At 41.4% G+C, this 288,358-nt stretch overlaps 4 protein-coding genes and 1 long non-coding RNA gene across 12 annotated transcripts; 3 read left to right on the top strand and 2 right to left on the bottom strand.

The window, feature by feature from the left end:
• Positions 1-119,778: 119,778 nt before the first annotated feature.
• LOC134473549 (UPF0450 protein C17orf58-like) lies at positions 119,779-124,816 on the bottom strand. 2 transcript variants are annotated; one of them, XM_063238204.1, is made up of 2 exons: positions 124,429-124,816; positions 119,779-122,900 (listed from the first exon to the last, which is right to left on the bottom strand). In XM_063238204.1, exons 1-2 carry the CDS (start codon positions 124,814-124,816, stop codon positions 122,818-122,820), a joined length of 471 nt encoding a protein of 156 aa, XP_063094274.1. In that variant the 3' UTR covers positions 119,779-122,817. The 2 variants fall into 2 exon arrangements, with proteins under 2 accessions (XP_063094274.1, XP_063094280.1); XM_063238210.1 differs by lacking the exon at positions 119,779-122,900 and adding an exon at positions 123,055-123,365.
• A 32-nt stretch (positions 124,817-124,848) lies between these two features.
• Nampt (nicotinamide phosphoribosyltransferase) lies at positions 124,849-159,072 on the top strand. Its single transcript, XM_063238153.1, has 11 exons — positions 124,849-125,091; positions 134,471-134,627; positions 136,236-136,339; positions 137,896-138,024; positions 143,111-143,269; positions 143,653-143,789; positions 147,787-148,012; positions 149,705-149,824; positions 153,179-153,319; positions 154,537-154,671; positions 156,406-159,072. The coding sequence occupies exons 1-11, from the start codon at positions 125,035-125,037 to the stop codon at positions 156,514-156,516; spliced, it is 1,476 nt and encodes a 491-aa protein (XP_063094223.1). The 5' UTR covers positions 124,849-125,034; the 3' UTR covers positions 156,517-159,072.
• Positions 153,810-260,921, bottom strand: LOC101788322 (tigger transposable element-derived protein 1-like). Of its 6 annotated transcripts, XR_010043846.1 has the most exons (3): positions 259,850-260,921; positions 229,379-234,962; positions 210,631-223,740 (listed from the first exon to the last, which is right to left on the bottom strand). XR_010043846.1 is itself a non-coding variant. In XM_063238161.1 (2 exons), the coding sequence occupies exons 1-2, from the start codon at positions 260,919-260,921 to the stop codon at positions 154,094-154,096; spliced, it is 1,182 nt and encodes a 393-aa protein (XP_063094231.1). In that variant the 3' UTR covers positions 153,810-154,093. The 6 variants fall into 6 exon arrangements, 5 of the variants coding, with proteins under 5 accessions (XP_063094231.1, XP_005003688.1, XP_063094254.1 ...); XM_063238161.1 differs by lacking the exons at positions 210,631-223,740; positions 229,379-234,962 and adding an exon at positions 153,810-154,203; XM_005003631.4 differs by lacking the exons at positions 210,631-223,740; positions 229,379-234,962 and adding an exon at positions 209,124-210,610.
• On the top strand, positions 159,980-171,935 carry LOC134473553 (uncharacterized). Its single transcript, XR_010043861.1, has 2 exons — positions 159,980-166,572; positions 170,383-171,935. It is a non-coding gene; the product is annotated as an uncharacterized LOC134473553 (long non-coding RNA).
• A 901-nt stretch (positions 260,922-261,822) lies between the features above and the next one.
• On the top strand, positions 261,823-281,860 carry Sypl1 (synaptophysin like 1). Of its 2 annotated transcripts, XM_003469847.5 has the most exons (6): positions 261,823-261,996; positions 262,239-262,310; positions 272,340-272,461; positions 273,875-274,076; positions 278,793-278,981; positions 280,464-281,860. In XM_003469847.5, the coding sequence occupies exons 1-6, from the start codon at positions 261,823-261,825 to the stop codon at positions 280,596-280,598; spliced, it is 894 nt and encodes a 297-aa protein (XP_003469895.2). In that variant the 3' UTR covers positions 280,599-281,860. The 2 variants fall into 2 exon arrangements, with proteins under 2 accessions (XP_003469895.2, XP_063094263.1); XM_063238193.1 differs by lacking the exons at positions 261,823-261,996; positions 262,239-262,310 and adding an exon at positions 269,687-270,179.
• Positions 281,861-288,358: the final 6,498 nt, after the last annotated feature.

Below are 288,358 nucleotides of genomic sequence, written 5' to 3'. Positions count from 1 at the left end.
AGTGAGTCTGAGAGAACATCCCAGTTACTGACTAGAGCATGAGTTAAGACAGATGAGTTCTGAGTGGACCAAGAGAGGGAAGCAGTCCACAACGGAGTAACGGACTGGATTCCAAGGTGTGTAAAAGCCAGGGTCTGCCTGCATTTTAAAGGAGCTCTAGCAAATAAGTGTTTCTCCTTTTCTTTGAAATTTCTAGAGAAAGCACATCCTATAGAACACAGCCATGGCCAAGGAGGATGGCCCAAGTCCACACTGAACAAAAAAACAAACCTTACAGATCCTTGACAATCATCAGAAGAGGCTTGATACTTGTTTATAAACTTGTCAGGAATGCAGTCCAGATGGTGAGCAACGTAGGCTGCTTCACAGCTTGGAACCCTTGGGAGGGAATTGGACCAGAAGCTCTGAGAGACTCTGCAGCTTCCAGCTGTTTCCCCTGTCCAGCGTCCTGACATTGACCACAGCAGCCATAAATCTCACAAAGAACAATGCCAACTCCTCCTGGAAAAACTGTGCTTTTAATCTCTTGTGTTCCCAGTGTTTAACCTAATCTATGTCAAAGCAAACTGAACTGGCAGTAAAACAGATTTATGAGGAAAGAATAAGAAAGTTAAATGGAGAAATTGGCTGAGGGTCCAGCAAGTGGGCACCTGAAATTCAGCTGGTGCCAGCTGTTATGTGGGTACACAGAGCCCCACTGAAAGCAAGGAGAGAAGTGCGTGGTAACTGAGCCAAGTCAGTCATAGTTATGTGAAAGTTTCCTCTCTGGAAGAAATAGGTGAAGTTCTGGGCAGAGCACAGGCTATTTATGGCTGAAAGCTGGAAAGTTAGAAGGGAGTGATTCCTGTAAATTTCCAGAGTTAAGTCAGACTCAAAGGCACAGCCAGGGCCTCTTGGTTGAATGAATGAGTATATAGATGAGTGAATGAGGCCCCTTGATCTCAGTTAGAGTCCCCATTCAACCACATGCATCCTTACCTCAGGTATATTTTTCTCTCTATTCTCCCTCCTGGAATTCTGCTCCCACAGGTGTTCCTGTGGCTGAGTTCCTGAACTAGTCTGCCAGGCACTCTCACATCACCTGAGTTCATTTTCCCTAAAACATTAATCATCATTTGAAATAGGCCTTTTTAATGTACTTGTTTATTTACCTATGATTGGTCTCGTGTTCCTAAGAGCAGAGACTTGTGTGTGTGCAGGGTGTCCCAGACTCTGGCATAGTTCTGGCCCACCAGGCACTTTGCAGTGGAGTGAATGTCATACACTGGTAAACAGGAAACTGAGTATAATAAATATGGTACCAAAGTTACTGGCTGGAAGACAGGAAGTGCCAGGCAAACAATTCATGCAATATTTATGACATGAACCAACTAGCTCAGCTGATTTTTTGTCACTTAATTGTCTTAAAATTTCCCTGGGACTAAGGCAAGTCTCTATCTACAAAACAAATGTAAGAAGCAATGTAGTATGACATCAAGTCATCTGTGCACAGTATCAAGGCTGTGTTAGCTCGTAACCTGCGAGCTGACCAGTCTCCTCTGCAGGGTCACATCTGCCTGAGGAAGCTCCCTAACTCCCTCTCCACCGGGGAGCCCCCAGCCATGGCCCTCGTCCTCACCCCAGACATAGTGAGGGCCAACAAATCTGCAGCCCCATGACAGCGCTGCAGAGGGAGAAACGAAGAATGACATTGCTGCCACTGTCTGCTTTTTCATAAGTCACAAACATGCTAAGTTGAAAACAGAAGCCACTGGGAGATTTCCTGAGAAAATGACTCTAATGTTTCAAAAAAAAAAAAACCTTCAAAAGTCACTGGTGTCTAGAAAAACCATCAAAGAAATCGACCTACAAATGCATTCATGTGAGTAAACTTCAGCGTTGATCCTGACATCCCGCAAGCCTGTGAGAACGGCTGCGTCTTGGGTAGCAACTTTGCCAGAAGAGCCACACTGTCTGCTCGGAGCCTGGTGTGCACACTGTGTGCTGTCGGGATGAAGAAGAAAAGCAACGCAGTCGTGGTTGCCAGCTTGGAAAATGAGGGTGAGAACAAGGGTAAGAGCTCCAGTGAAGTACCAGAGCCCTTCATAAGGTTACTTCTGATTATCATCCCGGATCCTTTTCAAGTAAGGAAGTGCGAGTAAAACCCAATTCAGAGACTACAGCCTCAAGTTCTGCATACCAGGTTTCAGAACTAATGCTCCTACTTCTTCCAGTATGGCACCTTTTACCCAGGAAAAAGCCAACAGTATTCTGAGGGAATGGCCATTAGGGTAGCTAGTCTCTTCATGCTCCACCTGGTTTGTTTTCCCAACCAGAAAAGTAAGGGTAAACCATGCTGTTTAACTCAGTGACATGGGTCTCTCCTCCTCCTTCTCCTGGAGTGCACCATGACCCAAAACACTGAATTAATTCCCAGGTGTTCCCAGCTTACTTTCCTCTTCTGATTCTCTTGGAGTCGTGTCGAGAAAACATCTTACTACACATTAGAAGTTGAAAGTTCAGACTCATAGTAATGTCAGATGAACCAAACCATCAAACTTATTTTATAGAGACATCATTGAACATTAGCTTTCTTTAAAATATGTGTGCACTTTAGATGTTTTAGTGTAGTTTGAGAAACTTGCCTGAAGTTAGTCAGGTGCCTGAGTTTTTAATATTGGACTCGAGTCTTTATATAGTGCACATAACTCTGCTGGATGTGAAAACGTAGGAATGAATGACCCATTCTATCACCTTTGAGCATTTACTTTATTGAGAGGAGGTAAGTTGCTTACACACAAGGAAATCTCTTTTGCTGTTTAGGAGAATTGTATGAAACAATGCAATCACAAATAGAAAGTAGTTTGAGGCGTGAAAAAAAAACTATGTTAATGTCAATGAAGGAACGTGTACACCTAAGTTCACTGACAAAATAAACTGCGTTATGATCTCAGTAATAGCATTGCAAAAATGCTCTAATAATAATGCTCAGCCAAATATGAAATAAAGTAACTAATCATTGTTGCTTAATTATTAGAAATCTAGATTCCTGCTTCTCCCTTCTTTCACTGTTCTAAACAAGCTTGTAGCAACCCAAATAATGAAACTACAGCACTTTTTCATTGCATAAGCATTGTGAAATGTCAGAGTTATTGTTGGCATTCAGATCCAGTCTCTTAAGACAGAAAACCATGGAAGAAGAAGTGTGGCAATTACCAACCAAAGTCATGGAAAAGAGATTGGACTCCAGGCCATCTCAGGTCCTTCTCCCACTATGCTCTGGGCACTAGCAACCCAGAGATGAAGACCCTCTAGAGATTTCAAGCTCCAAGTTGTCAAAGCCAGCATGAACTTGACCTGTCTACACTGTCCTCCACAGAGGCTCAAGTATGTGTGTGATGCTTATTAAATTCTGTTTGAGTCAGATGCTGAGCGAACCGGCAGGTGATTTGTGTGGGTCAGGCTGTAATTCAACAAAGCATGAAGTGTGGGGAGAGGGCTGGCAAAGCTGATAGCTCAAAAGTCCCTCCCTACTCAACCCTTGTAACAGCATCAAGGTCTCTGCGCTATTTTGCATGAAGTACATCTTTGCATGAAATATGCTTAAGCGTGTAACTTTCTTATTAGGAATTTACTCTCATCTTGAGGCAAATCAGGATAAAATTGAAAATCAAAAGAGACTGGGGCTTGTGAGTATTTCAGTCTCTTATTGCTTGTCCCTCTTTCTGCCAGTCTTTGAAATAGAAGTGATAAGAGACCAAACGGGGAAGTGACTTTGTCTTGATGCCTATGCTAAGCAAGCAAAGAAGTTTCTTGAAAAATGGCCAGTGGTCTAGAAAATCCTGAGGTCTTTCATAAGAGTACCCTGCTAGGTCTTCATGCCATGTTGGAGCAGAAGTTAGCTGGAGAGATGGCCCGTCTTTGCGTGCCTATCCCAAGCTTTCATCCATATCTTTGCGTATGGCTCCAAGGTGGAACAGCAATAAATGATCACAGATGTCTGAATCCCCCAGCACTAGAGTCCTGGATTTCCTGTCTTCCTGTGGGATACCCTTTTGCCTTCTCCCTTCTCAGAGGTCCTGCTTCACAGATGAGTTTACATGGTACTAGGAACAATTCATCTTAATATACTTTAGTGTTAATTTATTCTGAAATTCAGATCTTTCAGAATATAATTTTACTCAAATTATAGACATATGAGCTTGGCAGATATATGAGGATGAACTTGTTCTATTCATCTGCATAAACATATAAACTAATAAAATTATTTTGCTGCTTTATTGTCTTCCCCAAAAGTAACAGCTCTAAGTATAGAGAGATAACCAACTGTCACAGATAGACAGAGTTAGCTAAATGTGGATTTCAGCTCACAGGACATCTTCCTATCACATTTTATGATATTGGCACTGATACTAGAATCAAAGACCATTAATTAGTGATTGTTAATATTTTATTCAGAGCAAACTGTGAAGATACAAAGTAGCAGAGGTAACTTGAAAGTAACTGGTAGGAATCTGGCTCGAGATAGTGGTGAATTGTATTTGTCCTTCAAATCTTCCTGTAGTTAACATAAATTCTGCACAAAGTACTAAAACTACTAAAACCTGTTTGAAGTCATTGGAAAGTGACCACAAGCATAAGAAAACCGGAGGTTTGTCCTTGAAAAATCATAAGTGCAATAGACAAAAATAGCTTATTTGTAGCTTTTTTTATCTGAAGGTAATACTCAATTCCCACAGTCCCAGTACAGAAAGCCACAGTCTTATTAGTGGTAATAAAATGCCAGAAATTTAGAGTGGAAGGGAGAAAAATGCTACAAGTGATGAATCACAGTAATGGTGAAACCCAAACTGAGTATAAACTCTGACTAAATCCCTACTGACCAATAAACTACTAACCTTCTGAGAAAATCTCAGGGACCTCAGTTTTGTTTTGTTTTGTTTTGTTTTGTTTTAGCAAGCATAACACTACAAGGAGTTACATTTGAAAGACAAAACTGCTTGGGGGTATATTTGTGAGCTTGCTGCTTTTTCAGTTAAGCACTTTGTCCAACACAGTTGTAGGATTAGAGGTAGAGAAGCCAAACGTGGTGGCATATGCCTGTGGTCCCAGCACTTGAGAAACTGAGGCAGGAGAATTATTGCAATTTCAAGACCAGTCTAGGCTGCAAAGTGTGCTCAAGGCCAGCCTGAACTGCACAGTGAGACCCTGTCTCAAAAGAAGAAGAAAAAGGAGGAGGAGGAGAGAAAGGAGGAGGAAGAGGAGGAGAGGAAGGAAGAGGAGAAGGAGAAGAAGAAGAGGATTTAAGGTAGACAGAATGATGTGGACATTGTAAAATATGAATATAAACCTTGCCTCAAGTCTTTGGCTAATCACCATGTTGACCAGTTTGAAAAGAGACTCCCAGGAATCAGGTTAAAAAAAATCAGTGTCTGAAAGAACTGAACAGATATATACGCTGCTCTATAGTATAGGATGACAGTTTGAATCCACACAAGTTAACTACCTGCTAAAATAGGTACAGTAACAATAAAACTTGTCTTCAGAAGAGCATAACTGATTACTAGCTCACCTAAAGGATAAAGATAATGTCTTGATTACTTATTTGGCTCACAGTATGTGGAAGTTTCAGTCCATAATCTGCTGGATCCAAGGCAGCCTCATGGCAGAGAGCAACAGCTCACGGCAGTGGAAGACAGCAAAATAACAAGAGCAAAAAGGGAGGCGCACAAGAGAAGACTCTTTCTGTCCCCTCTATTGTATGTAAGCTGCCCGCCCCAGAGTTGAGTGCAGCACTCACACCAGTAATATCAACATTAAATCATAAATCAATCATAAACTCTAGAAGCCTGCCTCTATGACCACATGAGGTTTTGCAGGGGCATCCAGACACAAATCGTAACAGGTAATAAATAGAAACTCTGAAGGAACTCAGATATTGGACTTAGTAGAAAATTTCAAATCAGTTATTTTAAATATATTCAAAGAGTTAAACAAAAGCCTGATTTCAATGAGTGAACAGATAGAGAATCCCAATGTAAATACAGAAAATATATAAAAATAAATAAAGCAGAAGTATATAGTTGAAAAAATACAACAGCTGAAGTGAAAAATTTACTAAATGAACTCAATAGCAGATTGTAATAGAAAAAAAGAATCAATGAACTTTAGAATAGATCACTGAAAATTATCCAATACAAAAGGCACAATAAAAAGAATGAAAAAAAGTAAAAAGAGCCTCAGAGGCTCACAGAACAGTATCACGTACCTCAACGTAAAGTGAAACTAGATCTTAGAAAAAGATGGAAAAAAGAATGAGAAAAAATTTTTAAAAATAATGAATAACCTCAAATTTGGTGAAAAATATTAACTTCCAGGTCCAATAATGTCAGTGAATTTCAACAAAAAACATTAAAAAATCATAGCTGCCTTTTTTAAAGCCAAGAATAAAAAGACAAACCTTGAAATTATAAAAAACAAAGAATATTATATATATATATATATATATATATATATATGAAAGAAGAATGATACCATTAACAGCTGAAATTTAATCAGAAATAGTGGAATCTAGACGTCACTGGAAAGCATATTTAAACTGCTGAAAGCAAAAAGTTACCAAATCAAGATTTTATATTCAAGCAGCTACACTTTGTAAATGAAGAAAAAATAAGACATTTTGAATTAAATTAAAAGAAAAATAAGGCATCAAAACTTGTAATATGAAATGAAAGAAATGCTTATAGGGAAACATATCATTAAAATACATGTATTATGAAAGAAAAATATCTAAAATCAGAAAGTCAAATCTAACAGAAGCATAAAATGTAAATAGTAAAACTTAGAGTAGAGCTGGGTTAGCTCAGCAACGTAAGTGCCGGCCTGGCAGGCATGAGGTTGTGAGTTCAATATTTGGTACAAAAAAGAAAGAAAAAGAAAAAAATTAGAGTAGATGCCAATAACTTGGAAAACAACAGAGAGAACCAGCAGAGAAAATTTGGTTCTCTGGAAAGATCAATACAGATGACAAATATCTAGGCAGGGTATTCCACAAAAAAGGAAAAGACACAAATTACCAATACCATTAAGGAAATACATCAAGATAAACTAGCAATATCAAAGAAAGAAATACATAACTCCATAACTTAGAGTTGACAATTTCTTTTAGCAGTAGATAGAAAAATTAAGCAAGAAAATAAAGGTATAGAGTAGCTGACTAACACTATTAATATTAACCTTACATCCACAAATACTACATTCATCAACTGCAGAATACACACTCTTTTTCAAGTGCACAATAAATGTACTACAAGATAGACCATACGATGGTCTATAGGAAGCTCTTGATAGATTTTAGCAGAGAGAATTAAACTACAAATCAATAAGGTCAACATATTTGGAAATTAAGCAACACTGTCATACATAATCCACAGATCATAAAAATATTACAAGAAAAATCAGAGAAATCTTTTAACCAAATGATATCAACAGAGTATACAAAAAGTCTGTGGTTGACAATTAAAGCAATGGTTTGAGGTAAATTTATGCCCCTAATTAGCTAAACTAGGAAGGAATAAAAAGCTTAGCGGATATAGTGTAATCTTCTACCTCAAGCTAATCAGAAGGTTAAAGATGGTGTTATACTCAGTAGGAGTAAGAAAGAAAAGAAGAGGGGAAGAAGGGAGAAGAGAGACAGGAAGAGAAAGCCGAGAGAGAGAGAGAGACAGAGACAGAGACAGAGAGACAGAAAGAGAGACAGACAGAGAATTAAACCCAAAGTTAATTAAATAAGAAAGAAAACCAATAAATATAAAACAGCCAAATTGGAGTAAAAACAATACAACTAAAACTGATTTTTTAAAAGATCAGTAAAATCAGTTCTTCCCATATTTAAAAAAATGAAAAATGTAAATTAACAATGTTAGATATCAAATATGTGCCATTCTAATAGTTCCCATAGACAGACATTCAAAGGACAGCAGGCAGACAGTATGAGAATTTTATGCCAATTCAATAACTAGTAAAATAAAACTCTTGAAGGAAACTTCTTAAAAGAGATTCAAGAAGTGTAAAACAATCTAAGAGGCTAAGGCAAGGGTGGCAAATGTTTTTGGTAAAAGGCCAAATAAGATCTTTTAAGTTTCATGAGTCCTATATTACTTATTAATACTGTTATTCCAACATGAAAGTACCCATAGATGATTTGTGAAGAAATTCACCTGATGGTGTTCCAATAGCACTTTATTTACAAAAACAAATATAGGTTTGCCCAAGAGCCTTAGTGTATGCTGACGTCTAGTTTGAAATAACTAAAAGTGGCTGCAGAAGTTGCAGAGTCGTTGAGTATTCGGTACTGATAGTACTCGTATGTTACTGCTATATGCAAGTGGGTTCTAGCTGCTTTCCACTAGACTCCTGCTCACCTCCAGATCAGTAAACCAGACAGTTCTTACTGATATCCATGAAAAGGCTTGGGCTTTCTCTTGATGCAATGGAAATCAGTAGACTCTGGAAATCATTTCACAGTATTTGTCAAGGAATTGTCTTAATAGCTCTTATAACCCAAAGCCTCAAATGGATAAAGACTCAAACAGTGGAATTTCATTTCTTGTACATGAAATATTATGCAATGGAACCTTTTCTGCCTACCATGTTTAATATATGGCTTCCAAGTTTGCCTGGGCACATTTCCACCATGACCCGCTAGAAATGACAAAAGCAGGAGGAGCCTTCTAGAGCCAGCCAGAAAGTGACACCCACTCCTTCTGTGCAAATTCCATCGGCCAAAATTTAATAATGACCACATCTGTTATCAGAGAGCTGAGAGGAAGAATGGTACCTGCAGAAAATGGCTAGCTATTTCATAAATTCCATCTTAAGCCATAATCTAGGGATCTGTTTTCAAGAAATATTCTGAAGTTTAGACGGTCAGATCTGCTCTCTGTCCCCCTAACTTCATTTTTCCTTAGTGACAAGAACTATACACTTTTGTCAGTGCATGGTCATTCGGGAAAAAAATACTTTCTCAGAACTTATTACAGTTAAGAATGGTGTATAGGTGAGTTCTCATACAATTCATATGACAGCTTCCAGGAATATTTCCTAAAAGATGGCCTGTTGTGCACACTTTACTTTTGGGTTCTTCCTCCAGCCTTCTGTCTGAAGTATGTGTATGAGACCTGGAGTCCAAGACACTGCTTCGGTCCATAAGTCACAGCCTAGAGGTGGCCACATGGTGAACTGCATGAAGTCACAGGTCTCTATAGAAATCAAAGAACAGAAGCTGCGTGCTAGGCCTGGAATGCCCACTTTCAAACTGAAGGTGTAAAGAAAAAAGCATACTTCATATTGAAGCCAGTTTTTTGGAGTCTTGTTATCTAAAAGACAAAACAACACAAACAATGACAGATCTAATCCTAACTTATACAGACCAGAAATTTTGCTTCCAAGACTTTCATCTTTTTCATTCTTCTTTTCTCTATACAATATGATGATAATTTGTTATAACTCATTGGGAAATATTTTTACACAATGAAATGAGAGATCATAAATGGAAACTGTCCTCTTGACATTACATGGAGGTCCTTCTTTGCCCCGCTTTAAGATGTGGGATTTCAGATCATTTTTGTGGATAATTATCACTTTGCTTTACAAAAAAAAAAAAAAGACCACCCAGTAAGTAAGTTCAATGTTCATAAAGGTTTTAAAAAAATAAAAACTCACTGTGTGGAAACTGAAATATGCTAGTTTGGGAGTGAAATTTGTTATATACATTTGAACCAATGGCTCCAGACTTGCTTTTGGGTTAGGGATGTTATTCATGTGGTTTTATGTGGATTGTTTCCTTAAACAGATTCCTGGATTATGGAGTTAAAATGGAGCTTATGGCTAAGGTGGTGGCCACTCACCACGTCACCATTCTCCCTCCTGGGTGCACGGATTGTATCTCCCTGACAAATAGGTGTGGTCAGTTACTAAATCTTGGCCAATGGAATAGACTTCAGAGATGAACATGAGCTATCACTGCTTCAGCAGTGTTGGAAAAGTGACAAATGGAATTGGATGCTGGAGCATAAAGTAGAGTAGAAGAACAGTTAGAGAAGATGGGACCTGATGGTGTGAATTTGGGAAAAGAGTTCAGACCTAAGGAATAAAATGTGCAAATTTCCATAGAAAGCAAGAAGATCTGGACCCTTGTGACATCTGCCTCCCGGCATGTCACTCAAATGCCCTGGTGTGGACCAACCATGCCGCTGCCCAGGCCACTTACAGTCCTGGGCCCCTTGTCTCTTTGCTCTCACTCAGGCAGCCACCGAGTCCTAAGATCCTGCTCCCCACGTATACTCAAGTCACCCACTCCCTTCTATCCTAGGACAGTTTCCAATATCTCCCCTTTACATCACCATAATCTCTTCTGGAAACGGAAACAACAAATTCCTATTTGATTCCCTCCATCTGCAGCTTTCTCTTACTCTGATGCATTCTTGCCTTTTATCCAGAATCATCACAGAACAAAGAAGGAGGAGGAGGAATAAGAGAAAGAGCAGGAAGAGGAGGAGAAGGGAAAAGAAGAGGAAGGGGAGGAGGAGGGAGAGAAAGAAATGGGAGAAAATTCTGGGGATAAGATGCATTCGATTTTCCAGAAAAGACTTTGTTTGTAAGAAAGTATTTATCAGAACTTGTTTAAATTCTTAAATTGATGGATATGCTATTATTCCTCATCAGCCTTGTACTGAGTTAACGCTGTACCCTTTGGTGCACCAAGTTCCTTGCATTTGACGCCAGCCCTTAAAGGTTGTGCCTTCTCTTCCACTTACTCTTTTTTTTTTTTTTTTTCTGTCTTTTTCCTTTTTATCGGTACTGGGGATCGAACTCACGACTGCCTGCTTGCAAGGCAGGTGCTTATGCCGCTGAGCTAAATCCCCAGCCCCTTTTCCACTTACTCTTTTCACTTACATTGAAATTCACTACTCAGATCAGCCCTCGTAGGTCTTTAAAATATATGGCATGTAACACGCATACTGTTCTAAATTCATTTCACAGAACCGACTGCAGTGCCCACTGGCCAGTCCTCAATGACACTGTCACCGTGGCTTCTGCTTATCACACCAGCCATCCAGAGAGTGTCTGTTTATCTGGAATTAAATACATTCTTCACCTTTCTGGAACTCACCGGGAGCATGAAGCCAGCTGGTCTATTTCTGTGCTACAAAATCTCATCTTATTCACTACCTGAGCTCTGGATTATGGTGTTTCTTTCAGTCCATTTCGCCCATGTCTTCTGATTTTCTGGACTACTTATTGCTTGCCTCATCCTCTGTTAATAACCTCTCAGAACTGATCATCAGGTCTTTATTGGCTTGATGTATAATTGTGCCTTCTGATCGCCCTCTTTGCATATGTCTGCTCCTGTCTACAGGTAAACTCGCTTCTTGTACCAGCCCAGTGGCTGTAATCAGACAGAGTCTATGAAACTTGTCCTCCTGCCATCTTCTCTGCCTCTCATATCCACGACCCAGGATTAATGTTGTAGGCAGGTGTTGTGAGGAGAACATTTATAATCAGGAAATAGAATTTAGAATATTATTTTATGATGCTCACCCAGATTTAAACAAAAGAAAATGCATGAAATCTATCCACAACACTAAAGCCCCAGAATATTCACACAAGGGCCTGGATCCCACAGCAATATCCTGCATGAGTCCAGATGAAGACCTAGAGCCCATGACAATACTTCCCACAAATCCAGTTGGAGGTCTAGAGCCCACAAGAAGGACTCACGCCAGTGTCTTTTACAGATCCGCACGGAGAAGGCCCAAACGTCAGTGGTGGAAGCTAGAAAGTCTATGCCAGCAGGGTGAAGGAGCTGTGCTGGTTGGTTGAGGGTTCTACACTGGAGCCAAGAAGTCATGCTTATACAGGCTGTCCTGAAAAGCAGCACAGCCATCATCAGTGACATGGAAGCCCCGAGCTCCTCTGACAATAAGAACAATCAAGTACATGCCAGGAAGCCAGCATGATGAGTTTGTCCTGGAGATTAAACAGCACACATCTTTTACTCTGGAGCCAGGAGGTGATGCTCAATGTAAGGACCAGAGCTCCCCCAAAGTGAACCCAGCCACTCTCACCAACAAGGTCCCGAGCTCCTCCAATGACAGTGGTCAAACTCCACACTGGGGAAGCTAGTCATGACGAGCTCCTCCAGGAGAACCAATGGCTCAAACAGCAACACTTAGAGAAACCCACAACACCTAGCTTCTCCTTCTCCACGTCTCTATTTATACTGGCAATTTTCCTCAGGTAGAACATCTACACTCAGCACCATGCTGATTTAATTCAGCTAGTGGTACCTTGACTACCAGTTTTTAATCCATAACAATTAATTTATACATAAAATATTTTTGCTCTAAAATTCTTTAGTGCCATTATTTATAAGAAGTACTAGGACTATAAGTCTATTATTTTAGCCACTAACCTCCAAGTTTTGGAAGAAACTCATAATTTAGTCAATAAATATTTATTGCAAGGTTGAGAATACAGTTCAATGGCACAGCACTTACCTAGCATGCATCAGGACTTAGGTTCAATCCCCGAGATGGAAAAAAGATTACTGAATACCTGTCAGCCTGTGTATTGGGGTCTGATGGTGACTCTACCACAATTTCCTTCTTTCCTTTCATGCAAGCAATTCCATTGATGGTTGTCTTAATAATACCTAGTCTCCCAACCCATGAATGTGGTATTTTTCGACATGTATTAAAACCTTCCTTGATTCCTCTTCACAACATTTTATATTTTCAGTGTTCATGTCATGTACATTTTTGATGTTTATTCTTAAATATATTATTTTTGATACTACTATAAATGTGATTTTCAAATTTTATTTTCTCATTGTTACTTGCTGGTATGCATAAGCACAACTGATTCCTATGTATTCTAAGACCTAGCTGAATTCACTTATTAGCTCTAGGAACTTGCTAGTAGATTCCATAGAATTATCAATATATATTATCACGCCATCTGCAAATACAGACTGTTTGCTTTTTTCTTTGTAGTCTTTATATCTCTTTTTCCTTTACTTCATTCACTGAAATCTTGAATAGAAGTGACAAGTGAAGTCATCTTCCTACAGATTTTAAGTAGAAGACAGTGAAAGAGTTAGTGGTCAGTATGAATTTAGCTGTATATTTAATGTTTTCATTTTTGCTTCTGGTTTTTTCAGACATCACTAATGTGGCTCAGGAGATTTCCTTTCATTACAAGAAAGATGAGAGATTTTTGTTTTTTAAGTAAATGAGTACATTAAGAAAGATTTCTTTTACCCGAATAGGGTCTGTTTGTGTAAATTTATCACATTAACTTAAAAAAAACTTGTGTGCTTTTCCATTGTCTTAGGTCCTTTTCAATAAACATTAATGAACAAAACAGCTATTTGTGCCCAGACCTTTCCTAATAGACAAGTACTAAAATTTTCAACCATGATGGTTAAATTTATCTATTTCTCTTTTTGATTTTGCCAAATTTTGTTTCATATATTTTGAGGCTCTTAACTTAGGTATATGCATTTTTTATCTTTCTTTACCTAATGCACCCTTCTAAAATAGCTTTTATACACAATTCTTTCAGCATAGAATTGTTGTCTGATGTCAGTATAAACACTCCAGCATTGTTACGCTGTCTGTTTGCAACATTTCTCTTTTTAAGTTTACTTATCTTTAGCCTGTCTGGGTCTTTATATTTGAAATGCAATTCCCACATACAGCATACAATTGGAACAAATATTTTTATTCATTCTAACAATTTTCACCTCATACTTGGACTGGTTAGTCTATTACCATTTAGTAGAATTATGGATTTGGTTAAGTTTAGGTTATTATCCCATATATTTGCTTTACTTTTGTATTCTGTTTTTCTCTTCTCAGTTTATTATCCTTATGATTATTAAAATGACTTTTTAGTTCATTTGAATTTTCCTAGTATGGGCCATAATTTTGTACTATTGGCACTACTAATTCCTAGGTCTTAGTAGTGGAAGTAGTGCTATTGGCACTAAATATGCATATGATTGCTCTAGAGAGTATGATATAGATCTTTAATTTTTCACTGTCCATACTGTAAGCATATTTTTGTAGTAGGAGAACCATCTAGCAGCAGCACTGAGCACGATGTGTATATACATAGGATGAGGGGAAGGAAGGCACAAGGACTTAGGGAAGACTTCCCGGGAGAAATACTCCCCTGCACTGAGACTTGAGAAGCAACCAAGAGTAAGGTAGAATGAAGGGAGAGAAATGGATATTTCTTTCCTTTTTTTTGTACCAGGATTTGAACTCAGGACCTTGTGCTTACCAGGCAGGTGCTTATGCTGCTGAGCTATATCCCTGGTTCCAAGAAATGAATATTGCAAATAAAGTCAGAGGTTTACCATATTTTACTAATACTAATTACTGTATCTGGTTTTGGTCATTATCCTAAAGTTATCTATGATAATAACCTTAGGGGAAATAGGTTGGGAGTTTACAATCCCCTGTATTATTTTTGCAACTTTCCAATAAACCTAAAATTGGTTCAAAATAAAAAATATTTTAAAAGAATACAATAACTGAAGTTTCAACCCAAAGGGCCAACAAGACAAGACAGGATGGACCACATGTGGACTATGCAGTTTATCTGGAGCCTTGGGAACCTGCAGAAGAAATGCTGAATAAAGCCAGAGTCAGGAACAGATGTCAGGTCCCACAGGACTGAATAGGGCCTGTTAAGCGTTCAAATGTTATCCCTGGGAAAATAAAGAGCTATAAAGAACTTTATACAGGGTCACATCGATAGTGAGAGAAATTTTGCAAATGGCCAGTCAAGAGCTGAGCCCGAAGTAGGGTGTAAAGAATACAGAGAAGTGAGCATGTGGACATCAGAAGGACGATTGGGTGAAAAAGAAAAGAGAGTAAGCATTAAACACTGATGGTCTATATAAACTCAAAAACGGACAAAATTAAACGATGGTATCAGATGTTGAGGCAGTGATTACCCTTGGAAAAGCATGAATCAGAAAAGAACAGAAAGGGGACTGGTAATGCTCTTCCTCTTGATCTGAGTGCTGTCTACATAGGTGTGTTCACCTTGTGAAAATGTGTCAAAGGTACAGTTGTGAGATGCACAACTTTCTATGTGTTAATTTGTCTTGCTTACTCTGCTGTGTAAACAAAGCACCCTAAACTCAGTCATAGACCAGTAAAACAATAACCTTTTTATTATGCTCACAGATTCTGAGGATTTTCAATAAGACATGTCAACATGTCTCTGGTCCATGATATCTGGAGTCTTACCAAGAAAACTCAAATGCTTGGGGGTCACTTGAGAATGGTGGCTTGACTTACTCGAGTCACAAGCATTGTGCTTGGCCAGGATGAGATAAAGACTAAACTCAGCGAGGACTGTCAACCACAGCTTCTCACAATGTGGTGGCTTCAAAACAGGATGTCCTGAGAGAGAGAAACCAGACAGTGAGTATTCAAGAAAACCAGAATGAAGTAGCACAGTTTTCATGATCTAACCTCAGAAATCACATACCACTCTCCCTATATTCTATTGGTTGAAATAGTCACAAGGGAGCAGCCTTAAAGAATCCATTTTAAATTTTGTATTAGTACTTGTTTGCAGCCGTAAGTGATTACATTCACCAGAGAGAGTTGGTACACGTCCAGGCGCACCTTAATTCTTTTGTCTGTTTCGTGGTCCCTTTCCCTTTTTGAAGAAGATCTTCACCCCTGTTTCTTGTCATCTGTCTTTTGTGCTGAGGCAGGAGAATTGGCACGGTAGACAGGCATGAGAAGTAGGCAGGACCTGTTCATTACAACATCCCAGGTCCCATACAGAGCGGTTCCCAAGGCCCGCACATGGACTTCTTGTGAGAACTCAAGCAGGTTTTCTACAGGTCAGCCTACACCTGATGGCAGCCTGAGGGCAAAACACGAAAGGGCAGTGCACACTGAGCTTTTGGCCGTTGTGTGGCCACTCTTGTCCTGTGCCCTTCTTTTCCTATTTCATGTGACCCAGACTCTCTCTCCTGTTTCTTATCTTTACAGAGTGTAAAACCTTGTTGCCATCTGCACTTATCTTGGCCAATTCTTTGTTCAGGACACAAAGAATCTAGAAACCACTCTGGAAGGAGACTGCAGGATGCCAGGACCTCATAACAATATTGTAATCCATGTATGGTATGTACAGAAGCCTGGAAGTCACGCAGGTCTGTCCAACGCCCACCCTCACCCAGTCTGTTCTGACATGGCTATCTTGAGTATGAGGTCTACATACTTTAAACTCCACAGTACGTCTTCTACTACAAACAGTTACAGCCATAATAAGGAGGTTAAGAGGAAGAAAGTAAAAACCAATGGTCTTTAGTATCCATCCAGATAGCTACTATTTCTGAAGCTCTTCATTCCTTCTTTGGGATCTAAGTTTTCATCTGCTGTCAGTTTCTTCCAGGCTAAAGTATTTCCTTTAGTATTTCATGGAATGCAGGTCGGCTTCCAACAAATTCTCCCATCGTTGTTCCTATTTGAAAATTTCCTTACTTAACTTGGATTATTAATGACTGTTTTTCACTAATTAATTCACATATTAATTTCTGGGTTGGTTGCAGGAGTGTGTTAAAATTTTGCTTTGTTTGGTTTTGTTTCCCTTTCAATCCTTTAAAGACATTTCGTATTCTTCTGGTTTCTATAATTTCTCATTACTCCAAGCATTGAAATGTCCTAAATTGCCCGGTTTCTTCTAAAAACCAGCCTTTATTACCATCTTCTCACAGAAAAACTAAGTGACTTCACTAACTTTCTTTTGCCAAAGGCTTGATAGGAATTAGAGGAGAATTTTTAGTTCTTTTCATTTTCCTCTGGTAAATACAGGGCAGTGTCAAAAAAAAAAAAAAAGAAACCCAGAAGTCTCTAGCTTGACCTTGAATTACTAATCAATGCCCCTTGAGGGAGAAATGAAAGCCAGCCCACTCTTTTCTGGCCTCAGGACGTGAGTTCTCTGAATGACTCTTTGGAACTGAGATGACAGGGAAGAGTTATCTTTGATGAAGAGCTTTTAATCCCAGGTATATGGGGAAGCTGGTCTTCTGGAAGGGTGACATGGGGCTGAATTAAGCCTTTAGTTATCAAGAATAAAACTTCAAGGGCTCTTCAGTCTTTCCGGAAGCTGCCCTCCATCTCAGCCCAGATGTAAAAAGAAGGTAGTAGCACAGCCGCGGGTCTAAGTGCTGTGTGTAAACAGGAGGAGACTGACTTGTGATAAAATAAAAAGAAACGAAACCCTAAGATGAAGGAAATGAAGCCAACTGCTCTTTTAAACTACACCCCCCACCCCCACCCCCGCCAGACACTCTATGTGTAGGGACCCAACTACATTTCCCTTTGGTCTTCTCAAATGGTCTTCTCAAGAGTGCATCCTGTCCAGCATGCAGATGTGCTTCAGGCTACTCAGTGTCCACAGAGGCCAGCTCCCAGCTCCTCCTGATGTGTGCAGTTTGCAGATGCCACAGGTGAATGATTTTCCATCCTTGCTCACACCATTTCCAGTTCGGTGGCCTTGGCCGTGTGTCTTACTCCTTTTTGATCTAAGAAATCAATAATCAATATTTAAGCTCTTTCTTGGCACTTTTTATGTCAGGGTCTTCTACTTATGAATATACAGTTTTCCTCTCCCTCTGGAGACACAGTCAATGTGCATTTCCGACTCACTCTTGAATCTGATGGCTACAGGGACTGAACTCTACCATAGTGCAGGAACAAATTACACACCCCCATTTACAAGCCTGGCTAGAATCGCGCCACATGATTCTCCTTGGTTCCTCTCCACCCCTACAAATGGTGCCAGGATAGCTACCTAACTGAAAACATCCAAAATGGATTTCTGCCTGGGTACAAAATAAACCCTTATTGTATTAAACCATTGTGATTTGGAAATTGCTTGGTATCGCCATTAGCCTTGCCAATTAATATGTGTAAGTATTAGATGGGAAATATAATACTACATGGTTGAATTATACTGCTAGAAAGGATTAAATGAAAGGAAGTAGATAAGGTACCTGAAATCTTGTTATACAACTGAAGGAAATTTGATAAATGAAACAAAAACTTTAGATTCAAGACCTTCAAACTCAATCCATACTCCTAAGCACACCTACCTCTGCAAACTAAAAGCTGGCCCAAAAAAGTCCCATCTTTAGGGTAGATGACACTTTCTTGGTGATATTTGCTGCATATGCCAGTATATTATTATATATACATATATGTGTACATACCCTGATTTTTACTTATATAAGCAATGCATTTCATTATTTCCTTATTCAAAACAAGGACAGTATAGGTACCTTTTGACCATCCCTCTAATTCCAATCTGCTTCCAAGTATAGCCAGTTGGCAATCTAGCACCAATTTAGAATGAATTCTTCCAAAATGTTTTTTGGATCTACTACAAATATATATATATATATATATATATATATATATATATATATACACAGAGACACACTTACAGAAAATATGTAGCAGTATTTTATTTTATTTTTACTAAGAGATGTACTACAGGAATCATTCTGCAGCTTGTTCTGGGTCCAATCCTGAAAGTATCCCCCAACTCTTTGGTAACAGCCCTTTCACCACCTTACCTGGTTGATCTAAAAGCAAAACGATGCCTTTATTTCCTTCTGATCCCAGGTTGCTGCTTCTCATTGTTCTATTCATGAATTTCCGTCTCTTTGCCCAGAGAGCCCTCAGGGCTGAAATGAGGAAGAGGGTCTGAGAGCACTGATTTCATCACAGGATCAAACTAGACACAGACACTGACCACACGCTTTTCCTCTCACCTGGTCATTAGCTGAAAATTCAAAAGGAGGAAAAGGTCCCATGCAGAGCTGCCTTTTACCAGGAGCCCAAAGCAGGGCACACTCCCCCACTGTCATAGGAGCCCTCGACACGCTGTCCAAAGAGCAAAGGCAAAATTGGACACATCTAAGTGACCAGACCCTGTGCAGCAGAGTGGGCTATTGAACTGTGATAGCCACGTCGCTTTGAAGCACCTCGCACCCATGATCACAAGGTCTTGGAAAGGCAAGATGCTGCTTCTGAGAAACAAAGCTTTGCCACAAACCTGTATGGTCACAAGACAACCCACACATCCCAGAGTCCCTAAAGAGACTGAGGAAAGGGGAGCTTGCTACCTTGAAAAGCCACCTCCTGCATTGTAAGGCAGCTTAACCAGCTCGGATTTAGTAAGTGAAACTTTAGATTCTATTCTTGTTACAAATCAGCCAAGAGTTCTTTTGCTTAATTTGAATGAAAGTATGAAATTGGAAGAGGAGATGGAAACCTGCCTTACCTTTCCTCTCCCACAGAATAGGTTTGTCAATTTCGTCACTTAGGAAAAAAAGAGATTTCAGGATGCATCACTGAGAGACATTGGTGGACAGATTTATTGAAGTTAAAAAGTAAGACAGGACAGGGAAGAGTGTTAGCATTAGCAAAGCCTTTTAGCATCCTAAAGTTAGCTAGATAAAAATTTTTAAAACACTATCCAAAGGAGGCTCTGATAAAAAAAGCTAGCCCCCAAACAAAAGAACAGGCCTAGCCTTTATGTCTTCAGTGGGATGGGATGAGAGCGGGTACCTTTGAACCTTGAGTGTGGCCTGGATTTAAGAGGATTTTCTCCAGGGTCAGATATGGATCAGCCATTTCCACCCCTGGAGACTCCCAGCTCCCCTCCAGTTACAGCACACCTGGTCCTTGCCTTGGGTAAGAGAAGGGGACGGGGGAGGGTACGACCCGTACATTGTTAGTAAGGGAGAAGAGAGAGAAAGAGACCCTGCAGTCTTTAATGGGTGAGAGGTCATCGGTTCAGGCCTGAGATTCCCTGTCTCTTGCTCTGTGAAGGGAGCTGTCCTATTTCATTCTGACTTCTGGAGCAGTGCTGAGTAGATTAAATCCCTCATGGATGTGATCAGAACCCATTTCTGTCTGTCTGTTTATCTGTCTCTCTCTCTCTTTCTCTCTCTCTCAAATCTGAAAAAATCCCACATCTACCTAAACATGATCACATCTCCAAAGCAGCTTAATTTCAACTAAGTACTTTCCCTCTGGTTTCAAATTTCTCTTCATCGTTTGCAAACGCTTTAATAATGCTATTGGTATTTTTTATTATAAAGTTGTCTGAATGCCATTTTTAGATTAACTCTCCTTTCTTTTTTTATAACTCCTCTGGAAATGAGGACCCAGGTCCTCTTGAGTCACAGGATATGTTTGCCAAAGCAGAGATCCAGGAGACCACCAGTCAGGACCTATCTCTTACTTCCCCAATGTATTTAGTGCTGTCTTTACTAATCCTCGTTGCAATGCCTGCGATCCCATCGGATTTCCTGTTGGAAATATTAATTCCTATCTTTCCATGGCAGAAGCATCAATAGTCAGAAAAGTTGCGGACTTCATGATTGTGCCTTGTACATAGAATATTTTTCATGCCTAAAATAGACTTTGCTTCCAATTGTACTTACCATAATAGCTGAAGAACACATTTTCCTGAACAAGCCAAAATACTAGCTTCTGTCCTTCTGATGAAATGCATATTTCCCTTTAAGACACAAAATCTTCAATCAAGAATTTGAACAGTATTTCACAAAAATGTCATCCAGTTAACTTTAGGATGCAAAAAACTCATTTAAGATTTTGCTTTGGCTTTTGTTCCAAGTCATTTTCACTCCATTGTGTGAACTGAGTGAATTTTCACTCCCATTGAGCTGATTTTGGCCTATTTTATTTCTCTCAGTTATGCAAACCATTCTGATAGCCTGCTTGGCCTCAGCTCGGCTCACTGGCCAACTTGAGGTTTGATTTCCGCCAGCTCCAGGGTGGTTCCGGGCTTGTCTAAAAGTTTCCAGGGGAGGGCTGGGCAAGCAATGCCTCCTCCACTCTTTCTTAGCATTAACTTAGCATTAACTCTGTCTTTTCCTTTCTACTTTGCAGTCTGTCCTTTTCATCTCCACATTTCATGTTATCATCAATTATTCCCATTTCAATCACTTTAGACCTGCACACTTTGATGAAATTGAGTTTTGAAGCATTAGTTCCCATTCTTTCTGAAGAAAAGATCCATAGAACTTCAAGGGAGGCAAAGAGGAACCCACAAGCTGATTTCATGTGTGTCTTTTCTTCAAAGCCATTGAAAGTCTGATCCTGGGCTTCTATTTCTTCCTCCCAGTGATTGGTTGAGATTTATAGGAAGCATCTATGATGGCGTTTTGCAAAAGATAGGACATGGAGAGAAGGCAGCTACTTCTGCTGACATGGCCTGAGCCACTCTTCTCAGTCGCCATGTGGACCTCGGCACTCACCTGACCGCAGCTCCTGGCTTAGGGCAAGTGCTCAGTAGCTGCGTGCTGAAGGCTACTCTAGCGCCCAAGTGCCTGCCACTACCCAGGCGGACCCTTCCTCAAGGATGGGAGGCAGTAACGCTGGGTTGGTTTACAAGGTACAGCAAAATCTAAATGTATGCATTACAGTTCAAACGTGAAAATCAAATGTCCTTCTCACTATATTCTTCATCCGGCATAGAACTCTGAAGAGTCCTAAAAGCCAATCAGTACATTTGAACTAAATGAATGAATTATCCCGTCTTGCTCTGGGAGACAGTGGTGGTGACATGACAAAATCTCAGCCACTCAAGGTAACCCAGCCTTGCCTAGCATCAGAGTCTATTTCAAGTCAATTTAATCCTATCTGCATATTGCTGTTTTTCAGGGTTTACCTGCCTTCTCCCCACTCTCCTTTACCCCAGGCTGCCTGTGGGTACAGAAGCAGCTTATGTGTTTCCAAAGTGACAGGGTGAGGGGCTTTTTCTCCCCTGTTGGTCCTTCTCTGGGGCTGCCGCTGACCTTGTTGGATGCAGTTCATCTCTCCTAGTGTTTGGACATCAATATCTGTACTCCCAGCTGAAATTTCAACAGCTGGTCCAATTTTCAGTTTACTACTTCAATGTGAGTTGTAAATAGTGATTGCTCTCCCCCCCCACCCCCCGCTATCTGGGCACCCCTCAGCAGTTGCTGTATCTAAATACCTCCTTAAAAATGAATTTCATGCGTACTCTATAGTACAGTACTATTAACTATGAGCACCACGTTGTGGATCTCTGGAACTTAATCCTCTTGCTTAACGGACACTTTATGCAGGCTGAATAGCAACAACTTATTTTCCCCGCTTGCGGCCCCTCCACCCCCATTCTACCCTCCGCTCCTCTATGTTTAACTATTTCATATGCTGCTTAGAGGTGGTGTCATGCAGTGTTTGTCCTTCTGCGGGTGGTCTGTTTTACCCAATTAGCACAGTGTCCTCAAGGTTCATCTGTGTTGTCACATACGGCAGGATTTCTGTCTTCCATCCCTGAGAACTAATATTCCACTGTATGAATATGCCACGTTCTCAATATGCATTTACTCACCAATGAGAATTCAGTTGGTTTTCACATCTTAGCTGTTGTGAATAATCCTGAAATGAACACAGGAGTACAGATAATACTTTGAGATCTTTATTTCAGTTCTTTTGGATGGCTAACCCAGAATTAATCGAGGAAAGCTAGGTAGCCACTTGAAAAAGAAGTAAATGGGACTCTTACTTTATCCTATATGCGAAATCAACCCAAAATAGATTAAAGATTAAATGTGAGATCTGAAACTGTGAAACTTGCAGAAGAAAACATAGAAGAAAAATCTATGATATTGGTTGTGGTGATTTTATGGATATGACACCAAACATAAAGGCAACAAAACAATAAATGAACAAGTAGGAATACACCACAAAGCTTCTTCATGGCAAGGGAAACAATCAACAGTAAGAATGGAGCCTATGAATAGGAGCAAATATGTGCAAATATACCAGTTCTCACAAACTCCCTGAACCTCTGCAGGGGTCTCCTCCATTCCTCTAGGGGACGCTGCTCCAGAGTGGGTGTGTCTCCCTATCCGTGGTCTTCTACCACATCCACCTGTGCTGCTTATAGTAGGAGGAAGTTAACTCCACAGGACATCCATAAAGATAGCCGTAAGTTATGCACCTTACAGCAATAGAAATGTGTTTCCCATCAGTTCTGGAAACTATCAGCCCAAAATGAAGGTGTCAGCAAGGCTGAGTCCCTCTAGAAGATCTGTGGGAAAATCTGTGCCGTGTCTCTCTCCCAGCTTCTAGTAGTTGCTGGCCATTCTTGTGTTTTTTGACTCACATCTGTACATAACGCTGATATGGTGTTCCCCTCTCTGGGTTCACATGTCTCTTTCTTTTAATGATTGTGCTCCACTCTAATCCCTGTGACTTCATTTTATCTTGATTACTTCTACAAATATCCTATTTCCAAGTAAGATCATATTTGTGGGTACCAAGCCTGTCAATCTGTCTTTTAGGGTGCCCAATTCCACCCACAACAAAGGGGAAGCATCTAAAACACAAACTTACATATTTTTGGACTCCCCCTCATCAGCCTTATATTTGTATTGGAGTTTTTACCATCTCACTCTACACACCTCCCCAGGAGATGAGGTGCAAAAGTCCATCTGTCTTAGTCTCATCTCCTAGAATGCCTTGATTTATTCTTTGGATTCTCTTGTCCTTGGTGAAGGCACTCTAGTCTCCTTTGTGCCTGGCAGAAACTGTTCCTGCTCCTCTTTTGTGTCTTTTTTACAAAGATACTCAGAACAAAGTTCAGTGCTCAAACCTCCCAGCTTTGCTCTTGGTTTGTTAGTGGTGAAGATGGTCAGAAAGATCTCCCGGGACACTCTGCTGGGAGCCGGGGTCTCCAACCCAGCTGGTGCCTCGGATCATGGTAATTCTCCAGATGCTTTGAGGAGTCACCACTCCTGCTTACTCCTAAATATTCTTGTAGCTCTCCTTAAAGATTAGGACCCCTGGATTTTCTCAGTGTAACTGTCAGTCCTTTGAATGGAGGACTTCAGAGTAAAGAATTTGTGGACTGCTTAGGAGAGAGCCTGGAGATGAGATTAGCAGATTCCACACACACAGGGTTCCCACCATGAAAGTGTTATGTGACGGGCTATCTGTGCGTATCTCCTTTGAGACAGCCACCTTGCTCTGCAACATCATTCCTCTGGGCGCTGGCCTTTCCAGAGTGGCTCAGAGTTAACTCGTATGAGGTCTGTGCACTTTGGAAACAATTCATAAACAGATTATATCAAAGCCTATTTCTTTATAAAGATGACTCTTCACTTACAATAGCTCAACTTCTTATCTTCTGATACAGTGATAATGGAAAATTGATGCACATTCAGTGGAAGGCTAGTTTGAACCTTGAAATTTGAGCTTTTCCTAGGCTAGCCATATATGGCTGAGAGATTACCATGCCTTAAACACTCAAAGAAAAACAAAAAAGAGAAAAATATTACTTCCTAACAAGAAGAAACTTCTCCTAAAATTCCAAATATCTCATGCAAAAACTGATTTGACAATTGCTCAGCCTAGCTGAATGCAATCCTAACCCCAGAAATGTATGACATATATGCCAGTCTACCATTCTGCACAGTAATTATTCATAGCACAAAATATGTCTGACTTGTCGGGGGAAGTGTCATTCGTTCATCACACCAGTCTCAGCCCACATGTGCTCACCCTTCATTTGTTGTTTGCAGTGTTTTGGATGAAAGGAAGCGCTAGACGGTCGGTCCCTGAGTAATCTGGGGAAAGGAAGAGGGATGGGTCCCGCAGCCCTGCTACACTGCTGCTCAGAGGAGCTTTCTCTTCACAAAGCCTGAGCAGGTCCACGCTGACCTCACTGGAGACAGGATAAAGGTTTGCATTTCACCTGGAAGAGGAGATGTGAGGATTGCCTGACAGAAAATTCAGCTGGAACAGCTTAAGAGCAGTATTTTGTTTTCTCTCTCTCATCCCAGATGAAGTGAATCCTCCAGGTGAATTAATGGTGGTCAGTCCCGTCTTGGGCATTTCACCCACCACTGAGGATCAGAACAAGTCTCGTATGACTTTCTTCTGTCCCTCATGTCCTGGGTCCAATTATCAGACCAAACTATCAGTTGTACCTTCATACAACATCCCAAGCCCAATTGTTTCTGCCACCCCACTGTCACTTCTTACCTAAGCCACAGCTTCCACCTGGCTTTCCAACCCCTGCTCTGTGGTCTCTACAGTCCGTGTTTCACCCAGGTTCCAGAGAAGACTTTAAAACATCTGTCATATAATTGTATTACTCTATTCAAAGTCTTCTAATTGTTTCTCATCAGGCTCATAACAATCAGTTTCTGGTGCCAGCCCATGAGAGCCTACCATGGTATCTCTGCTTCCTCCTCATCCTCTCTGGGCCTGCTGCTGGCCTTCTTGGAAACTCATCCACTTCCTGACTTGTCCCTGTCCCCTGAAAATGCCCTCTGCCTGAACTACTCTGACCTCCTGCCTATCACTCAGTGGCAACCACCCCAGGGAGGCCTTCCCAACACTTACCCCATCGTTTCCCTTCTGGGACGGTTGATTGCTTGTGTCAATGTGAGTGAGTAACACCCCACTAAACAGGCTCAGCATAGCCTGGGTGTGGAAGACCCACCGCAGGGAGGACTGTGGCCAGGATACTATCCAAGGGAAATGAAGGAGGAAAGCTCCATTCTGTTTTTCCAGGAGCTCCAGTCTTTGCTTTCACCTTGGACATCGTCTCCTGACCTCTGGCACAGACTCTTCAGCCTTCCATCACAGACCCTCTGACCTTCTGATGCAGAGTTGCATGGACAATACACAAAGCTCCAGGCCTTTCACCTGCATCCTTCAGATCTCCAGTGCACAGACAGCCCTTTTGCATTCTTCCACGCCCAACTCTGCGGTCAGCCATTGTAAGCCAACCTGTAAATTCTTATATATTTGTACATCTTGTATTAGATCTGTTTCTCTAGTAAGCCCTGACCCATACACCATTACCTTGTCTAATTTTTTTTTTTGCAGTTCTTACAACAGCCTGCAGTTTCCTGTGGAGTATACATCTTATTTCTGTACATGTTCATTTTCCATCTCCCCACCTAGAAGGTGAGTGCATGAAAGCAAACGATTTGTCTTGCTTGCTGCTGTGTCCTCAAGATTTTCAGCAATGCCTGATCAGAGTAAGTGCTCAAAAACAGTTGCCAGGTGAAGGGATGGACCCCTGATACTCCACAAGGTCTTCTTGTACTTCATCCTCCGCTCACCACCTCGCTGCTGAGCCTCCATTCCTTCATGATGTCAATGGAAGCTGGGGCTCAGGCTTCAGGAGTGTTAAAAACTCCCCAGGCAATTTCCAGTGAGCAATCAAGGTTGAGAACCATGGAAACAATCAGAGTTTTTTTAGTGTTTGTCTTGTTACTTTTTACTCATTGCTGAGACAAAATACCTGAAGCCCAAGTTGGGAAAGGAAAGGTTTATTTCTTACAGTTTTTGGAGGTTTCAGTCCACACTCAGTTGGCTCCAAGGCAGGCAGGCATGGCTAAGCCACATTTCATGGCAGCTGCAAACAGCAAGCAGGAACCAGCAAAGAGCAAGACACACCTTCTTCCTGCCATTACATCACATCCTGGCTCCACCCCATGTGGGTGTAGCACTGACACCATCAATCCAAACACTACACCTGAACCAATCACAAATACACAATGCAAACTCATGAAGTCTGGGGGCCACAGACATAAACCATGACAGTGTTCAGCGTACACAGAAGCCTCCTGAAGATCCTGTTAGGACGCAGATTCTGGGTCAGTAGTAGTAAGAGCTGCAGGTGTGAGCCCCAGAGTCCCCTTTCCAGTAAGTCCATGGTGACCCCTCTGCTGCTCGCCCCACGGCTGTGATTCCACACCATGGACTGGGCTGGGTGATTCCCGCGATCCCCACAGCTCTGCCTCCATGCAGGCAACACGGCGACCCCAGTTCCCGTCCCCGGAGCCCACCAGTTTCTCCCACCCCACAAAGGGCAGGATTCCTGTGGGGGGGCACTAGACGGGAAGAGATTCTCTAGAGGAAATGTCACTTACTTCAAAATTTTTTTAAAAATTTTTTGAGATAGTTTCAGCTTTATAAAAATGTACTCAATGATCAAAGGAATTCCTGTCTCTCACCGAGATTCCCCCAGTGTTAAATCCTACTCCTTTGCAGTAACCTCCATTAGAAGATGGATATTTATATGGTGCCATTCTCTGTTCCAGACTCTGCTGCTGCCCCGCTCATGTCCTTCTGACCCAAGCCAGCATCGCAGGCTGTGGATTAGTTCCCTTGTCTCTTCCACTGCTTTGCTCGAGAGCATTTCCTGTCTTTCTTCTTCCGTGACTTTGAAACATTTGAAGAATACTGACCAGTTCTACAAAAAGTCCCCTAATTCAGGTCCATCTAACATTTCCTCACAATTAAATTCAGATGGAGAATTTGGACCAAGAATATCACGGAAGTGACGCTGTGATCTTGTGACTGTCACAGCATTGCACTGAAAGGCACAAAGTTTGAACCACCATAGCTGATGAAGTCACCTGGGGCCTCTCGGACAAGGTGTAGTCTTCCCACACTGCTGGGGACAAGCTGAGCTGCGGACAGGCTGCATCTTACCACACTTCACACGCAATTTTAGCATCCACTGATGCTAAATAATTTTTTAAAAATTATTTTTGGAGTATTTGGTCAGCTGTGATTTTCAATTTCTGTCATTCTTTCAACATGTACCAGTTGGAATTCAGCAGGAAGGCAAAGCTTTCTCTCTCTTTCTCTTTCTCTTTCTCTTTCTCTTTCTTTGTTCCTTTCTCTTTACAATTATGTACCTAGCTATGGATTTGTGGATTCTTATTTTGTGGACTACAATCTGTTACTACCTTTTTCTATTTTCTTTTATTTCTTTGCCACAAATGTCTCCCATCCAGCCAACGGGAGCCCGCAAGCTGTTTTTTGTGTCCCCTGAGCTTTCTCCTCATTTTTAGAGCACTTTCTTATTGGAACCACAAGACATCCTGGGATAATTTTGCATTTTCCTTGCCCTGAGCCAAAACCAGTTCTTCTTCCAAACAGTTCTGGTCCTTTTGCTGGAAAATGGTATCTAAATGTCAAGATTTGTGAGCTGGCATGGAAGCGCATGCCCACTACTGTAGTGCTCAGGAGGCCGAGGCAAGAGAATGGCTACAAATTCAAGAGCTATGTAGAAAGTTCAAGGGCAGCCTGGACTACACAGCAAGACCCTGTCAAAACATAGAACGATGAGAAATAAGCACATCAAGATTTGGGTATGAATGTGCTTATCAGCAGTGGGGTATTGTTTCTAAATATATGTATTTATAAATTTATGTGTATTTCTTTTTTAGGAAATTAACACTAGTTAACGTATTTCATATTGTTATCTTGAAAATAGTTGAGATTACAAGATTTAGGCATGAAAAAATGATCAAACAATTAGATAATAAAAGCACAACTGTTGTTTTGTTTTGTTTGTTTGGGGGGGTGGTACTGGGGATCAAACTCATGACCTTATGCTTGCCAGGCAGGTGTTTGTGCCAATGAGCTACATCCCCAACACAATTGTTCTCTTCAATGAATAGAGTTTAGTAGTACAGTGAAAATATCTGTATTTCTATATCTTAAATGTGTACTAAAATGTCATACGTTCCTATTGGTAATTTGTTTCTGTTTGTATTGCCTCTTGAGATTTCTCCCCTTACACCCTTTCTTTTCCTTGTCTCCCCTTCCCTTCCATTTCTTTCCCTTCTTTTTCTTTCTCCTCCCTCCCTTCTTCTTTCCTTCTTTCCCTTTCCTCTCCCTCTTTCCATCCATCCCTCCCTGCCTCTTTTCCTCCTTCACTCCACCCTTCTTTCCTTCCTTCTATCTTCTCCACACCTTTCTCCTTGTCATAATGGAGTCCTGCTTTGTGAGAGGTCATAATTTACTGTGTAGCCATCTGGTACAAAGGAAGGCAATTCTGAGAATCATTTCCATTCCTGCCTATGGCTTTCCAGCCCTGTGACCACAGAGAAGCATTCTCTTACCATAAGAAGTCCTCATGGAAACAAAATCCTTCCCAGGCTCAATCTCCAGAGTCAGGAATTTATTTATGCACTAACTGCTTTCTTTTGAAATTCCCAGAGCCCCGCAGGCTGGCATTATGGTTTATATCTAGATGTCCCCCCGAGCCTCTTACACTTCCAGGCAGGACTTTGGGAGGTGACTGGATCCTGATACATGATCCTGGATCACAGATGTGTGATATTGGATTGGTCCATTGACTGGCTCATCATAATTCTGTGTGAGGATGATGATTTCATGAAGAGGAAAGACCCACCAGGTGGGTGGCAACAACCAACCATTCAGCCTGTAGCCTGAATGGGATACAGAGGTAAGGAAGGGAGGAAGGCGCTGCCTCTTGCCTGCCGTGCCATGAACTGTTTCTCCCCTGCTGTGCACCGCTGCGGTGCTGGCCTGTCTTGGAATCAGTCAATGATGGAGTACAAGCTCTACAAGCTGTCAGTTAAAATAAACCTTTCTTCCTTTAATTTGGTGTCAGGTATTTTGTCCCAGCAACAAGAAAACTAACTGAGACACCAGGCATATTTCTTTTTCCTAACTTCAAGTCAAGACTCCCAGATGTCCAGTTCAACCATTTTCCTCAGGTTCAACATTTCTAACTGAGCAGTGTAGCGCTTCTCTCTATAATGTTTTCCGCACTTTACCCATAATGCTTCTGAGTGGCATCACTTTCTGCTCCATTTTTTATATCCATCACCCCCACCTATCTATCCATTTGCTAAGGGGCAAAGGGGTTGTAGGTCAAAGCCACCTGTTCAGGAATGGAACTTCCCAAGAGAATCAATGCCTTTTTTCTCTTGGAAAAACTCTACTGGTAGCATCATGGAGCAAATCAAATTCCCTGAACATTCAGTTTTTTCTTTTTCCAAAAGTATCTATAACTTCCCAAAGGGCAGCTATGTTTAAAATTGTTTGAGAACAAAGACTTTGGCAAATCTGCAGTGGCCATTTGCATTTTAATAGCTCGAGAAGTAAATCGACATTTTAAAAGAACTACTTACCATCTGCAGTTCATGCATGTCTGAGGCAGGGAAAATCTGCTGTTCACACACATTTCTGATGAAGTTGGCAGGATCCATTGGAGAGTTTCACCAGCCATGAGGGAGACGCAAACGCCCTGCTTCTGAAAATGTGCTTGGTGCAATATGGTGAACTAGCTACTCAGCTGCTGCTTGCATCAAAAATTTAAGTATCTTAGGGTGGTATCTTCTTAGTTTTTCTTGTGGCAAAATTTGAGTATCTTTGATGGTGAAGTAGACATGATCTTAGAAAAAAGTAGTGAATAACAAATATATTCACCAGCTGTTCAAATACTGATAAAACAATCAGTTCAAAATGAGAACAGCACTCACTCCGCAAGGGGCCTAATGTGGTAGGAAGGGAGGGTTTCATGGTAAAGTGTATGGAGAGAGAGGGGACATGACAAGAATACCTCATAGAAGGCGAACTATGTGGGGACAGAAGCGAAAAAGAAATTATGCATTGCCTTGAGAAAAAAATTCTCACAGCAATGAGAATGAGATAAGGAAAAGATGCTACAAAGGATGCATCAAAAAGTTCAGGTAATTTGTTAAGCAAGTCTTCTGAGCTGCCTTTTCAAGGCCACCTGGCATGAATACTGACAATATTTTGGGGTTTTGTTTTCTGCTTTGTTGTGGCTTGGCTTGGCTTGGCTTGGTTTACACAGATGCTTCTTTTTTAAAAATGTGAGGAAGGAAGCTACACCCCTACCTGTGTGCCACCCTGAGCCCAGACCAGGGAAAACCAAGAAATCAGATAAACCCTTCCCTGTGAGCCAGCCAGAGCACATACGGGGAGAACCAGGAAGGAACCTAAATCCCCAGCTGTGAAACAGCCTGAAGCCCATAGTGTGAGCAATTACTTAGAGGACAGCAATATGCAATATAGTAACTACTGTAGATTTCCTACTGTCTTATCCCTGCTTTGTTTCATTTTATTATTGTTTTATTTATTTATTGTTTTAAAATAAAAATAAATGCATAAAAAAGAAAATCAAGGTAAGAAAAGTAAATATAAATAAAATGAATGTATACACACTCAGCACAGCAGGGTCTGGCGTGATTTCATATATTTGAGCTATAAGCAGAGTGATAGTCAAGTAAAAGGCAAGGCTCTGGCCCAGCAGGAAGGATACTCACAAGTCAGGTGGCTGTCAGCACTCAGTAGGAGATCCCACACTGATGTGTGATGTGTGAAGTGATGTGCATCACTTCCGGTATTAGTGCTTTTTAGTGTGATTTACAGGCACAGCGGAGCTGCATGGGCTCAAATGCTCCCCAGTATTTGTTCCACTGGAGAAATTGTCAGGGGCTGGAGAAGGTAAAAACCAAGGAAGAGTCTCTAGCAGTTTGACTCTTACCTGTGCATTGCTAGATGTTACTGCCTGAAACATACCTGCTGACTCTGGTTCAAAGATGCAAATAAGAAAAGAGGCAGAGCCGTGCTTCAAGTGAGCGGTGGGCAACCCAGGGAGAGAACCAGGCAGCCAGACTCTCCCAAGATCCACGCCATGTTGGAACTTAGGGCATGGGCAACAAAGCAACCCACTTGACTCCCTGGAAAGCAGCCATGGCTCCAATCGGGGGACCCAGGGAGAGAACCAGATGGCATCTCCTAAGATCCATGCCATGTTGGAACTTAGGGTGCTGGGCAACAAAGGAACCCACTCTCCTCCTTGAAAAGCAGCTGTGGCTCAAGCAGCAAGTGACCCAGAGAGAGAACCTGGCAGCCAGCGTCTCCTGAGATCTGTGCCATGTTGGAACTGAGGGCACTGGACAAAAAAGCAACCTGCTTGCTTCCCTGCTTGTCTGTAGGCAGCCTTGAGCCTACAGACATGCGGGTGGAGAATCAGACATCCCCCCTCTCCCGCCCTTAGCAAGTGGGAGCCAGATGTCTGAGCATCTCTTGGGAGGATGTCCATATGCAGTGTAGCAAATATGGAGATTTCCTTCTACCATCTCTCTGAAGGCAAATATTGTTACCACTGTTTTGTTTTGTTTTGTTTAATTGTATTGCTCTATTCAGTCTCTGTTTTGATAGGTTTTATGATATTCTGTATTTGTTTTGATTTTGCTATACTTGATTGAAAAGACAACTATTGTGAAGATAATAAAATATACTGTAGTACTTGTTACTGTTATCCCAGTAACCTGCTCTGAAGTCCTGTACCAATTTCACTGCATTGTCTCAATTGACTTTATTCTGTCTTGTTCTGTTGTATTTTACTACCTTCAAAATAAAAAATAAAATAAAAGAAGCAAACGTGTTCCTTTTTTGCTAGTGTAATAGAGTCTACAGGGTAACCTTTTCACACAGTGAAAGGACACTCACACAGTGTGCTTCTTCTTCTCTAAATTTCCCAGTATTCTTGCATTTAGGTGGGGCCCTGTGAGCAATCCTAGCCAGTGCGCTTTGAGCAAAAGTGATGTGGATCACATCTATACTGAGGAGATCAAGTTTATATCCTCCTGTCATGCTTCTTTTACTGTTTCATCTGAAATAACAATTTCTGAGGTCAGACACCCCAAATGTTGTGTCATAAAAAAACAAGAGGTACTCACCCTGCATGAAACTTTATATTAAAACCACAGGCGTCCACAGCATGGCATAACTTACCCTAACATAATGGGTCACTTGTGGAGCCTGCATAGCAAAATATGAGCATTGTCTTTGCTAGAAAACACTGAGGACACTGCTACTGGATAAAAATACTGAGGCTCCGTAGCATACAGTGACAAAACACTTTCCAGTGCTTCCACCTGGGGTAACTGGAGGAAGATACTAGAAGACAGAATAAACTCAGGTTTGGGCGACCCTAATCCCAAACCTAAAATGCCCCAAAATGGGAACTTTGTGAGCCCTGATAAGATGCTACAAATAGAAGATTTCAGACTTAAGCCTGTGTGACGGTGGAAGGAAAAAAGAAAGTGCAATAAAAGCTTTGTATAAAATTACTCTCAGGCCATATGTATAACGTTTATAGCAAACAAATGAATTTTATGCTTTTTTAAATGAAAAAAGAACACAAACAATGATACAGAATTTCAAAACATGATAGGAGGTTAACAATGGTGAATATATTGCATATTGTCATCTTCAAAGTAGCTGCTCAGATTACAAGATACAGGCATGAAAAAATGATCAATGAAAGCACAAATGGTTCTGAAGATCAGTGGGATAGATTAGAAGACACAATTACAACTACAAACACACTCAGCCACTTTTCCTTTGATAAAGGGGCCAAATACATCCACTGGAAAAAAGATAGTTTCTTCAATAAATGGTGCTGAAAAATTGGCTCTCCATATGCCAAAAACTAAAACTAGACTCATGCCTATCACCATGTACTAAACTAAAGCCTAAAGGGATCAAAGACCTAAACATTAAAACAGAAACACTAAATCTGTTAAAAGACAAAGTAGAAATTTTGAAAACATAAGGGTAGGTAGAGAATTCATGAACAAGAATCAAACCACACGTGAAATACTTCACAGAATCAATAACTGGGATAGTGTCCTATTAAAGAGCTTTTGCATGTTGAAAGAAATCCTCAGCATATGAAAAAAAAACCCCACAAATTGGGAAAAAATTTTAGTGGAAGGTCCCTCAAACAAAGGATTTCTGTCTAGAACATATAAAGAATTTTTAAAAATCAGATCCCCAAAATTCAAAGACCCATTCCAAAAATGGGCATCTGAGGTGAATGCACAGTTCTCCGATGAAGAAATTCAAATGGAAAATAAATACATGAAAAAATGTTCAGCATCATTACTCATTTGAGAAATGCAAATTGAAGCCACACTGAGGTTCCATCTTACTCCAGAAAAAATGGGCAGGATAAAGAAAACTACCAACAACAAATGCTGGAGAGGTTGTGGGGAAAAAGGAACTCTTCTGCACTATTGGTCAGTCTGGAGATTCCTCAAAAACTGGGATGGGAAGTCCCATTTGACCCAGCTATTCCACTTCTGGGCATATTCCCAGAAGAACTAAAATCATCATACCACAGTGATATATGTACACCCATGTTTACAGCAGCACAATTTGTAATAGCCAGATCTTGGAATCAACCTAAGTGGCCATCAACTAAGGAATGAATTAAAAAGGTGTGGTATTTTTATAGTATGGAGTACTACTCAGCTATAAAGAATGATCATATTGAGGTATTTATAAGTAAATGGATGCAATTCTAGACCATACTCATAAGTGAAATAAACTCACATGTGTAAATACCATATAGGCTCCCTAGTATAAGACATGTAGGAGTACATAAGAAACAAAAACTCAGTAAATACAGTGAAAGGATAAGAATATGCTTAAAGGGGAAAAATAATATCTCAAGGAAAAGGAGGAAAAAGAAAAAGGAAAGGAGAAGAAAAAATATCTAAAATTATATAAATGCTTAGGAAAGCCAAAGTGATTGTGCTACAAATTTTATAAGTTCATGGAACAAAATAGTTAACATTCAACGTATTGGAACAATTGTGCACATTATTGTATGGTGATTTGAAGAACTCTTGAAGATCATTGTGTAAAATAACAACCCTAGTTATGCTCATACCACCTTGTTTTGAAGGCCTATATTGTCAGTGTTCTGGGCTCTTTGCAAGTGTTGTTGTTTCATGTTTTTCTAATAATTTGTTTTGTTTTTCCATCTAATACAGAAAGGACAGGTATACATGTAGAGACTAATGCATGCATACAACTTCTAAACAGTTTATGAGAATTGATTATATAATGCACGATGAACTAAACAGCTACTTTGAAGGAAAGGAGATACTTTAGTACCTAGTGCTGATGCCATAGCATCATGAAATGAAATCCAGAAATACTATTATTCTTTGTTTGGCGTGATTTTAGTCTGTTTTGTTTTGTTTAATTTCAACATATATGAAGGTATGGACAGCTATTTTGAAGAGAACAAGAGACATTACGGCAGCTATTGTTGACTTCCCTATTGTCTGGTTTTGAAGACCTAAAATGCCTTACTCATCCTATTCTGATCATTTTAATACTGTTTTGTTTTGCCTGAATTCATTGTGTGTGAAGATAAGGACAACCATTTAGAAGAAAACAAAAGACAACATGATAGACAGTGAAGATCTCCTGTTGTCTTGCTTTGAAATCTGTGTCTCTTACATTGTTTTCTTCTGATCTGTTTTGTTCTGTTTTGATATGTTTAATTTTACCCTCTTTAAAATAAGATTTTAAAACATAAAAATAAATTTAAAAAAACAAGTTGATGTATATCCTTCTAGGCTTTTCTTTCCTATGCATTTATAGGAGTATATTTTCAAAACTAATTTTGTGTATTATGTACTTGGTTCTACTTTCTCAAATGTCTGATCATTTACACAAATCTGCATCCTAGCATCATTGTTAATAATATTTCAAGTTCATCATCTATGATTGGAATGCCTTAAACTTCAAATAGGACTCTGGTCCAATAGGCAACAAATCCTTCCAAACACAACCCAATTCAGTTAAAATATAGCTTTGTGTCAGAGTTTTATTTTGCCATCTTTAAACATTTAGTCATAGGCTAGGGATTATTGCTTCAAAATATAAACTATTTCAGAAAACATATGTTTAGAAATCTGTATATTTAGGACTGTTTAAAAATAGGTCAGTGCAAGTTATAGACTTTTCGGAGCCAAATAGTCTCAAGACCTCACTGTACAATATTTCAGAAAAGTAAAAACAACTCAATTGGCCAATGAATCTATGCTTAAAGACTTAGAAAATTAAATCAGCATCTTATTAAAGTTTTATGTTTTTCAAACCTAAGATTCCAAAGAAATCCAAATCACTGAGATAGAATTAGATACTCTCTGCATTTTTCCTGCAAATGGTAAACAATATCCTTTATATTTTTAGTTTCTTCAGCATAAATTAGTTAGTTTTACTTGCATTATAGTGACAGTATCCCTAGCACATACTCAGGGTTATGACAGTTAATGCCTTGGGAATGTTATTCGCCTGGTGCATTTTAATGTCCCTAGCAGCTGTCCACAGCCTAAAACCACAGGAGTAGTGACTAACCTTGACAATGAAGGGCACTTCTGCTTCACTTATTTATAGAAACACACAAAAAAACAGACTCGACATTTGCATCATAAGACAGAATATCCTTTTTCAAAAGGATACCACAGTGTTCTTAACAAGAGAGAAAGATAGTCCTCCAATAAATCATATATAATGAAAGCCCTTCACTTTGGTGTATAATGCATTTCTGGAAATGTAATGGAAAGTCAAATGACTGAAAGTCAAACAATAAGCATACAGGAGGGAACTCAAAATACTAGGGGGCTGGGGATTTAGCTCAGCAGCATAAGCACCTGCCTTGCAAGCAGGCAGTCATGAGTTCGATCCCTGGTACCAATAAAAAAGAAAAAGACAAAAAAAATTTTAAAAAATATTAGAGAATTCTTAAGATGAAAAACATAATATATGATGTGTGCATTCTTATTTAACTCATTAAAAATAATAAACATTAAAGACATATAATTAAAATAAATGTTTTAAAGTAATGTCTTACCTTGATTGCCACAAAGTGCAAAAGCAAGTTATATCATGTACAAGTACAATGATGAATGTCTATGATGAATGTGATCATTATGTGTATTTAAAATATACCAAAAAAATATGATTGAAAAGACTTCTGGGAGAACATGGCAGATAGATAGCAGCAGCTATGGAGGCTCTCTGATACCCCACTTAAAATCCAGGAATGGTGTGGTACGAGGAGTCCTAAGCAAGGGGAGATACACCCTGCTGACACAGGAATAAGCTAAGAGAAACCAACTGGAAATCCAGTCCTGGTACTATAACAGGAACAGATAAAATCTCAGTGTGGGAAGCTAGAACCCACACTACTGGAAGCCGCAATTTGAATTTCCTGCTGCCGCTGCTGCATCCAAATCTACAGGGCAGGTAGAGAGACGTGCAAAAGCTCTGAGAGCGGGAATCTGTGAACGGAGTTGAGAGCAGGACTAGCAGGAAGCCCTACATCAACTTGCAGTGAGTGAGCGGAACGGGGACCCTTTCATAGAGTAGGAGGCTCCAGCAAAGGACACACTGGGACCAGGCAGACTTGCCGGAACAGGTCACTGAAGTGACATTAGCCACATATTCCCCTCTCAAGTGGGATTGGTGGGGAGTGCCTGGCCTGTGTGACACCACTGACTTAGACCCAGTAGGCTAGCCCAAACCAGGTCCCAGCACCTGGAGATGCACCCTAATGGTGAAGCCTTCAGCAGGTTGACCTGGAAGGGCGGGCCCAGCAGAAGTTGCCCAGATATGTGTCTCCCTAGTACACTGCAGTGGGCAGGAATGCCTAGGCAGCGCAATTCAAGCAAACTGTAACTGAAAAAGAGAAAAAAAATGGGCCTCCTACATTCGCTTGTATGGAAGGAACAAAAAGTATGGGAAGAGGAAGCAACAACAAAGGCTCCTCAGTCCCCAACCCTGAGAACACAGATCCAAGAAAGGGAAATACAAAGGAAGAAAACATGCAATATCAGACGCGGCACCAATAGACATAAAGCGATACCTCCAGAGCCTCATTGATGAGTTTAAGAATGAAGTATTTAATGAAATAAAGCAAGATATAAGTAGAATAGTTAGAGAAATGCAAAGCACCACCCAAGAAAAAACAGATGGTGGAATGGAAGAACAGAAAAAAAGGGGAGAATTGTTTGATGGAGAAAATAGAGAAAACATAGAATACGTGAAGCAGGTTCAAAGAGATTACCAGGAAACTAAAAACTCTATCGAAAGCTGACATAACAGCATGAAAGAAACTAAGGATAGATTAGCTGAACTGGAGGGCAGATTTGTAATATGGGAGCATGAAATGAAAAACTTCTTAAAAATAACAAGAAAACAAACAGCAATAATACAAAGGCTAGAAGATGATAAGAGGATCTATAACTTAAAAATTAAGAACATAAAAGAAGAAGTAAGGACACAAACAAATGGGCTACAAAAGCTATTCACAGAAATAATCCAGGAGAATTTCCCTAATTTAGCAAAAGGTAAAGATACTCAGATGTATGAAGCACACAGGACCCCAGGCACCTACAACCCAAACAGAACTACACCCAGGCATAAATAATCAAAATTCCAGCAATCCAATATAAGAACAGAATATTAAAAACCATCAGAGACAAGAAACAGATCACTTACAAGGGAACACCAATCAGAATTACAGCAGACTTCTCGGCACAAACCATCAAATCATGAAGAGTGTGGGGGGAAATAATTCAAGCTTTGAAAGATAACAACCTCCAGCCAAGATTAACATATCTTGCACAACTGTCCCTAGAAATTGATGGAAAAACAAGGTGCTTCCAGGATAAAGAGGAACTAGGGGAATTTGCAACCACCAATTCAACTCTACAGAGAATACTGCAGGATATTCTAAAAAAGTAAAATACCAAGATTCCAGAAATAGTTGCAGAGAGGCCACAATGAATGGAGCAGAAAACAAAATGAAGAAGACAAACTGACAACTAATGACAGAAAAAGAGCTCAACAGAAATGAGGCAGAGAAGATCGGAAGGTAGGAACAGCTATTTTGGAAAAAACAAGACATCATAATAGCTAGTGCTGATTTTGAAGTCCCATCAAGCTTTTATTCTTCTGTCCCTATCAGTCTTAACAGGTTATATCTTATTGGATTTTATTATATGTGATAATATAAGCAAAAACTTTTATAGACAAGGAGATTATACAAAAACCATTGTTCATTTTCTGGTAGTTGGTTCTAAATACCCTGTAATACTGTCATTCTCTTGAATGGTTTTACATTGTCTTGATATGTTTGATGCTATAGTATATGAAGTTATACGCAAAGATTTCAAGGAAAGAGATACTATGGTAACTACTTTTATGTCAGGATATCTTGTGGTGAAACACTATTTTGCTTAAATGGTTATGCTTTGACCTGCGCTGTTCTGTTGTTATGCTCTCTTTTATCTCAATCTCCTTTTTTTAAATTACTTACTTTTTTATTTTTATCCTTTTAATTAAGGGAAAAATACAAAAAATAGCAGGATACATTATAGTAACCCACTTTGATTTCCTATTAACTTGATTTGAGATCCTGTATAGCCCTCACTATCTTGCTTTGACTGATTTTCCTCTATTCTGCTTTGCTTGATAGTACCAAGTTCAAAAGTATAGGCAAAACTGTGAAGACAATAACATTCATTATGATGCCCATTCCGGTTGACTATTGTCTTCTTGTAAAGTCCTGTAATGTCTCCAATGTTTTGGTTTTATTCTTTACTGTTTTGTTCAATTTTATTATAATTGATGATATAGGCAATTCTTTTTAAGATAGCAAGAGGCAGTATGGTAACCATTGTTGATCATCCAGTATTTTGTTTTTACATTATCTATTATGTCCATCCTTTTGATTTGACTGACTCTGTTCTGTTATGTCACATTTGGTTTTACTCTCTTCAAAAAAAAGTAATAAGAACTGTGGGAGTAATAAAACCCAAAATGTGTAATTGTCATTGTACAAAAGAAAGGAAAAGAAAGTGCTCTAAAGAATATAACTGCATATATATTTAAGTGTATAAGATAGATAACCATATTACTGAGTTTTGTTGGATCATTGAACAAAACTGTCTCCAGTCTCACTGTTGAAAGTCCACTTTATATGCTTTAATTTTGTAACTTGAACAACTATTTCTAAGATAACAATATGTAATCTATTAACTAGTGATTTCCTACTGTTTATGTTTTCTAAAATTCTGTATGACTTCTACCCTTTTTCTATTTTTTTCTTTTTCTCCTTAAATAAAAAATAAAATAAAATATGATTGAAAAAATTAGGGAAGGACTATTTGAAAGTGATTATACTTAATCATATCAGATCTGTTTTCTAAAATTCTTTTCAAGAGACAGTTGAACCCCAGTCTTTTTCTCCTTGAGAAGGGATTCTTACAGTTTCATGCACATCTCTGTGAATTTGGGAAGCTGCTGATTCTTGATGTATACTCATGGGAGTGTGTCTTTTCCTCCTTCTACACACTGTACCATCGATGATTTCAGAATGTCATCTCTAGTCTCTGGCTGGGTCTTCTCTGCAACTGAACTCACAGACAAGCATGTCCATGGAGTATCAGACTAAAGGTAAGATTACCTGCCTTCTGAGTACCTAACCAAATTATCACTGGTACTGGCACTTCTCTTTTGCCATCATCCATGTATTTTTTATAAGATGATAAATTCAAAGTGGCAAAGATATTCAGATAACTGGATAACAACACATGAATTATGACTGACAAAAATAGAAAGTTGGGAGCCAGACAGAATTGCCATAAAATCACTAACTACTTTTTTCTTAGCTATAGTACACCTGTCCTGATCAGCAGAGTTCAGGAGATTTGATACATGACAGTGGGGGGCCATGTGAGGGTTGTGTGAATGTCAAGGACACCAAAATGTCTTTGAGGAATATTTTGCTGAGATCAAGGTTAACCAAAAGCAAACAAACAGACAAAATGTATTACAGACACTGTAGCATTAACTCATGGGGAATATTTACAAGGTGCAATTAAGAAATATGGTAAATGATGGGGCTGGGGATTTAGCTCAGAGGCATAAGCGCCTGCCTTGAAAGCAGGCAGTCGTGAGTTCGATCCCTGGTACCAATAAAAATGAAAAAAGACAAAAAAAAAAAAAAGAAAGAAAGAAATATGGTAAATGATTAAACTTTCTTTTAAAACATTATTATTATAATAAAATATACATTGTCATTAATCCCCCTCAAAACATGTTCCCTTGCTTCACACATTGTGGTTCCATCATTCTTGCCACTTTCTGAAGTAGTTCTGCAAGTTCTCTTGCATGAGTATCCTTAGTGGTGCTGTCCATGGCTGCCTTGATGTCCTGAAACAATTCCAAACAATTACATTTTGTAGCTGTTTTGACTTTGGGGAAAATTCAGAAGCTTCTCAATGCCCAATCTCATGAATAAGGTGGCTGAGGACACACTGTGATGTTTTTATGAGCTTGTCTTTCTGCTGAACTACACTAAACAGCCATATTCATCATAATTTGACCTCATAAAGACTGTCATCATGTGTCCGGGTGGCCCATGGAGTCAGCGACACATCTACAGTCTAACTCATGGGAAAAAACAGTAAGTTAAGTCTTACTTTGAGGAAGAAAATCTATTATTGCAGAAACACAAATTTCTTTTTAAAAGGAGACTTGAAAAGAAACCAGAATCATATCACTTGGATTTTAAAGAACTTGATGTAGCTAGGTACTTGCTGTAATACTTTCTTTGTGATTAGACTGTGGGAAGAGACAGTCTATAACTCAGGAATGAACAAAGATCGGAGTTGATGACTAGTAAGTTTGATGTATAGGGCCAAAGTAAAATTAAATTTTATTTTGCTAGGGTCTGAATTGTAATGCCATGGAGTACCACCTGCAAAAGGACAAACTGGGGAAGGAAAAGGAGGGTACACTTTGGCTGTTATCCTGATAGAGTTCCTGAGCCCGAATTTTGAGAACAATGTCCCAATTTTGTTTCTCTTCATCAGTTGCTGACTAACCTTTAAAAATGCTCATTTCGGGTTGACCAGATGCTCTATGTTGCTCCAAACCTTGCTCCTGTGATATCCTGTTACAACTTCCTGGGCTATTCCAGAAAAGCACACCAGTAGGCTTGTCATTCAGTATCGGTCCTCCAGACTGATACTGACTCTCTGATTTGGGGGTATGTCAGTCAAGCTGGACAGAGGATAAGGTCAGGGCTCTGGAACAATGAGGGGCCAGTGCCGAAGCCATGGGCTCAAGCGGCCCATGTGACTCCATGGGTCAGATCTTGCCCCATTTATGTTCTGACTATAGTGCTGCTTCCTGTGTAAAACACCCAAGAACAAAGTACCAGGAGATACTCATCTCCCAGAGCCCTGCCTTTGGTAATGCCCACAGCCTCCAGAAGCTCCACCCCACCCTTCATACTACAAACACAGCTCTTGGTGTGGCCGCACCTATCTCCTCAAGGGTTTTTGAAATTTTTGCTCAGCCATCTCAACAGAAGGACTGTGGAGTCCTTCTCACCGAGGACCTCAAATGCATGCAGTGGATAACATGACCTCTGGATCTCCAGCTTTATCTGAAGCTGTGCAGGAGGGAAGAGATTCCCTGCCCACACACCCACATTACTGTGGTTCCTCCACCTATAGATCACTGATGTCCTCTCAGGATCCCTCAGTGGAGGCAGAGGACAGCCAACACAAAAGAGATCCCTTTCTAAGACAGCAGCAACTGTGGTTTAAAGAGTTCAAGACAAGACGTGCTTTTCTATATTTGCATTACAAAATCCGGAACAATAAATTCAACATTTCCAAAAAGCAAACCATCATTCCTTTTTCCATAGCTTCTGATGAAAGCCTGCTCCTTTGTTCACCATCAGTGGAGCACAGTGAAAGTCACCAGGAACCAGCATTCCTGGTTGCCATGCCATGAGCTGTGATGTAGCCAGCACTACTGGACCTCAGAGCCAAGAAGATCATATTGCTTTAACACAAACAGGTTCTTCACACACAGGTCATGACACTGTAATAACAGGATCACTACCTTGGTCTCATAGTAGAAGATATGCAATTAACCAGAAAGAGCACATTTGACAAGAAAGAAAAGCAACTTGTTTTCTGGAACTGAACCGGAAGAGGCAGCTCCTAAACACAATAAAGACTCATTCATGGTCTCATCGGAAAATCTTAACATTCGTAAGTAGCACTTCCCTGCTCATTATTTTATATCCTCATGAATAAATCACTCTGCCCACCACAGACTGGTGAACTTTGTGAGCATTTTAAAGTTAGCTGTATAAACAGGGGCCAGTGGAACATGTTTGCTTGCAGCTCTACACAAAGAAAGGGTGGCACTTGTGCCAGAATGTACTGTAGAACTTGGCTTGCTCCACATTTTGCTCTCATCCTTCACTGTCACGAGCAGTCTTCTGTGAAGACCACCAGGAGTAATAAATATCATGTCACATGCTACATTGCTAGTTACTTCCATCACCACAGGCAACCCGGGAATCCCAAGTCATCACCATCATTCCAACTCTCATGGTCATATTGTTCTCCAGTCTGATCCAGGGTCACATTCAACCCTGATCCCCACCCCATGTCAGCTATGGTTTAGACAAAAACCCATTTATTACAATCCCCAGGAAGGCGTTACTGGGAGACGGTAGAGTCTCGAAGCTATGAGGCTTAGTGGGGGTCTTTAAGTTATTAGGGACATGCTCCCTAAGGGGATTGTGGGTGCCAGTCTTTCCCCTTTTTCTTTGTCACTTCCTGGCCATGAGGTGAACAGTACTGCTCTGCCATGAACTCTCCACACCTGCCACCTGGCCCCTCATACTTTGAGGCCTGATCACAAACTGTACCCTCTGAAACTGTAAGCAACTTTTTCTCTTCATAGATTGCTTATCTCTGGGTTGTTTTGTTTTGTTTTGTGTAGTAACAGTCTGCTAAGACAAATTAGCCTCGCTTTCTTGTCCCAGTCCAGGAATCATCTCTCTATTTGGCCTCTAATCAGTCCTCCATAAATCTATTGGCTCTCCATTCAAAATACCCCAAGAATCCATCCATATGTCACCACAATTCTCTACCAAGCCATCATTCTCAGAGAGCTTCCTGGCCTTCCTACATAGAGAATCTCCATTTCTTCCTGTTCTCTTCCCTTGTCTTATTTTCCTTCCTAGCGATAACTCCACCTTAGGTATTATTTATATATTCATTACTTGGCTGGCATCTAATCTGCACCTCACCAACAACAGAAGCTCCATGACAGCAAATGCTGCCAGTGCTTTGGTCACTGCTGTATTCCAGTGCCTAGAATCTACACTAGAGGCTCAACAATGATTATTGAAAACTTACGTTTCCTGACATTCAGTATAAAAAAGAACACTTGTAAAATTTTATTGTAAAGTCTATCTTTATCTACAATGTAAAAATTGGGGGAAAGTATATCCTGGATAATTTTAGAAAATAAAAATAGTCTAGTGGAGACAGTGAAAACTCATTGAATGTACCTACTATTAATCACTGCAGAGATGAAGAACTTTCAATAAAATCAGAGAAATTTACCATTAACTTTAATTTTATTACATATTAAATATATCTGTAGTATCTATATCTGAGCTCTGTCCTGCCCAAAGCTCAGTTCCTTTATTGTAGACACTCTAATCATCTACTGCAGCTTCTGGGATGTAATACAGCTTTCCCAGATTACACGCTCCCTGTTCACACAAGCTAGAGTTAAATCAAATTGCTTTTCACAAGTTTCAGGTCCAAATGCAATCAAAACTTCCCTCCATGACAAAACTCACCTGGATTTTTATCCTCCAACTATGTGTCAGTCAAGGAGTCACCTGTCCCCAAAGGGCATTCTCTCTCATCCAACCTTTGCATTCTCTGCCTCATCCTTTCTCTTCTCATTATGATCACCCTGATTCCCTTACACCTTACCTCCATTCATCTTTGTGGGGTCGAAGAACCTGGGGGGTTCTCATCAGATCACCCAGCAAACTGCCTTCTTCTGCTTCTTTCCGCAACCCGAGGCTGGACAGTGGGACCTCACTCAGATCTGACTTACACAGTTGTGTGCTACAACTTTGCCCCATGCTAGCAGATAACAGATGAACAATGAAAATTTGTTAACCATGGGCGAAGGATGCTTTTCCTCATCATGAAGTCAGAGATTGGGTAAAATCAAATCTACATCAGTTCACTTTAAATAATGTGATCGCTCCATGGCATATAAGAATTAAATAGCTGAGAAGAGGATAGCATGCACTGAGAGGAGGACCAGATGATGTAATCTGTTTGTTTGTGTACATCTGCATGTTGTGAAAGCCAAAAGATTTGTGTATTATTTAATCTGAGGTGTGGGAAGTCTGAGGTTGTAGAATGAGCAGACTGAAGGCAAAATTTTTGCATTTTGTATTTCTTGGGTGTTCTTTGGGAAGAGGAGAACTTCTACATCAGTGCAAGCCTGCTGCTCCTCCTTGGCCAGGCCCTCTCGGGCCTGAGTATCCTCCTCTGGCTGGCTCTACGTGGCGGGGCTGTGTGGGCAAATGTGCATGCTCTGTGCAGCACAAAGGCCTGGCCCATGCTGCCTGCCTTCTCCAACGTTTATTTTCTCCTTTTGACGTGATCCAAGACACCCCTCGTAACTATTGACAATTCATTTGATAAGAGACTTTTACATTAGGAATGAGCCTGGGGTGAAAATGCACCTTTTGCTCCCAGTAATTCCGTTTGTTGCTTTTCTGCTTGCTGAGATAATAGAGTAAGGCTTCTACAGCAAGACACTGAAGGAGAACTGCTGAATAGATGATCTAATCATTCTTTCAAGGTAATTGCTTTTTAATCTCTATGTGAGACTACAGCGGATTTCAGCTCCAGTTTTGATGGCTTGTCTCTATCTGATGTACAACTTCCAAGGAAGGAGTTGTTTTCTCTCTGTGAACCTCAGAGGCTTTTGGAGAGCACGCAATCCTGAAACAACTGGGCGTTCTGAGAAACTGTGTACGACACAGCCTTCCTAAGTTAGGAATGCACAGAGGAAGTGTTTTGGACTCATTTATCTCTTTCTTTGTTATTTTTGGGGGGAGTAGGGCTGGTTGTTTAAGCTTTTTTCTGTTTCCCTTTCTTTTGCTTTCTGTTTTATTCCTTTTTTCATTTATCTACTTCTATAAATTTTCATTTACTCCTTAGTTGTATTCTTTTACAACACTTTTCTCTCCTCATTTTCCTCCTCTTTATTTTTCAATTTTATCTCTTTCATTTCACCTTTCCTCCCTCCATTTCTATTGGTACTACTATTAAGCTTGATTAATTTCTAGATATTTAGTTGATTCTATGCTATTATAGGTGAATTCTTTTCTATCATTAATGGTGGTATAATTGTTGCATTTTGCAGATATTTACTATATTCAATATTTGGTTTCTCTCTGTGACACTGACATTACTGTGGTTCATTTTTGGAGGAACAGGAGAAAGGCCGACTACATTACACCCTTCCCTCCTCAAATTAACAGAAGTGGTTGGGTTTGGGCCTGTAGTTAGGCATGTCCAGAGTGCCTCATTGAGAACTACACACTAACTAAAGAGATCTCCATACTAGCAACAGAAACTTTCTACTTTAATTGACACTCAACCTCCAGCACCAAAATACAGTAGACACATGAAAAAAGTGAAGCCATAATATGCCTCCAAAAACTCCCAACTCCCCCAAGGTTGAGGCACAGGACATTAATGGGGAAGAAATTGAAAGTCGAACAACTGAATTATAATGAAGTAATGAAGAAAAAATAAAATAAGCCAAAAAGGTGCTTGGCAAGTTTTAAGATGATAAAAATACAAGAATATAGACTTAATAAACAAAGTAATTAGCGATTTCAAAAGATATTAATAAAAAGCCAGGTGAGCTAACAAAGTGATACAAAACATAATGATCAATTTAGCAATCGAGTCTGAAAAGATACCAAAAAATTGAAGAGATAAAAAATTCTATTAAAAGTATGGCCAGCAATGTGAGGAGAGTGTAAGAACTGGAAATTTGGGCTGATACAAGTGACCATATAGTCAGAGACATCTTCAAAACCACAAAGCATCGTGGGAAATGGATCCAGCAGCTGCTAGATAACATAAAGCAGACTAAAACCCTAGGATTCATTGGAATTGGGGGAAAATCGGAAGACAGCACAAATGGCATAAAAACCTATCTGCAGAAATACTAGCAGAAAACTTACCAAGGATAGGGAAAGAATTTAAAATATAGGTAATTGATGTATAAAGAACCCCAAATAGCATGACCAGAACAGAACTTCTCCATAGTACATCATAATCAAAATCCCAGAAACCCACCATATGGACAAAATCTTAAAAGAAGTTAGATAAAAGCAACAAGTCACTTATAAAGATAAACCCACTCGATACCAGTAGATTTCTTAGCACAAACCATGAAGGATAGGAAATCTTAGAGTAAAATGCCTCAAGTCCAAAAAGAAAACAATTTCCAACTCAAACTAATATATCTGCAAAACTATTCTTCAAGATTAATGGAGAAATAGGGTGTTTTCATGGCAAAGAGGACTTTAAGAAATTCATGCCAGGAATGGTAACACACTAGGGAGGCTGAGGCAGGAGGATCACCATGAGTTCAAGAACAGCCAGTGCTTTTTAAGTGAGTTCAAGGTCAGTATGGACTACATAGTGAGACCCTGTCTCAAAAAAACAGAACAAAATAAGACAAACAACCAAAAAAGAAATTCATAGGGGCTGGGGATTTAGCTCAGCAGCATAAGTGCCTGCTTTGCAAGTAGGAAGTCGTGAGTTCGATCCCTGGTACCGATAAAAAAAAAAAAAGAAAAGAAATTCATGACCACCAAATCAGCACTCAAAAAATTCTCAGTGAAATCCTAGAAAAAACAATGAGATCTAATGAAATGGGTATACTAGGTAGAGTGAGCAGTCAAATTCAAGAGAACAAAAAATATTAGAAACAGGAAAATAATGCAATGATGGAAGTAAATCAATACTTTTCAGTAATAACTGTCGGTGTGAATGGCCTCTACTTCCCAGTCAAAACACAGACTTGAAAACTGGATCAAGGAATAAAACAGTATGCTGCATACAAGAAACACACCTAATCCAAAAAGAAATTCATAGACTAAAAATCAAAGGATGAAAACAAGTACAAGTAGCGATCCTATTTTCAGGTGATTGACTTAAACCAAAACTTATCAGAAGATACAAAGAAGGCTACTCCATATTGTTCAGGGGAACTATCCAACAGGAAGCATTAACAATTATAAATATATGTGCACACAATAGTGGCATAGCCAACTTCATAAAACAAAAACTATTGGACATCAAACATGAACACAATAATAGTGGGAGAGCTCAATACACCCATGATCACAAATAGATCATTCAAACCAAAAATATCAACAAGATATTGTCAGAGTTAACCATCCTTCAAACAAACGGACCTATCAGATAACTAGAGAACGTTCCACCTAACAACAGAATACGCATTCTTCTCAGCAGTGCACAGAACTTTCTCAAAAAGAGACCATAAACTATGCCATAAACCAGGCTTAAATAAATACAAAGAATGAAAATTATCCAATGAGTATCTTTGGATCATAATATAAAGGATCATACCATCTGTGAATAAGGATAGTTTGACTTCTTTTCCTAAACATATCCATTTCTTTCTTTCTTTCTTTCTTTCTTTCTTTCTTTCTTTCTTTACCTTTCCCTTCCCTTCCCTTTCCTTTCCTTCCCTTCCCTTCCCCAAAAGACTCCTAGAACTAATAAATCCCCCAAGGTAGCAGTATACAAAATCAACACACAAAAACAAATAGCACTCCTATACAGTAATGAACCACCTGGGAAAGAAATTAGGAAAACAATACCATCCATGATATCTTAAAGAGAAATTCAGTACAGTATTTAGGAATTAACCTAACAAAAGAAGAAAAAGATCTCTATAACAAAAATTACAGTGCTCTGAATAGGGAGGTCAAAGGCAAGTTGGAAAATGAGAAGATCTCACCAGCACCTGCATAACCAAAGCTAATAATGTCAAAATGGCTGTGCTGCCATGTCTGACACACATATGCAGTGCAATCCTCATCAAAATGCCAAAGGCATTCCTTACAGATCTGAAAAAAAGTTCTAAAATTATTATAGAACTAGAAGAGACTCAGAATCGCCAAAGCAACCTTGGGTAACAACAGCGTATCAGGAGACATCACAGTCTTGAATTTCGGGTTACATTACAAAGCTACAGCAGCACACCGACAGACACGTGCATCCATGGAACAGAGTCCAACAACCCCAGGCACATTTACCCATCTGGTCTGGGACAAAAGGGCCCCCAAGCACCCTGTGTAGGAAATGTAGCCTCTCTGACAAATGGTACTGGGAAAACAGGCTAAGGAGATGCAGAAGACTGAAGCCAGATGCATGTCTCTCGCCATGTACTAAACTAAAATCAAATGGAGGAAACACCTAAATATTTAAACAGAAGCAGTGAGTCTGCTGGAAGACACAATAGGAAAATTCTTGAACACACAGATATAGGCAAGACTTTCTCATCAGAACCTCAGTGGCACAAGAAATCATGCTAAGAATCAACAAATTTAAATAGCAAATTTAAAAGCTACTGCACAACAAAGAAAACAACCAACAGAGTAAAGAGACAGCCTACAGAATGGACCCCAAAAAATTTGCAAGCTGTTCCTTGGACAAAGGTTTAATATCTAGAATACACGAAGAACCCCAAAAACTGAGACACCTCCTTAAAGAAAAGACTCAATCAAAATTAGATGACTGAAACGAATAGACAATTCTCAAAAGTACAAATGGCCAATAAACACATGAAAAAATAATTCAGTGTCTCTGGCTATTAGGGAAACACAAATTAATACAATAGAGATTTGTCTCACCTTAGAAAGAATAAGTATCATCAAGAACTCAAAAAAATAATAAATTCTGGTGAGTTTCATCTATATATCAAGCAATATAATCTTTTGGAGAAAGATATTCAGTTTAAATAATAATAAGAATATATAGTGACATCTATCATTGTGAGTCTTGATTTTCTACTAATTCTTGATCTTTTCCTATAATACATTTTTAAATAGATCCATTTAAGACAACGTTTTAAAGTTAATATACTGCATTAACCCAATAAGTAAAATCCAAGATGGATTGTAATAGTGAATAGATCCTAATAGTGTTAACTCGAGACTATCTTAAACTTCTTTAATATCTTCAAGGTACCTAATAAATTTACAAGTTGAAGTATTTTACTGAAGATGCAATGATACTGGACTGAATTATTTAATTCATTTCTAAATGTTATTTTCTATTTTTAAAGGAACATTGTTTTATTGTAGAAAATTTAGAAAATAAAAGAATTAAAATGCTCATAATTCAACTACTCTGAAGTATGCACTTTTAAAATTGTGGCATTAGCCATGGTGATGCATGCCTTAATCCCAGCACTCAGGAGGCTGAGGCAGGAGGATCGTTGTGAGTTCAAGACCAACCTGGGTTACAAAGTGAGCTCAAGTTCAGCCTGAACTGCATAGTGAGACCCTGTCTCAAAGAGACAAAAACAAAATAAAGTAAAATTGTGGCATAATTATCTGGAAAGGAGAAAGGATGCATATAATATATATATGCATGCTTTTAAACAAAATTAGGTAAACAGGTTTAACTCTAGCTTTTTCCATTTAAAAATATTAATCACTTTCTTAAGTCATAAAAGGTATGAAATTCAAAAATAAGTATCTTTAATTCAATTTTGGATATCTAGTTATCTCCATTAAATACGAGGAAAGGATTGAACTTGTTTGGTGGAGAAGACAGGTTTAAAACTTAGGAAGAGCCATGCACTAAAATAAATGAAAGTGGATCAAAGATCTGGAAATTAAAACAGAAACACTCAGTATGCTGGAAGGTAAAATATGTAAAACTCTTGAAGATACAGACACAGGCAAAGTCTTTTTGAAAGAACCCCAACTGCTCAAGAAATAACATCAAGAATCAACAAATGGGACTATATCCAAATAAGTAGTTCTGCACAGCAAAGGAAACAACAAGTAGAGTGAAAAGACAACCTACAGAATGAGAAAAACTTGTCAGCTACTCCTCATACAGAGAACTAAAACCTAGAATATACTAGAAAAACTCAAAAAATTAGACCCCCTCAAAATAAAATGTTCAATCAAAAATTGAAATAGACAACTCACAACAGAAGAGGTACAGATGGCCAATAAGTACACAAAAAATATTCAGTATATTTGGCCATCAGAGAAATACAAATCAAAACAATACTAGGATTCCAGCTTACTCCACAAAGAAAGGCTATCATCAGGGATAAATGCTGGTGAAGATGTAGGCAAAAAGGAAGCCTTCGACCTTGTCAGTGGGAATGTCAACAGGTACAACCACTGGGGAGATCAGTACGAACGTCCCTCAAAAAGACTAAAAATAGATATTCCTTTTACCTCTTTTAAGCATCTTCCTTAAGAAGTGAAAGACCTCATAGTACAAAGATCCAGGGATAGCCATGCTGATAGCGTGCTTACAGCAGTGCCAGTTATAATAGTAAATATTGGAAATGGCCTTTATGTCCAGCAACAGCTAAATGGAAATAAAGAAAAATGTGGTATTTGTACACAACGGAGTGCTATTCTGCCATAAAAAGGATAAATCTGAATCATTTGTAGGGAATGGATGTACCTTGAGACCATAATGTTACATGGAATAAATAAAACACACAAGTTTAAATCTCACATGTTTGCTTTTATATGAGAAAGCTAAGCAAAAGAGCAAAATAAAAGATAAATAATGGGAAACAGGGAGATCTTTTGCAAATGGGAAGAAAACAAGAGATGAAGAGGGGGCAGGAGGGACAAGAAGAGGATGTAAAAAGAGCTACCATGAGTTCCGCACAGTACCAACTCCCCATGAGGAATATAAACATTATGTACTGCAAATGGGTACTAATAAAATTTAAAACTTGAAAAAGGAAGATGAGGGGACAAAGTGAGCTTGGACTCAACACTCTGGCAGAGCACAAGGTTAATCTGGTTGTGGCAAAACACTCAAAGGTCCCAAAGTCCCCAAAGGACAGGGGTAGGGCTCCACATCAGCCTGCCAGGGTGAGATGATGTCCCCTCTCCCCGCCCTTCTCCTTGTTCCAACAAGGACCACAGAGGCCTGAAGGGAAGGACAAGCAGATGCAGAAGAGAACAAATGCCTTTCAGAGCCACTGAAAGTGAAAAGGACCCAGTGAACCAGCACCAGGAAAGCAGAGTCCAGGTCAGCATGGGAAAGCCACAGTCAGTCGTGTGGGGAAGGAGAAGACAGGCTGGTCTTCACCTGCTGCGCCGGGGCCTGGCTTTGTGGGTGGTGGTAAGACAGTTATGGGAAGCAAGAGCTTTACAATATGTCAAGGTGATGACACATCATCTCCTTTTCTTTTGATTTATAAAAACAAACTTAGACTTTAGAAATCTCCAAAATGGCCTCCAAATTCCAACACTTCGGCATCTAAGTGAGATTTCCCAAACTGCTCGTCACTTTTAGAAACATCACAAAACCTTCTGTGGGCAACCTGACTTGGCAATTGGCTTTGAAAACATGATTCCTGCGATTCCTGATAGATGCCATCCACTTGTCACCCACCACATGCAGTCAGAGCCTACCGCCATGGTAACATCACCCCAGAAGTAGCCCCGGGCTTAGGGATCAGTAAGCTCACCTGTAGCTTCTAACTGAAGCCCCAGAGTGCAACTGGAAAAAGGTGTCTGCAGCTGTAAAGTCCCATCCCTGCGGCTCTGCCTGCTGAGATGTGTCATTCTTACGAAGCTCATGTGAAGCTCTTTGATTTAGGAAACCAGACCAAAGAGCACAGCTCCACAGAGATACTTGACATCAGTGCTGTGATCAAAGCTGCTCAGCGTAAAGATCTGAAGATATCTGAGAAGGAAGCAAAGGCTGGAGAGGAGGGATGTCAAACCGCTCCACGATGGTGGCAGATTTCCTCAGGGAGGGGACAGAGGGGGACACCAGAAGCATTGTAGGTGTTAGAGTGTGGATTTGGAGTGTCCTCCAGAAGCTCATATGTTGAAGACTTGGTCCTCAGCTCAACAATGTTTAGAGGTGGCACTTTGGGGAGATGGTGGAATCATGGCAGCTCTGTCTCATCAGTGGATGAACCCATTCATTGATGACTTATAACTTGATGCCATTATTGGGAGGTAATGGAACCTTAGGAGGTGGAACTGGGTGAAGAGAGTGAATCCTGAGCGCATGCCCGTAGGGTATCTCGTTGCTGGTCTCTCTCTCTCTCTCTCTCTCTCTCTCTGTCTCTCCTTCTCTTTCTCTCTCCTATCTGCCATGAGATGAGCCACTTTACTACTTGCTCCCCACTATAATGTCATGCCTCACCACTTGCCCAAAAGTAAGGAAACCAAGTAACTATGTACTGAAGCCTCAGAAACCATGAGGAAAATAAATCTTTCCTCATTCAAGTTGTTCTTCTCAGGCATTTTGTCACAGCAATGGAAAACTAATATACTAAGTCAACAAATCACTCACTATGGGGAAACTGAGGTCTAGCAGAACATAAGCAACTGCATGTCATTTGTGGCAGAGACAAAATGCTCATCTCTGGTGCTCTCCCGACCACACTTTGCTGCTCATACGGATAATAATCATGGCTTTTATCTCCTTTCCCCACCCACCGATTCTCACCATTCCCGCTGTTCCACCTTGACCTCTGAGTGACTGTCGCTTCTCTTAGAAACCCTTTCACCCCATCAAGGTCAGGTCCTATAAGCCTGATCCCTTTGTCTCTCTACACAAAGGAGAAATTTTAAGAATATAACCCACTTGTTTTCTGGCTTGATGCTCCCTGTTAAAATAGATGTAGTAGGTCCAGCTCCCTCTTTGGAGATCTCAAGTCCTGTAGTATATTTGGGCATGGAGCTGTTGCACAACAGCTACCTCAGTGATCTGTAGTCCCAGCTGTGTGTCCAATATTCACTCCATTCATATCATTACACTCTGTTATTAGTCAGATCCCAGTCACCTTGCTACCACGCCCTCCTGGAGTTGGCAATGCCAATTATGTTGTGATCACCTACCTAGGTCTTTAATTCCCCCGGTAGCACAGCTAAGCCCAAACTTTAATGAGTAGCAGGAACTTAATAAAGTTTTTAAAATAACAAACAACAAGTACAACTCTGAAACTCAAAGCTGGTACTAGAAACAAGAAATCGTGAACTTTGCACCCAAATCTCTTTGTGTACAACCTTAACTGCACACCAGCCAGCCCAGCTTGCAGTCCACTTCACAGGTCTTTGACTGCCCTCAAACTAAAGAAGAGAAAGAGGCCTCTGGTTCTCTTATTCTGCATGGAATCCTTAGCTGCAAGTCCTGTCTCCATGTTGCCAAGTCTTTCCTGGTCTTCTCCCCAGTGGGCGTGTCCCAGCATGATTGGCAGCTGAATGTCCTCACCAGGCAGAGACAGATGGTCATCCCTTAGACAGTGAACCAGAAGGAACAAAATCCACACCAGCCCACTTCCAAAGTCTGGCTCAGTAAGTCCAGCATGTTGCAAAGAGTAGGGCTCCAAACAAACCCACCCAGATGGGCCTTCAACTGCCCCATCTGTCTGTCCCACCTCTGTGATCCTTCCGCCAGCCCAAGTGAGGGCAAGTCTCTCATATCCCACCCCCAGAACTTCCAGACCGCTCTCCAATGTGAACCTCCATGAATTTTCTAAGAATAGAAAACAACTTTCAAATCTTGAAGACTAAACTTTCATTAAAAATAAACCATTTTCCCCTAAGAAACAATTTGCAGAGCTGTGAGACCAATCCTGATGAAAACAGCTTTTTGCATGCTTGTGCTTACCCTGGAACCCCTCCCCAAAGGCAGCGTCTGGATTTCTGCATGAAAGAATATTTACTTTTCCTTTAATAATCAAATATCTCTCATCGCATCTTCCTAGAACAAAAGAATGCATACCCCAGAGGAGAATATTTGTCCTCTTAGTGTATAATACATCAAGCAAGGAAAGCTTTTCAAAGGACAGGTGGTTTTTTTCTTCCCTAGATTTCAAAAATCCCAAGACAAATTCATTGTTCAAGATCAAGATCAAAGAGTCATGTCTTTCCCTTCACCCAGGAACCCCAGCAAGAAGGTTATTTTTCTGAGTATCTGGCCTGGAGCGGGCAGTGCCTATGATGTTTTGACAGCAGGATTGCAGTGATTAGTGGGGGCGGGGAGAGGCAAAGGAGGCCCTCCTGTGCCACCCTGCAGCAGCAGGGCCTTTGTACAAATGCATATGCCATGACTTAAGGCAGGGCCCTAATTCCAGGCTTAGCCCCCCAAGGACTCTGGTAAATAATCACACCCTCCAGTCTGCACTTCCTGGTCCGTCAGTTCCTGCAGTTGTTGATCCAGGACAGGTGAGACCCAGGTCAGTGAGACACCATCAGTGTTAGCCTCATAAATTCAGGTGATGCCAACGTCATATTCAGTTACCTCCTCTCTGCAGAACATCTGTCATGTGGAGCCCCCAGGAAATATCTAAATACCTGAAGAGAACTTAGAGTTTCTCTGATCCAACCTTATCATTTATTCATATGAATCAACAGAGATTCAGAAGTGAACTTGTGTCACCCAGGTTGTATAGCTGAGTTATCCCAGAGCTGGGGCATACTCTCAAGCTTCCTGGTTTCCTGTAAGGTGTTCTGCCCCTAAAGTGAGGCAACAGTGAAAGATCAAGAGGAAATCCTGTGGGCTTCATCATCCAGAAAGCAGTTCCTCGGTGATCCCTGAATTTCCGGCTCTGTACTAAAGACTGAGAACCATAAAACATGGCTCTTCCCTGAAAGAGTTCACAGGATATCCTTTCCAAAAAGAAGACAATGCCTCAAGAACAGGTGGGATGACAAGACATCTAGGCATTTTGGGGACACCAGAGAGACCTATCTTGCCATGCTGAAACCTCACTCCAATTCTGAGAGCCTTCTGGAAGTAACTTGACCTAGGGACATTTAAACAGTACTACGCTGTTAGGGGGAGGTGGAGTAAGGTGCTGGGAGCTGGGGAGTAGATGCTTGTTTTGATCCCTGGAGTCCTGAGTTAGTATAGATCCCAGCAGCTCCAGAGAGAGGACAAAATGTACCCAAACCTGGAGACCCACAGCAAGGCCCTGTGCCCAGCCTGAGGATGAGCCCACAGAGCTCCCCTTAGGCTTACACAAAGAACCTGTTTGTACAGCTCTGGTGAAGCAATGTCTTGTGTTAACAGCAGCCAGCTCACGCTTAGTAAGATGACATTGCAGTTTTAAAGTCCAGCCTTGGCACCAGGAGGTGAGGCAGGTGAGGACAGCTGGAACACCTCTGCAGAAGGAAGGCCCCAGGGACTCACCACATGTCTTCCAGAAGGTACGCCCTCCAGACAGGCATGCAGAGACTTGGGAGCCTGAGCAGGGGAAGCCAGAGAGCAGCACAGGCCAGGTCACTAGCCAGGCACACCCTGCAGAGGTGATTACACGCAAACACATATTCATTCATTCTCTCTCTCTCTCTCTCTCTCTCTCTCTCTCTCTCTCTCTCTCTCTCTCTCTCTCTCTCTCTCTCTTTCTCTCCTGCTCTCCCCCCACCCCCAGTTCAGTTTCTCTGAAGAACCTTGACAAAGACAGGTTAAACTAACTTATTTTTTCTTATGGTACTTGAGATTGAACTTTGTACTGAGCTATATCCCCAATTATTTAGATTTTGAGTCAGAGTCATGCTAAATTGTCCAAGCCAATCAAGTTTGCCAATACTCCTGTCTCAGCCTCCCAAGCTATTGCTAAGGTTATAGTCCTAAGCCTCTATTTTCTACTTTTTTTTTATTTAGAGAAGAAAAAAGCAAAACAGAAAAAAAGGTAGAAATAATACAGAATTTCAAGAAAACACTAAGAAATCACTAGTTGATAAATTACATAATGTCATCTTAGAAATAGTTGTTCGGGGCTGGGAATTTAGCTCAGCGGCATAAGCACCTGCCTGGCAAGTGTGAGGTTGTGAGTTCAATCCCTGGTACCAAAAAAAAAAAAAAAAGACAGAAATAGTTGTTCAAGTCACAAAATTAAAGCATAGAAAGTGGACAATCAAATAATGAGAGTGCAAACCGTTCTGTTCAATGATCCAACAAAACAGTAATGTGGTTATCTATAGTACACACTTAAACATATATGAAGTTATATCCTTTAGAGCACTTTCCTTCTCTTTCCTTTTTACAATAGCTATTTCACATTTTGGATCTTATTACTCCTACAGTTTTTACTACTTTTTACACCACAGAGACAATGTGATATTTATAAATATGATTCTTATTTATTTCACTTATGAGGATAGTCTCCAGTTGCCTCATTTACCTATAAAGGTCTCAAGATCATCCTTTCTTATAGCTGAGTAACATTCCATTATATAAAAATACCACATCTTTTTCATCGACTCTGTAGTTGATGGGTATTTTGGTTGTTTCCAACATTTAGCTATTACAAATTGTGCTGCTATGTACATGGGTGCACATGTATCACTGTGAGGTGACCTTTTCAATTTTTCTGGGAAAATATCCAAGAGGGGAATAGCTGGATTGAATGGAACTTCCAATCCTAGTCTTTTGAGCTATCTCCATACTGATTTCCATAGTGGCTGTACCAGTCTACACTCCCACCAATAGTGGAGCAGTGTTCCTTTTTCCCCAGAGCCTCAGCAATATTTGTTATCAGTTGATTTTTTGATGGCAGCTATTCTTTCTAGAGTAAGATGAAATCTCAGTGCTATTTTAATTCGCATTTCTCGAATTACCAGTGATGGTAAACATTTCTTCATGTATTTATTTGCCATTTGTATGTCTTCATCTGAGAACTGTGTGTTCATCTCAGATGCCCATCTTTGAAGAGGGTCTTTGAATTTGGGGGGCTTGATGTTTTTTAATTCTTTATATGTTCTGAATATAAGCCTTTTGTCTGAGGGATTGCTGGCTAAAATTCTTTCCCATTCTATAGGTTTTCTTTTCACTGTGTTGGTGATTTCTTTTGATGTGCAAAAATATGAGGTTCCAGTATTGATCTTTTGACGTGTTTCCCATGTGGTTTGTATTGTATTCATGAATTCTCTGCCTACCCCTAGGTCTCCAAGATTCCTACCTGCCTTGTCTTCTGGTAGATTTAATGTTTCTGTTTTAATATTTAGATCTTTGATCCATTTTGATTTTCATTTTGTGCATGGTGATAGGCATGGGTCTAGTTTCAGTTAGTGGGTTGAACTGTGACCTTCCAAATGATAGGTACAAGTTACCTGCAGTACCTGTGACTGTGACCTTATTTGGAGAATGTGTCTTTTTTAACTCTAAGAACATGAAGTATCTTGAAATGGGTTCATTCTGAGTTAAGAACCTTATAAGAGAAGTCAGAGACAAAAATAAGGCAATAGGACAGTGCGAGCAAAGATTGCAGCAGCATATCTGCAAGCCACAGAGACCAAGGATTGCCAGCAGCCCCCTCAAGCCAGGAGAGAGGCCTGGAGCAGATTTCCTTGGAGACTCCAGAGGGAGCCAACCCCACAGACACTTACTTTAGACTTCCAGGTGCCGGGTTGGTGAGAAAATAAATTACCTGTTGTTTTAAGCCTCCTGGTTTAGGAGCATTGTTTAAAGCAACCCAAGACACTAACAAAGCACCTACCTGACTCTTCTCTAGCAGGAGGGGACAGGTGCGGCAAGACTAATGCTGCAGTTGGTGAAGACCGTGGCCACCCCTGCTAGTTGGGAGAGGTTGTCACCTGGTATTTCATGATCTGGACAGTGTCCCTATTTTATCTGGGCTCCAATGTGATTAGGAAATTGTCTCGCTTCTTTCTTGATCATCGTGCTCACATGCTCACGGCCTTGTCTCCTGCTGATCTATGAAGTTGCTCAACAGAAACCTGCCACGGCCAGCTGGGAGTACGGGGCCAGCTCCCATGAAGCCAGGGCTGCCCCTTTCCTTGGAAGTTTCTATAAGAAGCCATCTAAAGGCCTCCCCACTACCCAGCTTGTCTTCTGCGGGCTGTGAGGAGTGGTCAGACTTCCACTTTACTCTTTCTTATTTTTCAGTTTATTAAGAAGTTGCTGTTGTCTATCATGTTTTTAAAAGGATGATTTTTCATCCCAAGAAGTACATCACGATTTGGTTCAGAGTACACAGGCAGCACATTTATCTTGTGACAAATAAATGAAAATGTGCCCTGTTCTAAGTGTTTTTCATCAGTCTGGGTTTTCATCACTCTGGGAGTTGTCAGCGGAGCTGGTGGCAGTGCGTGTCTGAGACACAAGCCAGGTTATTGGTGCATTTCCAAGAGGCTTACAGCATGTGACAAGTCTCCCGGGGCACCCAGCTGGAGCCGGACAGCTCTCTCTGCCATGCAGAGCTGTTCTGCTAGGATTTCCTTCTCTCTGTCCTTGATGAAGGATGGAACGACGTGGTCACATTGGGACTGTGTGACAAGGTGCTACCGTGCCTAACCCACGCTCTCCTATGCTTGCCGCATCCCTGCTGCGGCTCACACCTGTGTTTTTGTTGCAGGCTCTGTGGCAGTTTCACCTCAGTTCTCACATCTTCACGTGCTGCATTTGCCTTGTGGGCTAGGGAAGCCTTGCAAAAATGACACATCGCAATGGATTTTTGCTTTTGACTTCCCTAATTTGAATCTTTCAGAATTGAGACCAGTTAAGGTGATCCTGGGGAACTTTCTTTGCTGTTCTAACACATGTCAGCCTCCTTGCAGGTAATTTGCAGCCCAACATTTGTTCCTGTAGAGTTTCCTTACCCAAAAGCACACGGCCCCAGGACTCCCCTTTGCCAAAGGTGACCCCTTGTCCTCTAGTACACAAGTTACCATGGCTTCATTATTCTCCATTACTGTACCAGGGTGCTGTCAGTTCCAAGCAAAGCAAAACTTATTTAAACAGGAGAAAAATGTATTCTTTTACTAACAAGAAGTCCGAGTTAGAACAGTTCCAAACTAGATTAATTCTGCAGCTCAATAATACAGTGAAAGTCTCAGAGGTATTTTCTCTCTCCACACAGTTGACTTGTCTCCTTGGCTGGCTTCCCCCATAGTGACCGAGATGACGGCCCCAAGGCCTCACACTGGCCCATAGTAGCCAGAAGACAAAAGACAAGAATGGACAGTATCTTTTCCTTGGGCGCCTACTTAAAAGAACTTTCCCAAAATTCCTAAGCTAACTGGTCCTTGTGCCTCAGGGATCAGAATTGTGTTGCATGTCCATTCCTGAATCAAGATTGGAATTGGGATCATTGACTTAAAATTCATTTCCTTTGTTATGATCCATTTTGGTGCACTTTGAAATGCTAAATACTCTGAATGTCTTTAAAATACTTTCCTTGTTCCCCCCCCCCCCAACAGACCACCATGGTGTAATTTACTTACAGAACCAGCAAGTAACAGAACTCTTCCTGGACTAAGGAACAGCCTGCCCGTCCTCCCCCATAAAGGAGGTAGCCCCAGATACTTTGTAAAACTCTGGGTCTTTTAACCAGAAAGTCGGCTGGGATTGATTCCAGGGTAGACAACTGACTGAACCTGTACCTCCAAGACCTTTACAAACACATCCAGCAAGTAGTGACAGTACCTATGCCACAGAGCAGTGTGACACGTGGCCTGTTGGTGGTATTTATGCAATTCCAAGTTAGCTCAGAAACACTCAGCGATTTCACCAGGACATTGCTATCAAAGCCAACACAAAGGAGCCCACAGATAAGACAAAATAAAACAACAATTCTATGCTTTTAAATACAGGCAGTAGAACATGTTTCTGGGAGAAATATAAAGAACACACAATTATTTGAATCATGCTTCCTCGAAGATCTAACACAACATGCTGCAGCATTTTAGCTTTGTCCTGCAAATTCATCATCATGCGTATGTTTGTTATAAGTGATGCTTGTTGGTAGTTTGGTTTTCCCAAGCGTGGGGTAAATACAGTCTTGGAGGAGAATGAGAAAAAGCATAACATGATTTTTCCACAGCCAGGAAGTAGAAAGATCTGAGAACTGATGGCACTGGGTATAGGAAGTGGATGAATATTAGTGGGGCCTCTCCAGATGCTGCAAGGTTTTATTTGTTTTGATAATGATCTGCATCCTCTTCCTCTGTTCCGGACCTCTGCTGAAATTGCTAACACCTGACTGAGAGATGCTTTTCAGTCTCGATTGGGTGCATGTTTCCTCTTGTGTGAAGCCCGACTTTTTCAAAGAGTTCTGAGTATGCTCAAGAGACAGAAGTGTCCACTCTGGTGCTCTTCTCACTCAAAGCTCTTTAATACTTCCACAAAGTGCTTTGCACAGCTGCAGCCATGGAGCCTTGTCTTTTGTTCCAATAATCAGTGACTACTACATAACAAAACACCCCCAAAATTCAGTGACTTGAAATAACCACTTTATTTTGCTCAGCATCATGTGAGTCAAGAGCTCAGGAAGTGGTCAGATAGGTGATTCATCTTTGGTCCATATAGCATCTGCTAGTGGCTAGGGCAGGGGCTCTGCCTTCAAAGAGGCCCCTCGGCCTCTCTCTCCACAGTACCTGTTATGGCCTAGACATGGTGCATCCCCTGAAGGACCCACGGGTGGAAGCTCGGTCCCCAGCATGGAGATATTGGGAAGCAGCGAACCTTTAAGAGGTGAGGCTTAGGGTTGGGGCAGTAGATATTGGGCAGTGCCCTCAGAAGGGATTGATGCTGGTATTGTGGAAAGACTTAGTTATTCTTGAGTGAGTCATTGGTAAAAAGCAAGGCTAACCCTTGAATCCCTCTGGCCTCATGCCCCGGCATGTGAGCTCTTCCATATGCACTTTTTTCATGGTGATACCATCTGCCCAAGGCCCTCACCAGAGCTAAGCACTGTGCTCCTGGACCTCTAAAACTGTGGAGGGCTGGATAAACTTGTCTTCTTTATAAATTATTCAGCACAGGTAATGTTATTGTAATTTCAAATAAACTAATACAGTACCTAATTCTCTAGGACTTCTTGGGCTTCTCACAGCACAATTATTCTTTGTATATTCTCTTTGTTACATGGTGAACTGTAAAAGGAAGGAAGCAGAAGTTGTTTGGCCAATCAATGGCTGTTCTCTAAGCTGCTACACCACTTACACTGTATCCTATTGATCAAAGTAGCCATGAGACTTCCAAGGGATCATGGAGACTCTAAGAGTTGATGGGATTTTGCAAGAGCGTATGAAAGATACCTTTGTGGCCATCTTTGACAGCACAATCTGCCAGAGTGATCATGCACACTTGTAATGTCAGCACTTAGGAGGCCAACGCAGGAGAGTTACCACCTTGGCTACATAGTGAGTTTGAGGCCAGCCTCAACTACATAGTAGGATCCTATCTCCAAAAAAAAGACAGACTGTACACTCAGGTGTTTGTAAATGTGTGTATATGTGTGTGTCATATTTATCTTTATCTTTACATTATGGAGATGATTTAAAGGTAAATTATATATGTAATACCTAGGAGAGGCCCTAAATATACTGTTTGAGGTGTCACAGGTAGTGGTTCCTAAGTAAGTTCTGACCAAGTGCCTTAGTTACTTTTCCTTTTGTAGAAACAATATACCCAACAGGTACATGAGGAAAGGTTTAGCTCACAGATTCTGGAAGTTTCAGTCCATTATTAAATGTGGTTTAGCAGAGGGGCATTCAACAGGGGGAAACTGTTCATGAGAGCTAAAGAGAGTAAAGGCAAAGAGACAGAGAGAAAGAAAAGGAGAGACAAGCTTCTTTCTGCCCTTTTATTTTACCAAGACTACTGGGATTAGGGTGGTGCCAATCCAATCAGTGGACTGATCCAGCAGCCACTCACCCTTAATCCTAGCACCATGAATCCCAGCATTGCACTATGAATCAATCACACACTCGATTCAATCACTGTTGGGAGCCGCCGACACCGGTCGCCTTACTTGGCGGACGTAGGGCCTGTGGGTGGGAGCGGAGCCTGAGCTAGATTGCCCCTCCCATCGAGTGAGTCAAGTTGGCGCCTGCTTCCTGCCCCCTGATTGCGCTGGCGACTTAAACAACCCGCTCTGTAAGATAGTCTGCCTAGCAACAACTGATGTTAGCCAATCAGCCCGCATCGCGCGCTTTGAACTGATTGGCCACTGTTACCCTATAAAAGTAAATGCCTCTCCCGCCACAAGAAGGAAGCACAGAGGAAGCACAAAGAGGGATAGAGAAAGTCCACCGGCGAGAAAGGGCTGGTGGCAGAGTGGAGGCCTCGCGGGGCCCACGCGGAGATAAATAAAGGCAAGATTGCACACCGCCAGACTTTGTCGTGTGTCTTTCCTGCCGGCCGGGAGCGACCTCGACAAATCACCTCCAAAAATCTCTATGACTGCATGGGGCTTTGGGAAGACATCTAGACACAAACCATAACATCAACCCAGAGCCTTATAATTCTGTTCATTCACTGAAGATTCAAAAATTTCTGATCCACACAATTTTTTCAGCCCTTCCCTAAATAACTGCTAAAGAGAGCAAAACCTCACACAGTCACCTTAATTCTTGTTAGGCCATGGCTAACTGCCAAGATGTATGAGAGCCACTGATGAGGATAAAATGGTCAAAGAGAAAGACAAAAAGAACACTCAGAGTTCTGAGAAGATGGAAGGAATGATCAGACAATGCGGGGGAAAGAAAGAAGGGAAAAGCAGAGTATGTCAGAATCTGAACCTACTCTGCTGAGTCAAGCACATAGCATTTTATACAGAACTTATCCAGAAGCTCATAGAGCCACAAGGCTCATAGAGAAATGAACTGGGAAGATGGCGATAGTGTGGAATATTTCATTCAACAAGGGCAGAATCAGAACCATACCACCAAATCAGTCCAGAATAGGACTGTGTCACTGCCTCTGTTTCTGGGTGCTGTAGTCCACGGTTGTCACCAAAGTCACTGCTACAGCCATTTGCAGACTGCAGGGAGAGAAAACAAGGCCCTACCAAGAGTCAAACCCCACCTGCAAACCAACGCTATGCACGGGCCACCACTGCAGTGGAGACAGCCAGACCCCAGCCCCTCCCGGTGCACAGGCTGGCAAACAAGGATTATAAACCCCCTACACCCACCCCCGTAAGTGACCAGCTGATCCAGAAACACAGGCTGTGATGATAGTATATAGGTGAAATGCAATTGGATGCTTGTTGCATTTTGGTGTTTCACCGACCTTGCAAGTCTAGAACCAGCGGTTTGATCATTTGTTCAGAGGATAGTAGATAAAATGGCATCTAGAGGGGATGGCTTTCTGACAGTGGTAGCCATTGTTGACTCCCTATTGCCTTGTTTTGAAGTCCTGTATTATATTTTGAAGTCCTATATATTTTCATTGTTTTGTTGAGTTTTATTCTCTTTGTTTTGCTTGATTTTGTAACATCTGATGGCATGAGTAGCTATTTCAAAGATAGCAAGACCTATTATGATAGCCATTTTGGATTTGCTGATGACTTGTTTTCAAGCCCTTTATTGCATTCATTGTTTTGTTTCTATTGTTTCTATTCTGTTCTGTTCTTTTTGATTTTTACTATGTCCAAAGGTATCTTCAGCTATTTTGAAGACAACAAAAGGCATTATGGTAACTATTGTTGAATTTGTAATATTTTGGAGTCCTGTATCACTTACACTGGTTTGTTCTGATTGATTTTTTCTGTTTTGTTTTCCTGCACTTTATCCTCTATAAAAAAGAAAAACAAAAAACAAACTCACTGCCATTGCTACTCTGGATCCTTGAAGTGCCTGCTGCAGCCACCGCCATCTATCCTGTGTGTCATCTGCTGGGCCCACTTCCTACGCTGCTTCCAGAGAGAGTGTATATGACAGTCAGGTCACATGTTCATGCCTTCCTGCAAAGGGAGCTGAGATAGTGAGCACCAGTGGTCCAGTTCTTTCCACCACTACGACTGATAAAGTGCATGCTCTCTATAACACAAAGGGCATTCGTGTGATCAAATACTGTATCACAAACAAATGTCTACTGTGTTACTATTAATTCATTGCATAAAATTTATAGAGACCTCATCTGTGCTTTATGCTGGCACTACAATGATGAGCAGGAAGAGAGGGGAAAGAACCAAGAAGGAAGATGAGGGGAAGGGAAGGGAGAGAAAGAAGGAAGAAGGGGGAAGAAGAAAGGACCTCATAGTATGTTAAGTGCAATGGAGAAAATAAAATCATGCAATAATTTTCTCTCAGGAATGTGTGGGTACAGCTGGGACCTGTGGGCATGGCAGGCTAGTCTCCCCAGGAAGACAGGAGAGGACAGAGATCTGAAAGACAAGAAAGAATCAGCAATGCCAACATCTAGGGAGAAATCCAGCTAGAAGGAAAAGCAAACACAAGAGTCTCTAAGCAGCTGGAGGGAAGAAACAGAGCCAGGGTCCCTAAAGCCAGCAGCAGGACGGTCTGCAGCGACACTGGATGGGTGGCGTCGCTGGTAGAAGGACAAGAGCAGATACTGGGAAGGACACTGTCCTGCTTGGAAGCACAGTGCCCTGCACTGTCTTATAAAAAGGATTGAGAATGGTTTTGTGGATTTGCCAAAGGCTTCAACCTTCTTGCTCATAACCCACTACAACAAATGTGTTACCTCCTTATCCACAGTCAGCCTCAGTCTGAAGGGACGAACGCAAATGCCCATGGGAATTGCACACTTTCTGTAGCATGATGAAATCTGCTACTCCATCCCACCTGGAGTGCAAATAATCCCTTTCTCAACCTCTTCATCTAGTGTGTGCAACCTGCTCTGCAGCATTCACATAACCTTTATGATAGCACATTGTTATTAAATAATTGTTTTTGATCTCTTACTGTGCCTGATTTCTAAATTACATTTCATCATAGTTATATGTGTATAGGAAGAGACACTATATGTAAGGTTCACTCCTCTCTATGGACTCAGGTGTCCCCATAGCCTCTGTGGATAAGGAGGGTATGGTCCATATGCGATAATTAATTTTACATGTCAAGGAAAATAAAACAATAAAATCAATCAATATTTGGTCAGAAAGCAGTCTCAAAGTTGCTGTGAAAATGGCTTAGATGAGACTGACATTTAAATTAGTAGATTTTGAATAAAGCAAAGCAGATTATCCTCCATGTGAGGTGGGCCTTATCCAATCAGTGGGAGACTTTAGGAGAAAACAGTCAGAGGCCCACCGGGAAGACAGAGTTCGTCTGCTAACTGAGAATCAGCATCTGGGATGAATCCACTCAGTGCTTGTTTATTGTCTACAGATGCTGCCCTGAGGGACTCCTGGAACCACAGAGAGGTGTTGCAATGGGCATAGATCGGCAAGCAAGATGGCAGGTCACATGCAGTGCCATGTAGACAAACGCTCTGCCCGGAAACCTGATCCACAAGATTGTTTTGCTGTTGAAGCCAATTTGGCCCTCAGTGAAATGGGGGAAGTGAACAGCTCTCACAAAAAGCTGTCTTTAATTTTCACTTTCCAGATTTAATTCGACTTATGTTTTGTAAATAGCAAGCGTGCTGGGGGGAGACTTTCTTCAGGGTCTCTAGAGTTAGTTATTTCTGGACGTGTCTTGCTTACCTTCCAAATCAGACACTCAATTCTGAAAGGCACCATGTCCCAAGCACATTGTGCCCACCACCAAGGCTGTTCCCCTGCCCAAATAAGTATCTGTGGGTGCATGAGCATGAAAAGGACCAGGAAGGAAGGCCCACTATGTCCACAAAGATGGGACAGTCACAGGCAGGAGGTGGTGCCAGCACTGTACCAAACCTGCCTTGCTGCGGGTCAGTGTGGACAAGCACGAGAGACAAGAGCACCAGAGGAAGCCAGCCTCCCGGAGGTCACCCACACTTCTGTAAGTATTACTTCAAAAGACACTGCCAGGTTGTCAGGGTGAAGACAGGAACAAAACCCTCAAAGCATTCTGCTTTTCTTCACAAGGCCTGCTGTGTGCTAGATCCCAACCAAGCACCTTTTTGCAGCCTAACAGAGGGAAGGAAACTCTCCAGCTCCAGCCCAATGGGCCTTCTCATCTCACGGAGTGAGGGGGAAAAAACTGAGGAGCACTTGAGAAGGTCCAGTCATGACACCATGGAACACTTCCTCTCAGAGAAGTCCAACCAGAAAAGTTGTAAGTAGGAAGTTCAGGGAGGCAAAGGGAACCCTAAGGTCCAGGAGGTGGCCTGCTTTCCTCAGCCTGCCACTCCCCACCATTTCTGAGAACAAATCAGTGTGAGTTCTTTGATGCCCTCATGACCTCTGGCATGTGGCATCTTGCTTTGAATCCACTTTTTGGAGCAATATAGCCCCAGCTGCCAGCAGGGCTCAGGTGTTGCATGGGAATCCCAAAGATAAGCCAGGTATAGATTCTGCCCTCCAGGAGTTTACCCTGCTGGGGGTGAGGACTGATTCTTTTTGCACAATGTGAAGGAGTAAGACTTTACAGTCACAGGAAACACCCCTGGGGGAGAAGAGACTGTCCTTGGATCATCTTCCGAGATTAAACCTGACCAAGGCAAGAGCGCAGAGCAGCCTGGTACTGTTTTCAGCAGCATTTGCCTCGGACCTGCCCACAAATGGCAGATACCTCAGTGAGAGAGCAAAAACCAAAAACATTTTAAAACATGAAACTTTGACCCCTAGGAGAAGTGTGATTTTGCTTCAAAAATACCTAGCTTTTGGCAAAGGTTAGACTGAATTTTTTAAGAAAATCTGACTCTAACCCAGAGTACTTAAGCCAGGCGACATTCTTGCTTGCAGGAGACTATGGCACTGTGGTCAGTGAGAAAGAGGAAACTAGTTGGAGCTCAGAGGTGGCAGGGGGACCTCCATATCTGCCTTTTACCAAGTCATCTCTCAGATCCCAGATTTGCTCTTCTCTGCAATGCAGCAATAATGTCTAGCTTTGAAGATTATTATGGAAGTTACAGGAAACGTCTTCACAATGCAAGGACAGTGCCTGACATGAACAGCAATAATTCTCACTGTTAAGGTAGAAATTTATCTGTTCAACAAGGCTCCTTACAATCTTATAAATGGAGCTTTTATTGATAGTCTTGATATGTTTTAAATTCAGTCTTCCTTTTTCAAATAAGATATAGGAAATTGCATTGCCCTGATAATTCATTTCCTCAACAGAAAAACACCCGAAATTCTAGGTCATGCACTAGAAGTAAGGATCATCCCATCTCAAATTCAGGTTCATCTGCGTAAGAGGATTAGTAGAGATCCAAGATACCGTAGAACTGATTCCCCTTATATATCTTGACCCTGACTAATCTGAGGTTCCTGGGATCCTTCTAGTAGCATCAAATAGAAAATGAATGCAATGTTTGTGTCATAGGCTTCAGTCAGTATTTACTGTGTTTTTACATTAGTCTGACACAGAAGAATATTTCTTCTCCAGCTGTAAAACTGATCATTGTCTTGGTCCAGGATCTTTCTTTCCTTCAGGACATGCAGACCTGTTCTGTTCATGCAAACTCATTGTGGGTGAGAGTGCTACACACAGTTTCTGTTAGTGGTGGGCTTCAGAAAAGGCTCTGGGCAGGGGTAATAGGGGAGCTCCATCATTCATGTCCTGATTTAGAATTGAAGATCCTCCAGGAATCTCCAGCAATTTATGAGTTATGCAAGTTCCAAGTGGGTCTGGACTCAGCACCCCTCAAGCCATGTACTAATGGAATTAGAAAAACCAGGGTCTCCAAGTACCTGCATCCATTCCCACATCTGTCAGGTTCTCACCAAAATCAGAATTGAGTTGATCTCTAAACGCACTAGCCTGTGCATTGTCCCAAGACCTAAGCTGGGACTGCTTCTAACTGTTCTAATACACTAGTGCCTTTTCCTGTAGAGGGTGGAGGACTGGTCAGGAACCAGGCCCCGGGTCAGATACCAAAGTTCTCTCGTTATGTAAGAAATCTGCTTGACTCATTTACGCTACAGTGGAGTTTCATTATGTTGTGTCATTTTCCTGGTAAAAGGGATTTGCAATTTGGCTGGGTCTGAAACTCAAATCAGAAAATTCAGAGGGCACAGTCTCCGTCAGATCTGCAGAAATAAATTATTTTCCTGGTTACTATTCAACATGCCCGAACCCCTGTGATTATATAGTACTCTGTCTCTCCAATTATGGGAGGCTGTAAGGAACAAAGGGGGGTGTTTCATATTTTCTCATTTTGGAGAGCATGACCAGCAATCCCTACCTGCTAAAGATCCCTTTGTTTTCTTAGATCAGTCTTGCACGTGGGTGTGGAAGCCCTCAAACTCACTGGACTCAATAGCTAGAATAGTGGGGTCAGATATCCTTCCCAAACTTTATATATACACATTCATTCAACCTGACAACCCTTTGAGATAATATTATTACCACCCCCATTTAACAGATGAGGAACCTGAAATCTGGAGTGGGAAGGTTTCCCAGTCAAAAATCATACAGCTGGGAAGTAGCTAAGAGTTGAGTCTCAGAGGGCCATACCAGAGGTTCTCCTGCCATTTTGCCTGCCCTAGAGTTAGAAGATCTAGGAACCAGTCCTCCTCCCCTGACTAGAGGACGTGGCTAGGGATCATATCATCATTCCTTGTCAGAAACGTGACTATAGCCCGACCCTCCTCCTCTCCAATAAACCATCAAGCTCTACCTTTCTGGGTTAGGATTTTCAGTCAGTCCCCACCTCTCTCGTTTTCCTAGAATCCACCCTCCAAGCAGTTTCGTATAAATCACATTGTTTTCTGCTTTAACTAGAGAACAGTTGTCATTTGGGGCTTCTGTGCTGGGGAAACTCACTTCGTGTGAATCTCAGTGAGGGCCTATTCCTTGTCTCATGACTTCTCTGAAAGATGAAGCCTGGTTAGGTGCCAGGCCTGGATATGGCTGTAGTAGGCTACTTCTCCTGAGATTCTGAGCCTGCATATGAGGAAGCAGGGAAAGTTTAGGAGGTACACTTGTAGTGACAGTGGTACTCAGGATTCAAGAGGAACTTGCGTTAGCATCAGAAATGGATTCAGCTTCTCAAGGCTGCCCAGCCTCTGTTTGGTCTGTTTGCTAAACCTTGTTCTCAGTCTTCACATGAACTCCGGGGACTACTAAATACCTGGCACTGGTCATCTGCCTTAGTTGTTGAACATAGTTACAGATCCCATCACTAATATGATGGGTATATATATGGGTAGCTAGCAGCCTGTGGCGCTCAGGAAGGAAACTACCAGTGGACACCAAGTATAAAGTGTCCACTGAAGGCACAGCTTTGGGAAAACTGAACTGCTGCCACCATAAAATGACACAAACGACATGAGAAATTTGAGGATGTTGGAGTCCTTTTTTAAAAAACAGCTCATTTGGTAGCTACCCCCCTCTTAAAGGGAATGACAATCTTAAATGACTAAACTATGGGCTCATAACTTGAACTGAAACAAGGAACTTCCTATGGCTCTGTCAAAAATAAATTCTTCTCTCTTTCAATTACAGTTCACAAGAAACTAAAAGCTAAAAGCGTAGCTTGATCCTGACAGTCGCAAAATTACCTTGCAGTTGAATTCAAGCCTTTCTATGTCTTTTCTGTGATATTTAGGGCATTAAGGCTCATTTCTGTGTCTGCCACAGTTAGCAAAGAGTCTGGTCTTCACCCAATAAATCGAAGTGAAACGAATGAGTATATCATCAAATTAAAAGAACTTATGTTAGCATTTGCCTTTCTTCTAAATTACCAAAGCAGCAATTAAGCAACACCTGCTATTATCATATTGCATATATTTTGCCTTCAGGGACAGTAAAATCAGTGACTTTTCCAATCCTATCACAGGTATCTCAAAGCCGGAAGAAATTTGGAGGGTGTGGAAAGGGAAAATACAGCTTCTTTTGTGTCGTGAAAGCAGAGATCAGTTCTGTTGCAGAAGCACACATCAGTTCTGTCTTTAAGAATTGTCTCTTCTTTGGGAATTGTTTTAGCAAAATGTCTCGAAATGATTTGGCACAGCCATGACTATTAAGAAATTAACAATAGGAACTGAAACACATCAAAAGACAGGAGTCCTCCTATGGCCACACACAAAGGGATCGCCCAGCAATCCCAGAGGAAGCCGTGGTCTGGTGCTGAGCCCTGCTGAATGTGCCCTTAGTTAATGAGTAAGCAGGATAGCAGATTCAAGATCAGCTAAAGCGCAAACTTTCTTTTTAGTGATACAACAATGACTTTAATCTGTTTGTACACCTTTGGTCCCTGGCTCCTGCCTGGCAATGAAGACTTGAGGTGGTACCTCTTCAGACTCCAGTTATCTGTCCGGGTAAAACAAGGACACCTGTTCTTAACCTGTGACTTCCAGGGAATCTCTGGTTCCCTGTTCTCACCAGGTTACTGTAGTGTGCTCCAAACCCCTCACCCTGCCAAAATCTCTGCTCTAACCGGACCCCTGAATCTGAAAGTCTCATCATCTTTCTCAGGCCCAGCGGGAACTTCTGTGTGCCAGGTCTGAATTGGAGTCCTAGATTCCCCATTTCCTAGCTGTGTGAACACAAGTAAATTCCTTGACTTTTCTGCTTTTCCGATATCTTATCTCTAAGATGAGCTTCATGATACTTCCTGTGGGAGTTGTGAGAGTTAGACAATTGCACAGCACAATACCTGAACGTTGCCACATCTCTCTATTATTATTAAGGCTGGTTGATTTGGTAAACAGCTTTGAGTTGGTGACTTAGCTTTGTTCTCCAACCTCAATACTTCCCCGAACCTTCTTAAATGCAAAAAGACCTGTGTCATTCCACAGTCTTTCAACAATTATTGGGCTGGTGACAGCAGAAATCTCTGGCACTTCAGCATTTTAGCTCATGGCTTGGGCTCTTTCCAGTAAGCTGCTTCTGATGTTCCAGTAAGATAAGAAGGCAACCAGGCCTGCTCTTTCTAACAGGTCAGCTCTCACTCAAACTGACTGGGCTTTGCTTCTCTTTGGTGCATATTTCACTGGTTCCACACAAAGGTTCCCCCTCCAGGACACAGGGAATCATGTGAACTTCTTTGCTGCCATCACTAGAAAGAGCAGGGCCACCTCTGGAAAATAGAATTCGTGGACTACCTGTTTTTTGCGTTAAGAGCTTACCTTACCTCATTTCTAAATAAACCAACAATTCTACTTCTAAAATTTATTCTATGGCAATGTGTAAAAAACAAGAAAATACATACATAAAAAATTGTTTCATCTAAGCACAGTTACTAGTAGAGATAAGAAGCAACTATCTGAATGTCATCAACAGAGATAGTATAAATGAATTACAGATTATATAATAGATTAGTAAACAGGCATTAAAATAATTTATTCCACTGTACTGCCACAGAAAGCCAGTTACAGTGATTTCTCAAAGAAACAGGCTCAAAAAAGGGAGAAAGAAGCCTTTCACCTAATACTTAACATAATTCTGTAACATATGAATTCTTACAAAAGTATATTACTTTCACAATAATTTCAAAGGAGAATTTTAAGACACCAGAACCTTTCACCTGTTACTTAATGTAGTTACGTTATGTTTCACTTCTTACAATAAACATTTATTGCTTTTAGAAGAATTTTCAAGAATAATCTTAAGAGCTCCTCGTGATTCCAAAAAAAAAATTTCCTGTTCCCAATTCCCACCTGTACTACTTCCAGATCAGGATCAGCTTTGAAAATCCTCTAAGCAGCAAAAGGATTTATCTTGTGAGTGAGATATACATGCAGCAATGGGAAGACAAGGGTTAGATAAACAGACAAAGGCCAATGACTTCACCCTGGTAATCTAGAGGAAAGACATCATTCTTCACTCATTCATTCACAAAGGGAAAAGAAATCTGCATGCTGTTTTTAATACCAAAAATACAATACTGTAGCTCCCCATCCCCTTATCTTGCTGTGTTTTCCAAAACCTCCACTACCAACGGTCTGAAAATATTAAATGGAAAATTCCAGAAAAAGCAATTAATAAATTATAAAATGTACAGTCTACTGAGTAGTGTGATGCAAGCTCATGCCACCGTGTTCTGTCCTATCTGGACTGTGATTTATCCTGTCTACATATTCACACTGTAATGCTTCGATTGAAGTAGCCTCTGTGTTGTAACCTAGCACTAAGTCACAGTGCCTGTTTAATCCCATAGGCATTCGCATTTGTTCATCACATCTCATAGACACTATGTCACCCTACACCATCACAGGAAGGGAGAGAGAAGGGGAGAGAAACTATATTCACATAACTTTTATTATAGTATATTATTATGATTATACTGTTTTATTAGGTATCATTAATCTCTTATTGTGCCTAATTTATAAACTAAATTTTATAAAAGGTATGATGATGTATTAGTTAGTTTTCCATTACTATAAGCACCTGAGACAGTTAACTTATATGCAGAAAAGGTTTATTTTTGTCTCACAACTTTGGTGGCTCCAGTCTATGATCCATTGGCCCATTCTTTGGGCCTGTGGCAGGCAGCGCATCATGGTGAGAGCATACTGCAGAACAAAACTCTTATTTTATGGTCATAAAATGAAAGTAACAGAAGAAAGGGGCCAAGGTCCACAATCCTCTTGGAGGGTCTAGTTCCACTGACCCAAGACCTCTCCCTAGGCCATGTCTCTCAAACATTCTACCACCCTGGACATTAAAGTTTTAATGCATGGGGCTTTGGGGAATACTGAAAATCCAAACTAGAGTAATCTATATAGGAAAAAAGTACATGTAGAGTTCAGTCCTATCCATTATTTCAGGCTTCAACTAAGAATCTTGGAACTTCTGTTGATAAGAACAGAGGACTATATATGAAAACAACTGCAAGAGACTGGCTATGCCATGCCTTGGTGGAGCACTCCTGTAAATAAAAGTCTCCCTAATTTAAAAAAATTGTTTTTCTTGCTCTGCATTTCCTAATTAGTACTGTGGGCATGTGTAACCTCATCTTTTGAGATAAGCCTTCTAAAGGCAATCATGTATCAGAGATGTACCAGACCATAAATATTTTTTCAGTAACTTTCAGTTCCAGTGGTAAAGAAATACTGTATGGTATGTTCAATACAGGACCCCAAAATTCACCCCAACTGGGAAAAGAGAGAGAGGGGAAAGTGGGAGAGGGAGTAAAAATGATCAAGATGTACTATGTATATTTTCAAACCTCTAAGTTGAATGTAAACTCAATATATTGCAAACATATATTAATAAAAAATAACTCACTCTAACTACAAAATAAAGGCCACTGATCATTTAACAGAATTTTAGTAATAGAACTATCAAAGATACATGTTGTTATTTATACAGTATATTCCTTACTAGAACAAATACACAGGGAGCACTTGTTTTGTTCAAGGCTCTTTGTTCAGGGCGGTGGGGGAAATAAAATCAAAATCCATGGTCCTCTCCCATGTATGAAAGACCTCAGCAGTGATAGGATCATCAGCTGCCCTTCCTCATCACCCGAAAGACTTCAGCAGCCCACAGGATCTTTGAATGCTCTTCCTCTGGATCAAAAGACCTCAGGAGGCCACAGATCATCAGCAACCCCTTCCACCACCTACAGTACTTTGAGGGGCTGGGCAGAGCCTCAGGAAGTCCTCCTCTGAGACAGAGGACCTTACAGGCTAGCAACAGTATTTTGAGTTTCCCCTTCAAGTAGAGGACCTTAGTGGACCAACTGACATCTCAGCAAACCCTCCCTCCGGCTGGAAAACTTTTAGAGAGCCAGCAAGAGTGTGAGTGAGTCCTTCTTCCACACAAAAAACTCCAGGTGAGTTGGCAAAAGTGCCAACAAGGCCTCCCCCTACCCAAAGGAACCCAGAAGGGCCTATGAGAATCCCAGTGACACAGAAGGGCCCCAGCAACGGTACACACTATAGAGGGGAGGATCTGGCAGCCTGAAACAGCCTGAGGTAACAATAACAATAGGAGCTAAGGGTTGACTTACATCAATACTCCTAGTCAGTCACGCTAAGAAGAATATATATTCACCCAACAGACCCTACAGGATGAATTCAGGTGACTGGCCCCTCCCCTACATTGTAAGATCCAGCAACTGGGCAAACATCAGTCAAACAGTAGGACCCTGAGACACACATGACAGACAGTTGAGACTAGTGGGGTTGAAAAGACCAAAATATTAACCCAAGAGGTGAAAATGACAAAATGAAAAAGCAAAATGCAATCTCAAGCACCCAGTCCATAAGGAACAAGTACAGGGATAATGAAATAGTGGACACTGGAAGTCATACATCGGAAATTTCTGAAAAGAGAGCAAGTGAAATAAAGAGATGAATCCATGAGGCTACAGAGAAAATCAGATTAGAAAAAATCTCTCAGGTAAAGACAGAAATGACGGAGTTCTTCAGCATAGCTAGAGAAGACATAGATAAAAAATACAGGTGCATGAAAAATGATGTAAACCTTGAATGAACAATATAGGAAAGAAATAGAATGCATGAAACAAATTCAAAGAGATACTCAGGAAATTAAAAATTCCATTGAAAGCTGACAAAACTACTTGAATGAACCTTAAGACAGACTTTCAGACTTTGTACACAGGGTCACAGCTAGTGATTATGAAAGGCAAGAACTCTTAAAAATAACGAGGAATCATGAAATAACAATTCAACAGCTTCAAGATGCTACAAAGAAAACCAATATGATACTGATAGGTATCAAGGAAAATACAGAGGACAAAGCAAATAACGCTAAAAAGCTATTTGCAGAAGTAATAGAAAATTCCCCAAGCATGGGGAAAGAACCTGATATACAGATAAGTGAGGCAAATAGAACTCCAAACAGTCAAAACCAAAATAAATCTATACTCAGACATATAATAAGGAAGAGCCCAGAAATTCAGCATAAAAACAGAATCCTGAAAGCTATTAGAGAAAAGACACAACTCATCTATCAAGGAAAGTCCATTAGAACCATAGCTGACTTCTTAATGCAAACCCTTAAGTCAAGATGAGCTTGGAGTGAAGTATTTCAACCCTGAAAGAAAACAACTTTCAACAAATTGATGTACACTGCATAAGTTTCTTTGAAAATTAGTGGAGAAATAAGATACTTCCATGAACAAAAAAAAATTGAAGAAATTCATGTCCACCAAACCAACCCTAGAAAGAGTACAGAAAGACATATTAGATAGAGATAAAAATGACCACAATTCTCAGAACAACCGAAAGAAACCACCAGGAAGGGAAAGCAATTAAACAAGGAACATGAGCAGGGAAACAACAACAGGAAAATAACATGACAAAGTTAATATATATTATAATATGTATTATAAATATTATATATAATATATAATATATTATATATATTATTATATATATCAATTATAACCATCAATGTAAATGGCCTCAATTCACCAATTAAAAGAAACAGATTGGGAGAATGGATTAAGAAACAGGAGCAGAAACACATCTGACACAAAAGGAAACTCACAGACTGAAAGTCAAAGGATGGAAAACTATATTCCATGTGACAGGAACCCAGAAAGAAGCAAGGGTAGTTATTCTATTTGCAATGTGAACTTCAAACCACAAATGATCAAAAGAGATACAGTAGGTCACTACATACTTGTTAGGGGAAAAATTCAAGAGGAAGGGATAACATAGATATATATGTACCAAATACAGGAGCACACAACTGTATAAGACAAGTACTAATAAACAAGAAAAACCAAAATAGGCAATAACAATTGTAACAGGGGACCTTAATACTCCATTGTCGCAAAGATATAGATCAACTATACAAAAAGCCAGCAAAGAAATAACAGAACTGAATCAAATCTGTGAACAAATGGATTTACTAGATGTTTACAAAGTGTTCCACCCAATATCATCAGAATACACATTCTTCTCAGCCTCACATAGGACATTCTCTAAAACAGACAATATGTTAGCACATGGAGTGTGCTTAAGTAAACGCAAAGGGATTGAAATTATCCCATGTATATCATCTGACCACAGTGCATTAAAATTGGAAATCAATAGCAAAAGAAACTGCAAAACCTACATAAACACACGTAAATTAAATAACACCCTCCTGAACAACCAATGGGTCAGAGATAAAATTAAAGAAGAAATTAAACAAAATCTACAATTCAATGAAAATACAGATACAACATACCAGAATCTGTGGGAGGCAATGAAAGCAGTCCTAAAAGGGAAATATACAGCAATGAATTGCCACATCAGGAAAACAGAATGACCACAAATAAACAACCTAACGCTGCACCTCAAGTTTCTAGAAAAAGAAGAGCAAGTCAAGCCCAAAGTCAAGTAGAAGAAATTATAAAGATCAGAAGGTCGTGAATACCTACATGGAAAATCTTTACTCACATAGGCTGGAAAACACAGAGAAAAGGTACAGATTCCTAGAAATGTATGAATTACCAAAGCTGAATCAAGAAGATATAAAATTTTGAATAACCCAGTATCAATTACTAAAATCAAAAACAATTAAAAACTTACCAACAAAGAAAAGCCCAGGTCGTGGGAGGTTCATGGTTGAATTCTGCAAGAAATTTAGAGAAGATATAATGTCACTACCCCTCAAACTCTTTAATACAATTGAAAGGGAAGCAATTTTCCCTAACTCAGTCCTGGAGGCAAATGTTACTCTGATACCAAAGCCAGAGAAAGACTCAATCAAAAGGAAGAACTATACACCAGTCTCCCTAATGAACATCATTGAAAAAATTCTCGATAAAATGCCAGCAAACAGACTGCAGCAAATCATAAAGAAGATTATGTATTATGACCAAGTGAGATTCATCCCAGGAATGCAGGGATGCTCTAACATACACAAATGAATAAATATAATACCTCACATCAACAGGGCCAAAGACAAAAACCACATGATCATCTCAATAGATACAGAAAAAACTTTTTTATAAAGTCTAACACTTATTCATGTTAAAAACTCTAGAAAATATCAAATAGATGGTCTCTACCTCAATCTGATAAAAGTCATCTATGACAAAACTACAGCCAACACCATATCAAATAGGTGAAACCTGAAAGTTTTCACTCTAAAATCAGGAAGAATGCAAGGATGTCCAAATTCACCATTCTTATTCAATATAGTTCTGGAAACATTAGCCAGAACAATTAGGACAAGACAGAGAAATAAAAGAAATAAGGTTATGAAAGGAGGAAATTGAATTATCACTATATGACATGATACTTTACATAGAAAAAATCCACCAAAAGACTACTAGAATTAATAAACAAATTCAGCATTGTAGCTGGATACAAAGTCAACACTCAAAAATCAAGAGCATTCCTAAATAGATATAACAAAGTCACTGAGATAGAAATTCTGGAAATAACACCTTTCACAGTAACATCCAAAAAATGAAATACTTAGAAATCAGCATAGCAAAGGATATAAAAGACCTATGCATTGAAAACTATAGCATTCTTTTTGAAAAGGAGATTGAAGACAATATCAGAAAATGGAAAGATATCCCTTGCTCTTGGATAGGAAGAACCAACATAGTAAAAATGGTCATACTCCCAAAACTGTTACACAGATTTAATGCAATCCTGATCAAAATACCATTAACATGCCTCACATATCTAAAGAAAGCATTCCTAAAATTCATTTGGAAACAGAATAGACCTAGTATACCAAAGGCAATCCTGGGCAACTAAGGCAAGGCAGGAGGCACCACAATCCCTGACTTGATTATACTACAAAGCTACTGTGATAAAATCAGCATGGTACTGGCCAAAAGAAAAAGACCTAAAAAACAGTGGAACAGATTAGAAAATGCAGACTACAAGGACACTCAGTCACCTTATCTTTGACAAAGGGGCTCACGTGTTCACTGCAAGACACTCTTGTTAGTGATATAAGCCTGTAGTTTTCTTACTTTGTGTTGTCTTTATCTGACATCAGATCGAATGCTGATTTCATAGAATGAGTTGGGAATTATTTCCCACTCTTTACTTTTTTAAAGAAACTTTTATGAAGCAGATTCATTTCTTACTGAAACTGCTGGTTGACTTCACTAATGGATGACATATGGTCCTACAGTTTTCTTAGTGTTATATTTTAACTACAAATTCTCTCTAATAAATACAGGAGGGTTCAAGTTACCGAACCTTTCTTCTGTGACTTTGGTAGTTTGTTTCCATCAAGGAATTTCTCTATCTCATCTAAACTGTCAAATGCACTGACATATGGAGACAGGAGGATGAGTACTAGGGACTAACCCAGGGCCCTCAACTGAGCTACAGGGTCAACTCCTTTGTTTCTCTGTTATTTGTTTTCTTTGGTTTTTTTCCTTAAGTTTTTCTCAGTTGCATAGGCAGGACTCAAATTTGTAATTCTCCTCCCGCAGGTTCCCAAGTGCTGTAATATGAGCTTGTGTCACCTAACCTTACATTTAATACTAATCTGTGGCTAAATCAGCATTTTCATCCCCAATACTCGTAATCTGTGTGGTTTTTTTTTTTTTTTCCTGATTTGTCTGGCTAGAGATTTGTCAATTTTATTGATCTTCTCTAAGAACACACTTTTTAATTATCTCTATTGCTTTTATGCTTGATAAATAAATGACTTACACTTTGACCTTTGTTATTTCTTCTGCTTACTCACATTTAATTTGCTCCTCTTTTTTGAATTTCTTAAAGTGCAAGCTAGAGTTTTAATTCAATCCCTTTCTTAATATGTGTTTAGTCCCATAACTCTCCCTTTAAGTCCTACTTTAGATCCTAAAAGTTTTGGTCTGTTGTATTTTCATTTTTATTCAACTCAAAATGCTTTTTAGTTTCTCTTTTGATTTGACTTTTACTCCCTGAGTTATTTAGAAGAAAGTTTTTGTTTTCAAATATTTTGGGATTTTCCAGGGAGATTTCTGTCACATCCTACCCTATTTTCAGTATAGTCAGAATATATATGAGCAGGACTTTAATCATTTTTAATTTATGAGGATTTTGTAATAGACTAGAACAGTGATGGCAAACCTGTTAGGACCACGTACCCTAACTGCAGCCTAAAACCCGCTTATTCATCACAAAGTGCCAACACTGCAATTAAACCTGAATTTAGTTTAGAAAAAAAAAAAAAAACCTTATACATCTGCATCTTCTGTCTTAAAAGAAAACCAAATAACACATGTTATAGATTCATCTCCACTGGCCCAGAATGTTTGGTGAGTGCGTCTTTGTTGGTGGATGACACGATGTGTAACGGTCAGTGAGGTCAATAAATGTTAGTGTCCTGTCAGGTTTCTGATAGGAGTTTTGAAATATCTTGTTATGTTTTTAGGTTTATCTACAGTATCTGCTGTTCAATCACTTTTTACTCTGTGTATTTTGAAGCTCAGTGTGTGGGTACATGAACATTCACAATTGCTTGTCTTCTCAATTAATTGAAAAATGATCCTCTTTATCCCCAGTGCTGGTGCTCTTTATCCCCACCTTTGGAAATCTACTTTATCTGGTATGAATATAGCCACTGTGGCTTGCTTAACTTTAATTAACGTCAGCATCAGTAAGTGGCACATTTAACCCAATATTTGCCTTTTATCCTACGTTTACATACATTTATATTTAAAGATGGTTTCCTGTAAGCAGCATACAGATAGGTCTTGCTGTTTGTGTTTCTATTTTGGACATCTCAGCCTTTCACTTAGAATGTTTAGACCATTTACTTCTTTTGATTATTGATCTAACTGGTTTCAAACACATCATTATGCTGTTTATTTTCTAAATGAACTAACAGTTCCACATCTGAAATATAAAACACAAAATTATGAATTTTTGCCATCTTATTTTTTCTGGTTCTTTTGAGTTGAGAAACAAGTTCATTTGTCTTCTATAATTTCTACCCTAGTTACTTTTCTCAGTGTCGCCAGTGTGAGCAATACGTGCGTATGAAATGTACTGTTGTCATGTGCACAACCTGTCTTAGGTGTGATAATTGAAGTAAAGAATTCTTTTTGTAGAGTGCTCTTGGTATTCCCATTATAGAAATTTATTTCTGATTTTCATTTTTAGACTTTGTACACCAAATCAGTCAATGTTGAAAATGTTAATGCTTTTTACAATAATAAACAAATATTAAAAACTCAATACTATATTTTTGTAATATTTTTCTTGTTAGGTACTCATGATTTACCATAATAAAACGAATAAATGTGGATCTGGTGGGTCCATATTTATGTACCTTGATGACAAAATTAGTTTTATGCTCCAAGGGCTACATACAAATTTGGGGCTCCATATTTGATTTTAGACACTTCAGAGTTTCTCATTTCACTGTTTATCCCACTCTATTTTATTTTAGATAACTTACATAGTCCTTGCTTCGAATGTACTGCATTTTTCTTTTACAGTATCTACCCCACTCTTAATTCCATCCAGTGCACTTTTTATTACAGACATTGTGATTGCCATTCATAAAAGCTACATAGTGTCTTTTTATGTCTCCTAAGATCCTCTGTAACATGCCAAATCCTTCTTGTAGCTTCTTAAATTCAGGGAACATAGCTACAATAATAGTCTTCTGTCCCTGTTTACCAATTCTATCATCAGTGTCACTTCTATGTGATTTCAAGCCAATTATTTGTCCTATCATTTTCATCATGCCCCCTAATGGGCTCATATTTCTCTGCTTCTTTATAGTGTGTGCAGTGTGGTTGGAAAATCTAAGATGGTCCTGATGACCAATGTGCTTTTATAACCCCCTAACCTCGATGAGAGGCTACTGTTCTCATAAGTATATCACATTGTATATCGGAAGGGGAAATGGAAGTTTGCAGATGATATTGAAGTTCCAGAGCAACTGAACTGATTCAGAGAGAAACTGTCCTTGGTGAGCTGACATAATCAGGTGATTTCTCAACAAGCAGGCTACAGGGCAGATGCAGAGGGAGCCAGAGAACTGTGCTTGTGAAGGCAAGAAGGCAATCTCTGTGAGTTCTACAACTGTAAGGAAATGACTCCTATTACCAACCACACGACCTTCTAAAACGACCCTAAGCCTCAGACAAAAACACAGCCTCAAATGACACCTTGATTGTACCCCTGCAAGAGTCAGGGCTGATAAGCTAACTGAGCCTCAGCTGGACACACAGAACTGTGAGATGATAAACATCTGTTGTCTTAACCTTCTGCCTTAGTGTCTTTGGGCTGCTATTAAAAAGCACCAAAGGCTGGGTAGCTTAAAATCAACAGAAACTTTTCTAAGTTCTGGAGGCTAGAAGTCTGAGATCAGGTTGCCTGCACGGATGGGTTCGGTGAGTGTTCTTTCTGGTTGCCGACTACCAACTTCTCTTATCTTCACATGGCAGAATCAGAGCAAGAGATTTTTGATGTCTCTTGCATAAGGACATTAACCCTACTTATGATCTAATTACCTCCAAAAGGTTCTATTTCCTAACACTACTCCATTGGAATCAGAGTTTCAACATGAGATTCTAAAGAGACATAAATATTCATACTGGTGGTAATTAGTTAAGCAGCAGTAGAAAATCAGCACACTTGGTAATAGTTGATGGGTATGCCGGGTACTGTCAGTTTTAAGCTGTTGAATTTATAACTGAAAATACTCTTGAACTTTGGCCTTAGTACAGTGAGGTTGCTGGGCAACAGTTTAATCCTTCTGCACACTGATTTTAAGCTTTCTTAGGCAGACCCAGAGCAGTATTTAGGGTGAATTCCACCCAGTTTACTGAGGCAAACGTTTTCAGAATGTTACCTGATTCTCCATAAAACAATGAGGTTTTTCACTCAGGCTATTAAGAATAGGAATTTTCCCAGGCCCTGTGTGACCTTCAAGTATTCTGTCTTCTAACCCTCAGGTGGTTCTTCCCTAACCTTAGCTCATTTCATCAGAATATGCAGTGATTAGTGCTCAGCTGCAGGCTCAAGCGTACCCTCTGCTGACATTCAGAGCTCTGTATCTGTGCAGCTCTCTCCTCTCTGGTACCCTGCCCCAAAAGTCCTAGCTGCCCTGGCCTCTCCACTTCCTCAGCTCTGAGTCTTCATCCCGAAGAGGCAGCTGGGTTCCACCTAGCTCCCCTCTCTCTGCACAAGGCTAGGGCAATTATAAGACTTTTTTCCTTCGTTTCCCATTTTTAGAGATCATTGTCCTCTATAACTCATTCCTCAGTGTGAACTTGAAATTCATACATTTTTCCTTGTCTTCTTAGTATTTCAGACAAGAGGGTATGTCTAGTCCCTATGACACCATCTTGCCAGGAGTGACTGTTCTTCTTTGTTTTATTATTTTAGTAAATTGCTCTAGGAGTGTAATATACATTCTTTAATTTTTCATAGTCCACTTATATTTCAAGTAAAATATAGAAAACTTGAAGTCACTTTTTCCATATGTTGTGCTGTGATTCATGTTATAATTATACCTATTTCATTTACATTTGTTATGTCACACAAGGTACTGCTATAATTTTTAGAGAATTATGTGATTCATGTGGAAACTTAAGAGGAAAATAAAAAAGAAAAATATTATTTTGCATTGATGGGTTTTTATGTTACTTATTCTTCTATAGAGAAGCAGCTGTCATCTAGGGTCATTTAGAATACTTCTAACCCTCTGCTATCTGGAAACACCTTCGTCTTGTCTTCATCCTTAAGGGACATTTTCTTTGAGCGGTGAACCTGAGTTTCTGGTTTTCTTCCTTCAGCACTTTGAAGCTTTCTCTTCCCTGTCTTCCATCATTCCTCCACGATTTCAGTTTAGCATCATGTGTTCTTATTTTTCTGTTAGTTTTTCTATCATTTTTAATTTGTCAAGCTTGCATTTTGGATCCTATTTCATCAAAAATCACTTTAATAGCTGCTTTAAAATCCTTACCTGTGACATCAGCTCCTACCTCAAAGTCCCCCTCTTCCATCTTCAGGATACGTGCCACTCCCTCCGTTCTTTTTGGATTTACCCTGGAAATTATGAATGTCAAGCTTTGTAAATTCTCTGTTTTGTTATTTTATTCTGACAAGTGGCTTTCTTTTGTTCATGCAACTCTATTTCCCACATGACAACTCCAAACTCAGAGTTTGAGTTATTCGTCTTTAGCTGAGCTATCTCAAATCTGTTTCATGCATATGTGGTGGAGATGAGTCTGAAAGACAGAGACACAGTATTTGATGGTGCCCCGTGTGACTCTCTCTGAGGATTCTCTGACTCTCTCCATCAGCTATGGACACCCCTACCAGAGACATTGGATTTTCTACTGGACACTAGGTAATTTGCACTGAGACCCAAGCTAAAAGCCACAGACACAGAGAACTTTTATCATGCAGATGCTGTCTCCAAATATTTACTCCTCACCATTGCTTGACTCCCTCTGTTCTGTCTCTGGTACCTTCAGAGTTGCTTTTTGCTTATGTCCAAGTTCTACAGTTGAAAGTAAAGAGATTTTGGGGGAATATCTTATTTCACCATCACCTAAATCAGAAATCATGCTCAGCTGTCTTTTAAATTCAAAAATCTTATCACTTAGATTCAAAATTTTTTCTCTAGGACTTTGCAGAGACTTGTTCAGCTGGATATCACAAAGACATCTTGTAAGAAAGCTGCTTCCGGAAGTCCTTGCTCATTATCAAAGCATTTATCACTATCTGGTCACTATTTCCTTGAAAGTACTTCTGCATTTCACCATTTAACTCAAGCACTGTGTAGAAACTTCTTTCTCTGCTCAACTACAAACTTTTCATGGACAGCAGGGTACACAGTCTTTTTCTACATTTTCCCCCAGATTTAAAAATATTCAAATGGGTCTTAATAGATCAGAGTCATTTTACAGCATCATTCGAAGCTTTCTTTCATTTCATCTTCAAGAGTACTTGGCAGTAGCTCCTCACTGTGAAACAGCAGTGTGTTGTGACAGCATGAGCAACTTTTTCTTTTAACAAGCTGCAAAAATTCTCACAAAACTAGCCATCAACAAGAAACTCTGCAAGCCGGGCATGGTGGCTCACGCCTGTAATCCCAGGACTCGCGAGGCTAAGGCAGAAGGATTGTTGCAAATTCAAGACCAGCCTGGGCTACAAAGTGAGCTCAAGGCCAGCCTAAACTGCATAGCAAGACCCTGTCTCAAAAAGACAAAAAAAAAAAGAGGCACTCTGTTTTGTGTGGAAATCAGCACCGTCCTGCAAGACGCGCCCTTTGTGGACAGATATGAAAGTCCATTATGCCTTGGTCTCTCCTATTCTCTGTTCCCTTGAACTTCACAATCAGATGCAGCTATTACAAATGCTTGTGTGGTGTTTATAGCTGATATCTGCTGTCCCTGTGGTTTTTCAGTTTATTTCACAAAACCTCTTCCAGATCATGTGATGTGTCATCAATATTTGTCACCCTGTTTGAGCAAGCAGAAACTTTTCAATTTCCTGCATTGCATCTTTCCCAGCACCTTCCTCACAATAATTTTATATGATAACATTGTTAGAGTTTTATCAACTGTGTGATTTTTCTGATTTGGCAGTAAGTTCTTCCACAAGATGACTTATTCCCGGGACAGTACTATTTATTGAATGTGCCTGTTGTGCTTTGTTTTGTTTGTTTTGTTTTTAGCAAGAATTCTCCTGTTTGTTTTGCAAATCCAGGGACTGGCTAATCAGCACCTTTTCTTCTCAACTGATTATGACTCATATTTAAGCATATTTTTATGAGTTTATTTTATTAGAGCCATTGTCACATTAGTAAATTGTTTAACATAGCAAGAATTGACAAACTACAGCCAATGAGCCAAACCTTACCAGAGATAAGATTGGTGTTTTTACATTTTGGAGCTGTAGAGAAATAAGCAAAAACACAGACTTAATGTCAGATACCATGTGTGAGCTATAAATTCTAAAATATTTAGTATCTGTCTCTTTACAGAAGAGGTTTGCTGTCTGCCTCACATGATAAGTCTCAATGGAATAAGACAATTTGGATAACCAGTCGGTGTAAACCCATTAGTGTTTGCCATCATAAAAGATGGGCTTTTTTATGAGTTGTGTTCCAACAGTGCAAGAAAACAACTCACAAGATTATAATTCTCACTCACTGATCTTTATCCAGGACTACAATCTTTCTCCTTCATCTCTTATCTCATCTTTATTAGTTACCACATTGGATTGTCAGACATGTTTATAAAACACTAATTAAGCATAAAACATAAGGGCATAATAAAACAAAAAATTACCCAAAGCTCATTATTCATTATACAATTCACTATACGACTTTTTGCCTTTGCATTCTGTATCTTGCAGCATTCATTAACAAGAGCAAAACATAGAGGGAACAGTAGAAAGCAGCTCAGACTTTAGAATGAAAGTTAAATTTTCTTTCAATTTCTTACTACTCTAGTAGAGGTTTTTTAGTCCTGTAGGTCATTCCACAGTGCATAGGGGGAGCTTGGGGACCACATGTGGGAGGCAAACACTCATGTGACCAGCCTGACACCCCCCTCTCCCTGCAACATGCATTTACCACTACCAGTGACCTCACACTTCTCCCAGAGACTGAATTCCCTGCCCTCGCACATGGGGCCTGAAAATCCCCCACTAAAATTGCTAAGCAGGTTGTTCAGTAACTGTCTATTTTTATAATCTGTGAAGTTCAAAAATATTTTGAAGTTTCCAAATCACCTCTCATGCCTACTCATGCCATATTAAACCACAGGGTCTCATAAAACCCACATTAAGAAACCTTAAACCAGGATCTTCCTGACCCAAAATATCTTCTTTCATTTGCATAATCCAAAAGTCCATCAAGTCTTCCCATTGGCCCAACCAAAGAGCCACCTTCCTCCAAAGATTAGTAATTAAAGCAGAGCCTGTCCTCACTCTTCAGCCATCAGTGTTTTAGAAAGCAAACGGGGCAGACCCTGTATGGGGACTCTGTTACCTCAGCAGCTTTTTACCTAGAAGAATGACAAAACCATTGACACATTTCCACAGAAGTGCTCTCAGAACCCAAGGACAGTGAGTAAGCCTCTAGGTAGCAGCAATCAAGATAAGGATCAGGAATGAGACGCCATTAAGTTCAGATCTCAGGTAAAGGAAATACATCCACTGTCACATATACACAGTTCACCAGTATGTGGAGGTTGAAGGTCATGGAGTAGACTAGGATGATAGTAAGTGATCTGATTTAGCTGAACTGTAGGGTACATGTAAAGAGGAGGAGACGGGATACCCTTTTAATAAAGTGGTTTGAAGCCTGAATGGCAGGTAGAAAGTCCAAAATGCTGAAATGTGACATTCAGATTTCATTTGATTAGGTATAGGGAACCACAGAGGTTTCTGAGCAGTTAGATGACATAACCTCATGTGAAGTATAAAAGAGATTAATGAAAAGCCCTTCCTTTCATGGGCTCTTGTGTATGCCGCCATAAGGGAAGACTGAATTGTTCTGCACAGAATTTGTTTTGAACTACATACAGTAAGCCTTGAGTATCTGCAGACTCCTTGTCCATGGTTTCAAACAACTACAAATCACTAATATTTGAGGGAAAAGTTGTGTCTGTAACGAATGCATGCATACTTTTTTCCTTGTCATTATTTTCTAAACAATATGGAATGGCAATTTATATAATGCTTACATTTTATTTGACATTATAAGTAATCTAGAGATGAGTGAAGCTAAATGGGAGCATATGTATAAATTATATACAAACTATGCCACCTCAGAGAAGGGACTTGAGCATCCCTTTTTGATGTCCATAGGAGGGTCCTGGAATTAGTGCTCCATGGATACCAAAGGATGACTGTACACTCTTGTTTTTATTTCGTCTGATGACTGCCAATATACACTTCAAAAACAGCCAGTAGGATTGAGAGTATTCCCTATGCCAGTGGAAAGTTTTTCATCTGTCCCATGACAGATAAAAAGTCATCAAAATAAGGCAGAAATAAGAGCCACAGATGACAAAATGTTCAGGCTTAGCCAAATGCTCATTAATGTGTCAACATTCAAGCAGAGAGCTTTATATAACCTTTGTATAATATTTCCATATGAAAGTCAAAAGGGAGAAATTCTCTGAAATAAATCTAAGCACTGCGAGAGCAAAAACCATTCTCCCGTGACACTGCATAAGGTAACTTTTGGTCAAAGATTTTTTTCTTCAGAGGTTGGGCACCTCTGGTGTCTGATTCTACTTTTTTCCCTTACCAATCTGCCAAATTTTACAATTCCTTCTTGGGGTCAAATAAAATTATGCCTCAGGATTGAGTGGTATTTCATTTTACTATCTTGGCCACACTCCCGAGCAACTCCCAAGCACAAACCACTGCCTGCATTCAGTATCCTGCTTCAGGTAATTTCCAGCACATGGGGAAGCTTTGGGATGAGCTCTGAGCCGGAAAGACCCTGCCCAGCCTCCCAAATCATCGGAGGCCACACCTCAAATCACCAGAGGCCACACCAGAGGTCCCTGGGGGCCTAACTGGGCTACACCAAGTGACCCCTGGACTTTGGACAGCTGCCTGTATCCGCCACAGGAGCAGAAAGTGCATGAGGTTATTTCCAGTGCATGGGGAAGCCTTGGAACATCACTCAGGGCCTGGAAATAAAGGAAAATGACAAAGCAAAAGAGAAAAATGCCATCTCAAACCGCCAGCCCAACCCAAGAAAGCCTAGGAGACATGGACATAGAAAAAAATGTAATCCATACACCTGAAATATCTGAAATGATAGTAACTTAAGTAAAGAAACAACTCTGGGAAGCTATAAAAGAACTCAGATCAGAAATGACCTCAATTCACCAATTAAAAGAAGCAGATTGGCAGAATGGATCAAGAAACAACATCCAACCATATGCTGTATACAAGAAACCCATCTAACCCAAAAGGAAATTCATAGACTGAAAGTCAAAGGATAGAAAACAATACTTCATACAACAAGAACCCCAAAAAAGGAGGGGGAGCTATTCTGTTTGCAGACAATGTGGACTTCAAACCAAGAATGATCCAAAGAGATAAAGAAGATCACTACATACTGGTTAGGGGAAAACTCCAAGAGAAAAAAAAAACAGCAATCTTAAATATCTATGCACCAAATTCAGGAGCATCCAGCTATACAAAACAAATATTAACAAATGAAAAATCAAATAAGCAATAACACAATTATAAGAGGAGACCTTAACATGCCATTGACACAAAAGGACAGATCAATTAGACAGAAAATCAGCAAAGAAATACCAGAACTGAATCACACTTGTGAATAAATGGACTTGGTGGACATATACAAAGTGTTCCACCCAACAACATCAGATTATATTCTTCTCAGCAGCACATGGGACAGTCTCTAAAATAGACCATATTCTAGCCCATAGATCATTTTGCCATCTTTGTGGCTGCTTAGATAAGGTACTAGAGGGGATGAGAGATGACCAAGGGAGAGAATGGAAGGTAGCTATGAGGGAGCAGACATGTTTTATAAGGAGTGTCCAGGGAAAGGTGAAGGCTAGAACATTAAATAAACATGAAGATTAGCGATAAGAAGAGCATGGCTTGGCCTCCAGTTTCTGAAGTGTTAAAATAAAAGTGATGTCTCCATAGAAACTGCTAAAATTGTTTTTAAGAGAAAGAAACAAAGAAAAAGAAAGAAAGAAGAGAGAAAAAGAAAAAGAGAGAGAAAGGGAGAAAGAGAGAAAGAAGCAGCCTTTTGGTTTCACATCCTATACAACTCTACTTAAATCTTGAAAGTTATCAAGGACTCACAATGAAGAAGTCAAGACAAGTAAGTAGTCACCACAGTTTGCCAGATGTGCAGAAAGTAGGAAAACATGAAAGGAAGTACAGCAATGTCTGCGCTGCAGTAGCCAGCCTCTCGGGTGGCCCTTGATGATCCTCACTTCTGTTCTTCAGTCTCATGCAGTGTCCTTCTACCCTGAGTCACAGCTGATCCATGCAGCCAATCTATAAAGATGCCAGTGTTTAACTTCAAAGCATAAGTCATAAAAATCACTGTGGTTTTTACCTGTTTCTCTTGGCTCACTCTCTCTACAGAAGTCAGCTGCTACGCTAGGAGGGTGCTAAGGCAGGACTGCAGAGAGGACCAGGGTGACGAGAGATGGCATTTCATACCAGCAACCAGCACCAATTTGGCAGTTCTTCATACGACAAGGTCAGCAATACTCCATCTCAGTACAGCTTTCAAATGAATATAGCTCCAGCCAACATCTGAATAAAATGTATCAAAAGGGAGGGAAAAATATCAAAAACCCCAAAATAAAACAACCCAGCTAAGTCCATAGAAATTTAAAGAAATAAGCACTTATTGTTAAGACACTAAATTTTGAGATAATTTCCTCTTTAGCAATAGATAAAACACTGCTGGGCAGTGAATAAAAATGCTTGTCAATGGAGTAAAGCATCAGTAAGCTAGAAAAGATGAAGGGGATTGAAAGCTTGGGGATGTGAGGGTAAATTTTGGGGTTTAAAGGTGGGAACTTCAGTTGATGTTAGGGTTATATGAATCAGGATGTATGTGTAAAGTGAATGCCTAGAGCTGGCTCTTCCTTCTGAACTCAAGGAAGTACAATATATATTTATAGTTCTTTTTAGGAAGCTAAGCTAGCAGGATTCGAAGAATAAAGAAAAGAATCAGGGATTCAACATGACAAATCTCCCTAAGTATCTAAATGTTCTTGGTGACCTTCCAAGATCTCCTTTTTAGACCAAATCACCAATCCCCTCAACTGTTGCATCCTTCTCCGGAGAACCGCTGTAGTAGCTCCCTCATTCATAAGTGCCTGAGAGGTTACACTTTCCCTTAGCACAACAAACATCCATTAATTGCTTAATATAGGATACAAAAAACTCCCATAACCTCAACATTTCACAATTCTGTGGTATCATTCATACTCCAGAACTCCCCCTGGGATCACGGTGAGACTAATTTTCACTGAAACCACTGAAACCACATCTTGCTTAGCTTTTTTCTCTTTGTTACCCTATTTCCATCATTTCCTTACAGAATTTGCCCAAGATGTTTCCCACAGTAAATGACATGTGTAAGAACTCCTGCTACATGCTCTCTACTACTTGGAAACCCAGCAGGCTATTATATGTTATATTGGGCAACTTTCAGTCAGCTTTCCCATTGAAACAAAATGCTCGAGACCTGCAATTTAAAAGAAGAGAGGTTTTACTTCATTCATGATTTCAAGAGTTCAGTCCATGGTTGGTTGGCTCCAAGACAGGAGCATCATAGTAAAAGGGTATGAGGACCAAGGAAATAGCTCAGTGGGCACAGTGTCTGTGTGGCAAGCACAGGGCTTGAGTTTGGTTCCTGGTACCAAAAGAAAAATTTTAAAAAACACAACTGAAAAGTAAAAGGCTATGGTGCAGTAAACTGCTGGTTTCATGTCATCTGGGAAGCAGAACATAGAAAAAAAGCAACTGCTCATAGGGAGATAAGGGACTAGACATGGATCCCAAGGTCACATCCTATAACTCATCCAAACATGCTCCAAAGTGTGCTTTACTAATTATGTAGAGAGCCTCCAAACCGATCAAGTTGAATATTGAGTGTAATTATCACATCTACTACTTGTCAACTTGACATACAGATAACAAGTCTTTTTGACATAACTTCTTAAATCATATTTCATTTTCGAAGAAACATATAGTTCTACTTAACATGACACAAGATTATTGTTCCCCTAGAAAATAATCCCTTCTCCTAAAGTCTCAACAGGTCTAGCCCTGCTCAAAAGTCCAACTCCAAAGCATCCTCTGAGACTCATGGCAAACTGTTAACTATGAACGACTGTAAACATCAAAAACAAGTTACATAGGTCCAAGGTACAATGGCACAGGATAAGCATTCTCATTCCACAAGGGAAGAGTGGAAAACAGAGAAGGATAAAATCAAAGCAAGGTTGAAACCCAGGAAGGTAGCTCCATGTCTGGCATCCAAGGGACATAGTGAGATGTGAGTTCTAGAGGCCTTAGGCAATCCCACCTCTATGGCCTGGTGAATTGCAGCCCAGATAGACTTTTTGGATGGCTTTACTCACTGCTTGTGGCTTTCCATAGCAAATATTTTATTTTCCTTGTGTCTTTGACTTCCCACTGCAATTTTGGTTTCACTGTCACAGCCTCAGGCATCCACTGCTCAGCAGTATCACTCAGACCTTCCTTTCAAATCTGAATGGAACACTCCCTGACCCCAAAGTTCTTGCATTCTGCATGCCTGAGCAACTAGCATAATGTGCACAACACCAAGGTCTGCTACCAGTTCAAGCAGTAGGTTAACCCCCTGAAGACTCCGTGCCCTCCATTATGGTCTCTGAGTGCCTGAATGGCTACACATGGTGCAAATGAATCCCAGAGAACCAATTCCCTAGGTAACCCTTCTCCAGTAAGGGACCCAGAGGATTTCTCAAATGAAAGGTTTGTGTTTTGCCCTCTTGAGACTGGATGAACAGGATTTTGTTGGTTCCTGAAATGCCGTCACATCTTCATTCTTGTTGTAATTCAGAGTGCTTGTTTTCTTTTCAATGGTATTAGTTTCCTCAACAATCACACCCTATTTTGCCCCAACTTTGAATGTGTTTATTTTCTTGCCAAAATGAAAACTTTTCAAATCTTTTTGCTCTGCTTTTTGCTACTGATTCTCAGTATAAATTTCAGTAAATACATCCAGCAGTACTCATGCCACAGTCTGAATGTTGGGCTGCCTTGAAATTCCTTCTACTTGTTTAATTAGTCCACTACTTTTAAATCAGCCTCACACAAAGCCTCAGGACATGTACAAAATACAAGTTTTTTGCCAGAACAAAACATGTATGACCAATTCCTGATAGTTATAACTATCTGAAACATCATGAGCCTGGGCTGTACTATTTGCATCCTTGTGAGCATTGTGGCCTTGTAAGATCTTACTAGAATAGACTATCAATCTTTGCCCACAAAACTCCAGGGCTTCTCCGGCCCACATCTCCAAAACTTTCCAAACTTCTCCCACAAACCATTTCCAAAGGCTTCTAAATCACATGGTCAGATATAATTGCAGAAATTAACCCAATTCTCTGGTAGAAGTTTTCTGGATTAGTCAGCTTTCCTATTGATAGCACACAAGAGCTAATACCAATAATTTAAAGGGCCCTAGATTTGATTCAATCATGGTTTCAGAGACTCAGTCAGCTGACTCCGAGGCAGAAATGTGGCAGAAAGGCATGACAGAGTGAAGCTGTTCACTTCATGTCCACTGGGAAGAACACAGGAGAAGAGTACCAGAAAGAAAGGGGTCAAGGACCAGATTCAGATGTCAAGGTCACACTTCCAAGACTCACCCAGACATACCCAGTGTATGATTTACTAATCTTCTAGGCAGCTCAAGCCAATCAAATTGAAAAATAAGCTTAACCACCACCATTTCTCTTCTCAGAAAACATGATTACCTCAGATAGGATGCAGAAGTAAGAACCTCAACAAGAACTCATGGATTTAAATGTATAGATTTCCTTGATACCAAGAGGAAAAATTTAAGGAAAAGTAAGAGGATTTGGGGGCATGCCATGGGTCCACAACAATTATAAAGAGAAAAGTGAAATGTATAGGCAACCATCTCCTCATTTTCAAGGCTAGATTCTAAAGAGGTACAACATTCTATTTCTAAGTAAAATAGTCACCTGCTTGCATCACTACAATGACATAATTTTATGGTTTTAGTGTATGCCCCATGCTTATTCATAGCTGTTTGAAATCATTGGATTAAGTTGTTTAATAAATCAGACACTCGAATATATATCTGATACTTCTGTTATAGAAGAAAATGTGACCAAGACTATGTGGTGTCATATGACATAGAATCACCAAAGAATTCCCAGGAAGAATTACAATAATGATTAAAGCAGATCCAAGAAATTCACACATGAAGGATATCTATTCCTGGAAGGCAATATAGCAAACCCACAATTCGTAACTTTTGAATCCTCTGCCTGAACCAATAGCCAAGGAAAAAGTATCAATATAAGATGGCTTTTTTAGTCTTCTGGAAAGGAATTTTGGGGATATTCCTATATTCCTTTTAATGCTGATAACTTTCTCTTTGACAGACAGACTATCACTGATCCCTAACATTTCTGCTGCTGATCTTTTCAGCTGTATGTGAATTCCTACCTTCATCATGCTCAAGGGAGAGCAAATAGAGCTAATTCCTTCAAATTCCAAGATTGTTTGACTCACTCATTCCTCCCATCACCCCATGCTGGAAGTTGGGCTGTCATCCAGAGAAACTGGACATGGAAACAAAGGAGACATTTCCATCAGCAGGTTATCTACACAACCAACCGTCATCAAGACAAAGCCTGTAGACAGCTACCCCTACCATGCACCCATCTGCTATCTGCTCATAAATCAGGCCTAACTTCAACTATGTTAGAAGGCTGGCGGGGTTTAGAATAATCATAGCCATCTACCCAGGTCAACATCCCACTAGAAATAGCTCTAGTCCTCATTATTAGCTATCAGCACTTTATATTTTTCATCTAAAAAAAAACTACCCCTGGCTCAGTAACCTTGAGTTTGTACCTGCCTCCAGTCTCTGTGACCCAGGTTCTTCCTCAGCTGCAAAATAGATTTATTTTGAACAGTGTGTCTCCATCCAGAAATACTGGTTCTGAGAGCTGATTCATAAAGAAGTTTATTTGATTATATAGGCTCTGGATCACCGCAAGCTATCATCTTTGCTTGAAAGATACTCAGTATACTGGGCATAATGAGGGTGATTTTGTGGTAAATAAATGTGTTTAACAAAGATATTGGCATTGAGCCAGGTGTGGTGGCTCCTGCCTGTAATCCCAGCACTCAAAAGGCTGAGGCAGGAAGATCATCATGAGTTTAAGACCAGCCTGGGCTACAAAGAGAGCTTAACGCCAGCCTGAACTACATAGTGAGACCCTGTCTCAAAAAGACAGAAAAAAATCTATTGGCACCACAGCAGCTTTTGGAGTACGGTATTAACTAAAATAAAATTCTTTCCACTCTGTTTGGTAGTCCTCAAACTGAAGGAGCCTTTCCAACTTCATAAGTCAGTGATTGTAGTTGATCTGGTCAAACACCTGTCACTGTAAAGCTACTTTTAGATGAAAATAACATGTAAACCAGCTGGCTTTAAGTGAAGCAGAATTCCTTCCGTTATGTGGGTGGGCTCATATAATCAATTAGAAGTGTTAATCTGAGGTTTCCCAAAAGAGAAGGAACTCTACCTCAGGAATACAATGTGGATACTGGCCGGGAGGAGAATCAAGAAACCAAACCATTCTCGTGAGCCAGCCAGCTTGTGGGCTAGGTGACAAGAACAAACCCCCCAACCCCATAAGCTGAATCATAGGAAGTCAGGTTTAGATGACAGCAACTGAAGTAAAAATAATAATAATAATAATAATAACTTAATGCTTTTATTATTTGATTGACTTTTTCAGGCCTAAAGCTGGTAGTCGGAGCATCTATTTGGAAGATAACAATATGCTTTACAGCAACTGTGGGGGATCTCCTTCTGTCTTGATTCTGAAATCCAATGTTTGGTTCTGTTTTACTGTTTTGTTTTATTCCTGTATCTGATAACCTAAGCAACTATTTTGAAGACAACAATATGCAATATAGCAACCATTGTTAAATTTCTATTATCTTGTTTTGAAATCCTATATCACTATTATTGTTTTTTGTTGTTGTCATCATTTTGCTTTTGTTGCTGTTGCTGTTTGGTTTGGTTTGGTTTGGTTTGGTTACTTCCTGATTTTTCTGAGGATTTTTTTCCTCTTTAAAAAAAAAAAAGAATGTAACTTGAGATCATGCTCAGGAGTAAAAAGGTTTAGAATCACTTAGGTGAATGGAGGGCTGCCTCCCTAATCTAAAAACTAAAGAAGTTAGTGGGATGCAAAAGGTACAACGCACCCTGTGAAAGTGAAAGGGGAGGAACTGTCTAAATAGAAAAGGCAGAGGACATTGTTAATCTTTTATTATGATTTGAAACCTATATTGCTCTCACCATTCTGTTTACTTTGGTTTTATTTTGTTCCAGTTTGTCTTCTTGTATTAGATTTGATGGAATGGACAGCTATTCCAAAGATAGCAGGATATATTATGGTAATCATTTTTTATTTCCTATTAACCTGATTTGAAGCCCTGTATTGCTTTCACCATCTTGTTGTGACTGGTTTTACTCTTCTGTTCTGTTTGATAGTATCAAGTCTGAAGGTATAGGCAACTACTTTGAAGACAATAAGATTCACTATGACGCCCATTCTGGTTTGACTATTATCTTCTTTTGAAGTCCTGTAATGTCTCCAATGTTTCATTTTTATTGGTTTTGTTTTGTACTGTTTGTTTAATTTTATTATACCTGACAATATGGGCAATTCTTTTGAAGATAGCAAGAGGCATTATGGTAATCATTGTTGATCACCTTGTATTTTGTTTTTACGTCATGTACTATGTCCATCCTTTTGTTTTGATTGACTCAATTTTGTTTTGTCACATTTGGTTTTATTCTCTTCAAAAACAAGTAATAAGAACTGTAGGAGTAATAAAACTCAGAATGTATAATTGTTATTGTAAAAAAGAGAGGTAAAGAAAGTGTTCTAAAGGATGTAACTGCATGTATGTTTAAGTATATAGGATTAATAACCATATTACTAAGTTTTTGTTGGATCATTGAACAGAAGTGTTTGCAGTCTCACTGTTTGAATGTCCACTTTGTATGCTTTAATTTTGTAACTTGAATAACTATTTCCAAGATGATAATATGTAATCTATCAACTAATGATTTCTTACTGTTTATTTTTTTGAAATTCTGTATTACATCTACACTTTTTTCTGTTTTGCTTTTTTTTTCTTTAAATAAAACCTTTCTTAAATGTAAAAAAAAAAAAAAAAAAGAATGCAATGTGGTACTCTGACTGAGCCTCCAGCTTGTATGGTTGGCTGTGAGGACTTTGGATTCAAAATTGCAATACCAACTTTTAATCTGCATTACAGGCCCACAACCCTACCCTATGAATTTTGGACTTGCCACATACAAGTATGTATGTATCTGTATATGTTATTCTTCTTTAGAAACCAATATAGTGGTATTGTGTAGCCATGCAGAATAACATAATTCTGCATTCTCTGCTTTTTGTTATCTCATGAAATATGAACCCTTTTATGAGTTTTTCATAAAATAAATCTTTTCTGGAGGGAATCAGGGGCAGCATAGTACTTGAAAAGTGTATTAAAAAGCAAGACAGTTAGTCCCCATCCAACCCTTGATCATTCGGGTACTTAACTGTGCACCCAGGAGACATGTGATTACGGTACCTGCTCATCTGCATGGCTTGCTAGATGATATCTGATGGTCCTTGCAACTTCTGAAAACTCTGGTTTTCAGACTTAATGGCCAGTGGGTGGTGGTGTGTCAGAGTGAATCTAGATTGTCTCTTGACAACAAACATCTTAACCCTACCACAGTGAGTGTGTTTGAAGGAGAGTATGTCATTGTCAACTGAAGCTCTTTGCACAATGTCTTGCTCAAGTTGCCCATAGTGAATGCCTTTCCATGCTAATGACAAATTTATAAAAGCCCCTTCATGGTGATCTTGGTCTTGTTTACTGGTTACACTTTGGGATGGTTACTTTGCAAACCCGTGAGATTCTTATTCTTACTCAAGCATAGTCCATCTAAATAGTTATTCCAGAATGCCATCTAACTAGTCCTTTGAAAGATGCAGTCACCACAAACAGAAGGCAATGCTTTATAATGCCTGTTAGAGGAAAAATAATTACCTTCTCAAAGATTCACTTTTTTTCATCTATAAGTACTGATCCTAAGAGTCTCCACTCTTTTGGGTAGAAACACTGAAAAGAAAAATAAAGAAAGGTTCTGAGCACATGCTTGACATGATGGAAGTGCTCAGTAGTTACCAGAACAACCCAGACAATAGTTTCTTAGGTTATTGTTACTCTTGCCTCCAGTTGTTGTCCTCTGTGTGTGTCCACTAACACGTGTCCACCAACCAGTTACCTACTGTGAGCATGGCTCCCATAGGTACAAGCTGAGATTTCCTGTTCTCAGAGCCCCTTTGAATCCAGACTTCCTCCATCCTTCTTCCCTGACATAAACGGACACAGCCATGTTTTTTCAGCTTTTGGTCTCTCTGGAGCATGAAAATCTCCTCAGGACCATCTACAACATCTTGTCCATCCAGACATACTGATGCACAGTTTTTCCAGGGGAATTGCTGCTTCCCTGGGACCCTGATTATTAAAGAAAGTTTCTCCTGCCCCCGTGTCCAAAGAATAGAAGCACGTAGCTGGATCTTTTGTCTAAGTTTAGCTATTTGCAGCTTTTCTCTACTAATGAAGGTTTGCTTGAATAGGAAAAGGAGTCCTTAGAGAAAACAAATACAAGCTGAACATTTTCCCGACACAAGCAAAGTACTGTTGATAGTCTACTCTTAACTCAACATTTAAGAAGGAAAATTTTCAGATGAATGTTTTAGCTAGAAGCACGACCTGAGTTTTTAAGAATACAGACACCTGACTGGCAGAAGGGCTGCATCCTGCAGGGAACCATGCTCAGCCTCAAAGCCTCACCAGCTGTTGCCACCACACCACTCTGAATTGTTCAACTCTGGTTTGCTAGAAACAGAAAAGCAAGCTGAGGTTCCTGACACCAAACAAGAATTCAGGTGAGAATACAGCAATTAGAGTCAGGGGCTGAATGCTGTCTATAGCTCTCAGTCTCATCTCTACCTTCTCTTCTCTTCCTCCCTCAGACCATCTGCATCCATTTCTTCTGCTCCCCTTGTAACAGCAAGCATGGCTCAAATATCCTGAATTTTACATTACTGGCAGGGTCACTATCTGGAGACTGACTTGGGAGTCTTAGACCAAAGTCCAAGTTCTCTGAGAAGGAACTCCATGTACCTAGACTGAACCCTGGTGTCCACCCCTGTACTCCTAAATTGTGACCAAAGTCCAAACTACATTTGAACTAACATGGCAGCTCCCAAATCAACTGCACACATACAGAAAGCAAGGGTAGCTCCAGGAAGGAGAAGATCATACACAGATAAGGAAATGGGTGAATTCTGGACACACACTATGATGGATCCGGTCAGCAACCTGCTGTCAACCCCGCTCAAGAACTTTTCTCCAGCCCTGGTGAGGACAAGACATGGAGAGCAGTGTAAAATAGAAAGCTCCTTTCATCAAGAGCTACAGGAGCTTTGGAGACTGAGTCGGGAGGATCACATGCACACAAGTGTTCAGGGCCATCCTGGATAATATAGTGTGACCTCATCTCAAACAAAAACAAAAAAGATGGAGGACATCAAAGAGAAAAGGAAACCAGCAAGCACACAGATCCCACTAACTGGAATGAGGAGCAAACTTAGATCGTCATCAAGCCAGAAAAGCCTTTTGCCAAAGTGATTCTGGAGATTAATAATGCTAGAGAGGTGGATAGAAGATAATTCAAAGAGGTTCCCCCCAGCAGATTATTATTTTCTTTACTGTGGCTTCATGAAAGGACTTGGTCACACAGCTAACTGTGTTCTCTGGAGACAAAGGGAAAGATAACTTAGAGGAAATGACCACAGACTTGAGTCTCAAGTCCCACGAGGGAAAAGCAAACCAGAAAACCATGAAAGGAAAACAAGATTTATTCCCTACGCTTCTCCTACCCCATCCACAAAATGACCTTAGTAATAACACCCTCCTTAGTAAAGTGGAGATAAATTGATATTTAATTATTACTACCTACAAAAGGTTAGAAAGGGGTGGATTAGAAGCTAATAATACCAATTGCCTGTGGAGAAACTGGATTCCCCTGGTACAGCAGCAAACGAGAGACTGTTCACTCTATACCTTGGTAGAATTTTTACATTTTGACCTATATGGTATCTGGTTTTAAAAATATATGAACAATTAAAGCTGTAGAATAACAAAATCACTAATAAATGCTGGAAATAAGAATGAAGAGGAAACAAATGACTGACCAGATTTTATGCATATAAATTAGATAGTAAAAGAGAGGGCTAGTGGTAAAAATCCAGCATGCAGACCTGAGGATGGTACAAGGTTAGATCCCCCAAAACACTTACCTTGGGCACCAGCAGTACACTCTGCCTCTCTATCTGTAATGAGGACCAGGTGATAAAGAGAGAGAAGTCACCTGCACGCTGTCTCGTGATTTCCTCCCAGCTTCCTGGCCCGCACAGCCTCCCACATTGTCTGTAACAAGGCCAGTCTCTCACGCCAGACAGAAACCTGGTAAAAGCAAGCATTTGTTGACAACATTTTGTGTGATACACACTACTCTGCACCATCCTACAGGGGTGAGTGAAATCGAAGTCCTTCCCTAAGAAGGTCCCATTCTACCAGGATATTTAAAAAATACACCCATATTTTGGCATAGTTTTGCTAAAGCCTATTTACTGATCCTATTTGCTTGTTTCAGATACTCACTTAAAAGGCCTGGACAATAAGCAAACAGTCATTTCCCTATAAAAAAGAAATCTGTTTCTCAGCACTACTCACTTCAGCATGAAAGCAACTTTCATAAGCATGGTTCATCTTTGGGGACTTTTTATGGTGCAAAAATACTCTACGGTTTGTTTCCATTTCAGAAAGACAAAGCTTGCTGTTCCTCTTTAATTGTCCCCAACTTTTCATCTAGGGCATCAATACTAATTATTTTTTATTTGATTTTTGTGCTTGGCTTTTCAAATGATCTCTCCTCTCATCTGAGCTTACTACATCTTTTGCCTTTCTATGGAGCAAACAAGAGAATGCTCAACTCATTAATTTATTGAGTGTCTTGGTGGAAAGTAAGGGGTGGTGGCTGTCTTCAAATATGCAGAAAAGAAACCTCTCACAGAAGACAAGATGATTCCAATCAGTAGGTCTAGCTAGAAAGAGGCAGCATAAAGGCAAGTTTCATTCCCATTTTGTCTGTCTAGGATTGACATGGATTACCTTGAGAAATGAGACGTCCTCTCAGTTCTATAAGTGCACCCAGAGGGAGGACTGGATGAACATTTCTCAGGAACTTGGAAAAGGAAGGTCAAGATTCAGAGGGTGACCAGTGCAGGACAGCTATACCATTTGTGTATCCCAGCACAAAATAAAAATGTGGGACCCTTTTCCCAAAAACTACTGAGGATGTCAAAATGACAACACAAGAGCATTAAACCAGTAGGATGTGAGGGCACACACTTGTAATCCCAGCATTCAGGAGGTTGAAGTAGGAAGATCCCTATGAGTTCAAAGCCAGCCTGGACTACATAGCAAGAAAAGAAAAGAGAAGAAGAAAAAAGAAGAAGGAGAAAGAGAGAGAGGCGAGGAGGAGGAAAAGGAGGAAGAAGAGGTTTTAAGCCAAGTGTGAGCCCCCTCTGAACACTGGGCCAAATACATTTGCATAATTAAGAGGCTGTGAAGCCAGCTCTGAGTCAAAGCCCTGAGTGTAGACTCACAGAGGGCTTAGATCCTTTCCATAGCTGAAGAGATGTAAAACCTATGCCAAAATCAACTATCTTGGGTCACAGAATTCAGAATATATGATATAATTAAAATGTGTAATACATATTTAATTTATTACAGAAAAAGAAATATTGCCACTTGCACCCCTAAAACTCCTCCCCCTCACTTTGAACACACTTATCCTATCGTTTCGCCACTTTCTGAAGCAGCTCTGGAAGTCCCTTTTCGAGAGTATTTCTATCAGAACTATGGCGAGTGCTGTGCCGAGTTCCATGCCATGGAAAGGCAGGCTTGGAAAGACAGCCCAGCCCGTCCGCATCCACCTTGTTCACTGGACCTGGCACGGAGCGACTTCGTGCCCTTCCACCAACTCAACATGAACAAGGAAGAGGAACGTTTTCAAATCAATTCAGGACATCAAGTCAGCCGTGACAGCCCAAGACAGGAAAGGGGACCTCCAGAATGCCGCCCAAAGCACCAAGAATAATGGGTAAGCACGTTCAAAGTGAGTGTTTTGAGGGGAATTACTGACACCATGTCTTTTACTGCAAAAGATTTTTTCTCTAAATGCCTATCATGTAGTTTTACACACTTCATAAGATAATGTGACTGGTGAGAGCAAATCTGAACTCAGACCAGGGTTCCTGACCTCGAGCCCCTCGTATCTTACAGCTCTGCATTTTCTCAAGGAAGACCACCCAAAACTTTCATCTGAATAGGAATAATATTAACAACTTCCCTTGAAAAATCAAGAACCTCTGTTGTCTTTTTTTTTTCTTTTTGTCTTTTTGAGACAGGGTCTCTCTGTGCCATTCAGGCTGGCCTTGGGCTCACTTTGTAGTCTAAGCTGGTGTAGAACTTGCAATGATCTGTCCACCTCAGCCTCCCAAGTGCTGGGATTACAGAAGTGTGCCACCATACCTGGCCAACTCCCTTAGTTTACTTTTGAGGAAAATGAAGTTTTTAAAGGGGGTGAAATAATTTTGTGAATCTGGAGAGCTAGTTCTTTCTTATTATTTTAAACTTCAAATCCAATGGTTTTCTTAAATTACTATAATTTAGTTGATCAGTTCATAGGCTTTTGCCCCATCTAAAAATTTTATGTTAGCCTTGGACTCAGCCATTTTATCATTCCATTTTAATGTTCCTCCATGATTTGTATTTTATGAGTATATGACATTGGCTGTCACTTTGTCACTTTAATTTGATGGTATTAGCTTCCAAAATACTTATAATGACTTCTCAAAAAAATTGAAGATCTGTTTCAGGGACACTGGTGTCTTCAGGCTGCACTGATTGGGATTAATAGAATAAAACATGGGTCAGGAATTAAAATCAAGAGAAGAACCCAAGACCCCCTCTTCCTGAACAGGCTAGACTGCAAAGATTAGGAAATAACTGAAATCAGAAATACCAGCATATGCAGAAACAACAGGTTCATAAACAACAGACATAAATGTTAGTTTTATAGTTCTTCATCAAGCATCTATGTTTGTTTTGTTGGGGATTTTTTTTACCCCTTCAAGCTCAACTTGATAAAGTTGGGCTGATCATTTTCCCTGCTCAGCTTCCTCTTTGGTTCATCCTCACAGGCATTTTCTTGTCTTGGTCAGAGAATTATTTCTAGTTCACACTAGTCTCCTTAGCATTCTTCAGTCCATTCAGGTCTTCATTTCTATACTGTATTTTTGTAGAAGAGCCTTTTGACAAGTTTCTCATTTACTGTACTAGAAGCACCCTATAACACGTGGCCGGTGGTATTCTCAAAGACAGCCACGCCATGTGTTCTAACACATGAGCTCCTCTTACACTGAGCTGCTTTCACAAATTCTGATGTAAGTTCTGCCTGGCATTATGGCTGCCTCTTTGATCTCACCCACGTATCTAAATTGTACTCAAAATCCTCCCTAAATCCTGATTATCGGTGTCATGTTAATCATTTTCAAATCAATCCGCAAATGTTCTTCATAGCATCCACCTGTGTGTTGCATGGCTCCATCAAGTAAGAAATTAATTTCTTGTTCTTCAGAAGGATACAGTTGAGTCCAGGTTCAGTTTCACTGGAGATGAAAGATGCTTCCTTAACACTTTCATCCAAGGAAGCCAGAGTCAGGAGACAAACCGAGCCTAAAAGGCTGCTGACTGTCAGATGCAATTACAGATGGAAGATTAGGGGAGGACCCGCGAAGAATGACCCCAGTTTTATTTCAGGGGAAGTGAACAAAGCTTAGAGAAGAAGTGGAAAAAGAAGAACTAGTAACAAGTTTAAGGAACTGTATAAGAAAGAAACTTTGGAGAAAAAGATATCAAAAGAAAAGAACAGCTTAACCCAGCATGAAACAACACTGATTTGGACACTTGGGCTGTGGGGGCTGTGGAGAGTTCAATAGCATACTTCCTTGGCTTGCAAATCTCAAAATGGGACAGTTTCTCAGTAAATCCGACATAAGCAGCTTTTCCTCCAATCTGGTAAGAGGCAGGACCACTGCATGTGATGCCTGCACAAGGGCGCCAGGACAGGAGTGAGCAGGGACAGATTTAGCCTGCTGTTCCCCAAACCTGGAGAGAGTAGCTCCTCAGGAACATGAGCCATTCGAAATGCTTTGGTGGTAGCCATGAGAATGAATTTCTTTTTATTCACTTACACCTAAGGCAGTGTATTTGCCCTGAGGAAGCTTTGCCCTGGAATGACACTTGGCACAGTGAGACCAGCCCACCATGAGAAACAATGGGCTTGGGGACAGGACTGACCCAGGGAAGAGGAGATGCATGCCACTCAATTCATCACATGTTACTTTCTGAGCCTGCAATTAGCACTAAGTGGAATTGAAGGGTTAGCTGATTCTCTTTCTCTTCCTACCACGGAATGACAGATACTCTTGGAGGGTAACTGAGGAGAGAATAATGAGGGACTATTTGCAAAACCGTAAGCAAGATTAAGGGAAAACAGCAAGATGGCACCCTGTGGCCAGCGTCCTCTGGGCTGGAAATAACAGAAACAGTAACCAGAAATTCCAGGGAGAGTTGTGGATGAGGGCATGAACTCTCCCTTCAGGAGACAGAACCTTTTGTATAGAAGAAACAAAATCATGGCCAGTGTGTCTTTCTTCTCTGCAACACACAACACAATTCCCAAAAAAGAGTATTTTGGGGTCAGAGTTAAATGGATTCTTTTTTCTTCCTCTTTGCTAGTTATTGAAAATCATTACACATTTTAAATTGCATATTTGGATTCCAACTTCCTTGTACAGATTTTTGGTTTTCTAGTATTTCTGATTGCCCTATTTTTTAATGAAAAAATAGCTCCTTTCTTTTTTATTTTATGGATGGATTACAGCTTCTTACTCAAGCCGGCTCTTACATGGAATCCATTTCATTTTTCTTCATGAAGAACAATTGGTTTTTCCTTCCATTTGGATTTATTGTCTTCTAGGCCTGCTAAAAAATGTCATTCTAAAATGTCTTTCATAAAAATGACTATTAGAAATGTAAGTAAGTATGTCACTGAGTTAATCTTTTTTCTAATCGCATGTTGTATTTTTCTCCAATTTTTTCACCCTTGTTCAGCTGAATAAAATCAATAACATGCAAAAAGATACAGCAATGATATATTTTTAAGTGCTAAATTTCCTACTTACCTATAGAATACCTTGTCTGACTAATGTAGAATAGGCCCTATATTTCTCACTGGCTGATAAAAGGTAGGATACCAATTCTCAATTACTGATTAGCTCATCTTTCGATGTAATACATTCTGAGACTATGTCTTCAGTCACCTTGAAGTAAGATAAATTCTTGACTGTGTGGGTACGATTTCAACAACTGATAGGCTGTTGGTTTTTAGCATTTGGATCTATTCTTACAGGGTAGCAGAGAGGTACTGGTCGTGCTAGATGAGCCAATAGCCATGATGCATACTGAGAACTGCCTGTACCTCCTTTTCCCCACTTATCTACCATCTGACCCAGACCTCGGCCAAAACATCAAATCCCACAAAGAGCTAAGGGAGATATAAAACAGCATTGGCAAAGATCCTTGACTTGGAGGACTTCATTCCCTAAAAAGCACATGCCGCAAAAGTATTTTAAAAAGAAAAGGTCTGGGTGCATAATGCTAGTGATGTCAAGAGCAAATTACCTAAATGGTCTTGCTCCCTTTCATTCACTGGTCCAAAACCAATAAAAACAAAATAAAACAAACTAGTCATCAATATAAATCCACCTGATCTGCTGGGAGATAGAGTAGGTAAAGCTCTTGAAGACACTGATATAGGCAAAGACTTTATCAACAAAACCCTAATCGCACAAGAACTATCACAAAGAATCACCAACTGAGATCTCATCCTATTGAAAAGGATGGTTTCTTTTGCACAGCAAGAGAAACCAACAAGAGTCTGAAGAGACAACTTACCAAGAGGGAGAAAATGTTTGCCAGCTGTTCCTCAGATAAAGGATTACTATCAAGAACATATAAAGAACTCAAGAAATCAGTCCTCCCAGATTTAAAGACCCAATCCAAAAGGGGAATCCAAGATGAATACATACTTCTCAGATAAAGAAATATGATTAATAAATAAATATATGAAAAAAGTTCAACATCACTGATCATTTGAGAGATGCAAATTAAACCAGAACTGAGATTCCACTTCACCCCAGAAATAATGCCTAGTACCAAGAAATCAACTAACAACAAGTGCAGGAGGGGTGGTAGGGGAAAAAGGAATCCTTCTCCACTGTTGGTAGGAGTGTAGAATGGTGCAACCACTTTGGAAATCAGTGTGGAGATTCCTCAAAAAAGTAGGACTAGAGTTCCCATTTGACCCAGCTATTCCCCTTCTGGCTTTCTTCCCAAAAGAAGTAAAAACATCATACCACAGCAATATGTGTGCACCCATGTTTACAGCAGCACAATTTGTAATAGCAAGGTCTTGGAAACAACCTAAATACCCACTGACTGAGGAATAGATAAAAAAAAGATATGGTATTTTTATACAATGCAGTACTATTCAACCATAAAGAAGGATAAACTGGAGACTTTTATAGGTAAATGGATGTAACTTGAGACCATACTCTTAAGTGAAATATATTAGACACACATGTGTAAACATTGTGTTGTCTCACTTGTGCAAGAAGCTGAAACAATATACACGTATGTGTGAATATATGTATATAAGAAACATAGCTAAAATAGTAATACTACTGATTTCTCTAAGTTCACTGAAGAGAAAAATTTGTGCTGGTATTGTTCAGACAACTGAATGCAGATGTCTTGTGCTCTGAGTGAATGATTTGGACGACAATGTGCAATTTGTATGTATGTACCAAAATGTATGTACCATTGTTGCCACCTGATTGATGTGTTTTGAAATTTTATTTTTTTCACTTTAAAACAAGATGGGTTTGAAACAAGAAAAGAAAAAAGAAGGAAAAAATCCACCTGAACCAGGTTCAGAAGTAACTCCTGGGCAGAGAGAATGCGAGACAGTCAAGTGCCTTTCAAGAAGAAATAAAAAGTAGCAGGTAGAGTTGAGCAGGTCTTTGTCAAAAGCATTAAAAGAGCTAATTAGCAAATCCGTACTAGCTCCTACTGTAAACCTAGTGTCATACTAGGAGCCTTGAGTCGCATAATTAAAAGCAGCTCCCTGATCACTATTGGCCAATTTTCCCTTTTCAAAATGCTAGTACTCATCTAGCAGAGGGATGGTTAAGCAAGTGATTTTAAGGAAATTAATAACTAACTTTACCTAGGCCTTTGACACAGCCCTAGATTCATTACGTTCCTGGGGTCACCTTCCTACCCTACGTTCTACAACTGTTTCAGGTCTTCTCTTGTCTTTTGTCTTCTCCTCTCCCGGAGATGACCTTGGCTCACACGTTAACAAGTAGGTAAAAGTCTGGAACATTCTCACATCTTGAACCACAGCTCCAAAGGTGACTTCACCCACATCTACTTGCTGTTCCCCCTTGGTATTTAAAGACTTCCCTTCCCTCACCCAAGACCTATTGTGTCCTGTATCCCATGTTTTTATAATTTACTTTCTAGCCACATTCTACCTTCTGGTTTTTCTAAACAGTCAGTTTATTCTCATGAGAAACACAGAATAAAAGCAAAAAAAAAGGAAAGCATTTTCAGCTCACTTCCCTTTCTAGAGATTTCCCCTCCACCACCTAACCTCTGAAAAGGATTTGTTTTGTTTCCTGACAGGATTTTCTCACCAATTTCTCAACCTAGTCTCATCTGGATTCTTTTTTTTTTTTTTTTTTTTTTTTTTTTTGTCTTTTTCATTTTTATTGGTACCAGGGATCGAACTCACAACTGCCTGCTTGCAAGGCAGGCGCTTATGCCGCTGAGCTAAATCCCCAGCCCCTTCTCATCTGGATTCTGCTGCTGGCAAACTCTGAAACTATTTTCATAAAGATCACTAACAAGCTCAATAAACACCTTGGTGCCCATCCCAACTCACTGACGGCCAATCCCCTTCTGCATCTTTCCTTAGTTTCCATGACACTGTGCCCTTTGACTTTTCCTCCTGCCTCTGTAGCAGCTACTCCTAGTGCCCCTGGTTGGCTCACCCGCTGCTGTACAGCCTATACGTTCCTGGGGTTCCTTGCAGGTCATCTGGTCTACCAACCTTGGGCAACTGCAAACACACCCACAGCTTTCGTGTCACGTGTCTTACCTCCACATCTATCCTGCGACTTTTTGAGCTCTCTGGGTCATGATGTTGTAAGATCTTTGTGAGGACAACAGAGAGATCTCAAACTGAACACTGTCTCCCAATTTATTCATGTATGATGTTTTTTATTTCAGTAATGGCTCCAAATGACACTCAGCTTAGCAAGTTAGGAGCTTGGGAGTCACTGTTACCACCCACTGCTTCCTCAGCCCCTAAATTCAGACCATCACAGATGGTCACATTACCTTCCGAATACCTCTTAAGCAAATTGATTTCTTTTTCTCTCTTCTCTGACACTGTAGTGCAAATCTACCCCAACTTTCACCAGGACATGACATAATGGTCTCTTCACTGGTCACCACAGATCCTCCATCTAATCTTCTACTTAATTGACAAATTAATTTTTTTAATTTAACCTAAAGATGATCACAATATTTTTCATTTTAAATGTTTGGCAATGGATTCCATTTACCTTAAAAATTAGGATCAGAATTTACATCATATCTATAATATGGCCCCCTGTCCTTTTTGCCCAGCCTCTTGTCTCCATACCCTTCCCCGAAAGCAATGACCATTGGCCCTTCTTCTGGTTCCCAGAATGCTCTGTCGGGCTCTGTCCTGTTTCCAGTTATTTGCATAAATTATTCCTTTTCCTTCAAATGCCTTTTTTCTCTCTGGAAGTTTTAGCGCATAAATCCCTACTCTCCCTGTGTATTTCAGCTCAGACATCACATTCGTGGGGAGCATTTCTAGAGCCACCAGCCCAGATCCAGGTCACTTTTTCAGCCCCTTGAGCCTTCCTCTCACATCACTCGCTGTGGCTGCTTACTCAGTACCTGATCAGTCTTCTTTCCTCCCCCTGGAGTGTTTGCTCCACACAGCAGGGATGGAATCTTATTCCTGATCCCCACTGTAGCCCACCACCTAGTACAAAGACACAAAGAGCGTCTTGAATAACAGGTTTTACTACACAAGGCAGCCAGAAAAAAGTACAGAAAGATATATTCATTCCATGCCTCCCACAATAAATATAAAAGGACTTAAAGTAGAAAAAATCAATATGAATAAAACTTCTAGTGACATATTTATGAACCTTTTAGGAATTGGATCAAATGGTGGTTAGGAAGCTAACAGTAGTTATGTCATGTCCTCTGTATTTCTATCAGATTTACTCTGAAAAGGTAGAACTCCCAATAATAAATTTTATAAGAAAATGAGGGAGGGAGAATGATGGACCAGTGAGTAAAAATGGTTTTAAAAATGTATTTTAGACTAAATTGTCAGTAGATCACTTTGCAAAATACATCCACTTTCTCTCCTTCCCAAAATACTTAGAGGAAATGTATTTTAAAAAAGGAAACACAAAACAGAAAGTATGTCTGATCATACTGAAAGTAAAATGTGGAAAACTATAGTCTATATCATGTAAAAGAGAAACTATCCTAAAAATACAAAACAACTCCAAATGTACATCAAGCCAGGTTCTGGGAAAAGATTTCTATTAAGTAAGACATGGAAAATATTTAGATACAGTAGGGAACAGGGTGAGAATTGGCTGCTAAGTAAAATTTAAGGCTGTGCTCATCATGTTCAGGGTCATTTAAGAGCAAGGTCAGCTTTCCAATGTGGTGCCTCTTTCACATGGCACCCCAGGGGCCTGTCTGTCCTTCCCTTGTCCTACCCTTGATTTTAGGCTGTCTGAGCCACAATTCCTCACAAGCTTGCCTTTGAAGAGGAAAGCAGCCACAGATAAGTCAACAAATGAGCAGAGCTGTGTTCCCATCAACTTGATTTACAGAAAATCACCAGCACAGTAGATTTGGCCCAAAAGCCATAGTTTGCTGACCCATGCTCCAAACGCGGGACCCACAAATACAAAGGCGCACCACTGGACAAGAATAAGAAACACTGCGGTACAAAGCGCAGGACCATGTGAGATCTTTGCCCTCCCAGCATGGTTTCCGTCTCCAAAGCAGGGGACAGCCAAGTCCTGCGCAATCACGGCCTGTTCACAATGTCTCTTCCCCTGGGCAAGTTTGGCTGCTGAATTCAACATTGTAGAATTCTAGTTGTAAAAAATTTCCCACCTCAGTACTAGATATATGACTTCTTGTTTTCCAAGGTCCTGCATTGTCACATGCACAATCCATTGACATTCTGCTTAGGTAGCTCACCTTTTTGCTCTAGGAACTCTTAGAAGTTTTTCCTGATCTTTAGAAGAAAGGAAAAAATCAATAAGAAATAATAGTCAGCACTACAAAAGCAAATGTCAGAATGCGGCCTGATAACAAGTAGATTAAATAATATGAGTGCACAGGGAAAAAAATCTGCATTTTGTAAAAGTCTAGCTGTATGTTTTTATAACAGACGTATCTAAAACAAAATGATCCAGAACAACTGAAATAAAGTTTTGGGGGAAAAGATAGCCAAGATAAATCTTCATAAAAAGGAAGCACATGTGATGATATTAATCTCACATACAAAAGAATTCAAGATGAAAAAGTATTAAGAGGAAAAGGAGAATATTTTACATTGATGAAAGGAACAATCTATGAAAAAAATAGAACAGTCAAAAACTTTAACCAGCACAAATTGTAAACTATAAAACCGAAAATATTTTTAATGCAAAAAATTGCCAATTGCACAAAGATAAAAGGGAGACTGATATATACCTAACAGGAGCTTTTAGATCAAATAGAATTTAAGAATATAAAGAATTTGAATAATAAAATTAATCAACTTCATTTGATATTTATCTGCTTTTTTTAAAAAAAGAATACCCATATTGCTTTCTAATACCATTTGGAATAAAGATTGGAATAACCATAAAGATCATAATCATAAATCAAGTCAAAAATAAAGCAAATTCCAAGAAATTCTTGGACCAAAACTCATACAGGCTTGACTCTTCAATCTTGTTTAAGTAAAATTAGAAATTAACAAGAAAATAAAAAATTTTTCATGTTTCTAAAGAACCTCTAAAATATAGTGTGATACTTTGGTTCATGAACTTAATTTGTTCTACTATTTTGGAAAAGATGGCCGTATATGTATTTGTGTAAGAAAGAGGACTGTGGTCATGCTTGTCACCCAATGTACTGTTTACAAACAAGAACAAAATTTTGCCAAACCCTTCTGTTTGTGAACCAAATTGCAAACAAAAGCATTCATGAGCCAAGGAACCACTGTACCACTGTACTGAATTTGTTCCATAATTCAGGGAAGGTGGCATATTCATGCCCATGCCAGGAAGATGGCCACAGCTGTGCTCATCACCCAATATAGTTTGCTAACAGAAGCATACATGCATTGAGGTATTACCATATTCAGATATCAAAACTGAAATTATGAACTTTTTAAATAAAATGAGAAGTATTTTTTAAATGGGAAATAATTGTCTAAAATATAAGTAATATAGCCAAAGTAATATTTAGAGTATAGTGATCAGCTTAATATACTTAAAAACAAGAATGATTAAAAACAAATGAGCTCAAGAAACTAGAAAAACAAAATCACTCCAAAAAGTAAAAAATAGATAATAAGATATTAAAAGCAAAGTTTATCATATAGCGTGTGTTACTTGTTCAGCAGTATTGTAAGTTCTTTCCTTAAAAAGAACAACAAAATAAAGAGAACTCTGGCAAGTTTGATTATGATAAAGAGAAAAGGGAGCAGCTAGGATAGAAGCAATCTTCCTTTCCCTTCCTTGGCTGCTGGAACAGTAAACTATCATTACCTACTTTGCCATCAGTGCTGTGCTAAGTGCTAGGGCTACAATAATGAGCAGGCAGCTGACACTGTTCCTGCTCTCGTGGAGTGAGCCGTCAATAGGAGAGATGGAGAGCGATCAAATATTGAATTACAAGCCACAGTGAGCGGTGTGAAAGACATGCACAAAAGGCTGCTATGATGTCTAAAAATGGTCACTCTCAGGCTGGTGGTTCTGAGACTGCTTCCCTAGGAAAGTGATGCTGAAAGTCGAAATCTGAAGGAAGAGTAGGACTTGATTAGGTAAACCTAGGAAGAAGAAAGCATTTTCAAAAGAGGAATAATGTTTCCCAATAACCAGAGGCAGAAAAGAATACAGCACATTCCAGAAACCGAAGGGAAACCAAAGTGCCCTTGCATGATCAGCATTCTTCAGACTGAGTAGTATAGAAGCTTGCTTGCAAACAGTGAATGTGACAAAGATGGCAACATACATGGTTATGTTGCACAAGACAGCACCCTGCTTTGTTAGAAGATTCGCTTCCTCTTGCTGAAACAAGCAGCAGGTCAGCACAGTCCACGGGTCAGTGAATAGAGGTGGTGCTATGGTTTGGACCTGGTTTGTCTCCCAAAGGTTCATGCTTTGTGGTTTTGGTGTTCAGGGTAGCAATGTCAAGATGGTGAAGCTATGCAGATGCTGGGCCTAGAGAGAGCGAGGAGATACCCTCACTTTCCTGCTTAATCAGTTTGATTTATTCTATTATGATTTATTCTATACACTTATGAAGCTCAGTAAATGTAATGGCTTTGGCACACAATTTTCAAGTCATTCTTAAAATCTGAATATTGCTGGCACATGAAGGACTACACTAAAATATTTAGAATGTTGGGACAGAATAAGATCACCTTCCAAAAGTGAACACAGGAAGTAATATAATCATAACACAGAATACTGGAGAGATGACTTTACAAATTTGTTACCGAGCTTGGAAGATGACCAATGTTTGTATCTAAAAGCCATGGTTCAAGTGTCATGTAAAATGAAACTGTTCCCCCTCTCCAGTTGCATGGCACATTGAAATGGTACCTGTGAAACTTGTCTGTGCTCATCTGGAGGATGGTGCTTTGATTCTAGAAGACTAAGGGCACTGACCTTGACAGAACTTTCCCCGGAGTAAAGCAAGCTAATTCCCCAGACTTAGATGGCTTTTATCTTTTTAAAACATCTAAGACTCGATGTCAACCTCTGCCAAACAAATTAATAACATGCAAACTGGTTTTCAAAGGAATTCTGCTATACAGTCATAAGTATCTCATTAGGAAGTCTGGTTTATTTCGCAATGCAATTTATTAAATTTTTCCCTCAAAAAGACCAACTAGTTGATTGTCAATTTAGTTAATGTTTTTCAGTTCTCTATAGCTTGATTAGCTTTCAGCAACCTGCTGGAATTATTTCATGACCTGCCAAACTAAAGATTTGCACTAAGACCATGACAATACCCTTAAGGTAGTTTTTAATGAAGAATATAGCACCTTTTATTTTGCTTTTGTCTTCATTCACAATATTTAGCCTTAACAAGGAATCATGCCAGTAGTAAATAAAAACTCATTAATATTTACTTACTCTTTGATCTTCTTAGAATGTATTTTTTTCATACATCCGATAAATGGAGAGCACCAAAATAAAACATTTACATAAGACAAAAATTTGCAAGATCTTCACTTGAAAAAAAAACATTGGTCTATTTCTTATAGCATGATTTGCACAGATCTGGTCCCAAGACATCCAATGATCACAGAAACACAGGTTTGGCATGGGGGAGGGGAACAGGAAATCAGCCCAGGGCCAAATGGAGCTAGGAAAATTGAAAGTTACAAAGGCTGCTGAAAACAAATGGCCAGGAAATTTCAGAAAAACTGAAGAATGGATTAGTGCACTGATGTAGTCTTAATTAGGTAGCCACTTGTTGTGTATCCACTTAGACATCAGGTCAGAGAAAGGAGAAATTCAGATAGGTAATCTCATAATTATCTGATAGGCACCTCAGGCTTAAACTGTCTAAATTGAACTCTTAAATTAGCCTCAAAATCTCATCTTCCTCAAGTATCCACAGCTCTCACTTCATGGAACCACCTGGTGTTAAACCAGAGCCTGAAAATCATCAGTCCACTTTTCTGTTTATACAACCCCATGGATCCCCCTTCAATCCACCACATACATCTTATGTCTCAAAAAGTGCTGATTATTCTTCTTCCAAGTCGAAGTCGGTCAGATCCCCTTTTTCTTTTTTACTTCAACTATCATAGTGTAAGCCACCATCATCTCTCATGAAGATTTCAATGACTGAGTACTTTTGCTCTCTTACCCCATATTGTATTCTGTACATAGCCGTCATTTCAGTGCAATCTCAGGAGCAGATTTAGAGCAGGCGATTTAGGTCATAGCATTAAAGCTTCAAGTTGAAGATGGCAGATGAAAAAGACAAAGTGTGGATTTCTAATCTAGTATATCGACCCTGCACTGTTTATTCTCTGAGACAAAAAAACAAATTTAAATTTTACTTAAGCCACTGTTTGGAAGGGTTTTGAGGCTTCCAATAGGTATAACTGCATCCAAGACATAACTTATGCACTTGGTAATGTGCTCTACCAAAGAGTAAACCTTTCATGCCTTCCTCTGCCTTTCCTGGAAGCTTCGACAGACATGGAATTTCTCACCAAAGGGACGTATAAGTTCGAGGTAAGATTTCAGCAAAGCAAGCTTGAAATACACAACTTCTAAGGCACTATGAACTGTCCTTAAAATGAGGAAAACTGTTCTCAGGTAATATGTGTATGCTTTTCTCATAAGATTATTTGCTTCTAGAAGGCAGAGATTCTATCACATCAAATCCTTTGGGCCTAACAGGATCTTGAGAATGGTAGGTGTTAATCAGATTTCTATGATTATAATAAAATACCTGTGATAATCAGTTTAAAAAGAGTAATGTTTTATTTTGGCCCATAATTTTGGAGGTTTCTGTCCAGCATCCCTTATCCTGTGGCTTTTAGGACTGTGGAGAGGCAGTACACCATGGAAGGGTCACATAACTTCTGATCTCATAACCAGAAGTTAAAGAGAGAAAGAGACAAGGGTCCTAGTAGCCCTTCAGGGCATGCCCCTGGTGTTCCTCTCTCTCTAGGCCCCATTTCTTAAAGGTTCCACCAACCTCCCAGAGTTCCACCGCAGACTGGGTGAGGATCAGGCCTTTAACATGGAGACATTTGTCAGTAGCTTGTTCATGGAACTGAATAAAGACCCTTCTGAAATACAATCATCCCTCTGAGTACAACCTGAGCTTGGCCTCCCTTCTTATCAGTGATAATTATGAATATTTACCCAATCAACTACTACCCATACATTTAATATTTGATCTCTAAGCAAAATATATTGCATTGATTTTTTTCAATATACCAGCCAGAACAGTACCATTTGAAATTAAGTGCCTAATAAATGTTTTCAGAAGGTAGTGATAATGTATTCTACAGTAGTGCACATTAAATTTTTAAGGTCTAAACATAATGCATTAAAAAGTACCTAGATTGTATTTAAGAAGTGTTATTAACAACGTGAGAGCCAATACTATGTTAACATTTGGTGTGATGACATGATAGGCACAGGGAAATAAGGCTATAAAAAATGCATTCAAAAAGTGTGTATGGAAATAAGTCATTGTGATTACTCTTCAGGGATATTATCAATCATTCCAGGAAAAAAATACAAATGCTATTTCTGGTTCACTAGCATTTTTCTGAGCCTTCATTGAGTAAATACACCCTTCTGTTGCTTTAAAATAGCAAGCATTAAACGGGGAAAATGCAGTAGGAAGAAGGAAAGGCATGGGATATTTATTTACAGTTCCTCTAAAATACCAGGAAAGTCTTGAGTAGTTCTAATGCATTAAGACAGGCTGATATGTTAGAAGATATTACTAACAAGTCTTTGGAAATTATGCAGTTATCTGGAGTGGTAAGGTTATAATTCCCTAATTACAATTATGGGACATAGTAGGCCAAATGCAGGGGTAAGGTCCTTCACATAAACACAGAATTCTCTCTGAGGCATTTAGGCTTCTAGTTGGCAGTGATGTGCAGTCACTCCAAGCCCCCTCCCTCCTCATTGGAGGAGCTGTGCTCCCATTATAGATAGAATGTATCAGCATTTTCACTTTTTCAGCCTCCCTTGCAGCTAGGGCACAATCATGCATCTCACTCCGGAATGCTGGGCTCAAGGGTAGTCTGCTGGAGACTCTTGGAAAGGTGTCCACTGCTACTGAAAGGAAAATAATGTACACAAAACAAATTCCTTTTTGTTCTCTGCCTTTGTATGAGCTTTTTTCATGATGTATACAGGCCTGATCTTGTGGTCACACAAGGATGAGTCTTCACAGTACACTGAGGATAACCAAGGGGAAAAGGAAGTGGGGAGAAGACAAGCATCTTGATATTTTTGAATTATTGAGCACATCCTAGAAAAGGCTACCTTCAGACTTTCTGTTGTGGATGAAAATTTAAACCCCTATTCTTTAATTGGGCTATTGTGTTCCTCGCAAGCAGCAGTATCCTAAGAAAAGTGAGGAGAGAATTTTTATTCAAACAGAATGACTCTTGTATTGGTTAAGATTATTTAAAGGAATAGGAATAGAATAGGATGGATAGAGAGATAGATAGATAGATAGATAGATAGATAGATAGATAGATAGATAGAGATAGAGATAGAGATATATTCAAAAGCAGGAAAATCCACAATGACTGCTGGTGAGCTGAAGAGTTGGAAGGACCAGTAGCTTCTCAGTCGAAGAAGTAAAGGACACGAAACAAGAGAGATCAAAAACACAGCACCAGTCCAAGACTGAAGGCTGGAAGCTCCCTGGAGAATTACTAGTGTGACTCTGTACTGGAAAGCTGAAAGCACTGGTCTGATGTCCACAGGTGATAGATCCTCCTGCTCAAGCGGAATGAAGCTTTTCAAATACATGCTGACTTCCTTATTCTTTACATTTTATTCCAGCCTATTGGATAGTACCACCCACAATCAGGGTGGGTTTTCTCCCCTCAGTTTGCTACCCTGTATGTCAGTCACCTATAAACACATCCAAAAGTGTGCTTAACTAATCTGCACGGTATTTCTTGTTCCAGTCAAGCTGACATCTCATGATTACCAGTTACAATTCATTCCTTGTCAACTTGACAACCAGACACATCTCCTTAAACTATACTTAATCTCTGCATAAAGACAATAGCAAGTTTGTAACTCCATTTGACACAATAGAATTATACTAAATTTAACTGGAAAAGTTTTAATTGCTTCCCCAGAATAGGAAGCAAATTTTCTTCAGGTGATATTTACTCTTCTCTTGACATTACATAATTTATAATATACATTTAACAACACTTCATACTGAGATTATGTCCATCAATGTTATGTTACATGAGGTAGGAATACAAAGAAAGAAAACAAAGATACAACATAACACAAGTTTACTTTCCTCAGACAGAGATGGAGAGGACAACACCATAGATGTCTCCACCACTGAGAATGAAGAAATCTCTTCCCTCTGGCAAAAATAATCTCATCAGAATTTAGAAGTTCAATATCTCCAGTCTTTTCTGGTTCCTTCCAAACATCTCCATCCCAATTTACAAGATTTCATTCTTTTCAGATCAGTGCCTGCCTTAGTTACTTTTCTCATTTCTGAGACAAAATATCCAATGCACCAAATTAAGGGAAGAATTTAGCTCAGGGTTTGTGGAGGTTTCACACTGTTATCTGCTGGCTCCAAGACAGGGCAGCACATGGCAGAAGGGCAACCGTTCACGATGGCAGAAGTCAATAAAACCAGCAAGAACAAAACAGGACACAAGCCTCTTTTTCCTGCTTTTTATCTTATCGAGACTGTTGGGATTAGGGTGGTGCCAGTCCAAACAGTGTATTGATTCAGCAATCCTCAGCCTTAATCCCAGTACCTTTAACCCCAGCATTGTACTATGAATCAGTCACAAGCTCTAGATTTAGCTATATCCAAAAAAGCCATGATTGCATGAGGCTTTGGGGGGACGTCTACATATAAACCATGACATTGCTCTCACTTTAACAGCTGTAAGACATATGGCTACAGAGGATGCCAGCCAGGCTAGAAGAAACTACCACGTATCAGAACAAAGAGTCTATGGCAAAGAAATTGTGAAGTCTTCTTTGAAAAAAAAACCTCATCTTGATTTCAGAGAGAAAACAAGAGGGACAATGTCTAAAAGAAGCGAAGACTCTTTTTTTCTAGACTTGTGTTACTAGCCAACATCTGTGAAGTGTAACTGTTAAATCTGCTGCTTGTACGACCGACATGTCAGTACCATGCAGATAAGAGTAGGTAAGACGGGCAAAGGAAGCAGAGATGGCAGATACAAGCCCTTTTTTTCTAGAAAAGGAGAAGTTGTAGCAACTGGTCAAGGAAGTGGGGTCATTGAAGGTTAGTTTTGGTTTTATTTTCTAAGATGGGAGAAATTTAAATATATTTCTATGTTACAGAGAAGTCAACAGAAAAGAAGTATTTGAAAATGCATAGATGGGAAAGGGCCATGAGGGATGGAGGATACTGAAGAACCCAGGCATGGGAGGGAGATGAACCTGGGACACAGGGAAGGAATCTCTCTTGGAGCCTGGAGGAAGGAAGAAAATGTGCAGAGGCCTGTGTCCATCAGCACTGATAAGGGACAGTGTGGTAATAACCCTCATGACCTCTGGGGCTCACAAGAAAGACTTAGTCTCACTCACGCTGCGTGTATAAGGCTGATAGGTTCCAACTCAGTTCCATGATGGTCATCTGTCTGGGCTTAGGTATCTGGATCAGGGAAAAGAGGAAAAGAAAACCACACACCAGCTCTTAATGTTGCCCCAGGCAGTGAGGCTCATCACATCCTCTCAGTGCATGTTTCATGGCTAAGGCAACTCAGGGCTATCTGAATTCAATAAAACAGGGAAGTGGAACAGAGCTTGGCCTTGCATATGGGAGAACAACGCATACTTTTGGACGTGATAAAAGTGGCTCCTTCATTCATTCAATAAATGCTTAACAACAAAAAAACACTAAATACTTGCCAAGCCCCTACTATTTGCCTGGCACGACTTTCCTCAGAGAACAGACAGAATGCTGTTCTCATTAGGCACAACAGTGTCGGAGTTTACCTCGTGGCTTTGGTTTTTTACTGGCACTGGAAATTACATCATCTGCTGGGACAGAGGGACTCACGGAGGAAGGAGTTTTAGGACAGACATAAATATTTCAAATGACTACTGAGCAAAATGGGAAGGGAGGCTGAATCCAGGGAATAAAGGATTGTGGATGGCATGACATGTTTTGCTATGCCTAGGTGCTGCTCCACAGCAACAGCAAGAAAAAAAAAAGAATAGGACCTGGGCACTAGAGCACTAGAGGGCCGAGACAGGATGGAATGACGAAATGAAGGTGCAGGGTCCAGGTTAGGTGGTAAGGAAGAATCAAGTGATAGGACAAATGCTGCACCAGAGACAAAGGTTTTGAGAGCAAAGGTTACGTGTGGTGAGAAGGCAGTCAGTGGCTTTAAGAAGCAGGAGGTTTTGAACAAAGAACACAGTGTTGAGGTTAAGGTTTCACAAGTGCAGCAGGGCTTAGTCCAGAGGCACGGAGGGCCACAGACTGAGAGAGGACAGGCTGGTCTCCATCCAAGCCTCCAAATTTGTCTCCAGAGTCAAGAGTTACTACCACACTCAATTTTATTTTGATCTCACAATCGAATGCTGAGTTGATGAGGAATCATGAATCACCTCTGTCATTCTAGCTCCCCCTACTACAGATCCCCATCCTGTCTTAGCTGCCGTGAAAAGGAATGGAGAATAATAGAGTATTTCTTTTGAAGTCCTCGGTGCTTCTTTGTAGTGTTCATGTGCCAGAGGTTTCTACATTCATCTTGAATTGAATCATATTGGGATGATTCCTGCTCTCTCCTCAATAGCAGGGATTTTCAGGCTCTTTTTTTGCACTGAGGCATTGTAAACATTCAGCATATTCAAGGACAGCTTTTCTCTGATCAAGTTAAAATGCTGCTCATCACCAAAGCATGTGAAGTAAGAAGGTAACAATAAAACGTGCAAAAGGAAACCGAAGAAATCAAGCAGGGAGAAGCGGTGGAACTTTTAAAATCATTTCAAGAAGAAAGATCTTTTTAGTCCAGTTTTATTGAGATAGAACTCACATATAATTCAGCGACTTCATACAATTCAATGGATGTCAACGTATGTATACGATTATATGATTACATTTCCAACACCCCAAAAAGTCCCTGCATATCCACTTTCCAGTCAGTCTGCTTCCCCTAAACTCAGTCTCTGATGACTACTGACCTATTCTCTCACAGTAGTTCTGCTTTTCCTGGAATTTTACATAAAATTTTATAAATATGATACAGCACGTGGTGTTTCGCAGAGAGCTTCTTCAGGAAAGCCAGTCATACGTGAAGGATATGAACGTGACTTAGGCACTTGGGAAAGGCAAGGAAAACAGGGAGGTTTCCCAGGGTAAGTTTCTACTTCCTTTGGCTTATCCTAACTACAACTGCCTAGGAAAAATCAGGTTCTGTTACATTTTTCTAACACTCACTAATAATACACAAGCATTAAAATTAAAAACATGTATCTGGGTACTGCTAGTATTCATTTTATACAGAATTAGTGATTAATGTCTCTCATTTAGGAAAAACACTAAATTAAAAAGATCTTGACCTTTTTAACTCTTAAAGAGTTTATTCTCTTAGTTATTGATCTGATTCATTGGCAAAATTTACAATGACAACTAAATGCCCACACCTAATATCATAATGCAGTTACCTTACCTTGGGTTTTTTCTGCCTTTATTTTCCATTTTATTTGGTTGGCATTAAAATTTTTTTAGATACACTGGGGAAAAGAAACACAACTAATAGAAAATCAAGACTTTCCATCCATATACATTGAAGGATATGGGATTTGCAAAGAATTTAACGCCAGGTAGATGATCATGTAACCCAGTGTATCAAGAGAGTAAAGCCCAGAGAGACTTTGGAGATGCCACAGAAAGGGCATGTTATAGATTAAGAACTGGTGGTCAACTTAACACCAGCTGGATTACATCAGCATGGCACTTAGCAAAGATGCTCCACCTGAGGAAAGTTGCCAGCATAAATAGATGGAGAAGGAGAAGGAGGTTGTTGAGGCATTTAAGCGTTTGTGTTTGTTGCATGAAGGCATTGTGGGTTCTCCCACGAGTTGCTGTTTGAGCTGTTGGTTCTCCTGGAGAAGCTTTGGTCCCTCACATCAAGCATTGCTGTCTGGCTCTGGAGAGGAAGACGTGTGCCGCTTGGTCTCCAGGATGAACTCCTCATGCTGGCTTCCTGGCATGTACCCGACTGTACTTGTCGTTGGAGGAGCTCGGGCCTCCATGTCGCTGAGGACAACTGTGGTGCTTTTCAGGATAGCCCTGGTCTTTGCTGTGTGACTTCTCGGCTCCAGCATAGAACCCTCAACCTGCCAGCACAGCTCCTTCAACCTGCTGGCATGAACTTTCTGGCTTCCACCACTGACCTTTGGGCCTTCCCGGCACGGATCCGTAAGAGACTGTTATGAGTCCTTCTTGGAGGCTCTAGACCTCCAAGTTGGACTCGTGGGAGGCATTGTCTTGAGCTCTGGGTTTTTATCTGGACTCATGTAGGACATTGCTGTGGGATTTAGGCCCTTGACTAAATATTCTATGTCTTTGGTGTTGTGGATAGATTTCCTGCATTTTCTTGTGTTAACGCCCAGTGACCATTAAAAAATAGTATTAAAAAAATCCATGTCCTGATTCTACTTGTTCTCCACACAACCCCTAACTACAATAGGGCACAAGAACACCTTGCAGTCGAATGTCCATGGGCCACCTGCACTCATTCCTTCTGCACACCAGTTACTGTTATCCCAGACTGTCTGTAGTTTTAGACCAAGACCGGCAGCTGTGGTTGAAGAGGGCTACACGGACCCGATCATAGAGACTGCACTGAAAAACCACTGGAGTCATGAAGGCCTCCCTATTTCTATAGACCAGGCCTTTTCTCAGGAAATCACGACACTGGAAGGTCCCCCGAGGGCCTTGGAAATGCACATAAGAAAAAAATCTAAGTTTAATTTTTAAAAGCTTTTACATGTGACTTTTGACAGCTGTCGCTAGCTGGCAAATGCAGAGATCTGAAAGGGAGTTGGACAGGACCATTATTGGGGCAGGAGGTTGAGTTCTATGCCTGCTTTTCCAGTGTTTCTTTCTACCTAGGCAAGATCACAGCAGACAGGAGCAGGAGGCAACTGGGAAACAGCACAGTGCGGCAGAGGCTCCTCTGGCAGTGTGTGGCAGGCAGCAGCAGAGCCGTAAATCCACTTTTCTATCATTCAAGTTGCAGCTTTTTTCACACGACTGAGGCCCAGTTTGCTGCACTTGATTGGCCAGTGGCAGGAATGATAAAAAAAAAACTCCAGGGCTTTGAATGAAGTGAGCAGGTCCATTTGAATCCATGTATTAGCTATTTCCTATGATGTTGTGGTGATGTGTGAGGAACAGTCTCTCAGCTCTTTTACCTGCTACAAGATAAAAACACTAAATCTAGCTCTTACATTGTATCTCAGGAGAGGTCATTTCAAAGTGAAATCTTGGTATTGTATTTGGTGACAATTTCATAGTTCTAAATTCCAGTTAATTCAAAACTGGGGCCTGGCATAAGCATGTAGTTACTTTAAAATGTGCCTGGATTTAACTCAGCAGTGTGAGCACTGATCCCTGGTACCAAGAAAAGAAAAAGTGCCTAACTTTACCTTTGGCAAATGTGATTTTTCCATTGTAACACATTTTTCTGTTAATTAGCTTTTCATTGCTGTGATGAAATATCTGAGACAATCAACCCTGAAGGTTTATTTTGGCTGTTTCACAGGATTCAGTCCATGGTCACTTGGTCCTGTCACCTTAGATGTGTAGTTGCACAGGACATCATAACTGAAGCACGTGGCACATAAGGCCACTTACCTTAGGGTGGCCAGCAAGGGGGAAATGGAGAGAAAAAAGGGGCTGGGGTCCCAATATCCCACAGTGAACTAATTTCTTCCAGCTAGGCTCCACCTCTTAAAGGTTCCAGTATCTCCCAACATCACCTCAGGCTGGCATTCAAGTCTTTGGCACATAACAACTTTAAGGAGGACATTTAAGATCCAAACTCTAACAACTGCATGCCATCTTCTCCTCTGGAGATTGCTGTTGGGGACTGAAGTCGACAGGAATTTATTCCTGCATTTAAGAAGCAATGTTAGTACATGTGCAACGCTGACATTTTTTACTTGCACTGATAGTTAAGCTTTTTCATTTCAAAACCACAAATTCAACTCAAAGATTACAGGATTATAAACTGCCTTTTAAAAATGCTACCGCAAACAAAGCCCACTTTGTAATCAGAATCCCACTTTTATTTCTTTATGAAACATCATAGAACAATGGTCACTTGTAGATACATGGATTCCAGAAAATCAAACAAATAAGAATTTATCATGTAATTAAAGTAGGTTATGTAAAGTTTAAATGAAGAAAGAAAAAACCCCACCCAATTAAGAGAGGCAAAAAGGAACTTTTCTCCTTGGAATTGTGCTGCTTAAACTCATACAACAAAATCTTCCAAAATCGAATTTTTAAAAACATCCTAATGATTTAAATGTTTCCACTGGAACAATTTTCCCTATAAATCAGGATCAACCAAACCTACAAGAAAAACAAAACCTCTTGTTTCAAAGCTGGTTGCTGGAAACAATTCCAAATATATTAGTATGCACCACCTTGGTGAGTGCTGAGGGTCTCTACCAGTTACATATTTGTCCCGGAATAGATATTGTCAGAAAAAGGGGAGAATGTGTACCAACTTCAAGACATAGTCTAGAACTAAGTGAGCAGTTCTAATCGCAACACACAGGTCCCACCAACCCCGCCCACCAGAAAAAAAACGAGACTTCTCACTGAAGGACAGGCTATAAAGCTACAACCGTTTTCATTAAATAGCTTTTTCCCCGTTTCTTGCGTCTGGCAAGAACCTAAATCTCCTTTTTTTTTCTTACACTAATAAACATGCAATGGGAAACTGCACAAAAAGGCAACCTTGCCTGAGAACTGGGGCCAAGCCTGTTGGCGCATACCCATATTCCTGGCGCTCTAGGAGGCTGAGGCAGGATAACAAGTCCCAGCAAGTGGAAATAAGACCTTATCTGAAAACTGCGCAAGTCTATGGATGGTCTCACAGTACCCACATAAGGTCACCGGATGTCACCTTGAGAGCCGCCAAGTGTGTCCTAGGATTTAATGGCAGCTAGGATAGTCAGTTTCTCACCCTACCAGCCTTGGGCAGCGGTTGCCTTTTACTTCGCAGCACATTTGATTCGTTCTGGTCTTGTCCTCTCAGTGCCTATGAGCACCGAAATTAGCCTCAGCCTTTTGATGCAGACAGTTTTCTCCAAGAAAATCAAAACATCCTTCAAAGGATTAAAGGACTGAGCCTTGGATGGAGCTGGGGTCAGCGCAGTCCACGCGTCAGTTTAAGGATGGGCGGGATGTCTCAGCCTTGCGAGGCAGGCAGCACACGCCTGCAATCTTAACACTCTGGGAGGCTGAGGCGGGAGGATCAAAAACCCTAGCTCAGTGTGGGCCGTGGCGCCGAACCTGCCTGCCTCAAAATTTAAAATTCTTTAGCGGCTGGGGAGGTGGTGGCTCCGTACGAAGATCTGGGTTGGAACCTCAGGAGCACAAAACATAAAAAATAACGGGGCGCCCGCACCTCCGTACACTCCGCGGTTCCTCGGATGTTTAAGAGCGGTGAGAATGAGGAGCACCACCGGGACGGGGCCCGCAGACTCCATCCAGGATCCTGGAGGGAGACAAAAGCAACAGGACCGGGCGGGGGGGGGGGACGCGGAAGGCCCTGGGGCGGGGCAGCCACCTCTTGGGGCCCGGCGACCCGGGAACGCCCCTGGCCCCAGCCCCCGCGCAAGCCGAGCCGCCGAGCGGAGCGCGCGCCGGGTCACGCACAGCCCCCGGCTTCGGGCCGGGCGTCCCCGAGCCAGCGCGTGCCTCACGTCCTCCCGCCACCGCCCCGCCCCCTGGCGCTGCGCACGCGCGGCTTCGCCCCGCCCCCTGTGCCCCGGTGGGCGGGCGGGGAGCTCCATGACCACGAGCCGGAGCCGCCGCCGCCGCCGCCTCCGCCGCGTCACGGCCCGGGGCCCGCCCTCCTGGGCCCCTCCCCGCGCTCCGTTTTCCCCTCTCCCTCCGCCTCCTCCTCCTCACACCGAGCACTTAAGCAACGGAGCGCGGTGAAGCCCATTTTTCTCCTTCGCAGCCGCGCCGGGGAAGCTCGCTGCGCACGGCCCCTCCACTCTGGCCCGAGATGAACGCTGCGGCAGAAACCGAGTTCAACATCCTCCTGGCCACCGACTCCTACAAGGTAGACCTCGCGGCGGGGACGGGCGCGGGGCGCAGCGGGGAAGAGCGCGGGGCTAGGCGGCCAGGGCCGGTGTCGCGGCCCCGCGGGCGGGCAGGCTGGCGCGCGGCGAGATGGGCAGGTGGAGCGCGCCGCCGCGGGACGGAGGAGGAGAGAGGGCTGGCGCGGAGGAGCGGCACGGCCCGGGCGGGGCGGGGCCTGCGCGCAGGCCGGGGGGCGCGGCGCGGCGCGGCGCGGCGGGCCGGCGTGGCCGCCGGCGGGGAAGTGCGGCCCGCGGCCGAGGAGGAGCGGAGTCCCCCGCCGTCCCGCGCGCCCTGGGCTGCCAGGTGAGGCCCCCCCCCCACGCCGCCGGCAGGTGAGAGGGTCCCACCCGGAGCCACCGCGCCCCCGGGCCGCGACCCCCGCGTGGAGGACACATGTCTGTCCCCGAAGTCGCGCTGGAGCCTCAATCCCACACCTCCAGCCTGCATCGCTAACTCCTTCGCACCTAGGGATTCCTCCTGCTCCTGAGCCCTGGTCTCGTAAGCCAGTGTGCTCTGAACTCCCAAAGGAGAGGTCACTACGGGATTTCTGAGAAAAGGAAAATGAAACACGAGGAGGTAGAGGAACTTGAGTTCTTAGCCGTGGAGAACTTGCAGGGAGAGAAATGACACAACACGGCTTTCATCTGCCCATTGGACGCCTGCATTTGTAGCTGCTGCATAAATTTTATTTGAAAGGTATACACATTAAAGTAGGGAAGAGTGGAGGAAAGCTAGCCAATGTTCTCCCCTCTAGTTTCCAAATTATATGAAATAAACTGGACTGTAGTTTGGCGAAGTTTTGTGAGCTAAGGTGTTTAAGTGCTGGAATGTCAGATTAGAACCCTACTTGAAAGAAGTATGTTTTAAGTTTAAATACTAGTGTTTATGTTAGCAATGTAGTACTTTGGAATTTGGTGATGATGCACATATTCCCACGTGTTTTTTGTTTCAGCTCTTTAGTCTTTGTTTTTAATTCTCCAGTAGCTTGAGAAAGCATTTTAGAGACTTTCTCCTATGCCCACTAGAAGTGGACCCTAGGGCCTTTGCCCCATCCACATGGATATTCTCCACGCTTTTTGTTTTTTTAATTTATTCCTGAAGTGCCCAGGTTGGGTTTACATTGGAATCTCCTGCTTCAGCTTCCCGGGAGGGTTGGTATTCAGATTAAATCCTTTGGTTTGGGGAGAGAGTGGTTTGAGGTAGGGTCTTGCCTTGTACTTTAGGCTGACCTTGAACTCATTATTTAGCCCAAACTGGCCTGAAACTGATCCTCCTGCCTTAGCCTAACAAGTGCTGGGGTTACAAGCATCTGCCCCACCTCGTGCTTAATTAAATTCTGTTTAGTCCATTTCTTTGTAGTGGGTTTAAAATTACTGTGCTTTCATGAGTTTCTTTTAAATAGAGCAGAGTCATCAAAAAGTGCTGTTATAAAAGAAATTTTAAAGTAGAATTCTACACTGCTGGGCTTGGTGGCACACACATTAATCCCAGCACTTGAGAGGCTGAGGCAGGAAAAGCACCATGAATCTGAAGCTAGCCTGGGCTATTTGAGTGAATTGAGGCCAGCCCATACTACATAGTGAGAACCCTGTCTTTAAAAAAGAAAAGTAAAGAAAGAAATCTACAGTTACAAGATTAAAGATTCTTACAACATCAAGTAGGGTTGTTCACTTGACTCTGACACTCTCTGCTTGTATTCTTTTCCTTCAGTTACTATTGAGTGTTTTCATTGTCACTAATAGTGATTTTTAGAATGGTCTCATTCATAGTTTTGTAGAATTTCTTTCCTTAAACTAAATGCTTACTTTTCAGAGTTTGTTTTTTGACACAGGATCCCACTCTGCAGTTCAGGATGGCCTTGAACTCATGTAGCCCAGGCTGGCCTCAGTGACAGCCACCCAAGTGCTGGAATTACAGGTATGCACCACCATGCCCACTGATTTCAGGGTTTTTTTTTTTAACCTAATAGCAAACTGCAAGGTGTGGTGGCAAATGCCAAGTAATCCCAGGACTGGGAGGTTGAGGCATGAAGATCTGTGAGAGTTTGAGGCCTTCCTGGGCTATGTAATGAGTTCAGGGTCAGCCTGACTTGCATAGCAAGACCCCATCTCAAAACTTCCCCCCCAAAACAAATATTAGGCAATGAAATAGTTTGACTGTAGATGGAAAATATAAACAGATGAAGTCTCAACATTTTTTTTAAAAGGAGTGCAATTCTTCTAACCATTATAGGTAAAGAATGCAAAATTGCTGCAACTTGAGGTTTTAGGATGCTTTAGTTAGAATAGTGAATTGCTTTAAAGTTTACTAATCAAGCAGGTTATATTTACCTACAGTGCTATAATTTGTACCATCTATTTGTTAAAGGTACTTGGGGTTGGACCACATGTGCTAGTCAGAGCTACGACGCTTTTCCTCAGGTTGACCTGAAGCTTGCCATCCTCCTGCCTCAGTCTCCCAAGTAACTGTGATTGCAGATGTGTTCCACCACGGCTAGCTGCTTAAGTAAATTTTATTCTGTCCATTTTAAAGTCAAGCTAGCATATTTTATCCCCTATCATACATGAACTCTGTTCTGAGGATTTTTGTCTGAGTAATAGCTTTTGTTTTGTTCCTCCAAAACTCAAGAGAATTCCATTAAGGTAAATTGTTTTCTACCACTGAGTTACAGTAGACCCTACATACCGCAGAAACGTTTAATCTTCTATTTTCCTTGTATTGTTAGTAGGCCTTTTAGCCCATTTTCTGTTCGTGCCTTTTTAACTTAGGTGAAGAAGAGCCAAAAATGATCATCATAAGGTCACAAGTAATGCAACTATTTTTGAAAGTTATGTAAAAATGTTACATGTCCATTATTAATTCTTGGCCAGTTAAAGTAGGAAATCATTAGCTAAATGTAGATTTCTTCCTAACCTGAAGGGAGAATAATTGATGGCCTGTGTACCACAGTGTCCTGCAAGTAGATAACAGTCGTGGCCAAGTATATGGCAACCTATGGGAATTGCGGTGTGTTTTGTTTTGTTTTGTTTTTCTTGTATCCTCAAGTAAATCCAGGACAACTTTGGCCAGGAAAGGAGTATTTGAAATATGTAATCACTTCTGAAATATTATACTTAATTATATGTAATAAGAAAGTATACAAGTGTGGTTTTTCAGTTTTCATGCCAGGTTCTGTTTTACAAATAAAAAATACATAATCATAAATCCTTCATCTTTTATTAATCGCTTGTGTTTCCAGAAAAGCTTAAAGCAAAATTATCTCCTGGGTTGTATTTATAATGTACTAACCCAGCTAGGGAAAGATGCATTTGGACAGTCATGGCTGTTACAGTGCTTATATGGCATTTGGAACTTTTTTGTTAAGGAGGTCATTTTTTTCACTTACTTCTGCAGTAGCCATTGATCGGTTTCAGATTCTTTTCTGGTTTTTTCCCCACTTTGTTTATAACCAACTGTGGTTACATATTCTGAAGCAGTACATAGTTTAAATCACATTACGCATTACTATGAAATACGCTGTCCAGCATAACTTGCTTCTCAAAGGACCATTTATAAGCTAATAATCCTAGAATTCAGCACATTTTTAACCTTCATTTAATAAACACTGGAGTCTCTTTGGATATTGTTTAAAAAAAAAAGACAGTACTTTACAAATGTTGATTTTTTTTTTAAGAGAAGCTTAAAAGAACTATATAACATTTTTGATTATGAAGTGTTTTAAGAGATTTTGCTTCCTCTTATGGCTGAACAACAAATCTTAGAAAGCTAAGCTTTTTTGAGGATAAGATTTGGAGAGAGATGAAAATCATATGGGCAAGTTAGTGTTGCCTGCAACTTTAGCTTCCCAGTGTCTTCCCCTTAGCTGTTCCCTTTTTTCACAGTGGTACATGCCTCTCCCTCACTCTGTTGAGTGGACACAAAAGTACTCGCACCATGGCTTCTGTGGCAGCTGGACCTCATGAAGAAGAGGGCCCTGCTGCATGAGGGGAGGCTACAGACAACTATATAGGTAGATTAAGTTAAGAAACTTAATAATTGTACAAGATGGGGCTGGGGATTTAGCTCAGCGGCATAAGCGCCTGCCTTGCAAGCAGGCAGTCGTGAGTTCGATCCCTGGTACCGATAAAAAGGAAAAAGAAAAAAAATAATAATTGTACAAGATCTTGAAAAAAAATACCGGAAGCTGTGTCCTCTAAACTTTGGTTTGAAAGTGTGGCAAAAGAGGTAAAGTTACTAGAAAGTTTATACCAGGTTTAAGGTAGGAGGTGATACATGATTATATATAAGTGGTTTTGGAATTTTTCTCTCCCCAAGTAAAACAGTCAGAAAGTCTTTAAGCCACATTTATGCAGTGATCGATGCTTCAAAGCCAAATTGCAACGTTTTATTTTCAGGGTCAGCAGATAGATGTCCAGGCCTTGAAGAGGCACAGAACCTTAGCCCTGCTATAAGGCTAGCAAGCATCCTCTGGATGCCCTGCTCGTGTGCAGATAACATAACTTGCTCTGTGGCCTTGGATAGGTTACCCATCCATACACATTGGATTTTAAAATGTTGGCTCTTATTTCTTAGCAGTTAAGACTGTAACTTAAAAGATAGGTTAGTAGTAGCTGCCTATAGTCATGTGGTCCCACTGTGTAAAGATCAGATCACCGTTATAGAACACATAGAGAAAATTGGACCTTCCTCTCCCATAAAGATTGTATTCAGTGTAAATATATTTCATATTCCTCGACTGTCATATTTGGAACAAGGATATTAAGCTTTGGGAATACAGTTTTTTTGATACAATTGTTGGCCAACACTCCATAGTGGAAAAAAATTGCCCTCTGTTGTAAACTTAAGGCTAGGGCTGGGGATTTTGCTCAGTGGCTCAAGCACTTGCCTGCTAAGTGTGAGGTTGTGAGTTCGATCCCTGGTACCAAAAAACAAAACAAAAAAGTAAACTTCAAGCTAGAAACTTTTTCTTCTAGCCATTGAGATGAGACCAGTTATTTAGTATATAGTAATTTTTAGGTCTTGTCATTAGGTATCTCAATCACATAGCAGATTAAATTCTGTTAAGATCTACATTCTCCTGTGTGCCTGTGTTCCTTACCCCACACATAATGTGTAAGTGTTGCCGGTTTGCTGCAGGAGGACCATCCCAGTTTAGGAAATCATTTTTAATGATAAGGTTGGCTGGGGGGTATTATCAGATATTTTGTCTTTTTGTCTATATCTAGTAAAGAATCTTGTGTTTATTATAGACTCATTTTCTTTAGTGATAGAAGTCAGGCAGCACTAAAAAATTGAGTTCCCTTTTTGTACTCACTGTTCTGAGTACTATGAATTATCTTACTAGTACCATACTACTTAAAGCAGTACTCTTGATTTCCCCATCCATTCATCCCACCGTTTTTCCCATCTTAATAGACAGCACCATTGTTAATTCAGTTGCTCACTCCAAAAATCTAGGAAGTATCCTTCATTATTTCCCATCATGATTTGCCTTATCCAGTCCTTCAATCTATGCTGTTCTCCTTTTCTTCCAGAAAGACAGTGTCAGTCTGACAGCTAGCCTAGTGTTGGTAAGTGGCCACTTCTGTTTCTGCTCTGATTATCCCGTACTCCATTCTTGAGCTGAGAGGCTCCTGAGTGGTGGAGTGTCTGCCTAGCATGTGTGAGGCTCTTGCTTCCATCTCCAACATGGAAGGAAAGAAAAGAAAAAGACACAGGATCTTACCTAATCTCTACTCGCTGCCAGGCTGGTCTTTTTGAAACAGGAATCAGAGCAGAGGTGTAGCTTATTGTTAGAGCATGTGCTTAGCATGCGAGACCTGTGTTCATTTCCCAGCATCAGAAAAAAAAAAAACCTAAGTTATGTATTCACCCCAGCTTGGAGCATAATGGCTGTCCATTGCACTTGATGTAAAATTAAAGCTCCTAGATAGACGTGGGAGCGTACACCCATGGTTCCAGCTACTTGGAAGAGTGAGACTGGAGGATTACAAATTTAAGGCCAGGTTGGTAAACAGGGAAGTACTGTGTCTCAAAGCTTTTTTTATAAATGGTTTGGAAATACAGCTCAGTAACAGAGCACTTGCCTAGCATAATCAGGGTCCTGGGCTCAATTCCAGTACCAAAAGAACCAAAGTTCTGCGAGGCTTAGGATCATATCCCTGCCTCCTTCTGACTTTCCTATGTGTTATCCCTTTCTCACAACCCTCGTTACCCTATGACAGTTAGGACCATGTTAGCCTGTTTTACTTTCCCTGGCATCTGAAACATACTGATATCTGAGACATAGTAGGTACAAGGTATGTATTTGTGTATAAGCTGTCTGTAAGGAAACTAATCAAGTGTATGTCTTCCCAATTTACCATGAAATTTCAGAGTGGCCAGTTTAGCAGTTGAAGATTCAGAGTGATAATTTAACAGAAAATTAAAAGAGGAGAATAGTAAACTGGCAAAACCAGAGTGATCTATTAACTGTGCTAGAACAGTATGAATTTAAGTTTAATAAATTTGATGATAGGTTGAGCATGGTGACACATGCCTATAATCCCAGCACCTGGGAGGCTGAGGCAGGAGGATCTCTGAAGAGTTTCAGGCCAGTCCGGCTACATAGTGAGTTCAAGGCCAGCCTGAACTGCATTGTGAAATCCTGTCTCAAAAAGACAAAAACTTAAAACTTAACGGTAAAAAACATTTTCCCTTTGTGAAAATGCCCATATAAATAGGCCTAAAGACACCGTCTATTCTTTTATCAACTACTTGCATCTTAATGGTTGGTGAATTATAGGCAATTTAAATTCTTACTTCTCTCAAACAGTTCTCTTAAGTTTCTTTTAAGATTTTAGGACATCTTTTCTAATTAAGCAACCTAGACATTTTTGTATTTTAATATTTATTTCTAAAGAGGCATTCTGACTACATAGCAAAGGTGAATTTTAAAGTATTTAAAAAGTTTAGGGCCGGGGATTTAGCTCAGCGGTATAAGTGCCTGCCTTGCAAGCACGCAGTTGAAAGTTAATCCTCAGTACCAAAAAAAGTAGTCTAAGTAAGCTTTAGAATTGTAAACATTTGTAATGATTGTTCAGAACTGGAACTATATTTCTATAATGGGAAGTTTTTACTATACTTTTAGACCTTGATGGTACAAAATAACTGGAAGTGTTTCCACTGAGCTTTTAACTGGTATTCTTAGAAAAGAAAAATAATTGATTTGCTCTAATACTTTTAAATGTAATAGATACTATAAAGAACATCAGAATTACAGTATTGAGAAACAACTGTGAATTTGCGTTTTACAAGCCTATGTTAAATGGTCCATATTTCTTTCAAATTTTACTTTTATTCTCAGTGACCTTTTTTCTACCCCACTGCTTAATCTAATGAAAGGAACTGGTTATTAGTATAAGCTAGACTTTTTCGTTTTTACATACATCTTGGGTATAATTTTAGGTGGAAGTTCTATTTTTCTAATTAGTTTAATTTATAACATTACTTGAATAACTTGAAATAGCATAAATACTTTTTTGCATTTTAGTAAATTGACTAATAGGTTTAATTGCTGCATATTAATTGTCACTTAGCTTATAGAGAGGGCAGGGGAGGGGAAACCTTGAGCTACATCCCCAGCCCCCTCCCTTTTTTTTGAGGCAGAGTCTTGCAAAATTGTCTAGGCTGGGGTAGAACACTTGATCCTCCTGCCTCATCCTCAGCATACTTGGATTACAGCATGTGCCACCATGCCCAGCTCACTTAGCTACTTAAATCTCTTTAAACCTACAGTGATATTAGGTCATGGTATTTAATATTTAAAAGCTTTGATATAAGCTGGGCATGATGGCACACACCTGTATTCCCAGCAGTTAGCAGGCTGAGGCAGAAGAGTCACTGATTTCAAGCCCAGCCTGAACTACATAGTGAGACTATGTCTTTAAAAAAAACAAATCTGATATATATGTCTAGTTTGCTGAGGCCTTTCTGCCTTTTAGATATCTGTGGTGCCTGGGCTCTGCCTGGTCAGTAGCTGTAGAAATTGACCCCCATGCTGGCCCGGGTGCAGCCCCAGCCAGCTGCAAGGATGCTAAACCGAAGAAGGAGCAGAGGCCGGCCATTCGGAAAATCAGCCGAAGTATGTTCATTGTAGAGCTCTTGTGTTAAGCTATGAAGATTCTCGAGGTAGAGCCAAATTTTATTGGGATTTTTTTGCAACCAAAGAGGAAAAAGTTTATGTTGGTAGTGGCTTCGCATGAAACTCTGCAAAAGTTTGCTGTACCATTGCCAGATTCACCCTGTACTTTAAGCCTTATGGTTGTTAATTCGCATTCTTTCAGCTAAGCAGATACACAGTGGCCTTGTAGTTAATTAGTAAAATGATTGTAAAAATACTGAAATAAAATTCAAGTTATAATACTTGTCAACAAAAACAAATAAATTTTCAACAGTGACCCTTACTCAACCTCTTGTATTTTTAAACTCATAAAGATTTGATGTTATACTGTATAGGAATTTGTTTTCCAACTAGGAGGTAATGGGTGCATAAGAAAGATTACAGAAGTTTTTATTTGTTTCCATTATTTTTACTGCTGCCGTTGCTTTCGTACAGTAGTGTTACTGTGAGGCTGGGGGGATGAGCTTCTGTACCTCGCACAAGTGAGTGGTCCAGAGAAGTCACTGGCTACTACTGACACACCGTGTTCACCTGGGAACATTGGACTCAGCCCTCTAACCCAGAACCCCAAAGTGCTCCAAAAGTCGGAACTGTTGAGCCATGGCCATGACATCATGAAGAGAAAATTCTGCAACTGCCCTCATGTGACAGTTTGTAGCCAAATAGGGGACACTCACAATACTATATAAGGTTACCTTCAGGCTGTGTGTATAAAGTGTTTCATTTATGAAAAGTAATTGAATTGTGTGTTTATACGTGGATCCTAGCTCCAAGATATCTCAAAAGTATTTGTGAATATTGTCAGGTCTCCAATGTACCTCTGTCCCAAGCATTTCAGACAAAGGATGCAAACACATGACCTGTCCGAACCTGCTAGCTATCATTTTCTTCTTTCTTACGGGTTATGGGCCACAGGCAACTGCTTGTCTCTTCTGAGTCAAAGGCTGTTCCCCAAGACCAGTTTACAGGCCTTATTTGCAAATTCAGTGAGTCTCCTGTGGTTTTGATTTTAAGATACTGAACTAGTAAAATCTCAATAAAATACATACTTTTTTCCTATGTATCCAAGAAAAGACGCCCATCATTAGGCAGTACCAAATACAGCATCTCTGGTTCTGAAATCACTTCAGCCTTTTGGGCTGTGATTTAGAGTCTGCTCGTCTGGTGTTTCCCAGCTAAAGTCCTTCTCTTCACCTAGGTCACGCACTACAAACAGTACCCTCCCAACACAAGCAAAGTTTATTCCTACTTCGAATGCCGTGAAAAGAAGACAGAAAACTCCAAAGTAAGGAAGGTGAAATACGAGGAAACAGTATTTTATGGGTTGCAGTACATTCTTAATAAATACTTAAAAGGTATTACTTTTCCTAGTACATTTAAAATTCTGTCTGCTTTTGTATAACTTCATACTTTTTTTCTCACATTGTTGTATTCTGTTACTCGAAGTGACTGGAGTAGTCCCCTTTTGATGTCATGTTACTTTAAGTCAGTAATGGCGAACTTTACACTTTCAGTGAAGCAAACAGCCCGCTATGGACTTGTGAGCCAAAGGTTTACCCCACTGCTCTAGCTACTTTAAGGGTCCTTTCAGAAACTTCTTAAAATCAGTGAATTTGAACACATTAAACCTTAGAATTTGGTGTTCGTGGTTGGTATCCTGAGAAGGGTATTCTGAAACTGGTTTTAAGAATTTGTTATTGACCTAGAAACTCATTTTGAATTATGGAAGAAATTGTAACTAGTATAGTTTTTACTTATCTGTTTTACCAGAAAACCCAATAATTTGAGTATTTATTTGAAAAGCCATTTTTAGTCTATTTCATAATGATGCTTTTAGGAGAGAACTGTTCCCAGTGTACCCTCCTTTTTTTTCTGGTGGCACTGGGGATTGAACTCAGGGCCTTATGCATGCTAGATAAGCAGTCTACCGTGGAGCTACATCCCCAGCCCATCCCAAAGAGCTTATGCATCTTGGAGGTTTTGAAGTAACATTAATTTCAGAATGAGCGTGGACCAACTTTAATTCCATGGAAATGGTAACTCTTCCATAATCTGTTTTAAAATTAGGTAGTAATGTTACACTATTGAAAACCTTGCCTAGAGGTTCTACTTTGTGGCAAGACTGCCCAAGATACTTCAAGTGAGTTTACTAGTTACCTTGTGTAGTTTGCGAAGACGGATATACACTTTATTTTTTATTGGGGATCAAATCCAGAGTCTCGCACATAGTAAGCAAGTGCTCTACCACTCAACTACATTCTCAGCCCTTGGAGGTACATTTTAATTTAGTTCTACAAGTTAAAAACATGATAAAGGGGCTGAGGATTTAGCTCAGCAGCATAAGCACCTGCCTGGCATTGCAAGGTCGTGAGTTCGATCCCTGGTACCACTAAAAAAACATGATAAAATACATGTGATTAACATAGCTAAAACATGGATTGCCCACTCCAGGGCAGCATTATTGTAAATGGCTCTGTGCTTAAACTCATTTATTTCTTTCAGCCATTCTGCAGGTAGTTACTTTTCTGCTGTCGTTACTTTCCAGATAAGAAAAACTTTATAAAATTGAATGAGGGAGCAAAAACTCAGTAATTGTGAAAATTATAGGCTTACTAACCCTAAAGGTATCAACTCTTTTATGAATAAAATGAAAAAGTTCACTTGGAAAATGCATGAAGTTTTTGAATTCTCTCAAGATCTGAATTTATACTTAATGAATTGTGATTTTTTTTAAAAATGATGCAAGTAATAGTTTTTTATGTTACCCGCTTTAAAAAAATGTTAGTATGCTTAAAATGAGTGGTTGAAACTATAATCCTTTTTTCTGACTCTGCTGTTAGCTAAGTCATTTAACTTCTCTTTATTTAATCCATAGAATAAAATAGCTAAAGACAAATCTGTGACAGTTCAGCAATTCAGAGACTGTCTCTAGAACTATAAACTGGATGTATGTATCCTTTTAGGTAAAGTTGTGACCAAAGAGAAAATCCAAGAAGCCAAAGAGGTGTACAAAGAACATTTCCAGGATGATGTCTTTAATGAAAAGGGATGGAACTACATTCTTGAGGTAAAAAGTAGTTTCCTGTTTTGATCCGTTTTGGTTCGATGTTTTGCAAAGACAGTTGAATAGAAGATTGGACTCGACTTGTGATCTGAACATAATGGCTTTTTTAGACATTCGTAAAAAGCTATAGCATTAACATTTGAATTTTTTTAACCCTAAATGTAAATCATGACCATATGGAAGATGTAGTGTCTAAGTAACTCTTTAGGTAATGAATTATAACTTGAAAAATACTTTTCAGGAAAGTAGTTTAATCCATTCTTAAAAATCCACCTAAGAATGTGTAATTATTAGTGAAAGACTACTAATAATTTTAAAGGGACATAGCTGTTTGGCAGTTTCAAAATGTTCTATTTCCGTGACTGAAACTAGAAGCTGTGAGTCTATAACTATAATTGTGGAAATATCACTAACTCAATCGTTAGAATGGTTTGGTATAGATCCATGAACTTTATTTTTATTTTTTATTTTATTATAGTATTTATATCTAGTATATTTGAATTTATTGCTTAAACTTCTGAACATTCAAAGACATAAGGTCAGCACTGTAATGCTAAATGTCCTTTGCTGGTTTCTGTGATACAGATAGTCTGTAGCCGTCTCACAATATTAAGTGTTAATCCGTATCTCACAAACACAAGTTTTACATCACATAATACATGCATATATTAAAATAATGAGTTAAGAGCCAGGCGCAGTGATGTATGCGTATAATCCCAGCACTCAAGAGGTTGAGACAGGAGGATCACTGTGAGTTCAAGGCCAGTCTGGGCTACATAGTGAGATCAAGACCAGCCTGCGCTATATGGTGAGATTTTGTCTCAAAAAACCAGAGAAAAAAATATTTAAAATTTTTTTTCCTCCTTGTTCATGGGTCTTTGCAAATCAGGTAATCACACCATGCTATGTAGTTGGCCAGAGCTTTTAGCTTATAGGCAAGGTGAGGAAGGTTCACTTTATGCCTGTTAGCATACCATGTAGCAAGAAACCCCTCAACCTAATTCAGGAGGGAACCTCTGACAGTAGTTAAGTCAGATTTGGGTGATGATTGCCAAGGCTCTGTGATTGGCCTGTCTCATGGTTGCAAGTCTACTACAAGAATAAAGACAACTCATTTAAGATTCTTCTGAAGGGATTTCCCACTTTTTTTTCTTTTGTTCTCTTACAGCAGTCCCTTATTTTATCCATCTTTGACCTGTGTTGAATAATGATAGTGTTGTTGGAATGTTCTTAGAATACAGTAGAATGAAATAGCCTTCCTTATTTTCTGAAAGGTGAGGGGAAAACAATTTCTGATCAGTTTGGAATTATGTGTCTCTTCTGTAGTTAAGTGTCTTTAGAAGAAACTCTTGACAGCATTAAGCGTAAAAATCAGCATCAGTGCCTAAATTGTTAATAATTGTAATTAACTTTAGGAAGCTAGGGATATTCTGACTAGATTATTGCTAACAATACAACAACATCTACAACTGCAATTTCTGTAAAAGCAAGTTCAGCTTCTGTTAGATGGGGAGAATATCCTGTGTTAAATGAAGGAATTCCTTGTTGTTTCCTACCAGAAATACGATGGGCATCTCCCTATAGAAGTAAAGGCCGTTCCTGAGGGCTCTGTCGTTCCCAGAGGAAATGTTCTCTTCACAGTGGAAAACACAGATCCAGAGTGCTACTGGCTTACAAATTGGATCGAGGTGAGTGACTCTTGCTATTGTTCTTTTTCTTAATAATAATTGATGATAAAAACCATAAATCAGAGGGTTGAGAATTTGCTAGTAATAAAACTAGATAGTCTTCTGCAATTTACTTACGTTTTCCAGCCCTCAGTTGCCTCATCTATAAAATGACAGTTGGACAGTTGAATCATTAGGATTCTTTCCAGTAAAGTCTAATGCTCTGTGATTTTATAAATCAAATTATTACTTTTCAAGCTCAGATAGCTTCTTTTTAATTTGTTTTAATTCTAAATTATTTTATCATAGAGCAAAATTAGGAAAATAGCAGAGGTATATTTTTGGTAACCTAAAAGACATTTTATGGATAGTACATTCCATTTAGACTAGAACCACATTGCTCCAACTTTTAATTACTACTTTTTTTTTTTTTTTTGTCTTTTTTCAGTTTTTATCGGTACCAGGGATCGAACTCACGACTGCCTGCTTGCAAGGCAGGTGCTTATGCTGCTGAGCTAAATCCCCAGCCCCTAATTACTACTTCTTTCTTCTCTGATCAGTTTAGATCCTGAGCTCTACTATCCAGTATTTTTCAGCTTCTCATCTAAATACAACCAAAATTGATGATTCATTACTATGTACTTTCTTTTTTTGAGACAGGCTGTCGCTTTGCAGTTGAGGATAGCCTTGAGCTCATTTTGTAGCTCACACTGGTCTCAAACTTGTAGCACTCCTCCTGCCTCAGCCTCCTGAGTGCTGGGATTGTTTACTTTCTAAATAAAAAAGAAGGGCATGTTCTGAGTTGTTGGTGCATTGCAAAGCAGATGTGATTTTCCCTACATGTATGCCTTAGGTAAACATAGGCTCCTTATACAGTCAGTCACACTGTGGTGACAGTCTACTCAGCTTCACAGCTGTGTGGTGTGGATTCTGTCTGTAACAGGAACGCCCTAGCAAGTGACTGTAGAAATACCACCTTTCTATCTGAGAGGTGTTTAGTTAGTTGTTAGAACTGACTCTAGTTCATTGATCAAAATAATTTATGTGGTAGAATAATACATTTAAGTTTGACTTCCAAAGAAAGACTGAAAAAAATTGGAAGAGTAACAGGTTGAAGAATATATTGAAGTACATATTGCTAAATATAGGAAATGTAAACATCATTATACACCTGTTAGACCATCAGTTAATAACAGGCTCAGGAAAAATGGACAGTTAACTATAATATTTTAAAATCATATATACTGTGTACTAAAACTTTGAATTAACTGAACTCAGTAAAAAATGTATGTTCTTATTTTTGTACTGGCAAATAATTTTGAAGGAATAATGTTACGAGTAGAGGAGTTTTGTTGTTGTTGTTGTTTTGATGGTACTGGGGAATGAACCCAGGACCTTACACATGTTAAACCTGTATTTCCCTCCCCTTCCCTGCCCTGGAGTCCTTACCCACATCCTCTAGACTAGTCTTTACCTTAAAATCCCAGAGAGCCTAAATAGGACGAACATGCATTATCTGCAGATTAACTTATTTTATTTTTAGTTCTCAAACAGGATTTCATCAGTTTTATCTCTTATGTCTAATTGGTTACCCTAAAGCAAATATTTTTAAGTCTATTACCGTTCCACCTTCATGTCTGAAAGTAAAGAAACAGTGACCTTCTGATATATTTTACTAAGAAACCATAAAAAATATATCAGATGTTTTAGACTGGTAGTTTAATTACTGAACCTAAATCCCAGAGAGAATAGATTTTGTTTAAAAAGTATGTATGTACCCTTGTTTTTAGTTGCTTATAATCAGAAACAATTTATATTGCCTTTACTATACACATGTATATTTATAAAAAATCACTTCGGTTCTAAGTAGGTATTTTTAATCCAGCATACAAGAATTTATGGTCTAGTACTATTCCTTGTGATGTAGTTTTTAATAGACCCTGTTTTTAAAAAAAAAAAACTTTTTTCTCTGAATGCACAGCTCCAGAATACTCATCTTCCTAATCACTTATCCTCTTTGGTGGGATGTTTTTGTGGGGGTAGAAGAAATTCATCATATTTTTATGAATTCCCAACCTTAAGGTTATACCCTTGTATTTGAAATCTGTTACCAGATCTCTGACACATTTGTTTACAAACTTGAAGCTATTCCTAATTTAAAATACTTTAAATTCTCATTCCCAGTTTATATTCAGTGTTATTAGTAACTATTTACTGATTGTTACTCACCTGACAGCAGTACAATTGAACTTTAAAACACAGTAGAATTACTGAATTTTGCTGTATTGTTGTTAGAAGAAACCTTACTCCTCCCATCAGATTTCAAAACAAGAGAGGCTAAGAGTTCTGCCAAAAGAAAAGAAAAGCAGATGATTTAAAAACGGTACGGCTGATGAAGTGTCATTTCACAGATGAGGAAACTAAGTCCCTTTAGGTGAGCAGACAGGTGAACAGTGGTGGAGGTACAAGCCTCTCCTGGACCACACCATTTCTCATCTGTGAATCCCTTATCTGCACATAGGCATTGTATGTAATGGACAGTTCTGAAAAGAAATTTATAGCTTCATTTACCTTAGTCTTAGTTTTCAGCTAAACTTTTACCTTATGTGGCAAATTGCTGTTCTGGAAACGTTTCCAACAAGGCCTGCTTCATCAGACCTTGGATTAACCCAAACTAACTTGCCTTTTTTTCCCTTGCTTACACCTACAGTGATCTTTTTAAAAGGGGAGTGATTTTGTTAAGAGTATAATTTAAGCTGATTTTGTTGGACTGTGGAAGGAAATGTGATGTGAAGGATCACTGTGTCTGATAGTTATTTCTCTCCTTCCCTGGCATTTTTCAAGGGGTAAGGTCAATCTTCTACCTTTATAACTCAACTAGAGTTTTTCACATTATGTTTTCTGTCTTTCTGACACGCCTACATAATACTGATATCTGAGTTGAATGAAAATGTAAGAATTGATAGAATTAAATTCAACACATGAATATTGAGTATAAGCAATGTACAGGGAAAAAAATGCTAAGCACAAAAATTAGCATAAGATTTGTCTCCATAAGAGCCCTGAGGGTCAGGTGATAATGTATTCTTAATTTACATCTAATGCCATGCAGAATTTATGCTGTGTGGGTACCAGAAAAATAAGTACGTTTGTCTAAAGAATTGTGAAACAGAAAAAACTAACTTTTAGTAAGAGGAGTATAGAGCTAAGGAAAAGCACAGTGTTTTTAGAATGACACATAATTCAGTGAGATCTGGAGTACAAAGCGTCAGAGGAGACAGAACTGAAGTGGTAAACTCCACGCACTTTCAGAAAGCCTCAGTTCTGTTTGAATTCACTTTCCTTACTTATGAACAGTAAATAGCCACTTAGGGCTTTTAAGGCATGATGCAGCCTGAGTAGCACTTGCATTAGGATGGTAACAAGTAGAAATATGAAGAATATCACAGAAGCTGAAGATTAGTAGGAGTAGGAAAATTATGGTCATTGGCAAAGGGATAAAATAGGAATTTCAGGAGCAGAATGGTCAGAGTGGAAGTGATTGGTTATAAAGCATTAGTTATGAATTTGATCAGCTTTGTGTAACAGACTACCCCAAAATTTAATGGCTTAACACAGCTGTTGTTTCTCATGAGTCTGCTGGCCACTAGTCTGTTTGGACAATAGCAGGGACTGCCTGGTCCCACTCATTGGCCAAAGCTTCTTCCTGGCATGTTAGTTCTAAGAAAATAACAGTGGATGCTTCACAATCTCTGGAAAGTGGGGTTTTGAAATCACACAGCATGATATCAGCCATATCATTTTGGGCAAAAACAAATCACAGAGATAGCCTTGAATCGAGGGTAAAGAAGTAGACTCTAGCTGTACTTCACCAGTCAGAGGGGTCCCACATTACAGTGTTTTTCTTTTTAAATAACCAGATTGCTGAGCAAGCCTAAGGTTAAATAATCTTTTTATTTGTTATTACTTGTTTTATTTACTGATTGCTTATCTGATATTTAGTAAAAGCTTATATTGTAAAATTTAAGAAATTGTCTTTTTTGATATAACTCAAACATGGTTATCATTTCACAGTTCTCTCTAAAAGTAGCTTTAAAGCTGCTTCTAATAACATAAGGTTTATAAAATAATGGTATAGAGTAGAGAAGTGAATTGCCAAGCCACAATAATTAAGGTGATTGCTGTAATTGAGCATTAAACTTTTGTTCTAGTTTCTTGGCAGCCAAGAAAAAAAAACTCAAATGATAAAGCAAGAATGGAGAAAATATGAACCTAGCATTTGTTATACGTCCTCATTTGAGAACTTGTAGCCGCTGGCATTACAAAATGAGACAGTTGGCCTGGGATATAGCTCACTGGCATAAGCGCCTGCCTGGCGAGTGCAGTGTCCTAAGTTCAGTTCCTGGTACAAAAAAATAAAATGAGACCTTGACCTTGTAGTTGCGTGATATGCAGAAATGTTTCATGCGATTTTCTTGTAATAAAACTAGTTAAAAACAATAATAAAGCATAACTCACTGAGTAGAGTTCTTTTATGCTAAGAATGAAGTATCTCAAGTATTTGATTTACAGTAGTCATATTAGATCCAAGATTACCCAGGTGAGGAAATGAGTAACTCTTTAAACCAGTACTGCTCCCAATGTGGCCCATAAACCAGTACTGTTTTGTGACTGGTTTGATTCAGGTCTACATTAAAGGAAGAAATTGAGAATAAGCTTTTAGACACTTGACAGTGTGCCATTACTTCCACATCAAATGTGATTATCAGTCTACAGCAGATTAAAAATTCTTTTTAAAAAATGGTCCTTCACCAGATCTTTCAGGATATTATTTGCCTTTCTGGAGCTTTAGTACAAACATGATAATTGAAGTTCTCCACTAACAGTGGTTTGGCATATCATCATCTTTGTTGCTGTTTTGAGAACTACACTGTGTATAGTGTCCAAAATGCACAAGTTATACATCCTGCTGTTCAGTCAAAACGTCTGATTGATACTTCCAACAGCGCAAAAGTGCAGGACATCTATCTGGGGAAAGCTAGGATTTTCCCCAGAAAGAGCCCTGTATTTTACGTGTTCATTTTTGTGGTTGATTTTGTTACTACAGACTATTCTTGTGCAATCCTGGTATCCAATCACAGTGGCCACAAATTCTAGAGAACAGAAGAAAATATTGGCCAAATACTTGTTAGAAACTTCTGGTAACTTAGATGGCCTGGAATACAAGCTACATGATTTTGGCTACAGAGGAGTCTCTTCCCAAGAGGTAAGTCACCTTGTTTAGTAATATGTGAATTGTTAATTACAGTAAAATGCTGAGAACCTACTATGTATTCGCCTCTGTTAAAGGTACTTGGGATATGTCCCAGTACTTTAGATAGTAGGTGAAGGGATGGATGGAGAAGCAGGAAAGTGGACATAGTAAACATATGAGATGCTAAGTAATACTACAGAGCAGGAAAGGCACGGTAAGGGAAGAGAGTGGAACCGTGCCTGGGCTAGGACACTTGCCACAGCAAGCTGCTTGTTACCTGGAGAGCTCTGAAGCTTCTCCTCTACTGGCTACCGGCAGTAATCCCCTCGCGGGCTTTGCTGAATGCCTACAATAGGGATTTTCACTTGTGGATTTTGGTTTATGTTGGTTTTCAGACTGCTGGCATAGGGGCGTCTGCTCACTTGGTTAACTTCAAAGGAACAGATACGGTAGCAGGAATTGCTCTGATTAAAAAATACTATGGCACAAAGGATCCTGTTCCAGGCTATTCTGTTCCAGCTGCAGAACACAGGTAAAATTCTATTTGTTTTTATCTTATTAACATTTATTTTCTAAAACTAATTTTTGTTTTCACTTTGGCATTGTAAGTCAGGGATGTTTGCAGAGCTGCAGAGCCAGGGCTGTGATAAAATGTTCCTGAAGTTAATGCTGAGGTAGTGCTGCATTTGTGCTTCATACGAAGAGTAGCCCCAGGAGATTCAGGGCTTTTACTCCCCTGATAGCGCAAGTTAGGTCTTTATTTTACAATGCTTTATTTGCAGTATTACCATCAACAAATTTGCTTCATTAAATTAAATCTGGAAGCACCATAAGTATTGGTTGCTTTTTTTTTTTTTTTTCCTTTTCCCTGCTTTTTCGCTTGCTCTCACGTGTCTGCCTGGAAACTAATCTGGAGCCCAGTCCTTTAGTTGTAAATGAGCAGGTAAGCCCTTTTGATGAAGAGTATTGAAATTGTTTCCTTATTTGCTGTTATTAAAGTAGAAGAAAACTATCATCTAGGCTGCCGCTGCTGTCAGCATAGAGTCCACTTGTATCAAAAGTACATGGAGTTGTTTTTTTAAATACATATCAACTTAAGACCATACGCAAGTGAAATAAATCAGACGTGCATGTGCATACATCGTTTCATCTCACTAGTGGGGGAAGCTGAGAGAAACTATACACATATATAAAAGGTAGTTAAGATAGTTATATTACTGATTTCTGTGGGCTCATTGTAGAGAAAGGTTTGCGCCAGTATTGTTCGGACTATTAAATGCAGATGTCTTGTACCCTGAGAAAGTGATACAAAGATAACAGTACACAGTGTAAGCACCATTGTTACCCCAATTACCGTGTTTTGAAATATTAGGGTTTTTGTCCTTTTTAAAAATAAAAAAAATTGTTAATGAGAAAAAAGATAAAAATACACGTCAAATCTTATTTCTGCTTCTTAAACATTAGTGTTTATCATAATAATTCAGAAATGTAAATTGAGTTCTCAATGAAAATTGCAGGGTGCTAAAATGAGCAGTGAGTTGAGAATGAAACTGAGATTTGTTATTATTCCTGATTCATAGTAATTAGCCAGCCTTCATCTGTAAGGCAATCTGCTGGACGCTATTAAACTGTGACCCACTCTTTAAGATAAAAATAGTGCACTAGTAACATTCTGCTCTATTGGCTAATGAACTTTTGTTAATGAGGTACAATTAAGGTACTAAAAAGACAAGGAGAGAAGGAGCCTATCCCACCATCAGGATCAAGAAAGGTTTTAGAAAGCCCATATGTGAAATCTTGACTTCTTGAAGGAATGATATAATTCAAGACAGATTTGGGTGATCATTCATCCTATGAATAATATTGATTGCATGTTTCCATGTGTCAGACCTTGTGATGAAGGGGGAGTGTGGGGATGTGTTCAGGGAATAACCATGGAAAGAGATTTTGTAGGGAACATAGAACATGGTTAATAAGAGCCTTCATACTCATTTTGACATCACGTGTTAACTGTGTGCACGTCATGCTAGCTTGTTCTTAATTAGACATCGTTGAAAGGGAGCAAGCCCTGAAGTTTTTGACCAAAGAAGTTATGGTTCCAGAGATACATTTTAAGAGAATATTTGATGGCAGGATAACCAATGAACTAAAAAAAAGAAAACACTGCAGTTAGGAAACTACAGCAGTTTTGAGGTGATGAGATCCAGAGCCAAGTGTCTGGGGACAGATAGAAAAAAGTAGATAAACATGGGCAGTGATTGAGGAGATGATCTCAGTTGGAGTTTGGTGGACAGTAGATGGAGCCAGCATGTGTGAGCACTGCTGTATTGGTGGAGCCTTGTTGAACACTGCTACACATAAGGTTCCAGACTAATGAACAGAAAAAATTAGAGCATTGTTAGCACATAAGCTTTGAGGTTATTTTTGCTTTTGACTTATGTGTATATACCTTTTAAGAATTTAGTGTTGATCCAATACTAGGCTTTTTGTTTCTAAGCCATAACATCAGTATGCCTTAAACCTGAGAATAAAGGTAGTATCATGTTCGGGGTTTTTGTGTTCAAATACAGAGGACACCGTGCAGCACAGGGCAAAAATTCATTTTCTTTTTGTGGTCCTATACTATGTATTATATTGAATTATTAATATATAAGAATGCTTTAGACATTCAAAAAACTGAAAGTTGAGAAATGCGAGTGACCTTACAGCTGACATCATGGGTGGCCTTGGGCAAGACCGTTATCTCTCTGCTCTTTGTTCCTCCATCCAGCCACTAAAAGAAGGAGGTAAAATTTAAAGCAGTCGTTTAATTTGTTGCTTGAAATTAGGAAAGTAGCATGGATTGAATTCATTTAATCAAACAGAACAAACATTTATGATGTCAATATAAAAATACTTTTAAATTTAAGAGTTACGTGTTACAGGGTTTTGCCGAGGAAGCCATGGGATATGTCTGTGGCCTCCTCCCTAATGAAGTAGCTCTGGAGCCAGGAAGACAAACTGAGTCACCATACAAACCCTGGAAACTGCAGGGGTATTTTTGCACACTTGGAGTCTTTCACACCGGAAGGGATTATAGAGGGAGACAAGTGCCCGGGTGAGAGCAGTAAGCAGTACCAACATTTAACAGGTTAGGTGGGTGGAGAGCACCACGTATGGGGAGATGGTTCCTAACCAGTGGGAAGGGAACTGCAATGTGTGAGAACTGCTATGACCGTGGAGAAGGCTCTTGTGCCATGGGAAAGCAACTCTAAATTTGAGGAATGGGGCTTCCTTTTGACGTGCAGGTGCTTGCATGAAGTCAAAAGCCAGTATCAAAGCCACTAGCAGCCAGTATAGGTTTTTTGTTCATTTGTTTGTTTGTTTTCTGAGCAAAGAATCTTGCCATGTAACTCAGGCTAGCCTTGAACTCATTGTGTAGCTCAGGCCAGGCCCAAACTCTCAGGATCCTCCTGCCTCTGCCTCCCATGTGCTAGGATTATGGGCATGTGCCACCATGCCCAGTGTATATAGTTTTTGCTATCAGTGAGTTTGAGGTGAATAGACCTTTTCTGGGCTTCAGACAAGGGCAGTGTCTTGGTCACTATTAAATCTTCAGAGTCCTGAAGTATACCTGCTCATTGCCATCTGCCACCATTTGAGAAAAGGAGTTTACTCCAGTCCTTTAGGAAAAAATTGTAAAAACTGGCAAATTCATTCATTATTGAGAATAGGCCAAAACTATAAAATTAATGGGGAGTAAAAGTTGATTAACACAAAGAAGTAGGAATTTTCAAACTCATTATTACATTTTATGAGACTTTTAAAATTATATTACATATTAATTAACCAACAGATACTTAAAATTACACATTAGGTAGCAAACTATTTGATAAATACCATTATTGAGGACTTTGGAAAAAATCACAGAAGCCTTTCTTGCCTAATACTGTTACCTCTATATAAACTGTCGTACTCTAGTTCTCATCTTAATTATGTTTTCTCAAACTGAACATCAAAAACTCCTGTTCCTTGGGCATGTATGAATAGTAATTTATAAGTGAAGTAACTGCCTGTTGCTGGCCATTTGAAGATATACCAGGCAAAGAGTTCGTTTTGACTATACACGAATGGTATAGTATAAACAGTTGCTTAAGTAATTGCCTTAAAGTGTGAGATTGTATAACGGAAAAAAAGACAAAATATGTCTATAGTATTGCTGGTGGATGGTTTCAGACCTTCACAGAAGGGAGTCAAGTGCTTGCAGTGCCTAGCAAAGTAGTGGGAGTATGTATTCTAACATGCTGGCTTCAGGTGTGGAAGGCAGGCAGAACTGCTGAAGCAGAATAAAGTAGTTCTAAAAATTCAGATTGGTCAAGCGCTAGTTTGGTCAGAAGAATCTGTTTTCCTTTTGGTGTGCATCCATTAAACTCACTCACCTCTGTGATGTCAATGATGCAGCATAGTGAACATAAGATGCAGTAAACAGTGCTTTAGGAATAGATAATGTACCTGCCTAAGTAAATCTGTATTTTTATTTTGTTTTCTAGTACGATAACAGCTTGGGGGAAAGACCATGAAAAAGATGCTTTTGAACATATAGTAACACAGTTTTCATCAGTGCCTGTATCTGTGGTCAGCGATAGCTATGACATTTATAATGCATGTGAGAAAATATGGGGTGAAGATCTAAGACATTTAATACTGTCAAGAAGTACAGAGGCACCATTAATAATCAGACCTGACTCTGGAAATCCTCTTGATACTGTATTAAAGGTAAATTTTAATGTGTAACTTGATTATTAAAATGCCTACAGACCAGCTGCATTAACACTGCTCTTAACTTCATTTATACACACACCATGTCAGACTTTCTCAGGTAATCTCCTTATTCTTTAGAATTACAGCCTAGAGAAATAATAGGTTTGCCCAAAGTCACACATTAATAGCAAAGAAAACATACAAAAAAATTGAGGATATTTATAAACTTGTCAAACAGATGAATACTACTGAATGTATACTTTCTTAACTCCATACCTTCAAAATTAATAGTCACCAAGTTTATTGTGGTTTGTTTTCTTCAATCACAAGTCCTTGTTAAATTTTCAAAGTTGTTAGTACAGAAAATACATGTTCAGGGTTATATGAAATAAGTAACCCAGAAATACTTTGCAAGTAGTGGCTCTTTAGAAGTGGTGTTGATTCTTAACACAGCAGTCCGTGCTGCATTGTTTTGTGTTGTGGACTTGATTTGCCTTCTTCAAAAGGCAGTAATCGGAAGATTAATTGATACTTACTGTTACAAAAATACTGTGTGAATTGCTTCCATTAAGATGTGTCATCTGATCGCATTTAAAAAAAAAAAAAACCTGTGATGAATCTAAAATTGCCTCTTGTAAAAAGAAAACACAGAGGCACAGAGAGGTTAAAGTGACTTGATCGTTCACATGAGTGATGCAGGGCCCCAGTGTAGGTCTTCTGACTGCATCCGTCACTCTTCACCACTGTGCCACACCTAAAATTACCCTTTAAGAAGAGGGGACAGACAAAGCCTTTCTGATGGCAAATGGTAGGCTAACTTGCAGGTCTTGTCAGACCCTGAAATAGCTGGTTTTAACAAACAAAATGCCACATTTTTACTATCTAAAAATTGTACACTACCAACCACAGTTAACAAACTTAAGTCACTTACGGAATTGTCTCGTGGTTGGAATCCTGTCAGTTTATTTAGGAAAAGGAAATGGTTCTTAGGAAAGGGACACGTCTTGTAGGCCTTTTTTATCTGACTGTTTTCCATGAAATTTTAAATGTGTTTTAAGTAATTCAGCTGCTATAAACTTTCATTGGTGAACGAATGAGCAGGCTGATTTGCATATTCTGCAGTTTGATTTCAGCAGAAGAAAGGAGAACGAGCAGTTATGTGATGATACATATTTCATTTCTGGCTTTGTTTCCTTGAAGTTTTTTATTTAAGTGGACTTGAGTTTTTATGTGAGTTGGACATAAGCAGAATAAAGGCAAATCAAAAGTACAGTCATTATTTTAAATCATACTTTAAAATGTCCTAATTTAAGAATTTTTTTAATCCTTGTAATTTCAAATTTGCAAAGGAATAAACAGGTTTTAAGTCAGTTATGTTATAAATTGACTTCCTATAAATAGCATGCCTGACATAATTTAAAGGAATTGAAATCAAACTTTATACAATCTGGGGCTGGAGATTTAGCTCAGCGGCATAAGCGCCTGCCTTGCAAGCAGGCAGTCGTGAGTTTGATCCCCAGTACCAATAAAAATAAAATTAAAAAAAAAAACTTTACACAACCTTATACATAGTATTATGTAATTTTTTAAGTAATTGAACAGTTGAATTGATTTTTGTATTTACATGATTAACAAAGTAAAACGTTAATTTTTGAAAAACTTTTTTCCAGTTTCAGTTATTTGTGTTATGTGTGTTTTTTCATACAGGTTTTAGATATTTTAGGTAAGAAATTTCCTGTCACTGAGAACTCAAAAGGCTACAAGTTGCTGCCACCTTATCTTAGAGTTATTCAAGGGGATGGAGTAGATATTAATACCTTACAAGAGGTATGTGTTTTATTAAACGTTTCAGAAAGGGAATCCTTATATTTAAGCTCTTTATTAACTTGACAAACAGTACATTAATCTGAATACAACTGTGGGGTTTAAGTGTCTGTAGTGGTACATTTAAAAATAGTAAGTTGAGCATGGTAGTGCACACCTATAATCCCAGCACCCGGGAGGCTGAGGCAGGAGGATCACTGCCTGGGCTACAAAATGAGTTCAAGGCCATCCTGAACTGCATAGTGAAACCATGTCTCAAAATAGTCAAGTATACTTGCTTCTCATTGAATGCCTTGGATAATGCTTCTAAAGATGTCTCACATCTTTAGAACCACAATGAACCACAATGTCAAGAAGTATTCCTCTAATACAAGACAAAAAGTTAACATAGATCCAAATTAAAATTGGATTATATTAATGGGTGCCTTTTCAGAAGTTATAAAATGGTTTGTCACCTCTTGTAAATTAAGCATTGACTGTCATCAGCAATTTTGTTAGATTTAGTCAAGTGGTATATTATACTGTCTCTAAGTTTTGCCTCTTTTGGCAAGTTTTGAAATAAGCTTTTTAAGAGCTCTAATTTCATTTTAACTAATACTTTAAATATTCTATAAAAATTAAGAATATCACTAACATAATATGGATGCTGTGCTATTGTAAACCTCTGGCATTTTGATGTATCCCAGGCCACATGACAAAAAGCTGTATAACAGTTCATCAGAGGATTTTCTGTTTGAAAGAGATTAGTGTGGTTAAAATCAGTACCCAAATTATAATTTCCCAAAATTTAATTTAAAAAGAGCTCTGATGTGTCATAAACTATTTCTGTGATGATGTGCTCTTGTAGAATTCCAAAGTGGGATTCTGGAGTGAACCTCTGTTACAATAACAGAAATGAGATTTCTTCCACCAACTCCCGGACTGTCTTAGTGTCTCCAAGACACCGGGTGTTGGGACATTAGGGTCTTTCATACGAAAAAGAAAGCAGAAATGAAAGTTTGTAACGAAGAGCTGGAGACCCTTTTCATTTCCCCACCCTTGCTTTTAAAGTAAATTTTGAGAATACATGTACATTTTTAAAGTTGGAAATCAGCTTAAGTTTGACTTACTTTTTATCCACACAAACAGAATGAATGCTGAGACGCATACTCTTAGCACCGATGAACTCTTTAAGTAGGACAGTCAGAACTGAAGTTTTGTGTTAATGCAAGCACACTTACGGGAAATCTGAAGAGTCCATTGATTAACCCAGAGGCTAAACTTGTTTCTTCATATTGGAAGTCAGAAAATGTATATTTTTAGAAGTAAAATAATTCTCTTAGCAATTTTGCTTTGTACATATGCTACATTAGATGCCTTGATTTGGACAAAATGAAGAATCTCATTTATTTGAAACAACTGTGCTCTTGCTTTGACTGTCACCTTCACATAGACTTCACTATTCCCAGTCTCCCTGGTGACATTCCCAGTTTCTGTGTTCCATTGTGTACCAGAATGAACCCGTTCATTTAGGAAAGGAGACAAAAATCCCTTTCATATTAGACAAAATTCAAAGTGGTGTCTTCTCTGTCTGACTGATAGGGCTCAGGCTCTGTGGAAGTCACTGGAGCATCTCTATTGGAATGGTTCTTCAGTTCCATTAAAATAGCATTGAATTCTCAGAGTTAGCAAGGAAAGAGTTCTTTGAATTCCAATGTTTTGAATTTTTTCTTCCTAAGCCTAATTATATGTTAATATTTTATGTATAGGACAATTTTTTTTTCCTTCCATACCTATCCTACATTATATTCCTGGAACCCTTTTTCCTACATTTCTTGGAAATTTCCCCTAAGCATCCCAACTTTGGTCTAGAGACTTATTAAGAGTTACTGGTTTAATGTGTATGTTTTAAAATCAAATATACATATTTTGTATATCTCCCAAAAAAATATACTGCAGAAGCTGTTGTACACTGTAACATGATTTAAATGAATGGTTGTTATAAAAAAAATTAAATTCTAATGATATAATGTGGTTCCTCAGTTAGATATTTTGGGTATAAAATACAAAAACATTCACAAGAATAGTGCCTAAGAATGGTATTTTGTCAGTTCATGTCTAATCAGATTCCCTTCTGTTTGTATAAATGTCATTGAATAATTTTCCCTAGTTAGAATTACCCATTAACAGAAAAATTCACGTCAGCTCCAACATGACATAACCATTTATAAGTTAGTGAAGAAACTTGTCCAGAAATATAGTGACATAGTAGGTGACACTGTTACCATCTCTCATTACGGAGCTTCTGAAGCAGATCTAAAATCAGGTGATAGATCTGAAGCTATTTTCTTTGAATCTACTCAAACCATTTTATTCTCCATCTGTTTCCCTTTCTTTCCCTCCCTTTTTCAACTTTACTCTGCGTTTCTTTCCCATATTGAAATTCATTGTGTTCAGTCCTGTCAGTATGAAATCTGTGTTCAGGGGCCTTAAGTTCAGGCACAGTAGTAAGGTGAGATGGAATGGTATACAACCTAAACTTCAGGAGTTACTTTAAAATAAATTGGATGTGTTTCCATATTGATTCTTCTACTTAAGGAAGATGTATTCTAGGACAAGAAAGAATTAGAATTTTAAAATGAGGCTGGATTGTTCGGTGTATGTCACTTCAAATAATTCTGTTGAACAGCAGAATCTTGTGTCACACAAATCTCTGTAGCTAGCTAAAGAATCATTCTCCCAAAAATACCCAACAGTAAATCTCGAGCATCTGCCTGTAATCTTGTTTATGGCACTGGAGCACCAGCCAGAGTAAAATGACTACCAGTGTCACACTTGTTGATGTAGGAAAGAAGATTGTGTTTTATTTTGCCACTAATAATCAGTGACCTGCATGTCCATTTCCAGCAGTGTGCAGTGTGACCTGTAGCATGGTGTGGCTATATTGTCACGGGCTAGTGAATAGAGTCATTCCTGGAGTCTGTTTATTGGCCCCAGTGTATTTGGTGCTGGCATTTGGGCAATAACTGAAGGAGGTGGATGAGAGACGTTGACTCAAGTTACCTTAGATATTTATAGGCAAGTTCCTCATTCTCCAAACCCAACCATAATGACAGCAACAACACATTCGGCAACTGTGTGTGCAGTCCCCTCCTTCCATGCATGTCCATCTCAGGATGCCTTTTTTGGGGCAAATGGGTCTTTAGCATATGTGAGCATTAAATGGGTCTTTTTAAAAATGTGAATTATAACTGTAAGCCTTACACATCCCCTTGTTGACTGTTAACAGCTCTGGGATGCTTCATTAATGTTGTCCTTTGAAATGAACCTTTGTCCTCTCCCAGATTACTTAGGTTTTGTTTTGTTTTAATACTCTAGATTGTAGAAGGCATGAAACAAAAAAGGTGGAGCATTGAAAATGTTTCCTTTGGTTCTGGTGGAGCTTTGCTACAGAAGTTAACCAGAGATCTCCTGAATTGTTCCTTCAAGTGTAGCTATGTTGTCACCAATGGCCTTGGGGTATGTCTTTGAACTTTTGCTCCTGTTTAGCAACTTCTTTCTGTATCTGGATAGATGGAGAACACTTACTAACAGCAGTAGTCAAAAGATAATATGTTCCTGGACTATTAATGTGTTTTCAGGTACTCATGACCTTGACCTGGAAGCATGGGAAGGAAGCTGTTAGTTATAACATGATGAAGGGAGAAAAGAGAGACTTGGAAAACAGAAAAACAGTAAAGTGAAAGATTATTTAAGAGATAGGTCATTCATTTGTCACTGCTTCAGATTTGAGTAGGAATGTCCGCTAACTTAGTTATCCCGTATCAAAGATAAGCAAGCCTGTAACCACTTCTAGGAAATGCAGTGTTAATTCTGAGTGTGATAGCAAAGTCATGTTCAGTAGCATAGCACAGTGAGGCAGCTAAACAGTCCCCCTGGTCTCCATAGTGCCCCCAAGCCCAGTCCTGGAGTCAAACCTGGGTCCACCCGACTGAGTCATAGCCGGAGCCCTTTTCCTCTGTTTTTTATTTCAAAACAGGAAGTCACTTTTAAGTTGCCAGGGCTGGGCTTGAACTTGAGGTCTTTCTGCATCAGCCCCGCAGTGTCCTAGGGTTATAGCATGTCCCACAGCACCCAGCTGTGCCGTAGCCTGTTGCGGGTGTGGAGTCAGAGTCCGTAAGCAGTGAGCAGGAAGCTGAGGACGCTGAGGAAGACCGGGGTCGGTCTCCCTCCACTCCACTCCGGATCTGCCCTGGGAGAGTCTCGGGGCTCGCTCGGCTCACTGCTCCCTTCTCATTCCACCGTCACTGCTGGCTGCGTCCACCGTGTTTGCTCTCCTGCCTTGTGATCTTGAAACATTCTGCTCTCCTCAGGTTCTCCACAGTCTTTTCCTTCCCTAATACCTAGATAACGTAAAGTAACGACACGGAAAGGTTATGAAATAGGAAAGCCTCTACTGTGCAATACTCTCTTTCCATCTTTAACTTTTCTTTCTTTGCAATAGCATGTGTGTACTAAGTATCCATTTAAAATTATTACATATTTTTACATATTACAGTACAATAAATGTCACATGTTAAAATTTTCAAAGATGTCTTACAAGTGGACTGTATGTTTATATGTGTCTATATTTATGTGTAAATACACATAAGTATGTATGTGCTTTCTTTGCAAGTGGGTAGTGAATATTTCTCGATTAATGTTCTTTTTCTCTATCTTTCTTAAATGCATATCAGATTAATGTCTTCAAAGACCCAGTAGCTGATCCCAACAAAAGGTCCAAAAAGGGCCGATTATCATTACATAGGACACCAGCAGGGAATTTTGTTACTCTTGAGGAAGGAAAAGGAGACCTTGAGGAATATGGTCAGGTATGTATCTGTACTGATTGGTTTTTGTGGTAGTTGATTGTCTCTCCAAATTAATAATGAGGTTTTTGTATTTTTTTAAATTGCTTTCAGAACTGTTTTATGAAGTAATTTCTTAATAGCATTGAATTCTATTGGTTTTCTTTAATCTCATTACATTTTTTTCTTTCTTTCTTCCCTTTTATTCATTTATTTATTTATTTATTTATTTTAGAGGCTGGCCTTGAACTCACTGCGTAGTCCATATTGACCTCGAACTCATGGCAGTCCTCCTGCCTCAGCCTCCCAAGTGCTAGGATTACAAGCATGTGCTACAATACCCAGCCTGGTCTCATTATATTCTTCTAACAATTCTTTGAGCTAAAAAAGGCAAATTATGTTACCCTAGTGTAAAAATGAGAGGACAGGATAAATTGTTTTAGATTACATGACTAATAGTGATACCTTAATCTAGCTTGCTGATTCAAATCAACTGAATTGGGGGGGAAAAGTGTGTATAGTTCTAAGGTAGTCTACATACTCTGCCATTTTAGTTTCTCTTTGTGTATTCAAAAATTATGAACTTCTTGGTTTGTAAGTCACATAATCGGAAAACTGATTTTTACAGGGATACTATAAATACGCATGTTCTCAGAAAAGTTTATACTGAAAAAATACATGAATATCTTATATTTTTTATTATGCCAGATTTACTGCTTATAACAGGATGCTTTTAGTATATTTTTTAAATTTTAGAACCAAAATTAATGAAATAATGTTTATCTTTAATGAAAATAAATTTGTAAATCAAACTTTTAAAATTAATCTCTTTACATAGCAGTTCTTTAAATAGATTTGGCTTAACTATGACAGCTACCAAAATTTTGCTGAATAAATTTCTCATGTGTGCTAATTACTAGAGACTCAGTAAAAGTAAAAGCTTCAGTGTGAATCCTGCACTGGAACACCTGCTGTAACAGTCTTTGTACAATTAGGTAGGCATTCTGATTAAAGCGTAGGAACCAGCATTCCTGTTTAAACAGGAATAGGTTACGTTTAGATTTATGGGAGGAAAATGCTACAACTAATCGAAAGCAGTGCAGTGACAGAGATACTAGACCATGTTGTGTGTACCTTCAGACTAGATGGGACATTGAAATTATCTGTGTTGGATTTTTTTAAAGAGAAACCAGAGGCAGCTAACTCTTTAGGGAAACAGGAGTAGCTTTACCTGATCCAAAGTGAATCTGGTCCTTATTCTCTATCTGGTTACCTTTATCTGATGGAGTGGATTACATTTATCAGTGACTTCGAAGGATACAGAGTGCATGAGATGGAAATCGCCACCTGTGTTTCTGTTTGAGGTTTGGTTTTTGTTTGGTGTTTTTAGGTTAAAGTTTAGTGACTAGCAAATTTATTAAACTCGGGAGTTGACAGGTTTCATCAGTTTTGAGTCTGTTGGCCAGAAAAGAGGGAAGTTTGACCGTGGCAGGGCTTGTCTTGCTGTCTGTCAGTGTTCACAGTGAGTCTCAGTTCTCCTAGGCAAACACACTTGCAGGTCAGAAGAAAATCGTTTGCTTAACTAACTCCATTGTTTAGGGGAGTTAGCTTAAGAATATAATCCTTTAACAATCTTAGAATATTGTTAAATTGAGCACCTTTAGCATCTGTATTTGACTAGTTAGATAAATTTGTTAAAACATGATTCACATATTTGGTTTGATGATCTCTTTAATCATTAAATTTACGTTTCTGCAGGATCTTCTCCATACTGTCTTCAAGAATGGGAAGGTAACCAGAAGCTATTCCTTTGATGAAGTAAGAAAGAACGCACGGCTGAACATCGAGCTGGAAGCAGCGCCTCACTAGGCCGGGTCCCGTGGCTGGGTGCGTGTTCTTGCGCGCGCCTGTGTGAGCGTATGTAGTACATAATGTGTATTGTACAGCAGTGTGGGGTTTCGCTGTGTTTTATGATACCTTACAGCCAAATTATTTGTTGGTTTATGGACATAACTGCCCTTTTTTTCTTTTGTTTGCAGTACTTAGGTGATCTCAAATTAGGCAACACACATAACCATTGTGAAAGATTAATGCTAAAGTCAGCTTTTTAGGGCCCTTTGCCAATAGATAGTAACTCAATCTGGTATTGATCTTTTCACAAGTAACAGAACCAAGACACTTTTATATATAACTAACGATCACATAAAACAGATTTGCATAAAATTATCATGATTGCTTTATGTTTATATTTAACTTGTATTTTTGTACAAACAAGATTGTGTAAGATATATTTAAAGTTTCAATGATTTAACAGTCTTTCCAACTTTTCATGATTTTTATGAGCACAGACTTTCAAGAAAATACTTGAAAATAAATTACATTGCCTTTTGTCCATTAATCAGCAAATAAAACATGGCCTTAACAAAGTTGTTTGTGTTATTGTACAATTGAAATTATGTCAGGACGTACCCTATAGAACTACTAACCGCACTGCCCCTTGTAGAATTTGTATTGATCGTTCTACATCTGAGACAATGACGGCTCTCACTGGAGTGTCTGGCACTGTGCCGTTACATACCCTGGTCATTGTGTTGTACAGTGAAATGCCAAATTTGAAAGGCCTGTACTACAGTTTTATATGTCAGATATGCCTGTGGCTCTAATATGCACCTCAAGATTTTAAGGAGATAATGTTTTTAGAGAGAAATTCTGCTTCCGCTATAGAGTATATACATAAATGTAAAATACTGACAGAAGCGGAAGCAGTGTATTTTAAAGCAATTATACTTCTGAATTTATTTTTCATATTCTATAGTTGGTATGACTTAAATGAATTAACTGGAGTGGGTAGTGAGTGTACTTATTTTAAATGTTTTGATTCTGTTATATTTTTCATTAATTTTTTAAAAAATTAAATTGGATATTAAATTGTATGGATATCCTTTATTAATTTTAAATTGAATTTTTAAGTAACTGCTCAAGCAAGTGCTTAGATGAGGATAAATTATTCCTGAGGAAAGCACGATGACGAGCGTTGGTAGAACCGAAGGGGAGAACTCACGTGTGGTCTGTCAGTGTGCTAGGGGCCGCCAGTGGTGCTGCCCACTGGCCGCGGCTGGTGGGCCGCGCCGTGTTTCCAGCAGCTGCCTCCTCGTACGACCACAGAAGCTGAGGCGCTGCAGCAGAGACCGTGTGACCCCGAAAGCCTGAGATGTTTCCAGTGCGTCCTTTTACACAGATTTATGCAAGCAGGCGCCTGGCCCGGTGCTCAGAGCAGAGGAGTGTGCCGTGAAGAGAAGTGCTGGGCTTCGGGAGGGAGGGAAGGAAGGAAGCTTGCTATGCAATGTGGCGTTCTCTCTTTCCCTTTAAGAAGCTACTACTAGGCAACCGGTTTAGAAAAGCTTAATATGATACTAGTGAGGATGAAATTTTAAAAATTGAAAAGCCATAAATCATCTCTCTTAAAGTTACATAAGAAAATGTTTTATCACTGGAGTAATTTAAAGATAGGTGAGTTAATGACTGTCTAAGCAGCATTAGAAAGAACATAAGTTCATCCATGATAGAAATAATTTAAGCTTTTTTTAATGTACATAAATAAACACTAGTAGTAAAAAGATATCTTTCTTCCTGAAAAGTGCTAAGGGGTTTACAGGGAAACTCTGTTGCCAATACCAACTTTGATGACCACCATAATTTTGTCCATGTTTAAACATTGGAATTATACTACAGCAGTATTCTTAGTGTTCTATGAATTCTAGCAGCTCAGGGTATCTAAGGGAATTTTGTCTTGAAACTTGCAGCGAATGGTAAAAGCTACACATCTGTGTACGTAACTATAGATCAGAAGGTAGAGTATCTATTAGCGGTAAGCCACTTGATACTAATTCTGAATTTCTGAATGCACACTTAGTATTTGGCCATCCCCGTTCTGAGCACCAAATGGTTCAACATGAATGCCAAATAGGACTGGTTTGGTTACCTTTAAGTCGCCTAACTCTTCCTGACAGAAGTACGTGAATTTCAGTCAGTAGATCTATAGTTGACACTAATTAATCCCTCTCAACTCATCATTTTAAATAGAAGGTAGGCTTTCTGTGTTAAAATTCTTAATTTATTTGTACCCTATACTTAAATGGTTCTTATGATTATCCCTTATTTCCTTTCTTGAAATAAATTGTTATGAAAAAAATTTTATAATGCAATTCATCTTGGTTAACTAGAAAGAAAAAAACTGCAAGGTATTTATTGTTCTGTTTACCATAATTTAGAACTCACATTAAACTAGTGTTTTGTAGTTTTACATTCCTTTTTAACCCATTCGGTGGAGAATGTCAAATCTTCTCCCGAGCTGTATGTTAAATCAATCCTGATATGTACTCAACATCAAAGATAAACATGTAATAAACATGGAAATAAAATTCAGCTCTGGTAGTGAAATGTTAAATTTGATTGTGTGCTTCAAATAATACCATCTCTAGACCTCCTTCTCCAAACAGAGAGAGGAGAGTGTCAAAGGTGATTCCTGCTTCCTGCCTTGTGAGGTTGTGCAGTTAGCAGTGCCTCTTACTAAGTGAGAAACACAAGGCGGACTTCAAATGTAGGGGACAGGAACACAATCCACTGTTAAGGTTTGTAATGCTTGCCGAGAGGCAGTGAAATGTGGATAGTAATTGGAGATACAGGCTTTGGGGACCCACATGCATCCAGCTGTCTTTATAGGTAGTCACTGGAGGCACAGGGGAGACTTTCCTAGGAGAGTAAAACAGACCAGCCCGCAGGTTTAACCCTAATTCAGCACACTATGATTTTGTAAATGATTGTATTGAAACACACCCACACCCATTCTTTTAGTAGGTACAACACAAAGTCTGCAAAGCCTCAAATAATTTACCTTGTTGCTCCTCACAGAAAAACATTCCAGTCTGTAACAAAGAAGAGTCCAGACTTGGTGATGCACACCTGTGATCCGATCAACGCAGGTGGCTGAACCAGGAAGGGCTTAAGATGAAGCCAGTCTGGGAAGTCCTGTCTCAAAATAAAAAGGGCTGGGGATATAGCTCAGCACTCACTGAGTTCATTTCCCAGTATTGCACACACAAAAAACCACAAATCATTAGCAGTTCTTGATAGGTAAGTGACGTGAGCAGGTAAAAGTCCTAGGAAGTGTGTGCTCCACCCCTGGCCTATGCTGATGCCTTTCAGGCCATGTGCCGGGGCCAGGAGGACCTGAAAACCGTACCCTCTGCCCCCCATCCCTGGGTTCTCCACAGCACAGGACGACAGTTGACAGTCAACAGACCAAACTCAAAGAAGGAGTGCCCAAAGTGCCCAGGAGGAGAGTGAAACTCTGGCACTGCTGCCAATAGCCAGAAGGAATCAGTGGTCAGAATTACTGTAGTTCAACATGGGGCAAGTGCCTAATTATCTTAACTAAAATTCAGAGTCCTCTGGTTGAGTAAAGGGCTATTACAAGATTGGTCCCTAGGATTTGTCAGTACCCAGTTGACATTTGATGCCATTGGTGTTTATGAATTGGCTACCATAGACAAAAATAATGCAGTTGCCAGCAGTTGGTTTTCTCTCTAGGCCAGTAATAGGATTACCTGAGAGATCACAAACAATGCTGAGGCTCATTCACAAAGAATGGGACACTGGGCCAAAGAATCTACAAACTCTGTCATATAAAAAGCCAAAAACATGAAAAGGCAACAAAATGCCTCAAAAAACTTGAAATTTCCCAAAAATGGTTACAGAGGGTACAAAGGGGGGAAATGTAAGTACACAGGAAATAATAAGACAGCCTGCTAATGGGAGAAAGACAGTTCTATAAGATGCTTTGACCTTTCTGAAATTCTTATAGACTTCGGGAGCTAATCTGTTAGAGTTGGTTTGGTGCATGTATGTCTGTAATTGTTATCTCTTCCTGTTGAGTAATCCTGGGATCAATCATTGAAAAGATCAGCTACAGCATGACCTTTCATCCCAGGGACACGAGGATGGCCCAGCACATGCAAATCAATAAATGAAACTCCTACATAAACAGAAGCAAGGACAAAATCACATGATCATCCCAATAGATGCAGAAGAAGCCTTTGGCAGAATTCAGCATCCATTCATGATTAAAGAAAACTGAGCAAAGTAGCTATAGAAAGCCTCTATCTCAACATGGTAAAAGCCTCTTATGACCAACCTACTGCTGACATCATATTAAATGGGAAAGAGCTGAAAGCCTTTCCTCCAAAACCAGGAATAAGCCAAAGATGTCCACTATCACCAGTCATGCAATATAGTCCTCAAAACAGAGAAGTTGGGCAAGAGAGAGAAATAAAAAGGCATGTGTATAAGAAACAATAAAGTTGAAATAACTTGCAAATGACAACATTCTTACAACACACACACACCAAAAAAAAAAAATGTCAAAAGATTCCCAGGATTCATAACTTATCAGTGTAACAGGATACAAAATAAATATTAAAATGTGAGTAGCATTCCTATACACTGATAACTCACCGAAAGAGCAGTTAGGAAGACAATACCATTCATCGGAAAAGTTAAATAGGCATTAACCTAACTAAAGTGACAGACCTCTCCAGTGAGTACATCAGACTGAAAAAGGAGATTGAGGAGGAAATCATTGGGTAGGTAGAACTAACAATCCAAATGGCTATACTTCCAAAACGCATATACAGCAATTCTAATATACAGGAGAATAACTCATTTGGTTATGCAAATGTTTTTATTTCTTCATAAAAGAAAAAAAATGAGTGGCCAAAGGATACTGAGGACCAGCAGCTAACTAGGTTAACAGAAAGCCAAGAGAAGTGAAGTAATAAAAGCTGCAGGAGGAGTGTCTCAGCTCAGGTGTTGAATGTTACTGAGATCATAAAGAACTTGAAAATAGTGGCTGGGTGTCATCGCCTGGAAAACACTGCTTTTTTTTAAGACAGGGTCTTGCAATGCAGTACACACACACACACACACACACACACACACTTGAAAATAGTGGCTGGGTGTCATCACCTGGAAAACACTGCTTTTTTTTAAGACAGGGTCTTGCAATGCAGTACACACACACACACGCACACACACGCACACACACACACACACACGCACACACACACACACCCCGCCTCAGCCTCCCAAGTGCTGAGCTTACAGGCACGCACCACTATGCCTGGCAGACTGGTACCTTTGAGACATTCCTTGAAGACAGCAGAGGCACAGGTGTGTCAGAAAACGCTCCCTCGCACAGCTGAGCCCAATGTGACTTTTATCACCAAGAAGGATCCAGGAAGAGGGCAGAGTTGAAGATAAAAGCAAAACGGGGTACTGGATGTGTGAAGGTTTGGCTGCAGAGGAAGTGGAGAGGGCGAGGATGCAAAGCGCTGCTGGCCTTGAATGGGAGGAGGTGCTTTTATGCCAGAAGCAAGGCAACCCTGGAGGCTGCAGACACACGGGTTTCCTTGAAGGCAGAGACTGGTCCCACTCCAGGGTGGTTTGCATTGATAGATGTTCATCCAGAGAAACGAGATATCGTTCTTGGGGACAAGAATATTCATCTAAAAACAACCTTCCTGATCTCCCGTACTTTTAATTGTGTAGTTTACTCCTGAGCTGTCTTTGCTTCGACATAAACCAGGGAATGTGTTGTGTAGGGATTAATTACCGCACTTCCGAGCTGTCCCGGTGAACTGGCTACCGCTTTCATTCTTACCAAGTTCCTAAATAGCCGGAAGGCTTCTCCCAGACTTCTGGTACAAGAATATGAAAAATCATATTCTTCCTCCAAAAAACATTCTTGCCCTCTCAGAAAAATTAGTAGCCATGATCCCCTAGATGCAGCCAGCTGATCCCGGTCCTGTTAGGCTTCACCTCCCAGTCACCCATCCGGCAGGCCGGCCTGGCTGCTAATGAATGAACCTTGTTAATGTCTTACCTGAGGCCTCCCCTGACCCCGCTACTGCTAACAATCTATTCCCCGAGGATCCTGGTCTTCTATGCCGTTCTTGGACTGTGATGGCTGTCCGCCTCTCCCCTGGCTTGCCACAGGCCTGCCTCTTGGGTGTTGGTGCACCCTGCTTACCCCCGCCTTTTTCCTGGCTAATGTCAGCCCATCACATTCAGCCACCAGCTGCCTGCTGCAGCCTGGGTGTCTGTGTCACTACCTCAGACCTCCAAGCACCCTACTTATCTGCTAAGTGTTCACCCAGCCACCCAAGTGAAACGCCCCACATGTTTAATCAGCTACATACTCCTGTTGTTTTACCTAGTGAAAAACATTACAATCTGTGTTTTCTCTCCAACTGCTGTCTCAGCCTCTCATCTCTTCGTGAAATAATACAAAAACTATCTAGTTTTCCAGTCTTTCATTCAGCATCCTTCCCCTCTGCTACCAGAACAGTCTACCAGGATATAATAGCATCTGTCCCCTGCATGAAGCATCCATCCCCCTCAGCCTGAAAAATGCCCAGAGCCCAGTCTGCCCTCAGGACCCAGGGCCCTTGGTGGTCTGGCCCATGCTGCACACGTAGCTCTATGCCTGGCCTTTGGCTTTCTTTGCCAGCAACACAGATCTTGCATACACACATGCGCACAGAATGCCCGAAACCCTTTGTGGGTGACAGTACCTCCTAGGAACCTTCAACAACTCACCAACTGTCATCTCCACTGCCATTCCCATGGCCTCAGTTGGTACTGAGTTCCCTTCTACGATAGCACTTCAATTCATAGGTCTGTGTCCTATATTGATTTTAGCTAAGGTATAAATAAGTTTATTTGGCTAAAGTTACCTAATATGTAGTTGTAGCTTACAAGTTAAGTCTTAATCCTCTGAGCATTTGAGTACCAGGGACCTCTGCCCATACACAATTCACAGGCACTAAAATGAGGTCGGACCACAGGCTCTGCATGCAGGTATCTTCCTGGGGAACTGCCAGGCACACATGGGAACTTAGGGCTCTTTCTAGCAAAAAGTTCTTACTTTCTCCTGACTTCTAGTGGCACATTTAAGAATTTTAAGATAATAGTCACCTTAACTTTGCTTTCTGGAGAAAGGTAAAATAATTTAATTCAACTCTCAAAGGTTCTGCAGTTTTCACTGATGTAGATACCAAAATTAGTGGCTATTGGAAATGCTTTTACTTATGGAGGAAGAATCAAGTTTAGGACATGAAATTCAGAAACCTGATCATGGGGCTGGGAATTTAGCTCAGCAGCATAAGCGCCTATCTTGCAAGTAGGCAGTCTCAAGTTCGATCCCCGGTACAGATTAAAAAAAAAAAGAAACCTGATCATACATTATGGGAAGATTAATAAGACATTAATAAGACATTAGGAAACTAATAAGAAAACTTTACAGAATTTTTTTCCTTGCTTTCAGAACGAGAAATACTGTTTCTAGAAGTATAAGCAGGCTGGGGAATTCTGTCCAACCTCCCACTGAAAACATGTTGATAGCTGACTGGTTTGCTTGCTTTCTCTTTCTCTTTCTTAAAATGGAAAATGCTAAACAAGTCAGTAGGGAATTAGCAGGTCAGAATCCAACTGAACATGGAATCCTGAGAGTTAAGTGGAAAGATGCCTTTGCTCAGGGATGTTTACTAAACCTGGGGACTAGGGGCTTCCATTTTTTCAGGATGTGATTGGACAGGCTGAACAGAAAGACCTCCCAAAAGGCTACTGTGTAGGATGGGGATGAACCAGTTGTAAGACTTTCTGCCCCTGTAGGACTGTAAGGTAAGTTACTTTAGATCTGGGCAGAGCAAGTTAAGAAAAAAATCTAAGAAGCCAGTACTACAAACTGGCCCGTGCTCTCCAAATCCACACTCCCTACACATTACACCAGCATCAAACTGTGAAGTTAAACTGGAGAGCAGAGTTCCCTAGATACCTGACTGAAGCAGCAGACAGGATGCCTCCATCACAAACCTCAAAGGAGTCCCCAGATTGTCTAAGGGATGTGAACCGCTCACAAAGTAATCACAGGACCTTCACCGTGCATGACAGTAGCTGGTAAAATGGGTTCAGATACTCAGATACTGAAAGTATTTTAATTACTTTTTTAAAAGACTTGCAAACCCCTGCAGAGAATAGAAAAATTTATAAATGATAACAGATTGGAAAAAATTAATAGGATGTAATGGAAATAAAAGAGTAACCAAGACAGATCGAAAGGGGTTATTCCAAAGGTGGTACAAAGCAAAAGCAAAACAAGGGAAAGCCTAGCACTATGAAAGGGTGGGGAGAAGATGCCAGAGAAAGGATACAGGGTATTTCAAGAGATACGGACTCAGGGTTTGCGTGGACTGATAAGAAGCAACTATCCAAAGGTCAAAGCTCAGTCATCCCAAGCAAGATGATGTAACACCTGCGTTACAGCGAAACCGCAAGTCGGGAATAATACTGTGAAGTCAGTGAAAAATAGACTTCATTCTAAAGAGTCTGCGGGTTCTCTCAACACAACGGTGGAAGCTGGAAGACAATGCAATGGCAGGAAAGGAAATAATTGCCAAATAATCCTATTCCCACTAAAATTGTCTTTCAAGAGTGAGAATAAAAAGGTGTTCAGACCCCCAAACTGAAAATCCCATCGCTGGAGAAAATTCTAAGGGCAGCAGGACGACAGCAAAAGCGGCACACAGGTGAGAGAGCAGATGTTGGCCGTGAGAAACAATAGTAACAATATCTTCAGGATTTAAATTAAACACCATGTACACAAGTGTAGTACAGTATAAACCAGAGCGGGGTAAACAGAGCTAAAAGGGCGAAGAGCCTTGAACTGAGCAGTTACAGTCATTGATGAGGTTTAAACCCACTTTCTTTTAACTACTAGAAATGAAGTATGTTACTTTCAAAATACCGGGAAAAGATGAGATGCTCCAGTGTTTTCAAAGGAAACGAATGGGAGAAAACCAGGTGAAACAAATAGCCAAAACAGATCAGTCGTAAATTCTGTACACATAACGTGAATAACTTATTCTGCAACACACAAAATTAAAAGACAAAAATGTTTATATTTATCTGCTCCCGACAAGAGTCACGTCTGAAACACAGGTAGCAGAAAAGTGGAAAGAAAATGTTCGTCGAGCAGCATTTTGCTGACAGTGGTTACCCCGAGATGTCCCTTTCGGTCCAACGACTTGTTTGCCTCGGCTTCTGACATCACTGGGCTCCAGAACAGCTTGTCAACCAAGCAGGGTGCTTGGAGGGAACAGAGCAGTCCAGCACCAGGCCGAAGCTCTATTTGCCGGGCTTTGGGGATAGTCACTGCCTCCGGCAAAGAGCTCTCCCTCTCTCTGTCCCCCTCTCTCCCTCTCCCCTCCACCTATGATGATGCACAGGAAGTCACATTAGAAATGTCAAGAGACAGCCGAGCACAAGCAGAGGTGCATTCTGAGAAATAGTGCCTCTGCTGATTATTTCCCAGATCCTGTGGCCTCCAATTTTTTACATTTTTCACATCCGTTTGCTGTTTCCTCAGGGTTCAGGTACCTTATCTCCTGTATCAGTAGGTTGAGGTGGGAAGGAGAGGATTGGATTTCCTGTGGGGTTTCCTGAACCACATTCATTTACTCCTGAAAATCTGACACACGCCAGGACAGGACAGTGGAAAGAGCCTGTGTAGTCTGGCTAAACCACCAGAGAACTGTTAAAACACCTCCCATCTCTGGCTGAGAAACACCCTCTGTGTAAACCATTTCCCAGATACAGCTGCGGACTCTGCCCCAAGTGCCTCATAAGCCCTGTCACCTCCAATCTAAGGCTGTGTTAGTGACGTTCCTCGCCTGCTGCCAGAGCACGGCCTGGCAAAAGAGGGCCAAGAACGGTTCTGTGAGGTTCAGAAGACTGCCGTCACCACAGCCTGCCAAGGAGGAGCTCGCCAGATCCCTCCGATGTGGAGCCAAGAGAGAATGGCTTGTGCGGGTGAGTTAACCGAGCCAAACACAGCCTTCCCGCAGCCTTCATGAGTAACTCAGGTTAGGCCTCTGGACAGATCTCTGTCAGTGACTTCCACGCACAAAAAAGCTCCAGGAATATACTTCTCTGTGTTGTCTAGATTAGGGAAAATGTGCAAGTACTGCTTTTATTATCAAGAATTGATGGCAAGCAGTTAAAGAAACTCACAAGTACTGGTTCATGAGTCACAGGGCAGAGTATCCAGGACTCCCTGGAGAAGGAGGCGTTTTTCCAGTTGTTGGAGGTGGCTGAGAGCTTTCTGCTATTAAAGGCCACTGGCACACTGCAAAACCAAGGGCCATAAATCTAGAAGGCCACTGAATTCAGCATGGTGTGGGTGTGTGTGTGTGTGTGTATGCGCGTGTGTGTGCGCAGAAGGAGATAAACCACTGCTCTCCCTCTAGGCTGATTTTAAAACTAAGAATCAAACAAAATAATCTATGCATGCACCTCAATCATTTTTTTAAAAAAGCGTACTTCAGGCCCATATTAAACTCAAGAAAACTTTAAATTCACATCGCCCAAAACCTCATCCGCCAGAGACTGAACCAGGACATGACCCTCATCACTGAGCTGACTCACTAAATCCCTTTTTTTATTTTTATGGGCTTTTTTTTTTCAGTTTGAGACAAGGTCTTGCTGTGTGGTGCAGGTGGCCTTGAACTTTCTATGTAGTCCATACTGGCCTCGAACTCACAATGATCATCCTGCCTCGGCCTCCCAAGTGCTGGAATTATAAGCACGCACCACCACACCTGGTTTAAATCTTGATAGGCAAGAATTTTAACTCACTGGGTAAAACTCTCTTTGGCAAGTCCTTCTCTGTTTCTGCCGCTGTGTAACATGCTCCAGAAGGACGAGAGAAACACCTGGCCTGTGGTAGAGAAGCCTATCCCCGGTTAAATGAAGTCTCACAGTCCAAAGCTCTCCTACCTCACAGCCCCTTCCATCCCATCCCAGCCACACTTCATTCGCCATCCATTTCTGCTCCACCCACTCCAGGCGCTCACTGACCAAGCCAAAAGCTGGCGCTTATTCTTGAGGCAGTAAAAAAATGATCCATGGCAACTGGTCAACCATTCAAATAGCCCTCGGTCATCTGCATCCTGTGGAGAATTTCAGACTACACTTCCATCTGTTTTTCCCAGAGAATGTCAAATTAAATCACTGCCCCTACACTTCCAAAGCCACTACAAGCAGTGGACGGCTCTGTGGGGATCTAATTGCTCCAAAGGCCTGCACTTCGGTGCAGCCAGAACCCTCCAGACAAGGTCTCGGGTCCTCCAGACCTTCCTGTGTGTCTGGTTTTGGTTTTTCCTTTTTCCCTGTGTTTCTTGCCCACACCCTCAGTAAGGAAAACATGCTACCCTCCAAGGTAGTACACACACACACACACACACACACACACACACACACACACGCTACTGAGCTCTTTACTTTTACTGACAGTGCTGCATCTGTTCTGTGGGGCTGTGTTCCAATTTATTCTATGTTGCTGTTTTGATGCTGGTTTTAGCCCACAGAACTGGCTTCTTGAATTACTAATGGTTGTAAAAACCCTGACCCACACTGACCCAGGACAGCATCCCCTACCTCGGTCTGTCACCAGGTCATAGCTCTCCAGGAAGCCCAGACTCAAGAGGACTCCTAAGCCAAAGTTAGAGGCGAGCAAACACACTGACTGCTTGCTAGCTAGGTAAAGGAAGACAGGAGAGGAAGGGAATTACCACTTTGCTTATCAACTGGGTGACAGTCCAGAGATAATCCCTTCAGCGCCTCCCTGAAGTCGAAGTCCTCCCTTCAACAACTCTGGCAGACGCCCTTCCTACCCTGCAGGTGAGAAAAAGCAAACCAGATGAGCACAGACATAAAACAGCCTGCAGCCATGCAAGGAGCAGAGGGCGCTTTCCAGCTACCGGATCACAGCCTCCTGCCCGGGAGAGAATGAGTCCTTCCTCTTCCCCTCGGCCCTGGCCTCCCGGCTGGCCCCCTTAAACACCTCACTCCAGACCTGGGTTTCTAGTCACTCCCTCCAGCAAGGCGTCTCTTTCCTTCTTAGTTTCCTTTTTCATTCTAGGCAGGCGGCAAGCCTACTGGTTGGTGCCACTCACACCCAGGGTGGGTTTTGTGTCTGCGGTAAATGCCTGCAGCCACGCCCAAGAAACATGCTGGTCACTCTCCATGTGCAGTCAGCACTTGGAGTCTGCACTCGGGGAGCAGTGCATGTAAGCCCAGGGCGGGCAGTGGATGTGCGTCTGCAGCTCCCCTGAGCTCAGCACTCTGGTGCTTGCATCGGGCTCCACAGTTCCCTTCCCTGCAGCCTCAGCTGACCCGGCCCCGGGAGACTGCCTAGCGAGAGCTTTTCCAGTTATTTTTAGTTCCTTCAGCCGAGGTCCTGCACTCTCACAGAGTGTTACAAATCAGCCAAGAGTTCTTTTGCTTACTTCAGACAAAAATCACAAAATTATCATTCCACACAACTGGCTCTGGGGAGGGCTCCCAAAGGGGAGGTGGAGACCCAACTTGTCTCCTCCACAGGGCAGGAGACAAAAAAGGGGCTTCAGGACACATCAGGGAGAGCCACAGGCAACCAGATTTCCTTGACAGGCTTAGATAGTCGGCTCGCTGTACGGACATCTGTATGCCCGTGCTAATCGAAGCACAGTTGACAATACCCACCCACAGCATGGAATCAGCCTAGGTGCCCATCGACGGATGAAGAGATAGAGAAAATGTGGTGTACACACACAGGGGAGTATTTTTCAGTAATTAAAAAGAGGAAAATATTATCATTTGCATATACATGAGTGGACCTAGAGATCATCATGCTGAGTGATAAGCCAGACTCAGAAAGGCGAGGATCACATGTTCTCCCTGATATGCAGACTCTAAAAGATCGCAGGTTTTATAGTTAGTCAAGAAAGAGAAAGGGAATAAACTGGAATGACGGGTGTAAGACTAGGTAATGGGAGGGGGGTGAATATGGTCAAAATATATTATGCATTGCACACGGAAAGCCTAAAAAATGCAGAGCTAAAGGGTGGGGGGCAAAGGGACAATAGGAAGGGAAATTATTAAAATATGTCTATATTCATGTATAAACCTGCCAGAGAGGGATCCATTAATCTGTACACTCAATGTGCACTAATTAAAAATGTAGGGGAGAAAAGAAAAACCAGACAGAGAGTTAGCTTGAATTGCGGAAAGAGGCACAGCTCTAGTAATCAGACTGAGCCCTGAACGAGAGAACAGGGCCCGCTTTTCTGGGGGAGGGGCTGGCAGCTTCCAGGGGACCATGAGCTCAGCCCCATGCTTTCTGCCGGGGATGGGGCAGCGCTGTTTTCACTGATGGGGACACCCTGGTGGCGCCTCTATCCTGGGATGACATGCATTGAGAGCAGCGAGCAGCGATAAAATACCTTCAGAAGCAGAGTTGGTGGCCAACCCACTTTCAGGGCCCCCTTCTGTCTCCCTCAGACAGAAGCTTTCTTTCTCTTGGTAGATTCTTCCAAATCAAAAAACAAAAAAAAAAAGTAGGGAGCACAGCAAGGTGCTTGCCACACCCTGTTCGTAAGGAAAGATAGAGAGAAAATGCCAATTTTCAGTGTGTCGTGGATCAAGGCCTGAGACTCTGTCTCCTGTTTTCCGGGGCCACCTGTCCTGCTTCATTTGGAGCTGGGCAGCTGGTGGCCTGCAGCTTTGGGGCAAGGGCTGAGAATGAGAAATCCTGTGGGCAGAACTTCCCAGGTGGGGAAAAAGCTCCTTCTTCCACTGCAGATGGGGAAAGAAGAGACCAAAGAAGCTAATGAGGGACCCGAGAGGTCCTTAGCCAGGGTGCAGCCACCCGGACGGTCCTGAAGAGCCAGGCTGGCCTCTTCTCCCTGACCCTGCTCCCAAACTTGGCCAAAGGCTCTCAGATATACGAGCACCACAGGACCCAGGGAAGGACTGGCTGAGGCCACCTCACCCGCCCCACGCCATGCTAAAGGGGACTGCCTGGCGGACATCAGCAAATCCCTGGCGTTGGAACACATTCCACACAGCAGCATGCTCCAAGCCATGGAACTCTCAGCTCTCAGTCAGCATGCACCCTGACCCAACCTCACTTTTAAAGCATTTTCGGTATGGATAAGTTTAAGACTATGTAGAAAAAATATGTAAATTGTAGGAGATAACTCCGGTGACTTCCCTTGAATACAAAATAATTACTGTGACTTTGATTATTTGGAGACTCATTTCCTTATACTGGTATGTAAAGAGCTGGCTATGGTATTTCCTTCTCTCTTCAGTTGGCTCTAAGCATTGCAAATAAGGCTAGCTGGGGTGCTAATGTGCAATCTCTATAGCCAACAGACAGTCCTGTTTCCTTGCATAGTGTTCTCCATACAGGATATATACAGGATATAAGACAGGAGATGTTAGAGCCAACAGCTCCAGGAACATCAAATGGGTACCTCAAGATAAGAGGCTATAACTCCCCAGGGCATAGGAGTTTGCATATCAAAAACCAAAGCAACAGCCTCCCGGAAACAATTCCATTGCTACCTTAATTAGGTTAAGTGAGTTGATCCTTCTGCATATCTTTATCTCTGCAGTTTACGAAAAGGCCATTCTTGCACCTGGCCAGCCAGCTCAAGTTATTCACTAATTCCCGCCACCCTCACTGTCACTCGTCCCTGAGCCACCCTCCTTCTTCACAAGATAATAAATTCTGGCAGAGGCCTAGGATCAAGGCCTCTGTCCGCTTGTCCTCACGAGGATTGGATTTAGGACCATGGCGAAACAATCAAGAAACTCTAGATTATATGAAAGTCTCCTGCACAAAGAAAAGAGTTCAATCAACAGAATAAACACAGTGAAAGAGGAAAAAGGGAAACAGGTGTGAAAAACACCATAAATTCAATAGCTGGAAAATACCAAGTCATTGTAAGTTACGGTTTTACTTGGATGCTGATTCCAGTAAGCTTCCAAAATTATTTGAAAATTAAAGAAATTTGCACAGTAGTTGGATACTTGCTTAGCCCAAATTGGCCTGGAACTTGCAGTGATCCTCCTGCCTCAGCTCCTCAAGTACTTGGGATTACAGGCATGCGCCACCACTCCTGGTCTAATTTTGCTTTACAATCAGGTAAAATATTTACACGATCTCGAAGTCGAATTTACCAAACAGAGTATATTCAAAGAACTGCGGCTGCTTTGCCCACCCCTCTGCTCTGTCCTCTCCTCTTCCTCCTTCTCCAGGCATCACCATGTTTCAAATATGATTGTTTATTCCTGCATTGTTATGTTGGATCATTAATACAAGCAGTGTTTATATCTTTCGGCATTCAGGAAGGCTTGCATTTGTATTTTAATCATTAATTTTATTCTGTTTACTTACTGCTTTTAGAACTTTATTTTTTTTTACTACATGTATTGGGTTCTACCATGAGTGATACCGAAATTAACCAGCAACCGATTCCTCTCCTATTTTCTTTTCCTTCAGCAACTAATATGAGTAACATCCTGTCTCAAGTTTGTACTGAAAAGACAGTGAGTGAGAGCAATCTGTGTTCTCCCCCATTTGGCAGGGAGAGTGAAACAAGGTCTGGACTCACTGTCAGTTCGAGGTGGCCATGAACTCACTATGTAGCCCAGGCTGGCCTCAGACTCTCGGAGATCCTCCTGCCTCAGCCCCCCAAGAGCTGGGATTGCAGGCATTTACCAGCACATCCGGTTTCCCCTAGTTTTTGATAATTGCACCCCCTGTCGTAACAAGCAGGCTTCACACACCACACTTACACTCCTGCCGTTGTGATCTGCTGTACTTTAGTTCTACAGATAAACTAACACTCACTCACCACGAGGCTCTGTGTCTCTACAGTCATTTCATTGGCTAAAAGACGTTCATTATTTTAGCTTGTTTTAAAATATTAGGTGACAGTTTTCATCTTTTCCAGCTTGTTTCACTATCTGAAAAATGTTATTCCCTTTCTTATTACATTTTTTCTAACAAAAATAGTATAAGAACTTTGACCGTGATCTTTTTTCTGTTGGTCACATCTAAGTAAAATACACTTTCCTTGTATTTGTTTTTCAAAGAACAGATGGCCAAAGCGCTTTTCCAGCTTCGCCATTTACAGTTCCCTCTGCCTTGCAGTTTCATGATGAGAGCGATACCCTCAATACTTTCTAAACCACAATCCTGTGCACCCCGTTTCTCCGCACTGCCTCTTCCCTTGGTCCTGGGCCCCTTCTGCTCAGTTTGACTCCCAGCACTGCTCCCTCAGCGCAGCGGGAAGGTTTAGGAGCAGGAGCACATGCAGAAGAGCTGGGGCCCAGCTCCTAAAGCCTGGCTGGTTTACTATCCAGCCCGTGGGAAAGTTTACCGAGCCGGTCCCAGCCACCCTCCCTGGAAAGATCCTTTTCCGTGGGATCTGGATGGTGCTGTCAATGTCACCTGATGATCTACAAGCAGATGATGTATTAAGGGGCAATAAGGGCAGCTTTTCCTACAATTAAAATACAGTCTTCCTACTGGGGTTGCTTAGGCATGGGGTCATCGTGCCCTTAGCCAATGGACAGAGTCTCTCTGCAGTGGGACAAAGGAGCTGGCATGATCAATGGACCCTCAGCCCTGGCTCATGCATGTCCTGCATGAGGCCAGGAGTTCATCTTTCACTTGAGCTTGCTTGAGGTGGATTCTGATACTGCAACCCTGAAAATCAGGGTGACACACCTGTGAACATGAAAATCACATACACTTTATAACCTTTGAACGATGCAGCCCTGTCTCACACGATTCCCTAGTAGGACTGTTTTATTAATCTCTAAGAAGATAGACTAAGGAAATAAAAATAGTCAGCGATGTAAGAGAATTTACTTTGCCTCTGAACAAGAGAATGTTTTCGCTAAAACATTTTTTAATCAGTTCTAAATTTTTATAAAGCAAAGCAGTTTAACGTGTGGTTGACAAGTAAAAGGAAAGGAAGCTATTGGGTTAGTGCTAATAAAGGCATTATGTTGTTACAGGTCAGGGCTGGTAGAGTTTGAGTAAAAAGAGTATAAATTACTGTGGGCATGGGGTGGAGTCAGTCAGAATCACCCATGGATTATATTAAAAAAAAAAAACAGAATTTGAATGGCCCTAAGTTGCTGCTGGCCCTAATAAATGTAAATGCTTGAGAACCACTATTCTAAAATATGTACCTTAACCTTTCAAAAGTTACATGTATTTCATATTTTGCTGACCTTCGGACATTTTTCAAAGAACAAGCCTGGGTATCCTTATTCTGCTGTTTCTAAATATACACACCGAAGCCATCACCAGGTTTGACCAAAGCTACAAAAAAAATTTTTCAACTGATAACACCTAGGGATTTGGAGAAATTGTGTAGCTCTTTTATCCCAAGGTCAGATCCAAAACAAAATGAACAATGACCCGTGTACCAGAAAGGACAGAAGCAAATGTTTCTGGTTCCCTAAAGTGATTTATAATCATATTGGAGAATCTTTATCTTAAATAAGAAAGTGATCAGAAATCTGACGCAGATAAATAGTTTAGCGTTGGCTTTAATTAGCTCCTGACGTGATTCTCTGAGTAACAGAACCACTCAGGTGTAGGAAGCTCCGAGGACGCCAGCCTGTCAGGCGCTGACCTCAGCCTAGTCTCCTTCCACATGAGGACAGCAGAAAGGGCTACCAAATGCTCTCTGAGTCCACAAGGGGACAACGAGGGGCCCAGGAGGGCCTGAAACTCATCTCGTATGCTCTGGGAAGTGCATAGACGAGCTGTGGGGACTCAACTGGATGCGGGTTCCACCGAGCAGGAGCACTCCTTGGGCCAAGTGGGAAGGACCCCCACTGTCAGTGATTTAATCTGTGGTCACCTGCACGGGGTTCTGTGGTCACCTGACTGCTGGGAGACAGAGATGGCCAGGAAGGGGCATACCCTAGCGTCTTATCTGCTCATGGCTTTTTACAAGAAAATGATTTTCTATCAATTTTTTAACAGCTCTAAAATCAAAGAGGAGCCAGTTCTTGATGGGTGAGGGAGGGAACCCAAAGCTTGGCTGTCATCCTGTGTTTTGCTTAATTTATTCCAGAACACTGCACATACTTGTCTCTGATTTGACCTCCAGTGGACTGAACTTGGCTACTTCCCCAGCACCTCTAGAATCTGGCAAAAAATCAGAACTTGCATCATAAATTAGGAAAATAATTATTTGAATAACCCTTGCTGGTTTCCCCAAACATTCAGTTCCCTACAACTTCCTAGATGCTCAGGTGACTTATACCAAAAGTTTTCACATGCATTTCCTATCTTAACCTGGTCTAGAAAGAGAACCTCCTTGGTTAGATTAGAGCAGTAACAGCCACCGTTACAAACACCATCCCATGTCCCCTCACACAGACCCTGGGGGGAATGCAGTGCACACACCGTGGTCCTCATTCTGCACACGAACAGCCTGCGATGCAAAAGCTAAGGTAGCAATGGAGGGGGCAGGCAACTTGGAAGTCTAGTCCTTGAGCTATGGCTCAATTCAAGGATGTGTACACTGATATTCAGGAAGGTTACATCACCTTCCCACATTATCCCATGTTATTCTAGGTAGTTAAAGACCCCGAGGTTGACTGGCTAAGTAACATAGGGAGCCAGAGGCACCTGTGTCTGGAGTACTAGTAGGAGTCTGACCCTGAGTTGCTGGAGGAGTTTCCAGAGCTGTTCCAAGGAGCAGAATGGCTCTGTCCTGTTCCTGAGCTCATAACAACAGAGTGGGCAATGGATTGCACCTAACAGATCTGATACCTACAGCCATTAGTAGGTGCCTCAGAAATGGAGGAAGAGTCATGCAGAAATGCCCAAGGGTGCAGTAAAAGGTTGTATGAGACTCTAATGCCAAGTGTGGTGGCACACACCTGTAACCCCGGCACTCTGGGAAGAGGAGGCAGGAGGACGGCACTTCACACTCAGACTGGGAAATCTAACAAATTAGTAAGACTGTAACGAAAAAATAAAAAGGACTGAGGAGATAGCTCAGTGCAAAAGGCCCAGATTAAACTCTCAGTGAGAGAGAGACAGACAGACAGAGACAGACAGAAACAGGGAGGTACAGAGAGACCAACCCAAGCCACACGGGGGCTTGGGAAACATCTCAGGGCCCTTCCAACCCTACGATTTCTGAGTCAGTCCCTGGCAAAGAGGAAAGGAAGAGGCTTTGAAAGCAGAAGTGGGATTCACTGAGGAAGCTGTTTACATTTTCCTCTAGAAGGTGAGTGAAGGACAAATTTTCTTTTCTGAGAGCAAATAGGGAAAGTGGAGGGAAATGGTGTAAGCTTTCATACAATCGGAGATATCGAGACCAGAGAATGACGGAGAACAAGCGAGGAGAGAAGAAGAGGATGTCTGAGTGACTTTTCTCATTACTGAGACAAAACACCTGATACCCAAACTTAAAGGGGAGAGGTTTGTTTAGCTCACAGTTTGTAGAGGTTCCGTCCATAATCAGCTGGCTCCAAGGCAGGGTGACAGGGCACAGGGGCAACACTTCAAGGCAGCAGGCAGCAAAAGCAGCCAGAATAAAAAGGGGGAAGAAGCCTCTAGGATTAAGGGTGTCAGTGCTACACATGCCCTAGGGCGGGAAGCCTGAATACAATGCGACAGAAAGCGGCTTGTTTCCCTTACTGCTTTTACTACCTTGTGGGCACCGCGAACTGTTCTCTGAGATGTTCCTCTTCCAAGCCACCCTGCCTTGGAACCAGCCAACTGTGCACTGAAACCTTTATAAACTATGAGCTAAATAAAATTTTCCTGGGCTGGGGATTTAGCTCAGCGGCATAAGTGCCTGCTTTGCAAGCAGGCAGTCATGAGTTCGATCCCTGGTACCAATAAAAAGAGAAAAAGACAAAAAAGAAAAACAAAAACTTTCCTCCTTTAACTTTGGATGTAGGGTATTTTTTCTCTGCAGTGAGAAAAGTAACTAAGACATAATGCAATGACAGGAATAAGCCAGTGCCTCTCAGAAGTAGCTCTCAATGTGAATGGTCTCAAGTCCCCAATCCAAAGACACAAATTGGCAGAATGGATCAAGAAACAAAACCTAACAATATGCAATATACAAGAAACACATTTATCCACAAAGAAATATCTGAATTAAAAATCAAATATTGGAAAATAACATTCCATGAATGGGAACCTGGAAAAACAGGAGCAGCTATCCTATTTTCACGCAAAGTTAATTTCAACTCAAAACTCATTAGAAAAGGCAAAGAAAGCATTACATAATGGTTAAAAGAACAATTCAATGGGAAGAGATAACCATTATAAACATCTACCGTATACACCAATGCTGACACATGCAACTTCATAAAGTAAACATATGGGCATTTACATGAGCATCAACACAACTATGATCTCAGTGCCTCACTGTCACAAACAGACAGATCAACTGGGCTGGAAAATCAACAGAGAAATACCTGCACTAAACATTTGAGCAAATGGACATAATAGATATCTACAGAGTGTTCCACCCAACAACAGGATGTCTTAAAAAGAAGTAGAAAGAAAGAAAGAAAAAAGGGCGAGTCTAAATAGCCTAATGACCCAACTCACAGCCCCACAAAAACAAGACCAACCTAAATCCAAATCTAGTATAAGGAAGGAAATTATAAAGATCAGAGCAAAACTCAATGAAATTGAAACTAAACAAATAAAACAATGAATCAATGAATTAAAGAGTTGATTCTTTGAAAGAATTAAAAAAAAAAAATAGACACACCCTAGCCGATCTTAGCTTCTTCTTAAAACAAGGAATGAAAATCAATGCAATTAGAAATGAAAAAGGCAAAATCACCATAGACTCAGCCAAATCTGGAGAAATATTAGTAACTACTTAGAGAATCTGTACTATAATAAACTAGAGAATTCAGAAGAAATAGATTCCTGGATACATAATGAACTACAAAGCTGAACCAAGAAGATGTAAAAAACCCTGAATAACAGTATCAGACAATGAGACTGAAAAGGTAGTTTCAAAAAACCTACATACCAACCAAGGAAAGCACAGTGGATTCATTAACAGTTCTACAAGGACTTTAGGGATGATGTGAGACCAGTACTCCTCAAGCTCTTTAATGAAATCATCAGGGAAGAACTTCCAAAGTCACTCTTGGAAGCTAGCATGACCCTGATTCCAAAACCAGAAGAAGACCTAACCAAAACAACCTCAGAATTATAGGTCTGCCTCTTCAATGAATACAGACACAAGGATCCTCAACAGAACACTGGCAAGCAGAACACAACAAATCATCCAAAAGTTCGCACATTAAGACCAAGTGGCTTCATTCCGGGAATGCCAGCATAGTTCAACACATGCAAATCCATAAGTGTAATACATCAGATAAATAGAAGCAAGGATAAAAGTCACATGAGCACCTCAACAGATTCAGAAAAAGCTTTGACAAAATCCAGCATAAAAACCTTGAAAAAATAAGTGTAGAAGGATTTTATCTCGATCTGATAAAAGCCATTTTTAACCAGCCAACAACCAATATCATATTAAATCAGGAGACATGGAAAGCCTTTCCTCTAAAGTCAGGGACAAGACAAGGCTGTCTGTTATCACCATGCAATATTCAGACTTGTATGTCTGATTTATTGTACTTAACATTATGGTCTCTTTCTCAGATGAAGACCTACAAATGGCAAATAAATACATGAAGAAATGTTCATCATCACTGGTCATTGGAGAAATGCAAATTAAAACAGCATTGAGATTTCATCGCACTCCAGAAAGAATGGCTGCCATCAAGAAATCAACAGATAACAAATGTTGGCGAGGCTGCTGGGGTGGGGGGGGGGGAATACTGCTCCACTGTTGATGGGAGTGCAGACTGGTACAGCCACTGTGGAAATCAGTGTGGAGATTCCTCAACAGACTAGGATTGGAAGTTCCATTCAATCCAGCTATTCCCCTCCTGGGTATTTTCCCAGAAAAATTGAAAAGGTCATGTCACAGTGATACATGTGCACCCATGTACATAGCAGCACAATTTGTAATAGCTAAACGTTGGAAACAACCAAAATGCCCATTGACAGCAGAATGGATGAAATGTGGTACTTCTATATAGTGGAATTTTACTCAACTACAAAAAGGATGATCTTGAAGCCTTTATAGGTAAATGGAGGCAACCGGAGACTATCTTCATAAGTGAAATAAATAAGAATCATATTTATAAATATCACATTGTCTCTCTGATGTAAAAAGTAATAAAAACTGTAGGAATAATAAGATCCAAAATGTGTAATCACTATTGTAAAAAACAAAGGGAAAGAAAGTGCTCTAAAGGATATAACTGCATGTATGTTTAAGTGTGTAAGATAGATAACCACATTACTAAGTTTCTGTTGGATCATTGAACAGAATGGTTCGCACTCTCATTATTTGTCCACTTTCTATGCTTTAATTCTGTGACTTGAACAACTATTTCTAAGATGACAATATGTAATTTCTCAACTAGTGATTTCTTAGCATTAATTTTTTTAAAATTCTGTATTATTTCTATCTTTTTCTGTTTTGCTTTTTTTCTTTAAATAAAAAAATCATGAATAAAATATGGGAATCAGTAAAAAAAAAAAAAGCATTATGGTCTCAAAGCACGTGAACTGAAATATTTCATGGTTCCTCTTACTGAGAAACTCAGAATATAAAGAACAAAATTAAAGCTAGATGATAGGAAACAGGGAGACAAATCTTTTGTAAATGGGAAGGGGCCCAAGAGATGGAAGGAAGGATGAGGCAAGGAAGGGAGAGCAGATTTTAAAAAGGAATTAAGACATTTGATATACGTGTACCAACGTATATAAATGTATATAAATGTATGGGCCATAATTTTGTTTTTGTTTGTTCATACATTATAAAAATGGTGTAACTCCCCCAGCAGGATCTGGGGCTGTCCCCTAACCAAATATATTAATATTTCTGCAGCAAAATGCTGTACTAACAAAAACTGGGATGCATAAATTACAGTATCATCCCAAATTTTTCTGCCAAAGGCTTCAGATCAGCTCAGACCCAGCTTTGCCCTCAAGCGAATCACTAAGAATCCACTTTTTCAGAGCGTTCGGTCCTGTGGCCATGGACCATCTTACCCTCCACCTTCCAGACGTGAAAACCAGCAACTTCCTAAAGCAGGCAGGGTGTCTCCCTCTGGGTGACCCCAGTGATCCCTGGTCACACTGGGATTCAGAGCTGATGGGGACAAAGAGTTTACCTGAACCAAAATTAGGATGGGCACCCAGGAAGAGACACAAATTCCAGCTGCCCGGAATCAGCCTTCTGAAGCAGTGTTGAGGGTCCTGAGCTTGCAGGGATTATGAAAACAATAGCACGGAGGTGGCCGCAAACCTGTCGCTGCAACTGCATCAGTCAATCAGAATGACACAGGACACTGACTGGTCCCTGGACATTATGCTACAGAATCCAGGTAAGGAACGCCAGGGGCAGGAAAAGTCTGCTACAAACCAGGGTTATTTATTACCTGCAGAAATTTGCCTTGCTAAGCCAGCGTGACCTCCTGTTTCCCCCAGGCTAAATAATTCTATGACCTCATTTTTGTGACATTTTTAATCCTTTCTCACGCTCAAGCCATCTAGCTCTAAAAGCTGCGGCCCTGCCACGCATGGCTACACCGCCTCTTCAAACTTGATGCTAATCAAGGGCAGCAGACCGGTTCTGGATCTGGGAAGCAGGCTGCGAGAAATGAAGAGGGCCAGCCAGGACATGGGATCGTTTTATCCAGATATCTGTCCCCTTCTCTAATGCTGTTTTTAGAGAGAGGACCTTGGACTATCAAGGACACTGAGGGTAACCCGCAGTGAGAAAGAGCTTCTGCGGACAGGAGTGCGCATGTGTACAGGGTGAGCAGGTAGATCTGTGCCAAAGGCCTTCGGTCTCTTATCTTTTAGTTCATTCATTCATTCATCAAACGCTCATTGGGGCCTGCCTTGCACACAGTGTCCTCAGGGATGGGGAAAGCCGCGGAACAAACAGCCCTATTCTCCACACTGCCCTCTGCAGACCTGCTCCTGGCTGCCCTTTGATCTTGACATCCTCATCTCCATCTCAGTGGGCATTCTCTGCTCCCCGATCTCCAGTGACCTACTGCTCATTCAGGTCTCAATTGTCTCTCCAGAGAAGAGAACCCCAACACCGACCACAGGAGACCCCCAGCCACCTGTTCCTCTGTCACCTCAACCGACATCTGTGTACAATAGCTACTGAGCACCTTTCCTGGTCTGTGTTTATTTTTGCCCTCTATTGAATGCAGCCTCATGCTGTCAAGAACCTCAGTGGCTCTGCGACCTGCTGGATCTGCAGTGTTTTAAGTGGTGCCTGGCATTTAGCACATAGCTTGCAAGCATTTATTGGGAACATTTAATTAGCAAGAAGTTGACATTCCTTTGGGGGATTACGTCCGCCTCGATCTAACTGAAAGTCCATGGTTGTAGACTAGAGAAATCGCACAAAGGTGGGTCCTGTCTGGAATAGCTTGTGCTCCAGCAGTCCCCATTCTCCCCACCTGTACCAGTGGAGCTCCTAAGCCTCAGCTAAGAATGCGCCCACCGGCTGCAGCTCAGCTCTCCCAGCTTGCTTTGCGGCATGGCTCTGGCCAGCGGACCACAGATGGATCGGCACCGCTGAGTTAACAGAAGCAGGACTTGGCCTCCTTTCCTCTACCCGGATGACATCTGGTTGGAAACCTGGAGCCGGAGATGGAAGTCTTGTGTTGAGAACAGCAGAGACGCCTGGCTGGCTTTGGGCAGTTTACGTCGTGGCGAGAGCAATCCATTTTCATCTTGTCTGACCCGTGATATTTGCATTTCTTAATCACAACCTTTGACTACTGATTTTTTTTTTTTTTTTTGTCTTTTTCAGCAGAGTATTTTTGTTCTACTTCTGTCTGAAACTACTACCCAAACACTACCTTCATATATTTTGGTTTTTTACTTTATTCTTCTTTACAAGGCAAGACCTCATCTCAAAAAAAAAAAAAAAACAAAAACAAAACAAAACAAAAAAACCAAAGTTTTTCTTTCAGCTACAACTGATTTCTTAATATAACTGCGTGATTTCCATTTCACAACGCCCTGCTATTTATCTAACCATCCAGCCCTTAGGCCATGTTTGTTTATTTATTTGTTTGCTTGTTTTGTGGCATCAGAATTTGAACCAGGGACTCCCCCCTGCTAAGCTACACCACCAGCCCTTTTTCATTTTTTATTGTGAGACGGGGTCTTGCTAAGATCCTTAACGCCTCAGAGTTGTGATCCTCTTGTCTCCGCCTCCTGAGTAGCCAGGATCACAGGGGTGCACACCATGCCTGGCTTATGCTTTTTATAATAATAAAATTATGGTAAAATATATAGAACATAAAATGTTCTATACAGTGTGATCTCATCACACTCTGTCTCCAAGACTTTCAGTAGCCCTGAAAAAAAACATAGAAATCCCCTCAAAATTTCATGTCGCCTCTTCCTAGGGGCCATCTGGCCTTACCAAGTTCCAGTCTTAGCAGCCATCCCGCAAAGCCAGCGCAGGGGCCCTGGTGTTCACGACACTGTCTTTCTTTCCTTCTGTGACCTGCTGCCTGCAGCTCAGTAGAGTCCTTGGCATGGCCACACCGCCAGGGGTGCGCCAGACGGGAAGCATGATTCTTTACTAAATGGCTTGAGGTGGATCTTATGTCTGCTGTCTGCTCCATCAATGAGCAGGAGACTGAACAGAGACACAGGAGACAGTCCTCAGACAGCCTAATTGGAATCAGTTCCAAGTTGCTTAGTCTTTTGCCTGGCGAGTTAGCAACTCTGATTTGCTCCATTCTGGAACTGCTGAGGTCCTGGGAAGCACTGGGGCAGGAAGAAGATGGTGTCAGCAGGTCCTGCCTCTCCCCACAGGGAGCCCCTGAGGAGCCAGCCAGGGAAGCAAACCTGGTCCCCGGAGAAGAGGAGAGAACCAGGCAGGGTTCCTGGCTCCTATGCAGCCTTCTCTTGGCGTCTACTGATGAGTCTCACCCCACCAAGTCCTCCTGTTCCCTCCCTGCAGGCCATCTGGTCCCTGAGACAGGGTAAGGACAGTGCTGGGGGCTGCGGAGACCTCTACATAGCAGCCAGCTGTCCTGGTTGCCCTGCTGTACCACCCAGGTCCCCCAGCAGCGCTGCCAGGGGCTGGGAAGCCTCCTGCAGGTGGCAGTGCCGTCAGCACTGTTGGGCATTGCCCTCACCTGTGGATACCACCTCGGCTGAGATGACACCCAACACTTCCCAGGAAAGCCTGCACCCAGCGTCAACACAAAAGCCACCCCAGCTCTGAACTGTCTGCAGGGGACCTGCAGACCAGCCCTCCTCCTAATCCAGTTTGGCTCATTCCCGCCCCTACAGGCACCAACCCAGCTGGCTCCCCTAAAACCCTCCTGCACACAAATTTGCCCCTCAGAGACCACTCTATGGGGAGCCAAGTGCACTGGCTCCCAGTGAAAGCAATTCATTAGTTCTGGCAGGTAAGTATTTCATGAAATGTTTACAGATGCCATGCTACGTCCACTCCATTTTTCAACTCCTATCACCTCTAATCACAAGCGTGGATTAGAAAACCTCCTGGTGCGTAAGTGCTGGAGTGGCGGCTCAGAAATCATAGCGAGTTGTCAGTTAAACACAGTACTCACAGCCAGACCTTTTCAGAAGCAAAGCCATTAGACTGCATGGGAAAAAAACTGCTAATTATCTGACCATTTTTGACCTTTTTAAATGGCAATTTCATGATTCAATATAACAGCTCATCAAAAATATTTATCAAAAATTTGTTTAATTTGGGATATGGGTGCATTCTAACACAAGTGTCTTCCTGCAGTAAATGTGCTAAGAGTCATAAAGATTTGAAAAGCAGCTTTACCTCTTTGGAATAAAGATGCTACAAGCAGAATCTGGAAACAAAGTCAAGATAAAAAACAAGAGAGCTAAAAAAACAAGACAGAGCACAGACCTGATCCCTCTGCAAGACTCACAGGACAATCTAAAGCACTTCCTGCCTCTCTGGTTTCCAGCTTCATTGTAAACTTCCAGGCCCTCTCTATTTTATACTTTCCCCCCCTTTCTATTTGTGTCAGCATCCCATCGCTATAACAAAATCCCCGAGACCATTCCTGGGAAGGGAAAAGGTTTATTTTGGCTCACAGTTTTGGAGGGTCCAGTTCATAGCTCAAGGCTCAGCTGTTTGGGGCTCAAAGCAAGGCAGCGCATAGTGGCGAGACCTTGCAGTGGGACACAACCTCTTCCGAGCTGGGAAGAAGGGAAGGAGGAAGGGACTGGGTCCCAGCATCCCCTCAAGGGCACAGCTCCATGATGGAAGGAACCTCTTATCTTCTGAAGTCCCACCCCGGGGCCAAGCCGTTGGCACTCGAGCTCTGAGCACTGGACATCCAAGCCAGAATGCCGCCCTCTCTCCCTCTCTGAGCTTCTCCTTTGCTGCTGCAGCGCTTGGTAGAGAGAAGGCCGTGGCTCCTGGAGGAGGAAAGGCGAGGAGCAGTACTGCCCTCCTACCTGTGAGGGGCTTTTCCCTGACAATGTCGGCCTCTGAGACGTCCCAGGGCTTGTCGCCCTTTTAGCCCCTGAAACAAAGCCCCAAAATTCTATGAAGAAATCATTACGACAGGGTGGCTGACTGCAGCCCTTCCAGGGGGAGAACCAGCAGTGTCTCCTGAGATCCACGCCATGTTGGAACTGAGGACGCTGTGAAAGCAAATGACCATCCTGCCTCCTAAGCAATAGTGAGCCTACTGCTACATGGCTAGAGTCAGATATCCCACTTCCCTCATCCTCCTTCTCCTCCCCCCCGCCCCCCATTAGCAAGTGGGAACCAGAAATCTGAGCATCTCCTGGGAGGTTGACCATACAAATAAGGGGGACTTCCTTCTACCATTTCTTTGAAGGCAAATATTTTTATTACTGTTTTGCTCTTTTCTGCTTAATGGTACTGCTCTATTCAATATTCTGTTTTGATAAGTTCTATATTTCATCTCATTTTAATATACGTGATTGAAAGAACAACTATTACAAAGATAACAAAATATACTGTGATACCTATTACTGTTATCCCGGTAACCTGCTGTGAAGTTCTGTACCAATTTCACTGTACAATCTTAGTTGGCTTTATTCTGACTTGTTCTGTTGTATATTTTCAAAAGGAAAAAAAAAAAAAGAAATCACTAGGCCCACTTCTCCAAAAGCTGCTTTGTCCCTACCAGCACGACTGCTGGAAGAGGCTCTGGGTTTAGCCTCGGCCTGCTGTTGGAGCAGTGCGTAGATGGTATCGATTCAATAGTACAAGCACTGAGAACTTTCATGTTCACTTGTTCAATTTCAAAAATCTGGTAGCTGGGTGTAGAGCACGTTAAGTTCCTAAGTCAGGCGTGATGGTGCCTGCCTGTGACCCCCTGAGAGGCTGAGGCAGGAGGATCCCAAGTTCAAGGCCTCTCTGGGCAACTTAGTGAGAAGCTATCTCAAAATAAATTAAAAATGAAATAAGACAAAATAAAATAAATCTATAAACAAATGAGTGAGTGGCTGACTGTGCAGCATAGTGTGAAAGCCCAGGTTCAGTCCTCAGTCCTGGAGAACAAAGTCCCTCCAGTGTGGGTTCTCACCACCAATCTCACCCCGCACAGGGTAACCACAGGGCAGAAGGTGCCTCGGTGCTCGGGACCCCCCACTACCACCTCCCGGCCTGTGCTGGCAGGGCAGCGGGAGGCTGGGGCGAGCTGGGCCAGGAGAGAAAACCTGAGGCCGTACCAGCCTTGTCCTAGAGAAACGAAAACACTTCCTGGCAAGGTAGTTTAGTAAAATAGTTTTTGTTTTTAATTCACATGGATTTTTAAGATTATACAAGCAGTACATATTATTGGCATAAAAATTAACTCATTTTATGTATGTATATGATATATATATATGATATACACACGAGTATATTCAAGTCACCCCAGTTCTAACACCCACAGATAAATCCTGTCAATATTCCTTCAAAAATGATTCCATTTGACTTGGGTTTAACAGAGAGAAAAGCGAAATGAAACTGAAAAGGTTGCTAAAGCTTTTAAATATGTTTCTTTAAAATAAGAACTAGCAGTCCTCTTCAGTCTACAAGACTACGAAGCTGTGAGGCTGGTGGTGATGATTATATTTTAGCTGATGCTTCTCATTCGGTGAGAGAGTAAGCTTCGGGCCAGACATGGTGACTCACACCTGTAATCTCAGCACTTGGGAGGCTGAGGCAGGAGGACTGCTGTGAGTTCAAGGCCAGTTTGGGCTACATGGTGAGTTCAAGACCAATCTGAACTATACAGTGAGACTCCATCTCAAAAAGCAAAACAAAACCACAAGTAAATGAAAGTTTACACTTCCATATACTGGGCTTCAGATGACTGTATAATCAAAATCCAAAGTCCGGATGTTAAAAAACAACAAAAACATTTCCTCCTTTTATTCTTTGAGAGAGAAAGAGAATAAACACTGAAACAAAACTTTATGCCTTCATCTGATATTTGATAGTTATCCAAAGGTTACAAGGGACAAACTGATCTTTAAAGAAAAATATACTATAAAAATGGAAAATCACTTCCAGGAATGAAAATAAAAACTCCCAGCCCAGAGAAATAGTCACTGAGCGATCGCTCTAAATTCTAACAGATTTCATGTGTTTCAGAAGAGCCAGCACTATTTCTTAGACAGCCTTAACCCTTCCAACTCTAACTTGCTTTCCTTTTATACTTGTGTTTTAGTTCTCTGAATACCATCTTAGCCATTCTTTTTCATTTAAAAAAAGAAAAGGCCTATGCCACCATCTTATTGGTGGCAGACGTGAGGACACTGCCAGACCCTAACCCCAGCGTTTCGGCACTGTCCCTCGTACCCTTCCTGAAGAGGTGTCCCAGCAAGCCTCGGCTCCACGGGAGGTGGAACCATCCGGAGTGGGTTTGGGTGCTCACCTCCTTCCGGCTGTGTTCCCAGTTTGGCCAGGGCTTGGCCGTCTCAAGATGGAGTCACTTATGCTAAGTAAGGGACACCGCTTCGGTGCCCAGCACTGCTCGATCATGGCCCCACGCCTCTGCTGCCCAGGTGATTCTCCTAGCTGCCCACTCATCTTTGTGCTTTCAGGCTGACAGAGGCAGGGTGCCCTACCCTGACCCTCCCTGAGTCATGATCTGAGCAGCATTTTCAAAGAGCTGAGGACGAGCGATTGGTCCAGGGTTCTATGCTGACTGTAGTTTTCGACCTCCTTGGTGCTCGGTGCCACCGCGTGAGGCTTCTCCCCTAACCTCGCCTCCGCTCACCATGCAACACCTGTGCTTCTCAGCCAACTGTGCGTCTGGGCAGCACCCTTGGCCTGCTTTTCCTGCTATGAGAACTTTCTCAAGCTGCCCATGCGACTGTTAAGTGTACCCAGAAGGGCGGAGCACAGTGTGGACAGCATGGACAACCCAGGAAGGGGAAGTGTGAGTGCAAACCCAGGCTGGGCTGCAGAGCGAGTTTGAGGCCAGCCGGGGCTGCGTGGTGGAGACTTCATCTAAAAACAAAATTCACCCTTTCCTGGCAGGTGAGTTTGTTTATAAACGACTGTCCAAGAAGGCTCGACAATACACCCTCCACACATTCGCCCAAGGAGCCCTGACCATCCTAAGCCATCCCACCCCCCAGGGCTGACCAAAGCACAGCAAGCAAGACACGGAAGTGATACTGGAGGGAAGTGTCCAGACTCTGGGAGGACTATTATTTGGGTTCAGATCCCAGCTCAGCCACTTCCCAGCTGTGTGAACTTGGGAAAATGTTTAAGTTATATCATCTATAAAATCGGAGCAACACTGTTCCTCCTTTATAGGCTTATTAAGAAACTGTGCCAAATATATAGTGTTCTGCATAGAGGAAGCATTCAATAAACACCCACCATCACTGCTCTGCGTTGTGTAAAGTCAGTCCCTGCTGGACTCCCCTGTGCTTTAGCTCTGGAGCTGACTTGGGCTCAAATACACTGCTGCTGTTCACTCCCTGTGCAACCTGAGATGCTTCTCTTAACTCACATAAGCTCTCTGGTCATCTATAACAATGGGAACAACTAGAGCGCCCACCCTTTAGGACTCTAAAGAAGACTAAATGAGATAATGCATGTACTTTCCATTCTTACCATGTAGTAAAGGGTTAATAAATATTCGCCGCTTTTTAAGATTTTTGTACTGCCAGTTTTAATACATGCTTGAATCTGGTGATCAGAAATGAGAACATAATGGGTTTCTCTACTATAGTTTCCCCCCAAGCTGCAGGTTGCTGCAGCTCTGTAACTGGGTGTTTTCTGGAGCAAACCTGGGGTAAGCCTGAGTGTGCAGAGCTACTCGATGCAACTGGGCCAAGTGTGAGTCAAGAGGCTGTGGGAAAACACAGAAGCTCGGGTTTCTTAGCCATGAAGTAGGATAAAAATATCAGCCCTCACAAAGCGTGAGATTGCTGTGGTAATGGATAGAAGGTGCTTTATAAATTATAAAACAGTGCAAAAATGTAAGACTCAGTCACTTTCCCAGGAAAAATAGGACTCCACAGAATAAACATAAACAGAGGACAGCACAGACCTATAGAGCAGAGTGGGCTGTTCTTTCTGGAAAGGCTTGAGCTAGTTCAGACTCTTGGATAGAAATCAGGTAGGACAGAATTCCATCCACAACGACCAGTTAGTGTGTTTGGGAACGGAGAGGAAGACTGATGTTCTACACATGGAGAGATGGACCAAACCAGGTGCCAGCCCAAGCCCGTGGGGCCAGGGAGTATACTTTGGTGCTTGGTGGATACCATTTGCTCCTTGCTGATTTTACTTCTGTGAACACCAGGTAGTGTGCAAGGGTTCAAACGTCTACTAAAAAGGAGTTGTAATTAGGCCAAGCCTGGAAATGCTAGGTACCCCGATTTGGGCATCATACATTGTGTCATCACACTGTACTCCCATAAATGTGTGCGATTAAAATAATGATGATAAGAAAAATTAAGCCAAAAAATGCATAATTAATTCCAGTCCTCAAAATTGTTAAGAGTGGATACATTTTCTGGTTGATTTCACTGCTCTTTAGAGAGTAGCAGTCTTTTCCCTTTGCACTGATGAACTAACAATGACTGGACAAACGAAGAAGAGGTCCAGCGTGCGGAGTCACAGGTCCTCCATGGCCCTTTGCCTCTGTGGGCAGTCAGTAGCCCCGGCCACCCAGGTACTGGCCCACGTGGGCCATGTCTGACTCCATTCCCAGTGTTCCAGGAGGAGTCCTGCAGTGCACACTTTTCTTCTCACTGGGAAGATGCTCTGATCAGTCAAAGATTTTGATAAAAATCCATGAAAGAGGACGAGCAGGAATTTTTTATCTCACAGAGAACAAGGAAACCAAAGTCTGAGGCCCACAACCCGAGTCAGGTACAGTCAGGACGAGGTGCCCACTTGAAAGAAAACCTCCATAGTAAAAGAAAATGGACAGGAGAGGGTTAGGGTCAGCCCAGCAGAGGTCTGCTCTAGGAAAGGGATTCGGTGTCCCTGGGGGCCACAATTCCCACCTGTTCTGTACAGGTACAGGAGCATTAGAAAGGCCAGGCCTCCCTCCTCAAAACCCTCCCAAGGAGCGGAGGGTGGTGGCTCACACCTGTAATCCCACCACTTGGGAGGCTGGGCAGGAGAATCACTGCAAGTTCAAGGTCATCCTGGGCTACCAAGTATAAGGCCAGCCTGAACTGCATGGTGAGACCCCATCTCAAAGAAACTAAAAAACAAAAATAAAAAGCCCTTCCAAGGGCTACAGGTTCCCCTAGTCATTTCCTTTCAGGTCCCCTCAGTGCACTGCCACCCACAGCAGTTTCACTCTTGGTAGCCACGCAGTGTCCCCTGTCATTCCTGACTCCTCTGAGAGGAGGATGCATGTCATTCCCTGTCCTTGGAGCTGAGCAGCCCAGCTTCTGGGGATGCTCAGCATGGTCACCTTGAAGGACACAGAATAATTACTGGGCAGTTGCCTGTGCCGAGGTCTCAGGAGTGACTGTGATATCCTCTTAACATCCAAGGGGACAGCAAGGTCACCAAAGCACTGGACCCTTCAGCCAGCCTCAGAGGCCCCAAGTTCCAAAGCCCCAGACACCAGTGAGACATGCACACACCCTCCCTCTGCGAAGGACACAAAGTCCACTGGGACCAAACCTTTTCCAGGTGGATGAACCCAACTTTAAGCTCGGGAACATCACTTCTGGGAGAGGCGGAACCACAAGGGACCAGCGACACCTTAAGGCTTCGGGTCTGCCTCTCCCTAACCCTGTGGCGTCCCTTAACCTGTCTGCCTCAACTTCCCCACTGGAAAAGTAAGGAGAAAAACAGACCCTCGTCACAGGGTTGGACCTAGGAAAAGATAATGCTGGTGAAAATGCTTAGCCGCAGTGAGTTTCCTATCACGTGCTGTGAAATGATTTGCACGTCTGCGCCCTTGGTCTCTGCCAGCAGCCCTGTGACCTGGACATGGAAACAGTCCGGGAAACGTGGCGTCACCGGCACTCACTGGCCCTCTGCCTCGGAACCCCTCCCGTGCATCCCTCCCAGCTCTGACCCCGTGTGTGCTCCCAGCCAGCAGCCCCCGCTCCTGCAAACCTAGGCAGCCCAAGCCTCTGGGTCCCACCCTCACAGCTCTCCGCACCGCACCCAGCCGTGTGGCTCAGCCTCACTGTGGACTGCGCCTTTCCTCCAGCAAGAGCCAAGGGCGGTGACCCCGAGGGACCTCAGCCAGTGGCTACATGAGCTGCCCTTCAGGAAGGTAAAGCTGGGATCATTCTGTCCCCTTCCTGGAAGCTCCCAAAGGAAGGGAGTCCGCAGCAGCCTGCATCCCACGCCTTCCTGGGTGTGACTCACAGAAAGAGCCACGTGGTCCACCTCTCTTTCCAGAAAACTCTGCAGAGGTCTGTGGGGGCGTAAGCATTGACACTATTCCTAAATGTCCCTGCCTAGTACCAGTCATACAGAGGACACAGCACTTCTTTGGAGGGGGCTGTGTCCCCATGGAGAGCCACCTCCTCCAGAGCCTGCCCTGCCTGGGGGAGTCCCCACCTACACTGCACAAGAGCGTCACAAACAAGTGACAGGGAAGCCACCAGGGACCACAGCTTCACTCCTGATAACCCTGTTAAGCTGCTTCTGAATTCCAAATTCTGATTCTCCAAAACAAGAGATCATGAACGATGATTTTTTTGTTTGCTAGTCCAGGCTGACCGCTAACTCACATAGCCCGGACTGGCTTTGAACTCCCTATGATCCTCCTGCCTCAGCCTCCAAGCGCTGGGATTGCAGGCCTGTGCCCCACCATGCCCAGTAGTACATGATGATTTTCATTATAAACCACTCAGTGTTGGAGTATTTTGTTGCCTAGCAATAAAAAAAATGAAAAGAAAAACTTAAGTGTTCTAAAAGGATTTCACATACGAAACACTCACGCCAAGCCATGACACAAGGACTGCTTCACATCGTCACATGGAAAAGAGAAAGAAGAAGAAATACAAGCAGGGTAGGCCCAAGGGAAGTGCTCAGCCAGCGGTACTTGTCCAACCAGGGGAAACGGGGACAGAGTGACATGCTCTCCCTGCCACACTCATGCCCTCTGCTGCCACGTGCCCCGCTGCAGGTGTGAGAGCGGCTGAGAACAAAGCGTGTGAGCTTCTTAGCCACTCTGGGTGATGCTCGTACCCTCAAACCTTTCTGTCTCTTCTGGCAGCGAAGCACACGGCTTCTGTAGATGGTGGCTCCAGGTCAGGCCACCACTTCTGGCTGCCTTCTCCCAGCAAGCACATTTCTAATTTTATAAAACACCACGGGGGAAGCATCCTGCTATCAAAGTCTACCTCCCTGCCAAGCTGCCGGGAGCCCACATGACCGGGATGAGGCAGGGCTTCGGGGTCTGCAGGTCCTCTGTGCATGCACAAGGAAGCTGGGACCTGACACGCAGAGCTCGGGCTTCCCGTTAGGTCCGGTGGCCCCATCAGCGGCACCGTCTGGCATCTGGTGAAACCGCCTTCTAATTTTGACCATTTCTGTGAACACCTTCCTTGTTCAGTGATCAGCTATGCCCGTCTCTCCAACTGCACATAACAGGCTCTCAAAGGTGTGTCTATTCCTGGGATTGGTGGTGAGAGTCTGGAATTCCAGCTACTCGGAGGCTGAGGTAGGAGGGCCTAATGGTTCCCACTGGTCACACATTCTTCCCTAGCTCAGGGAGAGCAATGGCTTGCTCTTTTGGTTAACTGTTTTCTTTCTTTCCCCCTTTTAGCTCCAAAATTTCAACTTCTCATTTATTTTTTACCAGAGTGATTTAAAATCCTGCCATTTCCCCCTGTTTCACATCCATCTATCCGTCTGTCCATTCATCTGTCTGTCTATTCATCCATCCAAACATCCATCCAGGTGTCCAACTAAGCACCCACTCACCCAGACATCCATTCAGGCATCTATTCAGGCATCTGGATGTAGGCTGGATGCCTGCATCCAGCCAGTCAGCCATCTATCTACCCACCCATCCAGCCAGCCAGCCAGCCAGCCAGCCAGCCATCCATGCATCCATCCATCCATGCAACCACCCATCCATTCATCCATCGAGGCATCCAACTAAGCATTCACCCATCTAGGCATCCATTCATGCATCCAGACATTCGTCATCCATCCATCCATCCATCCACCCATCCATCCATCCATTCAAGCATCCAACTAAGCATCTACCCTTCCAGGCATCCATTCAACAATTCATCCATGCATCCATCATCCACCCATCCATTTTATAAGCAGTTACTCAATGGCTCCTCACAAAGGTAGTAATAGATGATGGAGATGATAATGGGCAAGAAATGACCTATTTTCAAGGAGTTCAGGGTTCTAGTGCAGAATCCCTGAAGCTCTTCCTGCCCCAACATACATAATTAAATGTTTGCTTAGTCCCCTGGGCAGTGTCACACACTGTCCCAAGTATGGACACAAAGAGACTCACTTTAAGACAGCACTGTGGACACAGGCACCACTGTCGCCTGCTGCCCAGCTGAGGAGCCATGGCCGGGGTCCCCAGGCGGAGGGTCGCTGTCCAGCGAGACAGTGGCGTTTCTAAAAGCCCTGGCATAAGGGTGAGTGGGACACAAGTGCCTTGGGGCTGATTCCTTCTAAGGAAGTGGAAACCCTGATTCCAGACACGGGACTGACAGAATATGGCCACGCTGGTGTGGACTTTTCTTCCTTTTCCTGCTTGCTGTCACAGAGTCACAGAATCTGACCAGCGTGGAACAGCTTCTGCGAGGACACGCTCCTGACCTCACGGCAGCCCCTGTGTCTCTGGCACCGTGAGTGGCAGGGAACATTTTGTGCCTGAATTTGCCACCTGATAATTCCTGGAAAGCAGCCCTAGTGCCAACCCACCTATTTTATTGACATACAACTGACAGATAAAAATGACAGAGGATGTAAGCCAGTGCAACCACGAGTACCACGCATAACGCACATTTAGGCTGCTTTGTCTGTGGAGCAGCCAGCTGGCTTCCTTCCTTCTTCCTCTTCTCCCTCCCTCCCTCCCTTCCTTCCTTCCTTCCTTCCTTCCTTACTTCATTTCACGTACAGGACTGAACCCAGGGCCTTCACACTCATTACATCCCTACCCCTGTTTTTATATTTTTATTTCGACACAGTCTTGCTAAATTGCTCCGTTACCTGGGCTGGACCTGAATTTTCAATCCTCCTGTTTCAGCCTCCCAGAATGCTGGGATTACCCATGTGCACTACCAAGACTGACTCCATGTTTCTTTCCTGTAATAAAATTTAAATTTATTTCTGCTTCAGAGTCAGGCTTGTGGGTGATTTCCACCTTGGGGCCAGGTGCATGAGTGGACGAGTGAGTGCCCAGTCCTGGCCCCACCTTGGAAGCTCCCGAGTTTCTCTGAGTGGACACAGCCTCACAGCATCCCTCCCTGAGCCCACTGCACAGCTGCACCTTCCCTAAGGTGTGCCTCTCTCCCTTCCCCCCAGGTCCACTGCAGCTAGCTCAAGATTCCTCTCTTCCCACAGACAAAAGTGTCTGCGTCCACACCCTGAGAAGAGACAGAACCTCTTCCAGCATCCAGCAGCACCCGTGACCTTAAGGAACCCCAATGTACAGCCGTTTCCTCTAAGTGCAAACATTTCGTCTTAAAGATGAGCAAAATTTTCTTTTGCAAAAGATCCATCTCCCTATCTCCTATTATGTCTTTATTTTGCACTTTGTATTTGGGGGATCAAGAGATGGAGGGAGAAGGAAGGGGAGGGGGGAAGGGATGAAAAAGGAACTGAGATGTGTTATGTACCTGGACCAGCTCCCCACAAGGGATGTTACCACTGTGGACTGCAAACATGGATTAGTAAAGTCAAAAAAAATTTTTAAAGATTAGCAAAATTTGTATCTCATATCACAATATATGCGTGCTTTTACACCATGTTTTAAAATGTTTACAAAAGGCAAAATTGATTCCAAAGTCTGCTGTGTTCACCATGTGGCTTCCAGCCTGCTGCACTCTGATGGGAGGCTTCCTCCGCTCCATTTCCAAGCCTGACCCCTCCCACCCAGCCCCACTGCCCAGCTCCGGGTGGATGCGGAGCCCCCAGCCCCGAGCTGCACTGCCTGAGAGCCACTTTTGCTCTGCTCAGTAATAAATCCTGGGTAGCAAGGAAACTCTCACCTTTGAGATGCATTTGCCTGGACATATAGGGAGAGGAAGACATAAACAAAGGGCTTGCTGTGGGTCACAAAAAATGACCATTGAGATAACTCAATGGTGACAGTTACCAACCCAAAGACCAATTAGCATAAGCGGTCTTTAGGGGCGGTGTGTGTGTGTGTGTGTGTGTGTGTGTGTGTGTGTCTGTCTGTGAATGTGTTTGAAACTGATCTCTATGCAATTCAGGCTGGTCATGAACTCACTTTGTCACTTTGTAGCCCAGGTTGGCCTCAAAATCACACCATCCTCCTGCCTCAGCCTCTCAAGTGCTGGGATTACAGACATGAGCCACCCCGCCTAACTTTAGAGGCTTTAAAAGATTACTCAGCAGACAAATGTTTGAGATCTAGTTGGCTTCTCAGAAGGTTTTTTATTTTGCTTTACACAGAACCTCACAAAGATTGTAATGACTGCTAACAGCAGGATTTCATTCTGATAAGTATTTCTGCTCCTCAAATTCATCTACAAACTGTCCTCTAACGGGATCCAGTGTGGGGTACACCATTGTGTGTCACCTCGCCCTCAATCTGTGGATTTCCTCGTACTGGGCCTCTTACTCAAAAGGATCTCACTGGTAAGCGCTGAATAAAAAAGCCAGAACCCAAGGAACTTTAGATTTTATAAGAGAATTTAGAAATATGCCGTAAAGACCCAGTCTGCGTCTGTTCTTCCTGACCCTGCGGAAACTAAGCTAATGGCATGTCAGGGTTATGTCAATGGCCCCCAAGCCTCATGCAATTATGGACTTTACCAAATCTAGCGTTTGTGATTGGTTCATTGTGTAGCGCTCGGATTGGTGTGTGAGTGCTTACACCCACCTGGGGGCGGAGCCAGGATGTGATGTAATGGCAGGAAGAAGGCGTGTCTCTCTCTCTCTCCTGCCTGTTTCCAGGCACCATGAATTGCGGCCCTGCCATGCCACGCTGCCTTGGAGCCAGCTGAGTGTGGACTGAAACCTGCAAGAACTGTAAGAAATAAACCTTTCCTTCCCTAACTTTAGGCATCAGTTTTTGTCTCAGTGATGAGTAAAAAGAAACTAAGACAAGGCAGCACTCACCCTTCCTTTTCCCACCTTGCACAGCTACCAACCCCTGCTGGGAGACTTGGGGTGGGGGAGCTGTGGGGGAGACCTCTGAGTGTAAAGAGCAGCTCTCCCCGGGACTCCTGGCGTCAAAGCGAGGCCTCGCTACAGACTGACCTACAGACTGACGGAGCCTGAGGACTTCGCTTCCAACCGGGATGGAGACCAAGGACTGTGCGCACCCTCACACTCCTGCAACAAAACTGAAAAAATAAAGACAGAGGAAATATGGGAAACTCTCGTGTGCAAGGCAGTGGATATGCCTTAAAGAAAAATGACCCCAAGCCAGCATGGTGGTGTGTGTGCCTGCAAGCCCAGGGAGGCTCAGGCCGGAAGTGGGCGGGTTGGGGCCCTGACTGCACAACTTAGGGAGACTGTCTTAAAATAAAAATACTAACAAAAAGTCGGGGTGTGTAGCTCAGTGCAAAGGCTCAGAGCTCAATCTCCAGAAGCGCAAAAGGGAAAGAAGCAGAGAGAGGAAGGGAGGAATGAAGGAAAATAGAAGAAGGAGGAGAAAAAGAAAGGGAAGGGAGGGGAGAAGTGGAAAGGGTCGGGATAGGGAGGCAAAAAGGAAAGGAAAAGCAAAAGAAAAGAAATAGGAAAAATGATCGCTAAGCGCTCACGAACCTAGAGAACCTGGTGATTCTCCGAGATAAAGACGTGAACCAGACGTGACCAGGAAGACAGAAGAAGACAGAGACAGAAACTCCAAAGTTCTGCAGAGGGCTGTCCTCGAGCATTCCGTGGGGCGCTGCTCACAGCACACGTGCAAAGAATTAGCAGTAAAAGTGGACGCAGGCTCCACCTGGAAGGCCACAGGGATAGGAATGGCAGCCTTTCCTCCCAGCCCCATTAGGACACACTACAGTTCACAGGCCATGTGGGATGCACCCAGTGTCTTGCCTGCATCAATAATGATGAATAATTAATACTAAATTAAAGACAGTTCTGGCCCCATCTAACAAATCTTAAAAACAAGCCCTAAAAGGATCGAACTGTTCCAAGGAATTAACTGCATCCCAGAACAAAGCTCAGTAATATTTACAAAAATATCCAGAGCTCATCAAAGTAAAATTTATAATAATCTGGCATTCTACCAAAAATTACTAGACATACAAAGAACAGAAAACCACAATCCATTCTAAGGAGAAAAATCATCAATTAAAGTCAACCCAGAGGAGATCCAGATGTTCAAATTAGCAGGAAACCATGTTAGGAGATTTATAACTATATTTTGCATGTTCAGACAACCGAAATAAGTACTGGACATGTTCAATGGAAATGTGGGAGATACATTTAGAAGATCTAAATTGAACTTCCTGAAATGACACAGTATTTGGAATTAAAAATACACTAGATGAGATAAAAAACAGATTACAGATGCTACATTTTAAAAAAGATTAGTAAACTCAAAGACACAGAGGCCAAACACTCAGAAATAAGTTAACATCACTGAACTGTGGGCAAACACCAGGCGGCCCAATGTGTGTGTAATTAAAATCTCAAAAGGGAGAAGAAAGAGAGAAGAACAGAAAAAAAAAACATGTTCAAAGCTGAAAACCCTTAAGATGTAATTAAAAACTATAAGCAGATCCAGAAAGTCCAATAAACCCTGAGACATGACAAAACTCTACTGAGGCATAGGATAACCAAATTTCAGAGGATCAATGTGAAAGAGAAAAGTCCTAAACCCAGAGAAAAAGAAACACTTCCCATTCAGAGGAGCAAAAGATTAAACACCTTGGCAGATATTTTTTGGAAACAATGCAAGACAACAATGAAGAAATACCTCTGCAGTACTAAAGAAAAAAAATATCATCCATCTCTGAAAATATCTGCCACAAATGAAAGTGAGCTAGGGGTGTAGCTCAGTGCCTCAGAGTTTACCTAGCGTGGGACAGGTCCTGGGCTCCACCCCCAGCAATAAGCCATCCGTCCATCCGTCCATCCACTCACCCACCCACCCATCCATCCAACCATCCATCCATCCATCCGTCTGTCCGTACATCCACTCACCCAGCCAGCCAGCCATGTCATACACACATCTCAAAACATATAAAGTTGAAATAGTTTGGCATCAACAGATCCATCGCTACAAAAAAACAGATAAAGGAAATCCCTCAGGAAGGAACAGGATGGCCAGTGGGAATATGAAACCCCTGGGAGTGGTAATAACAAAACAATGTTGATCAAGGCTCTAGATGTAAAAACTGAAACTACTTATTTTCTAGAAGTAAACTAGGAGAAAATCTAGGTCACAAAGATTATTTTTTGGAGACAGGGTCGCACTGTGTGGTTCAGGCTGGCTTTGAACTTGCTATGTAGCCATGTTGGCCTCAAACCCAAGGTGATCCTCCTGCCTCAGCCTCCTGAGTGCTGGGATTACAGGCATTCACCCAGCAGGTGAAGATTTCTTAACTATAATACTCAAAGTACAACTCATCATGGGAATATTAGTAAATTTGACTTCATTAAGCATACAAATTTGTGCTTTTTGATAGACATTTCATTTTTAAACAAGGCTCACGACGTAACCCAGGTTGACCTTGAACTCACCATCCGTTAGCCTCAGCTTCCACATTCTCTGATTACAAGCAGGTGCTACCACACCCAGCTGCAAAATATACTCAAAAGTGAAAAGAGAAGCCACAGATTGAGCACAAATATTTACAAACTACCTTGCCAACAAAAGGCTTCTACCCCAAACACACACTGAACTCTCAAAACCCAGTTATAAGAGTGCGAAGCACAGGCAGGGGGCGTCTCGGGGTACAGTGCTTGCTCCGTGTGCACGAGTTCCTGGGCTCCATTCTCAGCACTGCAGGGAAAACCCAGAAGATCTGCACACACATCATTGAAGACCTACAGATGGCAAATAAACACTTTCTTTAAACATAGTCTACAGAGTGAGTCATCAGGGAAATGCACATTCAAACCACGGTAAGAGGTGATTCTACACCTCCTACATGGCCGAAATTAAAGAGACTAAACATACGATTGATGAAGTATAAAGAAACCGGAATTTGACTACACTAATAGCACGATAGAAAATGGATGTGACTTTAGAAAACACTATGAACATTTCCCAAAATGCTAAGCATACTACCACCATCTGACCCAGCCACAGCATCGGGCATGCAGCCAAGAGACAAAAGCCACATCCACACGCAGGACCTGCACGTGAGTGCTCATGGCAGCTGTACTCCTGACATCCCCAAGAAGCAACAGCTCACACAGTCATCAGCAGTGAACAGATAAACTAACGGGACTATATCTGAGCCATGGAATATTACACAGCAGTGCAAAGGAAGGAGCCACTATCACACCTGAAAAAGAAACCAACCAATGCTGATGGAAAGAAACCAAGCAAAACCATATACAAACTCTATTATAAAGCTGCTGTGAGGTGCAAACTATACTGACAAACTTGGTCAGTAGTTTGGGGATCAAGGGGTGGGGTGGAAGAAATCACGAAGTACATTAGGAAATTTTTAGGGGTGGTGGGGACATTCATTATCTCAATTTTGGTCATACTTCCAGCCCAAATCCGTAAGTCAGAATTTATGAACTTAATAGGCTTTAGACTGTGCTGTGTATGGCACATTATTTATATCTCAATGAAGCTGTAAAAATTAACCTAAGGAATAAATGACTTCTTGGTCAGACTAGTAAAAGGCAAGAGACAAAGAGGGAATTAAAGTTCCGGGAGAACATGGCGGACAGATAACAGCAACTACCGGAGGCTCTCTGAAAGACTCGGCTCAGAAGCCAGGAATGGTGCGGACTAAGGAGACATAAGTCGGTGGAGATATGCTCTGCTGACTCAGGAACGAACTGGGCTGAGAGAAGCCAACTTGGAATGCACTCCTGGTGCTAAAACAGGAACAGAAAAGACTTGGTGTGGAGGCTGGAACCGCGCCATTGTAAGCCGCGATTTGGGTTTCCCGCCGCACGGCGGCTGGCTGCCTCTACAGCGGCTCGGCAAGGAGAGAGACGTGCAGAAGCTCTGAGAACGGCAATCTGCGAACGGCAGGGAGGTGTGCACTGACTTGTGGTGAGGTGAGTGAGAGAAGCTGACACTCTACCACAGTTTGACTCCAGCAGAGGACTTTCTGGGCCCGAGCAGTCCTGCGGGAGCAGGGCGCGGTGGCGACTCCAGTCACACATCCCCCTCTCGGGCGGGATTGGTGAAAAGTGCCTGGCCTGCGTGACTCTGCCGGCGGACCTGGTAGACTGTCCCAACCCAGATCCCAGAGCCTGACGATGGCCGGGAGGGGAGACGCGTAGGCTGCCTGGTCCATAACTCCCTGGTGCGCAGCGGTGAGCGGGAACACCTAACTGGCGCAATTCGATCAGGCTGTGACTGACTGGGAGAGAAGCTGGGCCTCTTATATAAGCTTGCATATATAAGGAACAGAGAAGAGGCAGCATGGGAAGAGGCAGCAACAAGAAAGGCTCCTCGGCCCCCAATTCTGAGAAACAGGCAATAGCAGACACCACACCAATACACATAAGGCACCATATAGAGAGCCTCATAGACCAATTCAGGAATGAAGTTATCAACGACCTGAAGCTAGAAGTATGCAGAATAGTGAGAGAAATGCTAAGTACCACCCAAGAAAAAACAGGTGGTGGAATGGAAGAACAGAAAAAAAGGGGAGAATTGTTTGATGGAGAAAACAGAGAAAGCATAGAATACGTGAAGCAGGTTCAAAGGGACTACCAAGATACTAAGAAGTCTATAGAAGACTGGCATAACAGCTTGAAAGAAACTAAGGACAGACTATCTGAACTGGAGGGCAGACTTGTAATATGGGAGAATGAAATGAAAAACTTCTTAAAAATAACAAAGAAACAAACAGCAATAATACAAAGACAAGAAGATGATAAGAGGATCCATAACTTAAGGATTAAGAACATAAAAGAAGAAGTAGGGACACAAACAAGTGAACTACAAAAGCTACTCACAGAAATAATCCAGGAGAATTTTCCTAATTTAGCAAAAGGTAAAGATACTCAGATGTATGAGGCATACAGGACCCCAGCTACTTACAACCCAAACAGAGCAACACCCAGGCATATAATAATAAAAATTCCAGAAATTCAATACAAGAACAGAATATTAAAAGCTGTAAGAGACAAGAAACAGATCACTTACAAGGGAATACCCATCAGAATTACAGCAGATTTCTCTTCACAAACCATCAAATCACGAAGAGCATGGGGAGAAATAATTCAAGCTTTGAAAGGTAATAATCTCCAGCCAAGATTGAGATATCCTGCACAACTGTCCCTGGAAATTGATGGAAAAACGAGGTGCTTCCAGGATAAAGAGGAACTGGGGGAATTTGCAACCACCAATTCAACCCTACAGAAAGTATTGCAGGATATTCTAAAAAAAGAAAAATACAAAGAACCCAGAAATAGTGGCGGGGAGGCCACAACGAATGGAGCAGAGAACAAAATGAAGAAGACAAACTGACAGCTACGGACAGAAAAAGAGCTTAACAGAAATGAGGCAGAGAAGATTGGATGATAGGAACAGCTATTTTGGAGAAAATGACATCTTAATAGGTAATACAGATTTAGTATCATCTTGTTTTGAAGTCTCATCTAGCTTTTGTCCTTCTGTCTCCAATGGTCTAAATAGGCTGTATCTTATTGGATTTTATTATGTACTATTATGTACGATAGTATAAGCAAAAACCTGTTAAAGACAAGGAGATTATACAGAAACCATTGTTCATTTTGTTAGTCGATTCTAAATACTCTGTAATGCTGTCATTCTCTCGAATGGTTTTACATTGTTTTGATATACTTAATGCTACAGTATACGAAGTTGTACTCAAGGATTTCAAAGAAAGAAACAATATGGTAACTACTTTTAGGTTAGGATTATCTGGTGGTGAAACACTATTCTGCTTAAATGGTTATGTTTTGATCTGCGCTGTTTCGTTGTTATGCCCTCTTTTATCTCAATCTCCACTCCATTATTTACTTTTTTATCTTTATCCTTTTAATTAAAGGAAAAAAAATAGCAGGATATATTATAGTAACCCACTTTGACTTTTCATTACCTTGATTTAAAGCCCTGTATTTCTCTCACCATCTGGTTTTTAACTGATGTTCCCCTATTCTGTTTTGCTGGATAGTATCAGGTTCGAAAGTTTAGGCATCAGCTGTGAAGATAATGAGATTCATTATGACGCCCATTCTTGTTGACTTTTATCTACTTTTGAAGACCTGCAATGTCTCCAATGTTTTGGTTTTGTCGGTTTTATTCTTTACTGTTTTGTTCAATTGTATTTTAACTAATGATACAGGCAATTCTATTAGAGATAGCGGGAGGCATTATGGTAACCATTGTTGATCACCTTGTATTATGTTTTTACATTATCTATTATGTCCACCCTTTTGACTTGACCGATTCTGTTCTGTTATGTCACATTTGGTTTTACTCTCTTCCAAAAAAGTAATAAGAACCGTGGGAGCAATGAAACCCAAAATGTGTAATAGTCATGGTACAAAAGAGAGGAAAAGAAAGTGCTCCAAACTATATAACTGCAGGTATATTTAAGTGTATAAGATAGAAAATGATATCACAGAGTTTTATTGGATCAATGAACAGAACTGTTTGCAGTATCATTGATGGAATGTCCACTTTACAAGCTTTAATTTTGTGACTTGAACAATTATTTCTAAGATGACAATATGTAATCCATTAACTAGTGATTTCCTACTGTTCATTTTTTTCTGTAAATCTGTATAACTTCTACCCTTTCCCTGCTTTTTTTTTCTTTTCTCCTTAAATAAAATTTAAAAAAAAAAGAGGGAATTAAAATAAATAATAAAAACTCAAGTGAAAATTATCAATTACCATTAAATATAAATAAACTGAATTGATCCACTAAAAGATAAAGAACATCAGGTTAGCTTAAAACAAATCCAGTTATGAAATACACGAGTATTTTTAAAAAGAGGTAAAACAAAAGATAAAGAAAAGTTGAAAATAAAAGAGTAAGCAAAGCATCCAGGCAAATGCAAATAAAGGAAGAGCAGACACGTACGCTAACTGGAACAAAAATAGTGTGCACAACTTCCCTGCCCCAGAAAGTTAAAACTGTAATTAGTCAGTCATTTGTCTTGGACAGGCAGGAACACTTCGGGTACGTACTTGCTAACATGACTTTACATAAACGGTGGCCCATGAGGGGCCCAGGCTGAGTGTTAAATTATTAGTTGACTTGAATGATCCCCCTCTTCACCAGGCTGCTGCCCTGGTCGGTAGTCCTCTAGATCCCTGCTTACATGGAGGGCATAGTTAGATGGAAGACAGATCTTGGCAAGAAAATCACATCTTTGGGATTCCCTTCTCCCTTGGAGGAGTGACGCTGGACCCTTCTGATTATGACGGGCTCCGTGTGCTCTGTTGGTCTTTGATGCGCTCATGCCCAGCCCAGAGCTCTGCCCAGGAAGGCAGAGGGAGCAGCACGGCGTCCATCTGCGGTGTGTCCTGAGGCCTCTCAGTGACAGTCTTTACCTAGGCACGCGTTTTTTTTGTTTGTTTGTTTGTTTTGCCAGTATCACTCTGTTTTTAATCACAGTAGCTCAAGTCAGGGATTGTGAGGCCCTGTCTTGTTTTTGTTGGTAACTAGGCCTGCAAATGGGGTGGTGAGAACAGTGACACTCAAAACTTAGCTTGTGTCACACTCTGAAGGCTGAGGTGGGCTCAGCAGCTCTGGGTGGCTGGGAGTGTCCAGGTGTGAGGAGTTCCCAGCTACGGCTTCTGCCACTGCCAGGGATCCCGCTTCGTGAACCATTCTTTCTATCCCCTTGATTTTCCCTCACACAACTTTTCAGGGTATAAGTGTCTAGCAGTGGATGCCAGGGTGCCCTCACCACCCTGTCTGAGCCCCGACACCTCCTTCCCGGGTGCAGGCAGCTCCTAAGCCCTCCCCCTAAACTCACCTCCACCTTGGGAGCTGCGTAGTACCAGGCTCACGGGCTTCTCCCCTGTCATGCACTCAAGACAGCACCATCAGAAGGCCACACTCAGCCCCAGGCCTCGATCCTAGACCCCTCGGAAGAGCTCAGCCGGGCCCCTGTGCAGGCAGCAGGAAGCCTCCCATACACGCAGCTCCCACTCAGCCCGGTGCACATCCACACGTGCTGAGGCCTGGCAGACAGGCTCCCAGCCTCCCCGAGGTGACTGGGAGCTGGGACAGCGAGAGCCCAGGTCTGGAGAGCATAGCGAGAGTGCACAGTAGGGAGGTGACACCACTGCACTGAGGGCCCCGGCACTGAGTGCGGTGACGCAGCTGCCACAGGGCCACAAGCATCAGCTGCATGCCCCGTGTGCCCATCAGGGGACAGGTGCCAAAAAGTGTTCCCAGGCTTTCGCTCTGCAGCACAGTGCAGGGGGCGAGGTGCTGACTCAGCCGGACTCCCCTGTCCTCACAAACCCTCAGAGGCATCCGTACCCCAAAACGGCAGAGTAGGAACACAGTTCAGTGTGGGCTTTTCTTTTTCCATTCACAGATACCTTCATCAAACAAACACCTGCCTGATCTACTGCACCAAGCACTGGGATAAACCCTGAGATCCGAAGTCCATTAGACACAACCCTTTCCATCCGGTCATTCAAAGTCTGCTTGGCTTCCAGTGTCCTGGCGCCAAAATGCTTACCCCTAGCATGTTGTGGAGAGAAACCTAGCTGAATGGGCAGCTTTCTGTGACTTCTACAAGATACAGCATGTATAGGAAATACCCTAGGAGACCCTCAAGCTGCACAATGGATGTATATGTATGATCCTTTAGGAGTCAGTGACATTTGAGGATGTGGCTGTGACCTTCACCTCTGAGGAATGGATTTTGCTGAGTCCATCCCAAAAGAAGCTCTACAGAGATGTGATGGGGGAAACATTTAGACACATGGTGACTACAGGAAGACCTTTGGATAACCAGAAAGTGGAAGAAAGGTACAATAACTATTGCAGAAATCTAAGGAAGGGTAGAAATATAAGAATTAAGCATGCACAGAATCTATAAACAGTTTATGAGAATTGATCTTATGACACATGACAAAATGAACAGATACTTTGAAGAGAAAGAGACACTACAGTACCCAGTGCTGACTCCAGAGTGTCAAGATGTGAAATCCAGCAATACCAGTATTCTTTGTTCAGAGTGATTTTAGCTGGCTTTGGTTTGTTTAATCTCAACATAAATGAAAATATAGATAACTGCATGTATGTTTAAATGTATAGGATTGATAACCATGTGTTGCTAAGTTTTTGTTGGATAGTTGAACAGAACTATTTGCAGTCTCACTGTTTGAATCCCCACTTATATGCTCCCCTTTTGTATCTTGAACAATTATTTGTAAGAGGACAATATGTAAACATCAACTAGTGATTTATTACTATTTTTTCTTTGAAAGTATGTATTATTTCTACCCGTTTGCTGTTTTGGTTAGTCTTTCTTTAAATAGTATTTTTTTTTAATTTTAAAAAGCAAGTGAATGGTGAGCAATTATCTAAAAGGGGAAGGCAATGGCCATTGTTTATCTTTTATTATGATTTGAAATCCATATTGTTTTCATCATTCTGTTTAGTTTGGTTTCATTCTGTCCGAATTTGTCTTCTTGTATTAGATTTGATGGCATGGCCAGCTATTCCAAAGACAGCAGGATATATTATGGTAACCATTTTTGATTTCCTATTAACTTGATTTTGAAGCCCTATATTGCTTTCACTGTCTTGTTTTGACTGATTTTACTCTATTCTGTTTTATTTGCTAGCATCAAGTCTGAGGATACAGACAACTACTTTGAAGACAATAAGATTCACTATGATACCCATTCTGCTTTAACTATTAACTTCTTTGGAAGTCCTGTAATGTCTCCAATGTTTCATCTTTATTGGTTTTGTTCTGTACTGTTTTGTTCAATTTCATGATACCTGACAATATGGGTAATTCTTTTGAAGATAGCAAGAGGCATTACAGTAACCATTGTTGATCACATTGTATTTTGTTTTTACATCATGTCCTATGACCATCCTTTTGTTTTGACTAACTCTATTTTGTTTTGTCACATTTGATTTTATTCTCTTCAAAAAAAGTAATAACTGAAGGAGTAATAAAACCCAATATGTGTCATTGTTATTATAAAAAAGAGAGAAAAAGAAAGTGCTCTAAAGGATATAACTGCATGTATGTTTAAGTGTGTAAGATAGATGACCATATTACTAAGTTTTTGTTGGATTGTTGAACAGAACCATTTGCAGCTTCACTATTTGAACGTCCTGTTTGTATGCTTTAATTTTGTAACTTGAACAAATATTTCTAAGATGACAATATGTAATCTATCAACTAGTGATTTCTTATTGTTTATTTTTTTTAAATTCTGTATTATTTCTACCCTTTTTTCTGTTTTCAATTTTTTTTTCCTTAAATAAAAAAAGAAAAAAAAAGTCTGTTTGGGAGCTGGACAGGAAGCAGGCAGCCCAGTGCAGCCCCTGGAGACCAGACTGGGCAGGGTCAGAGAGCACCCCGGTGCGGGAGCCCTGGCCCGCAGCTTACACACCCTGAGCAAGACTGAACCTTCCAAGCCAAGGGTCCCCCTCACCTGCGAAGTGAGACAGGGACGGTGCCTGCCTCCTGCGGGGTCAGTACATGGTCTCCACCAGCTAAGGTGTGAAAATCGGCGGAGAGGGGCCGGGTACAGGGATCCAAGCGTCAGTCACTGACTGAGTGAGGGAGAGAAGGGTGCTGAGGATCACAGAGGTGGCCAGGGACTTGGACACGAGACTGACACCACTGAGGGCTCTGGCATGCCCATCTGTAAGGAGAGCAGAGCTGAGTAGAGGAGGCTGAGGCCTTGTGGACCACAGCAATGGGCTGGACACAAGCAGTGCCCAGGGCTCCTGCTGTCCTGGGCACCCCAGGCTTCAAAGAGCCGGAAATACTGCTTCAGCTACAGTCACTGGAGGCTTGAGGGCATTCTATGACGACAGCTGGGATGATTCCCAAGGCGGCCAGCCCTGCATCACCTCGGCCCCAGGACCACAGAGGCTGCACAAGTCTGCCCTCTCAGCCAGGGGGGCCATGAGTTCCCGGTACACACTGCAGGGAGCCTTCCGGGACCGTGGGCCAAGGTCTCGGGAACACTGGCGTGTCCACAAACACTCAGGTCACGGAAGGACACTGGGTGACACATGGGGAACGTTGGAGCAGAGCGAGGCGGGCAGCTCCTCTGGACAGTGACTCAGGGCCAGCAGGCCGAAGACAGACCAGCTGGCAGCCTGCGACTGTGCCAGGCGGCCTGCACCTCCTGTCACCGCAGACTCAGGAGTCCTGAACCTCAGCCTCACCTAAAGGGAAGAGCAGAGAGATAGGACAAATGCAGGTGTCCCCAGGCCAGCTTCTGGTGTCTTGCTCTTGGCTGAGTTACCCCTTCCAGCCTCTCCTCAGCTCCAATTAAGACAAAAGGAAGGGTGGGCAGGAGCTGGAATGACCCGATGCTGATTTTAACCCCGGAACCACCATGCACACCTGACCAGGGGCCCTCAGCGACTTCCAGCTCCACCACCCTCAGCTGCTGGGCTGGAAACGCTGAGCATCTGTCTGGGCAGTTGCAGGTTAACTTTAACCCCACAAGCCCAGGCTGATCTGGTGCTGGACACCACAGCAGAGCCGAGAGACCAGTGTGTCATCACAGGTGTCAGGGCTGCCGGCCACAGCGTGAGGATGGGACACCGGGGAGGGAAGCATGGCCAGGGAAAAGGGACAGGGGACTCAAAGCTGTCCTCATCTTGCAGCAATAGGGACAGGCACTGTCACACACCTGTGGGCTCATCAATGAGCAAAGCAGGCAGATGTAAAGAAGGAGCCCAGCGGGGGCCGCAGCTCACTGCAGAGCTAACGCCCCACCGGAAAACATGGAAACGCAGGCTTTTCTGTTTGTTTGTTTTATGAGCTTCTGATCTTTTTCCTGTTTTTTGAGACAGAGTCTCGCTGTGTCATTCAGGCTGGCCTTGAACTGATGGCAGTCCTCCTGCCTCAGCCTCCTGAGTGCTGAGGTTACTGGCCCCCCACCATGCCGGCTGTTGAAACGCAGATTTTAAAATAACACGTTACCCCAGTAAAAGCCTGTGTTTGGTCCACACACTAGTGTGACCCAGTGACCTGGCTGTGTGGCATAGGTAGCAACCCCATGGCCACTATGTCACTACCAGTCAATCATTCTTCAGTGTCCTATAAAAAAATGCAAGGGGCCAAGGGCTGTAAGCATTCTTAGCTAGTTAAGGTTTGCCAATTCCTTCAAGGACAGGAGAAAGGAAAGAAGAAAAACTCAGCAGGTAGGAGCACATCGACAGGCAAATTGGCACCGATCTGTATGTTCAGACTCAACTAGGACACCTGTATGTGCCAGCTTACATCACTGCAACAAAACATCTGGATGAACAACTTAGGGGAGGGAAGGCTGACCTGGGCTCACGGTTTCAGAGGTATCAGTCCCTGGATGCTTGGCAGGTGACCCCTTCCTGGTCACCCACCCACCTCCAGTGACATAATCGCTTCCAAAGCCCAGCTCCCACGCATGCCATGGGGAAGGTTTGTGATCCAAACTGCATAAAGTACCAACTGTTGACTAAAGAATACTTTGCTTAGAATCAGACACATCTACCATCTCCGGGAGATTCCCTGAGCTTGATCTATGGTGACTGGAAATCTCAAGCCTATCCTGGATTGTGGTGGACCACAGCCTGGATCCGGCCTCTTGCAGACTGGAGCGACAGAGCCAGGCGGGGACGCACTGCCACCCTGTGGCCATCTGTCGCACTGCAGCCGCGCTTCCTCTGAGCTCAGGTCCCAGGAGAAAGCAGCATCAGGACCCTGGGCAAAGACAGGATTTCAGTTTTCCTGCAGCACCAAGTGCTGTCCTGTGCTGCACTGGGCAGTTCCTGAAGTCGTCTTTCTGCAAGTGTCACAACCTGGCCATCTAATCGCCGATCAAGCTACAGGCATCCAGGCACTCAGAATCCCTGCAGGGCTCCAAAGGACCCATATAAAAATCAATCTCCCCAAGGGAACCTTAGACTCAGCCAGTTTTGTAATGACCTCATCACTTTAACCCCCTTCTGGGCTGCCGGTCACCTCATGGATCTGAGTGATGCTCAGATCTGTGCTTACCCTGCGTGCCTGGAGCTGGAGTGGGAAAAATCTTCCATACAGACACTCTAACTCCCTGCTGGGGGATTGAAGGGGCTGTAGCGTTTGAATCTTGTTGATGAAAGCGTCAGTTTTCAGGGACATCTGGAAAGCTGACGTCATCTAACATCATCAGTCCTGGGACTCGGTGCCTCAGGCAGGGCACCCTGATGTGTGTCCCACAGTTCCAGTGTGGCTCACAGTGACAGCGACCTTGGTATTGAGACAGCTCATAACAGGGTGCTGGGAAGTAAACGTCAGTGCACGTGGCCCGTCAGTAAGGCTTCATACAGCAACTCCAAAAAAAGGCAGGAGAGCCCTCTCACAGCTGCAATTAAAGGAGGAAGCAGTTTTGGGTAAAATACAGTAAGAATAGTACAACTGTGCAAAGATACAATGATTACTCAACAACAGTCAAATACTGTTACTGTTTATTAGTTCAGGGGCAGCAGACAGTGTTTACGTGGCATCCACGGAGCTGGTGCCTCTACATGACACATCTTAACCTCTTGTCATCCCGTCCCTCCCCGCCATCCCTCCTCAAACTCTCCATTCTCCTCCCATCGGAGAAAAATCTATCTCCCTGCTTCCTATTGAATACCTTGGATTTTGTTCTTTACATTTTCAGGTTTCTCAAATTTAAAAAGCCATGTGAAATTTAAGCATGTGGGTCCAATTTATTTCACTTTTTGTTTGTTTTTTGAGACAGGCTCTCACTATGCAGTTCGAGCTGTCCCAGAGCTTACTTTGTAGCCCAGGCTGGTCTGGAACTCATAATGATCCTCCTGCCTCAGCCTCCTAAATGCTGGGATTACAGGCATGTGCCACCACGCCTGGCGTATTTCACTTAACATTGTAATCTCAAGGTACATCCCTGTTCTTACAAATGACTGACGTTTTCCTTTATGGCACCTAGTACTCCCTTGTATGCAAACACCACATTTTCTTTATCAATCCATCTGTGGATGGACACCTACCCTGCTTCCAAGACTTAGATACTGTGAATTATGCTACTATACACATAAGTATGTGTGTATCACTGTGGAATGATGTCTTTAACTTTTTCAGGAAATATCTGGATTAAATGGAATTTCATATTGTTATATTTTGACAAAGCATATACAGTGACTAATAAAATGGAGAAGAGTAGAAATCGGTAATTCCTTGAGAAGGAAAGGGGCTTCTTTGAATACAAGAGTTAAGAGAGGATTGTAATCAACCTAATAAGAGGAAGAAAACCAAAGACCATATAAAGCTGTAAAAACTATTTACACATACGCTCTCCACTTCTGTAAGGTCATACGTGTTTTTGGACTTTCACAGGCATACTGTGTCTGTATAAGACTCACTTTGCCAGATTAGGAACTCAGCCGACTTTGGAACAGTCTCCCAGAACAGGGCTCGTCTGGAAGCTGTGGGCTTCCCATAATTAAGAGCTGTTATTAGTCAGCGATTGTTGTAACCATGGTGTGTAACAAGATAATACCATCAGCAATAGTATCATTCACAAGTAAGAAAAGTGCCTGCTTTTTGGACTCCTGCCCGACTAAGAGACATAGATGACCTAAAAATGCCATGAACTTCCATTTTTTTATACTTGTAATAACATAGATCAGATATAAGCAATGAGTTTCAACAAAGCACTCGGAGAAGGCTTCCAGAGCATGCTGTGGAGAACAGGAAGCTACACAGGTCAAACAGTGAAACACTCAAAATCATCCTGAGCTCGCTAAATAAACAAAGAGTACAGGGTGGTGGATCAGCAGTGGCAGCCACGCGGGAGTCTCTTCTGGTCCCTAGGTCACCGGTACCTCGACCAGGCTCCTTCAGCGTCCTGAGTGGCAGGCGCAGGTCTGCTCGGCGGTGGGCAAATTCCTCCACCTAGCACGCATCCAGCTGATCTGTTAGAGAAAGGAAAAGATTCAGACAGACCAGGCAGAGAAAACAACTGTGTCTACAAATAACAAACAGTCACAGGCGTGAGTGAGAGTCAAGCATCGAGACACAAACGTCTGTGAGGACAAACACACCGCAGAGAGAGGAACAGGCAAAGACTCTGTTCCTTCTGGGATCACTGTGAGTCACCAGTGTGGCGCGGGGCACCCACCCTCTCTCCTCAACCTCCCACCAGAAAATCAGGTCGAGTGCACACTAAGCTGCAGCACTGGAAGGGTTCAGAGAGGCTGAGCTAATTTACCCCATCACGATCCAAAGTGCTGGGCTGGGATTTGGCTTCTACATTTGCAGAGGACACAAACATTTCTATTGATGACCCAGGAAAACATAAACATGCATATATACCATTGTTTATATAATGGCATAAGTTTTGTGTCATTTAATAATTATAATAGCTTTACAACACAGGAGCTAAAATTCTCATTTTACGTAATAAGTAATTACGACTCAGAGAGGCCGAGACAGCACAGCTCATAAACAGCCGAGCCGAGACTCCACATGGACCCCCAAATCTAAAGCCCTGGCCTTGGCCTGTGACATGCTGCCACTCCAGCTGGACCTTGGCTGGGAGAAACGTTCTGGTCCTGGGGACCACTTCTGCCACTGACCCTGTCAACCCTAGCTGACCTCAGTGTGGTCCCAACTGCAGGACATGGGAGGCTGATAAAAACAAAGCTTGGTCATGAAGAAAGAAAATAAAAATTAAAACTATGGACCCTTCAGTAGCCATCTAATGCCTACTCAGTCATTACACAATGATGGTCGAAGATAAACGCACAGCGGCCCTCTCAGACCTTTGCCCCCACCACCACCTGCCTCAGCTGCGGCAGCTGTGCCCCCAGCCTGGACGTGGAACGCCCCGCACCGCCCTGTATGTTAAAGGCTTGGCCCAGAGCGTGCTGAAGAGGTGGGCCCAGGGGGAGGTCTTCAGGTCACTGCAGCCGCGCCACGAAGGGGACAGTGGGGACCCAGCCTCCGTGAGGGAAGGGTGTGGTCTGCTGTGTGCTCAGAGCAAGCTGGGAAACTGAGGGCCAAGATGAACCTTTCTAACTTACTGTCCCAGATGCTTGTTACAGTAACAGAAAGCTGACTGACACATTTATCACTGGTGGGGAAAAAAGAGAAAAGAAAGAAAAAACAACTGGGAGGCTGGTGCTGTAGTCAGGGGGTGCGGGGAGAACAACTGCGTGCAGGACACAGAGTTTATAATCCTGTTTTATGATGGTCACCCCGAGTTAAATACAAGAGTGTGCACGAAACCTGTCCACAACGCTAAAGACCTAGAAAATGCAGCTAAAGGCCTGGATCCCACAGCAATGTCCTGCCTGAGTCCAGTTGAAGACCTATGATCATGACCATGACCATGACCATGTAGCACCCCTGAGTCCACCTGGAGGCTTAAACCCACGACAATGACTTATGAAAGTCTGTTTCATTACTCTGCACCGGGAAGACCCCCAGGTCGGCGGTGGAAGCTAGAAAGTCTATGCCAGGAATTGAAGGATCCATGCCAGTAGAGGATTCTACTCTGGAGCCAAGAAGCAACACCCAAAATAAGGATCAGGGCTCCCCAAAAAAGTACCACAGCCATTCTCAGCGACAATGAGAATACCCGCATTCATATGAGGGAGCCAGCGTGACAAGCTTCTCCTAGAGACTGAACGGCACACATCTTCCCCTCCAGGGCCAGAGAGCGATGCTCAGTGTGAGGACCAAAGCTCTCAGAGAGCGAACCACAGCCATCCTCAGCGACAAGGTCTGGAGCTCCTCAGACGATAATACCCAAGTTCACAGCAGGGGAGCCAGCATGACCAGCTCCTGGGGGGAACCAACAGCTCCAAACAACAGCATATACTACGAAAGCCCCCATGCCATTCTTCCTCTCCACGTCTTTTATGCTGGCAGCTTTCCTCAGGTGGGCCATCCACACTCAGCACCATGCTGATTTAATTCGGCTGGTGTTAAATTGACCCCCAGTTACCAAAATTTACGAAAAGAAAACCATTTGCCATACTTCTCAAGCACCCTGGTATTTTCTGACAGCGAATACATAGATGAAATGTTTGTAAAGTACACCACACATCTGGCTCCTCCACCGGGCTGGAGTGCACGGGACAGCGCAATACCACTGCCATGACTGGATATTATAGTGTACACATTTTCAGGATGGATGAAGAAGAGAAACAGTCTCATCTCAGGATCGTCCACGATATAGTTTATTAGTCAAGATATGTTGTCTTTTTACTATTACTGTGGAAGTGATTATCAAAAATTTGCATAAAGGTATTATTTTCATTTAATTGTCATTGCAAACAAAAATATCTCAAATTTTGGCTAGAAATTTATTTTATTGTTTGCCATGAACTGAGCTAAATTCATTTTTCTTTCAACTTTCCATTTTGCTTCTGTGCTCATTTTGGAGTGTTAATAGCGTGTCTAAACTAATTGCGCTCCTGATGGTCTAATTCTATTCACTGTCATTTTTGGCAGTAAAAGTCTGAGTTTGGCACCCTTTCCCACTGACACCGCCATGCTAAATTAGCTGAGAAGAATCTCAGAATAACCAGGCAGGATCATTCCAAAAATATCATCAAGGATCACGCAGGATGTTAAGCAATCTGCTCGGTTTACACGTCCATTCCTGGGCGGGCGGGTTCTGATGACCTCCGCCTACCACCCTGCTCTCTTGGATGGTGCAAATGGTTTTCAGAGCAGCGGGATAAGTGCGTTCAAAGAAAGGGAGAGTATTTTAAGGGTACCCACGGCATTGTGTCGTGCCTCCCTAGTGTAAAAAATAATAATAAACTGAAAGAGTAGTAAGATCCAAAATGTACAACAGGTACTGTGATAATGAAAGGGAAAGAAAGTGCTCAAAAGGAAAGAGCTACTGGGATGGGGAAGCAGAGAGGAAGAGAGTTAAAGATTACAGGTATGTAGGTAACATGGAACTATGTACGCGTACGTGTGCAAGGCAGGTACGATACTACTAATTCTCTGTTAGTTCATCAAAAAGAACAGTTTGTGCTGTCACTGTTTGGTTGTTTGAACTTTTATGCCTAGATCTTGTAACCTGAGCAACTACTTCTAAGATAACAGTATATAATATAATGACTAGTGTGGATCTGTTTTTTAAAAATTCTGTATTTCTATCACTTTTTCTGCTTTGCTTTTTAAAATTAAAAAATAAAAATAAGTAAAAAATAAAGGAAAGTTTAAAATACGAAGACTGTGTTATCTTTTATCACGCCTTGCATGAATTTTAAAGATGTCTGCAGTAACTGTGTTTTTAACAGAACACGCTCACACGAACCCCTGGGCTCCATTTTCCTCTGGCTCAGACTATCAGACCTGAGTCCTCCGCAGCTCCTGGGACTCCACCGCGCCCTGAGTTCCCGCCTCAGCTGGTCTAACTGCGCATTTCCAACAGGACCCAAGCGCTGCTGAGAGCCAGCGTCCAGAGCTCCCTCACTCAGCCCCAGGGCTCCTGGCTCCCGCGCCTCCCTGAAAGGCTCCAGTTCCGCCTTCCCAACCCCGACGCCCTGCGAGTGCCCTTTTCCTTCACAAAGCGGGGATTCCTGTTTACAGAGTGACCTCCTAGCAACTAGAATAACTACAGAGTTTAAAGTGCTAGCAATGGGGGCAAATTTCAATCATTTACTGTGAAGCCTGGGAAGACCGTATCACCCAGATGAGCAGGCCAGTACGGCTCTCCTCCTGGGTCCCGTTAGCCTCCAGGGACACTCTGAGGAAGGGGAGGAGAGTTCTGTCCCCCCACACCCCTGGCAGGTGACATGAGTGCTCAGTGCCAGGCAAGAGGAAGTGGCCTCCCACCAGCACTGGCCTGAGGACACTTCTGGCCTCCCAGGGCACAGGCCAGGGGAGGCCAGCAGGGTGGACAGCAGCCTGGAGGACAGACCCCTGTGTCAGCAGGGCAGCTGGGCCGGTAGCATTTTGTCATTTACCCTGGAAGCCTAGGACCTCAGGGTGGGAGCAGAGCACCCCAGGCTCAGCCCAGCCGCCGCAGTGGCTGTCACCTGGGCCTGCTCCCTGGGTGCGAGTTCCACAACCTGTCAGCAGAGGCCCCGTGTGACAACCACAAACCACAGAGCTCCATCTTGGTTGCGATTCTAGTTGAAATCAGAAGCTGCAGTTTGCAAAATGACTAGTAAGAAAGATTATGGAAGTTTAAAAAGACCGAGACTGCAGACGCCTCGAGGACACCGCGGCTAGGGTTGGTCTAAAAACACCAAATGTCCACACAGATCCCAGCCAAGGCGGACGGGCGGGCGAGCAGGCGGGTGGGGACCTCCCAGTCCAGGGCCTGCCATGAGCTGCCAGGTTCCATTCTACTTAAACAGCAACAACTTACATAACCTTTAACCTCAAGATGGCGACACGGCTTTTACATTTTGCCATCAAAAACTGAATCTATTTGTTGTTCATTCATTAGGAGAAATTTAGTTACCATAAACCTCGCATTAGTGGACTCACTGGCTGTGACCTCTCTGATCATATTACAATGAACAAAGCCAGGGGTTTAGAGAGCAGTGTAGACTCACTGGGGTTAGAAAGGGCAACAGAAGCCAGGCGTGGTGGCACACAGCTGTAATCCCGGCACTTGGCAGGCTGAGGCAGGAGGACTGCTGTGAGTTCGAGGCCAGCCCCCATCAGTGAGAGCCTGTCTTAAAAAAAAAAAACAGAAAGGGCAACAGGGCTCTTCCTCTTCCCACAAGGCAGGTAAGTAGCACATTAGGTTTGTTGATGCTGACAGTAGCAGAACAGTCAGAAATTTGGCATGAGGGCTTGGATGTTTCTTCCACCTATCACACATCCTAGCGTACAGAAGTGTGTGCAGTGCTTGGTGGATTCTCAGTAAATGTTTGTCGACTGACATATTGATTTCTCATTAATACAGAGAGGAGACATACCTGTTAGAACAAGGCTCAGCTGGATGGAAGTCTACTTGTTCAGAGTAGACCTTTCCTTTATTGCTTCAAATAATTCACTTAAACATATAGAAACTTCGAGCACATAGCTTAATATTACAAAGGAGCCTGGAACCTTTCAAAACGCAGTGCTCTGACCACAGGCTTTTAAAGGCTTTTCCTGGGTAACTGCTCCCTGCATAAGCTGGGGTGCAAGCTGTCACCAGATGAAGCAGTAAATGTGGTGGCCACTAGAGGGAGACAAAAGGCCAGGAATTGACTGAAGAGCCCAGAAAGTCCGAGGAATCCATGGGAAGACCTCGGGTTTGTAGGAGCCAAAGCTCAGAGATCCAGGTACGGTGCCCCGTGCCTCTCTGTATCACTGACAGCTTTAAAGAGCTGAAAGGGCTGAGGAAAACAGAGATAGACAGAGAAAAGGAAAACGAAAAGAAAAGGCAATCCAAAACAGTAAAGGAAACAGATATAATGTAGGAAACGCCAGGCATAGCGATCAGAGACCGAGAGCATTCCCAGCTGTACCGGGTTAAGACTATCAAGGGTCCGGGAAATATGCAAACCAAGCTCCTAACTCACCAGCAAGTCTAGCACCTGAGTACAAAGAGCAGTGGGCAGGACTCCCCGCCCTGGCTGATCCTCTCGGCCTGAAGAAAAATGACTTGAACCTTGTACAGTGGTTTTATCTTCCTGAGAAGTCTGCTGGGCTGAAGAAAAAACATTCAGGCCGTGGGGAGCCTGTTCACCCTCCGGGCCACCTTCGGGCTCAGTCCCCGCCTGTGTGGCCCTGACCACCCTACTTCTCATCTCTGAGTGGCTGACCATGATGACGGTGCTCTTTATATGAAGGATTCGGCAGAGACGCCACATTCTGCAAAACTCAGTCGCTGAAGTTAGTCCAGACCATGTTCGGTCCGACACTCCTGCCAAGTAGGCACAGCATGTGACAAACTCCACCATCACCCTGAGTGTACCCAGTGCTGTACCCTTGACCTCCCCCATCTTCCCAGACTTTAGGTCTGGGGGAGGCACAGGTAGAAATTTACTTTATTTCAAATTTTGCACATTAAGATTTTATTATTCTCATTGCGCTCTGTCTAATTTCTCTGTCCATTACGTTTCCGTTAAATAAACTGCCTCGTACCTACAGTGATGAGGGTGAAGTGGGTGCACGTGGGGACCTCGATAAACATCAGCTGCTCCTGTGGCTCACCCGGAACCTCCAGAAACAACAGCCACTTGTCCTGCGCCAGTCAGCTGAGGAGCTGGCTCACTAGCCCCTCTGCAGACATCAAGGGACTGAATAAGCTCAGGCTGAGCGGTGGCTACAGCTGAGGAGCAAGGAAGCCCAGGGAAACACAGGAACACCCGAGGGGCCCAGACTGGGAGACTCCAGGGCGCCATCGCATGAGCCGCCCAGCCCAGCCCAGCCCAGACTCAAGGTGCGGACACCGAATCTGCCATGGAACACATGCTGCGTCTCTTGTGTAAAATTGTCTTGTTTCTCACGAGTCGAATGTGAGTGCCCGTGAAGAGGGACTGTGTGTATCCCACTGTACACTGAGAACAGGAAGGTATGCCGGCGTCGCGGAGTCATGAAGTGGCAGAGGCAAGGTTTGAACCGGGTGGTGCAGCCCGCACCAGACTGTGAGTCCCTGCACTCTGTCCCCTCTCCTGAGAAAAGTGATTGGCAGGCTGCGGGAGAGCCTGCGCCCCAGACGTGGCCTAAATATCACAGTGCTTTTTTCCTGAAGTCAGAGCATCTAGAAGGAGTGAAAAATCACTGTGTTTATTATTGGATCAGATGGTAACACAGAAGGATGCATTCGGAAAGCTGCGTTGCAAAGCACAGGAAATAAAAGTAAAAATAGGCAAATGAGATTTCGTCCCAGTAAGAAGCTGTACAACAAAAGAACAACACAGTGAAGAGACAACCTAGAAAACGAGAGGTGTCCGCACGCTGTTTGACAAGGAGTTAATAACTAGAACACATAAGGGACGGAGCTGTAAGTGTCTCCGTTCACGAACTTAGAGTCCTTTCCCCGATTCTGGTCGCACTGCAGTCACACTCCGGGGATGGAATCTGTGACCAGAACCATGGAAAGAATTAAATTCGTGAGCTGGGGTATGACTGAGAGAGCAAAAAGCTCAAGTAGTCCAACTTAAAAGTGGACAATAGAGCTAAATAGACATTTTTCAAAAGAAGACATACAAATGACCAAGTATGCTTTGAAAATGCTTACCATCACTAATCATTAGAAAAGAACGAATATAAACCACAATGAGATGTCCCTTCCCTTCGCTTAGAAGTAATAAATGACAAGTGCTATGGAGAAAAGGGAGCATTTGCACAGTGCTGGTAGGAACGTCAGTTAGTACCACCATTGCGGGAAATGGTGCAGTTTCCTCAGAAATTAAAAATACAATTACCATTTGCATTAGTTACTTTTCTTGTTACTGGGACAAAATATTCATCAACCATGTAATGACTGTGTCAACTTGAGAAGTTTCTTTAAGAGAAGCTTAACTAAATCAGCTCAGCAGTTCTAGAGTGTAGAGAACCCACCTTGGGGCAGCCCATCGCCTGGACAGTATACAGGGAAGGAGGGGGACACATCACTTCTGTTCTTCAGAGGAGCTCCAATCCTCACATTTGGCCTAAACATCAGGGCAGACAGACTCTTCACCTTCCTCTGCAGACCCATCAGCCTCCTGATATGGACTTGCATGGACACGGCAGTGAGCTCCAGACCTCGGACTGCATCCTTTGGTCCCCAGTGTGTAGACCCCCTCTGCACTCCTCGTCCAACTCTGGGGTGACCATCATAATGCAATTTCTTGTGTATCTTGCGTAAAATCTGCTTCTGTAGTAAAACACTGACTGACACAACCCGTAAGTTAAAGGAGGAAAGGTTTTACTTTGCTCACAGTTAGTAGAGGCTTCAATCCATAGTCAGCTGGTTCCAAGGCAGGGCAGCATGGCAGACAGACATGGCAGAGGAGAAACAGTCCACGGCAGGGCAGACAAAAGACAGCAAGTGGTGGCGTTGCTTCTTTTATCCCCTTTTCATTCCATCCAGGCTATGAGGCTCCTGGTTGGTGCCACTCACACCCATAGTGAATCTTCACTGAATCCATCCAGCCGCACCCATAATACGTTACTCCAGTTGGAGGACAGATTCACTTACCTCATACCAGCATCCAGCCACCTCCCAAAAGCCCCACCTATGAGTGCAAGAGGGTTTGAGGGGACGTCCAGACATAAGCCATAACACCACACGGTCCAGAAATCCCACCAGGGGGTACATGTCCAGAGAAAACACAACTAGGACACTGAAGAGTCAGCTGCACCCCAAGGTTCACTGCAGCACTGTTCTCAAAGGCCAAGCAAGAGAAACAGCCCAAGTGTCCATCAACTGATAACCAGTCATCGTGCTTAGTGACATAAGCAGGCACAGAACAACAAATACACACACACACACACACACACACACACACACACACACACACGTGGAATCTAAAACAGGCTGACGAGGGCAGGGGGCAGGCAGGGCTGGGCAGAGTCAATCATCAGTGCCAAGACACAGAGGGAAGAAAAGCTCTGGGGCTATGGCACAGAGGGTGCTGACAGAGGGTGCCAAGGTACTGTTGACTTTTTAAATCTAGAAAAAAGGATTTGACTGTTTTCACCATAAAGAAGTACTAATGACTGCTTAAGGAGATAGCCAGGGCCACCTTGATTCTGACATACACAACAGTGTATCCAAACGGCACATGGTACCCCATAAACATGCACAGGTTTTAGGTGTTAGTTTTATGTGGAAGGTGATGGATTTGTGATCATCATTTTACATGTACACATTTATCAAATCATGTTGGATCCCTTAGACATACACAGTTGTATTTGTCAGTTATACTTCAGTACAGGTGCAAAACAATTTTTTTTAAAAAGAAGAAAATAGAATTTATTAGACAAAGAGTCCAGGGGACAACCCTGAAAAGTCATCTGGTGTCCACCCCTCTAGCTCCAGCAAGCCGACACCTGCGGTCCTCGTGAGGCCCACTGCGGCCAGCCACGGTGTGCAGATGGCAGGGCACGCATTCCCGGGCGCCTCCGTGAAAGCTGTTGCCCCAGGATCCCACCGTCAAGGGGGGCTAACGTGGACCTAAGTGGCCGGGTTTGACTGCTCCGTGGCGAGCACCCTGCTCCTCTGAGAAGCTTAGATCAGGGTTACAAACTGGCAGGTTGTGGGCGGAGACCAGCCCACAGCCATACTGTGTTTTGCCTGCACTGACAAAAATGGTTTAAAAGTTGCCAGCATTTAAAAATAGAGGAGTTCTATTAAAAATTCAGCTCTTGAAATAAGTTCCCTGAAAGGGGTTTGCTTAGAGCCAGAATCATCTGGTCTGTGAAAGTTGCAGCCACCTCTGAAACCTCTGAATTTGGTGTTTCCTGTAAGGTACAGTATTAATAACTGATCTGATTTGTTTGAGGCTTTAAGAGTATTTATTTTTCTATTTAGTTTTGAGTCAATTTAAGTAAGTTATATTTTTAAAGATGTAATAATTTATACCTTCAAACTGGTAAAGAGTTGTCCATAATTTCCTTTTATAATGATGCTTTCACAACTTATAGTTTTCTTTAGATTTGGTTAGTTTTTTTTTATCATTTTTGTTTTGTTTTGTTGCCTGTTTTTGGTGCTGGGGATTGAACACAGGGCCTTCGTACTGAGATATGCTCTCCAGTCCTGAGGTCTGATTTGGTTTTTCTGAAATCGGGTCTTACTAAGTTGCCCAGACTGGGCTCAAAGTTTTGATCCTCCTGCCTCAGCCTCCCAGAGTGGTGACATTACAAGCTGCACCTCCGAGCCAGACTCAGAACCTACAGTTCTATTTCCCTTTTCATCCTTATTATATAGTTTCTCTTTTATGGAATAATTTTTCTAAAGTCTTTTTTTATTCCTTTTTTCCCCCTATGAACCAATTCTCACTTCTGTTTTTCTTTTATCTTTACTTCCTATACCAGTAATACTGTTCTTACTATTTTGAAGTTGGAATCTTAACCCACAAGTATTGATCTTTTCTTTTTGATCTAAACACTGAAGTTACCAATTTCTGAGTGTTATTTGAGCTGCACCTCACAACTTTTGACACTTAGTGCTCTATTAATTAATTTTTAGTTTTTTTTGAGACAGGATCTCATTATGTAGTTCAGGCTGGTCTTGAACTAACTATGTAGCCATGGCTGGCTCTGAACTCAACCCTCCTTCCTCAGCCTCCTGATGCTGGGTTTACAGGTATGTGCCACTGTGCGCAGCTAAATTTTTACATCAGGAATTTTTGTTTGACCTATGAGTGGGGATAGATTGGATAAATTAGCATTTATTGTGCATGCCAAATCTCTCTTAATATACTAAAGAAATACTTCAGAGCTGGGATGTTAAACAGCTCCTTTGTCAGGCTCTCTTGCAGCTATAGTTCTGAAGGTGACTTAGGTGCTTCCATCACACATGCCTTCATGTGACTGAAAAAGTTCAAGCAAGGAAGTGAGGTTATGGGTGCTTGTTTGCCTCTTCAGCAGCATTCATGTACCACCTTTCTTCTTTACCCACCCCTCAACCCCACTGAGAGTTAGTTTTGATGATGCTCACAGGAACTCAAGTTCTCACACCTGGTCACTGCTTCCTGACCCCTGTATCATGGTGTATCCATGCCTCACTCCCAGAATTCATATGTTGAAACTTGGGACCTCTGCAAGATGATTGGGGGTAAAGGCAGAACCCAAAAGGAGAGAGGCCTGTGGAAGTCTGTTCCCCTCCTCCATGCCACAGGGACCCCAAGCGAAGGTGTGGACACAGGACGAAGTCATCAACAGACACTACATCTGCTGGCCCCTCGATCTTGGGAAACCCAGCCTCCAGGAATATGAGAAGTAAATTTCTGTTGTTTACAAATTGTCCATTCTAAGGTTTTTTATTACAGCAGCCTGAATGCACGGAGACATGTGGGTCACAGCCTGGTAGTCTGCTCTTCAACTCCATGGTTCCCAGTGCCACCACAGAGTCCTACCCGCTTACCCACAGCTGTCCTGGTCCCCGGCCCGCTGCCTTGGGCAGAGCAGATGCCGAAGCATCTGCCCTTGGGGATTCTGTTCTGGCATCAGCTCTGGAAGCCCCAACTAAAGTTAAATTCTCTATCTCTTTCAGCAGCTTTGTAATCACTCAGATCCCAGGGCTCAGCCCCTTTCTGCTTAAAATAGCTAGTGTTGTTTCTGAACACTGAATGATGCCGGGTTGTTTTGTTTTGTTTTACCTATTTATATCTTACAATTAGACTGTTGTCAAAGAATGTGGTTTGTTCAACATCAAATATTTAAAATTTTAGTAATTTTATTTGTGATCTAATTTTGCTACCAATTTTACTAATATGCTGTAAGTACTGAAAAGGGCGTATATTCCACAATTGTTCCTACTTGGCATTGCTAGAATGTTTGCTAAGTGTACTGTTCAATCACTGTATTCCACTGGTTTTTTGTCTGCACGCTCCAAAATGTATTGAAAGTAATGTGCTAATAATAGTAATGCTCCTAGTAGATTTGTCATTTTGCTTTAAATATCGTAATGCTGTGCTGTTAGGGACATAAAATTTAGAACTATTGTTACTTCCCAGTGAAGTAGATCTTTTTTTTTTTTTAATTTTAAGGAGAAAAAAAAAAAAAGCAGAAAAAGGGTACAAGTTATACAGAATTTCAGAAAAAAATAAACAGTAGGAAATCACTAGTTAATAGATTACATATTGTCATCTTAGAAACATTTGTTCAAGTTACAAAATTAAAGCATATAAAGTGGACATTCAAACAGTAAGACTACAAACAGTTCTGTTCAATGATCCAATGAAACTCAGTAATATGGTTATCTATGTTATACACTTAAAGACACATGCAGTTATATCCTTTAGAGCACTTTCTTTTCCTCTTTTGTACAATGACAATTACACATTTTGGGTTTTATTGCTCCCACAGTTCTTATTACTTTTTTCTAAAGAGAGTAAAACCAAATGTGACATAACAGAACAGAGTCAGTCAAATCAAAAGGATGGACATAATATAAAATGTAAAAACATAATACAAGGTGATTGTTATGGTTCGATAACTAGTGGTCAACTTAACGCCAGCTGGATTACATCAGCATGCATTGAGAGAAGATGCTCCACCTGAGGAGGGCTGCCAGGATAAATAGGTGGAGAAGAGAGGTGTTGGAGAGGGACTGAGGCATTATGGAGACATTGTTGGTTCTCCTACGAGTTGCTGTCTGAGCTGTTGGTTCTCCTGGAGAAACTTTGATCTTCACATCGAGCATTGTTTCCTGGCTCCGGAGGGGAAGACATGTGCTGCCTGGTCTCCAGGATGAACTCGTCACGCTGCTGCCTGGCACGTACCCGACTGTACTTGTTGTCGGAGGAGCTCGGGGCCTCTGTGTCACTGAGGACAGCTGTGGTGCCTTTCAGGACAGCCCCGCTCTTTGTTGTGAGTGTGACTTCTCGGCTCCAGTGTGGAACCCTCATCCCACTAGCACAGCTCCTTCATCCTGCTGGCATAGACTTTCTAGCTTCCACCGCTGACCCTTGGGTCTTCCAGGCACGAATCCGTAAAAGAGACTGGCGTGAGTCCTTCTTGTGGGCTCTGGACTTCCAGTTGGACTCATGGAGGCGTTGTTCTGAGCTCTGGGTTTTTATCTGGACTCATGTGGGACTTGCCATGGGGTTTAGACTCTTGGGTAAATAATCTATGCCTTGGTGTTGCAGATGGATTTCCTGCATTCTCCTGTGTTAACTTCCAGTGACCATTATAAAAATATTATAAACTCCATGTCCTGATCTGAACTGTTCTCTCTGTATAACCCCGGACTACAACAGTGATCAACAATGGTTACCATAATGCCTCTTGCTATCTTAAAAAGAACTGCCTATATCATCAGTTATAATAAAATTGAACAAAATAGTAAAGAACAAAACCAATAAAACCAAAACAATGGAGACATTACAGGTCTTCAAAAGAAGATAATAGTCAACCAGAATGGGCGTCATAATGAATCTTATTATCTTCACAGCTGTTGCCTATACTTTCGAACTTGGTACTATCAAGCAAAACAGAATAGAGGAAAATCAGTCAAAACAAGATGGTGAGAGCAATACAGGGTTTCAAATCAAGTTAATAGGAAATCAAAGTGGGTTACTATAATATATCCTGCTATTTTTTATTTATTTTTTCCTTATTTAAAAGGATAAAAATAAAAAAGTAAATAATAAAATGGAAATTGAGATAAAAGAGGGCATAACAACAAAACAGATCTTTAATCATTATACAGCAACCATCCTTTTGTTCTTTAAGTTTATATCCTTTTGTCCCTAGGTTTCATTTAATTTTTTTATTTTTATTTTGGTACTGTGAATTAAACTCAGGGCCTTGCACTTGCCAGGCAGGTGCTATGCCCCTGAGCTGTATCCCCAGACCCCTTAGTTTTATTTAACAGCTGACCCCACTTCCTGAGAAAGGGAAAGCAGCCAGGGAGCAACAAAATACAGATGTTCTTTGTTTAACCATCTCCTGGGTTAACTGCTCAGACCCATGATCCACTGCTCGGATTTATGACGTGTGTGTGTGTGTGTGTGTGTGTGTGTGTGTGTGTGTGTGTGTACAGTTCTGTATATCTTGTTGATAAAGTTTGAGATATCTTGATAGAGTCTGTATATTTTGTGGATAGAGTCTGAGAGTCTTTTTTTTGTATACTCCACCTGGTTTATACAGTACTACAATTCTGGCAGTTGTACTGTGTAGTATACTACCATTAGTTTTATTTTCTATTACATGTAAAAGTCATGCAAATAAAATCAAAGTCATCAAGTTGGAGTTTCCTTTGACCATTTCTTTGTTCTGAATATTGTAATGTACACACTATAGTATATACAATTCCTCATTAATGATCAGCTCATTTAACAAACTGGTCACAAGGCCATAGGTCAGTCATTGAAAGAGGAGTGTCTGTGCCAACAGAACTAACCCAGAGAAACACCCACAGACGCTGGAAACTGCAAACAGAGCTCAGGTTTTTACTCTGAAAGTGACTCCTTCCATGTGGCAGGCTAGAGATGGAAAAGAAACCCACTGTGTTGCCACCGTATTTGAGAGTGGTAATCTGGAGCCATCTGGGGAAGAAGTCACTTATTTAAGACTGAGCTACTCTGGGAATCAGAAGTCACAGAATGGCTACACTTCACTGTTTCCGGGGCCACCCTCCCCAGTGACAGGAAGGGAGATGAGCACAGGAGGCAGATACAGAGAGGAGGCAGAGTAGTCACAGTTCAAGCAGCAGCTACCTCAGGCCAGGAAGGACACAGTGGTTTCACCCTCTGTGGTGAGGAGCCCTGTCAGTCTCATGTAGTTTTCAAAGTGGGCTGGATCTAAAAGTGCTGGCATTAAGTCCAACGGGCTGCTACACACACACACACACACACACACACACCACCTACGTCTAGCACAGAGCTCAGTGGTCTGTTTGCCTGCCTCTCCATCTGCCAGCAGGAGTCCTTATGCCTCAGCTCCAACAGTGTTATAGCTTGTAGCTAGATGCCCCCTCAAAGTCTCATGTGCTCACAGGTGGGAGGAGATTGAATCATGGGGGCTGATTCTCATCCACGGATTAGTCTGTTGATGAGTTTATAGCTAAATGTGACACTGGGAAGTGATGTTATCCAACAGATAGATTCCAGGCTTTTATGTACAGTAAGCAAAGAATTGCAAGCATATATCCAACGGTGGAAAAAAAAAGCAACTGCATGTACTGAAGATAACCAGAAAGCATGCTCAGGGCAGATACACGCCAGAAGAAACAAAAATGTGTGCAAACAGAAAAGTGGTGATGGGATGACAAGATAAGCAAAAGCACACAACTAAAATCAGGCTTTCAAATTTCTGGGGAGGAGCACCCCAGCCCAGGTGCCTCTCACTGGGTCTCTAGATAAGACTGACAAGAACAGTTAACAGAGTGCTGAGTCATCCTGAGTCAGGGGCTTGCAACCAGTATGCTCCTTCCAGAGTTTAGTCTGATTAGGTTACATGGAACAATGGAGGGAGGACTGCCCAGGGCAGCTGAGTAGAGGGAGCACCTTCTATCTGTATTAGTGAAACCTCCCCGGAGGAGGCGGATCGCTGGAGGCCTGAGAGCATCTATCTCACTCCCTCCTCCCTGGATCACTCTGTTTCCTGTCTGCCAAGCTATGAGCAGCTTCTCCTCTGCCATCCTCTCTTTCACAAGGACCCTACCTGATGCCAGTAGGCTATGGACTGAAACCTCCACAAACTATGATCCAAAATAAACCTTTCCTGCTTGAAGTGGTGGGCACCAGGTATTGTGTCTCAGCCACCAGAATGCTGCTAATAAAAGAAATGATTGCCACAGCCTAAGGGTTTGGACACATTGGCCTCTGCAGCAAGGGGAGCACCTCACAAGCCCACAGTCCATGCAACCGGGCAGAGACAGCAGTGACTTAGGTTCACAGGAAGGACATTGAATACAGCCTGGGGGCAGAAACCAAATCCTTTCCTAGTGAAAAAACGGTGGAGCAGGACTCAGCACACACACACCAAAAATGTAGTAAGGGCCTCGTGTGGCTCACTATCCTGCCCCCATACCTGGCACAGTCCAGTACTACAGGCCCTGGGAAGACACTCACCTAAGAGTGGTGTTTCCTTTGGGGAGCGCAATGTTCTTTTTCTTTTTTACTTTCCTTTCTTTTGCTCTCTGCTTTATTCTTTTTATTTTCTTTTTCTTATTTTTTCTCATAATTCTATTAACTTTCTTTTGTTCTTAATTGGATTCTTTGACTTTTTTCCTCTTTTTAATCTTCTTTTTCTTATTCAAATTTCCCATCTTTCATTTTCCCTTCCCCAACCCCTTTATTTTTATTATTATTACAATTAAGTTAATATTTTTAGATCTGTAGTTGACTAAACATTGTTATTGCTAAACTCTTCTCTATTGTTAATGATGGTACATTTGTTGCATTTAGTAGATATTTACTGTATGTCTTTTCTATTGATGAAAATGGTGTAGCTGCAGCCTTTATTGGTTCTTATAATATGTCAATATCCACTCTGTCCCTGGCTCTATTGTTACTGCTGATTTCTTTGCTATTACCAATGGTGGCATAGTTGTTACTATTAATTGGTTGGTACTGTATTCTAATATCTGATGTCTTTGTGTCATCAAAATTACTATTACTTTACTTCCTGCTTTCTACGTGGAATTGGGGTTCAAACCCCAGGACAAGCCTGGACACTAAGAAAACCCTGAAATACTATCCTGAGTAGGTTGAAGAGAGGTATAAAAACCAAACAGATTCTAAATAATGAGATTACACAATAGAGACAGTTTCTCTACTCAGACTGATCCTCAACCTTAGCACAAAGACAGCAAATAAGGGAAAGGAAGGCAACACGATGCTCAGAAAACCCTTCATCCCTCAAAAGCTGGCCTCCCAGGAATGAAGTACAGGAAATTACACGCAAAGAACTAAAAGACCAAATGAAAGATTCCTTGAACTAATAAACATAGTCAGCAATGTAGCAAGATATAAAATAAAGACACAAAAATAAATGACATTCCTATACAACAAGAAAGAGAGAAAGTAACTAGGAAAACAATGCCACTCATAAAAGCTTCAAAAATTACTTAGGAATTCATCTAACAAAGGAAGTGAAAGACCTCTATAATGAAAATTGTAATACCCTGGACAAAGGTGATTGAGGAGGACATCAGAAAATAGAAAGACAGTTCCAGTTCCTGGATAGGCAGAATCAATACTGTCAAAATAGTCATATTATCAGAACTGACAAGTAGATTTAAATGTAACACCAATAAAATACCAACAGCATTCTTCACAGAACTAGAAAAAACAATTCTAAATTTTTATGAAACCAGAAGAGCCCCAGAAGATTAAAAGCACTCTGGATCAACTAAAGCAAAGCAGGAGACATCACAACCCTAGATTTCAAGTTATATTACTAAGCTACATGATAAAAGCAGCATGGTACTGGCACAAAAGCAGATAGGCAGGTCAGTGGAACAGAATGGAGGACACGGAGACAACCCCATTCACATTCAGTCAGCTGATCTTTGACAAAGGGGCCAAAAACATGCTAGAAGAAAGACAGCCTTCTAAGCAAATGGTGCTGGGAAAACTGGTTATCACATGCAGAAGAATGAATACAGAACCATCTCTCTCATCCTGTACCAGATAAAATCAAAATACATCAAAGAGCTAGATTTTAAAACAGTAACAATGAATCTGCTGGAGGATAAATTATGTAAAACTTTTTTTAGACAAGCTCTCACTACGCAATCTAGTCTGGCCTTGAACTCACTGTAAATCGGGCTAGGCTCCACTTGCAGCGATCCCCCTGCCTCCGCCTCCCAAGTACTGACATCACAAGCATGTACCATCACTGCCACCTTTTTTCTTATTTTTTTAAATTAAGTAAAACTCTTGAAGACATTGGCAGGGCTTTCTGAACAGAACCCCAAGTGCACACACACACACATAACATCAAGAATCAACAAAGGGATTACATCAAAAAGTTTCTACACGGTAAAGGAAACAACCAAAAGAGTAAAAAGACAACCCACAGAACTGGGAAATTTTTTCCCAGCTACTCCTTAAAGGACTAATATCTAAATATGTAAAGAATTCAAAAAATATGACCTCCAAAAATAAAAGACCCAATAAAAATGGACATTGAAATGAATAGACACTTTGCAGAGAAAGTACAAGTAGCCAGTAAATACACAAAAACACGTTCAGCGCCTTTGGCCATTAGAGAAATGCAAATCCAAACAATACTACGATTCCATTTTACTCCAGGAAGAATAGCTATCGTCAGAAAATAAGAATGCCGAGAGGCTGCAGGGTGAAAGGACTCTTCTGCCATGTCAGTGGGGTGCAAATGGCACAGCTAGCATGGAAATCAGCGTGGGGGTTCCTCAAAAAGACTAAAAATAGAAATTGTTTTTGAGGTATCTTCCCAAAAGAGTTGCAGATATATTAAAGTAATCTGCACCTACCTACCTATGTTTGTAACAGAACAGAACAACTCAACAGCTAAACTGTGAAAATAGTTTCTGTGTCCATCAACAGATGGGTAAAGAAAATGGGGTACACACATACAATGGAGTACTACTCAACCATGAAAAGGGTAAACTTGAATCCTTGGAAAACTGAATGCACCTTGTGACCATAATCCTAAGCAAAATAAATCAGACATAGGAGGTTAAACATTGCATGTTTTCCTTTATACGAAAAATCCAAAGTATGAGTAATTTAAAGAGAAAAACAAAGGCTACATGATAAAAAATGGAGGGAGAGATCTTTTGCAGATGGGAAGAGGACCAAGAGGTGGAGGGAGAGAAGAGAGAGGAGGGGAGGGGAAGTAAAAAGGACTAAGAGGCGATCTGTGTGCACCAACACCCGCAATGCACGTGTTCATTATGCACTGCAATCGTGTACTAAGGAAACATGAATACATTTTTTAAAAAAATTTAAAAAGAAAGCTACAGCGTGAGGACACAAAGTTACACAAGGTTACAGTATCTCCCCCCGAGCCCCCACCCCTCACCTCCCACCCATCCACCCCCCACCCCACTTCCAGGAAACTAAAAACAAAATAATCCTGTAGTTTTGAAGATACATCTGTAAAATGGTCCCTCTCTTGCTTTTTACCTTGAAACTGGCCACCGTCTTCCACCTGTAAATTCAGCCCACGCTTTCCACAGACACAAATCCTACAGATTTCCAAAGGCACAGCGTGGACTCGCCCCAGCCCTCGGGGAGTCACTCGCGTCTGGTGTCTGCTTCCTTAGTTCTGCTGAATAAACCTATCTTTGCCCCTCACAGACACATCCTAAAATGCTGTTGTGCAACAAGAGCCTATTCCACGGGGAGGTGAGATGAGATGGGGTCCCCTGGGGACCTCCTTGGACTCCATCCAGTGATGACGCCACTGGGGAATCTCTGGTGCTCAGGGAACCCCCTGCCAGGGCAAATAGAGGCTCCTTCTAAGGACTGCACTGCCAGGCATGTCTGTGACGCTACAGACTCACAAAGAATGTCCGCAGGCTCAATGCTGGGGAGAAACACAGAAGCAACCAGCAGGAACTGCACGAGGTTTCCATGGGCCGCCTGCCTGGAGACCACTGTGCACTGCTGACCGAGGCCACCTGGTGACAGATCCGCCGCGCAGGCCCCTTACGGGCCCTGGCTGACCAGCTACAGCAGAAGAGCCGTCATCCTGAGCAGGCTGTTCTCCTGGGAATCTACGGCACTTGAATCTCCACATTGCTCAGAACTCCACCTTATTCCTGAAACCTCTGCAGCACTTACAAATTATGGACTTTTTTTTCTGTAAAAAGCAGAGATTTCAGCTGAGTGTAGTAGTACGGACATGCAATTTCCGGTACTCAGGAGGCTGTGGCAAGAAGATTTCAAGTTCAAGGCCAGCCTGGTCGACTCACACCCAGTTTCAAAATTTTAAAAGGATTGGGGACATAGCTCAGGGGCAGAGTGGTTGCCTGTGGTGCCCAAGGCTTGGTTCAATCCCCAGCACCACAGGGAGGAGAAGGGAGCAGGGCTTTCAGATCACAAGACAACTTGTGTCCTCTTGCCCAATGTCTGTTCTTTACCATCCTTCTTTAGTAACAGACTCCAGGCAAGGTGCCAGCTCTGAAATATTCCAAGCCTCCCATGCAGACGGGTGTCCCTGAATATGAAGGCAAACCTTGGCATGAGGCGCTTGGGGAGGGATGTTTGGCCCTGTCCCCATCCAATCCCAGCTGAAACAGGGACCGCAGGGCACATGGCCCAGCACTCGTCTCATAAGCTCGATGCGAGCAGCCATCAGCATAGTGGGTAGAAGCAAGGAGACCTGGGGCCAGTAACCCTTTATTGCCACCGTTGCAGCCCGAGTTCTCTTTCTTGTTATGCGAGAGAATAAACGAAGCACGTATTTGTCACTTTTCTTGTCACTAATAATGAATCACTCTCAACCACAAGAGACATCATGTTTACAGTCCTCTATGTCACAAAGGAAAATCAGACTGGAGAAAGATACCTCCTTACCTTTCTCAGTCCACATGAACACCTGCCTCACACAGCTGTGGAAATAAGTGTTTGCCAGGATCTCTGAGCGAGGACTCGGAGGAACCTGGTGGGAGCCTCACCTGCGGAGCTGGTCAGTGGCTGTGTAAGGCAAAGAGTGAGGGCTGAGCGTGCACCAGTAGGCAGCAGTAACATCCCTGTCACTGATGAGGAAACGCCTGGCAGGGTAACTAGTGGGCCCAGGACCACACCCAGAATACAACCCAAAAATTAGACTCCAGAATTCCTTCCCACTACCAAGTACATCCCTAAGGGAAGGATCAAAATAGATTCCCATTCCCAGTCACTCATTTCCAGACATCAGGTAATTTAGTCACCTGGAATCTCATTCAATTCCCATACTCCAGCCTATAAAAACACTGCTAAAGTCACCAGTAAGTAAAATTTAACAGATAATGCACTGGTTCAAGTCACAACTTTATTTAAGTCATGGAGGCAAAATTTCTGCAAGGGATCACCTGGGAAACTGGGTAAGTCACTTCCTGGATCATAGCACAAGAAAGTATAATAATTTCATGATTCTACTCAAAGGGGAAGCTCCAGGTTTGAGCCAGTTTTGTGTACAATATCAAAATCTTAGGCAAGTCACTCTTGAAGCAATACAGAGGGAGAATCTGCAGTCAGGTGTCAAGACTACCAAATAGTAACTAGGAAACTGTATTAGTGCAAGGAGGAAAACAGACCAGTGGGTGGAACAGACATCTCCCAAACTGACCCACACACAGAGACCTAGGCTTACGGAGGAAGTGGCCCTGCAGCGTATTGGGGAAAGGACCATGCATTCAATAAACAGCGTCAGGGGAGAAAGAAACCCCCCACCATGCACCACACATGAAGAAAACACTTCCAGGAGGACCTTAGACCCAATTATGGAAGCAAATTGAGGAGATAATCCTCAGAGGTGACTTTTCAAATGAGTCACAGAAATACGATAAACTGGACATTAACAGTGAAAAGTTTTGTTCATCGAAAGACAGCCTTGCAGAACTAGAAACATCCTTGCAAACACAGAGTGAGAGATGACATTTTCAACATGTATATAGAATAAAGCACGCCTACACGAGCTGAAAGGGTGCTTGACAAGAGAGCACGTGGCCAAGGAACATATGAAAAGATGCTCCGTCTCATTAGAAATCCAGCAGATATGAACTGAAACCACAAGGGGGTTCACAAGCTAAGTCCTTACACTGAACTTCCAGGTCACAGGAAATACCAGAGAAGGATAGGAGACCCCAAGAGGAAGAAATGTCAACAAATTCGGAACGTGATGTCCTGGAGAGAGCTGCCCTGCACTTTTTAAAAAATCAAGGTCATGAAGGAAAACAAATCAAAGGGAACTAAAAATAAAAAGAGATGAAGTACATGATGACCAAATACAACGCACAAACCTTGAGTGAATCCTGAGATTAAAAAAGGCACCAGCTCTAAAAGACATTCTTGCGTTAAGTGAGAAAGTTTGAATATGGACTAAGCACAGTTTGCCCAAAAATATATATACACACCTCAGGAAAAGAAAACCTTGTATAAATCTCTTAACACTAAATTTATGGATTAGTACAAGCTACCATTGACAATTACAAGAAGTGTTCAAAGTGATGGCTATTGGTTTCCAGACATTTATTAGTAGAGCCTACTGCTTGCTGCTTGGGTAACCTTGGCCACTGAGATTCCTGCACATGCATCTTTGATTTCTTCTCTAAGGGGTGGCAGTGTTGTTGCAGATTTTCTGTGATATACAAGATTCTCAGGTGCTCCCCATACAAGGGTTACACCATCTGCTGAACAGACATCAGACAACTTTTCTTTTCCTAGAGTGTGTGTGCATTTTTTGATGGGCTCTGTATTATTTGGTACTAAGTAATTATTAATATTCCTGATTACTGTGATTAGACACTAGACTGACTCTTGAAACAGTCCTGCTTTTGCCCTGGGCCCACAAAAGGAAAGCTTCTCTCCTACTTGTTGACCACACTAAGCTTTCTCTTGTTTTCATTCATCAATAAGGAATCTGATTCAGCTGTATACTCCCAAACCAAAAGAAGTAACCAAAAAAGTGCTGTGCTTTCTTTTTTCTTTTCTTTTCTTTTTTTTTTTTTTTTTGCCCCTGCACAATGAAACTGGAGGTAGGTGAGTGCTGGTATTGACCGGGTGACCACGTTGGGTGGGCTGACACTTCTCTGAATTCCCTGCCCTTTCCTTGGGCCCTCAAACTGGGACCAACACCAGGACAGGTACAGCCTTGTGCAAGGGGCAAAACTGCACGTCTTGATACAAATAAACCACAACCTTTCAACCTCCAGGTGAAAGCTCTACAGCCACGCCTGGGCTCGCTAGGGCAGACAGCTGGTGGGCAGGCAGGCGGCCAGCAGGCCCTACCCAACTGCGCGGTGGGATGAGCTACATCCGAAAGGAACTGTGGGAAGTTTTCATAGAGCAATGAAATACGAATTCTGTCACAGTCTAGGGCCTGACTTTGAATGGGCATCCCCACATCTATCTAGGGGCAGTTCTCAAAAGTTGGGGCACAGAGAAGCCATGCTAAGTCTGGGAGGAGCACAGCAAGAAGCCAATTTGCCTTTCCTGTAAGCTGCGCAAGCCACGCGGGGCCCAGGAAGACAGAAGCCAGCTGCCCCTCCCGTGAGTCGGCAGAAGCCGTGCTGGGTCTTGGAGGAGTGCATCAAAAGCAGGGGTGCAGGAGTAAACCAAGACCTAACAGACAGAAAAGCGCACAAGCACTGGCCAGGTTTCTCTTAGCTGGAGTTGGGTACTGTCCTACCCAGTGCCTTCACCATGCACACACACTGAGCCCCAGAGAAGGCAGGGCACACACACTGGCTCTGGCTCTGGCTCTCCCAGACAGGCCTGAGCTGAGCCCTAAGCTGTGAAAACCCTGTTAGCCACTGTCTCCTGGGACCACAGAGCGCTGCTCTACCTCCGGAATCTCTGCGGTGCTCCAGTGTCTTCTGAGAAGGTGACATTCCCACATGGAAACAGGGAATGCTTGTCATTTTTCAAGTCACGGTTCACTTGAAATGCCAAAACCGTATTCCTATTATCCATTTTCTGATGGTCTTTAGAGAGTAGTTTTTGGGTTTTACTTACAGCTTTAAGTACTGCCCACCTTTCCAAGCTGAACACAGATACTGTGTGTGGCAGTGCTGATAAGAAAAGGGGAGGGGACAAGGGAGAAAAGCCAGGTGACGAACACCAGGTGCCCGCATGCCAACTGGATTGTCTTAGTCCGTTCACTCTACTATTACACAATGCCATCGATCTGACGAGGTGTGAACAGCTAACATTTATTTCTCCCAGTTCCAGAGGCTGGAAAGTCCAGGATCAAGGTGCCGCAGCGTTGGGGTCAGCTGAGGTTTACAGATGATGCCTTCTCTCTGGTCCTCGCGCGGCAGAAGGAGCATAGCAGCTCTCTGCTGTATTTCACTTGATTTGAACTCAATAACTCAACATACAGACCTCTTTAATATTTGCCGATGTAACCTTCCCTATTACTCTCCCTTCCTTTTCTTCTCAATTTTCAGCTCTTACTCTTCTCCTTTCTTTTTTCCAATGGCTGAAGCCAAAAAGGAAGGGATAAAAGAGTGGCATCAGAGTTGAGAATTTCAGGACTGGAGGAAACTAACACTTTACTTTAGCACTTTTCCCAACAGCCACATTGCCATAATTTGAATATGGTTTGCTCCCTCCAAAGCTCATAATGAAATGTGATTCCCAGTGTGACAACGTGGAGGTGATGGGATCTTTAAGATATGATCAGGTCATCAAAAGGTAGAATGTGGTTCTAGTGGGACTGGATTGGTTACCTCGAGAGTGGGTTGTTGTATAGAGTCCCCATACATACACACACACACACACACACCACATATACACCACATATACACACCTTATACATACACACACACACACAGAACATATACATACATACCACACACACACACACCACATATACACACCTTATACGTATGCACACACACAGAACAGAACACACACACACACACACATTTCTGCCTTCCCACGTCATGACAGAGCACAAAGCCCTCACCAGATATGGTTACTCGGTCCTAGGCTTCCCCATCTCCAGAACGGTGAGTCAATATAAACCCTGTTCCCTTTATCAATGACCCAGTCAGGTATTCTATGGCAAAAGAAAACAGATTAGGCTATACCTCAAATCGTGACTTTTTAAAAACACTCAAGAAATCAAATCATTCCTGCACATATCTCCAGGGTTCCTTGGGGATGGCAGGTCTCTGCTGCCCTCGGTGGCGGAGGCTGTGTGGCTGCTGTGTCACCCGTGAAGGAGCAGGCACATCCAGCTGGAGGGAAGCAGCTGAGCGGCAGAGGGTAGGAGAGGACGCTGCTGGTCACAGCTGGTAGGACAAGGGCTTCAGGTGACCATTATCAGCCATATTTGCTTTTCTGTGTCCTTGGGACAAAACAATTAGATTTGTAGGAAGTCTCCAAGGATTAGGTGGTGTTCCATGAGAGATACCAAGGCCAACCTTGGCTTCCTTAGTCCACGAGCTACGCTCCAAATGCCAGCCTAACTCAAGAGCAGGGACAGCAAACAGGTTTGACCTTTCATCACCGACATGAAAGGTCCAAGACTGATCACCACTCACCCAGGCCGTGGTAGTGTGCAAGCAGGTGTGAACAATACACAAGTGAGTGTGGCCGTGTTCCCATAAAAGTGGATTTTAACCAAACCAGGCAGCCCAGCCACACCACGCTTTGCCAAGCCCCAGAGACCACAGGTGAAGCTGAGCTCCGGGAGGCTCCCTGCTGGTTGGAAGATGTGTTTGTAGCAGCTACCTGCCTGCCTGGGCGTTGTAAGGAGAGTGACAGATTCCAGGTCAGTCTCTGCAGAGTGAGCTGTGCCTCCCCTAGGGTGTGGCCAGTGTGATCCCGAGATATGAAAAGAAATATAAGAATTCTGTGTATTTTTTTCTTTTCTGTTTTCACTGTAGGCTATTGATCTTGTCACCTCCCTCGTGAAGCCATGCAATTGGCAGCGACTCACTTCATTGACTGAACACGCTGACCAGAAGTTGGGCTTCCCAGCCTCCAAAGCGCCTCACACAACACTGTGCCAGGAAGTCGCCACACCTGCCACTGCCACTTCCTGCCGGCCTGGCCTAAGCTGTGCCCAGAGAAGGACAGTATCTCTAACTCACTGCAGCTAGCTTCCTCTTAGACTGCGGTAATTTGCCACGCCGAGGGAGTCTGGACTCACAGTTCTGTTTCAGACCTGATCAATGGGTTCAACTACTGATCAGGACCCAAAAAGCAGTGGGAGAGTCCTCACACACGTACCATTTACAAGAACACTGACCACATTGTGCTGTCTTTCACCTGCTCTTCTGGTAGTCTCCTTCTCCGTAGTCCAGGCCTGCCGTGTACCGGAGGGCAGACAGTGCACTGCGCAGTACCGCATGCTATAAAGACTGTGAAAATGGTAGACTTACAAGTACTGTGACAATTCTTTATATACAGCATTGTGCGCTAACAAAAGTGACACATTATGGCAATTTCTGATGGGTAGCAGGTATCATGAAGAAAGTGTATTTTTAATTCCACAAAGGACTATGGACTAGTAGGGGAGAGACAGAGAGAAAGAGAGAGAAAGAGAGAAAGAGAGAGAGAGAGAAAGAATGCACAAGTTTACAAGAGACGGAAACTCTTCGGTGTTGTGAGTTCTTTGCAGTGCAAGTGGGAAGGGGCTCTTTTCAGAGTGAGTGCTGAGTCCTTAGCACACCTCTGAGGGGCTCAGAGGTGCAGATGGACCTCCAAACACTCTACTGGCGGTGCCCAGAGGAAAAGAAAATATGATTTTCTACATCCCAGGTGTTCTCTCTTCCACAGGGAAGAGGAGATGGCAGACAAGGCAGAGAAATGTGTTTCAGTGCTGACCCACAGCACAGTAAGTAGCAGAAAAATGAAACCTCCTTGGGGCAAGCCTCCCTGCCTGCGCCTCCTCCTCCTTTGGGAAGGCAGATCTGCTTTGCTGGGCCCAGCCAGCTCCCTCCCCCCCCCCAACACTGCCACCCCCCCTTCACCCCCCCCACACCCAGCAACACAGCGCCTCCTGCTGCTGCTAACGAGGTGGGCACGTGACAGGAGCGTGGCCAGTTGCACTCCCTCTCTGGTGGCTAATTGCATGTGACAACTTGACTGGTCCTGGAGTGCCAGCAATTCAGTCCAGCATTCTAGGCCTTTCTGGATGAGATTACCGTTTTTCTCAGGAGAGTGAGGCAGACTCGACTGCCCTCTAGAGCGTGAGCGATCTCCATGCAATTAGTAGAAGCCAGACCAGAACAAAAGGACCCACCCTCCCCCCAAAAACAAAAAGATTATCTAGCACTGCTGGGGCCTGCGATAGGGCCCCTTGCCTGATGACTTCCAAACAGCATCGCGGTTCTGCACACTGATGGCCCCGGAACTCGCTCTGCACGCCACACCTGCCCTGCGCGCCAATTCCCCCAGCATGTGCGCCCTGTGCCTGTGGTTCTGGGGAACCCTGACTGGCCCTTCTTGCTTTCTTTCACTGTGGACTTTGACTCTGGAAATGGTCAGGGAGCACTCATCCCAACCCGGGTGCTCGCATGACACTGTCCCTGCACCCTCACCCCTCCAAGACAGATGTATCCACCTTTTATGGACCTGATTCTCAGTCTTCCTAACAATTCCGTGGGCCATGCATTTTCTTCCTGAACCCCACACGCATCCGCTGAGTGCTTTGAAGTTGATTTTCCCTGAGAGTCATATGATGGAATTTAACGCCCAAGGTGAGGTGTAGGAGAGGGGGCCTTTCATGGGGGATCAGTGCCCTGGTAAAGGGGCTTGAGAGAGCCTGCAGGGAGCGGCTGAAGCTGGAGATTGATCACACGTGCAGGACTGAAGCAAGGCTGAAACAGCACAAAGAGCGCCCCCGCTAGGAGAGCCAGGTAAAGGAGCTGCTTCAGCGCCAAGAACAGGAGTGCCCCAGGCTAACACAGGCAAGCTGCTAGGCAGAGGGGTGTCACGTGACCCGGACCTTCCTTGAATGTGTAAGCAAACGCTTCCTGCTGGTTGAGCAGTCCCTTTCCTCCTGTCCAGAGGGAGGGCGCCACCATCCTCCCACTCTCTATCCTGGGGAACTTCCAGAGCTGTACTAGACGCCCTACCTGTCCCCCACTTCCTGCACGGAAGAAGCGCAGCCGGCTCTGCCTACTAGGAGTGCGCTTGCTGCCACCTTGAGCAGGGACTGCACTGCCTCCAGGACCGACAGATATAAATGTCTGGTGTTTGTAAGTGACCCAGTGCCATGTTGAGGCAGCTGGCGTGGACTGAGACCCCAAGTGGCTAGGATACCCAAAGTGGTATTCTACCACAACAGGCAGTGAGCAAGGTAAGCCCTGCTCTAGGGAACTTATTTACTAAAAGTCCTTTTCTGGTTAAGTAGATAAACTGTTATTACGAGTTTATTTCTCTTTCTTGACAGCAAGGAAGCCTGACTGATACCAGCATTCCTCCAGGCTTCTTCTACCTCTGGCTATGTTTTGTTTTCTGTTTTTTGTACTGAGAATTGAACCAAGGGCCTCAGCATTGTGCACTCATCCACATTCCCAACCCCTTTTTTATTTTTGTTTTTTATTTTGAGACAGCATCTTAGTAAGTTAAAATACTCCTCCCTCAGCCTTCCAGATTGCTGGCATTGCAAGAATGCACCATTGTGCCTGGCTTTGAATCACAGTAAATAAGTCAGATACTGATCTCCAGGAATCAGAGGAAAAGGTCCATGGCTCTGTGCAATTCTTGAGCAACACAGAGAATGTGATCACCACAAGGAAGGGACCTGAGAGCCGTCCCTGGACTTGTGCACAGCATTCACTTGGGGAGATGCAGGGCTGCGTGGAGCAACTTCTTAGAGCAGCTTTTCAAAGGGCCCTGAGGACGGGCCTTACAATGAGCAGTGCATTGTTCGGCCCACTACGACTTATTTCATATTTAATCCTCTTCCTCAGAAGCTTTCTTCGTGTCATCTCCCAAAGCCCAAAGGATTTATCCTGGGATTAGCCAGGCAGAAGAGAGAAGCTGGCGGAGATGGCCAGAGTGCCTCTCACCCGACAGTGCCGTTATTTAACATGGCAGAAGCTTTGTCTTGCAGCAGGTGAGCGTGCCGTTGGGTTCACTGTGGGGTCTCAGTGTCTAGGCTGGAAACTGCCCCACGTTAGCACTCCTGGAAAATTTCAGAGCCAGCATGCATCATACAAGCTGAACATAGGTCCAGTTGAACAGTGTATGTTTGTAGCTAAAAACTGCTGAGCCACCTAACAGAGTATCTATAAACCCTGAGGCTGGGGGAGGAACAAAATTAAATAATAGTCGCCAGGGCCTCTGGAACACCTGACCCCGTCACTCAAGGTGTGCACTATCTGGGAATTATCAGGACGATGGTTTGGCTGGCCCCGCCCTAGAACCAAAAAGCAAAAATAACCCAACTGACCCAGTTAAATCAGGGAACATAACCACACCGTGAAGCAGGCCACCATTCAGGTGCCTGCTCCAGCCCAGGGCTCCCTGGGGACCTAGCTCTGTGCTTGAAAGGAATGAGCTGTTGCAAAGCCTGAGCCAGGAAGTCTGGGTTTACAGCTGAACTGAAAGCTGGGGCTGAGCTCAGTCTGAAATCCACCCTCAGGGGTTGCTCTCCACAGCCCTGCAGGTGCTGGGCCTGTGCAAAAGGCCTAAAATGCAGTCCTTGGATCCCTATAAAGGATGCAGGAGCCTCTGGATCCACCACTCAGACTTGCAAAGAGCCAAGAACTGGAAAAGGAATATTTGGGTGTCCATACCAAGAAGTACAGTATGTTTGAACAGAAGCACAGATGCACTTGGAACAGTGGCTCCAGTAAAGGAGGAGGACTATCCTGCCTGGCTGCAAATGAGGCTAAGACACTGGAGCAATTAGGACCATGAGTATGCAACCACAGGAAGGGGTGTGGCAGGACAAAAGGAAAGAAAGCTGTCTCCTACCCTAACCCCATCCATCACTCACCATCCGTGTGACCTTGGCAAAGGATGCTCCCCTGTGTGACTCTTTCTCTTAAAACCAGTATGCAACCAGTCATGGTGCCACACACCTATTATACTAGCACTCCGGAAGGCTGATGCAGGAAGACTGCAAGTTCAAATCCTGCTAAGCAACTCAGCAACTTTATAAGAGCCTGACTCAAACTAAATTTTTTTAAAAACCCACAAATTAAATTTAAAAGGCTGAGGATATAGTTCAGTGCAAAGGCCTTGAGTTCAACCCCCCATCAGCACATAAATCAATAAATACATAACTAATCTGTCTACAGTGCCCATTCCTTTCCAACTTCACCAGAATACTGGGAAGATGACCTGGATGCTTGTGTTCATTACCTGTTTTGGGCTCTGTAACTACAGCATAAAGGTCGGCTTCACAATCTCCTGGGTAGGTTTCTGAAACTGCAGTCCTGGGCAGCACCACAGAGATTCCAGTAGGTTCCAGGCATGGGAAGGAGTAAAAAGCTCCCCAAATCGCACGTGAGGCTGAGAACCCTGAACCATGCTTCCCAAGAGAGATGGGAGCGGAAAGACTCAGATTTTCCCACTGTTGCAAAGCTCCAAAATTCAAAAACCCAATCCAAAAATGGGTATCTGAAATGAATACACAAGTCTCAGATGAAGAAATACAAACAGCAAATGAAAAAAATGTTCAAGGCCACTGTTAATTCAAGAAATGTAAATTAAAACAACACTAAGATTCCACCTCACTCTAGAAAAAATGGCTATCATCAAGAAATCAACCAATAACAAACGCAGGAGGGGCTGTGGCAAAAAAGAAACCCTGCTCCACTGTTGGTGGGAGTGTACACTGGTGCAACCACTGGAAATCAACATGGAGATTCCTCAAAAAACTATGACTAGAGGTCCCACTCAACCCAGATACTCCCCTTCTAGGTATTTTCTAAGAAGAATTAAAATTATCATCTCAGAATGATATATGTGCACCTATGTTTCTAACAGCACAATTTGTAACAGCTAAATTTTGGAAACAACCCAAACACCCATTGACTGAGGAATGGATAAAAAAAGACGTTATTTTTATACAATGGAGTACTACTCATCTATAAAAACGGATAAACTAGAGGCTTTTATGGGTAAATGGATGCAACTGGAGACCATACTCATAAGTGAAATAAATCAGACTCACATATGAAAACATCGTATTGTCTCCCTCATGTAAGAAACTGAAAGATTTACTAAGATCCTAACAGCACCACAGAACTGTGAAATGGAATGAAACTGCTCAAAAGGAAAGAACAACTGGGATGGAGGAAAAGAGAAAAGAAGGAAGGGGGGAAATACACGTACACACACACACGCAAGATAGCTAAGATAACTGTACTATGGATCCTATTTGTTCAGGGAAAGAAACTGTGAGTGCTTATATTGTTTGATCTGTTTTGTGTGCCCATATCTTGCAATCTGAGCAACTATTGAGATAACAATATGCAGTATAGTGACTACTTTTAATTTCCTATTATCTTGTTTTGAAATCCTCTTATCGTTTCTACTATTTTGTTTTTTATTGTTTTGTTTTCTTTTAATCTCTTTAAAACAAAAAAAAATTTTTTTAAAGTATTTGTAAATACCCCAGTGGGCAGTTTCGGATGAAAGGTAAACACATGAACCTGAGACTCACGGCTGCATGACCAATGGAACAGACACAACACAGGCCTAATGGGGGCACTGGACAATGAATAGATGTGGCTGTGTCTAACATGAATCTGTGGAGTTCAGTACACTGTGTGTTGTAATGATGCACTACCAGTCCTGAGGACCAGCTTGATGTGGTACAAACAGACAATAATATAATAAATTGGCATAATCCAGGCATGGTGGTACACACCTGTAATCCCTGCCTTCAGGAGGCTGAGGCAGGAGGACCAGCCTGGGCTACAAAATGAGCTCAAGGCCAGCCTGAACTGCAGAGCAAAGACTGTCTCAAAAAGACAAAAATAAATAGGCATAAAAATAAATTGAGAATCTGTCCTAGGCCTACTTGACTTTCACGAGACCCCCAGCTGGCTTAAGGACAGATAAATCTTTAATGGCCAGACCTGAGGCTAGCATCTATGAAGTTCTAGTGCCTCAAAGCAAGATAAAACAGCAGCTGAGGACTTGACTCCTGCAAATTCCATCCAGCTCAGTAGCTGCAGTTAGCAGACAGTAAGGTCATTAATTAACACTGATCTCTTCCTGTGTGCTTTTCCAAAAATGCATTGTTCTCAATGCTTGAACCTTGGCCACATCAACAGTTCACCCCCACTGCTTCCTGTAGCCCACCAGCACACCCCCCAATCAATCTGCACAACTAACAAAACCAAAGACACCATGCCTCATCATCACTGGGCTTTGACCATCCTGGTGCCCCTTGTATCTTCTGTCTGTGTTTCATTCTGTTGTTGAATCTCTGAGCAGATCAGTGGGCCTGGGCCAGGACCCCAATAGACCAGCAGGCAACATGGACAAGAAGTACTGATTTAAGGACCTCTAATGCTGGACATGAGAGATTGGGGCAAAGGTTCTACAAGGAATGGAGTCACAAGGAAATCAGGCCGGGATTTGGGGTTTGGAGAGTTATAATGGTGTTCCAAAAGAAGATGATATGACTATATTTGAAGAAATGTAGATTTTTATACATGAATAAATGTAGATTTTTGTACATGAATAAGGGATTAAATGTAGATTGTTGTACATAAGTAAATGTAGAATGTTGTACACTGGAAAAAATAAGACATACTCTGAAAATAAGTCCTATTGCATCTTTGGAAGCAGAAATTAATATATGCCCTGCTCTTATTTTCAGGGAAATACCATATGTATGGGCTTTATGATGAAGAAGATTTCTCTTTCAGGATGCATTGAGTGTAGCAGAAAAGGTAACCGGCCAGAGGGGCTTACCAGTCTCGATCATGTCCAGAACAGCCTGCTGGTTTCACTGTGAACTTCAAGGACCTCCTTATACACTGCTGCGGACACTGAGCCCTCCAAGGCACCTGAGGTCAGTATTAGTAATGGACCCTATGTTAGCACTCTGCCACTACAACAAAAGCCCGAGATAATCAGTGAGACGCTTATGCTGGCTCCTGGCTTTGGAGGTCTTAGTGCATAATGGGTTAGACCCATTGCTTTTAGGCCAGTAGCAAGGTAGTATTTCTTCAGGGAACCTCATGGTCAGGGAGCAAAAAGCAAGAAGAGGAAGGGGTTGGGTCCCACGATCCCTTTGGGGCCATCCCTGATGACCTGAACACTGCCCCCTGTGCCCCCTACCCCTTGAAGTTTCCACTGCCTCCCAACAGCAGCACTCCGAGAATGGGCCTTTGGAAGGCGCGAAGTTCTGCTCTCCAGCAGATGCCTAGCATCAAGCTCAGCTTCCTGTTATAAAATGTGAATGGTGCAGAGCACACGAAGGCCTGCCTGGGTGTGGGTGGTGCATCCCAGCTCCCACAGGCTATGTGTCCCTGCTCACTAATGCAGTTCTTGTCATAGAAGAGAAAGAACAGCTTTTCCTCATGCTTCCTAGCTTCACAGCTGAAGCCCCTAAAACTAAAGCCAGATTAGTAAAGCATTCAAATTTGTTTAACTTGTGGGACACACACAAACGTTCATAGAAATGAAGACAGACTTAAACCTGTTTTTCATGGTAAGTTTGCTGAGGTGTGGGCAGTCACAAGATGATGGGGCAAAGAGTATGATCTAATGGTGATAAAAGGCAGGAATTCAGTAAGGCCTGTCTGTTCAAGTTCTTCTATGGGACCCTGTGAGTTCAGAGGCAAGGATACTCCTCTCCCCGGGTACACAGAGGGCATCTCTCCCATGACCTGCTTCAAGGGAGAAGAAAGAAGAAGCCCTAGAGAGATTGTCCTGCCTCTGCAGTTATCTCAAATCCCTTCAGTATAAGTGATTTAATCTGCAGACATGCTAAATCTTGAGGCAGGGTGTCCTGAGCCACCACTAGTGTTCATTTTGCTCTCTCAGTCCCTACAGGCCATCTGGATTCCCACTCTTTAAGTCTTAGAGGACCCCTTTCATCCTCTGCCCTCCCTGCAGCCCGTCTGTTCTTTGTCTTTGAACACACTCTGTGTGCTCCTGCTATGTGAACCTAACAGCTGGAAGAAGCTGGAAGCCTTGGATGAGACACCAGAGGGTACAGAAAGGTCATACAGTTGAGTGATTCGGAGCAAAGGAACCAAACAGGCCTGGATGTAAATCCTGACTTCATCACTTACTAATCTGTACTCTTAGCGTACCTATCTCACCCACCTGTCTGAGCCTCAGGTTACTCAACAGAAAGGTAAGGTTTATTGTAAAGTCCATGCCATCCAATTGGTGTGAATAGGATGCACCAGGTATCGCCAGATACCCCAAATGTTGGCCTCTGGTGCCACTGTTATATTAATAAGAGGTCAAGGAGCACCATGGATGATTGGCAGCTCAGAATCATTGTGAATTTGTGTGTGTGTGGTACTGAGGATTCACCTTGGAGTGCATGCCAGGCAGCTCTCTACCACTGGGCTACATCCCCAGCCCTCAACGTGAGTTCTAAAGCAACAGGTCTTGGGGCCAGAAAATCTGAAGTTAGAAACCCTCTCTTTGTGAAGTCAGCCAAGTCACAGCACTCTTTCTGCTTCAGTTTCCACAAATTATAAAATCGTGACAATAGTAATAAAATAATAATACTAATGCCCACTTCTAAGTGCACAGTGCTTCCCAAGAGCATATAAATATCAATAAATATTGATTGCACAGCACCTAAGACTGGTGCTGACAATCTGAAAAGGAATAAATGGGTTCTATAAGATTAGAGATGAAAGCAAATGAGGTTCAATTCTCATGCCTTTAATCTGCAACTCAATAAAACATAGGCCTCTGGGTGATGCCCAGATCCAAAAAGGACCCACACGTTTCCTCCTCATGTTAGGAACATAATTAACCAGATGGTTTGGTTGGATTCAGCAACTGCCTCCTGTTTACCTGGCATAAAATCTTATACTGCCTGTCTTAGTTACATTCTTATCACTGAGACACAACACTCAACCCCTTACCCTCGAGACATGAGCCTGGCTCCGGTGAGCCCATCCCTTACTTTTCTACTCTGTTTGTCCTTCAGCGTTATAGTAGGCAGCTGTGCATCTCAGTACCTTTCCCTCAAGGATGCAGGAAACAATCTATGTATTTACCCACTTGGTAGGATGAACAACAAGGAGTATTCATGTGTGCAAAAGTTTCAAATTAGGATTTGGACCCACCTTTATGCTCCAGTTAACTGGTTTTGCGTATGTGTATCCAAGTATCACAGAGGGTCCAACAGACCCACACTACTCCAGGATTTGTTAAAACAAAAAAAGTTTTCTTCTGACTTTTCTGGTAGAAGTAACCTAATTCAGTATAATGGCACCTGAAAAATCAGATTTGCAAGTTTTGAAGAAGTTCAAAAGTGAATCATCAGGTTACTCATGCAGGGATGGCAAAGATGATCCACTATGGAAAAATACACACTTTCGTAACAGAAGAGTGATGTGGGTGGATGATGATGATGACAGTAATGACTTTGACACTGGACATGTCAGCCAAAGTTCCTGTAACAGTGAAATGGAGTGTTTTACTATATCCTAAACATATGTGGCATATATAGCTTGATAGTTTAAAAAGAAAATAAGAAGCGCAAAACATCCCAGAGAAATTTTCTTAGAGGTTTGGGACTGGAGCTCATAAGAGATCATTTACTGAAGGGGAAAAACAAAATGTCTCTACCCAGGGAACTATGCAAAAAAAAAATTGTGGAGCACATTGGTGAACTGACACGTTACCGAGCAGGCAGATGCAGCATCACAAAGACATACTGCAACAACAGGAAAACCAAAAAGGTTCCAAATACAAGCAAGTATAGGAAGACAAAATATATGCACTATCAGTGTAGGCAATACTTGTGTGTGGAACATGCAGTTGTCATGTGTGAAGACTGCATTGGGTGAGACAGTTAAAGTAAAGCTTATTTCTGTGGTAGACTTCTATTCGTGTTTACACTGTAGTTCACAAAGGTTTTTACTTTTAGATTTTGTAAACAGCTAAAAAGAAAATGTTGATGTCTATTCTAAATGCACAATACATATTAAGAATTTCATAATTTGTTATTGATGTTTTATATTCCTGTTTACTGCACACTAGTAAGAATCTTTTGAAAAAACAGCAAGACCACTGAGATGTCAAATACATCCCATAAAAAGGTCAGGAAAGCAAAAACAGGCACTGTCAGTGTAAGTGATGCATGGGTATGGAACATGCTTTTGTCATGTGTGCAGACTGCCTTAGATATGATAACTGAAGTAAAAGAAATTTATTTTGTTGTTTTTGTAGAGGGCTATCAGTATTTTCATTGTAGTTCATACAAGAATGATGTTCTTTTTTAGATTCTGTACACAAAAGCCAGGCAATGTTGAAAATTTTGATGCTTTTTCTAAACACTTAATAAATATTAAATCATCAACACTTTACTTTTGTGATCTTTTTCCTGTTAAGTACTCATTGTTTTATATACTAAAACTCATACAATTAAAATTAATGATTCATCAATAGAAATATCCAAAGAATAAAGGTGGCTCTAACTGACCCAAGTTTATGTACCTTGAAGACAAAATTAGTCTGATGCTCTAAGGGCTACAGGAGGAAAAGTTTATTTTGGCTCACAGTTTATAGATGTTTTAATCCATAGTTGGTTAGCTTCAAGAAGAATGACATAGCAAAGGGGTGCTGCAGAGGAGAAGGTGCTCGTGGCGTGGCCAACAGGAAGCAGCGAAGGAGCCAGTTCGGGTCTCACCCTCAGTGATCTCCCTCTTCTGAGCAGGCCCCAGCTCCTCACAGCGCATCGGCTCTAAGCTCCTATAACCCAGTCACCTTCCAAAGGTTCCTGCATGAGGCTCTAGGGGAACATCCAGATATAAGCAATGACACCGTATCCAGAGGCAGTCTAACATTAAAGTTACTGACTTTCATAAAAGATGAACCAATGTCACAGGGCAAAACAAAAGAGAGGGCAGAAAATACCACGATAATGTGTTTCTCCCCTTGAAGAGCCTTTGTTTTTGGCTCTTGAATCCTTGTTTCACTTCTTTTCAATACTGCATTTTTGGATGACACTTTTCTGGCATTTTATTTTTTTAGGGCATCTCTGACCTCTGCTGACTTTGCTAACCTACCTGGTATTTTCTTTCCCTACCAGAAAGTAGTAAGTAAATGTTACTAATTTGAAAGTTGAAGGCAAGAAGCAGACACCCCCCTGAGAGGAATGGGTGGGCAGGGTGGGACTCATGATCAAAGTGTTACTGCTTGTGATCAAGCTCAAGAGGCCGCCTACGAAGGTGGAAGCTCTCTTTGGGTCCTGGGCTATAACTACAGGCCTCCTCCCCCGCCTCCCCTGAGCTGTCCTCAGGGCTGCTGCTGATGCAAGCAGCTCCACATTCACAGGAAGACAGAGATGACTCAGGACAGCTTAAAGTGCTGTCTTCTAGGGACTGATCAAACAATCCCTGAAGGTTTGAATAATCAAAACTTAGTCAGTGGGCAGAAGCTCGGTAGTTAAATTCCAGGCTTTCCTCAAGAGGGATTAAGGAGAACAGGCAGAAGATCATTCCCAGAGTAATACGTTGCACAGCAGTACAAAATCTCTAAATCACTTCCTACTCCGCCTGATCTTGGCTCCCTGGAAGAAAATCGAGGGCAAATGTATCCTCTGACAGTAGAAATGAGCCGGGAGGGAGAGACCAAAAAATCTGGGGAGTGCGAGGAGTGCCGCACCTCTGAAATTTTCTACGTGTTTGTGGAGGTCAAGGGAGTAACTGAAGCAAAAGAGGCGGCTCAGCATTAAGGATGTTCTGTGTGCTGGCTGCAAGGAGAGGAGGAGCCTGCTGGCGCTAAGGCCTGGGTAAATATGCACTGGCGATAAGGAGACCCCTTCTGAGAGCTTATGCCCTGCCTATCTGTACTGCCACCCAAGTCAGGAAGCCAATTAAGGACAAGAAAGGAAAATTCTAAGGTACTCATCTAAGTAACTCAGAGCACTGAAGTCTACAAAATTAAACATTAAACCTACAAAATCAAACCCCACACACACACACACACAAATCCTCCACAAACATGATAACCACATTTCATTAATAAAATACTGGTGTGAACTTATTTCAGTCCCTGGTCAGTATACGAGCACATAAAGCAATGGCAGTGTTATGAAAGACACAAGGCATATTAATGAATACAAGGAAAATAGGAAAATGGGTATGGGTGTGTGTGTGTGTGTGTGTGTGTGTGTGTGTGTGTGTGGTGCTGGGAAGTGAACCCAGGCCCCTGCCCAGCAAGCACTCTACCACTGAGCCACACACCTAGTCCCTAAATGGGTATTCTTAACTGGCCAAAAAAGGAAACTAACCTAGAATGCTGACGTCATCACCCTCTCTGGGGGCTGGGGATAGAGGAAGAGCCAGGGGAACAGGTGGCCAGTGCGGCAATTCACACAAGGAACGGAAAATGTCTGAGATAAACTGGAAATATGCCACGCCCAGCTCCTGACATACTGGGGAAAGGCGGCTTCATCCTGCGGGGCCAGATCTGCTCCCAAGCAAAGTAAATATTAAACAACTATTTGAAGACTAGTCTTTGATGGAGGCGGTGACTTATTTGCCTGTTTGGGGCACCAAGCTTTGTTTGGGGTGCCTCTTGAAATGCAGTAGCTTTTCAAAGCAAAGCCACAGAAGAGTACCTGATGCTGGAAAGACCGTGAAGAAATGTTTCTCCTCTTCACCCTGTAACAGGGCTCCAGTGCCCTTGGGCCTCCAGGGTTAGGAAGAGTGGGGAGGGACAGAAAGAGGAAGGCACTGGAGCCTGGGCATCCAGCTGACAGCTTTGGCTCAGTGATCCACGGCACCAAGTGTCACCACATGGGCCAGCCAGAGTTTCCCCCAGGAGGACCAAGGCCTTCCCATTGCTGTTGGAGGACAGCAAAGTGACCTTGGCATCTCCCAGCACTTTCAGACTTAGCTACAGCCCAGCATGTGAGATCCGGTTCCCCAGCTGGCACCAAGAGGGCCAGAGAAGAAACCTCGCCACGGTTCCTGGGGGCAGTTACCATCCCACCCACCGGAACCCCGCTCTGACAGTTTCCTCTCCCTCCTTCCACCTAAGGACTGCTCCGAGGTCTCCCCGTCCTATTTGTAGATACTCAGACTGCTGGGCCGGCATCCTGCCCCTGCCAGCCCCTCTGCACCCCCAGACACTGCTTCCCACCCCTCATCTCACCGTCACTGTCCCAGGGTTGCATGGTGCCGGCTGAGCAGTGGCCTGTTGCCTAGAGATCCTGGGCTTTCCAGTTATGCTCAGACTTGGTCCTTTCATTTCATTATTCTTACCTTGTGGCAAGCACCTACAAGCCAACCGTCTGAAATGAAAGCTAGAACCTTGACATAACTACCATGAACTATGAGGTCCCCACATCCTGCGCCCTGCCCAAGGTGACCATCATCCAAAATACCTTTACTTTTAAAAACATATAGTTTTGTTGTACCAATCTGCGTTTCTATACATTCTTACATTTATTGTTTTAAATCAATACAAATATAGCACATTGCATAAATTTGGGGCATTTTTTTAGTTACCATTTATTATTTTGTTGCTGGGATTTATTCTACTGCTGTGAATCAGTGTAGTTCATTTACTTTTACTGCCATAGAATAGTTGTGCAGCTATAACATAATTTATCCATCTACCTTCCTGCTGTGGGGCATTTCCCTTGTTTCTAGTTTTGGCATCGGAACGGTGTAACTGTGAGTGTTCTTTTACACGTCTCCAGTTTTACAGCCACAAAGCTTTCTCTTGGGTCGCTCCCCAGGAGTGGAACTGCTGGATCACATGTAAATAAATGATCAGCTTTGAGAGATAATGCCAAACTGTTCTTCAAATCACTTACACAAGTCTATGCCTTTTCTATCACACTGAGACTATTCTCTAAAACCCAATGTTATAGTCCCTCTTGTCCTGGTAATTACCAAAACTGAGAACTGCTGGTTGACAGCTACATTTGTCATGTCTCCTTTGGGGATTCACATTTTTAAGAGATGCAGTATTTTAATCCAAAGCAATGAATCTCTCAGACTGACTGTTCCAGGGCCTCTATTTCTGTATGCCACATCAGATTCACTTGCTCAATACTTCGTTGAGATACTGAGTTTTGAAATTGGCTAGACCTAAAGACACAGGAACGGGAGGCCCTGCCTTCCAGTATCACAAAGTTGGATGTCGGAGAAAAACCAGAAACCCATTAGTTTGGGCCTGGGCACTATCTCTGGTTTCCTCTTCTTTTTCACATTTCCCCCCAGATGAATGAGGTAATGCAGGCTAGTATCAGAAGGCACTGGAAGCCTTCAGGAAGATGGGCAAGTATACACCAATCCCTAAAGGCACAGAACTTCAAGACAGTTTCAGCTGCATCATTTGCTGTCATAACTGCTGTGCCACTGTAAGTTCCCTGGAGAGTCCAGTCCCTCCTGACAAGGACAACTGGTTCTACGGTGAGTCACAGCTGTTGGTAAACTGTCCCTCTACCCAGCTTCGCCCACACAAGGATCTGTTAGGATGGATAAAGTCTCATTTGCACTTTTTCTTCCTCTCTCCCTATTTTTTCTAGCATTGTTCAGTTGCTGGGCTCCTTCTTTGAGTTGATTCTCTTCAAGTGACAGCAAGACAGACCTTCACTACTCCAGGCCTCTAGAGATCTTAGACTATAAAAAAAGAGTACTATTCTGGATACTGGATAAAAGACCTGGAGAGACTTCTACCATGGTCTTTCATGGACTAATCACTGTACCTGGTACAGTGCTGGCAAACCTATGGCACACGTGCCACAGCATCATTGAAAGATCTAAAAGGTTTTCCATCACTGGCTTAGAGGGATAAAATACTCTGATTAACTGAGCCTGGATCACATACCTATCCCTGGACAAAATCACATGACTAGGAATACTTCAGAATGTTGAGAAGGGAAGATGCTCTACAAAATGAGATTGGGCAGACATAAACATGTGTGCTATTACCCAAAGGCAAAAACGGCCACTAAAGGTGAACCTTTGAATTAATTCAGGACACCAAGGCAACCAGGACAGCACAACTAAAGACACCCATGAAAGAGGATGCCCAGAAGATGCCCAAAGATAGTTTTACTTGATTGCTTTAGTAATTCTCTTCTTTCACTAACAGGTAATGAGAACAAGTCATAAGTATACAACAGGTGATCAAAAGATACAGGACATGCTTAAATTTCAACAAAACTTATTGGAAGAGACCCAGCAAGAAGTCAGACCATGCCTTCCCATGAGCCAGTCAGTGCCTGTGCTGGGAGACCGGGTATTTCCCCGCTCCCCCCACCCAAGCAGCTCAGGGGATTCTGAGGACTCAGGGTGAGATGATAGCAACCAAAGTGAACAGAACAGCTTGATGCGTATATTGTCTGACTGACTTTGCAGGCCTGGGACTGCTGGTCTGGGCATCTTTTTGGAGGATGGCAACTGTGGGGGATTTCTGCCTGTCTTATTTTTGAAATCCAATCTTTCATTCCATTTTACTGTTTTGTTTTATTCCTGTATCTGGTAATCTGAGCAACTATTTTGAAGATAACAATATGCAGTATAACAATCATTGTTGAATTCCTATCATCTTTTTTGACCTATGTAGCTACTGTTTTTATTTTTGTTGTTTTGTTTGTATTTTTGTTAAGGTTTGTTTGCTTCTTGATTTTTCTGGGGTATTTTTTCTTTTTAAAATAAATTTTTTACAAAATGTATTACAGTAAGACACATTGCCAAGAATGCTGGGGTAAGTGTGTCTGAAGCAACGGGAAATGTCTGAGGCAGAATAATGGCAATGTGTCCTACACTGGAATAATTTTTTGAATTTAACCACTCACCGTATTTCTTTAAACCACACTTCAGTGCTCAACCATTTACAGTAATTTTTATCAAATAAAAGCAGTGTGTCTTCATTCACCTTGTTGACCAGATCTGGCATGGGGTGACTTCTGGCTCTTACCCAAAGGCAAAAATGGCCACTAAAGGTGAACCTTTGAATTAATTCAGGATACCAAGGCAACCAGGACAGCACAACTAAAGACACCCATGAAAGAGGATGTCCAGAAGTGCTTCAGAAAGTGGCAAGAATGAGGGACTGAGTATTTATCTCGAAGGGGACTAATGATAATGTTTTTTGTTGGAATCAATTTTTTAAAAAACTAAACATTCACCATATTTTTAATCACATCCCAGTGTTTTACATTGTTTCTCAGTATTTTATAAACAATGGTATACTTATCCTTGTAATATAAGTACCAAAGGGTGAACCCAGGGCCTTCCCAGTAGTTACATCCCTAGTCTTTTTTAATTTTTTCATTTTTGGGACAGGGACTCTTTCAACTGCTACATTGCTAAGCAGGGACTGAACTTGCATTCCTCCTGCCTCAGCCTCCCAGAATGCTAACATTACAGGAATGCACCACCACACCCGGCTCTTATTCCTCATGGCTTTTGTACTCACATGCTTTGCTAAAAGAATGCTGCAGACCATGATATGGCCTATCACAGTACATATTTATAGGCTGCCTTTAACACTGAGCTACAGCAGCACCTCAAGGGCTTGCTTTGCAGTTTTGCGCTCCTACCCTGTACCCTTGAGTTTAGGAGGAATTCTGTTTCCCACTCTTCCTCTTCTCTTCACTCAAGTTACTGATCTTGAGCTAGCATGAGTTCACTCTTCCACCGGAAGCATTTTCAATCTGTTTTCTCATTAACTCGTTCCAGGATTGGGCATATTCCTATGCTTCTCTCTTCCTCTCGCCGGTGGCTCCATGACCAATACCTTTCTCTTTCCTCCTTCAAGCCTCCCAGAATTCTCAATGCTGTACTTTGGGGATATGTAGCAGCAGGGTGAACATGATGTTGATGGTGGAACCAGCAAATAAAAGGCAGGTATGAAAACCAAACCACCCAGGTGGTGGTCAGCCTCACCTATTTAATCCTAAGAATTGGTTCCGAGGAACCCTTTGGTGTTCAGAATGGGGAGTCTACATCATACCAGAGGGAGCTGAAAGTGTCACAGGATGATGCCTAGAAACTTGCTTATCCAGCACTGAGTCACGAATAGCTGGTTACACAGACAATGAAACCTGCAGCCTTTGCCAACTTATTTCTTTTTTTTTTTTCTTTTTTTTTTTTTCTTTTTCATTTGTCTTTTTCGTTTTTATCGGTACCAGGAATCGAACTCACGACTGCCTGCTTGCAAGGCAGGCACTTACGCCGCTGAACTAAATCTCCAGCCCCTTGCCAACTTATTTCTAATTTACACAGTCAAATCATAAAGCAGGAAAAAAATATGTATATATATGAAGTTTGGTTTTGTTTTTCATTGTACTTACAACCTTGAAAATCGATTTTCATTATCTTTTTATCTCTCCCTTTAGCATGTAAACTTCTTGTATGATGTTGCTGTATGATCAGCACTTAACACAGTGCCTGGGTCACATAAGTGGTCAGTAAACAGTTGAAAGGAAGGTATGTCCAGATCTTCTCAAACGACAGGCACCTGCAGTGAGGAAGTATGCTGTGTGCCTCAGTTTTGCTTCCCATTTTCCTCCTCCACATCACATAGCAGCTTCTCCATTGTACTTTCCAGCATTCAGTACCCTCCTGTAGCATCCTGGCAGCCCTGAACTTTGCCCTTTAGTTAAACCAGTCTTCCTGGGACTGTGCCCTAGGTTCTGTGATTATCCCTTCCTACACTCCAGTTAAAGCTCCTATGATTCTCACTCTCAGGAAAAAAATGTTGAGAATGTCCGGTTAAGATATGTTGTAGAGGCTGGGGATTTAGCTCAGCGGCATAAGCACCTGCCTTGCAAGTGTACAATCATGAGTTCGATCCCTGGTACTAATAAAAAAAAAATAAGATATTATGTTGTAATAGACTATTTAATGCACTAGTTCTCCAAGGTGTATTTTAAAACATGAGTCAGCTGGCCTATGCTGGGAATATATTACGATGCCATGTCAGGGTCAGTGTGACAGTGCCATGGGATGGATGTGTGTTTAGCTCCATAGGTATACGGTGGGGTGCTCTGGGTTTTCCTCATTTTCTCAAACCTTATCACAAACGTGCTTTCCTGCCCAGATCACAGAGTCCAAGTCACAAAATTCCCAGCCTCGCATCATTGATGACATTACTACATGAAAACAATCAAGAAAATCTCTTAAATCAAGAGGTTTAAGTAAGAACAAGAGAGATTTTAATATAAACAAATGAAAAGGCTTGGTTTTTTTCCTCAAGGAAAATAACAAGAAAGAAACTGCTTCGGAAGGGAAAGATCAACTTATTCAGTTGTAAGGCAATTATAAAGGATTTTTGTGTTTTTTAAAAAGTGACGTGGGTGCAAGTTGATATATACAAACCTAAGAAATACAAAGAAGCTCACAAACAGGTCCTGTAAAAAGATTAATGTAACTGGGCAACCCAGAAATTATATTAAGGCAAAACCTTCTACAAACCTGGTTACTACGTGCTTTCTTCTGCTTCCTGAAATTATACACGCACTTCCACTGCATTATTTTATCAGTGTCAGACTTTATCTCGCCAGTTTCGCCCCGGTCATTTGTTTCTCCTCTTCACCTCCCATTAGAGGAGGATTTTTGTCATTAATGATTTTATACTTCCTGGGCATGTGACTGCCTGCCATTGAAAGTGGTCGCCTTTGGTGAGCTATTTTCTCTTAGTAAATGATACGATGATTTCACCCAGAAGATCACAGTGGTTCTTACACAAATTCTAGAGCCAGAATCAGGAAGCAGGGCTACTGTGTGTTCATCTCTCTGAGTTTCTGATCTGAGATCTGGCAGGCTGGAAACATCCTGTCTAGCACGCTTGAAGCAAAGGACTTGATCCACCCAGTTCAGTGTGCCGGAAGACATATCACATGCTGCTTTCTCCCTGACAGGAACACAGTTCTCTGTGTGACTGCAAACAGGATAAACAAACCACTGCTACAGAGCTAGGGGGCATTTTGTTTTTTTTCCTACCTGATCTTAAGAGAATCCTGAGTATATATACATTAATAAACTTGAAACTCTATAAAATATTTGGGTTATTCTATTTCTGGGGAGAAAATAAAATAGGGAAGCCCTTTAATAATTACTTTGTAATTTGAATTTTTATTAGTATATATTTCCAGCATATAATGATTATGTTCCTCATGGGCAGCTGGTACATGTACAAAAAACATCTTAATTCTTTGCACAACCCCTTCCACTCCATCTGCCCCCTCCAACTCTTGATCACCTCATTTGCAAATGACCTCCGTTTCCTACTTTTATTTTACTCTTTAACATATTTATACTTTGGGTTTTTCATACAAAAGAAATCATACAATATTTAAGCTTCTATGTCTGATTTATTTTACTTAATATTAGGGTCTCAAGGTGCATTTATTTTTTAACAAATGATTTAGGTTTATCCTTCCTTATGGCAAATTAATATTTCAGTGTGTGTAAATGTCATGTTTTCTTTATCCATTCATCTGTTGATGAACATTTGGCTATTATGAATTGTGCTGCTATACACATGGGTAGGCACAGATCACTGTAATGTGATATCTTTAACTCTTTCCAGAAGATTGAATAATTACTTCTGATTAAAGTTGGACAGAACTGGATCCTAAATTCTCTATATGGACACAGCTACATAGCTTAAGCAGCCCATGAACCAGCCACCCGTGGGAATGGTTCTGGGACCAGCCTAAGACATCTTCACGTTACCCAAATCCTGTTTGTTGTCAGAAATAAACCATCAATGTTAATGAACATAAGCAAATTTGGTGCCATACAAATATGCTCATTATACAGGTGAAGTAAAGGAAAGTAAAGCCAAAGAAAATTGAACAGTAACGCTCTATGAAAATGTGTATCTGGTAAATCCAGGGCAAGATTTGTTGCCCATCCAGAGCCAAAGATTTGTGTTCTAAATCTCACTTTCGTGGCAGGCAGTATTGTGCTGCTAGTGCCATTTTGGCTATATATTCTTGTTCACTGTACCTGAGTCCTCAGATCTCTTGACCAACAGCTTTAGAAAATATCATCCAACATGAACCTCTCAACAGAAAGCCTTTCCAGTTCATCTTCTACACTAATATCACAGTAATGTTCCTAAACTAAAATCTGATGTCATTCTCCTTTGCCTGAAAGCAACCTGCCGTCAGGAAATAAAGCCCAAACTCCGAGGCTAGCATATAAGGCCCTTCCTCTGCACAGCAGAGAGATGGAACAATCTGAGAACTCTGCCCTATTCCTGCGGCCCCGCATCTGCAGCATTCCCCCTGGGGAGCCCCCATGCACCTCCCTACCTTCAGAGTTGTGCCACTTCCTCTACCAAGCCTTTCTTGATAGCCTTTATTCCCTCATTTTTTAAAAGGTCAATTTGGGGACCATAATTCCCACATTCTCCTTTAATTCACAAATCACATGAAAAGCCCACTATAAATGTTCACCGAAAAATAGAAAACACTATGTAAACACCAAGCTATGTTACTGCAAAATAAGTTTTTATGCAAGACTTTTTCCTTATATACATAATTACAACACTTGTGAAGATTATAAGATGAATCTCTACAAATGAGAACACTTATCCTTATTTATTCATTGCTTAAAGATGAGCTAAGCTTGGGATGGTGCTAAGAAATACGCTCACTTCCCACACCAATAGATCAAACCTGACCCATGAAGAGGGGATTAGAATATTTGCCTCACGAGTTTCAGTGGTTTTTTTTTTCTTTTCAGAATTCTGTATTCAAGTTTTATTTCTTTCCTCCTATCAACCAAACTCTTAATTCTTTCCTAAAAAATAAACAGTTTAATTTCCCTAAACAGATTTGCCTCTGGCACTAAGTCTTTGCTACGTCTTCATCCCCCAGCCAGTGGACTAATGCACGCAGTTTTTCTGGAACACAGTGACAATGCCAAAGCAGTCACTCAGTTCTCTGCTTTGTACCAGGCACTCTCATAAGTGATCTCTGATGATTAGAAAATTTAAACCTCACCTCCTCTCTGAACACTGGAGACAAGGAAATGGAACCTTAGGAAGGTTTATAGCTAGAAGGGCACAATGTGAAAGCAGGCTTAACTCTAGGATTCTGACAGCACAGTTGGCTGTCAATCGCTGACTGGGATCTACTCCACGTGACTACAGAAGCTGAGGGGACTCTAGAAGATGGCAATTACTGTAATGAGGTGGGGAACAGGGCTACCAGAGCAGAAACCAAGTCTTAGGCATGCATTTGAATCTATCACGGCAGTAGGTCACAGTTACAAGTCTGGACACGAAATCCAGACACTGAATCCCAGCAGCACCCTCACAGCAGGCAGCTTTCGGGGTCAAGGCAATCTGCTGCTATATAATGATTTCTTCTTGTGCACATTTTCCCCTTTTCAACAGAATAGAAAATGATTTTATCTTACATATTTCCATCTACCCTGAACACTTTTGAAAAAGATCTCATGAGATTACACATGGATTAATTGGATCCTAGAGTAGTAAAAATCATTAGGAGGCAACTGACGAAGTTTGAAAAATTCTGTAGTTAGTAATAATATGCTAATTTTTTTATTTTGACAAATATTTACAAATTCAAAGTTTCTTTCTAAACAGATACACACTCTGAACATGGCTACTTCATTACTGCATTAAAATTCAAATTTTATTTTAAAAAGGCAGTTTAATTACCTTACTTAGTAAATGCAGAGTTGTTTTTCAATTTTTCTAAAAGAACCATTTAACTCACTAGTGAAAAGAAAAACCTATTTATGTATAAGGGAACACATGTTTTGAATATGCTCATACTAAATGCTATATGTTCAAAAGAAAATTGGTTGGGAATTAGCCACAAAGTCTCTCAAATACAATGATTGAAATTTTGTATTCACATTGAGAAAAACAAATGAATATTACAGTCAGCCAATGACAAGACTCAGCTAAATATAGCTGCCTTCCTGGCCTTCTGAATATCCTTAAATCCCAAGTATCAAAACCTGGCTCATGTGTTGTACACAACAAAGAGAAAGTGAAACCCTGAGAAGTTCTATAGGTATTTAGCTGCAATTCTGCAGCTGATGAAGCAGTATGCTTCAACAACACTGCCTCGGATAGACAAGACAATTTTGCATTAATAAGAATTATTTCATAATAGTAGGATGGGACACATCTGGAACAAATTAAAACACAACAAGGATTGCAGTCCACATGATACAGCCATCTGAACAGTCCTTAACTGGTTTTGAACAGTTGTGGCTTCAACGAAATGTTATTATTTCAACAATCTTATTATGGGAACACAAGAAATAACTTCACAACCATCATGTTGGTTAATCAGATGTCACTGATTCTCCCAGCCACTGCCAGCGCCTCAGGAAGGCAGGCACCCCCAGCTCATTGGCAGCAGCTGTGCTGGGCTGTCCATAGCCAAAGGTCACAGCAATGGCTCACTCTTACTGAATTGTGCTCAGTCAGTTCCTATGAACAAAAACTGACAAGTGGCCTGATGTAGTTCTGCTCACCCTAAGTGTCTCTACCTTTAACAACCAATGGCACAGGACCAAGGAAGGGGGCTTCTTAAAGTTCGAGGGTAGGCTTTACCTAGCACTAAAGGTTTCCAGAGGAGCAGCAGCCATCAGGCCCCCCACTGTTGGAACTGAAGGAGAAGCAGACAGGAGCCTGGAGAGAGGCATTTAGTGAAGCACAGAGGGTGAGAAAGGGCCCAGCCAATTTCAGCTTCTGAAACCTTCAATAAGCAAATTTCAGTTTCTGAAATCTTCAATAAGTGAAAGTAAGTTTCATATCCTTTTTTTTTTTTTTTTTTTTAAGAGACAGGATTTCACTACACAGGTCTCATCTATCTGCCTTAGCCTCCAGAATATCTGGGACCATAAGCCCAGCTCACCATGCCCTGCTTGTTTTGGATCTTTAAATTTCTTACTAACTAAACTTGCAAAATGCATCCTTCTGTTGTCTATCTCATTTAGAAAAAAACATTGAGTCTAATTTGAATCTTTCTGAATATGAAGCTCAAGTTAAATAATCCTATCTATTACTCTGTCCCTAGGTGCCTATGCTAACAGGCCTCAACAGAATAGGAGTACAGGAAGAGAAGTTAAAGAAAGAGAAATATTGAGTGAAAGACATACAAATAAAGGAGGGGGGCAGGGGAAAGAGAAAGAATGAGACCAAGAGAGCATGAAATCAAGCTCAAAGACAGAATTATGCTCATGCTGGTCTCACATGCATTGGGAGCAGTGCACGGTCACCCCACAAGGACCTAGGTGCAAGGGCATCTACAATGCCTTCTTGCTTAGTAAACAAGAGCCTGAATTCATCCACTAGGTTTCACTGATCTCAAGGAAATGTGCTGGGAACTTCAAAATTTGAGCCAGGAAAAAAAAGAAATACATCGTCTACCAGAAAATGGACCTACTCCCATTGCACTCTGAGAACCAAACAGAGACAGGCCTTAAAAGAGAAAAGGTAGGGATGGCGGTACGGCTCAGCAGCAGAGCACTTGCCTTGCATGCAGGAGGCCTTGGGCTCAATCTCCAGCAAGGAAGCGGGCAAGGAAGGGACGGAAGGAAGGTTTGCTTTATCAAGAAGATAACCAAGAACAGCTGCCCTGATGGAATGATCTCAATGGCACCTACTATATACAGTAGTACCTTGGTTCATGAACTTAATGCGGTCCAAGATTCTGGTCATGAATAGAACTGGTCATGACCCAAACCAAATTCCCCCCTAAGGTGGAATGTAAATATGGCTAAACCATTTTGAACCATACGTGTTTTTTAACCACAAAAATATAAAGCAAAGTACAGCACAATATGAAGAGGAAACACTAACCTTGCTTGAGACCTTTGGCATGGAGGACAGGAAGAAAGGTAGGAAGGAGGTTACTGTTTGGAGAGTTTCCTCCCATAAGGACATCAGGTAGACCTCCTTCAGGGGTTTCCTCTCTTCTTTGTTTCTTAGCTGCAGGGTCGATTTTGACAAAAAATCTGCCTAATGTCACTTGTTTTTTCTTGCGCTGCATAACTCTCCGGAAATGAGAGACCACATTATCGTTCATAAGCTTCAACACTCTGTTCGTTATAGTTATGTTGGGGTGGTGCTTCTCAAAGAAATCCTGGCACTCTTTCCATTTTACCATAATGGATTTTATCATATCACTGCTAACTTCATCCTCCTCTTCCTCTTTCTCAGTGAAAAATTTCTCAACAAGCGCCCTCTGCTGCTCACTGTGCCCAGGCAGGGCCTTTTCCTCCTGTGTGATGTAGGTTCTGTTAGGCATCTTCTTCCTGAAAAGCCTGGTTTCATTGCAGTTGAACACGTGTTGAGCAACATATCCTTCTGCCTTTACGAATTCTGAGAACTCTTTCTTGTAGGCTCCTGCAACAACCTTGCCAGAACTGGAAGCTTCATCATGTCTTGTCACACGGAGAATGCCACTTCTCTTCCGGAATTTATCAAACCACCCTCTACTGGCTTTAAATTTATCAGTTGTTGCACTTGTGGAGGGTTTTTCTTGCAGTAAATCACTGTGCAGTTTCCTGGCTTTTTCACAGATCATAGCTTCACTAACACTATCACCTGCCAGTTGTTTCTCATTCAACCACACTAACAAAAGTTTTTCGACCTCTTCCAGCACTTGTGTCCTCTGCTTGGTCAACGTCGTCACTCCTTTTGCCACATTAGCTCCTTTTATAGCATCTCTATTCTTCAAAATAGTCGAGATTGTGGACTTCGCCATCTTGTACTCCAAGGCCAAATCAGTCACACGAATACCATGCTCATGCTTTTCAACAATTTCCTTCTTCAAAGCAATGGTTATTTTCTTCAAAACCTTCTTCTTACCATTCTTGCCCTGGACTTTCTTGTTACTGTCATTACTGCTCTGCACTTTGTTTGGAGCCATGCTGGGTTAAATAACACTGTACAGTACTGTATGTGCTAAAAGCTACACCAAAAGGCTTCTCAGTAAGTGTGCACACATCTGTCTATAACCACAATCTTAAGGAGAGGAGGCCAAGACCGTATAGCAGAGCAGGAAGATGGCCCTGTTGGTGTTTACGCTGAGAAGATAGCCATGATCTTTTCATAACCTGATGCAGAATTCGCAAAGGGAAGCAAGACTTTGCCTATCGCTTCTGCTCTTGAACCAAACTGATTGCTGACAGAAGCGTTCGTGAACCGAGGTACTACTGTACAATTAAGTACTTGGAAGTTGTACAGGGATCCTCTTGAGCTAAAGTCCTTTCATTCTTATTCACCAGATATTTCATGATAACCATCTTACCACACTCACAAACAGAACACTGTTCCAGCTCTCCAGGCACATGCCAGGTACTAAAACACCAGACGACAGGTCACCAGCTCGAGCCCGCCACCAGGAAGGAGGTGTCACCTAGGTGGCTCTTGAGCAAGTTGCCTTCTGCAGGAAGCTCCCAAGGAAGGAGCACTGGATAGGTCAGTCACGAAAGCCTAGCCAGCCAGGACTTCTGCTAATAGGCATGACTTCCTCTTTCAACCCTGGCTCCAATAACTGAGAATAAGCGTAATCTCTGCAGGAATGTTGGATAAGGCACGTTTCCGAGGCACCCTACCAACAGCAGGTCGCCAGAAGACCGTTGTTTTGCAATAGTTTTTCACCATTTTAATAAAAGTCCTTAACACAAGCTTTGAAACGCTTCATCTGTATCAACACCGCGTGAATTCATCTAGAAGCTAGGCACTGCAAGCACGAGCTGGGTCTGGCAGAAGAGCTTCGCCCCGCGTAGGGCGGCAAGGGCTGCAGGTGCGCACCGGCCCGAGTACGCATGCGCAGATGCCAAGGGCGGGGAAAGTACCGGAAACGGAGCGACGACCTGAGAGTACGCGTGCGCAGAAAGCGACCGAACGCCAGGGGCCGGGCTTCAGAAGGGGGGCGTGACGCACGCAGTATGGCGTCCAGCCTTTACGTGGTTCGTCAGTGGATCAGCAGGCTCGGGCAGGTGCGGCCAGGGGCGGAGCCTTCCCTTCCTAGTCTCGGCCTGTCCTCTCCTCTTCACCAAACCCTTTTGGACTCCGCCCCAAGCGCTTCGCCCCGCGGCTCAACCGCCGCGCCCGGCCCCTCCCGCCTCTGAGCCCAGCCCGCCCGCCCCGCCTTTCTGTCTTCGCCGGCTCGCCGCTCGGGTGTCGCGGGTCCCCTCCTCCTCCGCCCCGCTGTCCTCACTCTCTCCCCTCCTTCCCTCAGAGGATGTCCGCCTTCCAGCTCAACCTGGTCCCGCTCAAGGAGCCGCTGGGCTTCATCAAGGTCCTAGAGTGGGTGAGTGCGGCCGGCGCGGCGCGGCGGGACGCGGGGCACGGCGGGGCGGCCCAGTCGCCGGAGCGCGCCTCAGGCCTGGGGGCGGGGGCTCACGGTTCTCCCAGCCCCGCCGCCGCCCGCGGAGCGGGAGCGGACTTCCTTCCTGCTGCGGGCCAATCGAAGTCCGCGGCCGCCTGCGCCGGCTCCCCCCCGTCCACCGGATCGGGCGAGCGATCATTGCGCCTAGAATTTACTTTTAAGGCCGGCTCTTGTTAAAAATAGTGAAACTCTGAGTCAGGAAAGCAGGGGAAAAGGACTTTGCAGAAAACGCATCGAGGGAATTCGGTTCATTTTCCAGTATGTCAGGACGGACTTCTAGTTTGTGTTAGGTCTTTGCAAGCAACATCCTGTTTGGGAAGTCATTAGTCCATTCGTGAAACACTCACAATCATTAACATTAAAGGAAACTTATTAATTTGACCATGGTAATGATCAATCTGCTTGGAGGAGTTAGTAACTATTTACCAGGCGCTGAAGGTTTGCAGTGCTGATTTTCAGGGCCTTATTAATAGAAAGCTGGCGTCTGTCCAGCGCGCAGGCAGATTGTGTTTATAGCCAGCAACATGTACATCCGTAACTCCTTTGTTTTAATAATAAAGTAATAAAGAAAGTAGAAACTTCTATTTTTCTACTAGAATGTTTTTTAAAAATAGAAGAAACTCAAAATTCTCTGATGAGTACATACACTAGTCTCTGATTTCCTGCATACACATCACCAAAGTTTTGCTGCTTTTCTGAAAATCGGAATGGTGCTTATTTCACACAAATGGCCACTTTAAAGACATGAGTTTCTGGCGGGGTGGGGGGGATTTACTTTGGATTTATGTTTTGGGTTGGGGGGTATTTGTTTTGGTTTTTTGTGCGTTTGTTTTGCAAACCTGGGTCTAGATTCAAGTAGAAAGGACATTATTTGTACGTACAAAAATTACAAATTGCAAGAGAGATTACATTATTTAACTGGGTTAATGGAATAAAGATTAGGAGGCTGGGGCTATGTACGGCTTTTATAGAGAGTGCTCTAGCCTGTGTGAGGCCTTGAGTTCCATTCCCAGCACCACTCACACACGAAGATTGAGAAGATGCCTTCGATGTAGTATACTGCTTTTGTTTCATTGAAGATTATAATTTATAGTTTAGATTTTTACTCGAAGGCAGAGACAGTTTATATTTGTGTGTGTGTTGTCAGTTTTTAAAAATTATGGACTTTTTCTTTGAAGTGCTAGTGATAGGCTCATTAGTTTTCTGAAGTATTTGGAAGCAAATCTGTAAGCTTCTTAAATATTTTCCATTTTAGATTATGCAGAAAATAATTTTGTGATAAAACTGTATGTTGTTAACATTTGACGGTTTTGTGTACCAGCACGGTGCCAAACAATAGCATACAAACATGGATAAAATGATCTTTTCCTCATGACTTGGTGAGGATGAAGGATATGAAAATTACAAGTGAGAATCCTATAATGAAGGTGTCTCAAAGTATAGAAGAGATAAACTAGGGAGATAAACAAATGAAGAAACACTGGTAGGATGGAGTACTTTTTCACTTGGGGAGCAGTTGGGCATTGCTTCCCAGGAAGGGGCCTCTGATGTTCAATGGGGTGAAAAGTTGAAGCAGTGCAACCCCATAAGCGAACTGAAAGTAACTGGGAGTTGGCTGGAACCTATACATACTGGGGGAAAGGGTGTGATTTGAGATGATTCTGACAGGTTCCTGGAGGCTTGTTACTTTTGGGGTTAATCTTGAGAAACCTGGACCCTTTCCTTAGGAAAATGCCTGTGTGATATTGTGGTACAAAACATAGGATGCTTACTGGATAGCTTTCACTTAAACTGAGAATCCTACTGAATAAGGTAACTAATACAGTATTACCTGTTTTTTTGTACTGGGAATCAAACTCAGGATCTTGCGCTTGCCAGGCAGGTGCTCATGCTGGTGAGCTCTATCCCCAGTCCTTTAATAACACTTTTAGACTTTAAATTTTGTTAGCAGTATAGACAATGGATTGGAAAGCTCAGAACTGGAGGAGAGAGACACACTGCATGAGAAATTATGAGGGCTTAAAATTAGTTGCAGTGAAGATAGGTTTAGAAATTAGAATATATTTAGAAAGTAAAGAGGAGGACCCTTTAAGATGACTGCCATATTTCTGGCTTGGGTTGGTAGTGGCCTCGATGTTCAAGGTAGGGCATTCAGCGAAAGAGGAAGAAATATTAGTGCAAGGTCAGTAAGGCTGTAAAAAGATCTTTAAGATCATAAAACCGTGTTACCCTATGCCCAATTGTGTATGTGAGCCCTGAGTTTAAAATACTGGTATGACCTAGAGATTTCAGCATGTAGATCTGCCATCAAAGAAAAGAAGGAGTCACTAGAAGATGGAGAGCAGTACCATCTTGGCAGCACTATTAGAGTTTCAAAGAAAGAGTACTAGTGATGTTAGGAGCAAGGGACAAATTAAACCAAATAAAGACTAAATGTTTGCCTTGGTTTTTGGTAGTCAGGAGTCTCTTCTTATTGGCTTTAGCAAGAGAAATTCTACAATCCAGTCAAATTAAAAGCCACACTGACTTAAGCTGAGTGAATTATCTGGTAAGGTAATGAAGACAGAGTGTATCCACAATTTGTGAAGATGGGAGAGCATTTAGTGGTATAAAAAAGTGAATAATTTGGCTTACAACTCAATCACTTGACTGCTTTCTGTGGAGACAACCATTGAATTTGTATGCAGCAAAAGTCCATTTCATCACATAAAATGTTAGGCATATCAGATTTAATAAAAAAATAATTTCACTGCTTCATCAAAGATATTCTTAAGTAAATCTTTTTTTTTTTTTTTTTTTAACTGCTAGTGTGTAGCAGTGAAATACAGTTTGGTACTGTATGCTGATTATCACTGAGGCTTAGCAGTTTTATACTCCAATGCATTTGCTTGGTCAAGGCAAATGTCAACACAATGTAAAGTAAATAACGCCTTAGTATTCTTATGCAAATGTTTTACTTTTGTGGGTTTCAGTGTGGGGAGCTCCAGGGAGTCTGTAGATTGAGAATTGCTGTTTTAAAATAAGGGAGACATTAATGAGAATCCAAAACAATAGGGAAGGCTGTCTACCTACTATCTGAATTTACAGCTTACCATAACTTGGATATTTGCATGTGTTGGTGATATGGGAGTTCTCATCAGAAGATGTGGTAAACTGGGAAATTCAAGCCCTAGCAGAAATGATTGTCCCAACTACTATACAAGAATGGAAAGAGAGGAAATAATAAGTTGAGCCTGTATCAAATGCCCTAAAACACAAGAAGGAAACTAAATTTTATGTAAAAACTCAAAGTTTAACAGTTGTGACAAATACTATCAGTTTTCCATGAAGTGACAGGCACACTTCAAGGCAGCCAGCCAGCTTGACAACAACAGCCTGAAAAATATTTTAAAATAAATATATTTAGGTTCTTTGGAGATTTACAGTTTCACACAGCTTAAGTCTAAGAATAAAGGTGACATAAAGGTGTTTTGAATGTATAATGATTAAGAGTTAGAAAAACTATTTCAGCAGAAACGTTAAAGTTTACTTTTTGAAATCTAAATTCTTGAGGGTCATAGAACAGGCCTAGCAGACTCTACGACTGTGAGAGGCAAAGGGAAGAGAGTAAAACAAGCATGTGGTAAGTGACACACTGCTCATTGCAAAGTGGGAATGGACTGAAATAGCACGGCAATAATAAAACATTTTTAAATTCGTACCTTTAGTAAAGGCTTCAGAGTTGATCCATAAAAATCAGTTCCTTGGGGCTGGGGATTTAGCTCAGAGGCATAAGCACCTGCCTTGCAAGCAGGCGGTCGTGGGTTTGATCCCCGGTACCGATAAAAAAAAAAAAATCAGTTCCTTGGCTCTGGGCATCTAATCTTATGACTGAAAAGACAAACACTGTCATATGTCATAGTTCATCTTAAGTACTAAATGATCATTTGATTTAACAGTAAAAATAGGATATATAATCTTCTAAAGATTTCATTTGTGTGTGCGTGTGCATGTGTGTGTGTGTTACTGAGAATTGAACTAGGTCCTTTTCACTGAGCTGTGTCCCCAACCTTTTTTCCTTTTGTTCCCATTTTGACAAAGGGTCTTACTAGGTGGCCAAGTTGCCTGGCCCAACCTGGAATTTGTAATTCTCCTGCTTCAGCCTCCCAGAGTGCTGGGATTAAAGGGTATGCTCCACCATGCCTGGCTCAATCACATTGTTTTCGTAAACTAAACATTGGACTGAAGGAAGTGTAAGTTGGTAACTTCAGCTTAATGTGTTCCTCAGTAGAACCCTGTGAATGAGCAGGGCCTAGAAAGAGGAGTTAGACTGGGACTGGCTGAAGGATGGATAGCTCACTGGAAATCTCATGCTCTCTAGTCTTTTTGTCATAAATTCCTGTCTACATTTGTTGCCCAACGTCCTAATTTGCGTCTATAACTTAGATGCATATTTTATATGTTAATACCTTAAACAAATTGTATGCTCAGAGTAAAATTCATTCATATTTTAAAAATCCAATTTTAGATACTATTGTGGTAATTTCTAATTATAGTATAATTTGATTAAGCAGAAGCTGTTTTTACATTGTAATGTGGATTCTATTCTTTTTTTAATATTATAGTCAATCTATAGTTTCTTTGAGGAATGTTTTGTTTTTGAGATACAGACTTCCTGTGTAGTCCAAAGGAAGTAGTACTGGTAGAACCACCTTGTAAAGTAAATGAATGAAAGGAGCTGTCCAGAAGGAAAACAAGAGCACCTTACTGATTACTACTGAGTAACCTGCCGTCTGGAGAGCGCAACAGTAGAGGAAAGCAGTCTGAAGGACATTTCTTGTCTTGAGTGGCATGTATCACTTGTCTCAGCTGATAGCTTTATGAGAATGTGGGTCTGATATTGCTGTGTCTTCGGTTTTCCCAAATATACACAAGAAACACGTTTTTAAGCACAGTACTGTATCCTGATATAAAAAGGTTGGCAATAAGTTCATGTTTTAAAAGGTAAATACTGGAAAGACTACACAAACATACTCATAGGCAATGAGTATGTTTTTTTCTTTAATTCTATATTTAAATCTACCAGTACATATAAGTAGACATGTGAGTGTTTTCTATCTATGCCAGTAGATGATAACCTCCAACCTGTGTCAGAGTAGCTACAGGGTATTTGGAGATGGGACATGGTTGAACTGTAAATTCTAAAATTATTTTGTGCTTCATTTAATATAAAATTATAGTTTGTCCCTTTTTTCTGTAAGAAAAGATGAAGACCAGAATTGCTAACATGATACTTTTCTTTGTAACAAAAAGCTTGTTTTTTGGTTTTGTTTTTTCTTTTGAGACATAATCCCACTTCCAGGCTGGCCTCAAACTTGTAGGGATCATCCTGCCTCTGCCTCCTAATGCTGAGATTACAGCCAACTGTCACCATGCCCAGCTATGAAAAAACAGCTTTGAAGTAATGGTTATATAAGACTCAAAATACTAGGGAGCTGGGGATTTAGCTTAGTGGCATAAGCGCCTGCCTTTCAAGCAGGCAGTCATGAGTTCGATCCCTGGTACCGATAAAAACGAAAAAGACCAAAAAAAAAAAAAAAGGACTCAAAATACTATTTTATTTCTAAGTTTTAGAAATTTAAATTTTTTCTGAATTAAGCAGGTATTTGTTACGTGCCTGGTATTCTGCCAGGTACACAGTGAAAATCTCAGGCAAGATGGTTATAAAGACATGGCAGTGTGGCACGGGAGTAGTAGAGATTATTGTCTTAAAAGCATCACTGATAGTACAGTACAGTATCCCATTTATTCACTGGTTTGTTTAATTAATCCATAAGCTTGTTTTTTGTGTTATATATAGCAAGATACATGAAAATGCCAGTAGTAAAGTTTAATACGTAATAAAGTGACTGTCTAGGCAGCCCAGAAGAATAATGAGGTCTACCACAAGGAGTTAGGTAAGGCTAATTAGAGTACAGGCATGCCCAGCCAGAAAACAAAGTTAAAGCTAGATCAGCCATGTGATTTGTACCAAGTCGAAGTCTGGGCTTTAAAAAAAAAAGTGCAGAACTGTAAAACCGGTGAGGAAATCTAGTTAAACAGGAAAGACATAATCCAGGTGTTTTGAGACAGGGTCTCAGCTGTGTAGCTTAGGCTGACCTTGAGCTCACTGTGTAACCCAGGCTTGTCGTGAACTCGTGGCAGTCCTCCTGCCTCAGCTCCAAAAGTGCTGGGATTATACATGCACGCCACAGCCAGCTTTTATTTCACATCAGTGTCCCATCACTCTTAAGTACCTTTGTCCAATAAAAATACAACATAAATTTTTAAAAATTCAAGCCACATAATAAATTTTTTTTTTTTTTTTTTTTTTGGTACTGGGGATTGAACTCATGACGTAGTGCTTGCCAGGCAGCGCTCACACTGCTGAGCTAAATCCCAGGCTCACATAGTAATTTTAAGTGTTCTATTAGCCACACATGGGTGAAATTAATTTTAATATATTTTACTTGAAAAAGTATATTATTTCAGCAAGTAATGTAAAAATTATTTAAAAGGCATTTTACCTTTTTCATACTAAATCTTCAAAATCTAGGGTGTATTTTACACTTAGGGTACATCACAATTTATACTAGGCACATTTAAAGTGTTGAGTAGCCACAAATAACTGATGACCACTTTATTGGATACTGCAGCTTCAGAGCCCACACTGTAGATGGTGTGAACAAAAATTAGAAGAAATGTAGACAGTGCTTTTAAAAAGTGTTTTTTATGTAGTCTTACACAGTGTTTCTATTCAGTTTCTAGGATTCACCTGTATTGACATGAGCAGCTATAGTTCCTAGATATGTTTTACTGTATAACTTCCCATTGCAAGAATATACTGCTGTCTTACCAATTTTCCTGTTGCTTTTCCCCATCCCACTTTGATACTCTAAACACTGTCACTGTAAACATTTATATAATGTACATATCTCTTTTTTTTTTTTTTTTTTTTTTTTTGTCTTTTTCATTTTTACCGGTACTGGGGATTGAACTCATGACTGCCTGCTTGCAAGGCAGGCGCTTATGCCGCTGAGCTAAATCCCCAGCCCCCAACTGTACGTATCTCTTATAGGCACACATGAGGAAGGGATTCTCATAGATCTGTAGACCGCTAGATTCTTGCAATATTATGCTTACTACAAATAATTTTCTCCTAGTTTGTAGCTTGTTTTACATTCAAAACCTGACTTTTGATTTTAAGTATTTTTTCTATAGTTGAAATTAATCTCTTGTGTTAGTGTTTTTATCTATTTGATCACAGATTTTCCTGTTTTTTGTTTTGTCTTGTTGACAGGGTCTCACTTGGTAGCCCATATTGGCCTCAAACTTGCAGCAGTACCCCTGCCTCAGCCTTCCAAGTGTTGGGATTATAGACATGCACCACCGTGCCCAGCAGATTTTCCTTTTTAAAGACTTACTTTTTCCACTTAAGTGTTACATTTGTTAAACAGCCCCTCTCTGTATTCACTGTCTACTATGGTGCAGTAAATTGTCCTCGCTGAGCAACTTAAAACAAGACATTTATCATCTGGGTTTCTGTCAGGTGGAATCTGGGAGTGGCGTAACAGTGTGGTTTCCTTTGAAGTTGCTGTTGAGCTGCTGACCATCCTCGAAGTCATCACCAGGCCTGCATCTCACTCACTTTGGCAAGCCAGAGGCTGCACTGCCAAGCATAGTCATGGGGTGGTCCTTGGCTGCATGGCTCCTGGATCTCTCAGTAGGTCGATTGAGTATCTTTCCAGCATGGCAGCTGGCTTCTCTCAGACAGTGAGTACGTGGGACGTGAAAAAGGGAGACAAGTTGGAGTCTTTATGTTTCATATTAGAAGATACTCATTTCTTCTACCATATTCTCTTCCAAAGGCAAGGCACTAGGTCTATTCCACACATAAAGGAAATTACACTCCATGTCTTGAGAAGAGTCTTAGAGTTTGTGAACATGTCTTTAACATCACCATATGCCTTTCCTTAGTGACCTACAATGCCAGCCCTGTTAGATACAATTTCTCTATACACACTAATCCTTTCCTGGCCTATTTTGTTTTATAGTTCATTTGTGTATCTCATTTGTTTGTTTGTTTGTTTCGTAGCCCAAATGTGAGTTTCCGGCCAATACTTGTTTCCTAGCATTTTGTTTTCATGCATGTTTACTCTGAGAGGCTCCAGTTTTCTGTCTTTACCTATGGATTCTTGACAGAAGACCCCAGAGTATTTGTTGGACATCACCTCAGACTCATATCTGTAACCAGATCTTTTTTCACATCTTTCTTCCTTATGGGGAAAAACTACCTTGATAGTTATGTTTTTGATTATGGCATATGACTCAAGATTCTGGAGTAATTTACTAGAGGCACTAATATTAAATGTGTTAGCTTTTTATTACTACAACAGAATACCTGAGATTATTGATTTTTTTAACAGTGAGAAAAATTTATTTTGGCTTATGACTTAAGAGGTTCAGTCCCTAATCAGCTGGCCTTCTTTGGTAAGGCAGCACTTTGCATTGAATCTTATCTGCTACTTACCAGGGGTGTAACCACGAGCAAACAGTTCCTGACCTCTTCAAGTTTCCATTCTAGGGAAAGAAACAAGCATGATGTCGGGCAATGAAAAAATTATGATGGAAGTGAAATAGAGCAGTGTGCAGATGGAATTCCCACCTTGGAGTGTGGGTTCAGTTCCTTGCATTTTGGAGTAGGGAGCAGTGAGTTGAGGTATTAAATCATGTACTCCAAGGAAAGAGTCATTAGAAAGGCCCTAGTGGAGAAAGTCAAGAAGTAACAGGCAGACAATTTTGTGTAGAAAGATGAGACAAACGAAAAAAGTGAGGTCCAAAATACTAACAGAAGAAAGGATTTTATATGAACTTTCATTTTTATTGAGAAATTTCAAAAACCATTGCAGGGCTTTGAAGATGAAGTTTTCTAGAATTAGTTTTTAAAAGATAACCTGATCTGTTGTGCTGATAATGGACTGAAATTGGAGCAAGGACAGAAGCAGGAAAATCATTTAGAAGCCTGTTGCAAAATTCAGGCAAGAAGTGGTAGGTTAGATCAGGATGTGGTGGTCATATTCCAAATATATTTTGAAAAGAACCGTTAGCATTTGCTAATGGGTCAGGTCCTCGTTACATTATAAATATTAGAGAGAGTCCTAGTTATAGCTATTACATAGTATTTGAGTCCTCATTCACAGGTTTATAAAGTATCTGGGTTTTTTATTTTGTTTAGAAGACAAATAGAAAAGGAATTGCATCCTTTATCTTCTGTTGCTTCAAGAGGTGACCACTGTTAAAATTTTTAATGCATGACCTTTCCGTGTATGCATAGATGTAGAACACATATGGTACATTGTTTAAGCAGACTTTATTCATGGGTAACATTTTTCTGTATTAAATAACCCCCTGACTTTTTACATCTTTTTGGTGTCCTTTATATGGATGAATTATTGTTTGTTTCCCTGTCGACATTTAGGGTGCTCCTGGGTTTTTGATTTTTTTTTCCTCCCTGTTATAAATAGCATTTGAGAGATCATAATTCTTTTAAGCATGTGCATAATCAAGAAAAAAATTCTCCTGTTACCTTTTGGCAATTGGAAGTCCACAGAAAGTGAGGCTTCACAAACTCATGAAGTGAGTCTCCTCTGAATGGCATACTATTCTCTAGTAGATCCATGCAAGGATGAGAAAATGTTATGTGGACTAGAATGCAACTTTCTGTGTTACAGTCTAGGAAAAATAAATCACATTTGTTGAGACTTTCAAATAAATTTTTAAATATTTTTTACTCTTTACTTTTAGTTTATGGTTAACAGTTTGTAGAATGTTGAGCCAGTTTTTGATAGTCACTGTACTTAACTATTTTAATGACCTTTGTTTTGAATACAGTAATGCTGCTTTCTCTTCCCTTTTTTCCCATACTTTGTGCAGATTGGTGCCATTTTCTCTTTTGCTACCTGTGGAGGTTTTAAGGGCAAAACAGAAATTCTAGTGAGTTGTCCTCCAGGGGCTGAGAATAAAACTGTTACAGCTACTTTTGGTTATCCATTCAGGTGAGTGAGTTGTTTGTTTTTATAATTTAACAATTCTTTTTACTTTCATAGTGAATGGTTAAAATTTTCAACAATTTATTGATTGTGCAGAGGATGTTAGAAAATTTTTGATTTCATGCTCAGTTGTGATTTTTGCTACTCAAACCATGGAACACAGACCAGTACCAATGTGCAAATTTTCCCTGGTCTGTGATGAAATAAATACAGCCGGCAAGAATAAGTATATCTAACTTTGACAGCAATGTGACATGGCCTTATCATCCCAGGGTGAATTGGAAATTAAAAAATAAAGGCTAGCCTGTCGCCTTCATGAGGAAAACCCTAATATATAGAAGTAAAAGTCTAGATCACTTGTATTTTTACAATTACTAAATAGTGTCCTTTATTGAGTTTTTAAGCTGTGTATTTATATGAAGTGAAGAATTCCTGTTTTCCTTAACACAAAACCATATTTTCTTAATTTTTTATTTTGTTTTCTGTTTTAGTTTTTGGAAACAAAGTGTCAGTATGTAGTTGAGGCTGGCCTGGACCTCACCATGCAACCGAGGCTAGCCTTGAACTCTTGGTGATCCTCCTGCCTCAGCTTCCCAAGTGCTGAGATTATAAACATAAACCATCAATCCCAGCTTTTATTCTTAAATAAGAATGAACATTTGGCTTTTGAAGTTTTCTGTGTGACTGCAATATTTATTGGAAAGTCTACTGATACTTTCTTTGGTTAAGCTGGCATATGAATCTTCTTCATTTAACTTGTCTGACCTAAGACTTAATTTTTCTGTACAATAAGTTGAAAATGTTACTTTTTAAAGATATTTTAATGATTAGTTAAAGCCTTATATATGTCAAATGGTTAAAATATTATGTCAGATTCTAAGTGCTAACTAATCATCAAAGCTATGTGCTATTGCTTGTGTATAATTGTAAAATCTGTTACTAGCATATTTAGAGATAAGTGTCTTTGTAATTTATGGATAGGGAAAGTGAAAAGCAGTGTGATTTTTCAGATAACAACTAATCTAAGTTCTAAAAAGTGAACCCTTATAGTTGGCTTTCCTAGGGCTAATCACACAAACTGCATTCTAGGATAGAATGTGTCTCAAACTGTAAAATACTTGGTATAATCCCACCTAATCTGCTAGTTTTTTAACTGCAGAAAGGTAGCATCTAAATGTGAAAGTGTATAATTCAGTCTGTATTTAATCTATCATAATCCAGTTACCAGACACAACTTGTTATATGTATTGTGAAAATTTTACGTAAATATTTTAATTCCCAGTTTTTTGAAAAAAGGAAATGTTTTTAGTATACTTAGGGAATATATTTTGAAATGTCATTTCAGTATTCTGCTTCATATTTCTGTATCTGTTGGAGAGCCCAGGAAGTCATACATTTATTTGAACCTTTTTTTAATAGGTTAAATCAGGCATCGTTTCAGTCATCTTTAAATGTGTGTGATGTGGATTGGAAAAGCCAAGTCCTCATAGGCGATTACTCCTCTTCTGCGCAATTCTATGTTACATTTGCAGTCTTTGTGTTCTTGTACTGCATTGCCGCCCTTCTGCTCTATGTTGGTTACACGAACCTGTACCGGGATAGTCATAAACTTCCCATGATTGTGAGTAGACACTTTCATTTCTTTTTATATGAAAGTAATTTATATAAGTTACACTGGAAGCTAAATGCAGATATTTTGACTAGAAATTAAAATTTTTGACACAAGTGTAGTTTAATATGTTTTATTTATTGCAAAGTTGAGTTTTCTTTATTACGTTTAACCCAATTCTGTAAGCTTATTGATTATTCCAGAGAAAGATTTTTAACGTTATTTTGGCCTGGAAAAACTCACAAGTGATAAAGCATATTAGATCACAAATAGAAAAGTAGAAATTAATGTCTTTAATTTGAAGAATTGCAGATCATATCAGTAATGTTCCTACTCTTGACCTTCTTTATCTTTCCTCCAAGGCCTCTTTATGCCTTTCCAATATTTTATTGAGCTTAATGGTCTATATCAAGGATTAGCAGATCAGGACCTACAGATCAAATCTAACTCGCTTCTGTTGTTTAAAAAAGTGTTTTGGGAGCATAGCATACTCATCTTTTTGACATTGGCCATGGCAGCTTTCTTGCTGAAACTACTTAATTTAAATGTGACCCAAATTACTTTTATATTAGTTTAAGATTCAGGGACTGTTCCTATCAGTGGCAAATCCAACCGTAAATCATGCTTGTAACCAAATCTTCACGATAAAAGAATAGCTTCCAAGTCCATATTAACTGGAAGGGAGTAGAGGTATTTTTGTGATAATAGTTACACCAATATCTGCTAATTATTTGTACAAAACTTAAAAGAAAAGCTGTCTATGAAGAAATTATTAAAGTCTTATTTATTTATTTTTGATTTTTGCTGCCTGGATTATAAGAATGCGAAGGGTAAGTAAGGAATAAAATAGTCCTTTATAGTGCAGGTTTATTCTGTTTCTTAGGTCTTGAAAGCCATAAGACAAAAAAAGACAAGAAAACCAGATGGTTTCCTAAAATAGTGCTTGATTGCTAGATAACTTTCAAAAAGGTGGACATAAGTTATTTTAATTTGCAGTGCTTATTCAATAAGAATGTTTTATGACTGTATTATCTTTAGACTTCTCAAGCTTTGTTTTTAAAAGGGATTCTCATGATCATACGTATAATTATATCTTGTTAAAATTCTTTAGCTGTATCTTGCCTTGTCAGTAATGGAAAACTTTAAATAAAACTTTGTTTAATTAACTTTTTAAAGCATCAGTTTTAGAGAGAGTTTCTCTCTGTTAAAACTATAAAACTGATGTAGTTGCATCATGCTGGAAGTTAAAATAATTTTCCATATAAGAATGGTCAGTGATCATAAAAAGAGATTCTAGAGTTGCTTCCATAAATATTTTTGTTATAACATTTAATGGATGCTTCTTGTTTAAATTTCGAATTCTGCTTTTAATTTAACCATATAAATAAAAAGGGTTTTTCAGAGATACTTAAAAAAAAGATTTTTTCATACAGCCAAAGAATTTTTAAATATAGCCAAATATAACATCAATTTTGGGGTACTGCTTATTAACAAAAATACACTTTTTCAGCAGTATTCTTAATTCTGTATTTCCAGGAGTCTTTCAACTATGAATTTTTTTTTAAATTTCATTTTGCGTTTTGTTTGTTTGTTTTATATTTTTATCTTTTTTCCAAATACATTTTACTTCAAAGAGGAAAAAAAAATTTTCAAAACACGTGAATCAGGGCAACAATAACATACATTGCGCATTGTTATCCCCAAATCATTCACCCAGAACACAGGACATCTGCATTCAATTGTCCAAATAATACCAGTGCAAATCTTTCTCTTCAGTGAACTCAGAGAAATCAGATAGTTTAACTATCTTAAGTGTCTTTTTTATATATGTATATATGTATACATATACACATATTGTTTCTTTCACTTGGTCACACTAGTGAGATAACATGATACTTTCACATGTATGTCTGATTTATTTCACTTATGAATGTGGTATCAAGTTAAACCATTTACCCATAAAAGTCTCCAGTTTATCCTTCTCTATGACGAGTAGTACTCCACATTGTATAAAAATACCAAATCTTTTTTTACCCATTCCTTATTCGATGGGCATATAGGTTATTTCCAAAATCTAGCTATTATAAATTGTGCTGCTATAAACATGAGTGCACATGTGTCACTATGGTATGATGTTTTTTAATTCCTTTGGGGAGCTACCCAGAAGGGGAATAGCTGTGTCCAGTGGGAACTCTAGTCCTAGGTTTTTGAGGAATCTTCACTGATTTCCATAGTACTTGCACCAGTCTACACTCCCACCAGCAGTGAAGAAGGGTTCCTTTTTCCCAATAGCCCCCTCCTGTATTTGTTATTGGCTGATTTCTAGCCATTCTTTCCAGGGTGATGTGGAATCTCAGTGTTGCTTTAATTTGCATCTGTCAAATGACCAGTGATGTTAAACATTTTTTCACATATTTATTTGCTGTTCATAATTTCTTCATGTGAGAAGGGTGTATTCATCTCAGATGCCCATTTTTGGATTGGGTCTTTAAATTTGGGAGGACTGATTTTTTTTTTTTTTTTTTTAGTTCTTTGTATGTTCTTGTAGTAATCCTTTGTTTGAGGAACAGCTGGCAAACATTTTGTCCCACATTGTGGGTTGTCTCATCACTCTTGCTGTGCAAAAGCTTTTCAATAGGATGAGATCCCAGTCAACTGTGAAATTTTAAATCTACTTTAGTTCTCTTTTAAGTAAATATAGTACTTTGTGTGTACATGTTAAGTAGCAGATGTCTAAGGGTTCTAAGCAGTGTATAGTCAGGAATACCAGAAAATGAAACCAAACAAAATAGGCAGGTATCTCCAATTCTAAAAGTCTGTTTTGAATCATATCCTATCTTACTGGGAGAAACAGGGCTGACACTGTTCACTTAGATTGCACTGTGGCTGCAGTCCTGAAGAGGACAGATAGTCTACAGAAACCACAATAATACCTCACTTTCCTCTACCCTCTTTTTATTTTGGGTATCATTTTCAGAGAATTTCCTGCTTTTGGCATGTAAAGAGGTCATGCCGTAGCTATTAACAAAGTAGACTTGAAGGATATAGTAGGAAAGGGAAAGAGAGAGAACAGTGTACATTTTAGTAAGAAATGTGAAAGGAATACATGAAAATTCAAGGAATTTGACATAAAATTTGTCAGAGGCACGTTTAGCCTAAAGACTTGTTTAATGTATGATCACCTTATATTACTTACAAAAGACTTTCTGTTTCTAGAACAAACATAGAAAACATTTATATGCAGCAGAAGGTACAACATACTACAGCACAGTGGTCCCACAGGTCCGAGAATGTCAGCTAAGAAGAGCTCAAATGCAAACTGCAGATAACTGCCTGTTTGTACAAGTGTTGTTTGCTTTGGGGCTAGTCACAAGGTATTCAGTGCTGTCTTGGCCAAGTGGGCAAGTTATATGGCATATCTTCTACATCTCATGAGAGATTCTTGATGCCTGTCTGAATGAATGGCTTATTAAAGGTGATTGGCAAATAATTAAAATCTAATCCATCTTTAAAAACCAAATACTTCAATGTTAAAATTGTCTGGATTTAGATTTTTGCTGCAGAAATGAGCCACAAGTATACGCACTTGCTTAGAGGAGTAGTAAATCTATAATTTTTATATTATTCCCATTTTGGTCATTGAATTTCCCAGCTATCACACAAGGTATTATAACTTATACAGAAGGATATTTAAAGTATTATTTAGATCATTTTCATCAGTATTACTGGGCAAAATTTTTGTTTTCCTAGCAAAGAAGATTAAGGAGAATAATTTTACCTTTTTTCATCTTCTTGGATTAATAAGCAACTATCCCAGATATTAAAACTTTTCAGTTTACTTTTGGAAATATAATAGCGAAGAATTTAGTAGAACATTACTAGTAAGAAAGTGTCTTGGAACAGTTTTTGGCTTTTGTTTGTTTGGTTTTGGGTTTGGGTTTTTTGTTTTGGTTTGGGTTTTTGTCTTTATATAGTAAGCATTCTTAAAATTCATAGTCCATGGGGCTGGGGATTTAGTTTAGCTGCATAAACACTTATCCAGCAATTGCGAGGTTGAGGTTGAGTTCGATCTCCAGTACCAAAAAAAAACTGAAGCTTCTTAAAATTCATAGCCATGTATTTTTTAAAAACCTGATTGTCTTTTCATCCTCTCATTGCCCATCTCATAGAGAATTCGATTTAATTAAAATTAGGATTTTACCAGAACAGAATGAGGAAACAGGAGAAACATAGGGCATAGAGAATGTATGCAAGGGATAAATAACCCTAAAATATAAATTAAGGGACATGAGGACATGAGTGAAGTTGAGACATTAAAGAGGTGATGGAGTCAGACTGTGGGTCTCAGTAGGTCAAGACTGTGGAGACTGGGAGGTGGGATGCCAGAGTGAGCAGGAGAGCGGTGCTGGTAGGGGCGGGTGTGTGCGTATGGAAACACAGCTATTGCTGATGGCAGATCTAAGGGATGCTTCTGGAAGCAGCTGACTTGGGTAAGTGTATGGTGAGAGCTGTGGGACACTTTGGTTTCTACTGTAAAAATCATAAGACTTCAGAGGAAACAAATCTTACTAACTCTTGTATCGCAGGTACTATGCTGAGTGTGACCTTTTTAATAAAGTATGAAGGTTATTTCTTAGTACCATAAGGTTAAATGTTATCTGTTACTTCATTGTGGATTTAAAATTTAATATTTCTAAATCAACTTCGTTATTACTATTTTTCTTTCAGGACTTTATTGTCACTGTTGTTGCCACTTTTTTGTGGTTGGTGAGTACATCGGCCTGGGCTAAAGCTCTTACAGATATTAAAGTAGCTTCAGGTCCCAGGATTGTTCAGGAACTTATGCCTTGTAAGAAGTCAACAGTAATATGCCATTTTGGCTCTGTGACAAGTATGGGATCCCTGAATGTATCTGTGGTATGTATGCTTTATTTATGCAATTTTTAATTTTTGATTATTAGAAAAGCAGTATCTTTTAATGTCTGAATGAATATATTGGTTTTTATTTATACTAAGATGTTAAGATCCTAGGTATATATAACTGAAGAAAATTTGTTTAAAAATTATCTGTGAACAGATTTGATCAAGATCTTCTTGAGTTGTACCTGTCACTGAAATTGACAAAGCAGGACTTTCACTTGAAAGGTGCTAATCCTAGTCTAACTTTTGTTGAAATTATGTGTCAGGCATTTGCTATCATATCTTAAGTTATGTAACCATCTTAAAAGGAAGATGGAAGGTGATACTATCTTCAAACATGGCAAATCATCCAAGGGACACAACTAGTAAGTGACATGCCACAGTTTGAACCAGATCTGACTTTACAGCCTGCCTTGTAAATATGACTTACAGAAAAATGCTACCTACTCCCCTGATTTTTAAAATAATCCAGAAAATGTATTCTATAGTAAGTATTATTTTATCTGCTACTTTAACAAAATACAGTTGTTTATTGTTAAACGTATTGTTACTATGTACACTTAATTATGTTTAGGAAGTCTCATGTGTTTTCAAAAAAATGTCTTCTCAGTAGACATCAGTACTGCCTTATAAAGCAGTTGTCCCAAATTTTATTTTGTAACATTGTGATTTAGAAGTCAATAAATTTATATTGACAGTGCTTGACCTCAGTGATTTCAGAAGTGTTTTTGTATACAGATACACAAAAAGATAAAGCATTCCCCCTAATACTGTCCTTTCAAGTAATGCCATGTGTGTCTCAAAGGACTCTGTTAAACTGAAGTAGCTCCGCCTTATTCATCTCCGAGACTTCTCATCAGAAGTGTATCTGAGGTTTATTTCTTTAGCATCAATCAGTGCAGGATGGGAAGTAAAGTTCTTCTATCTAGCAGCTGTTGGTTGAAGTAGAGGAGGTGACTTTGGGGAAGTGGGCGGGGGGGGGGGGGGATAGGAAAAGGTGCATGTGGGCAGCTTGTAACCATTCCAGTCAGGAGAAAGGTGGGGAAAAGGCCTGAAGGAGGGAACCTGGAAGGCTAAACACAGAGTAATACAAGGAGAGTTTCAAGGTTCTTATGTTAATCCCATAGCTTTTATGCAATGAGCATGCAAAAATAAAAATTTTTAGTCATGATTTTAAATGTGTTGCAGATTTAGAGGTTTAGCTTTATTTAGTTGGAAGTGAGTCATATGTCCAAATTTTACACATTCAGGGCTGGAGATTTAGCTTAGCTGCATAAGCACCTGCCTTGCAAGCGCAAGATTGTAGTTTGATCCCAGTGCAAAAAAAAAAAACCATTATACATTCAAGTATAGTCTTTTTTATTCTACTTTATAAGTGGTTTAAATGTTAAATGAAATTAATGTACTGCCTAAAGTCATTAAAAAGGAAACTAAACTGTTTAAGCATTAGGTTTTCACATTTATTTTTCTCTTTCATAGATCTTTGGCTTTCTGAATATGATACTGTGGGGAGGAAATGCTTGGTTTGTGTACAAGGAGACCAACTTACACAGACCCTCAAACACTTCTGCTCCCCATGGCCAAGGAGGGACTGCTGCTCCTCCCGGGATGTAATTCAGGGAGAAATACACTGAACCAAACCTGTGTCTGTACCTGACTTGTTACCAACATTTGAGAAGCATTTTTTTTTCTAATAAAAGTAATGGCTTTTCCATAAATTGGTGGGTTTAAAATTTTGCTGCTTTTTTTACGTAAACTTGTGCCTTTCCTAGACATTTAAGATGTAAATGTATTCTTGCATGTAAATTTGAAAGTTCAGGGTCTGAGATGATACACGTTTTTAAATGAACAGTGATGTTTTCACTAAGCTGTTTGGCTTTCAAAGTGTTTACAACCTTAGGCCTTAGCATATCTTTACTTAGAAAACGATTATTTTGTCATGTCATAATACAAAATCTTTATTTGGAACATACACTACTGTAAGTTTGTATAGATCATATACCTAAGAGCGGTCTTTGTTTTAAAAACTCTTAATTATATAAATTGTATTCAGAAAAAACATATAGTTCTAATTTTGTGTCTGAACATTGTTCACATTATAAAAATGTTTTAATTGCAAAGACTGGGTATATGTTTTGTTTCTGTTTTTTCAAATGACCTGCCTATTTAATAGGTGTACTAAAACTGTTAGAAGCAGGGACTTGGAAATATCTAACAGATGTGCAGTTCATTTAGTACTTCTGGTACATGACGTCTGAGCTTCTATGCTACTGGGTGGCTTAATAGGCTTGCTAGAAGTAAAACCCAGTTCACCTGAGTGCTTTATATGGCTAGGCATTGCTCTCAGTGATGGATTTATTGGCTCTCATGTTACTGATGCCATGTAAGTGCAGGCTGGGACCTGGTCTTCCAAAAGTAGCAATACAATAAGCCCTCTTTTTTGCAGACCTTATTCAGAGGGTTAAAAATAATAAAATTGTCTTTTACTTTAGAAACAGTTAACATTGAGAGTCTATGAAATTGCTTCTTTGAGGTTAGCCTTGATATTGTGAAAATAAATGATTTGAACTCCTTGTTAATATCTTTATTTTACAAATGGATGGTTAAGAAATTATGCATCATAAAAGAACTTCAGTGAACAATATTATGAATATACTCTGCACACACATTTGAGTATATTCTGTATACAATGCTTATTCATATTTTCCTTCCTGATCTTTTTGTTTTATAGGAATCTAGACTTTCTATTATTATGTGATTGTTTATGTGGAGCACGTCTTGCTATTACCTTATTTTTGTTGTCTATTCATGACAAAAATGTCAATATGAGAATGTATATGTTTTATGCAACAAAGTTAATAAAGAAGCTAAAAGAATACACTGTTATAGAAAACTCTTCATCTTTAGCAGTTTGAGGGAAAACTGATTTTCAAAGCAAGAACTAAAAGTATAGTAGTGTCTGAGTATTTGGCAAAGAATAAAACAAAAATGCTTTGGGCACTCTGCTTCTATCCCTTTTTCATTCAGTCTCATTTTAAAAGTTGTAATTATCAGGCTGTTTTCCTAATAACCCTTTTCTAATTGACTACTCAACTAGGAGCTACGATTCCTGATTAAAAATACATACTCTCGAGCCAAACTGCCTGACTTTGAATCTTGTCTTCATCACTTACTACCTAGTTAACTTTATGCAAATTACCCTTTATGTTAAGAATACTGACCTCAAAGGGTGTTTATGAAAATGAAATGAACAGGGGCTGGGGATTTAGCTTAGAGGCATAAGCGCCTGCCTTGCAAGCAGGCAGTCGTGAGTTCGATCCCTGGTACCGATAAAAACGATAAAAACAAAAATGAACAAATGTAAAGACCATAAAACAGTGGTCGGCACATAGTACACGCCACAAGTGTTAGCTTGGTCACATGTCTGGTAGCATGGAATGCAGAGGTTCTTTACCTGAAACCCGTCAATGGGCTGGAGGAGGAAGAGTGGTTTGGGGTGGAGATAAGCTTAAGACAAGCTTCTTGCAGTACTGTGTTCCTGAATTGGGTGTTTGCTGTGTTTATTTTCATTGATGGTAAATGTAAGCACTTTATAGGATAATTTCTAGGGTGTAAGCAATAAAAACTTTACCTTACTAGGTGATAGCTTGTAGAGAACTATATATTTGTGTATCATGGCTAACATTTCATGAATAAAATTCATGTGGATAAACTTAAATTTTAAAATACTTTAAGTGTAAGTGTATTGCTGCTGTTTTGTTTCATACATAAATGTACAATTTTAAATTATGTAATTTTGGGTAAGCAGATAAGTCTGCAAAACAGTATATAACAAATGCTTTATAAACTTCAGCCCCTGCCCAGTACTTTCTTTGTTGGTACTGGAGATTAAACCCAGGGCCTCACACAATGTTAGGCAATCAGTCTCCCAAAGGGCTACACTTGCAACCTTTTAAATTTTTTGAGAAATAATCTCACTGACCTGCCTGATAACTCACTAAGTTCCCTAGATTCTGTTGATTCAGCCTCTCAAGTGGCTGAGACTACAAACCTTGCTTGTATCAGATTTTTTAAAAAATCACAAAGACAACCTTTACTGAGGTACAGTGAGAGTTCTGTCTTTCACAGTGCAAATAGCTCAGAAATGAATGTTCTATTGAAATCAGGTTTTCTAGGACATCCCACTAGAAATGGAACTAGTAGAACATGAGATCTGCATATGTTCAGTGGCAGCCTAGGTGCTAACAAAATTGTTCAGCAAAGCACTTATTCAGATGCAGCCTCCCACTAGCAGTATGTGAGAGTTGCCGTTGCTCTGTAGTCTTGCTGGTACCAAGTGTTGATGGACTATCTGCCAGTCTGAAGAATTTGAAATACTGCCTTGGATGCTCACAAATTCATGTTTCTGATTTTTATTAAGGTTGATTATGTTTTCCAGTATTTATTGGCCATTTGACTTCCCTTGTTCTGCATTGCCTGTTTATATCCTGATTGCCAGTTTTTCTGTTGTGCTTGTTTTCCTGATGATTTAAGGAGCTTTCTATGTATTTCTGACTAACCCCTGACATTTATATAGGTTACAAATGTCTTCTCCCTGTTTATGGCTTACATTTTTACTTTTGTGATTTTTATTGTACAATTTTTTATTTTACTATTTAACCATCTTTATGGTTTGTGTTTTTTATGTGTTAACTCCTCCACATTATAAAGATATTTATGTTCTGCTCTGGATATGTTTTTATATTTCACTTCAGTCTTAAAGCCACCAAGGAGTGTATTTTTTGGTATATGTAGTTTGTGGCACCTACCTCAAGTTTTACACTTTGTACTTACACTTAGTTTTCACAGTGTCATTTATTTAAGAGTTAATCTTTTACTTCTGTCCTACATCAAAGTTCTCATTTATACCCCTTTTTATATGCCTTACTGTATCTATCTGACTAGCGCTGGGAACAGTACTGTATCCAGCTCTATCACCCTTTAAGGGTGCATAGCTTTGCGGTACGAATTCCTGTCATACAGGCTGGGGCACAGCACCCAACACCATGATTCTACTGTTGTTCATTGTTAGGGCTTTTTTTTTTTTTTTTTTAAGTTTGGGACATCTTGAATCATGATACACTCAAAAGTTTTAGGATCAGCTTGTTAAGGTCCTATGAACCTTTGTGGATTTTTATTTACAAAAATGGCATTGAGTTTATATATTGATTTGGGGAGAATTGTCGTATTTATAATGTTGAGGCTTTATATTTATAAACATAGTATGTCTATATCTTTCATGCCTTCCAATAAAGTCTTATAATTTTCTACATGAAGTTTAAGATTTACATCTGTCTGGTAACCTTTGTTGCTATTATATGTAGCAACATTTAAACTATTTTAATTTAAATTGTAATTGTTAGTGACATACAAATCTCTGGATTTTTATCTATTGATATTGGTAAAAAAGGAAAATGTATACCAGATGTGGTGGTGCACCCCTGTTATCCCAGCACTCAGGAGGCTGAAACAGGAGGATCATTTCAAATTTGAGGCCAACCTAGGCTACAAAATGAGTTCAACTCTATTTCAAAAAGATTAAGGAAAGAAAGAAATAGTTGACTATAGGTAATAATCCCTTTTAAAAAATATAAAGTTACTTGACAAGACTGTACTATAATATAGCACATGAAGCCACAAATTTATACTATGTGGTATGCTGGTCATAATGTAAAATTGTTTTTCATTTTGTTTTGGTTTTTTGGGACTGAATTTGAGGCTATCTTTGAACTGACTACAAAGCCCAGACAAGCCTCAAACTTGTAGCGATCCTCCTGCCTCAGCCTCCCAAGTGCTGGGGTTACAGGTATGTGTTCCCACATCTGACTTCAGATCAGTTCTTATATTGTAGGAAAATTTAAAAAAGGCATCAAGGTCATGGTCCCTTCAGAAGTCGAGGAGAGAGCCAATGGCTTACCTTTTCAGCTGCTGGTGGTTGCTGGCTGGTTACTCTACATAATTCCAGTCTCATCTCTGCCTTGTGTCAGTAAAATCTTGCTTTGCCTTTCTTACAGACAGTGGTCGTGGCATCCAGGGCCCACTGGAGTATCCAGAATAATCTATTCTCAGGATCCTTCACTGCATCTGCAAAAAATTTTTTTAAATGAGGTCATATTACAGATTCCAAGGGTGAAGAGTTTGTATCATCCATGCAAAAATTCATGAGGATGTACTGTTCTCAGGCCAAGAAACAATCCCTTTGGAGTCTCAGTTGCCCTTCCCTGACTCCCAATTGTAAATGTTATGCTAGTCTCCCTTCCCTTTTGTAGTTTTAAGACTGGATGTAGTTAATGATTGTTGCCCTTTTTTTAAGTTTCAAGTAAAATAATTTTGCTTTTTTTTTTTTTTTGCTTTTTTAAAATTGATCCGTCTTGATGGATTTAGCATAGTAGTTTATTGTGTAAATATACCATAAATCGTGTATCTCACTTATTGATAGTCATTTAGATTGTTTAGAGCTTTTGGCTTTTGTAAACAACACAGTGGACCTGCTGGGCTAAAGAATGTGTGTGCACATTTAACTTTGAGTATGCAAACCATTTCTCAACATAGCTCTCCCGGCGTACACTCCCTCCAGTAATGGGAAGGGACTCTGGTTACATGATCTTACCAAGACTTAGCATTGTTTTATTGTTTAATTTTTGCCAATTTGGTGAAAAGGAAATGTTTCATTCTGGCTTTAATTGTCTTAACTACCTTAAACATTTCACTGTTCATATTCTTTGTGAAATTACTCTTTTGGTTTCTCCTTTTTTTCTCAGTGGTTGGTTATCATTCCATCCTCCTGTGGAACTGTTCCTGTGGTTATGTGTGTCATAAATACTGTCTCCTGAGCCCATATGAAATGAGAAGTATTTCTATGTTATTTCTGTACTCTGAAATAATTTGTGTAAGATAGGAATTTTGAACTCCCCACACCATTGAGGCCTCGAATTCTGTTTGTGAGAAGATTGTTTTAAAATTACTGATTCAGTCAGGGTGTGTGTGTGTGGCCTTCCCATTGAGCTACATCACAAGCTGTTGACGTTTCTTATTCTGAGACAGATGTTGCTAAGTCACTGAATTGCTCAGAACTCAGGGTGAGATCTGAGATTGCAAGTGTACGCCACCACCTGACCCGATTCAGTCTTATGATTATGGGACTGTTTGAATTTTTATTCATTAATCATATTTTTCCTGATTTTTTCCATTCTTCAGTGTTCAAATTTATTAGTGTGAAGTTCAAGAAAGCCTATTATATTGCTAATTTCTGCATCAACTGCAGTCATGTTTCTTCTTTTATCCCTATTATTTTTGTAATTTTTAATCCACACTGTCAGTTTTGTGAGTTTGATCCATTGTTTCAGAGGATCTCTGGTTTCATTATTTGATATCTATTTTCCTTAACTTGTACTGTCATTAGCGCTTCTATTGTGTGTAGGTTTGTACTTAAGGTGACATTTAGCTCATTAATTTTCAACTATATATATGCATTTGAGATTTTAAATTTTACTATTTTAACTTTAGTTTGAAAATTTTTGATATGCAGTGGTTTTTTTTCATGGTTCTCATATTTGAATTTCTCATCATAATTCTTTGATCCATGGTAATGTACTAATGTGCCAAACAGGATTGTCTGAGGGTTTCGTTTGGTTGGTTGGTTGGTATTTTTGTTTTTGTTTTTGTTTGACTACTGAGGTAGCCAGTTTGTGTCCTCTATAAAATTCAGTGCCTTGAGAATTCCTGAGATTGGTTTTTTGCTTCGTTTATAGTCAAAATTTTTAACGAGTCATGTATCTTATGACATTTCCATCAATAGCAGTTCACAGATATTATGGTGAACACCATATGGACAAGATGTATGAAAGATACCTTTCTAGGTTTGTGTGTGTATTCTGATTACACAGTGAGGGATTTCTCATTGTCTTTAAGTGATGTGTGATTATATTTCATGTGTGTGGATGTATATTCCATTTAGAGTTCTGTGTTGGTCGAGTATGTTAGATTATTTGTTATATTGCTTGAAGCTTCAATATGTTAGCTGAAACACATGTGAAATAAGGGTACCATGAGTTGGGGAGAAGAAAACAGCAAGGACAAAATGTACCAGGTGAAACAGGCTTACGGGATGTTTCCAGCCATTATTTCTTCCAGCACATTTCTGCGCCATCCTTTTTCTCCTTTTCTTCTGGGACTTTAATAATGTAAATGTCAGATTTTTTTTTTCTGAGACTCTTGCAAATCTGAGACCTTTTTTAAAAAAATCCTTTGATCCTTTGTCTCTTTGTTATTAGGTGATTGCTCGCACCCAGCTCACTGATTCTTTTCTGTGTCTTATGCTATTGAGTTCATCCATTGAGTTTTTGGTTATCATATAATTTCTTTAAAATTTCCATTTGGTTCTTTATTTAATGAGACCGCTGAGATTCTCTCATTCGCATCAAGCATGATTATAGTTGCTTGTTGAAGCATTTTTATAGGACTGACTCATTTTTAACAGATAATTGTAGAGTCTGACGAATCAGTGCTGTCTCCTACTGTCTCTGTTTCCTTCGGCCTGAGAACTGGTCCATGGTGCGATGAGAGATTTCATCGAGGGCCTGGGCGTCTCCCCTGCTGTCCCCTGGGACCCTGCTGTCCCCTGGCCGCCGGCTTCTGCGGCCCATTCATTCCTCTTGTCCCCGCCTCACATTCAGCCTTGCCCCTGGACTGGTGAGACCCCTCCTTCCTCCTGAGGGGTTTGGCTGCAGTAAGCAGCTGCTGTCTGAAGGTTCTGTGGCTCTGCGGCCCCTCCTTGAGAGCCAGCTTTCATCGGGCCTTTTTTCCTTCCTCCTCTGCACCATTGCTGTTTCGATTCCCCTGTTTCTTCAACTCTCTATCTGGGATTTCTGAGCCAAAATAAAATCCCGACACACATACTGTTGTCTCTTTTGCCGAAGTTTTCCTTCTCTCTCCACTTTTCAGACTTCGCATGTTTCTTTATATAATGTCCCTTTTTTCGTTTCACGTAGCAGGAAAAAGTACACCTCCAACTTTTGGGAAGCTCAAGTCGTCCTACCTATTTTTTAATTGCTAAGTCGTGTTTAGTCAGTGAAGTAGAAGGGGGACTTGAAAGAAAATGTCACCTCACCTCTATCTCTGGCATCATTTCCTTCTCCTGAGCACAATGAGGAAAACACAAGAATAATACAATGTCAGAGTGTAGAATTTCATCAAAATGTGGAAAGAGTTTTGATACAACTTTTCCCTTTTCCAGGATTACAAGCCAAAATGTTCAGTGTGTAGCTTCCCTTTAAAACACAGGTTTTATTCATGTGTATGATTTTATACATCACCTGAGAGGAAATAAGTGAAAA

Source organism: Cavia porcellus, unplaced genomic scaffold, assembly GCF_034190915.1.
Source record: "Cavia porcellus strain 051 isolate PalLab524CR breed Dunkin Hartley unplaced genomic scaffold, mCavPor4.1 scaffold_2, whole genome shotgun sequence".
Lineage (NCBI taxonomy): Eukaryota > Metazoa > Chordata > Mammalia > Rodentia > Caviidae > Cavia > Cavia porcellus.
This window is presented reverse-complemented; position numbering and strand designations above follow the sequence as displayed.

Coding starts and splice junctions, on each gene's coding strand:
- LOC134473549 (XM_063238204.1), bottom strand. CDS start 124,816: ATGGAGCTCCCCGCCCGCCCACCGGGGCACAGGGGGCGGGGCGAAGCC. Junction 122,901..124,428: donor GAACCGCGGAGTGTACGGAG/GTGCGGGCGCCC, acceptor TCTTAAATGCAG/GAATAAATTCCTGTCGACTT.
- Sypl1 (XM_003469847.5), top strand. CDS start 261,823: ATGCGCAGATGCCAAGGGCGGGGAAAGTACCGGAAACGGAGCGACGAC. Junction 272,462..273,874: donor ACTTTTGGTTATCCATTCAG/GTGAGTGAGTTG, acceptor TTTTTTTAATAG/GTTAAATCAGGCATCGTTTC. Junction 274,077..278,792: donor GTCATAAACTTCCCATGATT/GTGAGTAGACAC, acceptor TTTTTCTTTCAG/GACTTTATTGTCACTGTTGT.
- Nampt (XM_063238153.1), top strand. CDS start 125,035: ATGAACGCTGCGGCAGAAACCGAGTTCAACATCCTCCTGGCCACCGAC. Junction 125,092..134,470: donor TGGCCACCGACTCCTACAAG/GTAGACCTCGCG, acceptor CTCTTCACCTAG/GTCACGCACTACAAACAGTA. Junction 134,628..136,235: donor TCTTAATAAATACTTAAAAG/GTATTACTTTTC, acceptor GTATCCTTTTAG/GTAAAGTTGTGACCAAAGAG.
- LOC101788322 (XM_063238161.1), bottom strand. CDS start 260,921: ATGGCTCCAAACAAAGTGCAGAGCAGTAATGACAGTAACAAGAAAGTC. Junction 154,204..259,849: donor TGCCAAAGGTCTCAAGCAAG/GTTAGTGTTTCC, acceptor TACGTTATCTAG/GTATTAGGGAAGGAAAAGAC.